The 288,358-nt window shown below is 40.5% G+C and overlaps 5 protein-coding genes across 14 annotated transcripts; 3 read left to right on the top strand and 2 right to left on the bottom strand.

Moving 5' to 3' along the window:
• The first annotated feature begins 5,404 nt into the window (after positions 1 to 5,404).
• On the top strand, positions 5,405 to 59,198 carry LOC140204274 (G-protein coupled receptor 12-like). Of its 7 annotated transcripts, none has more exons than XR_011887573.1 (5): positions 5,405 to 5,560; positions 22,952 to 23,029; positions 25,624 to 25,735; positions 26,715 to 29,630; positions 58,400 to 59,198. XR_011887573.1 is itself a non-coding variant. In XM_072270857.1 (4 exons), the coding sequence occupies exons 3-4, from the start codon at positions 25,718 to 25,720 to the stop codon at positions 27,711 to 27,713; spliced, it is 1,017 nt and encodes a 338-aa protein (XP_072126958.1). In that variant the 5' UTR covers positions 5,405 to 5,560; positions 22,952 to 23,029; positions 25,624 to 25,717; the 3' UTR covers positions 27,714 to 30,282. The 7 variants fall into 7 exon arrangements, 1 of the variants encoding a protein (XP_072126958.1); XR_011887576.1 differs by having other exon boundaries at positions 5,406 to 5,560; positions 25,624 to 25,749; XM_072270857.1 differs by lacking the exon at positions 58,400 to 59,198 and having other exon boundaries at positions 26,715 to 30,282.
• Positions 59,199 to 75,955: 16,757 nt separating this feature from the next.
• Positions 75,956 to 159,110, bottom strand: LOC140204581 (actin-binding protein WASF3-like). Its single transcript, XM_072271302.1, has 9 exons — positions 158,958 to 159,110; positions 110,801 to 110,959; positions 103,994 to 104,128; positions 97,574 to 97,727; positions 95,691 to 95,808; positions 85,999 to 86,174; positions 80,075 to 80,329; positions 76,930 to 77,312; positions 75,956 to 76,244 (listed from the first exon to the last, which is right to left on the bottom strand). The coding sequence occupies exons 2-9, from the start codon at positions 110,931 to 110,933 to the stop codon at positions 76,087 to 76,089; spliced, it is 1,512 nt and encodes a 503-aa protein (XP_072127403.1). The 5' UTR covers positions 110,934 to 110,959; positions 158,958 to 159,110; the 3' UTR covers positions 75,956 to 76,086.
• A 38,365-nt stretch (positions 159,111 to 197,475) lies between these two features.
• On the top strand, positions 197,476 to 211,201 carry igbp1 (immunoglobulin (CD79A) binding protein 1). 2 transcript variants are annotated; one of them, XM_072270858.1, is made up of 6 exons: positions 197,476 to 197,732; positions 199,428 to 199,736; positions 199,852 to 200,047; positions 202,279 to 202,349; positions 206,226 to 206,338; positions 210,325 to 211,201. In XM_072270858.1, exons 1-6 carry the CDS (start codon positions 197,479 to 197,481, stop codon positions 210,462 to 210,464), a joined length of 1,083 nt encoding a protein of 360 aa, XP_072126959.1. In that variant the 5' UTR covers positions 197,476 to 197,478; the 3' UTR covers positions 210,465 to 211,201. The 2 variants fall into 2 exon arrangements, with proteins under 2 accessions (XP_072126959.1, XP_072126960.1); XM_072270859.1 differs by having other exon boundaries at positions 199,912 to 200,047.
• Positions 211,202 to 214,594: 3,393 nt separating this feature from the next.
• Positions 214,595 to 229,007, bottom strand: LOC140204277 (serpin H1-like). Of its 3 annotated transcripts, XM_072270860.1 has the most exons (6): positions 228,890 to 229,007; positions 224,383 to 224,426; positions 221,483 to 222,096; positions 221,269 to 221,367; positions 219,270 to 219,502; positions 214,595 to 215,793 (listed from the first exon to the last, which is right to left on the bottom strand). In XM_072270860.1, the coding sequence occupies exons 3-6, from the start codon at positions 222,063 to 222,065 to the stop codon at positions 215,494 to 215,496; spliced, it is 1,215 nt and encodes a 404-aa protein (XP_072126961.1). In that variant the 5' UTR covers positions 222,066 to 222,096; positions 224,383 to 224,426; positions 228,890 to 229,007; the 3' UTR covers positions 214,595 to 215,493. The 3 variants fall into 3 exon arrangements, with proteins under 3 accessions (XP_072126961.1, XP_072126962.1, XP_072126963.1); XM_072270861.1 differs by lacking the exon at positions 224,383 to 224,426; XM_072270862.1 differs by lacking the exon at positions 221,269 to 221,367.
• A 21,361-nt stretch (positions 229,008 to 250,368) lies between these two features.
• On the top strand, positions 250,369 to 279,676 carry LOC140203735 (uncharacterized). Its single transcript, XM_072269768.1, has 10 exons — positions 250,369 to 250,419; positions 252,612 to 252,737; positions 253,095 to 253,230; positions 256,991 to 257,957; positions 263,655 to 263,797; positions 264,702 to 264,841; positions 268,096 to 268,250; positions 269,673 to 269,740; positions 278,130 to 278,222; positions 278,397 to 279,676. Exons 1-9 carry the CDS (start codon positions 250,369 to 250,371, stop codon positions 278,216 to 278,218), a joined length of 1,875 nt encoding a protein of 624 aa, XP_072125869.1. The 3' UTR covers positions 278,219 to 278,222; positions 278,397 to 279,676.
• Positions 279,677 to 288,358: the final 8,682 nt, after the last annotated feature.

Genomic DNA, 288,358 nt, shown 5'->3' on the forward strand with positions numbered 1-288,358 from the left:
CTAATCTTAGAAAACAAAAAGAGAAGAGGAGCTCCCATTAAATAGGCCAAAGAGAACCCCTTCACCGAGTTTTCCTCCAAATCCAGCCATGAAGGACATTCATGTATGTCTGAATAATGAATCCAAAAAGTAATATATCGAATACTAATTGCCCAATAATACATTCTAAAATTTGGCAAAGACACACCACCATCCTTTTTTAAATTTCTGCAGTAAGGGTTTACTCAATCTAGGATTTTTATTATTCCAAATATAAGATAAGATTATAGTGTCTATTCTGTCAAAAAACGTTTTCAGAAAAAAGAAAGGAACTGCCTGAAATGTATATAAGAATTTCGGTAGAACTATCATTTTAATAGCATTAATTCGACCTATTAATGATAACGTCAGTGTCATGGTCTGGTCCGTGGACTCAGGACTCCGGGTCTTCCAGCTGACCCTTGTTTGAGTTAATCATAGGCATCTGATTCCCATTTTTGGGCTTGCAATATAAGTAGCCTTGGGGTTGAGTGTGGGCTGCTGGTTTGTCTTGTCAGTCCCCCTTGGAGCAACTTGCTGATGGAAGACTAGTGAAACCATTGGTGATCTCTAGACCTGGTCGCAGGACCACTGCTTCATGGAGCCTTGTTGCCACTTGTTGGAGTAGTCTTTGTGGTATGGATTTGGCTGTTTCCTGGGCCAGCTGAGTGGCTGCCAGCAACACCAAGCTAGGTAGGGATCTGGCTGTTTCTGTAGCCAGCTGAGGTTGCCGGCCGAACTGAGACTCGGAGCTTCCCCGGAGCAGAGATGGAACTGTCTGTCATTCTTTAGTGTTTGTCTTTTCTTGTCCTTGCCTTTGTAGGGTAAACCAGGCTGTTTTGCCATTGCCCTGCAGGGGGATCTGTCTTGTCTTGTCCTCGCCTCCGTGGGGTAAGCCAGGCCATTTTGTTGTTGCCCTGTGGAGGGTCCTGTCTTGTCCTGTCTTGTCCTCGCCTCCGTGGTGTAAGTCAGGCCGTTTTTCTGTTGCCCTGCGGGGGGACCTGTCTTGTCTTGTCCTTGCCTCTGTTGGGTAAGTCCGGCCATTCTGCCATTACCTGACAGAGAGACCTGTCCCACTTTGGTGTGGAGATGATGTCGAATCCCGGCTTGTCTTAGGATAAGTCCTGGCTCTATGTCTATGTTCTGTCCTGTCTCATGTTTGTGTTGTGTTAAAGATGAGTCCTGGCTTGTCGAAGGATAAGTCCCGGTTCTATGTTGATGTTCAATTTCCAGTCTGTCTCTCAGCTCCAGTCTCCGAATTATCAGCCTCCGCATTTCAAGGCGAAGATCCTGCAGCCAAGCTCCAAGAACCCAAGCCTTGAGGATCCCAAACCAAGCTCAATGACCCAAGACCCCAGCCAGCAGCCAAGTCATGTCCTTGCCTGTTTCTGGGGTCCGAGCCTGGGGCAAGACCCAGGTTCTGGGTCCTTGTCCAGTCTCTGACTCGGAGTCCAAGCCTTGTCTCCTAGTCCATGGTTCCTAGTCCTGGTCCTGCTTTCCCTAGCCCAAGTCTGCGCTCTTGTCCCTGCCCCTTGCCTGAATCCTGTCACGTCCTTACTCTAGTCAAGTCCTGTTCCTTGTACTTCAGTGTCTGTGTCTTGCATTTGGGTCTGTTCCCAGCACCCGCTGTGACAGTCATAGGTGACCATTTAGAAAGCATTTGTTGGGTGTAATCAATTAATGGGAGAAAATTATATTTATACAGGTCCTTAAAATTTCTAGTAATTTTAATACCAAGATACGTAAAGTAATTTTTAGCAACACTAAAAGGTATTTGATGATATTGATCCCAGTAATTATTAATGGGAAATAACTCACTTTTATGTAAATTTAATTTATATCCAGAAAAACTACTGAATTCAGAAAATATAGATAACATAGAAGGAATAGATTTCCTAGGATCTGAAATATAAACTAACAGGTCATCTGCATACGATGAAACCTTACGTACTTTGTCCTCTCTTTTAATACACTGAACAGTATGGGAATCCCTAAGAGCAATAGCAAGGGGTTCTAAAGCCAAGTTAAATAATAAAGGACTAAGAGGACATCCCTGCCAAGTACCTCTGTATAATCTAAAGTAAGGAGATTTTTGATTATTAGTTATAACTGCAGCCATAGGGGTTTGATAGATCAATTTGATCCAGGAAATAAATCCCAGACCAAAATTAAATCTTTCCAGGATTGTATTGGTCATTGTGACCATACTAAGTTGGCACTGGAATGCGTGATGACATCTGTGGGTTGCGCCCATCATATCCTGAGGTTGTGCTGGTTGTTAACATAAGCAATACATTTCACTGTGTTTCAATGTGCATGTGGTAAATAAATGAATCCAAATCTGGTCGGAATGAATGCTTGAAAATAGGAAAGAGACCCACCATCTTCTGCGTGAAAAACGCCGTCAGATCATAGGGTCTAGGCCCTCCATCCTCAAGTGAAAAACTCAATGAGATCGTGACCCACCTTCCTTAGAGTGAAAAACTTATTCTTCACCTTCCCTCTAATCCCACTACTAATACCTTAAACTCCCACCGCCTGGTTGTCAAAGAAAAAAATTATTCTTCCTACCTACTCTAATGAAACCTCATATAATTGAGTCTGTTTTCAGTTTTCAGAGATCCAGCCGATCTATTCTTTTCTCATAGTTAAAATTTTCTAGTTAAGGCGAATTGTTAGAACTTTCTTCTGCGTCCTCCTCAATCCAATCTCATATTTCCTGCAGCGTGGTGATCACCACTGCACATATTATTCAAACTGTGGTTTGTGGTCTAACTGATATCACATACACAATTGTACTGTATTTCATTTAGTGGTATTGTATTTTAATTACAAATTACTTTCATTAAACCACTAATCCAATGCAGTCAACAGGAATTCTGCAGATGCTGGAAATTCAAGCAACACACATCAAAGTTGCTGGTGAACGCAGCAGGCCAGGCAGCATTTGTAGGAAGATGTGCAGTCAACGTTTCAGGCCGAGACCCTTCGTCAGGACTAACTGAAGGAAGAGTGAGTAAGGGATTTGAAAGTTGGAGGGGGAGGGGGAGATCCAAAATGATAGGAGAAGACAGGAGGGGGAGGGATGGAGCCAAGTGCTGGACAGGTGATTGGCAAAAGGGGATACGAGAGGATCATGGGACAGGAGGTCCAGGAAGAAAGACAAGGAGGGGGGGACCCAGAGAATGGGCAAGAGGTATATTCAGAGGGACAGAGGGAGAAAAAGGAGAGAGAGAAAGAATGTGTGCATAAAAATAAGTAACAGATGGGGTACGAGGGGGAGGTAGGGCCTTAGCGGAAGTTAGAGAAGTTGATGTTCATGCCATCAGGTTGGAGGCTACCCAGACGGAATATAAGGTGTTGTTCCTCCAACCGGAGTGTGGCTTCATCTTTACAGTAGAGGAGGCCGTGGATAGACATGTCAGAATGGGAATGGGATGTGGAATTAAAATGTGTGGACATGTCAGAATGGGAATGGGATGTGGAATTAAAATGTGTGGACATGTCAGAATGTCAGAATCCAATGCAGTGTAGGGTAGTGTATGGTCATGCACTTTGGTAAAAGGAATAAAGGCTTACACTATTCTAAATGAGGAGCAAATTTAGAAATCAGACATGCAAAGAGACATAGAGTCCTTGCACAGGATTCCCTAAAGTTTGACTTTCAGGCTGAGTCAGTGGTAAGGAAAGTAAATGCAATGTTAGCATTTCGTTCAAAAGGACTGGAACATAAAAGCAAGGATATAATGTTGAGGTTTTATAAGGCATTGGTTGTATTGTGACATAAACACAAGAAAATCTGCAGATGCTGGAAGTCCAAAGCAAACACACACAAAATGATGGAGGAATTCAGCAGGCTAGGAAGAACCTATGGAAAAGAGTAAACACTCGACATTTTGGGCTGAGAGCCTCCATCAACCCACGATGTTTTCTTTGAGGAAATCTATGACTAGAGGACACAACTTCATAATACAAGGATGTCCCTTTAGAAAAGAGATAAGGAGGAATATGTTTAGCTAGATGGTGGCGAATCTGTACTATAGACAGCTGTGGAGGCTGCGTTACTGGGTATATTTAAAGCGGATGTTGAAAAGTTCTTGATTAGTAAGGGTGTCAATGGTTACAGGGAGAAGACAGGATAATGAGGTTTAGAGGTATAGTAAATCAGCCATGATGAAATGCCGGAGCAAACTTGGTGGGTCAAATGACCCAATCCTGCTCTTAGGTCTAGTCATCTTATGAATTCTGGGACACAAAAATAATTTCTAGTTTATAATTTTATCAGGTATGAATTAATCACACACACACACAATCTGAGGTTTTCAAAGGGAGAACAATTCTAACATCCATATACGTTAGCATTACCTATGATTCATATTGTTCATGAAAGATATCATAAATCACTTCCTAAGTTTCTTTTGGTCTGGTACTACAGTAAACTTATCATAATCCACCCTCAAACTATTCAGAAATCCTGATGAATCCACATCTGACATACCAGGTGCTGACTCCCATGCTCAATTCACTTGCCAGAGCCCAGATTCCCAATCTCCCTTTAATTCACCAAGTCTGATGTTCCTGTGCTCTTGTTAAACATACCAGTGCCCAGTTCCTACATTCCTCTGAAACTACCTGAGACTCCCATTTCAGCCCTGTCTTGAAATTCACCTGATTCTTTCATTTTCTTCATTGAAATGGATGGGGTCTTAAACTTAATAGGTTTGCTGGAAACTTCATTATTCCGCTATAAAAAAGTGACTTAAAAGACTGTTGGAGTATTAATGCAATAGTTTGCAAAACCTTCTAATCCAGTAACAGCAAAGTACCGAGGATGCTGGATGAATAGAATTTTACTGTAATTGCAAAGATCACAAAGCACACCTCAAGCTAAAGTCACTAATAGAGTAGAGAACAATGAAAGTGAATGTGAAATCCCAGCATTGTCTTCCGAGAAATCTCCTGTTAAGTGAATAATGTGACACCATGTACTGTATAACATTCAACACAGTAACTGGTTAGTGAACCAAGCTCAAACTCTCCCAGCAGCTCTTCAGATGACGGCATATTAATGACTAATAGGTAATTGAATAATACTAATGTTAATATAAATCACTATTGCAATGGTAGTTTGACTGCTTTAGATGATAAGCACTTTCTTTTTCATTTATCTCTTTGGCCATCGGAGAGTTTTTTTTAAGTAGAATTGTTTAATGTAATCAAAACAGTTAATTTAATTAAGAATATCAAACTCAAAGTAAAATACTTTCATCTGAAAGTTCGATTTTCTGTCAGTATACTGAGTAATTTGATACTTGATTCATAAATATGAAGTTTACATTCAGGAAGATATTACCAGAGACAGAAGACTGCCATATTAATGAAGTCTTTCTTTCTTAGCTATTCCCTTAGGACTATGGAGGATTGCATCCATTCAGTTCTCTGAGTTCGGTGGTGAAGGAGGAAGCCAATGTTGGGCACATTGTCTCTTCCACGTGTGGGGCTCGTGTTGCCTGACAGAGTAGGAGGACTGGAAGCTTCTAAGGTGGTAAACTTCTTCTGCCATATATGCTAGGCCTCTATGTTCTCTTAATGTATGTGTTGTGTTTTGTAACTCCAGAAATTAATGGAAAGAAAAACATGGGAGCCCAGAAGAATGTGTACACTTCGTCTTTACTTTAGTGAGGCATGCACTTCTGACGCGGTGATGTAATAACCAATGCGGTACGTGTACTTTCACATATAACCCATTATGAATTAGCACAAAGATTACTTAATCAAACAATATATTTACAATATTACTCTAATATTATGAAACACTAAATACACAACACTCCTCCTTGCTTAGCTATAAACTCCAACTCAATATAGAATGCATCTTCTATAGGCATCCGTTAGTCTCGTCAGACCATGGATTTGTGCCTTGGATGGTTTCCAGGGCACAGGCCTGGGCAAGGTTGTATGGAAGACCAGCAGTTGCCCATGATGCAAGTCTCCCCTCTCCACGCCACCAATGTTGTCCAAGGGAAGGGCATTAGGACCCATACAGCTTGGCACCGGTGTCATTGCAGAGCAATGTGTGGTTAAGCGCCTTGCTCAAGGACACAACACGCAGCCTCAGCTGAGGCTCAAACTAGTGACCTTCAGATCACTAGACGAACGCCTTAACCACTTGGCCACGCTGTCCATCTAGATCTTCACTCTTTGGAGTTTGGGAGAATGAGGAGTGATCTCATAGAAGTTTATCAGGTCATTCGTCTGAGTGCTACTGGTAACATGTAACAACCTGTGGAATGCTCTGCCTCAGAAGGCAGTGGAGGCCAATTCTCTGGATGCTTTCAAGAAAGAGTTAGATAGAGCTCTTAAAGATGGTGGAGACAAGGGATATGGCGAGAAGGCAGGAACGGGGTACAGATTGTGGATTATCAGCCATGATCACAGTGAATGGCGGTGCTGGCTTGAAGGGCCGAATGGCCTACTCCTGCACCTATTGTCTATTGTAACCCAGTACTATTATAACACACAGAATGCATCTTAATATGTGTGTGTATGTGTGTGTGTGTGTTTATATATATATATACAGTATATATGAATGTATATATAGTATACTATATAATACAATTACTATACAGACATCAGAATCAGAATACACTCTGGTGCCTGGACCTTTCTGATTGGGCACGGCACTTAAATTGATCAAACCTCAGGTCTTCCTTGCTCTCGATGACAGGCCTGCCTCCTCACCTCAGTTCTGCCACACCAAATTGCCTCCAAATCCAAAGGGAAGTTACAGACTATTACTTGCAATGAAGGTTTGCCAGAAAAAGTGTGATTAACAAGGTATTTAGTTGTTTTTCTTGTTTCGTTAGCCACCAGCTAGAAGTAGCTGATATTCCCCAGCACCTTCTTAAACTGGAAATCGGTAGTGCAGAAATAGAAATAAAAAAGTAGTGAGGTAGTGTTCATGGGTTCAATGTCCATTCAGATATCAGATGGCAGAGGGGAAGAAGCTGTTCCTGAATCATTGGCCAAGTTCTCGTTTGTCTTATCAGAGTGTATTCTCTTCAAATATTCAAGCAACCTGATGATATAATTGCCTCATCTGAAAAATACTTTTTCACGCAACAACTGACGATGCTGGTATAAATTCATATTTCAGATATTCCACACTTCACTGTCTACACGTCTTTTTCATTTGAACTGCTGCTACCATTTTTGTTACGGATGAATGACCACAGTCGATTGCCCATTGTTTAGGTCCAACCTCAAGCACTGCAATCAATAAAGAGGAAAGTTATGATGTCATCATAGTCCAGGCAAAACCTGACTCTCTGCCTGAAGGTACATAAAAGGCATAATCTGGATCTGAACCGTAGCCTCCAAATATCCGGACCTGCCTCTCGGTTTTTTTGCACTACCTTACTTTCCATTTTTCTATTTTCTATTTATGATTTATAATTTAAATTTTTAATATTTACTATCGATTTGTAATCCAGGGAGCGGGAAGCGCAGAATCAAATATCACTGTGATGATTGTACGTTCTAGTATCAATTGTTTGGTGACAATAAAGTATGAAGTATCTCACTTGGCGCATTGGCTAGAGAAATGCGGTGAAGACCATTCAAAAGGGCAGATTCTGAACTTAACCCCATTGAACACCATACCCTAATACACAGGAATTGCCTCATTGCATGATTAGACTATAGAAATCATTCTAGCTAATGTACGACAGTAGTGAACAGCAATAATGTGCAGACTGGGCCTGGAAACTGCAAGATTTCTTCAGTCCATATTCCTCATAATATGTCAAAAACAGAAGTGTCATATTGCTTTTCAACAACTTTAACACGTTTTGAGCATAGTCTAAGAGAACAGTGGGTCAGCAAGAAACGAGGTGATTACCTGATCATTGTAATCAATTACGAGGCACCAAGGATCTAATGCTTATAATAAGTAATTCATTTCATATTAATCCTGTAATCCTTCAGCTGCTTCCCTTGCTATCGAGTGCCCCCGACCACCCCCATTACCTTTATCACCCCCTTGGTAACTCATACTGCACCCAGGGGGACAATATCACCCACTTTGTGTTAGATTATACCATGTCCAAATGTGAGACTGCAAAGATGCTCACGTCACCCATGCCATGACAAGTACTGATGTTTGCTGAACTAATCGGCACCAATGTTGTCTCTGGTAAGTCCTCCAAATCCACGGGACAGATAAGTGAATTAGTACCAGCCTATTGATCTTGTCAGTGAGACCCTAACTGTATTTAGTAGGCTCCTTTTGGAAGGCTGTGTCAATAACACACTTGGCACCAGACTGCTGAAACAGATATTATGCTGAATCTGCCATAGGAAGAAGTATTGGGAAAGGTATAGAGACCATACTGTTGTTTATTTAATATTTGAGTAATCTAAATTGATTGATTGAGTATTCATTGCTGTTTACTTAGTACGTTATAGATTATATGTTAAAAGTATGTGAATGGCATACATCATTACATCACCACATCATATGTGGCACCTCATTAAAATAAAAATGAAGTGTACCTGTTCTCCCAGGCTCCTGTGTTTTTCTTTTGATAAATTTCTGGAGGTACAAAACATAACAGTGGTGACAAGGAAGTTTTAATACAAATCTGAAATGACTACCTTCCTGTTGAAGTGCAGCAAGATGTTCCAAGTTTTAAAAAAAATGCAAAGCATGCTTTTTCTTCAGGAAGGGGAGAAAGATGATAAAGTTTTTTTAAAAAGTGCAGTACATTTTTTTCTTCGGAAGGGGAGAAAGTCATTCGAGAAAAGAAAAAATTGGCACGAAACAGATGAAATTTATGTGTTTATAAACAGTGAGTACCAGGTGATAATAATAATAATGTAATGGCTGGCTCCATCAGAAATGTGGGCACGTGGCCAAGTGGTTAAGGCATTGGACTAGCCACCTGAAGGTCGTGAGTTCGAGCCCCAGCCGTGGCAATGTGTTGTGTCCATGAGCAAGGCACTTAATCACACATTGCTCTGCGACGACACTGGTGCCAAACTGTATGGGTCCTAATGCCCTTCCCTTGGACAACATCGGTGTCGTGGAGAGGGGAGACTTGCAGCATGGGCAACTGCCGGTCTTCCATACAACCTTGCCCAGGCCTGCGCCCTGGAGAGTGAAGACTTTCCAGGCACAGATCCATGGTCTCACAAGACTAACGGATGCCTTTACATCAGAAATATAGATGTGCTCGATTGCACAGAAGATAACTAGCTGATGTATACTGAATGAATTGAGTAGTATTTTTAAACAAATTAATTAGCCAATGAAAAGCGAGTGCTGAATGCAAAAAATGGAAAAGCAAGCAGTTTGCTTGGAATTTTCACTGCTCCAATGAAACCAGCCAGAATGAGCTTTCCTGATATCATGAAAGCAATGCAGAATCATTTATAACCAAAACCATTGTTGATTGCAGAACACTTTAGGTTTCATAAGTGGAATCAAAAGGAGTGGGAGTCCATTTCAGCTGATGTGGCTGAATTGAAGAAATTGTCTGAGCATTGCTAGTTCAGTAATGGGCTTAATGACGCACTGAGAAAGGTCGTTTAGTTTGAATCTTACAAGAAAGTATTCAAAAATGTGTACTTACTGAAGCACAACTATCATTTATAAGAGCAGTTAAAATTGCTGCATCAATGGAAACAACAGCCAGAGACGTAATTGACTTGCAGTCAGAAATGAAACTGAGCGTGACCAAAATTGCAATCTCTAATCAGAAATCTGCCTGACTGAACGAATTATGTTGCCATTGTGGCAGGGGCTCACTTATACCAGACTGATACAAATTTAAAGATGAAACTTACAGAAAATGACACAACATTGATTGGCCTAATCTAAAACAATGACGAGGTGGTCTACAGGGAAGAAGTCATCTCTCTGACACAGTGGTGTCAAGAAATCAACCTCTCCCTCAAAGTTGCAAAAACAAAGGAGCTGGTTGTGGATTACGGGAGGAATGGAGATGGGCTGACCCCAATTGACATCAATGGATTTGGGGTTGAGAGGGCAAACAACTTTAAGTTCCTCAGCATCCACATCACCGAGGACCTCACGTAGTCTGTACACACCAGCTGTGTGGTGAAAAAGGAACAACAGCGCCGCTTTCACCTCAGACGTTTGAGGAAGTTTGGTATGGGCCCCCAAATCCTAAGAACTTTCTACAGGGGCACAATTGAGAGCATCCTGACTGGCTGCATCACTGCCTGGTATGAGAACTGTACCTCCCTTAATCGTCGGAATCTGCAGAGAGTGGTGCGGACAGCCTAGCGCATCTGTAGTTGTGAACTTCCCATGATTCAGGATATTTACAAAGACAGGTGTGAAAAAAGGGCCCGAAGGATCATTGGGGACCTGAGTCACCCCAATCACAATCTATTCCAGCTGCTACCATCCAGGGAATGGTACCGCAGCATAAAAGCCAGGACCAACAGGCTCTGGGACAGCTTCTTCCACCAGGCCATCAGACTGATTAACTCATGCTGATTTGAGTGTATTCTATGTTACATTGACTGTTCTATTTATTATAATTTACTATGATCGTACATTGCACATTTAGACAGAGAAGTAACGTAAAGATTTTTACCCTCGTGTATGTGAAGGATGTAAGAAATGAAGTCAATTCAATTAAAATGCAATAAAGTAGGACACATACAAAGAGCACATCGAGCAGTCAAAATAAACGGACTGCACAGGGAAGAACTGATCTCGCTACAAGATGACTGAGCTGAAACCAAGATCCAGAAAACACTTCAAGACTTTTGGCTGCAGAAAGAAATCTCTAAATGCTATCCTACACTGGGAAAAAGGTCAAGGAGTTCTTTATTGCCTTTCCAACATCACACTTGCTGGAGCATGGCTTCAGAACAATCACCCAACTTCTTCCGAAGCAACGAAACAGACTGGAAATTACTGAACATGGGGACCTGACTCTCCTTCTGAGTGACATTCAGCCTGATGTTGAGAAGATGATATCACTGCACCAAGCCCATCCATCTCACTGAAAGGTGAAAAAGCAATCCATAGTGAATAGTTGGGCAATTAATGTATGGTCTAAAATTTAACATTTTCTCGATATTTCTCTAAATTTTCTTATGTTCTTATACTTTAAGAATATAATAAAATAAGAAATGAGCAGGAGTAGGCCAACTGGCCCATCGAGCCTGCTCCACCATTCAATAAGATCATGGCTGATCTGACCATGGACTCATCTCCACCTAGCTGCCTCTTCCCCACAACCCTTAATTCCCCTGCTATGAAAATCTATCCAATCTTGCCTTAAATATATTTACTGACGTAGCCTCCACTGCTTCATTGGGCAGAGAATTCCACAGATTCACCACTCTTTTGGAAATGCAGTTCCTCCTCGTTTCCTTCCGAAATTTACTCCCCTGAACCTTGAAGCTATGTCCCCTAGTTCTGGTCACACCTACCAGTAGAAATAACTTTCCTGCCTCTATCTTATCTATCCCTTTCATAGTTTTATATGTTCCTATAAGATCTCCTCTCATCCTTCCGAACTCCAGCAAGTGGTGCAGTCCAGGCGACTCAATATCTCCTCAATCTAACCTCCTCATCTCTGGAATCAACCTGGTGAATCTCCTCTGCACTGCCTCCAAAGCCAGTATATCCTTCCTCAGGTAAGGAGACCGGAGGTGCATGCAGTACTCCAGATGCAGCCTCATTAGAACCCTGTACAATTGCACCATAACCTCCCTGCTCTTAAATTCAATTCCTCTAGCAATGAAGGCCAACATTCCACCTGTCTTCTTGATAGCCCGCTGCACAAACTTTTGCGATTCATGCATAAGCACTCCCAAGTCCCTCTCCACAGCAGCAAGCTGCAATTTTTTACTACTTAAATAATAATCTGCTTTTCCATTTTCCCTTCCAAAGTGAATGACCTTGGATTTACCAACTTTGTACTCCATCTGCCTGACCCTTGCCTACTACTTAACCTATCTATATCCCGCTGCAGACTCTCTGTATCCTCTGCATAATTTGCTTTTCCACTCAATTTAGTGTCATCAGCAAACTTAGATACACAACACTTGGTCCCCCCTTCCAGATCGTTAATGTATATTGTGAACAGTTGTGGGCCCAGAACCAATCCCCACGGCACACCACCCACCACAGATAGCCACCCAGAGAAACACCCATGTATCCCAGCTCTCTGCTTTCTATTATTTAATCAATCCTCTTTCCATGCTAATACATCACCCCCAACTCTATGCACCCCAATTCCTTTATGTGGCATCTTATCAAATGCCTTCTGGAAATCCACGTAAATAATTTCCATCTGTTCCCTCTATCTACTACATTAATTATATCCTCAAAGAACTCCAGTAAGATTGTCAAACAGGACTGCCTTTGCTGAATCCATGCTGCATCTGTCACAATGGTGGGGCGTTGGGAGCAAGGGTGGACCCAAATGCAAGACACATCTTGTGAGGTTAATTAAATTTAGTTTATTGTTCGAAACCGGGAGAGCAAGGCAGGGGTACGAATAGCGGACTGAGGACTACGACTGGGCTGGGACCAAGGGTTTGGGCTAGGACTCGGAATCGGTTCTCAGAACTAGAGGAGACATGAAGAGGCTAGGGTATGGACTCTGAGCCCGAGACTGGGCAAGGGCCCAGTACCTGGGTCTTGCTTCGGGCTCGGACCCCCAAACCAGGCATGGACATAGCATGGGCTAGGGAGAGGAGGAACATGGAAAACAGAGCTTCGGTCTCGGGAGAGTAGGTACATGGAACCATGGACACATACACAGAACACAGAGCCGGGACCCCTCCTTGGGTATAGGACATAGGGCCGGGACTCACACAGAACAGAGAGCCGGGACCCCTCCTTGGGTACAGGACATAGGTCCGGGACTCACACAGAACAGAGAGCTGGGAGCCCTCCTTGGGTACAGGACATAGGGCTGGGACTCATGAACCCCCGCGGGGCAACGGCAAGATGGCCTGACTTACCCCACGGAGGCGAGGACGAGACAAGACCAGACATGACTCCCCACGGGACAACAGCAAGACGGCCTGATTTACCCCACGGAGGCGAGGACAAGAGAAGACAAGACATGACCCCACCCCGCGGGGCAACGGCAAGATGGCCAGACTTACCCTACGGAGGCGAGGACAAGACAAGACATGACTCCCCGCGGGGCAACGGCAAGACGGCCAGACTTACCTCACGGAGGCGAGGACAAGACAAGACATGACCCCCCGCAGGGCAACGGCAAGACGGCCAGACTTACCCCACAGAGGCGAGGACAAGACAAGACAAGACCAACACGAAAGAACACCAGACAGTACCAATCTAGCTCCGGTGATGGAACTAGACCAAAGTGCAGGCGGGGGCTGCAGACGAGGGCTAGAGGTGAGAGAGGCAGAGAAGGGATTCAGACAGCGGGGTAGGACAGGAATCACAGACCGCCAGGGCCAGGACTTGTCTAGATACTCAGAAGCTGCCAGGGCCAGGACTTGACTTGGTACTCGGATGCCGCCAGGGCCAGGACTTGCCTAGGTACTCGGAAGCCGCCAGGACCAGGACTTGACTTGGTACTCGGATGCCGCCAGGGCCAGGACTTGTCTAGGTACTCGGAAGCCGCCAGGGCCAGGACTTGACTTGGTACTCGGATGCCGCCAGGGCCAGGACTTGACTAGGTACTTGGATGCCGCTGGAGCCAGGACTTGGACGTGGTACTTGGATGCCGCCAGAGCCAGGACTTGGTACTTGGAACCTCCGGGTAGTGGCGAGCTCTAGACTCAGCCCAGGAACAGTGGACAGCGGCTCCTGATTCTCTCCGGCAGGTTAACTGACGGACCCACCTTGATGAGGAAACTTTGCAGGCTCGCTTCGGCGAGGTAACTGGACAGGGTTGTTCCGGTGAGGAAGAGTGAATTACCAGCACTCGCTTCAGCAGAGACTAGGCTTGCTCCGGCCAGATGACATCAGCACACCGTACCTTTGATGACTTTGTAGACGCTCTCCCCGAACGGGTGAAAGCCGGAGACTATAAACTACCGGTTCAGCTAAGCGTTAATTGCCTCTAATCACCAAAGCTGAGGGACACGGGAAAACAGGGAATCAACGGTCCAGATCGTAACATAAACAAGGTAAATTTAAAGGGACCCCTATCCGGACCATGACAGCATCTGTCTGATGGATCAATTTCTTTCCAAATGCCTCACTATTTCTTCTTTAGTGATAGATCCAAGCATTTTCCCAACTACGGATGTTAACCTAACTGGCCTATAGTTACCTGCCACTTGCCTACATCCTTTTTTGAACAGTGGCATGATAGTTGCCTTCTTCCAATCCACCAGAACCTGCCCAGAGTCCAGAGAATTTTGGTAAATCATCACCAAGGCCTCTACTATAACTTCTGCCATTTCCTACAGTACCCTGGGATGCATTCCATCAGGACAAGGAGACTTATCTATCTTCAGGTCCACAAGTTTGCTCAGCACTACCTCTTTAGTGATAGCTATTGTATCAAAGTCCTCACCTCCCATTGCATCCATATCATCTCTCTTTGGCATGTTAAACGTGTCCCCCATTGTCCAGGACAGCACAAAGTAATCATTCCATCCTCGGCCATTTCCTCATTACCCAATATCAATTCCCCCTTCTCATCCTCCAAGGGACCTATGTTCACCTTAGCCAGTTTTTCCACTTTATATAATTTTAAAAACTGTTGAAGTATATTTTTACTGTAATTAAATTAAGAAATAATCTTATTTGTAGCTTTAAATATATTTGAATATTTTTGCAATTATTTGTCACTGCTTTCAGTTTGCAGTTCCTATTTTCTTTCATTGTGCATTGTAAATCAAAGTTCTTTATCGTTTTTATGTAATGGTTGGAAAGAGAAAGGGGGTGCTGGAGATGTGGTCTGGGAGTCAAGGGGAATGTAAACCAGAAAGGTTTGGGAACCACTGATCTAACAGATGTCGTGCTGCAGCAGGGTTGCCTTCATGAGGTTTTGTGCTTATCCCACTGATGAATCACGTGTAACAAGCCATGCTCCACGCACGTAGTCAGAAAAACTACTTCTTTGAAATGAACACTGTCTTAAACACAAGAGATTCTACAGATGCTGGAAATCCAGAGCAACACACACAAAATGCTGGAGGGACTCAGCAGGTCAGAAAGCATCTATGGAGAGGAATAAACAGTTGATGTATCAAGTTTCAGTTTGACTGAGATCTAATGAAAGGTCACAGCATGAAGAGTTGACTGTTTATTCCTCTTCGTGGATGCTGCATGACCTGCTGCGTTTCTCCATCATTTTGTGTGCATTGCTCTTTGGAGTTAGCCTTCTTTACTTCTTCCTTGCCTCTCACGCCTTATCAGAGAGTTGATCTTCTCTCACCAGGCAATGAAGCCACTCAGGAATATAATTTATCTTCTGCTGAAAGCTAAACCAGGAATTTTCAGTGTGGGAATATCCTATAGTTTCTTCCAGTGCATATAGACTCTACAGTGCATGTTCTCAGTATTATTTATTTATTTAGCTAGTTACTATTATGATTACATTTGCACAGATTGTCTACTTTTGCTCATTAACTGTTTGTCAGTCTTTGTTTGTATGCAGTTTTTCACTGATTCCATTGTAGCTCCTTGATCTATTGTTCAGAATCAGAATCAGGTTTATCATGTGTTGCGAAATTTGTTAACTTAGCAGCAGTAGTTCAATACAATACATGATAATATAGAAAGAAGAAAATAAATAAATAAATAAATAACTGTAAGTATATATATATATATATATATGTATATTGAATAGATTAAAAATTGTGCAAAACAAAAATAATGTATATTTTCAGTGTTCATGGGTTCAATATCCATTGCAAGAAAAAGAATTTCAGGGTAGTATATGGTATCACATATACAAACTTTGATAATAAATTAGCTTTGAACTTTGAATTAGGAGAGGCAGAGTGGACTCCAGGGGAATTCAGAATACTTCTGCTGGGTCAGGTCAAAGAAGTGGCCTGAGCCCACGCAAACAAAAAAAACAATATTTCCTTTTTCAATATACTTTGTGTCGTGCAAGAGGGGGCAACATGAGATATAGGAATTGTTGCGGATCTGATGACCTTTTCGATGGGGGAAGGCAGCTTCTTGATTTTCCAGCAGTATAGGTGTATATGTGCCTATCATAGCATGGGAATTCAGGGTCATTCGCAAGTAAAAGTGAAATTAATAACAGAGGGCATAAACAAGTAATTTGAACACATTTAAAGGGCTGATGCACATAATGACTAGAATAAACAGCTATCTTCTAATCATATTCTGTATATTATAAATGGTCAGTGACATGGCAATGATTGTAGTAAGATATTTCTACCCAGTCATTTATTTCATTAGTCAGGCATTCGTCAGGTACATGAGTGGATATTTCACTTAGTGTTTATGACCCGTGTATAATTAGAACCTGACTGAAATCATTCAGTGCAAAGTTAAAAGTAAAAGGATTTTTTTAATACATAGCAAAGTAAGGGTTATTAGTTCTGAAATAATGTTTGAGATAATGTTTCAGTTAAACCTGATCAAAAAAAGACTGTGACAATGATGAATTTCACTCTGGCTGAGGGGAGAAATCTTACACCTTTAATCACGAAAGGTGGCCGTCAATCTCCAAGTGACAGCTATAATTTGTTGCTCTTTTTGTGTTACCACCTCCTGATGACAGTTCCTAAGTCACAAATTTGCCATCCTACACATTTTAACAACCAGAATCAGAATCAGAATTAGGTTTTTTATCATTATTTTTATATGATGTGAAACATGTTTGCAACAACATACAGTGCAAAGACGTAAGATTATTATAAATTACCAAATAAATAAATAATGTAAAACAAAAGGGATAATGAGGTGAAATTTATGGACCATTCAGAAATCTGATGGTGGAGTTGGAGGGGAGGGGGGTGAACAAATTGTTACTGAATCATTGAGTGTGGGTAATCAGGCTTATTGTAGTAAAAAGAATCAGGCTTGTCCCAGATGGAGTAGAGGGTTGTGCCCATGGCAGAGCTGGTTGAATCTGCAACACCTGTCAGCCTTTTGCAATCCTGTGCATTGGAGCCTTCATGCCAGATCGTAATGAAGTCAGTCAGAATGCTCTCCAACATATATCCATAGAGATTTGCCAGGGAATTTGACGACATACCAAATCTCCTCAAACACCTCGTGAAGTAGAGCTGCTGATGTGCCTTCTTCATGAATGAACATGCCTGCAAATGGATCCCCTGCAATGGTGACAGCCAGGAACTAAAAGCTGCTTATTTTTTCCACTCCTCAATGCTGACCGCCCCCCCCCCCAGTGAAGACTGATATGTATTCCCTCGTATTCCCCTTCGTGAAGTCCACAATCAACACCCGTAGTCTTACTGGTTTTGAGTGCAAGGTTGTTGTTGTGACACTACGCAGACTGTTAATTTATCTCCTCCACTACTTTTTTAAAAACTTAGATGACAACTTGGATGTTCTAATTGCTCACTTTCATCCCTGCCATTAAGTGGTGTTTTCAAAGTTCAAAGTAAATTAACTATCAAAATTTAATTGTCGTTCATTCTTTGGGGCACTTTTCTGTTTTCGTGGATGTTTTGCAAAGAAAAGCACTTCAGGGTGTATATTGTATACATTTCTCTGACAAGTTCTCTAAACTTGACCTTTGAACCTTTGAAGTATGTATTTGTCACCATATACTACCCTGAGATTCATTTTCTTCCAGGCATTCAGAGTAGAACAAAGAAATAGTTAGAATCAATGAAAAACAATGAAAAAGACAGGCAAATAACCAATGTGCTAAAGAAGACGATATGTGTGTCATGGTCCAGATCAGGGTCTCTTTAAATTTACTTTGTTTATGTTACGATCCAGACCGTTGACTCCCTGTTTCCCTTTGGTTCCCTGTTTTCCCGTGTCCCTCGGCCTTGGTGATTAGAGGCAATTTACTCTCGGCTGAACCGGTAGTTTATAGTCTCCGGCTTTCAGCTGTTCGGCACGAGAGCGTTTGCAAGGTCATTAAAGGTACGACATGCCAATGTCATCTGGCCGGAGCAAGCCTAGTCTCCGCCTGAAGCGAGTGCTGGTAATTCGCCTTTCCTCACCAGAGCAACCCTGTCAAGTTACCTCGCCGAAGCGAGCCTGCAAAGTTTCCTCACCGAGGTGGGTCCGTCAGTTAACCTGCCGGAGGGAATCAAAAACCGCTGTCTACTGTTCCCAGGCCGAGTCGAGAGCTCGCCACTACCCAGAGGCTCCAAGTCAAGTCCTGGCTCCGGGGGCATCCAAGTACCGAGTCCAATCCTGGCCCTGGCGGTATCCACATACCGAGTCAAGTCCCAGCCCTGGCGGCATCCGAGTTCCGAGTCAAGTCCCGGTCCTGGCGGCGTTGAAGTTCCGAGTCAAGTCCCGGCCCTGGCAGTCTGTAGTTCCTGTCCTACCCCCCCGTCTGAATCCCTTCTCTGCCCCTCTTACATCTAGCCCTCGTCTGCAGCACTCACCTGCACCTCCGTCTAGTTCTATCGCTGGAGCTAGATAGGTACTGTCTGGTGTTCTTTCATGTTGGTCTTATCTTGTCCTCGCCTCCGTGGGGTAAGTCAGGCCATCTTGCTGTTGCCCCACGGGGGATCATGTCTTGTCTTGTCTTGTCCTCGCCTCCATGGGGTAAGTCAGGCCATCTTGCCATTGCCCTACGGAGGGGGTCATGAGTCCCGGCCCTATGTCCTGTACCCAAGGAGGGGTCCCAATTCTGTGTTCTGTGTATGTGTCCATTGGTCCATGTACCTGCTCTCCCGAGACCGAGGCTCTGTTTTTCCATGTTCCTCCTATCCCTAGCCCATGTCATGTCCTTGCCTGGTTCTGGGGTCCGAGCCCGGGGCAAGACCCAGGTACTGGGTCCTTGCCCAGTCTCTGGCTCGGAGTCCATACCATAGTCTTTTCATGTCACCTCTAGTTTTGGGATCCGATTCCGAGTCCTAGCCCAGACCCTTAGTCCCAGCCTAGTCGTAGTCCTGAGTCCTTGTCCAGTTCACTATTCCTGCTCCTGCCTTGCTCTCCTGGTATCGAACAATAAACTAAATTTAATTAACCTCACAAGATGTGTCTTGCATTTGGGCCCACCCTTGCCCCCAATGCCCCCCCAGTGTGACAATGTGCAAACACCAAAATAAATATATAAATACTTCTGAGAACTTGAGTTGTAGGGTCCTTGAAAATAAGTCCATGGATTATGGAAACAGTTCAGTGTTGAAGTGAGTGAGTTCTCCATGCTGGTTCAATGCAGTCCAACGTAGGAAAAGCCCTCCCCATCTTTGAGCACCTACAAGAACCACTGCCACAAGGAAACAGCATTCATCACCAAGAACCTCCACCATCCAAGCCATGCTCTCTTCTTGCTGCTGCCATCAGGAATGAGGTACAGGAGCCCGAGGTCCCATAGCATTAGGTTCAGGAATCCCTCCAGTGAACGACTCATTGGAACTGATAGCACTATTTTATCAAATCCAAAGGTCATAATTAGGGCTATGACATGCATAACCCTGTTCTATCTCCATAGATTGACACAATAAGAACAAATGGATATAAACAAAGAAAAAGGAATAAAATAATACTGAAAAGTGGATAAAGTGGTTAGTATTGACTTTCTTGAGTGACATAATAGATACCAACGGCAGTAAGGACCATTTTATGTGTTGTTCAATACTTTTTCTTTACTTAAATCATTTGATTTTCCATGTCGTTCATTTTGCAAAATCACAGATATTTTTACAGACAGTATTTAACCATGTTTCTTTCAACAATTATTGTTTGCCTTGAAGTAGGCCCCATCATAACTTATCGATACCAAAGGGGAACAAAAGTGAATGTTCTGGTAGAAAACTGATATTTTACAAATATTCCAAATGGCATTTGGCTCTAAAGGTAATCATGCCATCATTCTTGGAGTAAGAGGTAATGTTCCCACAAAAGATGGAACTGTCCACACAAATGTTCATGGTCCTTGGAATTAAGAAAGACGAACTACCTTTTAAGCCATAGGAAGAAATTAACCCAACAAACTCCTGATGATTGTGAAAAATCTCTCTTTGATTTTGAGAAACATGGGAAAATGACAAAAGAACACATATTTAGGTATCAGCTGGCCAGGGCAGACATAAGGAGAAATGTCTTCACTCCGAGGGTAGTAAGCTATGAAATCTCAGTAGCTGCACATATTCAAAACAGAGACAGGTTTTTGGAAATTAAGTGAATCAAGGGATATGGAGTAAGGAATATTCACCAGATTGATTCCTGGGATGGCAGGACTTTCATATGATGAAAGACTGGATCGACTAGGCTTATACTCGTTGGAATTTAGAAGATTGAGGGGGGATCTTATTGAAACATATAAAATCCTAAAGGGATTGGACAGGCTAGATGCATGAAGATTGTTCCCGATGTTGGGGAAGTCCAGAACGAGGGGTCACAGTTTGAGGATAAAGGGGAAGCCTTTTAGGACTGAGATTAGGAAAAACTTCTTCACACAGAGATTGGTGAATCTGTGGAATTCTCTGCCACAGGAAACAGTTGAGGCCAGTTCATTGGCTATATTTAAGAGGGCGTTAGATATGGCCCTTGTGGCTAAAGGGATCAGGGGGTATGGGAGGAAGGCTGGTACTGGGTTGTGAGTTGGATGATCAGCCATGATCATACTGAATGGCAGTGCAGGCTCGAAGGGCCGAATGGCCTGCTCCTGCACCTATTTTCTATGTTTCTATGTTTCTAAGTGCAGGAAAGTAATTCAAAGGTAAAAGATTAGGCACAATCTTAGTGGATGGCATAACAGGCATAAGAAGTAGAATGGACTATGTGTTTCTTAAAACAAAAAGCAGTGAATTAAAAATTGAACTCCACAGCATTTTATATGCTTGTGTATGGTAGCAGCTGGATATTTCACTCCATTTCCAAAATTTGGTTCCATTTATTTCAACGGAATCTAAATTTGAAAATCAGAGTGCAAAATGCAGCCACTGCTGCAAACGTGCATTTAGCAGACATGTTCCTTCCATAATGCAAACTTTTGTTTTTACAAGCTTCAGCATTTTTGACATTACTCTGAAACACTACTCTCATTCTTTCCAGATATGGTGCCTGCCATGTATTTACAGCATTTTCTACTGCAGATTTTCAGCATGTGGACCATTTTAATCTTCACTCTCTCCAGGGATTCTCAAATTCCATTAGATCTCTGACCCAAAAAGGGTACATTTTCAGAGATAACTACCAAGCACAAAAAATGCTCATAATATTTATAGAAAAATGTATCAGTTAATATTTGTTGAAGTATGCATTCTCAGTATTAGTTTGGACTTGATAATAATGACTTTCAGGAATTAATGCTGGAAATGAACATGAAATTCACAAGGAAAGAAAAGTGAAGAAATAAAGAGAAAGAAGGAAAGAAGATGATAAGAATAAAAACATGAGCTGGGAGCCAAAGAAAAATACCATAAGACCATTAGGAGCAGAATTAAGACATTCAGCCCATTGACTCTGCTCCACCATTCAGTAATGGCTGATTTATTATCCCTCTCTCTGCACTGTATTCCACCTGTCACTTCTTTGCCCACTCTCCTGATCTATCCAAGTCCTTTTGCAGATTCCCTGCTTCCTCAACACTACCTGTCCCTCTACTTATCTTTGTAATGGTCACAAAGCCATCAATACTGTCATCCAAATCATTGCCATATAATGTGAAAGGAAGTGGCCCCAAAACTGATCACTGTGGAAAGAAAAAGAAGTATCAATAAATGAAAAAGAAACAAAAGAAAGTAAGATTGGGAATAAATAGAAGGAACAGCAAAGAATACAGAAGGAGAAGTGAAGTAATTGGCAAAATGTGAAAAGGAAATGGAACAAAGAATGGGTTAATACAAGTATATTTGAATGAGAATGTGAATAACTGATAAAATTGATTAAGTAAATGATGCAGGTTAAAATATACACTCAGAGGCCACTTTATTAGGTACACCTTCTTGCTAATGCTTGCTAATGCAAATATCTCTTCAATCAATCATGTAACTCCAAACATAAAAGCATGCAGACATTGTCAAGAGGTTCAGTTTTTGCTCAATCCAAACAGCAGAATGGGGAAGAAATGTGATCTCAGTGACTTTGACTGTGGAATAATTGTTGGTGCCAAATGGGATGGTTTGAATATCCCAGAAACTGTTGATCTCCTGGGATTTTCAGCAGTCACTAGAGTTTACTGAGAATGGTGTGGAAAAACAACAACAAAAAGATCAGTGAGCGGCAGTTCTGCGGGCGAACATACCGTGTTAATGAGAGAAGTCAGAGGAGAATGGTTCAAGCTGTCAGAAAGGTGACAGTTACTCAAATAACCATATGTTAAAACTGTGGTGTGTAGAAGAGCATCTCCGAATGCTCAACACATCAAACTTTGAAGTAGATGGGCTAAAGCAGCAGAAGACCACAAACATACAGAAATACACTCAATGGCTACTGAGTGTAGAAAAGGAGAATGTAAATCCAAAGGAGACATGAAGAATTAAGATAAAATGGACAGTCATAAAGGAGGTCAAGAAAATCAAGGTAAGAATGAAAGGCAAAAGAACTAAGCGTACATTTGAAAAAGAAAAGAAACAGAAGCAGAAAGTTAGAAAAAAACCGAAAGCAAATTGTGAAATTATAGAGAAGACAAGGTAACCCACACACTGTTGAAATATTGATTGCATTTTGCTTTGGTGCAGACCAGAGAGAACAAAATGTTAAGTAATTCACAAAAAAAGTGTCGGGGGTGCGGGGACAGTTAAGGGTGTTGGTTTAATATAAGAGATAGGAGGTTTAGAAGTGATCTAAGGAGGATATTTTTTTTTCACTCAGAGGATGTTTGGAAACTGGAGCACACTGTCCAAGGCGGGGTAGGAACACAGTTTCTCACCACATTTAAGAGGCATCTAGGTGAGTACTTGAACCACCAAGACATAAAGGTCTCTGAGCCAAGTTCTGGTAATGAATATGAGTTTGCTAATTTATGATCCGCATGGACGTGGCAAGCAGAGGGCCCATTTCTGGGTTGTATGACTCCATGAAAATTACAACAGTTCAGGAATAATTCAATTGATCAGAGATCTTGGAAGTATATCGATGACACTTTAAGTCAGTTGATTTTACAAATCACAGTCAATGAAGTAAATTGCAAACATTTTATAATAATCTGCCAGACCAACTCTATCAATATAAGGAAAATAAACCTGAAGGTAATATACATGTTGCCACCTGCCTCATAGTTCTTGTATCCTGCACTGCTTGTTTCTTCCTCCTAGCTAAGATCCATAACCCTAACTATCTGGGTAGGCCCATTGTTCCTGCTTGCTCCTGCCCCACTGAACGTGCCCACATACCTCGACTCCATTTTATCCCCTTTGGTTCAATCCCTTTCCCCCTACATCCTCCACACTTCACATACATGCGATTTCTTCAACAACTTTCAATTCCCTAGCCCCAATCACCTAATTTTCACCATGGATGCCCATTTTGCATACCCTTCTATTCCCTATCAAGAAGGCCTGAAAGCTCTCCACTTCTTTCAACAGATCCAGCCAGCTTCCCTCAACCACTACCCTCCTCACCTGGTGCAACTGGCCCTCTAACTCTACAATTTCTCTTTCAGCTCCTCCCACTTTCTCCAAACTCAAGGTGTAGTCATTGGCTTCGCATGGGCCCCAGCTACGCCTGCTTTCTCGCTGGCAATGTAGAACAGTCCATTTTCCGGGCCTTCTCTGGTAATGCTCCCCAATTCTTCCTCTGCTACACCAAGGACTGCACTGGTACTGCTTCTTGCACTCATGCTAAGCTTGTCAATTTCATCAATTTTGCCTCCTGCTTCCTTCCTGCCTGTAAATTAACTTGGTCTATTTCTGACACCTCTCTCCCCTTTCTTGATCTCTCTGTCTTCATCTCTGAAGACAAACTGTCAACAGATATATTTTATAAATCTACTGACTAGAATAGCTACCTTGACCATACCTTTTCCCACCCTGTCTCCAGTAAAAATCCCATTCCCTTTTCTGAGTTCCTTCATCAGCCTTTACCTTTTCACCTATGACCTCTCAGCCTCTTTACTTCATCCCCCTCCCCCACCCATCTGCCTTCACCTATCACCTTCTAGCCTGTACTCCTTCCCCTGCCACACCTTCTTATTCTGGCTTCTTCCCCCTTCCTTTCCAGTAGGAAAGGTCAACTGTTTATTCATTTCTATAAAAGCTGCCTGGCCTGCAGAGTTCCTCCAGCATTTTGTGTGCGTTGCTCTGAATTTCCAGCATCTGCAGAATCTCCTGCGTTTAGGCAATATCCAAACTTTGATTCATGACTTCAGCCAATGGAATGCCTGGGCCTTAAATTATTTCGGTACTTTGCTCTCAATTTCTTCTCTCCATCACTGTTTTGAACAAGTATAATGAATTTGCATGGCAACACTCACAGGAAGTCCTCAAAGTATTTTCTTCTAATTAATGACCCTTGGTTTGATGGGCAATTGCAGTGAGCTGGTGACCTCTCCAGAGTACAAACCCTTCTGACTGGAACAAGGATGCAAAATTTCCAAGTATTTGACTTTCCTTACCTGCTAACATAACGACTGGCCCGCGTAACCATGTGCCTATGGCATTTTAACTAGGAAATTTCACTCCTTTAGATATGTAAGAGAAATATGTATATCAGAATCACCAGCCAGTGCCGATGAAGGGGATGTAGCCAACCCGTTCAGGTACATGTTTGGGAAGCAAAAGGGTCGCCCTTGAATAGGAAAAAAATGTATTTGTGCAGCTTTTCTGTAACTAGAGACCGATCTCACCGTACTGCGGACTCCTGTATCTAAAAATAGTCTTGCACAGAAAAAATATATACTTCAACCGCGTCAACAGGGGTGACATCGACTGATGAAACCGTAAATAACATTTTAGTTAATCTTCCGTTTTATTCTTGGTTAGGCCAGGGCGTGGTGGATGAGGAGGAGATGGGACGTGGTGGGTGAGAAAGAGATGGGGTGTCCGTGGTGGGTGAGGAGGAGATGGGGTGTGGTGGGTTCGATGATGACCTATCCGAATACACTGAGCTGGAATTTCGCTCGCAGCCTTTACTTAAAGCGCTCCTTGTTTCTGCTTTGTGACTAGCAGAGGAGTACGTACAGCTTCCAAGTATGTTGGTTGGTTTGTGCCAGCTTGGTTCCCCCCCCCCACCCCCCGAAAAGCTGAAACGTGAGTTCGCTGGAGCAGACTTAAAGCCGGGAAAGGATCTGCTTTCACGGCGAATAGCCTCACCACCCTCTCTCAGTCAGGCATCAAGCATTCGACTTTGCCAACTTCCAGTTTTACAATTGCGTGCATAGACACTGTTTCACGGCAGTCTGCTCTGAAGAAGCGCGATAAATACGGCTGTGTCATTTTAAATCATGCTTCTAATTTTAATGTAATCCTTAATATGTCTAAAGCATTGGAATTCAACAAATATTGTGAAGGTAATGGATGCGAATTGATTCCCCTTGTATTGTGCAGGAACTATTCCTGGAGATGATGTATTTGGTACCTGACTGATTTTCAGTGACCTTGGGAGGTGTCTGCAGAGGATGGACGTCTGGTTAGAAATCTTATGAATGAAGCTCGGCCGGTACAGATACATATGTATGTGTATATGTGTGTGTGTGTGTGTGTGTGTGTGTGTGTGTGTGTGTGTGTGTGTGTGTGTGTGTGTGTGTGTGTGTGTGCGTGCGTCTACTTGATATTCCTATCACACAGCCTGTGATTCAGTCAGGGTGCTGATCACAATAAGTGAACCTTTTTGACGTCAGAGCTGAGATTTATCAACACCCCACTGGGGCATCGCATTAACCGCATTCAATTCACCAAATCTTGCGTTTGATTAGCAATGTCAGACAGAGAATAAACCTGAAATCAGGAGCAAAGCCTTAAACCTATCCACCAGCACCGAGTAAAGGAGCAGAGAGTCGGTAAGATGTTTCGTCCAGTCCCGGTCCTTCTTGCACCGTTCTCGCGCTGGGGGGCTACGGAGATGGGGAAGAGTAACATTTCAGACAAGATAGCGCCAGGAGTCCGTGAACTCCGCATCTTTACCGAGTTTGCATTAAAACACGGGCGTTAGTAAATTGTTTTACGGTGTTAAACTTGGCACACCGTATAACCTGTTCGCTTAAATATAAGGTACAGTGTGCATAAAATGAGAGAGGATATTTATTTATTTGGTGAATGGATTTAGCTTACTCGATTTGAAGATCTATATTATTTTAATATTGTTCATTTTGTCTACTAATGCAACTGCTTAATTAAAACGTAAAGTTTTATTTAAACCTCTTTCCCATTCATATTTAAACATATTTACAATTAACATTGACGGATGTCCACCTCAGTGCTACTGCAGTCAGTATTTATAAGTGACTTCGCACCGATGACAACAGCCGGCTGTTATGTAATAGTGAATTTCAGAATGTTTCTTCACTGGGAAACTGCCGACAAATGCTAACTACTTAATACTGCATCATTGGCTCAATTGTTTGTGAGCGGGGTATCTGAATGCTTTGTCATGTTTGTTTCTGAACTGTATGTTTTATTGTGTCCTTCGCCCTCCTCAGATCATGATATCCATGCCTCCAGTTATGAATGATCAGCCCAGGAATAGCTCAAAGCAGTCCTTCAGTTGGCTCTCCTCAGTCAGCAGCAACTCCTCCATCACCACCTCTGATCTACCCGAGGAAATAGTCAATCCCTGGGACATCGCCCTTTGTGTGGTGGGCACTGTGATCTCTTGCGAGAACGCCATCGTGGTGGCTGTCATCTTCTATTCGCCGACTCTCAGAGCTCCGATGTTTATCCTGATTGGGAGTTTAGCCCTGGCTGATCTCCTCGGAGGACTGGGCTTGATCCTCAATTTTATCTTCCTTTACTTGCTAAACTTCGAAGCCGCGAAACTAGTCTCGGCCGCGCTCCTGATCGCTTCCTTTTCGGCTTCGGTCTGTAACCTGCTTGCCATCACCATTGACCGGTACCTGTCATTGTATAACGCCCTGACATATCACACCGAGAGAACCACGACTTTCACCTACTTGATGCTGCTGGTTGTGTGGGTCACGTGCCTGAGCCTGGGCTCACTGCCGGTGGCGGGCTGGAACTGCCTGGAAGACGAGACCACCTGTAGCGTGATCAAACCAATCACCAGAAACAATGCCGCAGTCCTCTCCGTCTCCTTTTTGCTCATATTCGCTTTGATGTTGCAACTGTACGTTCAAATCTGCAAAATAGCCTTCAGGCACGCCCAGCAAATCGCCGTGCAGTACCACTTTGTTGCGACCTCCAACACCTCGACCAGGAAAGGAATCTCCACTTTATCTATCATCCTGGGAACCTTCGCGGCTTGTTGGATCCCCTTCGCGATCTACTGTCTGGTTGCAGACTCCACTTATCCATTGATCTACACCTATGTCACGGTTTTACCAGCCACCTGTAATTCAGTCATTAATCCTATAATTTATGCATACCGGAACCCTGATATCCAGAAATCGCTCTGGGTGGCTTGCTGTGGTTGTATTCCATCCAATTTTTCATTCAGACCAAGGTCGTCCAGTGACGTATAGTGTCTTCTGTTACGTGGGATTTTATTTTTCCAACAATTATTATTTGTATTTTTTAAATTTTTTTACTGGAGCTATTTAAACAAATCATCCCTTAATTAAAATGTGAGAAATGAGGAAGGTGTATTTTTGAGAGTAATATTTTCGCAATGTTAATGGAATAACATTATTAGCGCCCCCAGCGGTTTTCTGTAAATTCATTACGTAAAATTAAAGCTGCAATGTATTGGACAGAGCAGAGGCAAGCACTGTATGTGTAGAAATGTATATAGACAATATATGGACTACCGAAATAACTCTGTGAGGGGAAAACATATTTTTTAAGATGTGGAACTAAGAGATACTGGTGAAGATGGAAATGTTGGAATGTCTCAGTAATCAATTTCGGGGTTGTTCAGGAGAAACAAATGGCAACTTTCCTCAATTGAAAGGCAATGCCAGCATGTGATGCACTTTAAGCTACCTAATTAGAGCCCCGTGCTCCAAATGTCGTTAACTATCTATTTATCAAAGACCTGTACAACTATATCTATCATTAATTCTGACGAAAGTTAAACTGTGAATTGATTTTCTCTTCAATTCTTTGCCGCAGATTTAATCTCGAAACAAATACAAAAACTGCATATTGTGGGATAGGATACCGTGAGTGTACTAGATCGACAGTGATCACTAGATATGGTATATATTGCAGCCAAGAACGAAATATTCACTTATTCTGCAGCAGAGCAATTTGTTAAAATGTACCTTTGTTCTTTATTATGTCTTTTCAAAAAGTTTCGTTATATTTATTTCGAAAATCTCTATTTTTTTCACATTGGAGATCAATACCTCAAATTGTAGTCTATTATACACCATGTTGCCGAAGTCCTGTGTTAACTAGATATTTCCCGATGAAGGGACTGGCATGAGAGTAAAATCCATTCAAAATAACAGATTTTCAATAAATAGTACAATTTGTTTACTAGCCCGCACTACCGAAACATTGGGTCAGATCCTCTCCGGAATTTCCGGGGCACTTTAGAGACAATTGCCAAAGTATTTTGCCAACATTCCCTCTAAAAAGCAGTTTGACACCAAGCATTTCAATTCAGACATTATTTGCCAATAGTTTAGAAACTATTCGGGCAGATTTGATGGGACAAAGGTTTCCTTACCGTCTTCTATCTTAAAATTGCACTTTATTAAACTAAGGTATTTAATATGTAATGCCGCTTCCCCCACTGTCAAATGTACGACAGTCTATTTATTGCTAAAATTAGTTTATTTTGATATGGTTACATACTATTGTAAATGGCCTTTTGCAAAAGGTAAATTGGATTAAATAAACAATATTTTAGGAAGCAACCTTTTGTAATGTTTGATCTGGTGTTGGCTCTCTCTTCTGCTCAATTGGAAGCGCTTTGGATTATTCGATTCTGCGCATTGCCTTGCTTCTAACAACCTGCAATGCTGAATTTATTTACAGCCGGTGAACCTTAAAATGGTTAATTGAGTTGTGGGTCGCATCTTTAATTCTCTTCTCCTTCATACCTAACCCTGGGAAGATCAGTAGCAGGCTATTGGGGGAAACCCTTCTCTTTTGTTTTGAATATACAGTAATATCTGATGAGTTCCTCGACAATTTTGCGCAGTCAGTTCTCAACATTTCATTTCATGGCAGAATCTCTTTTTCCGACCGCAAAGTGAGCCCCTCCCCCTTCCCTTCGACTCCTGTACGCTGACGTCAACTAAGCCGCCGACCGGCCTCGCTTGTAGCGTGGGTAAGCTTCTGAGGTGAAGCCCTATCGGTGGCAAGGTCTACCGTCTCTGCTTTGCAAGTCAGTGGCGGAGAGTCCCGGTGCGTTTGGTTGAACCTTGCATGCCCAGCACGGGGATATCAACGCCCCCCACCGCCTCCACTTGGTTTCTGTTTGTTTTCAGGTCTGGAAGTCCGTTTCAGAATTTTTACTGTGGTTGTTTGGTTTACGGCTAAGGAAAGCTGGCTGAAATGTGAATGCTAATTAATGAGTACTGCAGCTTTGGACCGATTTAATTTTATTTAAACTGTATAAGCACGTTATGTTTTTGAGTCGCGTCTTTATTTATTATTTCTCCTATGTCCCGATCTCGAGAATCATTGCCACAGCAATGTATTTCTTAAGAGTGTGATAGCGTGTGACAAAATATTTCAGTGTTTTCAAAGATGCCCCGCATTGCACAATCCAGGTGGAAAGAGGTAATTTTGTCTCGTACGTTTTTAACACTTGCGCGTGATGTAATACTAATTCAGTCATCGTATCAAAGTGGAGACGTTATTGTTAATTAATATTCAGTAGTACGTACTCTGGAAGTTAATTTCAAATGGGCAGATAGATTCCCAAAACTGCACTGCTGAGGAAGACTTCCTTTATATGTAGGTGGTAGATATCACTGACAAAACTGCATTTACAGTCCGTCTCAGATTTCCCTTGTGATAAGTAACCTTATTGAGTTGCTCTAGTCCTTCTGCGATAGGTAGCTGCTTCTAGGATTTTCACCTAGTAACAATGAAAAAGTGGTAGCGTATTTCCAAGTCAGGTTAATGCACAAATTGGAGACAAACTGGCAGGTGATTATAGTTTATGCAATTATTATCGTCCTTGTTCTTATAGAGTTTGCAGGTTTGGGAAGACCTATTGAAGAAATCTTAATGATACGTAGTAACTATTCGGTGTGCTATGTTTAGAGTCATTGACCCTTTGGCCCATCTAGCCAATGCCAAACTGTTATTCTGCCTAGTCCCATTCACCCTAACCTGAACTATATCCCTCCATCCACGTACTTATCCAAACTTCTCTTAAGTACTGCAATAGGACTTGCATCCACCACTTCAACTGGCAGCTCATTTCACACTCACGCCACCCTCTGAGTTAAATTCATTTGATCATTCCAATTTGCCTACCAGTACAACAGGCCAACAACAGGTGCCATTCTATTTGCTCTTCACTTAACCCTAGAACATCTGGACAGCAAAAGTGCATACATCAGGATGCTGTTTGTCGACCACAACTCAACATTCGATGCTGTTGTCCCCTCAAAACAAATCAATAAGCTTCAAGTCCTTGGCCTCAATACTTCCTTCTGCAATTGGATCCTCAATTTCCTCAGCTGCTGATAACAACATCACCTCCACAATGTCCATCAGCAGGTGCATCATAATGCTGTGTGCTTAGCCCCCTGCTCTACTCACTTTATACTGATGGCTGTGTGGCTAAGTACAGCTCCATTGCCATATTGCAGTTCGCTGATGACACCTTTGTCACTGGCCAAATCAGAGGTGATGTTTCAGCATATAAGAGGGAGACTGAAAATCTTGATGAGTGAAGCCACAACAACAACTTCTCACTCAATGTCAGCAAGACCAAGGTGCTGATTATTGACTTCAGTCCTCACTCACCAGGGGATCAGAGATAGAGGGGGTCAGCAACTTTAAATTCCTTGGTGTTGTCACTTCAGAGGGCCTGTCCTGGGCCCGGCACATAAATCCAATTATGAAGAAAGCATAGTAATCCTCGTACTTCCTGAGGAGTTTGTAAATATTTGGCACGACATCCATAACTTTGACTAACTTCTATAGATGTGTTCTGGTGAGGAAATCGAGTGGCTATATCACTGCCTGATATGAAAACATCAATGCCCTTGAATGGAAAATCCTGCAAAAGGCAGTCAATATGGCTCAATCCATCCATCCCAGGTAAATGCTTCCACCCCAACTACACTGAGTGTTGTCAGGGGAAAGCAGCACCCATCGTTAGGGGCCCTCAGCACCCAGCTCATGCTTCCTTCTGCTAGTGTCATCAGGAAGAAGGTACAGGAGCCTTACTACTCACACCCCAGGTTCAGGAACAGCTATTACTCCCCAGCCATCAGGCTCCCGAACCAGAACAGATAACTTCACTCAACTCACTTGCCCCATCAGTGAAATGATCCCACTACCTATGGACTCACTTTCAAGGTCTCTTCATCTCATGTTCTCGATATTCATTGCTTGTGTATTTATTGCTGTTATTTTCTTTTTCTCTTTGTATTTGCACAGTTTGTTGTATTTTTCACACTGGTTGCCTGCCATTTTGGTGCAGCCTTTCACTGATTCTACTATGATTATTGGATTTATTGAGTTTGCCCACAAGAAAATTCATTTCAGGGTTGTATATGATGACATATGTATATCTTGATGATAAATTTACTTTGAACTTTGAAGTATTATAGTTCTTGTCATATTCCTCTTAAATATTTCACCTTTCACCCTAAACCTATGACCTCTAGTTCTAGACTCACCCAACCTCAGTGGGAAAAGCCTGTTTGCATTAACCCTATCTATACCCTCATAATTTTGTATACCTCTATCAAATCTCCTCTCATTCTCCTATGCTTTATTAAGTCTTAAACTACTCAACCTTTCCCTATAACTCGGGTTTGAAGAGAGTTATTGTGTCAGATCTTAATGAGGCACCTAAATAAAAAGGGCTACTACTTTAGATGCCAATGTACTCCTGATGTGCTGTCTGGGTGATGTAAAGAATTTTCAATGTCAGGAGATAAGTTACTTGCTATGTGATATCTTATTTTTGAGTGTTCAGTGCAGCTACAGAATAAACCCAGCTGGCTTGTATAAGACCTTAACTGATACTCCCAGGACATCTATGTTTGATAGACCAAAGAACATTAAGAAAGATGATCAAACTCTTGTTCTTGATTCGTGCATGATACCTGTGTGCATGTGGTTCTAGTGCATACAAGTTGACCTTCATTTATCTTCACTTGTCCTACAGTCAATTAATTTGTCACCACTTCCTGTCTAAGAATATACAAGGCAGCATGGGTTGGTTAAAAGTGATAGACATGTAGAAATAAATCTCATTAAGATGTCAACAACCTTGAGAAGGAAAATTTGACGGAGGAGAGATAGCTTGAATGACATCTGTATCTTAAATAAGGACTGCATGGTTTACAAAAAAAGTACATTTCTTTCATTGGTTTCCATTAATATATAACTATGGGTAAAGGTTCATTTAATTATATTAGTAATGTTTCTTCCATTGAAAATCAAATTTAAAATCAGCTTCTTCAATAACAAGATGGTGTAATGAAACTCTCATTTCCTCTATAGAAATACCTGCTCTATCTTTCAGGTAATTAAAATCCACAAGGGCAGCTATATTGTTTGGACTTTTTAATTTTCGCAAAAATTTGGCTGTTTGCCAAGAAAATTGCATTCACAAATTATGATCTGCTGAGGATTTTAAATACGTTCTCAGTTAGCCAAGGAGGCAATGAAGGAAGGGTATATTATTGATGTTGACTGATACATTCTTATTTACAAGAAAATAAGAATTAAATTGAAGTGAGATGAGTTTAACCTAAGGAGCTTCTACCTGTTAGATAGAAATGGTTGTTACTGATTCAGTATAATCTTGATTCTAATTTGCCAACATGCCATCAGTGCACAGAACTGACCCCCATCAATTAAGACTATAAAACCATAAGAGATAGAAACAGAATTAGGCTATTTGGCTCACCAAGTCCTCTTCTGCAGTCAGTTGTGGCTGATTTATTATCCCTCTCAACCCCGTTTTCTTGCCTTCTCTCCATAACTTTTGATGCCCATGCTAATCAAGAAACTATCAACCTCCACTTAATGACTTGGTCTCCACAGCTGTCTGAGGTATTGAACTCCACCCTCTGGCTAAATAAATTCCTCCTCATTGCTACTCTAATGGGACATCATCTATTCTGAGGCTGTGCCCTGTAGACCTAGATGTCCTCACTACATCCTCTCCACGTTCACTCTGTATAGGCGAGAAAACCCGAGAAGACATAGACCACTCACATATATCAGAAGTCACATTTTAAACTAAGCAGACGTCAATGTCCATGACTAGACTCCTGAAACAGGCACGTTGTACATGTTTTATCATGGTAAAAGATCACACATATAGAGAGGAAATAGTTCAAGGATATTTAAATTTTCTTTGATTGTTGGGGGGGGGGTGATTTAATCTATTTGGGGGCGTTCCTGCTCCATGAATGATCAAAATGCAGAAGGAACTGATGGAATATTGCTCAGGACTTTGAATTCCTTCCTCAGGTGCACATTGAAGCTGAAGAGAAATGGCAGAAGGCATGCACAAGTTTCTGTATTGCCCTGGTTCATCAGACATTTCTTACCCATATGTGACAGGTTGTGCAGGTGCTACGTATGCCTCATCAGAATACATAAACTTGGAGTGAAGCAATTTTTTCTTGATCCCGGGGATGGTTCTAGAAGGAGTAGAGCAAGTGCAATCCTAGTATTTAAGCATGGAGGAAGAGAGTAAATTAGGAATTATAACCCATCTAATATGACATCAGTAGTGGGGAAATGCCACTAAGGAAATTATGGCAAATACTTAAAATAATAAACACTAGAGATTCTGCAGATGCTGGAAATCCAGAGCAGTACATACAAAATGCTGGAAGAACTCAGCTGGTCAGGTAGCATCTATGGAGAGGAATAAACAGATGATGTTTCAGGTTGAGATCTTTCATCACTATTCAGAGTGAAACATCGACTGTTTATTCCTCTCCACAGATGCTTCCTGACCAGCTGAGTTCTCTCAGCAATTTGTGCATGGTACTTTTAAAAAAGTAGTAGAATTAGACAGAATCAACAAGGATTTATAAAAAGGAAATTATGTTTCATAAGTCTTTTTTCTGCGTTTGCATCTGGCAGAATAAGGGCAAACCAGTTAATCTGGTGTATTTGGAGATCCACAAATCCGTTGGTGAGGGGTTGCACAAGATGCTATAAAATAAAATTATCCACTTTTCCATGTGCTTTATTATGGGCAATTAAAAGAGGAGGTAATTTTCATAATGGGATACTGTGACTAGTGGAATATCCTGGAACAGTACAAGGATCCCAGCAGGATGAGGAGACCATGTATAAAATATTCAATTCTGCTGTTGATACAGTACTTAGTTGAGTTCTAGGGAACGTAGATGAGCTGCGTGAGTGTCAAATCAGGCTTCAAAGTAAATTTATCATCAGAGTACATATGTTACCATATACTACCTTAAAATTCATTTTCTCAGGCATTTACAGATAAAGTAAAGAAATACAATAGAATCTACAAAACACCATAAATAAACAAAAATATAGCAAACAACCAATATTCTAATCTGGAATGTACTATGAATAAAATAGAATATAATCTTTGATAGAGAAACAGACTATTCTTAAGTGGTGAAATTGGAAGTTGTTTGTGTTCAAAGGGTTCTCAGTATCCTTCAGAGAGAGTCAGCATCAAGCATTCAGTAAGATAAACTATGTGACCTATTTGTGAGAGCATTTGAGTACAAAAGACACCTTACTTCAATTACATCTGATCTTGTTCAGTGCACACATGGAATATTCTGTACAGATCTAGGATCACTACTTGAAGGAGAGCGAAGGCTCACCAGATTAAAGGGAGGGAGAGGGGGTGTCCTATTGGGCCAGTACTTGCTTGCATTTAGAATGAGAGGTGATCCAATTGTGTGGATAGAAAGCTGTACCGATAATGGACCCCCTGATTGGGTTATGTACAGGCAGGGATCATGGCTGGAAAGAGAAATAGCCATTCAGGACTGAGGTGACAAGAAATTTCCTTAGCTGGAAGATTATGAATTTCCATTCAAAAGAGCTGAGAAGACAAAGTGTCTGGCTATATTTGAGATAAACATTGATAGATTTCTGGATATTAGGGAACTGTAGGATATGTAGTTTGTGCAGGAATATGGCAGTTCAGCTGTCATTTTAATGAACACCTCAGCAACAGTGAGAGCCTACTTGCCTATCCCTATTTTGTTTTTAATGTTTGTTTTTAATGAGGTATCAGTAACCAAGTGCACAGTGTATGGTTCTACATGTTTCCTATCAATACCCAGCTCCATTTTTCTATCATCCTTCATGAACACTTTGTTGTCCCCAACTTTCAGACTAGTTGATTGATAACTAATTAATTTAGATTTATTTAGAATTAACGGGCCTACAAGCCTGCTCCACCCAATTACCCCCATAAGGCAAATTACCCTACCAACCTGGACATCTTTGGAATGTGGGAGGCAACCAGAGCACCCGGAGGAAATCCACAAGGTAACGAGGAGAACAAACGAACTCCTCATAGACAACAGCAGAACTGAACACAGGTTGCTGGTACTATAATTGAGTTACACTAACCACTATGCTACCATGCCACTATCTACATATTATAATCTGAAGAAAATTCCACCAGCTACTTATTGGGCAAAGTCTCTGTCCCCTCTGTCCCTATCATAAATGTTGTTGTCCATCCTCCACCCTCTGATTCCATCACCATCCTTAGCAATCATCTGGTACTGATCTTCATTGTGTCATATTTGATCCCAAAATGATCTTTCTGTGCACTCATGTGCAGATTATTTCTACATGTATGGCATTGCCTGACTCATTTTGTCTGTTGTTGACACTGTCAACCATGTTATTGTTACCTGTGGGGTACTCCAACATATTTTTGTCCAGACTCCCGTTGTTCACATTGTGTAAACTTAAGCACAACCAATGAAGGCCTTAACTGGCTTGAGAAGACAGAGATGGAATAAGTGGTCTTTCTATGAGTTGGAAGGAAGTAACTAGTGGGGTGTGCCAAGGATCAGATCTTGCCTCTCAACTATTTATCATTTATATTAGTGATTTGGAAGATTGGGGATAATGTGGTAGCTGATGAAAGAAAAAGAGTTCGAATGGGATTTGGATTTTAAAATAGAACATAAATAGGTTGAGTAAGTAGGCAAAAACTTGGCAAATGGAGTTTGTCATGGGAACGTGCACTATGGTAAGAGGAACCCAAAGACAGACAATTCTCTAAATAGAGAATTAATGCAGATTAGTAAAGTAAAAAGGCATCTGGGTGCTCTTGTGCATAAATTGCAGACGGTTGTAGCAAATGGTTGAGAAGGCAGAAGCCACAATGGTCTTTATGATAAGATTATAGAAGTTTCATTACAGTTGTACAGAGCACTGACGAGATTAAACCTGGAAGATTGTGCACAGTTTTTATCATTTAGGGAAGGAGTATTTGAAGTCGTTCAAAAAAAAAATTCACAAAGCTAACTCACAGGAAATGAGAATTGACCTATCCCAAGTGGCTAAAGCAATCAGATCTATATTCTCTGGAAATTTGATAAGTGAGAGGTCATCTTATTAAAACATATCAAATCTTAAGGGTGGATGTTGAGACATTTCCACCAGTGGGAGAACCTATAACAAGGGGATGTAGTTACAAAATTAAAACTGAAGTGTGTGGGTACCACCTTGGCTCCTGCTTGCATGTCAGTGCCTGACCAGCCAAACACTCACTTGCTGATTCCATGCTCAGGGTCATTAGACCAACCCCCCCCCCCAAGTGGGTAGATGATTGGGAAAGAGGAAAGAGGAACGGGGCTTGTTTTGCTGTTGTTGTTTTGTTGCTTGTTGTGTTCTCTTTAGTCCTGTGCTGTTCTGCTGAACATTGTGGGCCTGCTACAGTGTGTTGGTGCCAGAATGTATCGTGACACAGGCAGGCTGCCCCCAGCGCACCTATCGGTTGTGTTGGTTGTGACACAAACGATGCATTTCACTGTGTGTTTTGATGTACATGTGATAAATAAAGTGAATCTGAATCTGAATATTGGATGACCTGTTCTGGACCCAGCACATAGACATAATTATAAGGAAAGCATTTTTACTTTCTTAGATTAAGGGGGTTCACTTGTCATCAAGCAATCGAACAAAACTTGTATGGATGTACTGTATGGTTGAAAGTATCCTAACTAATATGTCAGTTCGAGTGCACGGGAAATTAAGAAGCTGCAGAGTGCAGTAAACTCTATGCAACATCACAGGCACATCCCTCCCCAACATTGGACACTGCCTCAGGAAGGCAACATCTTTCATCAAAGATCCCCACCATCTTCGCCATGCCATCTTTTTGCAGTTACTATAGTCTGAATTCCCAGCTTCAAGAACAGCTTCTTCCCATCAACCATTTGCTTCTTAGATCAACCGGCAAACCTCTAATCACTATAGCAACACTATGATGACCTTGATCACCTTGCACTAAAATGGACTTTGTTTTTGTTCTAATTGTGTTTTCTTGTTAAAATTCTGTATAACTTATGATTGATTTGTCTTTCCTGTGATTGCTACTTATATTGAAGTCATGTGCCTGTGATTCTGCAAGTAAGTTTTTCATTGCACATGTACTTGTGCATATGGCAGTAAACTCAACTTTTTTTCACTACAATCTCCTCCAACACTGTATTCTTCTGAGATATTTGCTTCTAACTCTAACTTCCTGTATATCATGCTTTAAACCACTCTACTCTCCGTGAACATGTCTTCAACTGGCAATACCGCAGCCTTTCGACCTCTCCTTGTTTTAAGCAGCTTTTATAAAAGCTGCATCTTTGACCAAGGTTCATTCAAGTCCTTTGATAGCCTCTGACAAAAGCAGTGTCAAATTCAACTGATAGCTTCCCTGTGAGGTACACTGGATGCTTTAAAATGATAAAAACATTAAATATGTATTGTTGTTACAAACTTTCACCAGTGTAGTGTGATAAATTTGTGTTGTTTAACTCCATATTTACAGAAACCCACATAGAATAAATGCACACTTAATAAATGTACTTAAATCTGCAAAAAGATTATTGTAGGACTTAAAGAAAAAAAACGTACTTTCATCAAAGCAAATTAAATTATGATTTGACTAAATATGCAACCAGAGGAAATGTTCCTGCACTGGTTTCAATCATTGTTGCAGAATATCAAAGAGGAATTATAAATACAAAATCAGTCAAGTGAGAGCTAGAGATCTTCATTGACAAGTGTATACATTTTTTAAAGTGGAAATCTTATGCAAATAAATGAGATAATAGTTGCTATATTAAGGGCTCGCAAATTATTAATATAGTATTTCTGTTGTTTCTAAGAAAGTAGAGCATATTGATTGAAGATAATAAAAACAGGGCAAGCTACTTGCTCTTCAACTGTCCTGGGTTATTCTCGAATGATGACATGAGAAATGTTAATATTTTATTTTATTGATAATTGTACAGAAAGACAATGTTTTGTTCTGCTGCTGCATATCTCACTTCAATCACATTTCCATGTTAATCTGAAATAAAATTCATTATTTTACACACTTGTGTTGGTTTATGTTTCCTGGACTGCAAAAATTGGAGAAGTCAATTTGTGATTTTTGAGATGTTACATTAATTGGCCAAAATATGTTGTCTTGCTACAAAGACCAAAAACCCAATAAGTGATTGTCAAACTATGATACGTGAGTTATTCAGAATAAATTGTGTAATTGTGGATTTAATTTTCATAATAGTGCAAGGCTGTGAATGTTAGCTTTAATTGATGTTCTTGTTCAAGCAAGGCAACAGGCTATCCCAATCCCCAAACAAACTGGGTTTGCAGACCAATTCCTCAAAGCCTCCTGGTAGCTCACATCGTGCCTCAAAGCAGCAGATGAATGGATCAAGGATCAATGTTATTCACCCTATACATTTACATGTATTAGGAATTTGCTGTGATGTATCAGAATCAGATTTATTATCACTGGCATGTGAACATGAAATTTGTTAACTTATCAGCAGCAGTTCAATGCAATACATAATCTAGCAGAGAGAGAGAAAAAATAATTAAAAAAAAGTAAATCTTATTCAGTTTACTTTATACAATATATGTATATTGAATAGATTAAAAATCATGCAAATAACAGAAATACTGTGTATTAAAAAAAAAACAAGGTAGTGTCCAAGGGTTCAATGTCCATTTAGGAATCGGATGGTAGAGGGGAAGAAACTGTTCCTGAATTGCGGAGTGTGTGCCTTCAGGCTTCTGTACCTCCTATCTGATGGTAACAGTGAGAAAAGGGCATGCCCTGGGTGCCTTTCTGAGACACCGCTCCTTGAAGATGTCCTGGGTACTTTGTAGGATAGTACCCAAGATGGAGCTCACTAAATTTACAACCCTCCGCAGCTTCCTTCGGTCCCCAAATGTAGCCCCCCCCCCCATACCAGACAGTGATGCAGCCTGTCAGAATGCTCTCCACAGAACATCCATAGAACTTTTGAGTGTATTTGTTAACATGCCAAATCTCTTCAAACTCCTAATAAAATATAGCTGTTGGGACCAGGTTAGATCCTCAGAGATCTTGACACCCAGGAACTTGAAACTGCTCACTCTCTCCACTTTTGATCCCTCTGTGAGGATTGGTATGTGTTCCTTCGTCTTACCCTTCCTGAAGTCCACAATCAACTCTTTCATCTTACTCACATTGAGTGCCAGGTTGTTGCTGCAGCACCACTCCACTAGTTGGCATATCTCACTCCTCTACACTCTGCCATCACCACCAGAGATTCTATCAACAATGGTTGTATCGTCAGCAAATTTACAGATGTCAACACTGCATACAACAAAAATGACAACGTTCAACAATTATACAGAATAAAGAATTATATTAAAAGTTAGAAGTATAGATATGGAATAAAATAAGCATAAATGCCAGCATGTATTTACAATGTAACAGTGTTATAAAGAGTAGTTTGAAGTGTTTATGGTGTCATGTAGTGACTGAGGTAATAAGATAGAGGGCAGCAGATAGAATGGTTGATCAGATTAACTGCCTGGGGAAGAAATTTTTCAGACTGCATGAAGCCCTTATAGCACTTTCCAGAAGGGATCTTTTGGAAAAGCAGTTTACTGTTTGGGTGGTATCCACCATGACTTTTCCTGCTTGCTTCTTTGTTGTGGACACATACAACTCATGCAGTGATGGTAGACTGCAGCCAATGATCTTTTCTGTTGTCCTGACAGTTCCTGTAATTTTCATGTATTGTGAAAAGATGTTACACCAAGCCAGATTAATGGCTGATGTGAGGATGCTTTCTATGGGGCAGTGTAGAATTGGACCATATGATCTGGGAAAGATGGAATTTTTTCTTTCTTTTCAAATCTTTTTATTGTTATATTATACAAAAGAAATAACACGAGTACATTGAAGTAACAACACTTACAATGTCTTAAAAAAGACATTATCTTAAAGATTGAAAAAAAAATTTGTGATAACAAAAAAAACCAACTAAGAGAAAAAGTGAGAGAAAAAAAACCATTGGGTGTACAACCCTGGAGCCATGCGTCATACAAAAAGCTTCTAAAAATAAACATCAAGCGCCAGCAAGAAAAGAAAATATACCAAAATATTTACAATTAGATCGTGGAAAAAATCTGTCAATTAGCTCAAATGATAATAATGAGCAAATGAGCCCCATCTTTTCTCAAAATCAAATAAAGGTTCAAAGGTTCAACTTCTAATTTTCTCCAAACTAAGACATAGCATCACTTGAGAGAACCATTGTGACAAAGTGGGAGCTGATGTATCCTTCCACTTCAACAAAATGTCCCTCCTAGCTATCAATGTAACAAATGCAATAACATGTTGGTCAGACACAGAAATACCATAAATATTTTGAGGAATTATTCCAAAAAGCACAGTTAATTTATTAGGTTGTAGACTAATTTTAAGTGCTTTAGAAATTGTTGAAAAAACTGACTTCCAGAACTGTTCCAATATAGAACAAGACCAAAACATGTGTGTCAGTGTAGCTATCTCAGATTTACATCTATCGCAATAGCTATCTACATTAGAAAAGATTTTAGAAAGTCTCTCCTTTGTCAAATGACAATGATGTACAATTTTAAATTGACTCAATGAATGGCTAGCACAAATTGAAGAAGAGTTAACCAATTTCAAAATCCACATCCAATCCTCTGTCATAAAAGTCAAATTGAGTTCCTTTTCCCAATCCTGTTTAATCTTAGATAAAGGATTCTTTGAGTGATCCAATTTTTTTACTTTGGAAAAATAAAGGTATTAATTCTTTTTTGGATTTATTTAAAGAAGATAGATTGATGTACTTTGAACAATTAATTGATAAATATTCTCTTTCATACTCACACTTTCTGCAATACCTTCAAGTTAGACATTTTTTACAAAAATATTTAAATAATTTTCCTTACATATTGGAGGCTGACCTGTTAGATACCATTATGAGTATGAATCTTTCGATCAAGGGTTCTATTGGATGAATTTATAATTTATTATTACAATGGGAAAGATGGAATTTTTCCAACCGCTGCAATATTCCATCTTCCCCAGGTGGACTGTTTTCCAGTACTCCCTAAACTGTTGTCACCTACAGTACAAATACTCCTGCACGATTAACCATTCTAACTCTGAGTTTTAGTAGAGGTAAAAGCAGCTGTCTCCTTGCTCTGCTAGTTTTCATGATGAGGGTGACCGTGTGCATCATAAAAAGTTCACACAATTTAACATTCATTTTTCTTCATTAAATACCAATGTGAATGCTACGAGACAATACTGGAGTGAGTTCTAAACTATAACTCGGCTAAAAGAAACCACAAAGAAACAAAAGGGATGCTACATATTATCATTGACATATGCCTTGAGGCTTGAGTGTTGCTTTATGGTGTTTTACTAGCTCTTTAGCTTTGTTAATACTTCCCAAATTTAATAATTTAAATAAATTGTCAATTGGTATTCATTCTAGTGAAGTCTTGCAAATGTGATTAAGCATAGCAAATTCTTTGATTATGAATGGAGAGAAACCCACATAGAAATAATTGTACGCAAGTTATTTTGAACCTGAAAGTCTCAAAGATTAGGTGCAGAGATTTATAAAGGTTTAATTTCAAAGGAAATGAAATTCTGATTTGAGTAGATTTGCTACCAGAAGAAGTATGTGTGGTGTTCATAGGCAAAGTTTGTCAAGACTACTTGAACCTAGATAAAACCATTATTCAGGCTTCATTCTCCCCACCTTCTTTTCCAGTCCCGATGAAGGATTTTGGCTTGGATCATTGACTGTTTATTCCTTTCCACAGATGCTGAACTGCTGAGTTCCTCCAGCATTTTATGTGCGTTCCTCCGGATTTCCAGCATCTGCAGAATTTAGTGTTTATCAGTGAAAGGGTGAAATGGTTCAATAATCGTAGAGGAAACGAGGCAACATAAAGAATCAGAATCAGGCTTATTATCACTGCTTTAGGCCTCAAAATTAGCTGCAGCAGTACAGTGCAGACAAAATGATCATACATTACAAAATAAATAACGCAACAAGAAACAACAATGTAGTGTTTGTGGATTCATGGACTGTTCAGCAATCTGATATTGGAGGGAAGAAGCAGTTCTGCAGAAGAAGCTGTTTCTGAATAGTCGTGTCATTTAAAATAAAATAATAATTGGTATTTTAGGAGTAAAATATAAAACCTATTAAGGGTATGCTGGAAGCTGGTAAATTTGAAAAACGAGTGTGCACTAGAAGTTTGGGAACATCTAATAATTTATATTCCAGTCTCATTGAAAGGGATAAATGTAGAAGGTTGCCACCATGTGGTCAAATTTCTTTATAGCATTTTGAAGGGATCACAACCAAGATGCTGATTCAATATGGCCAGAAACACAATCACATTTAAATTTGTCTGATTTTGCATTAGTCAAAGTGCTAATGCATTTTTGATTAATTCTATCATCTCATTTCAAGTGACCATGGCCATTGGGTAGTTTCCCTGACTTCTAGGTACTGGTTTTCAGGCAATTCTGAAATATATTCAGAACAACACTGAAGGGGTGAATATTCCCCATATTATAAGACAGAAAATTTAATATTTCCTGTATTACAAAGATAAAGTTGCGATTCAAGAAAGGAGGAAAGAGAGGAAAAAAGAATTTCCAAACAGTTAGTTACCAGGAACATCAAGGAAGTGATAAAAAAAAAAGTTAGAAAAGTAAAGGGTGGTAAGACAAAGCATGGTTTTGTGAAAGGCATTTCCTGTATGATTATATTTTATGATCATTTTTAGATTGTGTCACACTGTGTAGATAATGGAGAACAGAAAATTCAGACTTTTGGGAGACATTAAAGGTCTGTTATATGAATGATGGCCTTGTGGAATTAGAATAATGTAAATTTGGTTAAGGAACCACAAAGAGAGATTAGGAATTAATGAGTATTTTTCAGGTTGTAACAAGAGCAGTCCCATAAGGATTAGTGCTTGAGATCCAATTAATTACAATTTGCTTTCATTACTTAAATGAAGTGACCCTTTGTGATATATCCAAATTTACTGATCATACAGCAGCTGGTGGGAAAGTAATTATGAGGAGAAAATGTTAAGAGAAATGGACATTTTGTGGATAAAATGATGAAATCTGTATGGGAAAATGTAACATTCACTAAAATAGAGAGAATGACAATACTCTTAATAGCGATGTCAACTATTAAATGCGGGTGCTTTGATGGTCTTCTTTCAAAGCATAGTAAGTAATTAGGAAAGCAATGGCCTTTATTCTGACCAGTTTGGGAGTATATGTGTGGTATTTTTAGAGCTGTTAAGGACTTTGGCAAGACCACATCAAGAGTATTAAATACAATTTTGGTTTCCTTTTCTCAGAAAGAGTATTTTTCTTGGCAGTGCAATAAGTTGTGCTATCCCAAGAATATACATTCCAAGAAGAATGAAAGAGTAGATTCAGCCTATGTTGTTTGCAGTTCAGAAGAATAAAAGGCAGAGTTCCAAAATGTACAAGTTTCTGAAGTCTGTGTTTCTCTTGGCTGGAGCTCCAAATTAAGGGCTGACCAAGTGTTTCCCATCTCCGGTAAATTTAGAACAAGGGACACAGCATAAGTGCATGGAAGGCAAGGATTGCAGTCAGGGAAACATCTTCAGAGGGTGTGGGTTTTTCGAGTTTTCAATCCCTGGTGCCAGGGCATGCTCAGTTGCTGACTGCATGCAAGGCCAGATTTATGATTTCTAGGGGAGACGAAACGGGAGGTATGAGGATCAGAAGGAAATGTGGAATTGAGGAACCTCTGTGAACTGATCTTATCAAATACAGAGTAAGATCAAATGCCTAACTGTGATTTCCCTCCTATACCGTTTAGAACATAGGATAAGGAACATATGGACACTACCTCAGTATTTTTCCCTCTCTTTTTGTACTACTTATTCAATTTAATTTTATATGTATTTGTTGTAATTTAGTTTTATTAATATGTATTGCAATGTACTGCTGCCACAAAACAACAAATTCCTTTACATACAATATGTAGTCTAGCATTTTTTTATTTAATCCATGTGCTTATCTATTGGTCTCTTAAATGTTCCTAATGTATCTGCCTCTACCACCACCCCTGGCTGTGTTACCTGCATTTACCACCCTGTAGGAAGAAACTTACCTCTGACATCCACCCTCCCCCAAATACTTACCTCCAATCAGCTTAAAATAATGCCCTTTTTAATTAGGCATTGACACTCCTGGGAAAAGGTGCTGGCTGTCCACTCTACCTATGTCTCTTATCGTCTTATATACCTCTAACAAATCGCCTAACATCCTTTTCACTTCAAAGAGGAAAAAAATCTAGCTCAGTTAACCTTTCTTCTTAAAAAGTGCTCTCTAATCCAGGCAGCGTCCTGGTAAATCTCCTCTGCACCACCTCTCTAAAGTTTCCACGTTCTTTTTATAATGAGGTGACCAGAACTGAACAAAATACTCAATATGTGTCGTCTAACCAGGATTTTATAGAGCTGCAGTGTTATCTTGCAGCTCTTGACCTCAATCCCCCAGCTACTGTCTACATTACAATGCAACAGTTAATTCACTTTATAGCTATTCCGAAGGTCTTCAGTACCATAGTTTTTTTTTAAATGTAAAAAATTAAAATGGAAATTGTCCATAACTGTCCATTTTATTGTATAGTTCTCAACGCAGTGTTACATAGGGGAGAGATTAAGTTTCCTCAATGTCTATATATAAAATGTTCTCAGTGATTGGGAGTTGAAGTTTTCATTTTATGTACCACAAAAATAAAGTCAGTTTTCAATTTCTAAGTTCAAACTTCAAAGTAAATTTATTATCTAAGTACATGTATGTGACCATATACAACCCTGAGATTCATTTCCTTGTGGACATAGGCAGTAAATCCAATAACCACAATAGAACAAGTGAAAGACCGCACAATCTGGTTGTACAACCAATGTGTAAAAAGCCAACAAACTGCAAATACAAAAATAAATAAATAATGATAGTAGATATATAAGCAATAAATATTGAGTACATGAGATGAAGGAACATTGAAAGCAAGTCCATAGGTTGTGGGAACATTTCAGTGGGGCAAGTAAAGTTGAATGAAGTTATCCTCTTTAGCCCAAGAGCCTGATGGTTGAGGGATAATAGCTGTTCCTGAACCTGGTGGTGTGATTCCTGAGGTTTCTGTACCTTCTTCCTGATGGCAGCAGTGAGAAGAGAACCTGACCTGGGCGGTGACAGTCCCTGATGATGGATGTTGCTTTACTGCAACGACGCTCCACATAGATATGCTTAATGGTTGGAGGGCTTTACCTGTGATGGATACTTTCTGTAGGATTTTCCATTCAGGGGCATTAATGTTTCTAGACTAGCCAGTAATGCAGCCAGTCCACCACACCCCTATGAAAGTTTGTTAAAGTTTTAGATGTCATACTGAATCTTTACCGACTCCTAAGGAAATAGAGGTGCTGCCATGCCTTCTTTGCAATTTGACTTACAAGCTGGGCTCAGGACAGGTCCTCTGAAATAATAACACTGAAGAATTTAAAGTTGCTGACCTTTCCCACCTTTGATCCTCCAATAAGGGCTGGCTACGGACCCTGGATTTCCTCCTCCTGAAGTCAATAATCAACTCTTTGGTCTTGCTGACATCGAGTAAAAGGTTGTTGCTGTTGCTCCGCTCAGCCAGACCCTCAATCTCCCTCCTATATTTTGATTCATTACCGCTTCTGATTTAGCCTACAAAAGTCGTGTTGTCAGAAAACTAGAACATGGCATTGGAATTGTGCTAAGCCGCACAGTCGTAAGTGTAAATCGAGTAGAGCAGGGGGCTAAGCACACAGCCTTGTGCACTGATTTGCATTGCCGATCAGCTGGAAAAAAAGTTCAAATTGGGAATTCCATTTCCAACTGAGAAAACAGTTGTTACGGCAGAAAAGCAGAAAGGGACTGTGCTTGCTATTTAAAAACGCAAACACAAGGAAATCTGCAGATGCTGGAATTTCAAGCACCACACATAAAAGATGCTGGTGAACACAGCAGGCCAGGCAGCATCTATAGGAAGAGGTACAGTCCACGTTTCAGGCCGAGACGAAGGGTCCTGGCCCGAAATGTCGACTGTCCCTCTTCCTATTGCCGCTGCCTGGCCTGCTGTGCTCACCAGCAACTTTTATGTGTGGTGCTGGCTATTTATTGGGCTACTGGCATAGGGATTAGGACTGATTTACATGTGATTGATCCTCTAGTGCACAGTCCTGATCCATTGTGATTCCATCACTTTTAGGGGCAGTAAGTTCTTGATCATATTACTACACTCCTTACTGGCGTAGCTCTCATTCTATAGCGTTTGCCATGGAATAATTGTGAGGATTAGACATTTTAATTAGGGGGATATAATTATATGAATTGGTATACGTTAAGAAGTGCATAGGGAAATATTTCCATTAAACTGCAGCCTCTGTCTTCACAGTTAAATAAGATGGGCATGGTGGAAGCTGCTATTAAGGATTGCCCTAAATTAAACAGCCTTAACACTCAATTTCTAATCTAATCAAAGGCACCATATTCAGCTCTGCTGGCAATGCTAGATAAAGTGTATTCAATAAACTGCACCAAAGATGCAAACAATGTTAGGGTAAATAGCAGAAAATGGAAATAACCAAGAAATATTATTTTAAGAAAATGTTTCATCCCAAGTACTGCAGCCTGCCCACATGTTCGTCATGGGACCTGAGTACCTCATGTATTTTTTCAACTTTCAAACTCCTGTGAATTTCCATTTTGGAGTGATACAAGAAGTCAGTTCAGCCCATTCGAGATCTTCTGTTTAACTGGAAGTATAGAACTGGTGGAAAAACACAGGTCAGTCAAATAGCTTGGGTCCAGAAATGAAACATTTACTTACCTTCTTTTCTCAAATTCCAACCAGTATTTCTAGATTTTTTTTTAATTTCAGATTTTGAACATTTACCAGTTATTTATTTAAATAACATTTACTCATCTATCCTGGCATTCAAATAAATCTTCCCAGCACTTTATATCTCTAAGCTTTACAATGAATTCCAGCCATCCAAGTAAACTATCTCCTAATGTTTTTTTTTCATTAGTTTTCACAATTCCATTCTGGCTTGCCTCACAGCACAAAAGATTCTGCAGATGCTGGAAATCCAAAGTAACGCACACAAAATGCTGCAGGAACTTAGCAGGTCAGGCAGTATCTATAGAATGGAATAAAGAGTTGAAGTTTGGGGCTGAGACCCTTCATCAGGGCTGGAAAGGAAGGGGGAAGAAGTTATGGGGAAGGGAAGGAGTATAACCTAGCAGGTGATAGGTAAAGTCAAGTGAGGGGGAAGGTAGGTGGGTGGGAGAAGGCAGGTAGAAGGGAGAAGATAGAAGGTGATGACTGGAAAAGGGAAAAGGCTGAAGAGGAATCTGATAGGAAAGGAGCGTGCACCATGACAAAGAGGGAAGGAGGAGGGGCACCAGAGGAAGGTGATAGGCAGGAGAGGACAAGAGAAGTGGTAAGAGGGGAGCCAGAATTAGGAATGGAAAAAGAAAATTGGGAGGGGGGCCAAGATTACCAAAAGTTAGAATAATTGATGGTCATGCCGTCAGGTTGGAGGCTACCCAGACAGGTAGCCTCCAACACCTCATTGTGACAGCAGAGGAGGCCATGGACTAACATGCTAGAAAAGAAGTAGGCAGCAGAAGTTACATGGCTGGCTACCGGGAAATTCCGCTTATTACAGATGGAGCAAAGGTGCTTCAGAAAGCGGCCTCGAATCTACGCTGGGTCTTACCAATGTAGAGGAGGTTGCATTGGGAATACTGGTACGGTAGACCATAACAGATTCACAGGTGAAGTGTTGCCTCACCTGGAAAGACTGTCTGGGGCCCTGAATGGCAGTGAGGAAGGGGGTGAATGGGGAGGTGTAGCATTTGTTCTTGTTGCGGGAAAAAGTGCTAGGAGGGAGATCAGTGGGGAGAGATGAATGGACCAGGGAATCACAGAGTGATCCCTGCAGGGCCAGGAGTTACTGTGAGGTCTTGGTTCATTTCTCCAAGTTATTAGTTAAAATACTTCTGTTTCATATTTCAGCAGTATATCCCCTAGTGGTAGAATCCCCAGCAAGGGTGCATCTCAATTAAACATTTTGTCTGAATCCAACCAGCAAATGAAAGAAAATTGAACGTGAAGTTCAAGTGACATCAACATACCAAGTTACCATTGATAAAGCATTCTAATACACTCAACAGGGATTGTTTATTTCACTTTTAAAGACAATGTAAAAATCACCAGGGTGTACATCATCATTGACTATTTCATAAAATGCACAATACCGTTAAAACTCCAGTAATAAGCTACTGATGTAGACCGAAGCAATGACACATCCTGGCCAAATAGGTACAAAACATTCTGTTAATCTACCATGTTGCTTATGCATTAATACATGTTGGAGCAATTTAAATACGCAGTGCACTTTTTCATGATGTATACAGATTCTGCATCAACACGAATTAGAAAATTTGCAAATGCCTAAATTTGTATATCAATGAGGCAGTTTTGTAGATCTTATATTTTCTAAAACATCTGTTCATGCTCGGAAAAAGTTTTACCAATATAACATTTGCATTGAATGTAGTTTTGCAGCATTGGAGTAGATAGGGGAGTGATGCAAAATTAACTCTTTTTGCAGTAGAAACCCGCGGAACTCCACCTTTATTGTCAGTGATAACAGTAAACATTTTTGGAAAAATGGCTTATAATTGTTCAGTACAGGATACACATTCCTCCATGAAAATTGAAACAAGGCAAATGACAGTTAAATTCAAAAATGAAATAAATTTACTAAATGTGACTTAAATTTGGCCAAACATCAAGCCAAATAGATGAGCAATTATCTAAGGAAATGTGGACAGCGATCTTGTACACATAGGTTGAGGTAATAGAGTTAAGTTATAATTTGAATTAAATGGCAGAGTAGATTCTGTAATAAGAATAAATTGTATGTAAATGTCTGTAAACAGAGTTGACTTGATGGACAATGTTATTCTATGCTTAAGCCTGTCAACTTGGTGTAAAATTAGCTTTAATGCTGGCATGCACTCTCATGAAGCTATTCTGCCCTCAAACTTTCTTGCTCTTCATGACTCTTTTCCTCAGTCTCCTCTTTGCTACTCCTTTCCTGAATCCATGCTAACATCTGCTGCCACACTTGGTAAGAATTTCCCATAACACTTCCTGTACCTTTTCTCTCCCCTTGGAGCTCAGAGATCTAGCTTTTCAACTCAATCTTCATGGTAGCCAATGGAGGAATCTACAAGCCATTTATCCTGGTCTCATGCAAGCATTTCTGGTAAGGGTGTAGGGGAGACAGGACTTAAAACAAAATAGTCCAGCTTATTGCAACATAGATATATGTTATAATGTAAATGCCAACCAATTACCCTTTATGATTGAGTTCTCAGTGGAGGCAAGTGGACACTCAGAATTACATTTGGCTGGAAAGAATACAAAGCAACTCCACTATTTCACAAACTGAAATAAGAATGAAAATTATATTTTTACAAGTTAGTCCATGATAGTTATGTATAAGTAGAAATACAACAGTATTTAAAGTATGGACATTTTTAAAATCCTACTTTTATACTTGAATGAACCATAATTATGATCACCAAGAATCTCAAATCACTAGCAAAATGATTGCGAATGATCAAGAATTGTTTTTCAGCAAGTACTTAAATGCTGAATTTCAAGAGAGTTAACTTAATTATGCCAAACTGCAAGCATTAAGTTTGTTATTGGAGTCTATCTTGTAGCGATTGGAAATGGCCAATTGAAAGTTTCTGTAAGTCGTGCATGATGAATGGTAGTAATCTGACCAATCATAAGAGTGAACAAACTTTCTTGCAACAGTATGCTTCCATGAGTTTACAGAATTTTAAAATTAACTTTGCAGATTACTATACTGTACTTGCGCGAGCTTCTCTCACAGAAAAGAAAGTGTAAGCTATTCTTTATGGAGGCCAACTTCAATTTTTTTTTGTTGATTTACAAGAACATCTCCAGAAGATTTGGCCCGATGTCTGCACTAATGTTGAGGGATCAGAAATAATTAATCAATTTAATACATGCCAACATGTGAGCTTCATCAGTCAGACGGCAAGTTGATTGCTTGCCAGGTTTCCTTGGTCAGAAACCAAATGACCATGTTGTTGGCATTCAAATGTGGAACTTGGAATGGGATTAATAGAATATAGAACAGTACATCAGAGGAACAGACTCTACAGCCCACTGTGTCTGCGCCAAACATGATGCCAGATTCACCTTACCCCATTTGCCTGTACATGCTCCGTATCTTCTTTTCCCTGCCTGTTCAAGTGCCTGTCTATATCTGCTTCTTAACACTTCCCCATAGAGCACATTTCAGGCATCTACTATTCTGTGCATGAAAAAAATACAACTTACCACACAAATCTCCTTTAACCTTTTCCCCTCTCACCTTCAACCTTATCCTTGCAGTATTTGGCATTTTCATTCAGGTGAGGGAAAGACTGACCATCAACCCGATGTCTAACATAAGTTCAAATACTTATATCAAAGTTGTCCAGAATCTCCTTATAGCTAATATACACTTCAATCCAGACAACAGCCGAGTCAACAACTCTTGCACCCTTTCCAAATATCCCACATCCTTTGGAGAGAGAAAGTGATGCTAGAACTGCACACAAGACTCTATGATCTAATCAAACTTCACACAGCTGCAACACATTTCACTGAAGGTAACTTGTTTGAGCTGATGAAACCCAGCTAGCCTCGACCCTTAAAATGTATTTCATTCTTGCAAACCCAGGAACTACAGTATTCTTTTTCTAAACCTGGACTGTACTTTTTCAAATATTACTCATGTACGTCTGAACAGCAACAACATGATGTGTGAGTAAGCTAAAGAAGTGAAAATTAGTCAAGCAATAGGAAAATCTGACCTGTAGCTTAATACTTCAATCAAGTGCTTGAAAAATGCTCTCACATGAATATACTTGCAAAACAATGCTTGGTAGTCATTGTCCAATTCCTTCAGGCCATTGACTTTGATCTCCATGGTCAAAAGATTAATAATAGCCTCTGAAAAATAATTTATACCAACACATTTTGAAAATTACAGGCTATAAAAATAGAACAGATAATGGCATCTCGAAAGTACCTTGCTCCTAAATAGTAAATGATTTGTGAAGTATCCACTTCAGAATACCATTTTCTTTCCCAGCTCTGTAATCATATTGGTGGTGTAATTGTGCATACTGAATTATGGCAGAATGCAATCATTGAAGGTTAACTATAAATACTAATATCAAGTCTGGTCTCAAAATATATCGGATGCACCATCAGCAATTGTCTGACTAAATGTTGTTTACCTTCTGACATTTGGAAGGTAAAGATATTCAAATTTAAAGGTGATGCTGCTTTTCTCACCTTGACATTTGAGGCATATTAATTTCTCTAAAATGTCACCACAGTTGTTTTCAAATGCTGCTGAAGTTGCTGTTATGTACATAAATCACCAGCTGGATGAAATGACTTTTCTCCTCCTCCTCTAGAACTGGATGATCATCGATGAACAAGTTTATGAAGTGTCAAGTTCCAGACAATATCCTCAACTGTAAATTGTAGGCTAACATTCAATACAAAAGTTAATGCAAAAGTTAAACTGATTATAAGTGAATTGCTTCTCTCTCATCCTCCAACTATCAGCCAAGTAGTACTAGAAATCAATTACATAATTATCTGCCATTTCATTTTTAATGCATTGACTTATCAGAGGGTAACTGACACTGCAATAAGACTAATGCATTTAGAATCTCAAGATACTAGAATACACTTTCCTTGAACTGCCCTTCTTCCTAAAATAGACAGATGTTTGTACCCAACACCTCACGTAATTGATTTACTTTATATTGTCCTCTACTATTTTCACCCTTGGAAGTATTATTAATATGAGTTATGTTCACAATTCTTAACTTTAAAATCTACATTTCAGTTGTGGATGTGGAGAGGATGTTTTCTCTAGTGGGAGAGTCGAGAACCAGAGGGCACAGCCTCAGAATAGAAGGCTGTTCCTTTAGAACAGAGATGAGGAGGAATTTCTTTAGCCAGAGGGTGGTAATTCTGTGGAATTCGTTGCCACAGATGGCTGCGGAGACCAAGTCATCAGCCATATTTAAAACAGAGGTTGATAGAGATCTTGATTAGTAAGGGTGTCAAAGGTTACAGGGAGAAGGCAGGAGAATAGGACTGAGGGGGACGATAAATCAGCCGTGATGGAACAGCAGAGCAGACTTGATGGGCCAAATGTCTTATGATCATATCGTAATAAAACTGTTAAGAGTCATTTGAGGGTTGTCATGCAATGTTAAATATTAACAACTACATTAAAACTTACATGACTTAATTGTAAGACTGAATGAACGAACTGTACCAGATGCATAATTATTTTAAATATATTTAATGTTTCGTAGTGAGAATTGCTAAACTGGAACAGATGGCACCAAAGCCAAGTGTACAGACGAAACCAATTAACTACTTCTCCTTACAAGGACCAGAAAATAGAAGTTAATTAGCAAACAATGACGTCATAAATAAAGTGTTCGCAAGTTTTAAATTCACAGTAATCCTGAGTCCCTTGTAAATCAAGATGTTAAACTCTGCCTTCATTGGCATGTTAAAGGATTGCTGTGCAGTTGATTGGGAATGTTGGCCAAGATCCTCACCACTGAAGTCCTAGTTTCTCTGAGTCAGCTGCACTGGACAAACCACTTTACTTGTTTACTCAGGCCTCCAAATCTGAGACACACTACTGTGTGCTCTGCCATGGGATGAGATAACCAGAGAGTGACAAATATTCAGTACTTCCACCCTGAGTTCCTAGCAATCTCTGAAAGACGGCAGAATCATAACAGAGCATTTGAGGTGGTTTTAAGAGCCTTAAGGCGTTGCACTGGGAGAACAGAGCAGCAGAGGACAGCTCCACCTCAAGTTTTACGCATTCCTGCCCCATCTGTGGGGGAGACTGCAGCTCACGCATCAGCCTCATTTTCCAGAATGGAAGGAAGTTATTCTCGATCGAGAAGAAGTTTGATTCATGGGTTAAGGAGCCAATGAATATTTCAGTCATGGGTTAATAGCTTTATGTTTGCCTCTTCCAACTGATTAGATTATGAGCTGCAACTGGGTTTAAAGTCCAAAGAAGAATTACACAGATAGCGAGAGGCTGACAGAAATAATATGAAGTGCCACCACTTGTGAGAACGTCACAGGGTCCTAAAAGTAGAGAATTAAAAGAAAAATCATACCCAAGTCTTCCATACCATCTATTGTTCACCAAGTTAACTGCCTTTATTTAACATTAACGTGCCAGGGTCAAAATGAGCCTATTTGCAATATGCTGCTACTATATAGAAAGTAAGGCTTTTAATTAATTAGTAAACATACGATTTAATATATATAAAGTATGACTACTATTCTACTATTTATCTATCTATCTATCTATCTATCTATTTATTTATGAGTCCTGCTGAAGGGTTTCAACCCAAATTGTCAACTGTATTCTCTTCCATAGATGCTGTCTGGCCTGCTGAGATCCTCCAGCATTTTGTGGGTGCTGCTTGGTTTTCCAGCAACTGCAGATTTTCTTTTGTTTATATATTTATAGGGTTAATCATCCTGTTCAAAAATACATACTTATAAAATTTTGTAAGACTCTCATAAATACAAGAGATTCTGCAGATGCTAGAAATCCAGAGCAACACGCAAAATGCTTGAGGAACTCAGCAGGTCAGGCAGTTTCTATGGAGGGGAATAAATAGTTGGCATTTTGGGCCTGTTTATTTCGGGTCCTGATGAAGAATCTAGGCCTAAAATGTCGACTATTTATTCCCCTCCATAGCTGCTGCCTTGCCCGCTGAGTTCCTCCAGTATTTTCAGCGATGCCTTGTAAAATACTCTCTAGGCCAAATTTATGCTTCTAGCTATGTCAAACATCTCTTCCTATTCTCATCTCTTCCATTTTGTCTCAGAACCCATCCATATTGAGGGCAGAATCTATCTGGGCAATGTGGCTTAACAGAGGAAAAGAACTTTCAAAAAAAAATCAATAACTATTGCAAGTCAAGTACAGCTTGCCATGACTCTTCTAGGCCCATCATTGTATTGTTTATGGCCCTTTAGTATTATTTGTGTTATGCCCAAGAGAGAAGTCTCCAAAAAGTGATGGATACAGCCCGATCCATCACGGGCAAAGTCCTCCCCATCACTGAGCACATCTACAAGGACTGCCCCCATAAGAAAGCAGCATCCATCATCAGGACCGCTACTGTCTAGGCCATGTTCTCTTCTCACTACTATCATCGGACAGGAGGAAAGGGGCCTAAGATCGCACGCTAGGAGGTTCGGAAACAGTTATAGCCCTTCAACCATCAGGCTCTTGAAACAGCATGGATAACTTCACTCATCTTAAAACTGAAGTGATTCCACAACCTACAGAATCATTTTCAGGGACTCTACAACTCACGTTCTCAATATTATCGGTACTTGCTACTTTATTTATTTATTGTCTTCTTTTGCATATTGGTTGTTTGTCAGAGTTTATGTATAGTTTTTCATAAAGTCTATTGTATTTCTTTATTTTCATGTAAATACCTGCAAAGAAATAAATCTCAAGGTGACATATATGTATTTTGATAATAGATTTACTTTGAACTTTGAATTATTGCTATGTTGTTACAATTTCCTTTCAAGAAGAGTAACTACATTTCCTCCTTAAAAGTCTAGTTTGGAAGATGCCTTGTTTTTCGCATGCAACAACTGTCTACATCCTGCACAGCAGCAAATAATCACAAATACTCGAGCTAAAACAGCCCCCTCCATCAACTAGACCCATCGCAAAAAGAAACTGCTGCAAGTGCCTAAGTTCCTCATGGCCTTTTTCATGGACCATCGAAATGAAACATTTTCCGTTGCTTAACACTGCAAGTAAAACTTGTGTATCACATAATTTATTGCTAATCTTTTAAATCACTTGGCAGACCATTGTACAATGACAGGAAGTATAAATTAATATTCAAGAACTAAATTTTTTAAATATCTTAATTAAATAATCAAAGACATACTGGAAATTCATCCATTATTAAACTAATGATCTACGTACATCTGAACTTGTGAATGAATATTTCGTTCATTTGGATTTACTCACAGCCAGGACTTCGGGTGGGATTCCACCAGAGTAGGGCACTGATTTTCCTGTGGAGTCTGGAGGAAAGTCCCTGGGGTGAACAGCACTCACATGCACTGCATTTGCCCGACATGAAACAAACCTATTCTGTAAGACCCATTGTTTTACTGTATCTGATATTGGAATATACAGTTTCACTCACCTTGCGATGACACTACCAAAACAGGAAGTACAAGCCTGAGACTCTGTGTAATCAAGCTATCTGACAACAGACCACATGGCTACTAATGGTGAGTAAGGGAATCAAGAATGCCAAGAGTTTGCATCTGGAAGAAAACAAAGATTTGAGGCTCACTGATGGAACTTCCAGGAGCAGCAAGCCTGGGAATGAATTCGGACTTAAGGATGAGAATTCTAATTTTCATTGGATACTCACATGTACATATTGGCATTCTACAACTACTTAACAATGCAATTTGAAACATCGTTTAAGCTCTGTAGCCACAGAATAAAACTTGTCTGAAAACAAATCCATGCACATGGTGATGTCCATCACCAACCCAGGCTCTTGGCCCATAACATAAAATTGGGAAAATGGAGGAGATCTGACAGAGTTTGGCAAATGGTCAAACTCCCAAGGTATGATTGATGGAGGGATGTTTCAGGAAAACTCTAAAAGATACAGCATTTGATAGAAACATCAAATTCACAAAGCAGCTTGTCCTGCCACTGGTAAAGTAAGCAGCATGGACAAGCGGAATAACTATTCTGAAACAAAATGCCGAGAAGAATTGCGTGCGTGCTGATCAAGAGAAAATATTATAACCTCCTTGTGTCAGGAAATACCTGTGTAAAATGGGCATCACAATGAAAAGCCGTACTCAGTCATGTTCACAGTGAGGAAAAAATGAAGGCAGACCTCCATTCTTAACCAGAAGTGCCATTAAATTTATCTTCCAAAAATACTAGAATGTTTCTGAAACTTTAAAAAATATTTTATAAAGCACAGATCTAAAATACTTTTAATCTAACATAACAATCAGATACAAAAATGGATAGATTTAAGATCATTTTTAAACTGATATGTAAATCATCTGCAGTCCTTTTATTTTAAGACAATTTTTTTTAGCTGTAGCAGTCACAGCCATTCACTACAATTAAAATCAACAGGAATGTAACTTTACTCAATTATCTCCCGCAGATCATTGACAAACATTCTTTGATCTTTTTTCTTAAATCAGTAATGACCAAGGCCATCTAGATGAGGCTTGCACAGAGTGTGGTATCATTTCAAGTGTGCCACGGACAATAATGCACATGGCATAGATCTGGTAATCAGATGTCAGACTGCTGGATTGGGAAGTCTGCCAGCTGAGGTCCCTCCAACATTTTATAAAATTGAAACACGAGTCCTTCCTTGTTTATTTTATGCCCTGACTAATCAAGGCTGAGTCCCACGTGCATTTGTAACCACATTATCTACATGCATTGCCACCTTCAAGGATCTATGTATTCCAAAGCACCCTTGTTCCTCAAGGCATCCCAAGACCTTATCAATCATGGTGGATATCCCAGACCTCATTGGCACTCCCAAGGTGAATGTGTCTGGATTAAACTCCGTCAGTCATTTTCCAGTCCATTTCTCCAATGTATCGACATCCTCTAACATCCTAAGGTGACCTCCCACACTACCAACAATGCTACAGACTTACTGCTCGTGCTTCCTACATCCAAGTAATTCACATATATTGCAAAGTGTAAGGGTCCCAGCACTGATCCTTGTGGAATACCAACAGTCTTATGAAAAAGAATGCAATCCTCTACTATCAGCCACTGTCTCCTAGATTGACAAAGATGGTGCTTAGAAAGACAGCTGGTATATCATTAAATTAAAAGCAACTCCCAAAGTTAGGGAGTTCCAGCACTGGGCTTAGAGCTTGCTAAGTAAGAACCCCAACCAAAAAAAAAATTAGTGCCAATAAAATATTGTTCTGTGAATGTACAGCTGAAAACTACAAAATCTAACCACAAATGGGTCTGAATCGATGGGCCAAATGGCCTAATTTCCTCCTTTGCCTTATGGCCTAATTTCCATTCTGATTCTAAAGGAGAGTAGACAGACAATAATACCACGAAGTGAGCATCCAACTGAGTTGAAATTCCAGCATGGGACAATTTGACTCAGATATAATTGTAATCACATTCCGCTGTGAAAACAAAAATATATTTTCATTGTGAATAATTTCTGGGTGCTTCCATCTTAAATGAAATTCTGCATGTCTTTTAGAGAGCAAGTGCCATTGAAGATCAGCTTTAGACGTTTTCCGACAGAATATGCAGAAGTTGGTGGAAGGACTACAAAGAAAAAACAGAACTTTTCAGCAAGTGGATTATCCAGAAATGTTCGAAGTGGTAACCATCTCCATTGTTTGACTGAGCAGACAGTGACATTAAATAATGATAAAGATGAAACGACAGATGAGTGGCTGGAAATTCTATACCTCCAAGCAATGCACGGGGTGGGTGCTGCAGTAAAGCACCAATAGTCATGGTCTCCACTGTGAAGTGTCACAACTCCTGAGGTCTGATCAAGAAGAGAGCGACTGGGCGGATCCATGACTGTGGGGGAGGAGCAGGAGTGATAAGGGGTAAACGAACAAAAGCTCAGTTTTGCCAGGACTAGGGTCAAGGACAATGCGGCAGAGCCCAGGAATCCTTCTGGAAATTGGTAATAGCAATGAGGTAAATTCCACTGGTTGAAAAGAAGGATGTAAATAAAGCCTCCATCAGTTCCTTCATGGAAGATGTAGGGGCCAATTCTGTGTGGGGTAAAGGAAAAAAATAATTGAAAATAAATAAGGTTCGTGTTGGAGGTCTCAGCCTTTTATTGTATTGGGACAACCAAGTCATCTCCAGAATGATCAATGGCAGTCGTTCCTAAATAAAACCCCAAGCACAAGTTCCTTTGCATTTCTCCATAAGGAACATAGCACAATAAATATGCACAGAAATCACTTAAGGCACAAGAGTGACTCCTGCTTGAAACACCTAATCAAATTTCTGGAGTAATGGAAGGTCATCCAGAAAATTATTGTTATCAAGTTTGACTCAGGCAAAGCAAAAAAGGAATTTCAATTGCATACTGCTGAAAAATCTGCACTGTGTAATTGAATTTCTAAGCAAATATTTTCTGCATCATGATCCTTTTCTGCATCGTGATCTTTCTTCTCTGCATCATGCTAGGGAGAGTAGGTAGACTAAATCCATTTTAAAAGTTGATGCCATTAGGTGACATATTTAATACAGTCCAGTAAAGAACTTGTTGTTCTGTGTTCATGCTCTCAATTTAAAATCAGTGTGTGCTAAGTATCTGTGGCAGGCAACAAATGCTGATGAAAATGGAATGAATGTGACTCACCAGCATTTATATTAATATCTCAAACCACAGGCCATTGCACTTTAGATATATCAGGTACACCTACACAACCTGAATTGCAGGCAATTCCATTTAGCTTGATTTCCTAGCAAAATGTTTAAGCAGAGACGCAGCATTTTGCAAACATCAGATCAATCCAGACACTGGTCTGACCCCCTCTTTGAAGAAACCTTCGAGAAAACTGATTTTAAGGACTGAAAGCATTAGAGTCAAACATGAATCATAGAGGCACGGTCCATTACACATAAGAAAATCTTTAAATTACAGGCAGTTAAAATTGAGATGCCATGAATGGTTCTTCACTTGAGAGACAGTGAACGTGTTTTTTTGTCCTGTTTCTCTCAAGTGAAGTTACATTCATGCATCTTTATTTTAACTGCCTGTAATAACAGATGATGTTTTGCACAAAGCAGGAGAGTCAAAATTCTTGCAAAGCTATATGAAACTTTGTGCAGCTACTTAAAACTTTTAATTAAGCCGAACAGTGAAGTCCAGGTTCATCTTTTAAAACTCGCTAGAATACAGATCAGCAGCATCAACTACAAGAAACTAAAATTTCATTATCCCTGCACAAAATCAAATGTGAATTGCATGATTCCACAAAAAAAAATGGACTATGCAATTGTGGACATAGAAGGTCAAGATCTAAAAAACAAGAGTTCACTGCAATGTGTGTCAGATAAGAGAGAGCAGATGAATTTGCTTACTGACTTGCATGAGCAATGGGTTAGACATCTGCAATGGGTTAGACATTTTCCTAATGTTTACAACCTTTTAAGGGTGCTGGTCACATTTCCAATTTCCCAGAGAAAACGTCATCTCTACTACAAATTCTATCAGGTAATCAAGAACTTCAACATTCACAAGCTGTCTCAATTGTGTCATCTGAGAGAGTACCATGCGGTTCACTGCACAGCAGGATTACTCAGCATCAAACCACAAATACCTGTGATGTAGAGTGAGGAGGAGAGATGACGCCAGAAGATATTCACCTGATTTATTAATACAGCTTGATCAATAGTTAATGGACAGATTTGTAGAACATGTAAGGGATTTATGGTTTAATCCCTTACACTTTATTATAAAATAATTAATTTTTCATGCACAGAATTAATCTTGGGAGTATTTTCTTAATGATGCTTCTGAGTATTCTGTAAAAAAATGTTCATATGTTGATATTTGATTCAGCTTGTTGGATCTTTTAGTACAACAAACTGTACCTTTTAAACTTTGTGTAGAAGTTACTGATTACATTGCAGGATACCTGGGTCCAGATTCCTGCTTTCATATAGGAAAACTTCTAATGTTTAATGTTTAGACCAGCTTTGGTTACTATTGTCCAGTGTAATCAGACAATAAGATTTTGAGAGTAACTAAGTGGTACTTAGCATAAATAAGTTGTGTTCTAATAAAAGAGTGATTGACCTGCAACATTAATTCTGTTTTTTTTTCTTTCTATGAAAACTGCTGCAAGGTGAGTTTTACCAGCACTTTCAGTTTTTCTTTCAGTAGAGTTTGTGACTGTTTTTGTTAACTTCAAGTTCAACCAAAATAACATCCCTAGCTATAACACAGACTACAGGCAAAGGATGTCGTGTCTGAAGTACAGATGTAAAAAGGATCAAATATTTGCTTGTACTTACTCAGTATCTGAGTAACTTTATCCTATACCTGTCTGACAGTGAAATCACTCACAGACTGAACATGGAAAGATGGAATAATTCTGGACAGAATCCAAGAACTTATGTTTGCAACAACTCAAAGTAGCAGGGGGTAGCATGTCAGATCATGTGTACTATAATCTAAGAAACTCAATCTACAGTGCACTGCATCTCAGTCTAGACAATCACTCACAGCATCAAGGATACAGTATTTCGCTGCGTTGCCCTCAATTTGCCGCACCGCCCTCCAAGCCCTGACTGTATTAATTGTTATTGGATTGCGACAATATTCCTTAACTAGTTACATCTTATTGAGGAAAAGCTAATTAATAAGAGGACATTTTGCTTGTGAAGCTTCAATGTCTAGCCAAATTGAGGAGGGATCCCTGCAAACCCAGTCAACCACTTAAGATAAAAAGGAACTTAACTGATATTTTTTAACGTCTGGAAAATCCAGACCCCCTAGACTACTGGGAAGCTGTAACTGAGACATTTTAATACCGGGTCTTCTTTTGTTCCAGATGAAGGAAAGAAACCAGCCATTTTTTTTTTTACAGTATTTGTTGGGTAAAAATGACTGGAATCATTTGTATTGGGTAGAGCAGATGAGGAAGTGTGTTCATTTTGAGTAAGGATATTCGGCCAAGCCAAGAAATGGGAAATCATAGAAACCATAGAAACTACAGCACAGAAACAGGCCCTTTGGCCCTTCTTGGCTGTGCCGAACCATTTTCTGCCTAGTCCCACTGACCTGCACACGGACCATATCCCTCCATACACCTCCCATCCATGTATCTGTCCAATTTGTTCTTAAATGTTAAAAAAGAACCCGCATTTACCATCTCGTCTGGCAGCTCATTCCATACTCCTACCACTCTCTGTGTGTAGAAGCCCCCCCAATGTTCCCTTTAAACTTTTCCCCCCTCACCCTTAACCCATGTCCCCTGGTTTTTTTCTCCCCTTGCCTCAGTGGAAAAAGCCTGCTTGCATTCACCCTATCTATACCCATCATAATTTTATATACCTCTATCAAATCTCCCCTCATTCTTCTACGCTCCAGCGAATAAAGTCCTAACCTATTCAACCTTTCTCTGTAACTGAGTTTCTCAAGTCCTGGCAACATCCTTGTAAACCTTCTCTGCATTCTTTCAACCTTATTTATATCCTTCCTGTAATTTGGTGACCAAAACTGAACACAATACTCCAGATTCGGCCTCACCAATGCCTTATACAACCTCATCATAACATTCCAGCTCTTATACTCAATACTTCGATTAATAAAGGCCAATGTACCAAAAGCTCTCTTTACGACCCTATCTACCTGTGACGACACTTTTAGGGAATTTTGTATCTGTATTCCCAGATCCCTCTGTTTCTCTGCACCCCTCAGTGCCTTACCATTAACCCTGTATGTTCTACGTTGGTTTGTCCTTCCAACGTGTAATACCTCACACTTGTCAGTATTAAACTCCATTTGCCATTTTTCAGCCCATTTTTCCAGTTGGTCCAAGTCCCTCTGTAGGCTCTGAAAACCTTCCTCACTGTCTACCACACCTCCAATCTTGGTATCATCAGCAAACTTGCTGATCCAATCTACCACATTATCATCCAGATCATTGATATAGATGACAAATAACAATGGACCCAGCACTAATCCCTGTGGCACACCACTAGTCACAGGCCTCCACTCAGAGAAGCAATTCTCTACCACCACTCTCTGGCTTCTTCCATCGAGCCAATGTCTAATCCAATTTACCACCTCTCCATGTATACCTAGCGACTGAATTTTCCTAACTAATCTCCCATGCGGGACCTTGTCAAAGGCCTTACTGAAGTCCATGTAGACAATATCCACTGCCTTCCCTTCATCCACTTTCCTGGTAACCTCCTCGAAAAACTCCAACAGACTGGTCAAACATGACCTACCACACACAAAGCCATGTTGACTCTCCCTAATAAGCCCCTGTCTATCCAAATGCTTGTAGATTCTGTCTCTTAGTACTCCCTCCAATAACTTACCTACTACTGACGTTAAACTCACCGGCCTATATTGTCCCGGATTACTTTTCGATCCTTTTTTAAACAATGGAACAACATGAGCCATTCTCCAATTCTCCGGCACTTCACCCGTAGACAGCGACATTTTAAATATTTCTGCCAGGGCCCCCGCAATTTCAACACTAGTCTACTTCAAGGTCCGAGGGAACACTCTGTCAGGTCCCGGGGATTTATCCACTTTAATTTTCCTCAAGACAGCAAGCACCTCCTCCTTTTCAATCTGTACAGTTTCCATGGTCTCACTGCTTGATTCCCTCAATTCCATAGATTTCATGCCAGCTTCCTTAGAAAATACAGACGCAAAAAACCTATTTAAGATCTCCCCCATTTCCTTTGGGAAGAGTGCTCCATTGCTCAAGATCCTGTTTGATTTTGTCAAATAACTGTGTAAAGTTAGCTTTGAACAATTGATCAAACACAATGAAAATATCACCCTTCACTCCAATAACCGGCAGTCCAGATTTTCAGCCTGACATAATGGATTCTGGATCTAAACTTTGGATTTCTATGGGTATTTTCCATCTAGGAGATCTGTTTGATGAAGGAACAATGATGTCTTTTAGTCAAATAGTACAGAAATTTAACATACCCAACAAGGATCTTTTTCGTTTCTTTCAGGTAAGAGATAAGAACTGAAAAAAACATTGTTAACTGATTTCTATAGTTCTGACATAGAAAAGAGGGTGTTTTGTTCTAAGGGTGAAGTCTCTATTAGTACTTTTTACAGCATCCTGAAGGAATGTTCTTGTGGAGAGGCTGAGCAGCTGGGAAGGGTCTGGAAGGAAGAGCTGGGAGTAAAAATTACAGCTGAAACATGGGAAAACATCTGTGATAATGCAAAGAAGATTTCAGTTTGGAATAGAACTAAAGGATTGCAATTTAAAATTCTGCACAGAGCCCATCTGACTCCAGATCATCTCTCAAAATTTAAGATGGGGGTTTCTCCAATGTGTTCTAAATGTAAAGTAAATACTGGAACTTTCACCCACTGTTTTTGGACTTGTCCCAAACTTCAGGAATACTGGAGTGATATTTTGGGTGAAAGGGAAAAGATTCTGCAGATGGAGCTTGAACGGGACCCAGTGTCTTTTCTCTTAGGCTTACCCATATTATTAATGCACATCAGAAAAAACTTTTTAACATCCTGACTTTTTGTGCAAGGAAGAACAATTTACTTTGTTGGATAGTTGATAAGGCCCCCGGACTTTTTGGTTGGCATAAATTAATCATGGAATACATTCCTTTGGACTTTTTGACATGTATGGTACACTCAAAAACAAATAGTTTTCATAAAACATGGCAACCTTTTCTACAGTATATAGATATAAACCTGTCTGCTATACTAATAAGGGCTTTTGTATAGGATGTTGTGGTGATGTCTATATTTTGATGGAAGTGTTCTGATACCTTATATCTGTGAGGGGAAGAAATGTAAATGTAAGTGTATCTGGAAATTGAAAGTTTTGTTATGCTGAGCAAAAAAAATATTTTAATTTTAAAAAAGGATACAATATTTGTAGTAACAAAATACAGAAAGAAAGGAAAGGAGCTTTTAGCACTTATGTTCACCATGTTAAGTTTTGAAGTCTGTATTTACGGCCAGGATGTGATAAGTATTGAAATAGACTGTTGTCCAAGTAATCAATAACTCTTAGGCATTAAATAATGTGCATAAAATACTTCTTAGGCATTTTAGTGAAGACTACTCACTGTACAATGTCAGACTGGTAGAGTCTGTGGCAGACTCCATTGATCAAGATTTATAAGTAAAGCAGCTGAATTCCTAATTAGCAAATAAATTCACCTCCGGTGAAAATTATATCGTATCTGTTAAATAGGGGCCATGGACAATTCTGATTTGATGGAGACAGACGTGAAAGCACAAAGGAACATCTGGAGAAATTTCTGAAACGCAGGTTTGCTGCCGCTGTTACTGGGCGATCAAGAATCTTCTGAGGGAAGGCTGCAAAATCCCTGGCCTTGCCTGCTGCTGGCGACCGAGATTGAGGTTGAATCATTCGGATAGAGATGGTTCTCGGTACTCGGTGTTGGAGAGCTGATCGGAGGCTCGAAGTTTTCGGATGACTCAGAGTTGGACTGTGGTTAGGCGTGGCAGGGAGAGTTTTCTTCCTTCTCCCGTCTGCATGAGATGTGGGACTTTCGAGAGACTTTGAACTTTTTACTGTGCCATGGACTGTTCTTCATCAAGTTATGGTATTGTTGCACTGTTGTAACTATATGTTATAATTATGTGGTTTTTGTTAGTTTTTTCAGTCTTGGTCTGTCTTGTTTTGTGATATCACACCAGAGGAAATATTGTATCATTTCTTAATGCATGCATTACTAAATGACAATAAAAGAGGACTGCGTGTCTTCATAATCTAATCTAATCTAATTAGAGATAAAACCTCCAAATTTAAAAAAAAACATTACTGCTCCAGGTCTGAAAGCAGGGCAGATATTTCCTGCAGAAGGACCTTGTTGAACCAGAGGAGGTTTTTTGACAATATTTTTGTGGTTATCATAACTAAGACTAGTTGTTTTTATTTGATTTGGGTTACTAATCCATCAATCACTAATATACCTATATCTGTAATTTTAATTTTCCATTCAAAAGGCCATACAGTAGAAATAATAAAAGTGTTTCAGTTTTGTGCTTGGCAACAGGAGGTGAATGGTATTCAGACAGGTTCATGAGGGACTGAGAAATTCAAAGGAATTGCCTCACAGATTTTAGGGATAATCATACTCCACAATCTACACTATTAAAATTTCACTGATTAATGCATATTTTATTGGATATTTTAGCATTTTATTAGATATACAAATATTATAATATTCTTGGATTCAAATTCACATTTTATATTAGCATTCTAATTACGGATCTTCACACGTCAAGTGATGGTACAATTAGTTACTACCATCCCTGCTGAGAGTAATTGACATTTGTACAGCATAGAAACAGGTCCTTCTGTCCACTGTATCTATAAATGTTTGATCCTTTTTACATCTATACCACAGACATTTAGTCCTTTGTCTGTAGACAGTGTTATAGACAAGAAAGCTATTTTGATTAGGCTTGAGATTAACGAGAATAGGCACCATCTGTACTGGAGGTCAGGAACCAGAAAATCATCTGGGTTTAAATAATTAAGTCAGAAGATCAGGGTGAATCACAGATTCAGAGGTAGAGTGTTCTCTACACACTACCTAAAGAACTAAGCAGATGTATTGTGTCCACTGCAGAAACCTAAACAGGATTATCTAAACCGTCTCTTAGACAAAGAATTTACACAAACATTGAGGGCATCAATCCTCAACAGGCCAATGGTCCGCAGAGAAATAGCCTACATAAACCAAGTGTATTTTCTAATATCACATGAGCAAAACTCAGCGCTTTATGTCAAATATTTCAATTTCTCCAATAAGCTAGTGACAGAACATAATTTGAATCCAGAATAATTGTATATCGGGGATGAAGTGATGTCCCCAAATTATATTCCTGCTAGTGCAGGTAAAATAAATCGTACTGTATTTAAACACAATAAAGATCAAGTGACTGTTCTGCTGTACGCTAATACCACAGGAACTCAGAGTAAACTTCAGTGATCAATACATATAAACACACCAGAGCATGGGTTCCCCCAGCCTTTATGCCATGAACCAGTATCATTAAGCAAGGAGTCAGCGGACCCCAGTTTGGGAACCCCTGCGCTAGAGCATTCAAAGGAGTGAAACATTAAGTTCAAAGCAATGCATTAAGAACAGAGAATATTTTTCATCGTTGGTTCCATCAAACATTTGCGCCAACTGTTAATTATTTTCAAAACCTATCAGAAAGAATGAAAGACAGCAAATGAATTCCTTTGCTGGACAACATCCATGCGTCCTTGAGAAACAAAGTTTGTTCCTGGGGACAGGCAATGGCGAATATCATTTCCTATCTGTGTTCACTCCTCCCTCTCCACAGGCTTGTCCTTTCATTTTTACAGTTTTAATGAAGGACCCCTGAATCTGTCTGATTCTTATTCTCTGACATAACACCTGTGAAAGCCTATTGGCCAAAGTATCATTCAAGACATAGGGAGTATTTTCTTCAGAAGCTGAAAAATCAAGGTGGCACTATATGAGATTTCTGGATACAGCACTTTAGAGGGTTAAATACAATTTTTACTGTTGCTGGTGCATGGAGTTCAGTTAAATATGAGGCTTTAAGAAGAACATAAAGAAACAGGTATTTCCATATGGTCTAGTGGTTAAGATTCCTGTTTTTTCCCCAAGTGGCCCAGGTTCAACTCCCAGTATGGGAATTACAATTTACAGGAAGCACAGTAGTGTAGTAGTTAGATAACACTATTACAGCACCAGCAACCGAGGTTTAATTCCCCACCGCTGTCTGTAAGGAGTTTCTACGTTCACTCCATGACTGCACAGGTTTCCTCCAAGTGCTCCAGTTTCCTCCCACATTCCAAAGACATATGGGTTAGTAGGTTTATCGGTCACCTGGGTGTAAATGGGCGGCATGGGCTTATTGTGCCAGAAGGGCTTGTTACACTGCTCTATCTCTTACTAAATTATTCAGAATTATGGCCAACCATATTATTTGCTAAAAAGCCTTCTGATGACAAAGAATTTGAGTACTTCGTCTGCCACCAAAAATAAATCGTTAACATGGTAAAGGATGTTCCCTTCACAAACCCAGCACAACATCCAAGTTTTACAAATTATAGAAGAGTGCAGAAATTGAGGTTTCATGCATTATAAATAATACATAAATCCTATATAGCTGAAAGTGACAAAAACTCTGAAGATGAACTTCATGAAAGTCATAAAATGATTTGCATTACCGCTGCTTTAGCATTCAATAGTGTCCTCCAATGTGCAGAAACACAACCTGGTTATTCAGTACAAGTAGTTACACAACCACACATTTTACACTCTACTTGTTTGCAAAAACTCTAATAGTCAAGTAAGCAGGCTGAGGATTTCTCGAATCTGTCTTTGTGGTCAAGATAACATCTCTAAGGAGGTGCAGAAAGGTCTGAAGGAAATCCAAAAAGATCCTGAGAAAGTGTAACAAGATATCAACAAGGTATAAACTAAACTGATATCATCCGTATTGGACATTTGCTTAACTGGCACACAATCAGTCCAGCATGTGCTGGATAATAGGATTTTTACTGTATTACACTCACCTTGCAAGTCTCGCTGGTTGCCAGATTAGTTGGAGATAAAAGTCATGCCGTGATTGAAAGGGTAGCTGGCACCACCAAATGCTTGCTTGAAATATTTACCAAATAACATAGAGCAATCTGAAAATAGTCATTGTCATATTTCATGAAAAAATGTATAACATTGTAAAATGAATTATGCAATCAAATTTCCAGGCAATCAATTCATGTTCTAGGCAATGCTTGGAACTGAACTTTGCAAATTTCATGGCAGTAATTTGATTCCCAATCTGATCATTATGCTGTGACCGGCTGCACACTGCACTGGGAGAATCACAACTCTTTAAAGAGTTAGATGACAAGGTGATGGTTTTTTTGGGAAGGGGGCAGTCTTCGTGGAAAGTCACAAGAGATTGTAGTCATGGCCATTATTACCAAAGATCCGAATCTTTTAAACATAATTAATGTTTGAGAGGTATTCAAATCCTGTTAAAGCTTAACAAGGAAACTAAGTTAAGTAGCTTTCAGTAAAAAAAAATTTCAGATGCTTGAAAACACTTAAATACTTTTAACTCAAATCCCTTCAAGTACCTTGTAATATAAATTGGTAAGTTATAAGAATGAAAGCTCTGGTAAATATTTCAAAAAATTTTAAAAAAAATTAATCTAAAAACGTTCTTTAAATCATCAAACTCTTATCTGAGGCTCTCTCTGCTCCATTAACTTTTTGAATCTATTTAGAGCCCTCAATATTGCTGTCAACTTCACCTCTGGCTGTTTCTGAACTATTCACCGTATGTTAATAATAACTACCTTACTTCCAAAGTACTCTATCATCAGGCTAGAGAGGTTGTTTCACTTAACTTAATAGTAACCAAAAAAAAACAAGTCTTCTGTACAAATATAAAGTAGCTCTATCTCATTTTTGCTTCTTTATTTTGTATCACAGCCAGATTTTCTTTCATATTTCTAATACTTTTAAATATTAATCACAGCCTTTCACAAAACCTATTATGAAAATTTTACAAACATCTATGTCTTATCATAGAAATGGTGATTCATCAAAAGAAAATTAGAGACTTGTCTAGCAGAATATTCCCTTTCTGAAGCAGACTGTTCACTTTTGTTTATTAATGCCAAAAATTAAATGTGATTTTTTGCTTTGAGTAGTTTTGCCAAGTCCCTTTAAACTCAATTGTAATACATAACCAATTTAAAGGCTGGCTGGAGGCAGAATCTTCTCCCACATCTAACTTAATGCAGAGGCTTCATATTTAATCATTTGTTTGTATAGTGGAGAAAAGCCAAGCTGCTTTTAAAAAAGACAAAGAAAGAGTATTCATTTATGTACATGACAGGCTGTTATTTCTAAATGTGGTCAAGGATTCCTGTTATCTAGAGAATTCCTAGTAACTGTCTAGATGCACTTGAACAGTTGTAGTCGTTTGAATTTGAGTCAGTTTGAAATTCTTCAGAGAATAGATCAATCCAATTTCAAAACGCATAGCAATTGGAAATAGATGAAACATCAATTATAGAATAATCTTCTGGAGTATAACAGTAAATTGTAAATTTACATTATCTTCTGAATGACAGGTGGAAAGAATTTAACAGTAAATGCTTATGCAGTTTATAACCATAAGTTACCCGCCTTTTGAAAAATAAATAATCAAATGACTTAAATTTCAAATGAGGTCTAAAGGCTTAAGGCTCCATCGTGTACCAAGAGCTAGAAAGAAATTTTATGGAAAAAGAGATTCAGAGGAGTTGGTAAAAATAATTATCAGAAATGTTGCCCTATATTTTACCATGCAAGACATTACTGAAAGCTTGCTGATTAGTGAAGACTTTTTCAGCTTCAACCTCTACAGTAATCTAAAGTATAGAGGTTGGAAAATGTATTATATACAAAAAAAATCTAAATGTTAGAAATAATTGGAGTGTTTTTATCTAAAATTGATGGAGTTGCCCATTCAAATTGACCTCCCTTTTTACATGCGGACACACTATCTATCCAGCACTTAATGACTCAGAATTCCCAACAAATGTCTCCTCTAGTTCCAGTCATCTAGTCAAAAGATTAGGTACTCAAGCCACCGATGATCAAAGTTACAGCCCTTCTCGTGATTAAAGCCTTCTCTGGCTTTTCAACATAAATGCTGCTGGCTCTGTGTCTTGAAATATCAACTGCCCCATTCAGCAGGCAGACCATCATCTGTGTCACAAACTTAAAGAGACAGAACCAGTAGGTAGTGATGGTTTGATCTCGGATTCACAAACAGGACTTTAGCAAGACTGACACTTTCTTTACAGCCAAGAGGTAAAGAGGTATCAGTGTAGCAGCTGAAAGCAAATCTGCGATTGAATTTACACAAATTCCCATAAAACATAGGAGCAAAACTATGGATAAAAGACCTGCTTTGAAAGAACAGCTTCTGCTGGTAATGACTTAGAGACTTCAATCCTTATAATGCTGAAACTGAGCCACAGTGTCAGTTAAACTGATTTGTTTTAGGAATGAAGTATAATTCACTGTAGAACTAATTTTTTTCAGTAAGAATGCATAACTTCAAAAGAAACATATACTGCAGTTATCTATGTAGATACCTCCCAGCATTTTTAAATTTGATTACATTTACTATATCGCAGTGCAGCTGTGCTCTCTCATGCTAACAGCAACACTCCCTCTACATCTGTTGGCAGCTTAGAACCACCTGCTGCTATTTTTCCAAGACTCAATTTGTAATTTAAAATGGTTTGAACAGTTGCTTGTTCTATTAAAATAAAAATTCTTTCTTCTTCTTATTCATGTTCAGACAGGTTCTATCTACTTATTTCATCTTGTTGATATTGAGATGCTCAAGTCTGCTCTTTAATAAAACCTGTTCCTTTCTGAAAAATTGGGGGCAAGTCACCTTTGTGAAGTGCTGTCGTCTCTTAAAGATGAGCAAGTTAAAATACTTCAGCAAAACAAAATCTGAGTATATAGACGTTCAGCTTTATTTCCATCTCCATGATCATTCTTAAGATCTGCATCATATCCTGAATGTCTAACTCACCGTTAACATACTAGAAGAATTTCTCACCATCGTACTTTGTATCAGTAGTTGTATAGTTTTATTTTCCCTATACAGTACTGTGCAAAAGTCTTATGCACATATCTATAGCTAGGGTGCCTAAGACTTTTACAAAGTACTGCAGTAATTTTATATATGGCACTATACTGCTGCCATGAGAGAAAAAACAAACTTCATGGCCTGATTCTGATATGGATCTACGCTGAGGATTGAGAGTAGGAAGGGGGCAGGGAGAGGGAAATCAAGATTGGGAAAAGAGGAAGGGAGAATGGAGGGAGCAGGAAACATCACAGAGACATTTTGTAATGATCAATTATTTGTAATCAAATGACCTTGCCTGGCATCTCAGGGCTGGGTGTGTTTGCAGTTGCATCAACACCCACCCCTGGCACTCCTTCTCTGCCACCTGCCCCACACCCCTCCTGCAGCACTCCACCATCGCCAGTCCCAACATCCTTTGCTCCCACCCGATTTACAAACCCGCTGTCTGCTCCACATTGACAAATACAGCACTGTGCAAAAGTCCTAGGCACCCTAGCTTATGTGCCTAAGACGTTTGCACATTACTGTATGTCTTTTGATAACCATTATACGACGTTGTTTCCTAAGTTGCCTACTTTTCCTGCATTTTTTCATTTCCATGTTGTACAGTGGCGGATAAGAGGCGAGGAGAGAAAATGAGAGTGGAAAGCTGTTGAGAGCGGGTGAGGGAGATTATGCAGGATCTATGGAATAGCATCTATTTGGTGTCCTGGATTATGGAGTGGTGTAACCAAGCCATGTACCACAAGCAGTCTCCAGATACTGTGAGCAACAGGCTCACCTGGGCTACAGATCATCACATCAAACACCACTGTGTATCTTGCACAGGAGTTGTGATCAGAATCAATGCTGCTGGTGTGGAAACAATCGGCGAATAAAATTGAGGGGAAGGGTGGATATAAAAAATGCTGTCCCTTTAATTCAGGTTCGGATCTTCATTTGCTGGGTGGTTTGCTCTTTGTTTTCACCCGAGTGAAAAATTAAAGTCTAGTTTAATGACCTTTCAGCCAGAAAGGAGGCAAACAGCAGCACAAACACTGATAATGAACCAATAACAATGATGTCTGCATTCAGATGAACCATACTGGATGAATCTATTTCCATTTTTCCAGTGGCTGGGAACTCAACAGGAAATAGATGAGACTTCATATAATTATTTTACACAAGATTTGCACAAAAGAGCCCAATTTATAATAAGCAAGTTTTGTCTTGGTGTTCTATCTTCCTTATTTTATATGGACAGCTGACTGTGAACTTCACTTCTCTGTGGTATTTTAGCTATTCCTGTATTAGAAGTGCTTATTCAGAAAACAATGGCAGATTGCTTCTCACTTTTCATGTGGTTTAATTCATTTAAGTTTCCAAGATTATGACACTGAGGAATGTAGAGCTACTCTTCTACAAGGGGCATGTCAAGTGACCATGAAAAGATTGGGGCTGTTCAGTCCAAATGAGAAGTGGCCGAACTGAGGTACCTTATAGGCATCCGTTAGTCTCATGAGACCATGGATTTGCACCTTGGAAGGTTTCCAGGGTGCAGGCCTGGGCAAGGTTGTATGGAAGACCAGCAGTTGCCCATGCTGCAAGTCTCCCCTCTCCACGCCACCGATGTTGTCCAAGGGAAGGGCATCAGGACCCATACAGCTTGGCATCGGTGTCGTCGCAGAGCAATGTGTGGTTAAGTGCCTTGCTCAAGGACACACACGTTGCCTCAGCCAAGGCTCGAACTAGTGACCTTCAAATCACTAGACGAACGCCTTAACCACTTGGCCACGTGCCAACACAACTGAGGTACCATCATCATTATTATGTGCCATGTCGTATGACTTGGGTGATCACAGTCTATGACCACGACTGTTCTTGGCAAAGTCTACAGAAGCAGTTTGCCATTGCCTTCTTCTGGGCAATGTCTTTACAAGATGGGTGACCCCAGCCATTATCAATACTCTTCAGAGATCATCTGCCTAGAGTCAGTGGTCACATAACCAGGACTTTTGATATGCATCAGCTGCTCATATGACTATCTACCACCTGCCCCTGTGGCTTCATGTGACCCTGATCGGTGGGGGGGGGGGCTAAGCGGGTGCTACCCCTTGCCCAAGAGTGACCTGCAGGCTAATGGAGACAAGGAATGCCTTACACCTCCTTTGGTAAAGACTTAACTCCACCCGCCACCCATAACAGGTACACAACTATTAAAAGATAACTGACCAGTATATACTTAACACTGTTCTGGATCATGTCATGGAAGTACCACAAATAAATATACAGACAGAGATAGAGCAGCAGCACCTGTACCAAAGGAACAACTGTAGATACACTAGTGAAGCAAATATCTTAGAGCCCATCAAGAGACATTTGACGTACTGATTGAAAGTTTCTGGATGAAGGCAGATTACACTTCTGTATTTGGTGTAGAGCTCGGGCTAATAATATTTCAGATTATAGCTCCTAAATGTTTTTATTTTGATGTACTTCAAATATTCATCTTGATCTGGGATTTTCAAATTTGTCAACAACCACATATCTCAATGACTGCAAAAACAATAACCTACATCACACCTCAAGAGGCTTATGTTAAGTGCCTTATCCTGTCTACTGAAATGCTCTTAAATCAACTGGACACATTTAGGTATTACTCATATTATACAGTAGCATAAACCTATCATTAGACTGTCAGTCCCCATATTGTTGACTCATAACGTTAAAGTCGTAGAGACAGATTCATAGAGTGCTACAGCACAGAAACAGGCCCTTCAGCCCATCTAATCTGTGTCAAATTGTTAATCTGATACAGCAATCCTGGAATTCAGGATATCAGTTTAAATTTCCAGGCAACTTTCACCTGCCGTTTTCCCCTTTTCACTCTCCTCCTGATACAAATTTTATATTTTTGTTCCTTTTTCTATCCCTCCAGCTCCCTCCTCACTCTACCCCCTTCCTGACTATATCACACACATCACCCCCATATTTGCTCCCCCATCTGAGTCCACCCGCCCTTCAATCCTTCCCTTAATGGTTCTTGTTAGAGTAATTTTTGGGTTTAGGTCATTAACACTTAGTAAATGGCTTCAGCCACCAGTCTTCTGTTCCTCGACAATGCATTTCCTAAAAGCTGTGAATACCGGAATACCAGTCCAGACACTGCTGGTGAGAAGGTGTAAGGTTTGCATGCAGTTTCAAAGAAAGCATTATCTAAACTTTGTAAATATGGATTGTCCTTCATGTTAAGCACATAAAATACCAAATAAATGTATTGTGGATTCAGTTTGGAACAATGGATTCCTGAATACCAGTTCTGATGCTGCTGGCGCCAGTGGGATCAATGAAATCCAGAGGTGTGAAGTTTGTATGTAGCTTCAAAAGAAAGCATTGTCTATACTTTGTAAATATGGAATTGTCCTTTGTGTGTGTAGCAAATAAATATCGAGCCCCACGTTGGGCAGCAGACCTTTCCACCGAAAGGGTCTCCGTATGCCTGCTGTAGCTTGTTTTTGTCGAATAAAGAAGCTGCTTTGTATCTACCAGTAACTCTCTCTCCGGTGATTTCAATCACACAACAACAGCTCTCATTATCAATTTCCTTACTTATCAGACTCCAACACTTGTAACCTTTCTGTCCCAGCCCCTGCCTCCACTTTCACCCTCCCCTCCATCCACCTTTTTTCTTTCACCCTCTTTGTTTCCACTGATTACTCAATTGTTTCTGTACCCCAACTCCTGCACTCTCCACCCTCCCCCCCCCACATGTGGCTCCCTCTGCCCATCATCACTTTCCTTCTCCTCAGTCCCCCTATCGCCTGCCACCCCCACCCCCGTCTCACCCCTCCCACTTTCCTTTTCATACTGGCCACCTTCTCTCTCCTCTCAGTTTTGATGCAGGGTCTCCATCCAAAAATTGAGAATTCCTTCCCCCAACCCCCCACAGATGCTGCTCAACCTGATGAGCTTTTCCAGCCATTTGTTTTTTTACTATCAATTAATGCCAGCAGGTTCAAGGCAATATCAAGGCAGGATCTCTAATATTTGTCATTTATACTATAAAATAAACAACAGTAAAATTTCCTTTGGGTTTATAATTTTCTTTCTGAGGAGGCAAATATGGGCAGCCAAAATCTAGTGTATGCACAATATGGGGGGAATTTCATTTTTTTGGTATTAAATGGAAATTGTTTAACAAATAAAAGTACCTAAATTCATACTTCTGCCAGTGATTAGATGTAGACATTTGTTTAAATACACTGAATGTCATTAGAAATATACAATCCATATAAGTGTTCACAAAAGCACATTCTAAATCATAAAAATGTACAGAAGCCATGCTTATAAAAAAACATTTGGCATTTTACACCAGAGGCAGGCCAATGAACAATGTAATTTTATTTTACATTTTTATGTGTGCTTTACTTGGGTGTGGTTACAGATATACATTAACCTAAAGTGCGTAAATGTATCTGCACCCCACTTGTTGAAAAACAAAGCAGAAAACCCTAAGGCTGGATCACTCCGAATAACACGACTCAAATATCTTAATCAGACCATTCATTCTCATCCAGTTCTGAGTCATCATCAGACTCACTGTACTCTACCGCAATTCTGCGAGATAATATGGTCGCCACATCGTTTCCAACCGGTTCCTTTTTGGCTTCTTGCTCTCGTTGTTCTTGTACTTTTCGAAGCTGAATTCCTGCAATACACAAGCTTTGGTTACAAGGTTCTTCCTGATAACTTACTTGTTTGCAGTTTTCAGAAAACTTATTGGCATTATCTGATTCAAATGAAGATGATTCCAGAATTATATTATAAGGAAACATTAGAGAAGGTATCTTTGGTTTCTCTGGAGTTGAAGCTTCAGGTTATAAGCAAAAGATACTGGAAAAAAATCAGAGCAACACACTCAAAATGCTGGAGGGTCTCAGCAAGTCAGGACTGATGAATGGTCTTGGCCCAAAACTGTGCTTTCCCTTTGTGTGCAAGAAGTGATGTATGACATAGCCGCTTTACTCCAGTTAACTTAAATAAGTGACTCACAGCTACAGGGACTCAAACCTGTATTCCCCACTGCAACAGGGTTATGCTGGTGATCTATCACACAGTGAAACTATTCCACTTTATGATACGTGGTTTATATTATCAAGTGACTGTGTGGACATTTTGTAAAGTGAATGCTAGGAATAGTCTGAACTACCAACACATAGTAACACCTAGCTTTTAAATCTGTGTTAATTCAAGGTTTCCCACATTCAAACACTTCAAACTACATGGGGTTTAGTATAACCAGTAGGTGATGGAACTTCTCCAACACACCTTAGAGATCAGGTGCTATTTAGGTTTGCCTCAATTTTTGTTTAGTTTAACAAAATGCAACTCACCTCTTCGAATGGCAGCGAGCAGGTCACTCCGAGCATCGCTGATTGGCATGAGAGTTGCTTGGGCTTTCTTTATTTCAGTCGCAGATGGCGGCGAGGCAGTGTGCAAGGGAGATGGGACCAACAGGGGCGGCCCGGGTGGAGGGGGAGGCGGCGCAGCAGGAGGACCAGGAGGAGGTGGGGTGTAAGACAACGGAGGTGCCGGTGGAGGAGGTGAAGGAGTGTACGTGCGGCCCGCAGCCGCCACTGATCCGAGTGCGAGTGGGGGAGGTGCGGAGATTGGACTGTCAAATGCAGTTTGGGCTGAAGGAATGAGGGGAGGGGGTGGAGGTGGAGGAGCAGGGACAGGTGGTGTGTAGTACTCTGCCAACTGCACTGGCTGTGCACTGTAAAAAAGAAGTTTAATATTAGTTCACACATACCTAGAACATACAACATTCCAACACAGCACAGGCCCTTCACCCCATGTTGTTGTGCTGACTTTATAAAGTGCTCTAAGATCAATTTAATCCTTCCCTCCCACATAGCCTCCAAGTTTTCTATCATCCCTGTGCCTTCTTAAAAACCCTTAATGTATCTGCCTCTATCACTACCCTAGGCAGTGTGCTCCAGGCACTTGTCACTCTCTGTATGAAAAAAAAACACCTCTGGCATCCCTCTTGTACTTTCCTCCAAGAACTTTAACATTATTCTCCTATGTATTAACCACCTCCACTCTGGGAAAAAGCCTCTAGCTATCCACTCAATCAATGCCTCTTATCTTGTCCAACTATATCAAGTCTCCTCCTTTGCTCATCTTCCTTCACTCCAGAGAGAAAACCCCAAGCTCATTCAGTATATTCTCACAAAACCTGCTCTCTAACCCGGGCAGCATCCAGGGAAATCTCCTCTGCACTATCCTAAAGCTTCCATATCCTTCATATAATTAGGTGACCAGAACGGAACAAAATATTTCGAGTGAGATCGAACCAGGATTTTACAGACTTGCAACATTACTTCACGGCTCTTGAACTCAATCCCATGACTAATGAAGGCCAACGCACCATATGCATTCTTAACAACCCTATCAACTTGCACAGCTACTTCGAGGGATCTATGAACGTGGATCCCAAGACCCCTCTGATCCTCCACAATGGAATGAATCCTGCCATTAGCCCTGCATCCTGTCCTCAAATAAATCACTTAATAGCTAAGTATCAAACAGCAGGCTAGAGAAGCAATATTTTCAAGAAATCAATGGAAGGAATAAAATGGATATCTCAATATTTCAGTTTTCCATTTTCTTTGTATACATGGCACAATATATTGTTGATTCAAAAGTTCATTTTAAATTACATTATTTTCAATCTAAATTGGAAAAATTTTCATCACACTCAATTATCTTCCAATGAAGCGAAGGGATCGCAAAAAAACCTGAAGAATCATATGTATTTACCATAGAAGAAAAAATCATTTTTTCTTATTGTGATTGTTTAGTTGCTCTGCCTGAAGTACATTAGATCACAGATAAGATTTTTAAGTGAATTGAACTTTGAAATGATGTTTCGTTCAGTATTGCCTTAAAAATGGAATGCAAACAGAAAAGATTACTGAAACAAAACAGCATAAGTGCATTCAGAGACAAACTTGGAGAAAAAAATATGGTTTGAGGAATATATAAAAAGAGACAGTTTATATGTTTAATGTACTGTACATGATAGTGACAGGACAGCTCAGAAGCTAACAAAGTGGAATCTAGAAGCTCAGGTCCACACAAGTGCCTAAGTAATATAATTATGCCCTACTCTTCATTTTCATGGAACTGATAGACTGCAGAGAAGAAAGTGCTTAGAACAAAGCAGTGAGGAAGTAAGTGAGGGAGATGGGATGGATGGAATGGGAAAGAGCACGTGTGAGATGAAGGAGAGAGGGTTATAACTGTTCATTTTTCCATTTGGAGCATAAGTACTTTGAAGTAGACCTCCACTTTATAACAATGGAAATAGGTATCTGAAATAAAAAGGGGAATTAGTGTCAATTAGTGCCAGGGCAGGGGGAATATTTACAATGCTCATAATGGCTACAGTGACCCTGTTCTTTGCATCTGGACGTGGGAAATGCACATGAATTTATTTTGGCCTTTATCAAATTGGTGGGCATCATTCTTCCAGTTCAATAAATGTTTATCTCATACCAAAGAAGCCATCTAGAATCCAAAATGTTGAACTCCCAATGTTCTACGTATTATCATAGTGTAAAGAACAGCTGCATGAATTTCCAAATTGACAAGTGAATACTGTTTCTCAGTCTGACCCAAATGCATTCTCCCTAGGGTGCATTCTAGTTATGGGTTTGGGTTCGTAAGTTGTGGACATGCTATGCTGCCGCCAGAAGCATGGCCACACTTGCAGGCGGTCCCCAGCACACCCTTGGACTGCGTTGGTTGTTGTTGCAAGCAACACATTTCTTGGGAAACAGTATCTAATCTTAACATCACCAGCTCAACGACCAGACTTGCTAAATAGCATAAAGCAACTGGCCGGATTCAAAGAGACACACTTTCATTGAAAAAAATATGAACTCAGCATCAGAAGATTCTAAGAACTTTCCACAGGGGCACAGTTGAGAGCATCCTGACTGGCTGTATCACTGCCTGGTATAGGAACTGTACTTCCCTCAATCGCAGGACTCTGCAGAGAGTGGTGCAGACAGCCCAGCGCATCCGTAGATGTCAACTTCCCATGATTCAGGACACTTACAAAGATGGGTGTGTAAAAAGGGCCCAAAGGATCATTGGAGACCTGAGTCACCCCAACCACAATCTATTCCAGCTGCTACCATCTAGGAAATGGCACCACAGTATAAAAGCCAGGACCAACAGGCTCCGGGACAGCGTCTTCCACCAGGCCATCAGACTGATTAATTCACGTTGACATAACTGCATTTCAATGTTATATTGTCTATCCTGTTGTACATACTATTTATTATAAATTACTATAATTGCACATTTAGACAGAGACGTAACATAAAGATTTTTACTCCTCATGTATGTGAAGGATGTAAGTAATAAAGTCAATTTAATTCAAGATTCTCATTCCTTCACCATCAGTTTTAATTATTTACTCTCATATTCATTCTCGACTTCAGTAGTAAGTATTGTCTTGATTACCTGTAATCTTTTAGAAGTTGAGGTCTAGGCCCATTCAGGATGGCTTCAGCAGGTTGCATCAGGTGTGGTTGCTGTGCTCTAGTAAGTGAGGCTTGCCGAATATTTGTGGCCGGTAATCTGTATGCACGATCCTGTGCCTGGGTTACAGCTGTTAACAGCTCCTTACTGTCAGGTACGTAAGAAACTGCAGACTGTTGAGCAGGATGATTTGGACTAGCAGGATAAGAAAGTTCTCCGACATCAGATACATAGGACCTATCAAGAAAAATTCAAGAAAATGTTAAATAATTTAAAAATAAGTGGAGATTAAGAGAGTTTCTTTTCTTAACTTCTTTCCCTAGTTCTTTAACAATGCATCCTATTCTTCCTAGAAAAACAGATGGCTATGCAGTAGGGCAATTCTAGGCAGTTTCTAGAGGAGGTTACATGGTCGGCACAACATTGTGGGCCGAAGGGCCTGTAATGTGCTGAGATTTCTATGTTCTATGTTGTTCTCGCAAATTGAAAGGTAGAATCTGGAACCAGGGACATTAAGAGCACTAAAATTACAATTAGAAATAGCCAGATTCAAACTGAACAGTTTAAGTAATCTTCAATAGTCCAAGCTATGATCACAATACAAATTTTATATGTACACAGTGCATTCTGGTTAATTGAGACAGCCCCTTAGTTGAGACAACTCTTAAAGAACAAAAACTAATTGAGAAAATAGCTGGCATTCCATTTGTTTATTTGGGACACTCTGCAGCTTAACTGGGGCAGCAGACTGTTTCTAACTATCGTCCATCACATGTCATTGTGTGGCTGTTAGACACTACGCCATGCTTAGAGCAAACAGTTTTTAAATAGCATCAGTTGTGTGTGTTTGGGTTCAAAAAGCAGTGATCTTTGTCAATGGAAGTTGGCAAGGAATAAGCAGTAAGACAATTCAGAACCGTTTTGTTCACAGCAGTTTCAAGCATTCAGGCTTGGAAATGCCAGAAGCAGCCAGAAATGAAAATGAAATGATTTCAGTACTTCAACAAGTTAGAAACTATGAAGAATTTGAAGATATCGACAATCATTTTGAATGTTATCTTTATTCCCCACTGGATACACGGCTCTCAACTGTTGCATGTGACAGCAGCCACACCCCATTACACCACTCCAACAGCGGGCTAAACCAGGTGTGGGTAGCCAGCGGGTCTTATACCCTGATTAGGGACATGCCTGTCCTAGCATGCAGAGACAGCTCCGGCAGACAGCCAGGAAGCAGTTCAGCAACGTTTCGAGAAGAGCAAAGGGCACGATGTGGTCATGGTTATCCACTGCAACCAAGGAAGACCCAGTTGTGATGACTACTTGTACCACTGGACCCGGACTGTCGAGAGAGTGTAAATGCACCAGTGTAGCAATGGCTTTTCCACTCCCGCACAGGTTTCCTGTCATCGTCAGATATAACAGACAACTACCAGTAAAATGGGCAGTGTTCTCATTTGTTCTGTATTTCTTTTAAAAACATAATTTTAATGATAGTTCACCCTTTCCAAGAAACTTCAGCAAACTGGGGCAGCGCTTACTTAGCCAAAATATACTGGTCCCGATGTGTCCCAATTAACTGGAATCTACTGTATTTGGGACTTCAATTATCACCCTTCAGTTTGGGATAAGCATCATCACTGGTGCTTTACATCAGCACAACCTCCCACCTCCAGTGAACTTTGATAACAGATGGTTAGGAATTATGTTTAAATGCTAATACCATAGGATACCTTCAAAATCATCCTCAACTGTAAAGTTAAACAATCAAGGGGATGATTCCTCATCTGCAAAGACCTATTGTGTTGAACTATTGCCATTCTGTTCTGTCCTTCATACTGTCTTGATGTCTAACCAATATCTTTATCTTTAGTTTTTCTTTCTTCACCTAGGTAGACTTCCTCTGCATTACACCAATACTCAATTGTAGCTATATTACCATGATCATTTTGTTTCTCTTTCCTTGGAACTCCAAGGATTGTTCTATCCCAGCAGATACATCTGTGCAGCAACACATTTCATCACACACGTCTGTGGAGAACCATTCATCACACAAAAGCCATTTTCCCTATACAAATGCTGAAAACCTCAGGGCGAACTTTGCCTTTGTCAAAGTTGAAAGATCTGATTTTGAGCCTTTCACAAATTTAATCCATTTAATCCATCAAAATAGGCACAGTGAATTCCTAATATACAAATCTACAGTGGGCAATCACTAAGTATGGGAGTGGGAAAATGCTAAGCAAGTACTTCTTGCAGAAATCTCCTTAAATCTCAAGATATGTCAATGACTTTCCAAATTCCATTCATGTTTCCTACTGGCCTAACGCTCCTTGTGGTGTCAAAGGCAAAATACGTAGCCAGGTACTAAGTTTATTTAAATGATGGTTTCTACTAATTCTGTTTTATATCCCCAGATTTTAATTGTCTATCTCTTTCAATTGTTCTCATTTTCAATTACAGGAATTATGTCTATTTACTTCAAGTTATTTAAACATAGACGTCTTGACTTCAACCCCTCTTTAAAGTAGTATTTTAATACCATGCATGAAAAATCAATAAGGTGTGAAGAAGTGAAAGGGTTAACATATGAGGAGCATTTGATAGCTCTGGGCCTGTATTCACTGGAGTTTAGTAGGATGAAGAGGAATTTTGTTGAAACTTTTTGAAAATTGAAAGGTTAAGACAAACTGGGTGTGGAGAGGATATTTCCTATAGTGGGGGAGTCTAGGACTAGAGAGCACAGCCTCAGAAAAGAGGGATGTCCACTTAGAACAGAGATAAAGGGGAATTTCTTTAGCCAGTGGGCATTGAATCTGTGGAATTTATTGCCACAGACAGTTGTGGAGGCAAAGTCATTGGATATATTTAAATCAAAGGTTGACAGATTCTTGATTAGTCAGAGTATCAAAGGTTAAAGGGATAAGGCAGGATGATGGGGTTGAGAAAGGTAATAAATTAGCCATGATGGAATGGCAAAGTAGACTCAATGGGCTAAATGGTCCAATTCTGCTCCCATGTCTTGTGGTCTTATCCTGAATTCACCTCTTTCACTCTGCCAGAGATTCATAGGAATAAATGGAGATACAGAGTAGTATATCTTTCAGAGAAGCTTTGAGCACAACTTTGAATCTTCTGGGACTGATCTTGAAATCAAATTATTTGCCAATTAACCATGCAGAGTAGCAGATCTAGCATTAGTACAGTATCATAGGGCAGAGAAACAGACCCTTTGGCCAACCATGTTCATGCCAGTTGCCAGGTTCCTCATTACCTTAATCCAATTTCCTAGCACTGTCTCTGTAGACTTCTGTAGCAATAGATTTGAAGAGTTCATCTCAATGTTTTCACCCTCTGTGTAAGAAAACCCCTCAATCCTTCCTAATTCTTAGACCACTAACCTTAAAGGTTAAGGATGTAATGCTGAGGCTTTATAAGGCATTGGTCAGACTGCACTTGGAGTACTGTGAACAGTTTTGGGCCCTATATCTGAGAAAAAATGTGCTGTCATTGGAGAAGGTTCAGAACGGTTAATATATGAGGAGCATTTAATGGCTCTGGGCCGGTACTCACCCAGAGCCATTAGAAGATTGAGGGGGGACCTCATTGAAACCTGTCAAATACTGAAAGGCTCAGATAGAGTGGACATCAATGACCAGAGGACACAGCCTCAGAATACAAGGATGTTCCTTTAAAACACAGATAAGGAGGCATTTCTTTAGCCAGAGGGTGGTGAATCTGTGGAAATCATTCACACTGACAGCTCTGGAGGCCAAGTCATTAGATGTATTTAAAGCAAAGGTTGATGGGTTCTTGATTAGTCAGGGTCTCAAAGGTTACAGGGAGAAGGCAAGTTAATGGGATTGAGACGGATAATAAGTCAGCCATGATGGTATGGCAGAGCAGACTTGATAGGCTGAATGGCCAAATTCTACTCCTATGTCATATGTCTGAGCTCTACCTGGCCAGATAAAACCTAGCTTTCTTACCAAAAATGTATTTATATGGGAAACAATTTAAATTTCTAATACTGCTGTCACCAAATAGATATCATAGGACATGAGAGCTACAGTACGTAACTATAGGATGTATACATCTACGTTTATGCAAGGAATCATTCTTCCCAACAAAAAAGCCATTCACTAATTTCCTTTGTCTTTGTAAATCTTGAGTATGGGGGGGGGGGAGGGAGGGCTACTGCACAAGCTTGAAGCACATTGCAGAAACTTGTAAAATTAGTCAGATCCATCATGTAGCATCTGTAGTATCCAAGACATCTTCAAGGAGTGGTGCCTTGGAAGGCGGCCTCCATCATTAAAGACCCCCATCACCCAAGACACGTCCTCTTCTCATTGTTACTATTGGGACAGAGGCACAGAAACCTGACAGCACACACTCAGTGATCCAGGACCAGCTTCTTCCCCTCTGCCATCCCATTTCTAAATGGACAGTGAGCTCATGAACACTCACTTCTTCTTTATTTCTGACTTTCTGCACCACTTATTCTTAAACTTATCTATTTAATAGACAAATACATACTTACAGCAATTCATTTTTTCCTCTTTATTTATCATATATTTCATTGTACTGCTGCTGTAAAGTCAGCGAATTTCACGATATATGCCAGTGATATCAATCCTGCTTCTGAATCCGATTCGTCTCTAGTTTGTCAGCTTACCTGTGATCCCATTGCCTACATGAAGCTATTGAACTATTACCAGGAAGTGGCAACTCAAGATGACTATAGACAGTGCAGTGATTTAGCGTACCTCTACTTCAAAAGGTTTTTTTGATCTGTCCGCCACAAAAGGCAGAATTTTCCCGGAGGTCACCCACTTCAATTCCACTTCCCATTCCTACTCTGACATTTTGGTTCATGGCTTTCTCCACTGTCACAACGAGGCTACTCTCAGGCTGGAGAAGCGACACCTCACAATCCATTTGGGTAGCCTCCAATATCGATTTCCCTAACTTCTGAAAATTCCTTCCCATCCTCCTCCTCCTTTTTCCATTCCCCATTCTGGCTCCTGTTTTAACACCTTCTCTTCTCTTCACCTACCTGTCGCCTCCCTCTAGTGCCCCTCCTCCTTCCCTTTCTCCCATGGTCCACTCCCCTCTCCTATCAGATTCCTTCTTTTTCAGTCCTTTATCTCTTCCTCCCATTACGTCCCAGCTTCACACTTCATCCCCCCTTCCCCCACCCACCTACCTCCCCCCTCACCTGCCAGCTTGTACTCCTCCCCTTCTTACTCTGGCTTCTGCCACCTTCCCTTCCACACCTGAAACAGAGTCTAAACCCACCTTCCCTTCCACACCTGGTGCAGAGTCTAAACCCACCTTCCCTTCCACACCTGGTGCAGAGTCTAAACCCACCTTCCCTTCCACACCTAATGCAGAGTCTAAACCCACCTTCCCTTCCACACATGGTGCAGAGTCTAAACCCACCTTCCCTTCCACACCTGATGCAGAGTCTAAACCCAGAACATCAACTGCTGACTCTTCTCCATAGACCTGCACAGTTCCTCCAGCATCTTGTGTGTGTTAACCAAAACAATAATTAGTTAAGTTTAAAAGCTACAGAAATCTTGTAAAAATAATAACAGTGTCAATGAAATATTAATTACTCACTGGAGAAGTTACACTGGGAGTTATGAGTGATGGGAGCTGATTAGGTTAGGATTATCACTATTGCTAATTCAGATAAATGGCTTAGGTTCAGAAAATATTGGCTAGTTAACAAAATTGCTGATGAAAGTAAACATAGTAAATATTTACTGGACAATAATATTGCGATATATCACATCTCACAGTGTAAATAGTTAACTGAGTTAAGAAAATTGCTGTAAAGTGTTATTAGACCAAATCCAACGACAACAGGGTCCGTGTTGTGCTTTGGTAAACTGTACCTGGTGTCTGGTGACACTGATCCTTCAGAAGATGCAGCATGGTATGGTGATGGAGAGAACCGGTGGTCAGCTCTAAATTCTTTATCACGTCCCATCACGTCCCACTCTGGCCGCCTGGTTCTTGCTTTGCGGACTTTCTTCACCTCGCGAGTGGCATCTTCCACCAGTTTCTGTTCCTAAAAGGGAGAGGGGAGGAGAAGCGGAGAAGAAATGTTTCAGAAATTCTTGCACGGCCAGAACATAGGTTCATAAAGAATTTGACACACATTCTTTATCCCATTTGCAACAAACAGTGATTAATTCTGGTAAAAGTGTGTTTGACGTTGCAGTATCTACTGCACATAGATTGCAGACCGACATAACAGTTTGCATGCTGTACTCCCATACTGCAGGTGGCGATACTACAAACTGACAACTTGCACATTACTGCTGTGTCTAGTGAACAGTCACAGGGCAAACGTTTCTCTTTGTGGAGCTAGGTTGACAGAATTTGAATAGGAATACTAACAACCAAACACTCTGAAGAAATGACTCTGGCAGCAGCCTCTTGTGAAGGTCGATTTTCTTCTCCATTCAGGTTTATTTTTGCTCTCACTGCACATTCATTGTACTAACATCTCTCGTTGCTCAATTTTTCCCATGCACAGACAAGACTGAATAGTCTGCCAGTTGTTTGCAGTAAGTAACATTCCACTGAGGATCATTTCCAGTCTTACTATTCCTGATTTACGATAAATACTCTCAAATTAACAGCTACTCGGACATTAGTCACTTGCATATACAGATCAAAAAACACTTTTCAAAGACCAGCAAGTTTCTCCATACTGCGATTTCTGCATCAATCCATGCACAGCCTCCAAGGATTGAATAAACACTCAGTGGCCACTTTATTAGCTACCTCCTGTAACTATAAAGTGCCACTGAGTGTATGTTCATTGTTTTCTGCTGCTGTAGCCAATGTGTTGTGTGCTCAGAGATGCTGTTGTAATGCATGATTATTTGAGTTACCGCTGCTTTCCTGTCAGCTTGAACCAGTCTGGCCATTCCCCTCTCACCTCTCTCATTAAAAAGGCCACTCATTAACAAGAATGGCCACTTACAAGGTGTTTTTGTTTTTTTCACCATTCTCTGTAAACTCTAGGGACTTCCGTATGAAAATCCCAGAGATCAGCAGTTTCTGAAACACTCAAACCACCCTGTCTGGCACCAACAATCATTCACTGTCAAGTCACTTTGATCACATCTCTTCCCCTTTCGGCTATTCGGTCTGAACAACGAATGAACCTCTTAATCAAGTCTACTTTTTTTATGTATTGAGTTGCTGCCATATTATTTGCTGATTTGATATTTGCATTAATGAGCAGGTGTACAGGTATACCTTATAAAGCAGCCACTGAGTATATTCTTCAATATTACAGCCCTTCTTCTCTGTACAGTTACAATGGAATTGATAAATACATTTGTATTACTGTTTGGATAAGCAAACCAATTTCAGTTTGGGAAGAATCAGCCACAATCTAGGGACCATTCATGTGAAGTAGAGCAGCGTGTCTTTGAAAAGCTAATCCTTAAAAGGGGGTCTCAGGTTAAATCCCTGGTCTATGTTGGAAAGCTGACCTGGCCAGGTAGTCAGTATGACTAATTCATCATTGGTCTCGACATCCCAGAACTAAATATGGAGATAAAACTGCACTTCAGCTCGTGAGACTAGCAAAGAAATATTGACAGAGTGGAAACAATACATAGATCAGGAGGGTACAGTTTACAACTAAAAACACAGGAGGACAGGGTAATGTTTGAATGTACTTCAAACAACTCCACAGCATCAATCACTGAAGAGAATTTTAAAGTAGTTTTAAACTTTGTGTTTGAAAAGTATCAGATTAAATAAATCAAGGTAAGTCTTTCACACAATGTTTTTGTTTCTAGAATCAAATTAAGTCTAAAATTCACAAAAATCTGTTATGATAGAGGCTGGTGGACAACACTGATACAATGCTGGCAATCAATCATAGAGTTTTATAGCACAAGAGGCTGGCTTTCAACACATTTTCTCCAGCCAGGTGGAAATTAAGATTATATTCCCTTCCCAAATCTTCTCCATACATTGTTAGTTCAAGCAGATAAAGTAGACATTCAAACGCTTTAAAAATTCTATAATGGTTTATGTCACTATCATCTTTCCAACACTGATGAGGTTTTCAATACTATCCCAAATTCCCTTTCCCCACTTGGAACAGTCATACAGCCTGATTCTCTTGATTTACTTTCTCCAAGGCAGCTTTAAGCACATCTTTGAGATCTCTCCCATTGACAAAGATTAGAAGTGAAAAATAGGTTTAATAACTTGGTGTCTGGCACATGAATGACAAGCAATACACACATATGAATGACAAGGCCAGTCTAATCTGGCCAACAGACTGGAACATGAGCTTCAATGCTGGTGAGGTTGCCCTGGGAAAGGAAAGATGTTGGTTTGTTTAGTCTTCCAATGAATCTGGAGGATTTTGGAGACAGAATCACAGTACCTTTTGAGTGTTATGGGGTGTCTACTGTAGGTAATCCAGATCTCAGAAGTATACAGGGTGGCAGAGATCACAGCTGCCCAACAAACCATTAGTATTTTGATTGGTACGGGGTCTAGCTTTTCACGCACACTTTTCCTCAACCAATCAAAAGCTCTGCTAGCTTACTGAAAGCAATGATGAATCTCATCACTGATATCCACCTTCAGGAGAGATGATCGCCGAGCTACGGGAAGTGGCTCACAATTTCGAGGATCAGACCTTTCAACTAGCAGCACATTTTTTAGGCTAACTTCATCAGATGCCACATGAATTCATCTACATTTTACATTTGTGTAATGGACAGTAGACAAGCCATGATCCTAACTAACAAGTCTAAAATAAAACTAATCTCAGTGAAGACCAGCAATAAACAAGGCAGCATCATTGCCCTAAAACTTCTGTCATTTCTGTCATAATCCTCCAGAAACCTTCCCTAAAGAGAAGAGCTAATCGTCAGAAGTAATGCAAAACTATTCAACTGCACTCCAAAAAGCATGAACACCTAAACCTCTGTAGTGAAATTACAATATATGGCCAATACTTACATTTCATCATCATCATCATCATCATCATCATGTGCCATGTCCAGTTTCAGCTTTGACTGCCATGGCCCACACACTCCTGTTTCAGGTCAAGTGGATCAGCTCATTGGTATTCATTTCCAATCTCTGGCTGCTGTCTCTATCATCATTTGTCTTTGTCTTCCTCTTGCTTTCTTCCCTTCAATCTTTCCCATAATTACCGTGCGTTCTAACTCCTCTTTCCTAAGCACATGTCCAATGAATTTACATTGCCTTTTCATGATCTCATACATTATTTCTCTTTTTGTGTTTGCTCCGTTCATGACATCCTCGTTAGATATTCATTTCATCCATGATTTATTCTTTGCATCTTCCTCAAAAACCACATCTCTGCTGCTACAATTCATTTCCTCATGTTACTAGATATTGTCCAACATTCTGAGCCATATAATATAACTGGATAAACGTAACATTTCAGTACTCTGAGGCGGGTTATCATGCCTAGTTTAGTATTGGTCAGTAAACTCTTCATTCTCGTAAAAGTGTCTTTTGCCATCCCTATTCTTCTTTTGGTGTCCAAGTCACACCTGCCATCTGATGTCACCCAGCTTCATAAGCAGCAAAAGTATTTTACTACTTGCTTGCATTTACTTGTACTTAAAAGCCCAGTTCTGAGCCGTTGTTGATTCATTCAACAAAGCAGTGCTGAAATAAACCGTGCCACCAATTGAAATTTATAGGCATTGAGTTGTATTTCAGATTCAGTGTTTGAGAAGACCTCTAAACTGGCTAGAGGAATTATGAGGGAATATTTATAGTAGGAAAGTATGTTCAGACAATCTGGATGCATCATGGGCAAATAGAAGAGGAAGTGGTGGAGAAGGGGACAAACAATTTAAAACCTAAACTTACCTTTGAATATATGATTATTTCCTGATTTTTAAAAAGAGTTGTTCCAAAATCTTTGATATCTGTTGATAGTGATATTGTTGAGTATTTAATGGAGATACACAAAATACTTCAATTAGACTACAATTTTCTGCAATTATATACATCTATATACATACATATACACCCACATATACACACACAGTATATACTGAAAGACAGGATTTAAAGTTTTGAAAGAATCTAAATTTAGCCTCTGGTTATAAAATCGGCAAACCACAGGCTTGGAGTGCTCAGTTATATAAAGATCAAGATGTGAATCTCCCATTTCTATTGTCTGATTATTGAGAAAAATCACTACCTATTATAAACATTACTTCTCAGTTAACAGACAATATCAATGAGACTACCTTCATTTTCTAAAAAACTACTAATTCACTATACAGAACTTGGATCCACTTTAGTGTGCCTGCTCTTTGCTTAACCCCATTCCCCCTGTGTAAAGCCTTTCTCAAATTACCCAGTCTATTTCCATTTGGCTTGTTAATTGGATGTACTCCTGTTACAGCTCAGTGAACAACTCCTGGCTGCATCCGTCAAGTGCAATGAAAATCAACCAGCAGTGGGCAAAGGAACTAATCCAACTATCAAATCTATTAAAAGGAATTCAAAATCTCAGGAGACCCCTGCCTTCACACACAAGCCGATGAACATGCACACATTTTTGCTTCTTTTGCACATGGGACGTCACTGTACCCAAAAGATCTTGCAAGATGGCTTCATAAACTGTGATCATTCATAATTTTCTTAAAGATAGAACTATATTTTTGCTTCCTCAATTACAGTTATCCATTATGACTACTCTAACTATCAGTAATTGTCTTGACTGCAGGTCAGTTGGTGATTCTAACCTCTACTAGCTTGTCTAAACGGTGGATCATAAGCTAGGCTCTAAATGGTTGGTTCTGACACTAACCAATTGTTAACAAATGAGTAGGCAAGCTGTTAAAATGGACCAGATCTACTTCCTCTGATATTTAGCTTCACTCCTGCCCGTTTTTGAGTGAATTCTTGTTAAACTTCAACATTAAATAAGTTTAAGGGCATTGAACTAAGGTTCAACTTAACGTGTCTATTTCCCACCAGGGCTACATTAAAATAGCCTTTCTCAACCTTTTTGCCCTGAAGGAACCCTTGAAATAACTTTCAGGTCTCAGGAAAGCCCCGTGTAAAAATTATTATAACTACAGCTCACTGTATATTAGCGTGATCAGTAAATTGTAGATATAATATTCTAAAAATAATTGTCAATGCTCTTTTGAGTAGAGAATGAATTTTTAGCCAACTTTCTTAACAACTTTCCTTCACTTTCATAAATATTAAAAACTCATAAGGCAAACATAATAAATTACTGTTAAATAACTGGTCTAAGCCTGGAGGAGAAGATGGCGGCGCGACGGCAGCGCGCGCAGCCTCTCCGGTGAATGATATCTGTAATCTGTCAAGTAGGGGACCGTGCACAATCCTGATTTGATGGAGACAGACGTGAGAGTACAGAGGAACATCTGGAAAACTTCTGAAGTGCCCGCTTCACTGCCACTGCTACTGTGTGGTAACCGGAATCTCCGGAGCAGAAATCCTCGGCTTTGCTTGTTTCAGCGGCCGGGGAGAGGTCGAAGGCACTCGGCAGAGGATCGCGCTCAGGAAGCTGTATCGGAGGGGCTGGTCAGAGGCTCGAAGTTTTCGGACAGACGGACTTGGTGTCGGCTCTCGTCAGCTGCTTCCAAGGCATCGGCAAGTTGAAGGTGCCTGGAGGTTTATGGCAGGAAGTTTCTCCCTTTTGCTGCCGCTATTGGGGACTTGGGAGCTGATCGACTCGGTGACTTTGAGACTTTTTTTACTGCGCCCATGGTTTGTTCTTCATCAAATTATGGTACTGCTTTGCACTGCTGTAACTATATGTTATAATTATGTGGTTCTGTCAGTGTTAGTCTTTGGTTTATCCTGTTTTCTGTGATATCACTCCAGAGAAATATTGTATCAGTTCTTAATGCATATATGCATTTCTAAATGACAATAAAAGAGGACTGAGTGTAAACGCAAACAACAGGAATTCTGCAGATGCTGGAAGTTCAAGCAACACACATCAAAGTTGCTGGTGAACGCAGCAGGCCAGGCAGCATCTCTAGGAAGAGGTGCAGTCAACGTTTCAGGCCGAGACCCTTTGTCAGGACTGAGTGTTCTCATAATCTAGTCTAAGCCAAAATGCGATTTAATTTTGCTAAAGGTAGGCTCAGTAGATTTAATTATATAAACATTGTAAATTGATTTTAATTAATGCTATTTACAACACGAAAATTTATTGACGGTGTTAAATGGTAAAGTTACAACAGAAACGAAACGTGCACGCTTGAAACTTTTTTAGCTGGTGGGGGATGGGGAGGTTGTTGCCTTGATGCTGCCTGTGCGTGGGTGGGGGAACTGGGGAAAGGGGGGCTTTGGGGTTTTAACATTTAACTGCCATTCATTCTTTGGGGCACTCCTCTGTTTGCAAAGAAAAATAATTTTACATTAAATGCACCTATTGAAACCTGTCACAGAGAGGTTTTTTTTAACCACCATCTCTCCTGGAACCCCAGTTGAGAAACTCTGCATTAAAATGATTTTTGTGGTTTCACCATTAAGTTTATCTCATTGCCACCTACATAGAAAATGGTAAAAAAACAACATAAAAGTTTTTACTGGTGTAACATGTAAAATTTGTAGTTCAATAAGTAATGCTTTTTTTTTGGGTATTAGTTGTAACATCTTAATTATTATATTTGCAGAGAAATAAATGCAATTACAAAATATATTTGCTGAATAAACTGGCTCACATGGAATTGGGAGGAATTTAGTAGCAGTGTATCACTTCTAGTAATAATCTGCTTTAATAGGTTTAATTGGTTTATGTATCATTTTTTACGAATTCTATCAGATTTCTTTATTTTCTTGTAAATACACAATGAATTTCAAGGTAATATATGGTAACATTTGTGTACTTTAATAATAAATTTATTTTTATTTTACTTGATAGGTGACAAAAGTCTGTTTATATAAATATCCAGAGCTCTGTATAAGTAAATAACATTCATATACTAACCTTGAATGTGTTAGTGCCAGCAAGTTATAAGAGACATCACATCTGCATCCGATTCTGCCCCCACCAGCACCTATCCATACCTTTGGATTGCTATACATGGTCTTTACTCAAAAAATGGAACCCTTAACGTGGATCTTGTTCTCTATTCCATGGTCATTAAAACCAATCACTCCTGTGATGGCATTGGTTAAACCAATTGAAGTAAATTTGAGACCATCCTTTTCAAGAATAGAACTTTCATTTTCGCCGTCAGAGCTTTGTGAATTTTACTTTTGGCAATGTAAAAAATATCATGTTCACCTTTTATACAAAATGAAACCCTAATGAATCAATATATTTGAATGAAAAAAAAAGGTCTCGGAGAAAATAAATTTTCCTATTATACTGTGCAATGCAAAAAGAAACATGTTTTTTTTAAATGCAGGATCCAACAGATCAAACCTGCATTGGACAGTTTCCTATCTTTCCCCTGCCTAGGTGTCTAGGTGGAAAGATGTAAGCTGCCATGTCCAGGCAGACAAGCTGGGGTAGCAACGCGCTAAATCAGGGATATACTGAACAGTTTCCATAATTTTACTAAGTGATGCTATTAAGTGGGTTATTCTAATACATCAATGGTTTAGTTTGAAACAATGAGTGAGACTAGTGCATATTTTAACTTCTAGATTCTGAAATAACAGGCTTCATATATTGAAATCCAGTGTAAACAGCTTTTAATTATCTGGTTTGTCCATTTGTGTTTTGCCTACTTTTTCCCAAACTCTGTGAAAAAATGTCAGCACCTGCTGCAGTGACCTTAATCTAGCGTTGTTGGACACCATCTTACAACGAAAGGAAATACTTTAGCAGATCCTGTTCTGAATCGGAATCAGGTTTATGTTCACTGGCATATGCTGTGAAACTTGTTGTTGTTTTGCAGCAGCAGTACAGTACAAGACATTAAATGTTACAAAAATAAATAAGTAGCGCAAAAGATGGATAACAAGTATTGTCATGGACCAATCAGAACTCTGACCACAGAGGGGAAGAAGCTGTTTTTAAAACACTGAATGTGGATCTTTAGGCTCCTATACCTCCTCCCTGATGGTAGTAACACATAAAGAGCACGTCCCGGATGGTGAGGGTCTTTAATGATGGATGCCGTCTACCTGAGGCACAGCCTCTTGAAGATATCCTTGATGTAGGGAGGGAAGTGCCCATAATGGAACCGGGTGAACTTACATCTCCCTGCAGCATCTTGTGATCCCATACATTGGAGTCTCCGTTCCAGGCGGTGAGGCAACCAGTGAGAATGCTTTCCACTGTATATCTGTAGAAATCTGTATGTGTCTTTGGTGGCACATCAAATCTATAAACTCAAAATAAAGTAGAACTGCTGGCGTGCCTTATTTGCAATTGCACTGATGTGTTGGACCTGAGGTAGATCCACAGAGATATTGGTGCTCAGGAACGTGAACCTGCTCCCCCTTTCCACTGCTGATCCCTCAATGAGGACTGGTGTGCGTTCTCCGAATTTCCCTTTTCCCGAAGTCCACAATCAATTCCTTGGACCTGCTGATGTTGCTACAGCATCACATATAAGATTATTAAGGGATTGGACACGCTAGAGGCAGGAAACATGTTCCCAATGTTGGGGGAGTCCAGAACCAGAGGCCACAGTTTAAGAATAAGGGGTAGACCATTTAGAGTGGAGTTGAGGAAAAACTTTTTCACACAGAGGGTTGTGGTTCTGTGGAATCCTCTGCCTCAGAAGGCAGTGGAGGCCAATTCTCTGGATTCTTTCAAGAAAAAGTTAGATAGAGCTCTTAAAGATAGCGGAGTCAAGGGATATGGGGAGAAGGCAGGAAAAGGATACTGATTGTGGATGATCAGCCATGATCACAGTGAATGGTGGTGCTGGCTCGAAGGGCTGAATGGCCTACTCCTGCACCTATTGTCTATTGTCTACCACTCAACCATCTAATCTAACTGCTATACGCCTCTTCATCGCCATCTGAGATTCTGCCAATAACAGTGGTGTTATTGTTTCATTTCTTTCTGTTAATCTTGTCCAATGCATCTATATGATGGAGCCAAGCAATAAACATCACCAGATGTCTCCTATTAGAGAACATCCGCCACTCCTGTATGATAGAGTTGACCCTAACTTTCTCAATTCTGGATGTAAATTAAATCATTATGAGTCTTTTATACTGGGTTCACAATATAATGCCTATCTGGCAATTAGGTATACACAAATTAAACGTATCGTTAATCTCATTGTTTCTCAGCAAATCCTCGCTATATTAGAATAATCCATTTTACTACCGAAGACAGCAATTTGCCCTTACACTTTTCCACATTAACATGGAAAGGATGCAAATTTGTTCTACTTTGGTTTAATCAGTGTACTGCATTTGTAAATGTATTATAAAATACTGTACATCTGTTACAGATCAGTACTGCTAAATGGACACTATAGGCTCAGTGACAATTGCAAATGAATACTCTTCATAGTTACTTCAAACTAAAATGTATGGAACAATAAACAAGACATTAGTTATGGATAATAATTTTAAAAATTATTTTCAATACCTTTTGACGTCGTTTTTCCTTTCTTTTATCCTCTGTAGCCTGCAGCATCTTCTCTTTCCACAAATTGAAGAAGTAGGAAGAATCTGTGTAAAATTTGAGTCCATCTTTTCTGTCATCCCTGCAATATAAAATTCAAGGAAAAGAATACTTGTAAAAAAAATAATGACATATCCTAGCAACATACTTCTCATGATATTACCTCTGCAGCCCATCACAGAATCTTCTGGAACATAGAAGTATTACCACACAGAGCTATTACACGATGAATTGTTTATTCGATTGCATGACTCTTCAGATCAAATGTAGGTACAAAAACTAATACATTTCTTGCCAAGATGTTAACCTCCACGCCAGCACTCTGGTAGAATTTCACTGGTCTGTCCAATCCCTCTTCAACATTTTTCTGTTTTGGAACTGCCTGAATTTCTGGTGATAGGGAGATTTTTTGAAATATTGTTTTGGTAAATAACCGCTTCACTACTATTTCAAAATGATAGAGGATTGGTTGAGGTGGGCTGGGCGGGTCCATAAAGAAATGTAGTCTCTAGTAGTATGAAACTAACTGAAATACTTTAACAACTGTGGATCAGATTCACTGGCACTCGGTTTACTTAGCATCTTAAAGAAGGCAGGGTCCAAGAGATCAGTTAGGAGATCTGGCACTTCTCTTGGTTAGGAGGTGCAGGAGTGCTTCCACTCTTAGTAGTTCCAAGATAACCTGTTGTAATGTTGTAACGTGCTTCTCTCCCTCCCCAAGCTACTCATTTCCTCAATCCAATACTGTTTGCACGGCAATGTTATCCTCCGTTTCTCCTACTCCATTCTTCAAGTGTGGGTGTGGTCTTTCTCATACCATCCCTCTTTTCTGCGTGGCTACTGGGTGTGAAATTAGTAAATTCAAATGGGAAGCCGGTGCTAAACTTGGCTGTCATTTAATATCCTGCTTTTCCCAGCTACTAAAAATCTCCTGCCTTTGCTTAAAAATTGTTTGTAAATTGTTTCTGTTGCGATCCGGGCCAAGTTACCTCTAACTTGACAAGTTCACCTAGATGATTTCAAAAGGCAAATGTTAAATGTCACTGCATACCTGTGCTAAAAGGTCAAGGTCTGTCCACATTGGTACAGAACATTGATTTTAGCCGCACAGTGCCATTTAATTGTTTTCTGTAGAACAGAAGTAACACTTTTCACTACAAGTCCTTCAGACAGTGGTCTGGACCAGATGACCTCAAGGCTGAAAGTTAAAGGTGGACCTTGTCATGTAGTTCACTGAACAGGCCGTCAAGAACATTTGATTGAAGGTCACTTCTCTGGGATGCTCAAACAAGAACCAAGAGAACGGCCCTCCCTGTCAGATCCTTCTTGCACAGGGTCTCAACACCATCTTGTGCTGTCCTTGAGGCAGCTCTATTGGGGTCATTACAGGTGTCCATCTAATTCTGGAACACGGTCTGCCAAGACAGTCAGGCAAGAAATGCAACAAATTCTGTTCACAAATGTTGCAGTCTGGCACATTCCACAGTCCAGGACAGGACGCTAAGAGATGCTCTGATGTCTGGTGCAGCTGTTGTAAAGGCTTTGTAGGAAAAGACCAGAGATTTTCTTGACATTGCAGAATAAGGGATGGAACTGGTATTTAAAGAACAAAATCTTTGAACTTACATAATGGAAGTTAATGCCATGCTAACTTATTATTAATGGGACTGTTTATATGGTGACATGAGAACGTATTCTATTATATAGTTGCAAATTTTATGAATGACCAATTTTAAAATTAAAAAAGCTCAATGTGAGAAACTGGATCCACCTACGATGATAACTTCATCCTTCTCGATGCACTATCTAGATTTGAGCAAATTTCCACAAGTCTAATTAACCATTACCTGTACGGCGTCAGGATATTGAGGGGTGGAGGCTTGTCACATTGTTGGAACATTTCCAACACTGGGTTTGGAATAGTATTCCGTGACACCACCTGCTGGTTTTGTGTGGTTGAGCTCTTAAATGCTTTCCTCATGTTGATGTCTTGCAGCGAGACTGCAATTCAAAACAAAATGCGTGGTTACTAAGACAACAAATTCACTTTTATTCATGTTGCGACAACAAATGCTTAGAGGAAGTTATTTAGCCTCAACCTTTTTTAAGAACTGTCATAAGTTTGTGTTTACGTACCAGCTTTAACTGAATGACATTTGTCCTTAAACATATTCCATTACCACTGAGAGTTAAGTGCCATCAGATTTTGCAGTGATTCAGTAACAGTGAAGATGATGTTCAGTACATAAAGTGACAAATAGAACCACGTCACCACTAATTCTCTTTATAGTAATTTCTCTCCCTTTATTGAACTCCTCTTCTCTGAACTAAGGCTCAATCTCCCTCACCACCATCACCCACTCCCACTGTTCTCACAATGATGCACAACCTCCAAATAGACTGCATTGCTATAGAAACCCAACCTAGAACATAAGAAACAAGCAGGAGCAGGTCAAATAGACACGATGCATGTTCTGTCATGTCATGGCTTAGAAAGCTGCGGACAAAGTGCAGGTACATGGGATTCGTATAGGTGGGTACCTGATGGTCAACATGGATACAATGGGGCAGAGTGCCTCATTCTGTGCTGTATGAATATGCAGATGCTGAAAATGTACATTAGGAAATAACTGGGGGAAAAAACTCAGCAGGTAAGGCAGCAACTGTGAAGAGTGAAACAAAATTAATGTTTCAGGTTGAAACAGTAAACTGTTTCTTTTTCCACATACCCTGGCTGGCTTGTTCAGCATTTTCAGTATTCTCCCTTCTTAGTAAAACGTTATGTGTGTGGACTCTGTTTTGACACAGACAATTGATATTTTTCCCATTTCTTGAAGTCGATCATTAAAAATTACCCAACACCATACTTGCTACGAAACCTCCATCGGAGAGGGTTTGGGGATGAATGAATGGTCAATTCTCACATCTTTCTTCTCTCTGGCCTCCATGCAATACTTTTCTCCAAATGAAAAGGCATTTTTGTTGCGAGTTTCTAATGCATTTTAAAATTCAAACACCCCACAATACAAACAGAAGAATCACAAATAACTGGGGATTAACAAAAATCCTGGGCAATGCAATAATGTAAAAAAGACAATTTAATAATTCGAGTGCAGGACCTCTTCAGAACTAAATAACATTTGAGGAGTGTTTGATGGCTCTTGGCCTGTACTAGTTTGAGTTTAGAAGAACGAGGGGGATCTCATTCAAAGGCGGAGGCAGAGTGGGTATGAAGAGGATGTTTTCTGTAGTGGGGGAGTCTACAGCCAGATGGCACACCCTCAAATAGAAGGATGCCCCTTTAGAACAAAGATGAGGAGGAATTTCTTTAGCTAGAAGGTGGTGAACCTGTGGAATTCCTTGCCACAAACAGCTGTGGAGCCCAAGCCATTAGATATATTTAAAACAGAGGGTGACGGTTCTTGATTTGTAAGGGCATCAAGGTTCTGGGGAAAAGGCAAGAGAATGAGGTTAAGGGGGTAATAAATTGACCATGATTGAATGGTGGAGCAGATTCAATGCATTGAATGCCCTATTTCTGTTCCTATGTCTTATGGTCTAAATGAACAAGGTAGAAAGGAACAATAATATCTATTCCTCCCAACACCAAGTTAGTAGACTGACTAACTGTAAGTTGTTGAATAGAGATGTAGAATGTTTACTTACGAAAAAAAAGTGTAAAATGGGATTGCACAATTTAGGGGTGACATGAGGGGGAACTTCTTTACTCAGAGAGTGGTAGCTGTGTGGAACGAGCTTCCAGCAGAAGTGGTTGAGGCAGGTTCAATGTTGTCATTTAAAGTTAAATTGGACAGCTATACGGACAGGAAAGGAATGGAGGGTTATGGGCTGAGTGCAGGTCAGTGGGACTAGGTGAGAGTAAGAGTTCGGCACGGACTAGAAGGGCCAAGATGGCCTGTTTCCGTGCTGTAATTGTTATATGGTTATATGGTTATAATAATTTAATACACGCAAGAACAATGAGAAGAAAATGGAGGAAAAAGAAAAACAAGTTAAAATATGTATGAGGTTTAAAAGGCAATCAGGGAATATTAAAGTATATCTGTTATCTGCCATTCTAAACTGAAAACAAGACAAGAGAAAATCATAGCAAAGAATTGAACTCATCCCAGAATGATATTCCAGGAAAGGAAGAGGCTACAATAAATCAAACAGGGAAAAATAAAAGGCAAACTATAAAAGCTTAATATTTAAAACAGTGAAAAATTCTGAAGTATCCAGGTCTGACTAGCTGATTAGTTATGATTAACTAATATTTATTACCCTCCATTAGGCAGCAACAAGCAGCATCTGTATCAACTGTATAAAAGCCCTATCACAAGCACTCCCTTCAGTCTCTTCATCACTCTTCCTTTCTGCAACTTAAACACTCTTGGTTTCTCACTTTTTCAGTTCTGATGAAAGGTTATCTGGATGAAATTGTAATGCTCAAAGTTACCTGACCTTCTGAGTATCTCTAGCATTTTCTATCGTTGTAATAAAAGGCAAATTTAACTGGATTATAATCCACTTTTCAGTGCAATCTCCTTTGTCTCTGAGAAAGACTGGCAAATCTCTTCGCTGCTCCCTGCATTTCCAAGCCAGACATCAGCTATCCTCTTCCTCCATTTTGGTGCATTCCTCTATTTGCCCTTTGAGTGAAATTTCACATCTTTGTTTTGCCTATTCTTTTGTCTTTAAGTCTTTTATTACCTCACCGAGATTGAGAATTTTATATCTAAACCCTTAAGTTTCCACTTGCACTGTTCTCCTTATATAACTTTGATCCACCCCACCAAGACACTCAGTTTTCAGTTTTTAGGAAGGTTTCAACTCAGAAGTGTCATTATGTTCTATACCTTTGCTGACTGCGTGTTCTTGTCTATTCTCTGGCATTAGTTAATACAGAAACAGAACTACCAGGCTCATCAGAACACATTTCACGTTAATGATAATTTCAGTTATGATGCTACAAACTCCACTGACCTTCACTCTCACCTACAATAAAATATAATGAAACATTGTGATTTTGCTTTAAACCAACCACAAGCCCTTCAGCAGTTTTGGTTGAATCAACTTCCAGCTCAAAACTAACCTGCTTTCCAGGCTCGATTCCCAAATAGCCAAAGGCCCTATGTTGTGATTCTGAATCAAGACCTTCTGTATTAATGGGAAGGAAGTAAAAACGTGAAGAAAACCTGGCTGGTGTCAAAAGCCATAAAGGCAGACCTTAGGACATACAAAAGTATACAACTGGCTTGGCAACCATATAGATATAAAATGCAGGTTTATGTAACAAGATTTAATTATTCCCAACCATTTCCCCCAGCCCTATAGAGAGGATTAAGTTTAGATTTTTGTGAAAATATTCACTTTATTCCTCCTTCTGTGGGCTTAATTGTGTGTACTTTCCTTCTCAACTAAGGATCAATAGCCTTCCAACAGAATTCCCTTTGGGAGTTATCTAACCCTGGGAGCACATGTGGAGGCACAAATTAATCTGCAGGCTGGAATAGGTGAGTAGGTGGAGGGATCAGCAGTGATATTACTCATTATTGCAAAGCACAAGTCATAGCTGATGAGGGTAGGCTCATTCTCACAGTCACCAGATGAAAGCCAGCTGCTCCATCTCTTCTTCTTCGGTTGTCCATCGAAATCCGATGACGATGTCCACTCCTCTAACGGTGAGATCTTTGATGACTATACAGTCCTATCCTGGACCCACAAGCTCTATTGCAGGTGGGACATGTATATGTAGTAGTGGTGGCAACCATGGCTGGAGTTCTCCTGGCTCTCTTCTGCTGTCTTCTGGTTGTTCCTTTCATCTCCAGAATACTAACCCCATCCCTATGCAGTTGTCGCCACGTGGTACGGTCAGCAGCAACCTCCTCCAGGTCCTCGGGTCTGACAAACAAAGATGAAAGCCAATCCCACAGTGTCTGACATCCTTGACTCACCCGTTGTCATGGTACACGATGCTGCAATCTGCAGCGACACTCAAAGGTCATTAGTACCATTGTCAATGCAGAAACATCTGGGCCAAGCATCATCTTTTGAATTATCATTAACAAAGCTGGAGTTACAATCACAAAGGAAAACAGCTGCAGAATGCCAGCCTCAAATTAATATTGATCCACATCATGGCCATATTTTAACCAGTCTTTATTCATGCTTTTGATACCCTTCCTGGAAAAAGAAAGCACCTCAGTCTAAAAAGTTTATATTGATTCAGAATTTTTGGAGAGACAGATTCAGATTTCCACTATTGTACGAGTTTTTTTTTCTGAACTCACTCCAAAGGACTTTTCCTGCATGTTGATCATGCCCATCCATTGCTCCCCACTACCTCTTTGAAGTCTTGCACTGTATGTGTGATTTGATAGCCTTTGTAGACATCCCATTGCTTCCTTCAGGAAAAAATGAGAATTTCCACAAGGACAATATGGTTGATGTCATGCACAGGGTGTTTCAAAAATTGCTTGAAAAGGTCTCACGTAATAAACTTGTCGACAAAGCTGAAACCCATGGAACAAAAGCTACCATTGCAGTGTGGATTTATAACTGGCTTAGGATCAAGAAACAGATTTAGGGTGAACAGTTGTTTTCTGTCTGGAAGAGCGCAAACAGCTGTTCTCCAAAGATTCAATGCCAGGACTAGTAATCTATCACATACATACATTCTAATGACTTCTTGCATGCACAGACCACCATTTCAGAATTTACCGAATATCCAATTTAGAAGTGTGGTAAACATTAAGGATAGCATATTATTTCAGGAGTATGTAGATAGACTGGTTGAAAAGATGGACACGCGGGAGGTGAAATTTAATGTAGAGAAATGTGAAGATATAATTTAATAGGAAGTGAAATGACAGACAATATGATTTAAAACACACAATTTGCAAGTGGCTACACATACACTCCCGACATCTCTCCTTTTACATACCCCACTCTGGTTACATTCTCTCCCCTACTCTGCTCATTACCTCCCTCAGGTTCCTGTCCTCCATCCCTTTATTCCCTGGTCCACTGTCCTCTCCTATTAGATTCCTTCTTCTTCATCCCTTTACCTCTTCCACCTATCACTTTCCAGCTTCTTACTTCACCCGCCATCCACCCTCCCATCTTCCCCCTCACCTGGTCTCACCTATCACTTTCCAGTGTGTGCTCCTTCCGCTCCCCCCACCTATTCTGTCTCCTGCCCCCTTCCTTTCTGGTCCTGGCGAAGGGTCTCGATCCGGAGCATTGACTGTTTATTCCCTTCCATAGTTGCTGCCTGTCTTGGTGTGTTCATCCAGCATTTTGAATATGTTGCACGGGTACAGAGAGATCTGATATATGTGGGCACAATTCTTTGAAGGTGACAGAACAGCTTAAGTAAAGAGCTTTTCCACAAAGTATTTAGAGTCATGGGTTTTATAAATACAAAGTACAAGTCAAGTGAAATTCTATAAAGCATTGATTTATCATGACTAGTATCCAGTATCCAATTCTAATCAACATACTTAGGAAACAATATGAAGGAAATAGAGAAGTTGCAGGGAAGATTTAGTGAAATGGACCAGGGTATAAACCATCTTAGAATCACACAGCCCTTTCGGCCACTTTACCCATCTTGACCTTGATGCCTGTCAGAGCCCATCCCACTTGCCAGCATTAGCCTTGTATCTGTCCATGCATTTCCTATGTGGATACCTGTCCAAACATCTTTTAAACATCGTGTTTAAAACAGCATGAGTTGCTTGGATAGAGCCAAAAACCTCAGATTGTTCTCCTTTCATTAAACAAAATTAAAGTTATCTGATTGAAATTCTTCCCATCCTTGAAAAGGCTGAGAGCCAGAGAAAGTTAATTTCAAATGATTGTCATAAAAATCATGAAGGGCTTGAGTAAACCCATTTTCAGAGAGCAAATTATCAGGATCCAAACTTAATTGCTTGAAAGAGGTGGGGGAAAAAAATTCAAATGTCAATGTCAAAAGGAAGTTGGATTGAAACTTGGAGAAAAGACTGCAGAGATTTGGGAAAAGATTTAAAGAATGAGATTGACTAAGTTACTCTTGCAAACAGCCAACATAGTACAATTGGGCCAAATGGCCTTCTTCCAAGATGTCATGATATTGTGATTCTTACCCAACATACATAACTACACTGCATTGCAGCTAAATCCCCACAATGCAATGTTACTGTTCATCAGATTGTTCTACTCTGCACAATCTTGCCTCCACCTACACCCGAGTTCTATCGCCAAGTTCACTGCTCACTGACCTTCTTCCACAGTGGAATCTAGTTGGGTGACTTTAATTGCCAGGCAATCAATTCTCTCCTGGAGACAGTTAACTCGCATACAGAAATTGTTAGCTTCATTAAAAAGCTCTCCAAATATATCTTCAGCATGTCTACCTGTGAGGAAGAAAGTAAAACATTTCAATTAGAACCACTGGCCATCTTGGTCAATTTTGAACATTCTAACTTTAATGAAGCAGATAATTTAACAGCCATTTAATTTCAACCTACATGCAGAAAGAAAGTGAAGGTGACAAAAATCTTTGATTTCTTTTAATCATAAGGATTACTGATGGTAACAAATATTAAAAGTCCAAGTAATTAATCTAATTAATGTTGAATTTTATTCTTGCAATTATGAATGTGTCTGTTATGGACAATTCATTAGTTATGTGAATATAGCAGATATTAATTCACAGAAACAGGCTTGAGTTCTTATTGTAAATGTAAATAATTCAAGAAGCTTGCAGTTAGCCTTCAGATTTTTGTCAATTGCAAGCAGTAAATTGAAGTTAAAAGCACAGGCTGCTCCACAGACTATGAGATTGCATATGTAAGCGCCAAACGTTAAGACAATGGGGTTGTGTTAATTGGCTTGCATCAAAGCAGGCAACATAGCTCAATTATTTGCACCATTGTGACTAGCGTGCAAGTTGGTAGACCAGACGGATGTTGTCACTTAGCATATCAAACATGGTCACAGTAATAGCAATCAATAGTTTTTGTGTACTTATCATATTTGCAAACTCAGAGACAGCCCTCACAACATTAATTTTGGGCATCTGGCTCTCTGTCATCAAAGCTTTGTGTTAATTATGTTGAGTATTTGTGTTAATTAGCTTTTCCCAAAGGCATACTGACCTCCAGACCTCCAGAGGTGTCTTATCAATTACACTGTGCTTCCAATATGTACCTCAAATGAACCTTTTGTCAACCCAAAATGTTATTGTAACTACTGAAATTCTATTGAATCACATACTGTTATCTTCGATTTTAAAGGCTATAAAATGTGATGTACCTTTTAGTTTGTGAGTCTCTACGAAGAGTGTATCCAGAATGATGCCCATTTGTTATGCTGAATAAAGACTTCTATATCAGCAGCTTAAGTGTCTCCCCAATAATTTTGTTCACGGTCATAACATCTGGGGGGTAAACCCAGGATATGACTGTTATTCACTGTCTGGTTTGTGACTTTAACAGTCAAAGAGGGTGGATATTTTTAAGAGTAGCACCCCATGCTTAGATCTGTTCAGGTCAATGACCATGGGATCACAAAGCATCAAAGACAACAATGGATAATATGGTGACCCAGAGAACTGAAGAATTTCAGAGTTGTATACAGTACTTTGATAATGAATGAACCCTTGAATCCATTAACATGCTCATACACTTTTAATTTCTCAGTTCCACCCATAACACCTCACTAGTAATACCACCCTTCCTCCTTTAATCTTTCTCACTTTGTCATGTCTAAGACAACAGAACCCTGAATATCGAGTTACCCCTCCCACAACCAAGCCTCACTAATGGCTACAACGTCATAATTCCTGGTGTTGATCCATGCCCTGAGCTCATTCACCTTTCTTATGATACCTCTTGCATTGAAATATAGCAAGCTCAGGACACTAGTCTCACCATGATCCCCCTTTTGATTCCTGACTTGTCTGAGGTCTTACCAACATCTGCCTCCACAACATCTCCACTAACTGTTTTGGCACTCTGGTTTCTATACCCCTGCAACTCTAGTTTATACCCCACTGTGTAGCATCAACAAACCTTCCTACTAGATATTAGTCCCCTTCCAGTTCACGTGCGAACCTTCCCTTCTGTACAGGTCCCACTTTCCCTGGAAGAGAGCCCAATGATCCAAAAGGCTTATGCCCTGCTTCCTACAACAACTCCTTAGCCACATGTACAACTGTATAATCTTTCTAGTTCTGGCTTAACTTGTACATGGCACGGGTATCATTTCTGAGATCACAACACTGGAGGTCCTGCCCTTCAACTTAGTACCTAACTACCCGAACTCACTTTGCAGAACCTCGTCACTCATCTTACCCATGTCATTGGTATCCACATGGATCACAGCTTCTGGCTGCCCACTTAAGTATGCTCGGTACTTGATCAAAGATATCCCAGACCCTGGCACCCGGGAAGCAACATACCATCCGGGGAATTTTGTTCTTGCCAGTAAGTCTGACTCAGTTGTGGGAAAGTTATTGGAAGGTATTCTAAGGGAATGAATATACAAGTATTTGAATGGACATGGACTGGTTAAGGATAGTCAGCATGGTTTGTGCATGGAAGGTCATATCTAACCAATCTTATCGAGTTTTTTGAGGAACTTACTAGGAAAGTGGATGACGGCAAGACAGTGGATGTTGTCTACATGGATTTTAGTAAGGCATTTGATAAAAGTCCTGCATGGAAGGCTATTCAAAAAGATTCAGTCACTCGGCATTCAGGATGAGGTAGCGAATTGGATTAGACATTGGCTTTGTGGGAGAAGCCACATAGTGTTTGTAGAGGGTTACCTCTCTGACTGGAGGCCTGTGACTGGTGGAGTGCCCCAGGATCAGTGCTGGGTCCTTTGTTGTTTGTCACCAATGTCAATGGTCTGGATGATAACAGTGGTTAACTGGATCAGCAAATTTGTGGACAACACCAAGATTGGGAGTGTAGTCGACAGTGAGGAAGGCCATCGTGGCTTGCAGAGGGATCTACACCAGCTGGAAAAATGGGCGGAAAAATGGCAGATGGAATTTAATGCAGACAAGTGAGAGATTTTGCACATCAGTAGGACCAACCAGGGTAGTGAATGGTAGAGCACTAAGTGTGGCAGAGCCTGGGAATACAGATCATTCATTGCAGGTGACATCGCAGGAAGATGGGGTCATAAAGAAAACTTCTGGCACATTGGCCTTTATAAATCAAAGTATTGAGTACAGGAGATGGGATATTATTTTGAACTTGTATAAGATGTCGGTGAGGTTTAATTTGGAGATTTGTACACAGTTCTGGACACCTACCTACAGAAAAGATATAAAAAAGGTTGAAAGAATACAGAGAAAATTCATATGGATGTTGCCGGGTCTGGAGAACTTGAGCTACAAGGAAAAATTGAATAGGTAAGAACCGTATTTTTTAGAATGTAGAAGACTGAGAGGAGATTTGATAGAGGTATACAAAATTATGAGGGGTATATGGAGGGCAAATGCAAGCAGGCTTTTTCCACTGAGTTTGAGTGTGGCTACAACTAGAGGTCATTAAAAAGTGAAAGCAGAAAAGCTTAAGGAAAGCATGAGAGGAAACTTCTTCACTCAGAAGGTTGTGAGAGTGTGGAATGAGCTGCCAGCACAAGTGGTGCATGCGAGCTCAATTTCAACGTTTAAGAGAAGTTTGGATTGGTACATAGATAGTAAGGATACGGAGGGCTATGGTCCTGGTACAGATGGATGGGAGTAGACAGTTGAAATGGTTTTGGCATGGACTAGATGGGCCAAATGGCCTGTTTCTGTGCTGTACTTCTCCATGACTCTATGGAGAGCTGATCTGGTAGATATAAAAGTGTGGTGTGTGACTAGGATTCAGTTCAGTTGATGGAAAGGATCAAATTTCTGGAATTTTGTACATGGCTGAAATGAAGAGATTGTCTGAACACTGTCAGTTTGGTAATGGGCTTAACATGCACTGAGGGATCATTTAGTTTGTGGAATCTTACAGGAAAACATCTAAAAGTGACACCTAACTGAAGCACAACTTATATTTAAAAGAGTAGTTGAGATTGCTGTATCAATGGAAACAGCACAGATTGCAAATGAGCTGCAGTCAGGAAAGAAAGTGAGCAGAAACACAATTGTGGAGATAAGACTGAGGCCTGCCTAGCCAAACAAATTGCGTTACCATTGTGGTAGGGGTTCACACCAGACCCATGCAGGTTTAAAGGTGAAACTAGCACAAAATGCAACAAAGTAGGACACATATAAGGAGCATGTCAGGCACACAAAGAAAAATGGAGTGCACAACACAGGCAAGAGAAAAACATAAAAAGTCAAATTTCAGTTTCAAAAGAGCACTAATCTACATGCTGTTGATGAAAAACCTGAGAGACACAGGACTGGGGCCTGGAGATTTTCAAATTGAAAACTACCAATAGACAAGCAATGTGGTTTACACCAGAAGTGAACAGCAAATTAATTACAATGGAATTGGACACTGGCTTGGCTGTATTAGTCATTTCACAGAATGAGTTTGAGGGGCATTTCGAAGATTCTGAACTGAAGAACTTCTACTAGAGAAAAGATAACGCCTGTGAGAATGACATTCCTAACAGTCAAATATAACAATCAACTTCAATGTGGTAAAAACAGGAGGGCCAATATTGTGGGGCTCCAATTGACTGAGACAACTGCAACTTGATTGGAGATGCATGTACCATTTGCATGCCATATCTCCTGCAACAGAGTCAACTGAAAGCAAATTAAGAAAGATACTGGATGATGCCACAATTGTCCCCATGCTGTACACCATGAACCATTGCTCAACAGAGGACAAACAGATGTTGATGCCAACCTCTGTGCCTCTGGTTGGAAAGCATACTGGATCAAGGAAGGACCATGCTGCTCGGAGGCACCATGAAGGTAACGGAAGGAGTGGTCATCCACTGCAGCAGGAGAGGTCTCCAGCCATAGCGGTTGTCCGTGCCACTGGATCAAGGTCTCTTCTGCCAAGAGAGTGGGATTGCCCCTGTGCAACGGCTGTTCCACTTAAAACGCACAAGTTTCAAAAAAGTGTCTTCTTCAAATCTGAAGGACTACCAACAATATTTGAGTAATATTTTAAATATATTGTTTTATTAAGCATTCTTTTTGTTCACATAATGCATTGTAGGTTATATGTAAAATTACATAAATGGCATATACCATCATGTCACCACGTGATATGTACGCTCCTCGCTTAAGCTAAAAATGAAACTAAGACCCGTCTTTTTCCTTGTAACTAGTTTAGTGTTTTGGAGTCTACAAAACATAACAAACATGGCTAAGTTACTTGCACCATTGTGACTTGAGTGCAAGCTGGTAGACCAGACGGGTGTTGTCATTTACCATATCAAACATGGTCAAAGTAATAGCAATCAATAGTTTTTGTGGACATACCATATTTGTGTACTCAGAGACAGCCCTGACAACATTACTTCTGAGTATCTGGTCTTTATCACCAAAAGGTTTTAGAGCATTTGTTAATTAGTTCTTCCAAAGCGTTTGGACTTTCAGAGGTGTCTTACCAACTACAATGTGCTTCCACTATGTATCTCAAATGAACCATTTGTCAACCCAAAGTATTGTCATTGTAACTAATGAAATTGTACTGAATCACCTACTGTTGCCTTTGATTTTAAGGGTATAAAAATATGATGTACCTTTGGGTTTGTGAGCCTCTACCAAGAGTGTCTCCAGAACGACGCCTGCTTGCTGTGCTAAATAAAGATTACCACATCACCAGACTCAGTATCTCTTGAATGACTTCATTCACAGTCACAATAGTGACAGCACAGTGTGCCACTTGATGTGAAGTGATTACGCAGAAAAAGACCGTAAGACACAGGAACAGAATGAGACCATTCAGCTTATTAAGTTCTTGGAGGTTTGAAACCACAGCTTTCAACAGAGAAAACTTAATCATGCTTCACAGCTAGCTAAACTGGGAGATATACATGGTTGGATAGCAATAGTAAGTTGAAAAGCTGCCAGAACCTCTCAAAGTTGAGTACATTAAGTAGTAGAACACAGTACGCATGGTGCCCCCAAGGCACTTCATAACGAATCCTGAAATTGGCAGCACAGGTACAGAAGAAGTTGAGACCAAAACTTTCCTCACAGGAAAACAGGGTCTGACAGACAAATTATATTCTTCGATTTATTTGGATCTCTCCTAGGATGCTAGATGCAGCCAAATTGGCAACATTTGTAGATGTGATATTTATAACTGTTTTCTCAATGAACAGAATCAAATCATAAAATCTCAGTACATGTTTCGATAATAAACCAATTACCAGGTACCTAGTAGGTCAGTCTACACCTGTAGGTTGCTAATCTTGGAGCATAACAAAGTTTCATTATTTTTTTTTATTTCAGCTTTCCAACATATCCAGCTTTTTGCTTTTCAAAATGCTCAGCATAACCTAATTTCTATTGCCTTGCAGTAGAATAATTAATTTAAGTTTATTAAAGAGCAATTGTACAATATATTAAACTGTTGTAAACATGTGAAATTGGCAGTCCTCCACCAAGTTCACTGTGTCAAACTGCAATATAAATGAAGAGAAGTTCCTACTGGACTCAATGTAGTCAAGTAATGAAGTGAACAATATCTAGTAACAGAGGATAGAAAATTATTTGCTTTTATATGCTAGCAATAAAAACTTCATGTCCAAGCATAATGCATGCAGGATGATAGCTTTTTCACCTTCTTCCAATGATCCGCCTCAAAAAGCCACTATTACTCTTCATCAGTGTTACATTTCCAATTCCAAACATTGCTCCGATCTTTGAGTGAAGACAATGCCAAATTAACTATCAACTATGCTTACAAGAACATGGGGCAGTTAGGAAATGGGCAGTATCCCATTTGGGGATGTAAGGATGCAAACACAACCTGTTCCTCATTCACCCTGGAAATTCTTATGAATAATGTGTGGCTGGAAGGACTCATTTATGAAAGGATAACAGTAGAGACATTTATCACTCCAAGATTACACCAGAAAATAGAATAAAACTTATGATTACTTACTGAGACTACCAAGCTGCTTTATAATGGCAGCTAATGTGCTGTTCGTCACGCATTCCAACTCACTAGTGACACCTTCTGGTAAGGCCCCATGACAGAGATGCCGTGGTTCAATGATCCTCTTAATGAGAGGCATCTTCAATTCAAATTGACATCAATTCCCTGAAACAGAAAATAAAACATGAGGAACTCAAGCAATAGTACCTTACATTGAATTCAGCGATCAAGTCATTTTGTACTTTGAAAATTTCCTTCCAGAGTAGCTCAAAATTTCTTCAATTAATAAATAGCATTTAAGAGATGATTACGGCTCATATTTCCCAATCTTTTGTCAAATAATTTAACATCCTCAGATAGCCCATATGTCCAGAAAAGAAACTGAAATCTTCAGTTCCAAGCATTTGGCACTCTTTTACGAATGGTTAAGTGAAGTTAGAAATGCTAACAACGTTTATTGTTTATTATTTATTATGATACAGCATAGAATAGGCCCTGACAGTCCTTTGAGCCACGGCACCCAGCAACCCCCAATTTAATCCTAGCCTAATCACAGGACAGTTTACAATGAACAATTAACCCACCAAATGGTAAGTCTTTGGACGGTGAAAGAAACCCATGCATTCACAGGGAAAACGAACAAACTCCTTACAGAAAGCTGTCGCCTCGTAGTGTAAAGTGTTGTACTACCAATACGCTCCAGTGCCACCCCAAATATAAGTCTTTACCCGTGTATCCACGATTGTTGCTATGTCTATGTTCTCATTTATGGTGGGGCAAGATGGGCTTGCCTCCATGTCTGCGACCTCTGCTGAGACTGCCATAGATCCAATTCTAAACAAGTTCTGGCATTCCAACAGCCAATATTCATCACAGTTTCTTTGTAAGTTCAAAGAGGCTCTGATGGAACCAGTCAAGGACAAATTGATGCTGCTCTTACTATCAGATGGCACAAACTTCTGCACATCATAATAATAAACCTGCCATATATTAGAAATATTATTCTACATTGCTTAAAATATAACCTATCCATACACTGTCAGAAAACTCTACTTGCAGCCTCATTTGTTTAAATGAGGCTATGATCCAAGTCTCTCCCTGCAATCATATATCTAATTTTAAATTGCTTAATTATTCCATGGAGAGCTCTGCATATTGACTGCTACTAATGATCTTCAGGGTGGGGGGGGAACACTGATTCTTCCCGTGCACAGTCTGCACACTTCGATAGTTGTGCATCGTTGCGTCTCCATGGAAAATGCACAGAACTGACAATCCCATGATGCAATGTACAATTAAGACCATGAGCAGCTGCTACCACTGCACGACATCTGCCTCTCTCATTGCCTCCACGTTTCCGATGAAAAATAGCAGTTCTGCCAGCTGAATACACCATTACCACCAAAGGACACAAACTTTAATATTTCTGAATGCTTTGAATCTCAGATGCACGAAACAGGTAGGGATAATCCAGTCGTGGAGCCTATTACAGTGTGATTGTTAGTTGCCAAGGCAACAGGAAATATTGCTGCACTCCTCTTGGCTGTAGGAGCTCATCTCGGGGACAACTGCATCATTTGGGTGAGGAAATCCTCAAATCTGATTACCACTCTGCGCAGGGTTTGTTAATCTAAACTACATTTGGAAATGTCATCCCAACTCACCTTTCCACCACTCAAGTACAGAGGAGAAAGTCTTCATAGATTTTTTATCCTAGCTGTAATCAAGCAATCCTGTTTTATTTGGATACAAAGCCAGTTGATAAAGGGATTAAACTCAGCAGGTTTTCACACAGGCATTGCTTCATCTTCTAATAACGACAGGCTCCATTGGTGCACAATGTGCCCAGTCACACAGAGGCAAATAAGCAGAGCTCCATGGGGAAGAAACAGTACAGCTAATGAAAAATATCAGAAATTTAAAATTACATACTTTGAAAACAAGTTTAAGAGCTCAGTTGTTTAAGATTCTTTATTTCTTCTTTCCATAGTTACTCTGTCGAATGTTTCTTGATAACAAAATGTTCAGCTTTATTATTGAATTTGGAAAAAAAACAAATTAAAACTGAGGTTTTGCCTTTAGGTTCAACAGACTGCAATAGTTATGATATAATCAGTTGTAACTACCTACCACTCAAATACACATTCTCACTGTCTTTGCACAATGGAAGAAATTGCTACAGTTCCAGTCACAGGTTCATTTTTTCCTGTAGTTCATACTCTTTTACATAAACTCTGCTGAGTAAATAACAGATCTGATCCATCACTGCCTGTCAAAATAAAATCATGGCTGTAAGAGGAATAGAAAAATCTCAGACCCTTATAACAATCATTCGGTTAGCACCACTTCCACTTTGTCAGTCACTTTCCCTTTTTGTCCTTTCCACATCTCTCCACCTTGTTATGCAATCATTTCCAATTTTTCCCAGATATGACAAAAGGTCAATGTGAAATTTTAAATCTGTTCTTCTCTCTACGGATGCCGTCTGACCCGCTGAGTGTTCCCAAATATTTCCATTTCAATTTCTAACTTCCAGCATATTAACCACTTGTTTTTAGTCTACTTTATGCATGACTGTTTTAAATGTTACTAAAAATATTAAAACATTTTTAATTTGGTACAATTTAAATAAATATCTTCAGGTCATTATGCATTCCTCTGGCTTACAAGCCTGTTCACTGGACGACACTGAAAGAGGTAGTGAAGTGGACAGTGAAAAGGCTTGCCTAAGTTTAGATCCGTATACAAATCAATGGGAAGGTGAACAAGGAAATGGCAGAAGGACTTTATCGAAGACAATGAAAAGAGATGCAATTTGGAATGTTATACCAGGTCAGGATGTATACAATAAGCAGTCAACGTTTCAGGCTGAGACCCTTCATTAGGACAAAACGATGGCTGTTTTTCCCTTCCATAGATGCAGCCTAACATGCTGAGTTCCTCTGGTATTTTGCGTATGTTGCTCTGAATTTCCAGCACGTGCAGAATCTCTTGTATTTAGGACATATGCAATGGATGGCAGTGCCATGGAGAATGTTGTTGAACAGGAACACCATGGGGTACAAGTTTATATTTATTGAGTGGTGAAGAAGGAGTTATGGTATGCACAGGTATTCAGCTTTATTTCATAAGGATGATGCAAGAACTGAGTTATAAGTAAAGATGTATGAGATATATATATATATATATATATATACAGTAGATAGCCAAAGACTTGTTTCCCATAAGACCATAAGATACAGGAGCAGAATTAGGTCTATTCTTCTGCACTATTATCCACCTTTCCTATGAAACTGCTTGCATTGAAATATATGCAGCTCAGGATAAAAGTCGCACTATGCTCAACCTTTTTATTTCTAACTTTGGCTGAGGTCTTACTGACATCTGCCTGCACAAACTTTCCATTAACTGTTCTGGCACTCTGGTTCCCATCGCCCTGCAACTCTATTTTAAACCCCACCATGCAGTGTTAGCAAACCTTCCCACTCAGATATTAGTCCCCCTCCAGTTCAGGTACAAACTGTTCCTTCTGTATAGGTCCCACCTGTTAGAGTGATTTTCGGGTTGAGGTTATTTACATTTAACAAATGGCTTTGGCCACCAGTCTTCTGTTCCTTGACAATGTGTTGTGGATTCAGTTTGAAACAATGGATTCCTAAAAACCCAGTCCAGACGCTGCTGGCGCCTGTGGGATGGATGCGAATCAGAAAGTGTGAAGTTCGAATGTAGCTTCAAAAGAAAGCATTGTCTATACTTGTAAATATAGAGTTGTCCTTTGTGTTTAACAAATAAATATCGAGCCCCACGTTGGGCCAGCAGACCTTCCCACCGAAAGCGTCTCCGTATGATGCCTGCTGTACATTGTTGTGTCGAATAAAGAAGCTGCTTTGTATCTACCAGTAACTCTCTCTCTCTGGTGATTTCAAACACTCAACACCACCTTCTCTGGAAGAGAGACCAATGATCCAAGAATCGTATGCCCTCTCGTCTAAACCAACTCCTTAGTCACTTGCTAAACTGTATAATCTTTCTCGTTCTGGCCTCACTAGCACGTGACATGGGGTGTCCAATGGTAGGGTCGTCGTAAACTATAGGACATAAGTTTAAAGAGAGAGGTGAAATTTTAAGGAGATCCAAATAGTAAAATTTTCATACAAGGAATCAGAAGTTAGTTGTCAAGGCAGGAAGAGTCACAATATTTGAGAGGCATGTGGACTGGTAATTGAATAAGCAGGAGAGAGAGAGGGGGATATATAATTAATGCAGGCAAAAGGGATTAGTACAGATAGATAAATTGGCCAGCATTGACAGAGTGAATCAAAGGACTGTTTCTATGCTGTTCTCTCCAACATTAACCACCACAGCACGGGGTCCCAAACTATAAAGAGTCTTGAAAATGAACAGGCAGTTCGGAGCAAAAGCAAGTGAAATTTAATAGAGGAGCTATTATGGAATTTCTTCTTCACATCAAGAGAAAATACCCAGCAATGAATGCACTTAAACAATTGTACTGAATAATTTCAGTTGAAGCAAAAAGACCTGGGAGCCCAGCAGGCCCAATGCAAAACATCTCCAACTAACACAAAATAGCAATCAACAATTGCAATTGATGACAGTGAGCTATCTCAGACGAGATAATGATCAAGGTTTCCAGTTCTCTTTTCAAACATGGCCTCAAGGACAATGTCTACTTTGGATACCAATAAATAAGAAACGTCATGCAGTGCAGAAGATAATATTTCAACAAACAAAGAAGATATTGGAGAAGTGATCTTGTTGAAGTCCTCTGAGACTTTGTTCCAGGTAAGCAAGTTAAGATTTGATTGCGGCAGAGGGCCACGAGGTACGATCAAGAATAGGAGCAGCAACTAAATGCACATTGCCTAATATGGGGATATTGAGGCTAATATTGCAAAGTTCTTCTTTCATCACCCCAGAAGTTACTATTATGTTTATTTCACTGTTCATTATTCAGAGCCTCTGTCATGTTGTATTAGAGAACTGCTGATTGGCTACAATTGAATTTTTGGACCCTGCGCTCCTCTACCGTAAGCATACGTGAGCAAACATTAGGTAAGATAGCAGTCAAGTCTCTTGCCTGCTGTAATAAAAGGAATAGTCAAATTGGTGAGGTATAAAGAGCACCTAAATCAGAAAGAAGGAGGGAAACAGTTAGCAAAGAAAGGATAAATTTAAAACTTGCAGTAATTAGTTTAGACTAATACATTGGATCATTGAGGATTATTCCCCATGTTGATGCCACTTAATTATCTCGATTCCTTTAGATTTTAATTATTCACAACCTCCCACTTTCAGCGCTGGTGTCCTTTGTGCCATTTTCCTTCAAGGGAATACTGTATAGCAATCAGAGTCGTCGCATTGATCTACATCATTATAAACAGAAAATCTTGGATTATTCAGACTTTCTGTGGAGGAAGAGATAGCATTAATGTTTCAGGTTAAATTTGACTTTCTGACAAATGATCTTTGGGCAGAAAGCTTGACCCTGGTATTTTACTATTTTGTGTCTGTAATTCATAATTAAATGACAGTTATTTCATAGTTTTCATTAACTTTATAATGGTTTTAGCTGCTTCCCTTTTCCAGTTAGTCAACACTGGTTTTAGCTAATAAAATAAAAACTATGGAATGTGTTTCTTTGAGCTAATAGCGTTAAGGTAGATCCACAGAATGCATGTAACAATAACTGCTATCACTGGTACAGAGCAAATACTCATGAAGCTTCCCCTCCATTTTTGTGTTAGATTTTAATCCCTATTTAGCCAGGACTAGACCCCAAATTAGATGCTTCAATTACATGGTTATGTAAGCATAAGAGAATCTGTGTTGTTTATGATCATCAAAAAGTGATATCCTTACTCTGGACTTCTAGTAAAGTCCTCATTAGAGTCCTATTAAATATCTAATCATTCAGCTTAGTGGAGGCCTATGTCTAGAAAGCCAATGTGCTTTTCGGGTAGGGTGTGGAACAGCAGACGTGATCTGTGCAACAAGTGCCAAGAACAAAACTGCAGGTTGTTCAGCACCTTCGATCACACTAAAGTTTTTGACACTCTTTGTCCTGAGGGCCTATAGAAGATCACAGCAAATTCAGGTTTCCCTAAAAAAGAATCAAAATTGTCCAACTCCACAATTGGTCCATATACTCTACCAGCAAGGACAAGATAGTAGAGAGATGCTGTACTGTAGGTACACAGTATGCGAACTGTAGGTTCCCCTCTAATTCACACAGCATCCTCATTTGGAAATTCAGGACCCAGACTTTTACTGCTGATGAGCCTAAAGCTGGAATCCCCTCCTACAGCTTTGTGGGAAGATCTCCGCTTGAACTGCAAAGACTTCCACTCAACAAAATGTGTAACCAGCATGTGATAACAAAACAACAGTACATGTAAATGGGTCCTTGATGGTCAGTATGGACAGGTGACGCTGAAGAGTCTGCCTCTATGTCTGGAATGACTCCACCTGCATGTGTGTGATGTGTAATCTCCCTTGCCCATGGATCAGCCACAGAATCTTTACCCAGCATCATTCCAGGCTATTAAATCTACTTGGGACCTGCATAAATACTCCAGCTATGACTTCTAGAAAACAAAGTATAGTGTCTTTAACCTTGGTTGTGGACCAAATTCCCAGTGCTGTTAAAACACTCAAACACGCCACTGTTGCTGAAGAGACATTTCAGATGTCTACACAGAAAAGAAAGCACATTTCAGCTTGCGTCAAGCAGAATGGCGAAAACTGGAGGCACAGGGCACTGCTCGATAGAAGCTTGGACCTACATAAGGAATGCAAACCAGAAAATATGATGAATGTAGCAAGGAACGGGAGAGAAAGTGGTAAAAAGATAAGTAATATCAGTAGCTCACACATCTAATGAGATATTAATGAAATATTCATTTAAGATGTCAAGACTACATGAAGCATAAACACTTCCCAGCCCATTCTCCTAAATGGCCAAGCAGTGCTTCACACAACCCATTAACTTAAGCACATTCCATCATTCCCATCAATTTGAATTTGCCATTTGTCATCAAGCAATTCAAGTAAAGAGGGAAGGCACTAAGGTATGTGTTTGGTGGGATGGTGAGGAGTACGTGTTTCTCATGGTGGTGTTCATCAGTGTGAGAAGCATAGTGTTAATGAGTCTAGGAATGGTGGTGAGAGTGGGGATGGTGGAGCTGAGGATGAAGATCGTCCCAATGAGTGTGGACAGAGTGGTGACACAAGCAAAGCTGAGTGCAAAGGTAATGAAGAATCAGAATTGCAAATAATATTACAATGTTAACATATATAACGTGGTGTTTTAGTATTGAATAATCATTCATATTATTGCAGATGAATTTATTTTTTTTAAAGGTTTCTGTTAATATGGACGGTGTGAAGCGCTACACCATGATTTTATCCAGACCATGTTCTTGAAATGGATGGCATCTACAATATGAAACAAGGAGTTGGTCTGTAGCCAGTAGAGGAGATACTTGAGGAGGCAATGACCTTCTTCATGGCAGACAGCAGGATGACCCTTCTATAGTTATCACAATTTGATTTGTCTCCTTTCTTCAATTACAGCATCTCTAGAGTCCTCTTGCATCTATTTCTCTTGCCAAATGAAGTACAGGTTGAACATCCATTGTCCAAAATTCCAAAATCCCAAACTCCCAACATCTGAAATTTTTGTAGCGCTAACATGATGCCAGAAATGCAAAATTCCACAAGGTGCTCAGAAGGTTCCCAGGCAATGCCCAGGTCTCTGTGCACCACAGGCAGTTCTGAGAAGTGACCTCACATACCCTGAGTGGGGCTCTGTTGGAACCAGTTGTTTTCAGCAATCATCACAGTCAGACCTTTGTGCATTATCCACAGTGATTACCATGTGTTTCTTCTCTGCTCTGTGCTGTGATGATATTGTTGAAAATGTCAAAGATGCCTGCTGTTACCCCCATGGGTAATAGGAAAAAGACAAAGAGGAAGCATTTATGTTTATCTATAACACAGAATATAACACCAGAACTCCAAAGAAACTTAGAAACTTAGAAGCAACAGAAATGTGGTTTCTTAGAAGAATGCTGAAAATATCATATAGAGATAGGGTAACTAATAAGACAGTACTTCAACATACCCATACAGAAAGATCTTTAATGAGAACATTAAATGAGAGGAAACTTAAATTCCTGGGCCATGTTTCAGAAAGGGAGAAATGGATTGCCTTACATTACAAGGCCGTATGCCTGGGAAACATGGAAGAGGAAGGCAAAGAAGAAAATATACGGACACTGTGAAAGAACTAACAGATCTAAGTGTACGAGATATCAGTGACACTGCGTGGGATCGTTCGATGTGGAAAGCCATGATCGCCCAAGTGTGTAACGCGCAAGGCACATGAAGAAGATAACACAGAAAGTCAAGTTGTTGGAAAAACTTGACAGTGGTGTAAGTGTGAAGCATCTGACACAGGAGTGACTGACCACAGTCTATGACCTGAAGCAATAAAAGGACAAACTGTTAAAGTTCTATGTTAAGATAATAAACTGAAAGTTAATGAAAAATAGAAAATCACTGCATAGAGTGAAAACTGAAGATCTCAATCGTGTATTGAAAGAGTAGATTCATCAGTGAGTGAAAATATGCCGCTTAATAGTATGCTAATCATGAAACACGCATAGATCTATCACGACAAACTGAAAATAGAAGGTAATTGTGAATATTCAGCAGGCTGGTTGCAGAAATTTAAGAAAAGGCAATGCATTAAATTTTTTAAGATTTCTGGTGTAACGTGTCTGCCGATCATGAAACAGCAGAGAAATTCACTGATGTGTTTGCAGAAAAAAATCATTGATGAAAAAGTGGTACCAGAACAAGTCTACAATGCTGATGAGACATCATTATTGCCCCAAAAAGACAGGCTACAGCTGATGAGAAAGCTCCTGCATGAATTAAGGATGACAAGGACAGAATAACTGTGCTGGGATGTGCTAATGCAACACTATACAACTACAGTGTACTGTAACCTTTAAATCAAAACTGGGCATCGTGGGTGGAGACTGAAAGCTTGCCGTTAGTTGTTGCTCGAAAGTTAATTCAGGTATTCACCTGATGCTGCTCTGAGGCTTTTGTTACCTTGCACACATTATATTTTCATTATATTAATGGTATGTAATAACTTTTACTGTTAAGCACACGTGTGTAATAAACTATAAGACAAAGTCTGCTTACCAGTAGTACATAAATTCAGTGTCGAGAATGATGGCAATGCCAAACAGCTACTGACTGCCCACCTGGGCAGCCAAGGTAGTGATGGTTAACCTTTCTGATGGTTCACATTATTGTTTCGTGTACAAAGTTATTAAAAATATTATATAAAACAGCCTTCAGGATATATATACAAGCTGTATATGTAATGTAAATGGATTTCACGTTTAGACTTGTGTCCCATTCCCAGGCTATCTCATTATATAGATGCAACTATTCCAAAATCCAAAAGAGAAATGAAATCTGAAATACTTCTGGCCCTAAGCATTTCAGATGAGAGGTGCTCGACCAGTAACTGATTTGTGAATGAAAGTCCTCACTCCGGGCAGCAGAGTGACACTGTAGGTAATTCTGCTGTGAACAGTAACTGATTTGTGAATGAAGCTCCTCACTTTGGGCAGCACAGTGACACAGTAGGTAATTCTGCTGTGAACAGCTCTCGTGACCTCAGTTCAATCCAGACCTCTGGTGCTGTCTGTGTGGAGTTTGCAAGTGCATGGCTTTCCCCTGGGTTCTCCAGTTTTCTCCCATGTAGACCAAAGGAACTGTGGTTGGTAGGTGAATGACTCCTCATGCAGGTGCCTTGGAGAACAGCGGAGGTGGGGGAGGAGTTGAGCAGGTAGTCGATGGATGCACATGATCAAATAGCTTGCAGGGAAATAAGTCTGGGGATAGGACTAATGACATTTCTTTGAGAGTCAGTGAAATCTTAAATGGGCTGAATGGCCTCCTTCCTTGTCATAATGAAATAGGGAGCTTTAAAATTTCAACAGGAATACCATATGATCCCAGAGCTTTGATTTTAAATTGGCAAATGGCAATCTTGGTCAGCAGGGTGAGGAAGGCAAATACAATGTTAGCATTCATTTCAGGAGGACTAGAATATAAAAGTAAGGTTGTAATGTTGAGACTTTATAAAGCACTGGTGAGGCCTCACTTGGAGTTATGTGAGCAGTTTTGGAACTCTTATTTTAGGAAGGATGTGCTGTAACTGGAGAGGGTTCGAAGGAGGTTCACGAAAATTATTCCAGGTTTGAACGCCTTGACATATGAAGAGCATTTGATGGCTCTGGGCCTGTATTCACTGGAATTCAGAAGAATGAGGGCTGATCTCTTTGAAATCTATTGACTGGTGAATGGCTTTGATAGAGTGAATGTAGAGAGGATGTTTCCTATGGTGGGAGAGTCTAAGACTAGAAAACACATCCTTAGAATAGAGATAAGGAGGAATTTCTTTTACCAGAGTGGTGAATCTGTGGAATTTGTTGACACAAGTAGCTGTGGAGGCCAAGTCTTTATAAATATTTAAGACAGAGGTTCACAGATTTTTGATTGGTCAGGGCATGAAGGGATATGGGAGAAGGTAGGAAATTGGGGCTGAGAGGGAAATGGATCAGCCAGGGTGAAATGGCAGAGCAGACTCGATGGGCCATATGGACTAATCCTGCTCCTACGGCTGAACTGAATAGGCTCCTGAGGGACAGAATCAATGACACTCACATGAAGGACAAAGGTACGATTTAGCAAGTCTTGAAGTGTTCTTTCAGGGAGGCATTCATTATCGTTCCTCAGCCCTTCCTCAAGAGAAGGAAGTAACTCGAAGTTATTCGTCATTTAATTTCACTGTTCTGTTCAAAGTCTAAACAAATGGCTTGTTTCTTAATTGGTTAGAACCAAAGTAAAATGTCCAAAATATCTTCCCAAAAGGAAGAAAGAAAAGAAGGGAAGAAATGCCCCCCCCCCACCAAACTCCCTACATACTGATCATCAGTATTATCACAAGGGTTTCTTTGCCTTCAATTGACCCAAGTTAGGAAAGAAAAAATAAAAATGAGGATTGCCATTCCACTTGCCGTTCCTCTGATTTGGCTCAATTGTTTTGCTGCTTTAAAAGTTCCAAGTAAATTTATTATCAAGGTGCGTATATGTCACTAAATACTACCCTGAGATCCATTTTCTTACAGGCATTCTCAGTAGAACAAAGACGTACAATAGAATCGATGATAAGCTACACACAAAGGTGACAAGCAACCGATGTACAAAAGAGGACAAACTGCACAAATACAAATAGAAACAAATTATAATAATACATAAATAACATTTATTAGGAAAGTGAGGGAGGGGGGGAAGGGGAGAGGGAGAGGTGCAGCCTGACATGTAAAAGGAACAACTTTTAAAACAAAAATACATACCCCTGATTTTCAAAGCAGCATTATCAAATCTAATTCAACATTGACACACACAGAAGAAATAATAACACAGATGGTAAATGATTTCATCAAAGAGACTGGGTTTTAAAAAGCATCTTTTAAAAAAAAGTGGAAGTGGAAAGACCAAGAAGCATGGATGAAAACTCCAAAGACTTGACCCTTAATGGCTCATAGCACCATTGTATCAACTAAACTTGATGACGATCAAAATTAGGGCAAATATCCTGCAGGATATTTTAAAGATGGGAAAATAGGGATTTGAAAACAAGGATATCCATAGGAAGTAATGCTTAGCCAGCAACCAGTGTAATCAGCTAGCAGTGATGGCTGAACATGTACGGTACAATTTAGGTTACGGGCAACAGTTTTGGATGACCTTGATTCCTGTTTCATATGCACTCTACTAAGCCCATCCACTTTATGAACACTAATCTATTATTTGTTCATTAAATAGGTCAGTCTGATGCCTCGTTCATCATTTTCCACTACGCTCAAGCTACTATAGAACAGAAATCCAAATTCTTTCTGTTTCATTAGATATTAAATTGACATCTCGGCAGCTGCTAGCTGGACTCAGTCCAGCATTGTGCTCAAGATTTCTATTTGCTGAAAACTAATTATGAATTTAAAAGCCAACTTGTGGATAATTCTAATGTTAAACTCCCTGATGACAAACTCACACAAATAGATCCACTGCCACTCTCAGACCCTGCCCCACAGCACACGACACTGCAACTAACAGCGCAAAATAAGGAAACAAAAAAGGTGAAAAATCGTCCTAATAATGTCTGTATTTAGAAATGTGCATTTCACAATAATCCTTCACTTAACGTTAACTTAATCAGGGCTACAGGGAGATAATCACCCCTTAGTTGCAGGAGGCAGGTACCTGGGTAACTGTCAGGAGAGGGGAAGGGATTAGGCAACCATAGGCAACCCCTGTGGCCATTCCCTTCAATAATAAGTATACCATTTTGTATACCGTTGGGGGAGGTGGGGTGGGGGAAGGAGGACCTACAGAGTAGGATGCAGCAACCTGATCTCTGGCACTGAGATTGTGTTTATGACTCAGAAGGGAATTGGGGAGGGGGAAGGGGCGGGGAAGAAAGAGAGTAAGTGATAGGGGATTCCATAAATAGAGGAGCAGACGGCAGATTCTATGGGCATGAAGGAGACACCCAGGTGACAGGGTCAGGGATATCTCAGATTGGGTCCACAGCATTCTAAAGGGGGATGGTGAAGAGCCAGAAGTCATGGTACCTGTTTGTACCAACAACATAGGTAGAAAAAGGGAGGAGGTCCTGAAGAGGGAATATAGAGAGTTCGGTAGAAAGCTGAAAAGCAGGACCTTGAGGGTAGTCATTTTTGGATTGCGGACTGTGCCACGCACCAGTAAGCTAAAGATGATTTGGCAGATGAGTGTGTGACTGAAGAATTAACGCAGGGGGTAAGGCTTCAGATTTCCTGATAATTGGGATCTCTCCAGGGGAAGGTACGACTTGTACAAGAAGGATAGGTTACACCTGAAACCAAGGGAGGCCAATATCCTTGTGGGCAGACTTGCTAAAGCTGTTGGGGATGGTTTAAACTAATTTGACAGGGGAATGGGAACCAGAGTGATAGGGCTAAGTATGGGGAAATTAGTATAAAACTAGATGCTTTATGGAGTGAGACTGTGAGGTAAGACAGACAGATGATAAGGCAAAGTTGCAGTCAATGGGATGTTAAAGTGAAACATGGGCTAAAGCTGAAAAGGGTAATGAATACAGCACTGAAGGTGTTATATTTGAACGCATGCTGTATATAGGATAAGATAAATGATCTTGCAGAGCAGTTAGAGATTGGCAGATATGATCTTGTGGGCATTGCTGAGTTGTGGCTGAAAGAAATTGGGAGCTTAACATCCAAGGATGCATATTGTATTGAAAGAATAAGCAGATAGTAAACGGTGGGGGGGGGGGGGTGACTCTGTTGGTAAAACTGAAGTAAAATCCTTAGAAAGAGATCACAAAGGGTCGGAAAGTGTAAAATCCTTACGGATAGAGTTAAGAAACTGCAGGGATAAAAAGACCTGAATGGGAGTTATATCGAGGCCTCTGAAAAGTAGCCAGAATGTGGGCTACAAATGACAACAGGAGATAGAAAAGGCATGTCAAAAGAGCAATGTTACAATAGTCAAGGGGGATTTCCATATGCAGGCAGATTGGGAAAATCAGTTTGGTCCTGAATCCCAAGCGAGGGAATTTGTAGAATGCTTACAAAATGGCTTTTTAGAGCAGCTTATGGTTGAGTCCACTAGGGGAACACTAATCCTGAATCGGGTGTTATGAAATGACCCAGATTTGATTAGGGAGCTTAAGGTAAAGAATCAGAATCAGGTTTATTATCACCAGCATGTGACATGAAATTTGTTAACTTAGCAGCAGCAGATCAATGCAATACATAATCTAGCAGAGAGAAAAAATAATAATAATAATAAATAAAACAACAACAATAATAATAAAGTAAATCAATTATATATATTGAATAGATTTTTAAAATGTGCAAAAACAGAAATACTGTATCTTAAAAAAAAGTGAGGTGTCCAAAGATTCAATGTCCAGTCAGGAATCAGATGGCAGAGGGCAAGAAGCTGTTCCTGAATCGCTGAGTGTGTGTCTTCAGGCTTCTGTACCTCCTACCTGATGGCAACAATGAGAAAAGGGCATGCCCTGGGTGCCAGAGGTCCTTAATAATGGATGCTGCCTTTCTGAGACACCACTCCCTAAATATGTCCTGGGTACTTTGTAGGCTAATACCCAAGATGGAGCTGATTAGATTTACAACCTTCTGCAGCTTCTTTCGGTCCTGTGCAGTAGCCCCTCCATACCAGACAGTGATGCAGCCTGTCAGAATGCTCTCCATGGTACAACTATAGAAGTTTTTGAGTGTATTTGTTGACATACCAAATCTCTTCAAACTCCTAATGAAGTATAGCTGCTGTCTTGCCTTCTTCATAACTACATTGATATATTGGGACTGAGTTAGATCCTCAGAGATCATGACACCCAGGAACTTGAAGCTGTTCACTCTCTCCACTTCTGATCCTTCTATGAGAATTGGTATGTGTTCCTTCGCCTTATACCCTTCCTGAAGTCCACAATCAGCTCTTTCATCTTACTGATGTTGTGTGCCAGGTTGTTACTGCAGCACCACTCCACTAGTTGGCATATCTCTCTCCTGTATACCCGCTCGTCACCACCTGAGATTCTACCAACAATGGTTGTATCATCAGCAAATTTATAGATGGTATTTGAGCTATGCCTAGCCACACAGTCATGTGTATACAGAGAGTAGAGCAGTGGGCTAAGCACGCACCCAAGGTGCACCAGTGTTGATCGTCAGCATTGAGGATATATTATCACCAATCCGCACAGATTGTGGTCTTCCAGTTAGAAAGTTGAGGATCCAATTGCAGAGGGAGGTACAGAGGCCCAGATTCTGCAAATTCTCAATCAGGATTATGGGAATGATGGTATTAAATGCTGAGTATGAACAGCATCCTGACGTAGGTATTTGTGTTGTTCAGATGGTCAAAAGCCATGTGGAGAGTCATTGAGATTGTGTCTGCCATTGACCTATTGTGACGATAGGCGAATTGCAATGAGTCCAGGTCCTTGCTGAGGCAGAAGTTCAGTCTAGCCATGACCAACCTCTCAAAGCATTTCGTCACTGTCGATGCGAGTGCTACCGGGCGATAGTCATTAAGGCAGCCCACACTATTCTTCTTAGGCATAGGTATAATTGTTGCCTCTTTGAAGCAAGTGGGAACTTCTGCCCGTCACAGGGAGAGGTTGAAAATGTCCTTGAATACTCCTGCTAGCTGGTTGGCACAGGTTTTCAGAGCCATACCAGGTACTCCAACGGGATCTTTCACCTTGCGAGGGTTCGCTCTCTTTAATGACAGCCTAAAATTGAGCTCTGAGACAGAGATCATAGGGTCATCAGGTGCAGCAGGGATCTTCACAGCTGTAGTTGTGTTTTCCCTTTCAAAGCATGCATAGGAGGTGTTGAGTTCATCTGGTAGTGAAGCATCGCTGCTATTCATGCTATTCGGTTTGGCTTTGTATGAAGGAACCCTAAGGAGCCAGTGTCCTGTGGGGGGCATGGCTTCTTCTGCAGCTGCTTTTCCCATTAGTTAGCCACCTGGTGTCCAGTTTCAAGTATCCCAGGAATAAAATAGCATGGTGGAAGGAGCTTGCTCTCTCTTCCTTTGTTTAAGGCAAGCGGTGCACATAACCATTGGAAGGTATGCTCTGCACGCGCTTTTAACTAATTATGTTTGTTGAATATCAGCTTTGTTGGTTCTGTAAATTGGGGAACATGAATGTTTGGTTGAATTTTTACTGTTTGCAAAATAAATAATATGCGCAAACACGAGGAAATCTGCAGATGCTGAAAATTCAAGCAACACACACAAAAAATGCTGGTGAACACAGCAGGCCAGGCAGCACCACCAACAGGATCCCACCGCCAAGCATATCCTTCTCTCCCCCGCTTTCTGCTTTCCGCAGGGATCGCTCCCTACACGACTCCCTTGTCCATTTGTTCCCCCACCCCCACCCTTCCCACTGATGTCCCTCCCAGCACTTATCCTTGTAAGTGGAACAAGTGCTACACATGCCCTTACACTTCTTCCCTCTACCACCATTCAAGGCCCCAAACAGTCCTTCCAGGTGAGGCGACACTTCACCTGTGAGTCGGCTGGGGTGATACACTGCATCCGGTGCTCCCGGTACGGCCTTCTATATATTGGCGAGACCCGACGCAGGCTGGGAGACCGTTTCGCTGAACACCTACGCTCTGTCCGCTAGAAAAAGCAGGATCTCCCAGTGGTCACACATTTTAATTCCACGTCCCATTCCCATTCTGATATGTCAATCCATGGCCTCCTCTACTGTCAAGATGAAGCCACACTCAGGTTGGAGGAATGACACCTTATATTCCGTCTGGGTAGCTTCCAACCTGACGGCATGAACATTGACTTCTCTACCTTCCATTAATGCCCCATCTCCCCTTCGTACCCCATCCCTTATTTATATATTTATTATTATTTCTTTCCCCCCCCCCCTTTTTCTCCTCTCTTTTTTCTCCCCCTGTCCCTCTCACTATAACTCCTTTCCCATCCTCTGGCTTCCCCCCACCTTTCTTTCTCCCTAGGCCTCCCATCCCATGATCCTCTCCCTTCTCCAGCCTGGTATCCCTTTTGCCAAACAACTTTCCAGCTCTTAGTTCCATCCCTCCCCCTCCTGTCTTCTCCTATCATTTCGGATCTCCCCCTTCCCCTCCCACCTTCAAATCTCTTACTATCTCTTCTTTCAGTTGATCCTGACAAAGTGTCTCGGCCCGAAACATCAACTGTACCTCTCCCTAGAGATGCTGCCTGGCCTGCTGCATTCACCAGCATTTCTTGTGTGTGTTAAATAAATAATATACTTACTCACAGTCAGTGTTGTGTCTCACTTGCTTGATTCAACATTACATTTTGACGCTGCTGTATGGCTTTCTGAGCAGAAATACATTTCTTTAAAAGTTTATTTAAAAGAGTGGATCCCCATATGAAAGAGTGTAAGCTTTTGAAGTCCTGCTAACCTATTGATGGGTTACGTGATGCCAGTAGGTTGGTCAGACCAGTTACCGATTTCACTGGGGATGAAATTGGACATCACATTGCTTCCATACTTAAAATCGTTGGGTTTTCCCAGGAGAAAGAAAAGCCGGCGGGATGTCTTCTGGCTGTTTGCAGCGATTGTGAGGCAACAGTATAAAATGATAATGTCTCTTAAGAATGAGGTCAAGGACTCTTATTACTCTGTGAGAATCACTATTGATGGTGCAGAATAGGGCTTTCAAGTTAGAGGATAAGAATACAGAGATAGCTTGTCAGCTAATGAAGATACAGCATTTAGACGTGGTAAGCCAAGCAGGTTGGCAGTCTGACCCTATCAAGATTCGAGCTTCAATGAGCTCTGGGGCTGGATGATGCTACTCTGGGGCTGGGAGATGGGGATGCCTGCTGGATGATGAAAATGAGGGATAGAGGGTACCATGGACCCCATGGTTTAACCCTCAAGATAATCACCCTCTCTCCTGTGTGTCCAAAACAGTGCAGACCAGGCCAGTAATCACACGTCCCATACTCGCCATAGAGGGTATCGGTCCCAGGCATCTACCTCTCAGGAGGGGGAGGGGGAAAGAGCATCAAGAATGTGTGGGGGGTGGTACAATGGGCACTTTCGAGACAACAGAGATCAGAGAATTCTCTACTAAGGAATTAGTGAATTTAGGGGATAGGTACAGACAAAGATCTGGGGAGTCTTTGGCCCCGTGTTTGTTGAGGATATGGAATGAGGGTGTACCGGAGTGAGCCTATCTAATAGAGAGATGGGTGTCTTGGGAGGGGGAGGGGGGCTATCGTCCCAACAAGTGATCAATAACACTCTGAGGACACTGCTTGCTCCCCCCAAGCACAATGTACCACTCTGGGATCAGGTAATGGCTCCGTTTAAACTTAGGCATCATTTCCTTACCGAATGGAATTTAGAACCCCAAGCGGAATGGAGCACAGGAGAGGTGATAATCATAGCCTGCCAGAGGATATTGAATTAACTTCTTGAATGAGAGGACATGTGGTTATAGCAGTGGCTTTTCCAATAAAAGGGGTAGTGCTGTCTTTAATAGCACCAGTTGTTGGTCATCCTGTAAGAACAGCAATTCAATTAATACAAGGTTTACAGTACGTGGAAGAGGGTGCACGTGGCCAGGTGCAGAAACAGGGAGTGGGGTGTCCCACATATCCTGTAAAGAAGTGTTTTTAGCATTGCTTAAATCTGGGGTCCCGAAGGAGCAGGTAAACGGCATTCCTATATGCAGTGTTGAGGAAGTACTGTCAGGAGAAGCAAGAAAGGGAGCCTGCTGAGCAGGAAGGGTCATTCTTCAAGTCCTCTCCCTATAAGGGCTCCTTTTGTCCTCTACCAGATTCCTTGCATTCCATTCAGGATTCTCTAAGTGGCTAGGACATATGCGTCTCATTGTTGTAGGGAGGGGGTTCCTTTGACCTGTATCCCACATCCCTGTAAACAAAGTGTGAATTATTTGAGTGTGGAAATGTGAGGTGTGGCCACACACATCTGTGCGCGCGCGTGTGTGTGTGTGTGTGTGTGTGTGTGTGTGTGTGTGTGTGTGTGTGCGCGCGCGTGCTTTGCCTTTAAGAGACTGTGCGAATGTGTTGGGCCCCACCCAGTTGCTTTTTCCTTCTCAGTTGTTCTTTGATAAGTGTGTTATTTCTCTGTAAGAAATTAAGTGTCTAGTTTGAGTTTTTGAAGTTCCATATTAAGTTTTAAAGGAGTACAGCCTGGGTTTTGTATTCTAATCTGTTACTTTGCTTCTTGTGTTTGTTTAGTCAGTTACTTGTTTCCTCACAAAGTTGGTTTTAGGGATGACTCATTTCATACTGACCATATGAAATTTGAGTTGAAGGTGTAGAAATTTGAGCAGTTTTATTCCGGATATGGGATGCCCACATTTCAGAGGGAATTGAGCATTTGGGGAGCCATTCCAGTAAGGTTGTTTTTGTGTTTCCTAAATATCCAGTGACAAATCAAGAGCGAGCGCATTTGTATTCCCCTGCATTACAGAATTGCAAGGTGGTGGTGCTGACTTGTAGTGGGAAATCTTGTGATTCATTCCTGGAAATGGCATTTGAATTTGCACACTGGACCAACAGGTCAGATTGGTGAATATGTATGAGGACTCCTTACTACATCGCAAAAGTGGTGCCACTGATATTGATCCCTTTGACAAGGGAAAAGAGTTTTAAGGGAAATTATTTGGCTTCTTGAGTTTTGGCATTCTGTTTTAGGGGAGCTGGGAGGGGTAGCCTATTCCAGCCAACCTCACCCCAGAGTAAGGTAACAGCCTCGAGAGACTTGAGCCTTAATATCCCCTGAGTAGAAAGTGCTTTAAGGACTAGTATTTCCCTGTGTACCATTTGTTTAAGAGTAAATAACTCTTAAAGTGATTTCCCCACCTGACAGAGTGGTGGTGTAGGTGGTATGATAAGCACACATACAAGGTGGATGGAGAGTGGAGTGAGAGCAGGGTTATATTCTGGAATGGCTGTGTCCATGCCAAATGGTGCTGTGAATGTGGGTACTTGTTGGACGCTGAAAGACATTTGCTGGATATGTAGTTCCTCGGACCATACGTGGTTCCCGCAGGTGGTGCAGTTGATACACGGTGCCGTATGTATACCACCACAGTGCCCTGGAGGAGCACCTTGCCCATGTTGGTCAGTAAGACAGCTATTGCAAAGGACGGAAGGTTCTGAATGACAGCCTTTCTCAGCATGGTGTGGCCAGACTGTCCTGGGAACTGATTTTGATGGCCTTAGATTACCTGTCCACAAAGGAAGGTGGCACTTGTACTGGCATTGGTCAAGAATGCTGCACCTACACTCCTGATGGATCTGATAACATCACTCACCTGCTGTTAATCACATCTGAGAGTCAATGTATAGATTAACTGGGGACCAGCTTATTAGCTATGACACTCTGGGGTTTGGTCGCCGGCCACTCGACCATGGTTTTCGGTCGGGTGCCGGGCGCTCGATGAGAGTTGGCGGGGGGCGGGCACCCGGTGCTCGGCCGGGGGCCGTGGTCAAGTGGTCGGCCACTTGGGCCGGCTCACCCACCGGACTTAGTCTGGTGAGGAGGGTGTGAGGACACCTAGCAGGACTAAAAAAAAAACAAGACTTGACAAAGGGAGGATGAGCTCCTTGTGAGCCAACGGCCATCTTCCGTGGAAGAGATTAAAGCCTCACCACGTATCTACGAATGGTATTTTATGCAACTAGTAGAAGAGATATGGTGAACTTGGGCACTGCACCGTATGCCTGGACCTGCCCAAGGCCTCCGCCTACGGGAAGGCCGAGCTCGAAGAAGCAGTCGTGGCTGGAGGCCGACACGGCCTCGGGCTCAAGTTCGGCGGGGGCAGCGGCGGGCGGTGCCAAGGCGGCCAGCGAGAACAAACTGGAGGAAAGGCTGTACTTGGTGTTGTCGGAAGATTGAAGAAGATGGAAGTGCATAGCCGCCAACCCCTGATTCAGGACAGCACCCACTAACTGACTGACTGGGGTAGGGCTGCTGGACTACTGTAGTGTACTCGGGGTGACTATTGGGCTTACAGTATTGAGTATTGTACTTTGGGGTTTTACATGTACCTTAGTTGGGAGTTCGAAAGAGTCATACTCATCTGAGGATTGGATCATCAGATTCGCAACTTTCAAGGGGTAAAGTATCCTATGGGGGCATAGTTTATTCTGCCTGTTGAAAGTTACATTGTCAAGATTGGTTAGTTTAGAAACTACAGCTGCTTTTCCCATTGGTTAGTCACCTAATTTCCTGTTTCAAATATCCCAGGTATAAAATAGCATGTGGAAGGAGCTTGCTCTCTCTTCCTTTGTTTAAAGCAAGCGGTGCACATTAACTATTGGGAAGGTATGCTCTGCACGCGCATTTTTCTAAGTATGTTTGTTCAATATTCAGCTTTGTAGGTTCTGTAACTTGGGGAACAGGAATGTTTGGTTGAATTTTTACTGTTTGTAAATAAATGATTACTATACTTATTGCAGTCAGTGTTTTCCGTCTCACTCGCCAGACCTGCAAACCTGATTCAACATTACAGCCAGTGATCATAATATGATAGGACTCAACCCATAGATTGAGAAGAAGCAGCTAAAATCAGATGTGTCAGTATTACAGTGGAGAAAAGGAAATTACAGAGGCATGAGAGAGGAGCTGGCCAAAGTTAATTAGAGGGGACACTAGCAGGGATGAGGGCAGAACAGCAATAGCTGGAGTTTCTGGGAGGAATTTGGAAGGTGCAGGAAAAATGCATCCCAAAGATGATGTATTCTAAAGGGAGAATGAAGCAACCGTGCCTGACAGGTGAAGTCAAAGACAGCATAAAAGCAAGAGAGCATAAAATAGAGCAAAAATTAGTGGGAAGGTAGAGGATTGTGAAGCTTTTAAAAGCCAACAGAAGGCAGCTGAAAAAGCCATAAAGAGAGAAAAGGTGAAATATGAAGTTAAGCTAACCAATAATATAAAAGAGGATTCAGTAAGGTCTTATTTCAGATATACTGTATAAAGAGTAAAGGAGATATAAGAGTGGTGATCGAACCACTGGAAAATGACGCTGGAGATGTAGTAATGGGGGGGGGGCGGGGGGCAAAGAAATGGAGAAAGAACCCAATGAGTATTTTGCATCAGTCTTCACTGTGAAAGGCACTAGCAGAATGCCAGAAATGCAAGAGTGTCAGGGGGCAAAAGACAGTGCCATTGCTGTCATTAAAAGAGAAAGTGCTTGAGAAGCTGAAAATTCTGAAGGTAGATAAGTCACCTGCACCAAAGGGACTACATCCCAAGGTTCTGAAAGAGGTACTGAAGAGATCATGGAGGCATTAACAATGATCTTTAAGAATCATTAGAGTCTGGAATGGTTCAGAGGACTTGAAAAGTGCAAATGTCACTCCACTCTTTAAGGGAAGGAGGCAGAGAAAGGAAATTATAGACCAATTAGCCTGACTTCAGTGGTTGGAAAGCTGTTGGAGTCAATTCTTAAGGATGAGGTTTCAGGGTACTTGGAGGCACATGGCAAAATAGGCCAAAGTCAGCATGGTTTCCTTAAAAGGAAAACTTGCCTGACAAAACCGTTGGAATTCTTTGAGGAAATAACAGGCAGGATAGTCAGAGGAGAGTCCATGGATGTTGTTTATAGAAACATAGAAAATCTACAGCACAATACAGGCCCTTCGGCCCAGAAAGCTATCCTGATCATGTCCTTACCTTAGAAATTACCTAGGGTTACCCAGAGCCCTCTATTTTTCTAAGCTCCATGTACCTATCCAGGAGTCTCTTAAAAGACCCTATCGTATCTGCCTCCACCACTGTTGCTGGCAGCCAATTCCACACACTCACCACTCTCTGTGTAAAAAACTTACCCCTGACATCTCCTCTGTACCTACTTCCAAGCACCTTAAAACTGTGCCCTCTTGTGATAGCTATTTCAGCCCTGGGAAAAAGCCCCTGCCTATCCACACGATCAATGCCTCTCATCACCTTATACACTTTTATCAGGTCACTCCTCATCCTCCGTCGCTCCAAGGAAAAAGGCCGAGTTCACTCAACCTATTCTCATAAGGCATGCTCCCCAATCCAGGCAATATCCTTGTAAATCTCCTTTGCACCCTTTCTATGCTTTCCACATCCTTCATATAGTGAGGCAACCGGAACTGAGCACAGTATTCCAAGTGGGGTCTGACCAGGGTCCTATATAGCTGCAACATTACCTGTCAGCTCCTAAACTCAGTCCCACGATTGATGAAGGCCAATGCACCGTATGCCTTCAGAGTCAACCTGCGCAGCAGCTTTGAGTGTCTTATGGACTCGGACCCCAAGATCCCTCTGATCCTCCATACTGCCAAGAGTCTTACCATTAATGCTATATTCTGTCATCATATTTGACCTACCAAAATGAACCACCTTACACGTATCTGGGTTGAACTCCATCCGCCACTCCCCAGCCCAGTTTTGCATCCTATCAATGTCCCGCTGTAACTCCTGACAGCCCTTCACACTATCCACAACACCCCCAAACTTTGTGTCATCAGCAAACTTATAAAAATCACGAAGAGCAGGGGTCCCAGAACAATTCCCTGAGGCACACCACTGGTGACCGACCTCCATGCAGAATATGACCCGTCTACAACCACTCTTTGCCTTCTGTGGGCAAGCCAGTTCTGGATCCACAAAGCAATGTCCCTTCGTATCCCATGCCTGCTTACTTTCTCAATAAGCCTTGTATGGGTTACCTTGTCAAATGCCTTGCTCTACCTTTATCAATGTGTTTAGTCACATCCTAAAAAAATTCATTTGGGCTCATAAGGCATGACCTACCTTTCACAAAGCTATGCTGACTATTCCTAATCATATTATGTCTCTCCAAATGTTCATAAATCCTGCCTCTTAGGATCTTCTCCATCAACCTACCTCCAACTGAAGTAAGACTCACTGGTCTATAATTTCCTAGGCTATCTCTGCTCCCTTTCTTGAATAATGGAACAGCATCTGCAACCCTCCAATCCTCCAGAACCTCTCCCGTCTCCATTGATGATGTAAAGATAAGGATCATTGCCAGAGGCTCAGCAATCTCCTCCCTCACCTCCCACAGTAGCCTGGGGTACTTCTTGTCTGGTCCTGGTGACTTGATGCTTTCCAAAAGCTTCAGCACATCCTATTTCTTAATATCTACGTGCTCATTAAGTACATCTGCTATCTCCTCCGGTTCCATACAAACTTTTCCACTGTCACATTTGATTGGTCCTATTCTCTCACGTCTTATCCTCTTGCTCTTCACATACTTGTAAAGTACCTTGGGGTATTCCTTAATCCTATCCACCAAGGCCTTCCCATGGCTTTTTCTCGCTCTCCTAATTTCTTTCTTAAGCTCCTTCCTGCTAGCCTTATAATATTCTCGATCTCTATCATTACCTAGTTTTTTGAACCTTTCATTAGCTCTTCTTTTCTTCTTGACTAGATTTACAACAGCCTTTGTACACCACGGTTCCTGTACCCTACCATCCTTTCCCTGTCTTATTGGAACATACCTATGCAGAATTCCACGCAAATATCCCCTGAACATTTGCCATATTTCTTCCATACATTTCCCTGAGAATATCTGTTCCCAATTTATGCCTCCAAGTTCCTGCCTGATAGCCTCATATTTCCCCGTACTCCAATTAAATGCTTTCCTAACTTGTCTGTTCCTACCTCTCTCCAATGCTATGGTAAAGGAGATAGAATTGTGATCACTATCTCCAAAATGCTCTCCCACTGAGAGATCTGACACCTGACCAGGTTCATTTCCCAAAACCAGATCATCAATGTAGGCTTGTAGGCTTATCTACATATTGTGTCAAGAAACCTTGAACACACCTAACAAACTACACGCAATCTAAACCCCTCACTCTCGGGACATGCCAATCGATATTTGGGAAATTAAAATCTCCCACCATGACAACCCTGTTATTATTACACCTTTCTAAAATCTGTGAATCTGTCTCCCCATCTGCTCCTCGATATCCCTGTTACTATTGGGTGATCTATAAATAAAAACACCCATTAGTTATTGATCCCTTCCTGTTCCTAACTTCCACCCACAGAGACTCCATAGACAGTCCCTCCATGTCTTCCTCCTTTTCTGCAGCCGTGACGCTATCTCTGATCAACAGTTCCACGCCCCCACCTCTTTTGCCTCCCTCCCTGTCCTTTCTGAAACATCTAAATTCTGGCACTCAAAGTAACCATTACTGCCCCTGAGCCATCCAAATCTTAATTTAGATTTTCAGAAGGCCTGCTTAAAGAAGAGCCCATGGCATTACAGGAAAGATGCTAGCAAGGACAGAAGATTGGCTGACCGGCAGAAGGCAAAGATTGGGAATAAGGGGGCCTATTTTGGTTGGCTGCTGGTGACTAGTGGTGTGCCGCAGGATCGGTGTTGGGACTGCTTGCCAACAGAATGGGCAAGGAAGTGGCAAATAGAATCTAATGTAGGGAAATGCATGGTCATGCATTTTCCTAGTGGAAATAAAGGAATGGACTATTTTCTAAATAAGGAGAAAATTCAAAACATCAGAAGTGAAATGGGACTTGAGAGTCCTCCTGCAGGATTCCCTAAAGATACTTTGCAAGATGAGTCGGTGATAAGGAAAGCAAATGCAATGTTTGCATTCATTTTGGGAGGATTGAAAAACAAAAAGCAAGGATGTAATGGTGAGGCTTTATAAGGCATTGGTCAGACTGGTCCTGGACTACTCTGAGCAGTTTTGGGCCTTTATCTGAGAAAATATGTGCTGGCATTGAAGAGGATCCAGAGGAGACTTGTGAGAATGATACTATAACAGGAATGAATGGGTTAACAAATGAGGAGCATTTGATGGCTTTGGACCTGCACTCGTGGAGTTTAGAAGAATAAGGAGGGAATTAATTGGATCCTATTGAATATTGCAAGGCCCAGAAACAGTGGATTTTGAGAGAATGTTTCCTATACTGGTTAAGTCTAGGACCAAAGGGCACAGCTTCAGAATAGAGGGATATCCATTTAGAATAGAGATGAGAAAAAAAACATACTTTTGCAGGCCAAGTCATTAGGTATACAGTATTTAAGGTGGATGTTGATAGGTTGTTGATTAATTGGGATAGGGTTACAGGAGTATGGAGTTGAAAGAGATAATAAGTCAGCCATGATGGAACAGCAGAAAAAAGTCAATGGCCCAAATGGCCTAATCCTGTTCCGATGTCTTATGGGCTTATCAATCGTGTTTCGGTATAACGTCAATGATATAATCAGAAATATAAATCAGCACAACATCGCAGGCCGAATAGCCTGTACTACACTGTAATGTTCTCAATTCTATCTTCCAAATCATTCTAATGTCACAATGTTTGCTATTGCAACATTTCCCAGCACACTACAAATGTTATATGTACTTTTTTTCACAGCATTAAAGGCATATGTAAATGCTGCATCAGAACCTAACATCCCCAGTCTTATCTCTCTGCCATTTTCATGTTGTGCGTTGAGAACTTTAAGCAAAAGTAAATGCCGGGAAGCTGAAAGCAAAGCAGAAGATGTGGGCGAAGTTCAGCGGATGAAACAGCATCTACAGAGAGAGGAAAGGAGCAAATGTTTAAAGCAAATAAACTTTCATCAGTTCTTCATCTTTTCTGTGTTCATTTATGATGTAGGATTTTTTTTATCTTCCTTTATTGACTGAATTACTTAAAAACAAGAGTCAAAAACACTAAACATGTGAAGACAATGAGCAAACAAGGAAAACATTTTTAGGTTAGATTTACACTTTTTAAAACATTATGATGCTGGAACGAAGTGGTTGAAATAGGGACAATATCTAGGCTCCCTCCCACAACAGCAATAATAATTCTTATGAATAGTAGCATCAAAAATGCATAAACCACAACAACTCAAAGCGCTACCTGGATTGAAGACCAAAACCAACAAAATGTGCTTTGGTTACAAGGGTCATGAAAGTAAAAGTCAAAAGCTGAACACCTGCATAATGAGATATGTAATGAATAGGATGCAAGTTCACAATTGGACAGTTTTGTTAAAACATGTTAAAAGGTGTTATAATTTGCATAAGGTGGTTGAAGGATCTAGTTCCAATAACAACAAAATTTTCTGCCCATTTAAATCAAAGAAGGTGGGAACTTAGAAACAAGTGTGTAATATTGACGAGATGTGGGTTTGTTGGAAAGGTACGCTATTAATATGCTTTTCCAAACAGCAAAAGGCTGCACTGAGATTTAAACTAACCAGTGACTGTTTCTGCCTGATGGAACTCAGTAGGGGATTTCAAACTTAAATTCTTAAGTTCTTAGTGTCATACCACTCAGACATCAAGGCCTTTGAATGCTATTTTTAAAAAAAAACATCTGCAATTTATTTGGAACTTATTCAAAAATTGTTTTCTGTATTTCCCATCCATGCTTGGAAGAATATTGTGGCAAAGAAATTCAAGATGTTGCTTATCATAGGCAATACTCAAGATTGTTCTATCAACCATGTGACATATTGGAAGACATTAAGGTTCTTTCCTACCAGCCCAAAATGAATTCAGGGCTGTTACCCATGGGTTGGAGAACCAGAACAAAGCTCAAAGTAAAGTTATCATCAAAATACATATATGTCACCATACACAACCCTGAGATTCATTTTCTCGCAGGCATACTCAATAAATCCATAATAGATTAATAACCAGAATAGAAGTCCGCACCAACTTGGGAGTTCAACCATTGTGCAAAAGACAACAAACTGTGCAAACACAAAAATAAACAAATATTAATTAATAGATAAATAAATAAATACATACATACGCAAGCAAGCAATAAATATTGAGAACATGAGATGAAGAGTCCTTGAACGTGAGTCCATAGATTGTGGGAACATTGCAATGATGGAGTAAGTGAAGCTGAGTAAAGTTGTCCTTTTGGATCAAGAGCCTGGTTGTTAAGGGGTTAATTTTATTTATTTATTGAGATACAACACAGAATAGACATTTGTGGTCCTTTAAGCCAAGCTGTCTAGCAATCCGCCAATTTAAATCTATCCTAATCATGGGACAATTTACAATACCTAATTAACCTACCAACTGGTACATATTTGGACTGCAGGAGTAAACTGGACCTTCCAGAGGAAACACATGCGGTCACAGGAGATTGGTCACTACTAGATGATCCCAAGACTCACTCTCAGTGAAAGGAAAAGGGGATGAGAACACAGATGTGAGGAATCAGAAGAAACATGATGGAGAACCCTGTCAAAGCCACACTCTTGAAAAGTGGACCTATAAGCAGAACAATTTTTGATTCTTCAGGGAAAAATAAATTCGCCAAGTGCAACAGCTAAGGTAATGCTTGTCAGCTATGTTTGTGGCATCTGTTTATAGTGATGGAGTGGAGGAGAAAATGGTTGTATTTGTGAGACAAAAAGGGTAGAGACAGCTGCTCTCTTCATCCACAGGTGAAACTATAGCTCTTTCCAGCCTCACCATCATTTCACTAACATCCAAAAAGTAACTATTTACATTTTGACAACTATCTTTTCTTTTTTGTTGATAAATCATTAATTATCCTATTCACTATGGACTTGATTTCTCTCTACATGGTAAAGAGTTTGATTGTTCATTCAATAAGGCATTTGATAAGGTTTTTAGGATGTGACTAAACACATTGATGAAGGTAGAGCAAGGCATTCGACAAGGTAACCCATGCCAGGCTTATTGAGAAAGTAAGCAAGCATGGGATACGAGGGGACCTTGCTTTGTGGATCCAGACCTGGCTTGCCCACAGAAGGCAAAGAGTGGTTGTAGACGGGTCATATTCTGCATGGAGGTCGGTAACTAGCGGTGTGCCTCAGGGATCTGTTCTGGGACCCCTACTCTTTGCGATTTTTATAAATGACCCAGATGAGGAAGTGGAGGGACGGGTTAATAAATTTGCTGATGACACAAAGGTTGGAGGTGTTGTGGACAGTGTGAAGGGCCGTCAGGAGTTACAGCGGGACGTTGATAGGATGCAAAACTGGGCTGAGAAGTGGCAGATGGAGTTCAACCCAGATAAGTGTGAGGTGGTTCATTTTGGTAGGTCAAATATGATGGCAGAATATAGCATTGATGGTAAGACTCTTGGCAGTGTGGAGGATCAGAGGGATCTTGGGGTCCGAGTCCATAAGACACTCAAAGCTGCTACGCAGGTTGACTCTGTGGTTATGAAGGCATACGGTACATTGGCCTTCATCAACTGTGGGATTGAGTTTAAGAGCCGAAAGGTAATGTTGCAGCTATATAGGACCCTGGTCAGGTCCCAATTGGAGTACTGTGCTCAATTCTGGTCGTCTCACTACAGGAAGGATGTGAAAACCATAGAAAGGATGCAGAGGAGATTTACAAGGATGTTGCCTGGATTGGGGAGCATGCCTTATGAGAATAGGTTGAGTGAACTTGGCATTTTCTCCTTGGAGCGACAGAGGATGAGAGGTGACCTGATAAAGGTGTACAAGATAATGAGAGCCATTGATCACATGGATAGTCAGAGGCTTTTTCCCAGGGCTGAAATAGCTAGCACAAGAGGGCATAGTTTTAAGGTGCTTGGAAGTAGGTACAGAGGAGATGTCTGGGGTAAGTTTGTTTATTTTTTTTTACGTAGAGTGTGGTGAGTGTGTGGAATGGGCTGCTGGCAGTGGCGGTGGAGGCGGAAACAATAGGGTCTTTTAAGAGACTCCTGGGTAGGTACATGGAGCTTAGAAAAATAGAGGGCTATGGGTAAGCCTAGGTAGTTCTAAGGTAAGGACATGTTCGGCACAGCTTTGTGGGCCGAAGGGCCTGTTATTGTGCTGTAAGTTTTCTATCTTTCTAATAATTTGAAAAGGTTTTCACAACCATTTTGTTATTAACGTTTGAGATGGTGGTATTTCAAGTGCTATCTTTTGTGTCCTCATTTATTAAATCCTCATTTGATAGTTCTTCTCTGGAGAGTTTGAGCAAATCCACCATATCAGTCTCTTCCACTTCTTCAAAGCTAATCTCCTTGGTTGAGCTGATACTTGAGGACATCATGAGCCCTTTTGAAGTCATTCATGCTTTTTGCCTTAAATCTTTTATGCAATGTGATTCATCTTCATCCCATGAACCATTGAAATTTTAGCCCTAGCATAACTTCTTGATTATTGCCTTAACTGCAACACTTCATTGCTTTGAGCTAGAAGTAGAATACTGTATAAATGTTCGGTTAAACATCGCTGCTTCCATCAGGAAGAAGGTACAGGAGCTGCAGAACTCACACCTCCAGGTTCAGGAACAGTTATTATCCCTCAGCCATCAGGTTCTTGAACCAGAGGGGATAATTTCACTCAATTTCACTTGCCCCATCAATGAAATATTCCCACAACCTATGGATTCACTTTCAGGGACTCTTCATCTCATGATCTTGATATTTATTTCTTGTTTATTTATTATTATTTCTTTCTTTTTGTACTTGCACAGTTTGTTGTCTATTGCACACTGGTTAGTGTGGTCTTTCATTGATTCTATTATGGTTATTACTCCATTATGGATTTATTCTGCATGCCTGCAAGAAAATTAATCTCAGGGTTGTATACATACATGTACTTTGATAATAAACTTATTTTGAACTTTGAGTAACATCACCAATAGCCTGTCCTGATCAGAAATTTGGCCTATCCACTTCAACTCTCAACAATTTTTAAATCAATGCACCACAGAAAGCATCTTATTTGGATGCTTCGCAGCATGGTATAGTAACTGCTCTGCCCATGACTGCATGAAACTGCAGGGAGATGAGGACACACCTCAGATCGTCTTAGAAAACAATCTCCTCTCCATTGACTTTGTCTATACTTCTCACTGCTTCAGTAAAACAATTATGTAATCAAAGACCCCACCCCAGACATTTTGTCTTCTACGCCTTCCCATCAGGCAGAAGATACAAAAGCCTGAAAGCACTCAAAGACAGCTTTTATCCCATTGTTATAAGATTGCTGAATAGTTCCCTAGTACAATATGATGGACTCTTGACCTCACAATCTACCTCGTTACGCCCTTGCACCTGTCTGCCTGCACTGCATCTGCCCTGTAATTCTAATACTGTATTCTGCACAGTCATTGGTTGAACTTTATACTACCTCAATGCACAGTTGTAATGAGTTGATCTAACGAGGGCATTCAAAGACATTTTCAATCTCTCATTGTTACGGTCAAAAGTTCTCACCTGCTCCAAAAGGCCAACAATTATGCCAGTGCCCAAGAAGAACAGCATGAGCTGCCTTAATGACAATTGTCCAGTAGCACTCACATTTATAGTGATGAAATGCTTTGAGAGGTTGGTCATGGCTAGGATCAAAAACTGTCTCAGCAAGGACCTGGCCACACTGCAATTTGCCTAACACCACAACAGCAGAGACAATCTCAGTGGCCCTCCATGCAGCCTTGGCTCTCCTGGACAATGCAAATACCATTGTCAGGATGTTGTCGATTGATGATAGTTCTGTACTTAACACCATCATTCCTGATTTAGTCCTGATCTGAAAGGTACAGAACCTAAGCCTCTGTTCCTTTCTCTGCAATTGGATCCTTGACTTCCTAACTGGAAGACCACAATCTGTGCGGATTAGAAATAACACTTCCACCTCACTGACAATCAACACTGGCGTACCACAGACATGTGTATTTAGCCCACTGCTCTACTCTCTCTACACCCCATGACTGTGTTGCTAGGCATAGCTCAAATGCTATCTATAAATTTGCTGATAATGATGAAAGGATGTATAGGAGTGAGATATACCAGTTAGTTGAGTGGTGTCGCAGAAACAATCTTGTAATCAATGTCAGCATGGCCAAAGAGCTAATTGTGAACTTCAGGAAGGGTAAGGCAAGGGAACACAAACCAATCCTCATAGAGGGATCAGAATTGGAGAGAGCGAGCAGTTTCAAGATTCTGGCTGTTAAGATCTGTGAGGATCTAACCTGGACACAATGCATTGATGCAACTATAAAGAAGGCAAGACAGCAGATATACTTCATGAGACGTTTGAGGAGATTTGGTTTGTCAACTAAAACACTCTAAAAGCAGAACTTCTACAAGAAAACTTCTGGCTGGCTGGTAAGGGAGAGCTGCTGGACAAGATTGAAGTAAGTTGCAGAAATTTGTAAAATTCGTCAACTCTATCATAGGTACTAGCCTCCACAGTATCCAAGATACCTTCAATGAGTGGTGCCTTAGAAAGGCGGCGTCTATCATTAAAGATCCCTGTCACCTAGGATATACCCTCTTCCTATTGTTACCATCAGGAAAGAGGTACAGAAGCCTGAAGGCACACACTCAGCAATTCAGGAACAGCTTCTTCCCCTCTGTCATCCGATTCCTAAATGGACATTGAACCCTTGGACACTACCTCACTACTTTTTATTTCTATTTTTTTGCACTACATATTTTAACTTAACTATTTAATAGTCATATTTACTGTAATTCAGTTTTCCCTATATTTGTTTATTATGAATTGCATTGTACTGCTACCATTAAGTTAACAAATTTCTCAACATATGCTCATGATATTAAACCTGATTTGGATTCTGATCTGCATGGGTGGTATGTAAGACAGGTTTTTCCACTATACCTCCTTATCCATGGGTTCCGCATGCACGAATTCAACCAACCACGGATCGGGAAAACCCGGAAGTTCTCTCCCTAGCACTTGTTGTTTGAGCATTTTTTCTTGTCATTATTCCCTAAACAATACATTATAACAACTATTTACATAGCATTTACATTGTATTAGGTATTATAAGTAATCTAGAGATGATTTAAAACATACAGGAGGATGTGTGTAGGTTATATGCAAATACTACGCCATTTTATATAATGGACGAGCATCCGCATTTTTTGGTATCTGCGGGTGGTCCCAGAACCAATTCCCCGTGTATAAGGAGGGCCAGTTGTATATAATTATATGTGACAATAAGAAACCAATTTACCAATAAAGTTATCCTGAAATCCATTTGCCCGTCACATTAATTTTCCATCCCAATCCCATTCTGAAACTTCATCTTTGGCATCTTACTCTGTGCCAAAATAGCCAATGCAAACTCAAGGAACAACATCCCATGCTCCATCCAGATAAGCTACAGACATCTGTACTCAGTATTTTTTCTCTTTCTTCATTTTCGTGTAAAATTTATGCATAATTTATAAACTGTGTGTTTTAGGGATCTATGCACCCATGATGCTGTTGCAAGCAAGCTTTTCACTGTACCTGTATCTCACCGTATTTGCGCACGTGACAATAAACTCAATTCAACTACTTCAGTTAACAAGTTAAGATCACTAACTTTTTCCTATTTATATCACAAACTGGCGAGTTCTAATGGAAGGTCACCCATCTGTGACATTAACTCAGATCTTCCTCTCTCCACAGATGCTATGTGATCTGCTGGGTATTTTGTAACATTTTCTTTTATTTCTGAGTTCCAGTGGCTGCTATGTTTTGCTGCTTACACATGATCATTGCTCATTCTCTTTCCGTCTCCTGTGTTCACTCATCTCTTTCTCTTTCAATATATCTCCTCCAGTCAGCTCAGCCACCACTAGATAGCCTTCATCACCTTTTCTTAGGAGGCATTAACTACATTTGTGCCACTTTAAGTCTCTTGGTTTCCATCCTATCAAATGCATTCCCTTTATTCTCACCACCCCTCTTCCTTATCTACAACATAAAATACACTCAATTTTTCGCTTTCCTCGTTCTGATGAAAAGTCATTGACCTAAAACACGGCACGGTAGCGTAGTGATTAGCACAACGGTTTGCAATGCTAGCGACCCAGGTTCAATTCCCACCGCTGCCTGTAAGGAACCTGTACGTTCTCCCCGTGACTGTGAGAGTTTCCCTGGGTGCTCCAGTTTCCTCCCACAGCCCAAAGACGTACTGGTTGGAGGGTTAATTGATCATTGTAAATTTTCCCATGATTTGGCAAGGGTTAAATTGCAGAATTGCTGGGTGGTGCGGCTCAAACGGCCAGAAGGGCCTATTGCATACTGCATCTCAATAAATAAATAAGATTACTTCCGTTTATCCCCCCATTAAGGCTGTCCATTCTGCAGGTATATCCATAATGTTCTATTTTATTTATTTATGTAATATTTCAGTACTCCAAGACTACCCTGTAGAACTGAATCCATTTATTGAAAGACTTTAGTTTAAAGAGAAGAAAATTTTAAACATTTTCCGTTTTCAAATACTTCAAAAGCGCTTTGTAAATTAAGCAGAAACAAAAAGAAATTTTTCTGGCAGCCATTTGTATTTGTGACATTTCATTATCCAATCAACCTAGTCATATGCAGATAGTGTATTCCAAACATTAGTAAAAGAAACCCACACAGGATACATTGAAAATATGCAAATCTCCTCACTTCAAAGCTCATTAACTTTTCTATCTTTTCATCTTTGTCATACCAAGCACATACTATATTTAAAAAGTTTTGCCCCTTTGTACAGCTTCAAATTGAATTAGATTTCTTTAAGTTATTACCATGTATTTAATATTCTCATATATTCAAATAAATTATGCAAACAGCTGAGATTTAGAGTATGAATTATTGACCTCAATGCTTTAGAAATGATGGAATGTATTATAATCACAGCCTGTGGCTATTATATTAGCACAGTGGATTCCGGTTAATTGGGGCAACAGCTAAGCAGGCAAGCCACTTATCTGAGACAACTCTTAAAGAATAAAAACTAATCTAGAAAATAGCCGGGATTCCTTTCGTTTACATTTGGGACACATGCCGCTTAATTAGGACAGAAGACTGTTGTCAAACATTTTCCAACTAGCGTCAGTTGCGTGCATGTCACGTGGCCGTTCAACACTACACCATACTTAGAGCGGACAGTTTTTAAGTAGCATCACTTGCGTCTGTTTGTGGTCAAATAGCAGGCATTTTTTGTGACTGATAGTTGGTGAGAAATAAACAGTAAGACAATTCAGAACTGTTTTGCTCACTACAGTTTCAATGCTTGAAGGTGCCAGAAATGGCCATGAGTCCAAATGAAGTGATTTCACAACTTCAACAAGTCAGGAACTACAAAGAATTTGAGGGTAATGACAATCATCTTGAATGTTACAATTAAAATAAAAATTTGGTGGATGCTAAGGTCGAAAGCACTGTTTGAAGGCAGACTGCCACCTCCACTAGGTGTCTGCGATGATTTTGTTCATTTACAGTCAATCAAGAGAACACAGCAACGTACACTGGATGAATCCCTCTGTCAACAGCTATTGGGAACTAATATAGCACTGTAGTCTTATTGATACTGTTCTAATTTGTTCTGTATTTGATTTAATTACATTATTTGTTATTCAGTTAAACAGTAGTTTGCCTTTGCTATATCTATTTCCATGAAACTTCGGGTAATTGAGACGACTGGTTAACTGGGCCAAAATATACTTGTGTCGATGTGTCCCAATTAACTGGAATTCACTGTATTTTGGGCCAACAGTGCATTATTTTACAACCAAAACACTCATTATTTTTCAAACAGATGCAGACAAAATTTTTTTTCAGCAAATTATAAGTACAATTTCAATCTGTGGTTAATGATATTGTACACATAATACATGGAAATACTTGTTCTAAATATGATTAAATTTTGAAATTTCCCCAACTTTTTACATATTGTTCTAATCTCATGCACAAGTGTCTGGAATTAATTTTAATAGCTTCCTTTTTATTGTTTAGGAATCATCCAAGTGGAAACCTCAGCTTGAATAAACAAATTTAAAAATAAGTCCCAATGCTAAATCATTGCTTGACATATTTAGAGCAGGGACATGGGGATTTCGTCTGTCTTTCCACCAACTGTTGTGGTGCAAAATCCAGGAATGATCAATAGGAACAAAGAAAATGGTATCATGATGGAATTTTGCTCAAATGAGGCAACTTAAAAAAATATCTGCAATAAATCTGATGCTTTTTTTAAACTGTACTCAAAACACTGTTATGTATATCCCAATAGATTTCAGTTTCAATACAAATGATTATGTCATTCTATTTTCCTTTTGACAAGTTTTGAGAATAGTTTCTTTAGGATAACACTGTAAGCTCTTTGCAAAAGTGTCAAATTTTACACAGTTATATTTCTGAAATCCAATTCTTTTCTTGACAAGATTTACATTACTTGCAGAAAATTTCACTGAATTTTGACAGACAAGTTTCTTCCTCATTTAGTATTGAGGTTGGCCTGAAGAATTGACAGGTAGAATAAACTCTCCCAGCCATATTCACCTAATCAGAATAACTTAAATTTGTTTTCCCCAAATCTTTCAATCTTACCTCATTTCTTCAAGGCAATATTAAAATAAGGCTTGATCAATCCAGGCGACTTTAATGAAATCGCTCGTGGAATTAGACATCAGTGGTAGGTGGGCTATGGAATTGTGGAAGGATTGAAGGTGACCCCACTCTCTCCCTCGCCTTTTGTGCTTGCATCTGATCAATTTGGCTCATTCTCTATATAGTGAAACAAAGGACTGGGAAAGGCCTTTCAGCCCTTTGATAAACTGCTGTGATGATCACACCATCTATCCTGATGCCATTTATCCTGATGCTCTTGCCAGATTCTGAATTCTTTTAATCTAAGAATTTAACTACCTATTTTAAAATATATATTTAGCACCTGGTCCCTATAGCTCTGTTGTAGCAAATATTATGGATTCACCAGCCTGAATTAAAGAGACTTTTTGGTCGTAAATCTGCTCTATAAATCTGACTCTTCATTCCAAACGTACTAGCTGAGGAAACTATTTCTCCCCACATTCTTTCAATGTTCTAGTGAATACAATTATAGTTGATACATCAGTCTTGTCACCCCAGGAATCTAACTGATGAACCTTTGTTGTACTTCCATGTTGTACTTCCTTTATGGCAAGTAGTCACTCTCAGGTGGATAAACTAATCCTGTACACAGCAACACACACAAAAAGATGGAGGAACTCAACAGGCCAGACAGCATCTATGAAAGAAAGTACAGTCGACCTTTTGGGCCGAGACCCTTCAGCAGGATCCTGTACACAACAAGGTTGGTCTCAACAGGTATATGGAGGAATTTAAGGTGGGGAGAGGGGGTTATATGGGAGGCAGGGTTTGAGGGTCGGCACAACAACGTGGGCTGAAGGGCCTGTACTGTGCTATACTATTCTATGTTCTATGTTCAACAAGGCTTATATAACTGCAACAAGACATACTGACCTTCGTACTGAAATTCTTTTAATTTGAAGTCCATGACACAACTTGCCTCCTTAACTACAAAATGTTAGTCAAAAAAAATCTGTTCACTCTAATCTTATTTTCCAGCTCTCTGTCTACAGCACTAAAAGCTAAGCAAGATGCCATTTGGAAACAAGGCTCTGAGGGTTTATGCCTCAACTATCACTGCAAGCATCAGTTAATACCCCATCTCCTTGGCAAAAACAAGCTTCTTCAACTCCTTTCTACTAATGCAAGTTCCCTAATTACTGAGTACTTCAGTAGGGAAGGTAAATCAGTCCCATTCACCCTATCTAGACCTCAATTTAATAAAAACATTACCTCACTTTATCCAGTTTGAGGAGAAATTATCCCAGTTTGGACTATCATTCTTCAACTAAAATTTTGCACGTCTCGAAACATCCTAATAAATCACTTTTGTAAGTTCACTAGTGCTAACTTTCCTGTAACGTAAAACATAGAACATCACAGCACAGGCCTTTCGGCCCACAATGCTGTGTCATCCTCTTAACATATTCAAGATCAATCTAACACTTCCTTCCCAAGTAGTCCTTCATTTTTCTTTCACCCAAGAGCCTATCTAAGAGTCTTTTAAATCTTCCTAATGTATCCACCTCTACCACCACCCCCACCAGTGTGTTCCATGCATTTACCATTCTCTGGTTAAAAGAAACTACCTTTGAAATACTGATTAGAATTGTTTATAGAACTCTAGCTGTGACCTAACTACCATTTCATATATTTCTGACCTAACAAATGCTGGTAACGCTAGTCAATACAAATCAAAGAGAAAACCTTCTACCAACCAGTCATACGCTTTGAAGGAAAATGGCTGTTAGAAACCAATTATCTCAATTCAACAACAGGGAATTGCAGTCATTTCTCAAGGCCATATTCTAAACCCAAGCCGGTCTAAGCTGATATTTTAATGATCATACCTTCATCAAAAGATGAAGATCAAAGATGCTTGCACAATAACATTCATAGCTCCTTAGTCAATTAAATACTTCACATTAACACAGCAAGACTTTAACAACATTTAGGATTTGAACAAATATGGAAGTCAAACAATACCAGGACACTGCAAGCACCAGGGTGAGAATTACCACCCAGAGAGGAAGCAACAACTTGCATTACTACTGGCAAATTCAACTCCTTAAGTGTAAAGTGGTTTCACTGAGTTTTATTATCACTTTCTTTTATGTCAGAAAATTTGATTTTTGTTTCTGGAAGCACTACAGTGCAAAGGCATAAAATTACTGCAAATTACAAAATGAATAGTGCAAAAAGAATAAGGATGAGATAGTATTCCTGGTCCATGGACCATTCAAAATTGTGACGATGGAGAGGAAGAAGCTGTCCCTGAATCACTGAGAGTGGGTCTTCAGGCCCACACTTCCTCTCTGATAGTAGCAACAAGACTGGGCGCATGCTAGATGGCGAGGGTCTTTAGCGTTGGCCAGGCCACCTAACTAAAGACTGGGTATTCTGCAGGAGTGACTCAAAGCCGTTCCGTCAAGTACAAAATGCAAGTTGAAAGTGTGATGGAATCCACCTCACTTGCTTAAATGATATAAGCTCCAGCAACACCCCAAAATTCTCAGTAACATCAGGAAAAAGCAGTTTGTCTGGTCAAAGCCACCTCCACCATCTTAATAGATCAATTCCACCTAACACTGGATATACAGTGTACATACCGCTTACAAAAAGCACTGCAGAAACTCAAAGGTTCATTGTTTGAATCTTCCAAACCCACATCATCCACCCCAGGATGAATACGATAAGTAAACATATTGGAACAATACAAGCAAGCAAGTTTATTCGTATAGCACATTTCAAACACAAATGCTTTACATAGAACAAAACATAAAGATCAAACATCAAATTTCAGACAATATATAAGAGAATAAAATCACACAAAAATAGATATGATAAATAGATGTTACAGTGCAGGAGATTCTAATTAAAAGCTACAGTGAAAAGAAAAGTTTTCAGCCTCAATTTAAAAGAGCTTAAAGTTAGGGCAGACTTCAGGTTCTCTGGAAGGTTATTCCAGATACATGCAGCATAGAAACTGTGTTTAGTTTTGACCCTGGGGATGGTAAGCAGACCCACCCCAGAAGACCTGAGAGCTCAGGAAGGTTCATAATGCAGCAAGAGATCGGAGATGTATTTTGGCCCCAGACCATTCAGTGCTTTATAAACCAGCAGTAATATTTTAAAGTCAATCCTCCAATGGACAGGAAGCCAGTATAACGATCAACAAGTTCTTTCCCAAATCAAGAACTATTTCAACTTGGTAATTGGCTGACATTCTTTCATCCTTCCTGGATTAAAATTAATGTTTGTTTAAAAAAAACAATTATATAGAATAAAATTCAAGTCTATTGCTGTAAACAAACACCATATCAATATCACCTTGTCTTATCCGTAATAAAAAAGATTTGTGCATTTGTGCAATAACTGTTAAACTTTTGAGCCCAAAAATAAATGAATTACACAACTTAAAGAAAAAGATCCAAATTAAGAAGCTCTAGATTGTCAGTGATCAAAATTTAAATCTAAATTCGCTAGTCCCACAGCCCCAGCTGGGAGTCTTGTTCAAAGAAAGCATGGTGATCTATAATTCTATAGTGCGACCTGACCTCCCTTTGAAGAAACCTCAGGTGGGAAATGAAGTGTTAGTGTATGGTCCCTAAGCTCTTTGCTTGTCTCATTGCTTTCTTGTTGAATGAATCACTTCAGCTCATTATATGTGGCTTAGACAATATCAGAACAGGCAAGTAAAAGGGAGGGAAGATGTAAAACATTCATTCAGTTGCCACTTTACTAAGTACACCTGCTCTTATCTAATTAGCCAATCAACTGGCAGCAATTAAAGCATGCAGTCATGGGCAAGAATTCAACTGTTGCTCAGACCAAACATCAGGTTGGAAAAGAAATGTGGTCTAAGTGACTTTGACAGCAAAATGATTTGACAGTTGGTGCCAGATAGGGTGGTTTCAGTATCTCCAGAAAATGCTGATCTCCTGGGATTTTCCTGCACAACAGTCTCTAGAGTTTGAAGAGAACGATGTGAAAAACAAAAAAAAAATCCAGTGAGCGGCAGTTCTGTGGGCAAAAACACCTTGTTAATGAGAGAGGTCAGAGGAGAACGGCCGGACTGGTTCAAGTTGACAGGAAAGTGACAATAACTTAAATCACCACGCATTACAACTGCGGTATTCAGAAGAGCATCTCTGAACACACAACACATCCAACATTGAAGTAGATGGCTACAGCAGCAGAAGACGATGAACTTACACTCAGCAACCACTTTATTACTAGGTACCTCTTGTACCTAATAAAGAGGCCAATGAGTATATAACACATTTCACAAATCATGGATTTCCTAAAGCACATTACAACTAAAGATATCTTCAGACAAAATTACCACTGCATTATAGAAAATGATAATGTAATCAATTTCCATGAGACCATAAGATATAGGAGCAGAATTAAGCTATTTCGTCCATCTAGTCTCCTCTGCCATTTCATCATGGCTGATCCAATTTTCCTCTCAGCCCCAATCTCCTGCCTTTTCCTCATATCCCTTCATGCCCTGACCAATCCAGAAACTATCAACCTCTGCCTTAAATATAAAGACTTGGCCTCCACAGCTGCCTGTGGCAAGGAAGTCCACAGATTCACCACTCTCTGGCTAAAGAAATTCTTCATCTCCATTCCAAAAGGACACCCTGTATTCTGAGGCTGTATCCTCAGGTCTTAGACTCTCCCACCATGGGAAACATCCTCTTCATATCCACTCTATCAAGACCTTTCACCATTCGACAGGTTTCAATGAGGTCACTCTTCATTCTTCTGAGTTCTAGTGAATACAGGCCCAGAGTCATCAAACACTCTTCATATGGCAAGCCATTCAATCCTGGAATCATTTTCATGAATCTCCTTTGAACCATTTCATCATACATGCTTTCATAAACAACAATTAAGATTAGACAACAAACTTTATGATATCATTGGATAATTATCAGCCATAACACCACAGAGAATTCATCTGTTCCTCTTCAAAGGATCTTTCAAAAAAGCTTTTCAAAAAAAAAGACATAAGTAATGCAGCATTCCCTTGGTACTGCATACTAGAATGTTCTAAACCCACGACTCTCTTAACCCAGAGGAAGAATCTGCCAACTGAGGCACAGTTGTCACCATGTGCCCACACCAAGAAAAAGCTTACGCTCTAATGTTACAGATTTTCATGTTTCTTACTTAAGTTATGTTTTGTATGAGCCACAGACAGCATTTGATGAGGGTTACAGCATTTACTGGAAGGTAAATTGCTTCTAAGCCAGCAGGCAGCCCAAATTTTTTGTGCTTACATACCAGCCCAAGTTCAATTAAATAAATTTTTGTAAGTGTTGTTGCTATTTCTCAACAGAAAATAACAGAATAGGTTTAATAATCATTTACTGCATGATACTAAAAAGCATCTGCCTGCCATCTGTCTTACCTAACCCTTTGGAATTCTATAAGCATTATACCTTGGTGTACAGTTTTTTCTGCAACTTCAGTATTATGTATCAAAGTAACCAACAGCTTAATTAAACTGATGCATGTACAGTACTAATATAGATTAAATCTTTCTAAATTTTTGCAAAGGAATAAGCAAGAGTTAATAAGATACTTTCTTCCTAACCATAATCCATGTATGTGTCAGTGTTTCTTGTTGCAGTGGCAATTCAAATAGTCCTAAATCAGGTATAGGAATTTTTTAATATTTCAAAAATAAACTCCATTTACAAAAAATTACATCTGTAATGTGATTTGGTTAAACATTCACAGTATTATCAGTTTTGTACATTTGCACTATTAGAGCATTCTGTGGACAAAGCAACATTGCCACACAAAAGAAATAAAGCGGATTCCGGTTAATTGGGACACATTGGGACCAGTACATTTTGGCCCAGTTAAGTAGCTTCCCAAACTAGCCAAAGTTTCATGAAAATGGTTAAAAGAGTATAAAAAAAGACAAACTACCACTTAACTGAGTCACCAATTATGTATTTAAATAAAATAACAGAACAAATTAGAAAACCACCAGAACTACTAAAAGAGGAATTCATCCAGTGTACGCTGCCATGTTCTTTTGATTGACTGTCATCGCAGACACCTCTTGCAGATAATGAACTGCCTTCACGCAATGTTTTCAACCTATGCATCCTCCTTTTCATCCTCACTGTAACATTCAAGATGATTGTCGATACCTTCAAATTCTTTGCAGTTCCTAACCTGCTGAAGTAGTTTCTGCCATCTCTAAGCCTGAATGTTTAAAACCACAGTGAGCTAAACAGTTCTGAATTGCTTATTGCTTATGACTCACCAATTACCAGTGACAAAAATCACTGCTTTTTGAATGCAAACGCACACAAGTGACGCTATTTAAAACCTGTTTGCTCTAAGCATGGTATAGTGTCTAATTGCCATACGACAGGCACACACTGACGCTAGTTAGAACCTGTTCGGCAACAGTCTCCAGACCCAATTAAGCGGCATAGAGTCCCAAATAAACAAATGGAATCCCAGCTACTTTCTCAGTTAGTCTTTTTCTTTAAGGGTTGTCTCAAATAAGCAGCTGCCCCAATTAACCGATGGCCCAATTAACTGGAATCCACTATAAATGGTTCTGCAAGGTTAGCTGGGCAGGGGAGAATTGCTATTACTCTAACAAATGTTTAGCACAGATACAACAAAGTGAAGACCTTCTGTTCTAAGAACAGACTCTCAATAAACTATAAATAATGCAAAGAATGAGACTATTTCTCACATACATCAAAATATCTATGGATGTACTGAATCCTACAAAGGTTAATTGATCGTAACTGGAGTCATTAATTAAAACAACAGAAATTTCAATAATCAATAAGCATATTGAAGCACACTTCGTTTAGTCAATTTGATTTTGATGCAATTGTGCGTATATGACAGGCACATATGAAGCGTTTAAAAACCTCAAATTCCTTTTCTTTCTCCATGCTTTTGGCAATTAATAACTCATTTCATCCAATCCTTCTTTCTAATACCTCTTACTTTTCCCTCTCAATTCTGGAAAATGCTCTGAGACATCCATATGTACACAAGCTCAACTGAAATTTAGATCTGTGTATGTTTATTAGTGAGTAAATGATGTGCATATTGGTTGAAAAATTATACAACAAAATTTAATTTCAAAATGAGTAGCAGCTATGCATTACTATGGAAAAGTTAGGACTTTATGTATTTCATTATCTTTAATCCATTTCAAGTATTTGATTTTTTACCACAAGTATCCTTTAAAAATAGGCAGTGCTACAAATTGTTAAGGCACCTAGTAAAACTGCAATCAATATAAGATTTTGTTTAATTACATCTTAAGAGTGTAATTAAATCTTTGTTTTCATTTGTCAAATATGCTAAAGAAAAATTAATGAATCAAAAATATTAATGCCAACGAATGCCCTCAGAAGCAGTCACTTTTTAAGACAATTAACACAAACCAAACACTAATTTTAGATTCCGCTTGCAGCATTGATTTCTGTTGTGATGAATGTAAGTTTGAGGAAACTACAAACCAGATTAAGATGCACCTCCTGCCATTTTCTCTTGGAAATTATTCAGTGGCCATTGAGCTCCTATGCTACAAAAGCACTTCTTGTAATATCACACATAACATGTTACTTCATTAAATAAAATACTTGTAAAACCAACATTAGCACTTAAAGTTGGTTAAAGACTAAATAGGTTCATTATAAATTCAAGATAAGTGTCCATGAAATTACAAGAGTACTTTAATGCCTAACAGGAGAGGCTGAGTCCAGCTAATGAACAAGAGGAATTTGAATTGTTTCACTCCACAACATCTGACCACCCGCAATCCCATAAATTACTGCCTTGCAGATCAGCAACAATTGTTCCCGTTTTTCCATATAATTTGTGACAGCCGCATTCCTTCTTACTCCTATGAAATCTGCATCCATGTTGGGAGTTACAGAATTGTTATATTGGTACTCTCACTCTCCGGCTCCAAAATGTAAGAATTTTTTTTCCATTTGAAATAAATAAGGAAACTTCCCGATGACTAATACATACATTTTAGGCTTGTGCTAATGTGGGTAGTTCCAGCTGTATGTTCCTTACAATACAGCAGCCTGACACAGTTTCCATGGCAGCAATTCTGAAGCTAGCACCAGTAATCTTCCCACCATAAGTCACTGCACCTTATTCACTGTGATACTGCCAAGAAAAAGGTACTGAGCACAAGGCGCTACTCTAAATACAGCAAAAAAAGAGGAAACTTTAGGTTAGGAAATGTAAAATCCATCTTTAAAATCAATACAATTTAGAGAACAGGAAGGTTTCTGTCAAAAGCAAATATCCAGATTAAACATATGTTTAAGATCACAATATTCTGGATGACAAATTTTAATTCATGTTCAGTACATGTCAGGATTTCAGTAATCAAAGTTTTTTTTTTGAAAAACATAAAATACTAAACTTTATAATGCCATCACTGGCCAAGGATAAGTCTTTGAGAAGTTGTATTTCAATCTATTGCACTCAATGACACTAAAGAGCTAAGTACAATCATATTTAACCAGACTCAAAATGGGAGGTAAAACTTGGATCATATGAGATACAATTCCAGCACATTTTAGTTTTTGATAATTTTTCAAAAAATATAGTTTTTGAAGTTGACATTACAACCAAAACAAAAATGTACAACTTAAAAAGGCAGATTTTTGATGTTCGATTCTAATCATAGTGATTCCCAGAAACAGCATACAAGGACTGGCTGCTTGTGTCAATAAAAAACAACAGCAATCTTGAAAGAACATATGTTGGCTTGGCCTAAGAATGTGATTTAACACAACTTCAAGGGGTATTCAGAGGTTTTTCTGCTTTTGCACAATTTTTAATTTAACTACTTAATATCCATATACACTGTAGTTGATTTATTTATTTTCTCTTATATTATCACGTACTGCTGCCACAAGGTAACAAATTTCACGACATATGCCGGTGATATTAAACCTGTTTCTGATTCTGACTCTTCAGTGTGCAAATGTAGCAAGCAGTGGTGATGCTGACAGAACGAAAACGTTGAAGGTACGTCAGGAGAATGTAAAAATAGGAAATGATGAATGAAATCAGAAATACTAGAAGGGAAGAGAAAACTAAATGCAGGGAATACAAAATAAAACAATAGCATGGCTGATTATCTGACATTGTTGAATTATTTAATTGCTAGAGTTAAGGTCAGAAAGAGAAGGTAAAAAGAATTAAAGTGCAGGTATGTCAATGCTAGAGGGATTCTGTAAGGTGGCCATTCAAGCTTTGTTTAATTTCCCCAAATGTAGAGATCACCGTTACATCAGCACCAAATCTAACAGACTAAGTTAAATGTCGAAGTGATTTGCTGTTTCACTTGGATGAAGCTTTTCAGTACCTGGACAATGGGGTGGAAATAAACTGGGGGCAACTGCTGGGATTAGGCCGGATAACTCTTTTACAACCAGTTTAACGGTGCCAAATAGCCCTCTGCAATTCTGTTTCAGTTGCCCCTAATTCTCCACTCCACTTGCACCAGGAGCAGTTTCTCTTTGGCCTTTTACGATGTTCAAAAGCCCAGTGCAAGCTTGAGTGATACACTTCATCCTCTGGCTTGCCCTTTAGAACTCTTCGTTGAATTCAACCATTTCAGCTAGCCAGACATCCAGTCTTGCAACTCAAATTTTGAGCACGGCACCTCTCTCCATTCCTGGCACTTCAGATTTCATCTTTTAGCATGTCCACCCCTTACCTTCCTCTCAACCAGCAACGCTTGTACCATTAGAAATACACACAAACTGCTGGAGCACCTCAGCAGGTCGCGCCGCATCTAATGAGGGAAATGAACAGTTGATGCCCTGAGCCAAGACACTTCATCAGGACCGGAAAGGAAGAGGGTAGAAGCCAAAATAAAAAGGGAAGGGAAGGTGGAGGAGCACAAGCTGGCAGAAAATAGGTGAGGGGGAAGGTAAGAAGTTGTGTGGGGGAAGGGTTGGGAATGGTGTGAGAAGATAGGAAGTGATAGGTGGAAGAGATAAAGGGCTGAAGAAAGAAATCTGATAGGACAGTAGACTATGGAATAAATGGAAGAAGGTGGGCAACCAGAGGGAAGCAGTGGACAGGTTCTGAGGGTAAGGGAAGGGAAGAAGTAAGAGGGCCACCAGGATGAGGAAAAAGAAAGAGGGGAAACAAGGAAAACAGAGGAAAGTGGTTACTGGCATTTAAAGAAATTGATACTCATGCCAAGACTGAGCTTGTCAATTTCATCAACTTTGCCTCCAATTTCCACCCTGTCCTTAAATGTACTTGGTCCATCTCTGACACCTCTCTCCTCTTTTATTATCTCTCTGTCTCCATTTCCAGGAACAGATTACCTACCAACATCTTTTATAAACCCACTTGACTATACCTCTTCCATCCTGACACATATAAGAATACTATTCCTTTCTCCCATTTCTTCTGCCTTTGCCACATTGCTTGCTAGAATGAGGCTTTCCAGTCCAGAACATTCAAACTGTCCTCTTTTTTTCCCAAAAACAGAATTTCCCATCCACCACAAGCAAAGCTGCCATCATCTGCATCTCCTCCATTTCACCCACATATGTCCTAACCTCATTCCCAAACCCGAACATAACAGAGATAGGTTTCCTTACCTATCATCCCACAAATCTTAACAGCCAAGACATCATTCTCTACATCTTCTGCCATTTCCAAAGGGATCCCACCATGAGGCATATCTTTCCTTCATTTGTCCCTACATCTCTTCCCTCACCACAATTCAGTGCCCTAAGCAGCCCTTCCAGGTGAGGGAGCAGTTCATCTGTAAGCCTGGCAGGGTCATTTATTGATTCCGGTTGGAGGAACAAAGCTCATATTCCAAGTTGGTAGTCTCCAAATTGACGGCATGAGCATCCATTTTTCTAACTTCCGATATCCACTCTCCTATTTTCCTTATTCCCCACAGCCCCACTTTCTCCCACTCCAGTGGTTCTCTCACCCCTTCTCTTCTCTTCCCCAGACACTCACAACTTGACCATCGCATCCCACCAGTTTCCCACTTCCTTCCCTTTATTCCATGACCCACTATCCTCCCCTATCAGATTTCTTTTTCTTCAACCTTTCATCTCTCTCACATATCATCTCCTAGCTTCTCACATCATTCCATTTCATTCCCCCATCCACCTCCCTACCTCCCCCCCCCCCATCTGGACTTACCTATTATCTGCCATCTTGTGCTCCACCTCCCCCTCCCCTGCCTTTTTTTATACTGACTTCTGTCCCCTTCCTTTCCAGTCCTGATGTAGGGTCTCAACCCGAGACGTTAACTGTTCATTTCCCGCCAGAAATGTTGCCTGACCTGCTGAGTTCTTCCAGCAATTCGTGTGTTGCTCAAGATTACCAACATCTGCGGATCTCTTGCGTCTCCACTCGTATCATTCGATACCTCCTCTTCCACGTTTACTCTCTCCATCTACCTATCCCCTTCTCGCGACAACTTAAAACTTACTTCACGTCTAATTTCTTTACATTTCTGGTGAAACGACGTCGACCCGAAACATTAAACATTTCGCTCCCTTCATCTGCTGTCTGAACTGCCGAGCATCTTGCTTCCATTGTAGTTTTCAGAATGGTGGCTCTTTTACAACACAAATCATTCCAACTTCCACTTCAATTTTGAAACCAGGCGGTATTTAATCGTGAAGAAAAAGGTTGAACTGTCTCTATGTAACCTGTTACAGCACGGAAAAGGTAACAGAATTCCAATAGCTAAGCAAAGCTTTAAAGTTTGTCAAGTAGAGCGCCTAATAAATCACCAACTGTGCCTGCTGCAGCCGAGCTCCTCTGCTACTAACCTGGATCCTTGAGCTTTACTCTGATCGTAATGTAGTTGCATTCCAAATAAATTTTAAGTACCAGACTGGAATACCACTCCAGTCCATGTGTCAAGAGGAAACTCTGGGTGGGTTCCACGGGTCAGAAGGAATGCTCACCCAGATTATTTTAACCCCGTAATTGCTACGTTTCTAATGCCTTTGCAATGCTCGAATTTGATTTTATTAATTTCTCCCGATCTCAGTGCAAATGCTTGCAGCCATTGTGATCTGTGTTTAATCAGACAACAGTAGGATTTATTTTACCTGCTGTTCTTGCTGCTTCATGAGCCCGATGGAGACGTTGGGAGTGTTAAAGCCCCGGCACCTGCCCGATGAAGATGTCTTTTCCTCTCGGAGATTTCATCTTTACTAGGGCTCCTGGCTGGGGGAGAGAAGTTGTAGCTGCCGCATCTGAGTCCCCGGCGACAACCAGCTCGCTGCCCGCAGTGGGCAGCGCGCATGCGGCTCACAGCCCGGGACCACCACCCACCCGTTCACACAGGCTTAAAAGGGCAATGCGCCCTCCGCTCCGCCGAGGAATCCTGGTGGCCAGAAACCACTGTATCATCAATGTGGAAATAAAGATTAAGTGCAACAAGTGCATTAGCAGTTTCAGTCTGCGATTAGATTTAATACATTCCACTACTCATATGCATGGCTGCTCTGCGGGTACCTTGCCCATTTCAGCCTCTCGCAGTGCAGCTCGATTTCCCCATAGAATACTTCTGCTAACATTACCACCACCCGACCAAAGATTCAAGTGACTGGCGGAATTGAAGTATATTTCTTCATCAGTATAGTGATCTATGATATTATCCTTTTTGCATTTAATCATTTAATTTGATCATTCTTATGGGTTTATATATTTAATCGATAAATGTTGATGAACAATCAATTTTGTAGATATAATTCAAAAGAAAAAAGGCGCATATTCTGCAAAATGATTGCATCTCGTAGCACTCAAAAGCCATGTTTCACCCCATCATCTCCGTGATTTATTTCACTGCACTTCCGAAATTGTGAACTCTTTAGCCTTAAACCTTTCCTAGCCTAATTTCAACCCGTGTCGTAAAGCGCAGAAATGTGCTGCTCTATCCTTTATAGAGTGATGGATTTTCACAGACTCTTCAACCATGCCAAACAAGGTGTATACCTGAGCTAGTCTCATTTGCCTGCATTTGACCCACGAGTCCTCTAAACCTCTCCTATCCATCGACCTGTCTAAATGTATTTTAAATGATGTAATGTTACCGACCTCTACCACTTCCTCTGACATTTCATTCCACCTATCCACAAACCTTTCTGTGAAAAAAGTTGCTCCTCCGGCCTCTTTAATTTTTTTTTACCCTGTCTCACATCAAATTCTAGTTTTGTTCTAATCCAGCGTTTCCGACCTGAAAAGTCGGCAATATCTTTCCTCCCACAGATGGTGCTGAGTTCCTCCAGCAGAGTGTTTGTTTTCCCTCTAGTTTTAAACACCTCTATCATGGGAAACAGCCTGCAATCGTTCAGTTTTTCTATGCTCTTCGTGATTTTATATACCTCACAAAAGTCATCCCAAGGGAGAAAGTCGCTCTTTTTAACTCAAGCTCTCCAGTCCCAGTAATATCCTTGTGATTTTTTTTCCTGCATTGTTTCCAGCTTAATAACATCCAACCAGAACTGCACACGATACTTCATGTCTCACCAGTGTCTCCTACAGCTGTGACATGACGTGGAAATTCTTGCACTCAAAGCCCTGACAGATGACAGCAAGTGCAGCAAGTGCCTCTTTTTCCACCCTGTCGACCTGTGCTGCCATTTCGCGGAACTATGTTCCTGTACTCCTATGTCTTTCTGTTCCACAACTTTCTCAGGGGCTCTGCCATGTTCTGTGTGAATCCACAGTGCTACAATCTGTATTCTCCCTATTTAAATTGCGTCTGCCATTTCTTGATTCACTTTCCAAACTGATATAAATCCTGTTGTAAATCTAGATAACTTTCTTCATTGTTCATTTTCTTCATTGGTGTTATTGCAAATTTACAAATCATGCAACTGCATTCTTATTCTAAGTGATGATGAATCACAGTGAATCCAGCACCAACCCCTGTGACATAGCACTGATTACAGACCACTCTATTAAATGCCATGAAACCACCACCCTCTGAATCCTTCCATCAAGCTAATTTTGTATCCAATGCGATGCCTTCTTCTAGACTAGTTTACTATGATGAACCTTATCAAAGTCCTGCTAAGATTTATGTGGGCCTTGCTAAATTCCATTTACATTGCTATGCTCTCTTGTGTCTTGGTCACCTCTTCAAAAGTGCCAACCAAATTCATGAGACACGATTCCCCACGCACAGAGCCATGCTGTCTATTCCTGTTCTGTCCTTGAATTCTAAATTCAGATAGATCCTCTCTCTCAGTTTTCTCCAGGGAACTTTTCCTATCACTGACACTCGGCTTTAGTACCTCAGCTTCTCCTTAGTTGTAATAAAAAAATACATTTATTTATAAGATGTAGACATCATTGGCAAAGCCAGTGAAACAGTGTGTCAATGTTGCATGTGATGAATAAAAATCAAATCTTTTGACTGTGTGTCAGTGCATAAAGCTCTATTATGCCCACCGTTTTCTATTTGTTTGCTAAATGAAAGATTGTTACACTAAAATCAGGTGAAAGTGCAAGCTGTATGACAATGTTAACAGATCATGAAAAATTAATGTCTCTCTGGGACGTAAATACAAGAAGTTACTTAAAATGTTTTCATTTATATTTCTTGCCGATCTCTTTTAATAAGTCCCTTTATTATTCTGTTCCATGCACCAATGATGTAAACGTTTGAAATGTAGAGTAGTTACTGTTACAATGTGGGATGCATTACTCCCACAAAGCCCTACGATCAATAAAGTAATATTGACCAGAGAATCTACATTACTGTTGAAGAGTAAATATTGAACAGAAATAACTCCCCCACTTTATTAAAAAAAAACATTATCTATAGCACCTTCAACTATCTAGGAATGGCCAAAGCTCTCCCTCAATATTTCACTAAACCCATTAGCCATTTTTTGCTCAAGTACTTGCACTGGAACATGTACCCTTTACTTTCAGAGACAGGCAACAGTACTACAAACTCAACTACAGCTGACATACCATGCAGTCTTATAAGAACAATGCCAAAAAAAATGCCATGAAAATGATAAAAATAGAAGTTCAGCTCAATAAATGTTGTTTGGGATTAACAAATTAAAATGCTACTGGTTGCTTGTAAAGATCTTAGGTAAATTGAACAGAGAAGCACATTTTCAATTAATAGAGAGCAAGATTTAATTGAGCAATATTTCCAAAATGGGATCTGAACAGTCAGGTTCATTCTGAAATATTGCATTTGAAAATTAAGTTGTCAAATTGGAATAGAAATAAAGTTAATGGCACATGACCATACATGATGGATTTGTTACGGAAAATTTGACCAACATCAGGTGCATGATTTCGGCTGCTCTGCCTGCATATTGTCAAGTTTCATCAGTGTTGTCACAACTGATTTCATTCAGATTAATGTTTGTAATTGCAAATGTCACTCCACTCCTTAAGAAGGCAAGAAGGCAGAAGAAAGGAAATTATAAGCCAGTTAGCCTGACTTCAATGGTTGGGAAAATGTTGAAGTCCTTTATTAAGGATGAGATTTCAGGGTACTTGGAAAGTCAGTGTAGTTACCTTAAGGGGATAGCTTGTCTGACAAATCAGTTGGAATCCTTTGAGAAAAAAAAATAGGCAGGATAGACAAAGGAGCATCAGTGGATGTTATTTACTTGGATTTTCAGAAGGCTTTTGACAAGGTGCCTCACAAGGTAAGAGACCATAGTATTAAAGGAAAGATACTAGTATGGATAAAAGACTGGCCAACTGGCAGGAGACAAAGAGTGGGGAAAAGGGGGTAATTTTCTGTTTGGTCAGCAGTGACTAATGATGTTCCACAGGAGTCGGTACTGGGACCACTTCTTTTCACACTAAATGTCAAAGTTTTGGATGTTGGAATTGATGGCTTTCTGGCCATGTCTGTGGATGATACAAAGAGAGATAGAGGGGTAGGAAGTGCTGAGCAACCTGGGAGCCTGCAGAAGGACTTAGACAGATTAGGAGAATGGGTAAAGAAGTGGCAGATGGAATATAGTGTAGGGAAGTGTATGGTCATGCACTTTGGAAGAAGGAATAAAGGCATAGACAGGGAGAAAATTCAAAACTCAAAGGTGCAAGGTGATTTGGGAGCCCTTGTGCAAAATTCCCTAAAGGTTGAGTCAGTGGTAAGGAAGGCAAATACAATATCAGCATTCATTTCAAGAGGACTAGAATATAAAAGCAAAGGTGTAATGTTGAGATTTTAAATGGCATTGGTGGGACCACATTTGGAGAAGTGTGAACAGTTTTGGACTCCTTATCTAAGAAACAATATGTGTCATTGAACCAGAGGTGGTTCATGAGAATGATTCCAGAAATTAATGGCTTAACGTATGAGGAGCGTTTGATGGCTCTAGGCTAGAACTCACTGGAGTTTGGAAGGATGAGGGGGAGATCTCACTGAAAGCTATTGGATAGTGAAAGGCCTAGAGTCAATGTGGAGAAGATGATTCCTAGAGTGAGGAGAGTCTAGGACCAGAGGGCACAGTCTCAGAATAGAGGGAGATCAATTTAGAATGAAGATGAAGAGGCAACACACTCAAAATGCTGGAGGAACTCAGCAGGCCAGGCAGCATCTGTAGAAAAGAGTATAGTCAACTGTACTCTTTTCCACAGATGCTGACTGGTCTGCTGAATTCCTCCAGAATTTTGTGTGCATTGCTTGAATTTCCAGCATCTGCAGATTTTCTCGTGTTAGCGAGATGAAGAGGAATTTCTTTAGGCAGAAGATGGTGACTGTTGCCACTGATGACTGTAGAGGCTGAGTCATCTAGGTACATATGAAGCAGATGTTGATAGGTTCTTGATTAGCCAGCACATCAAAGGTTACAGGGAGAAGAAAGAAGAATGGCATTAAGAGATAATAAATGGACCATAATGGAATGGTGATGCCTATATCTCTTAAGTTTTATGATCTTATGGTAATTCTTAGTGATGAATATTAAATTGTAATCCTGACAGGAGATTTGTTCAGTGGAGCTATCAATGTTCAAGAGGAAAACTGCTTTAAACAGAGTACACCATTCTTGTAATTATCCAATAAGTATGGTTAAAACTTGGATCAGAGGAAATTCTCCCGCATCAAGATGCTGACATGTTGACTCAGAGGTTGTAGTAATTTTGAAGGTTATGGAGGAGCAACCAGGCTTTTATTTGTACATGATGCCCACCATCTCCTACTTACATAGTACAAGGTTCCCCAAAACTCCTCCACTCCATCCTAATTGTTTCGAAGGCCATGCTGTTGTCTAGCATGACCATTCCATAATCTCAAGTGATGTAGAGACCTGTATATTGAAAGGTCATCAAGCTGAAACCAATATTTGTGCTTCTCTCCTCACAGCTGATGCTTAACCTGCAGAGTGTTTTACAGCAGTTTCTGTTGTTCTTCTAGTGTTAGACCACTCTTGGCCTTTTCTGGAAGAATAGTTGATGAGAGGCAGTGAGTTACAGTTAGAATAAGAGCACGTTCCTGAAGAACATGTGCACTGACAGATTGGAACTGAGATGATGGTTGTTCTGCAACTACATTCCAATACATCATGTATGATTTCTAAGTATAAATATGCGCTGACAACTTTGCTAAAGATCTCTAGGATTATCAAGATCAAATTCGAAGTAAATTTATAATCGAAGTGTATATATGTCACCATGTACTGTCTTGAGATTCAGTTTCTTGCAGGCATTTACAGAAAATAAAGAAATACAGCAGAATTTATGAAAACTATACGTAAAAAATCACCAACAGCCAAACTGCAAGAGGAGTCTGGTTGTAAAAATAATAACAAATAAATAAATAATACTGAGCACATGAGTTGTTGAGTCCTTGAAAGTGACTCTGTGGGTTAGAACACAAAATATAGAACGTGCAGCACAGGAACAGGCCCCTCGGCCTGCAATGCTTTGCTAAACCCATTAAATTAGTAATCAAATGGCCAACTCAACTAATCTCTTCTGCCTACACAACCTCCATATCCCTCCATTTTCCTCACATCCATGTGCCTATCTAAATGTCTCCTAAAAGTTTCGAATATTTCTGCCTCCACCCCCTCCAAGGCAGTGCATTCCAGGTACCCACTGCTCCCTGTGTAAAAAATTACCCCATCTCACTTTAAATGTGTGTCCTCTGGTCTTAGGCATTTCAACCCTGGGAAAAAGATACTGCCTAGGCACTCTATCTATGCCTCAAATAATCTTATAACCCTCTATCAGATCATCCCTCAGCCTCTGCCACTCCAGCGAAAACCATCCAAATTTGTCCAAACCCCTGTTATAGCCTATGCCCTCTAAACCAGGTAACATCCTGGTAAACCTCTTCTGCGCCCTCTCCAAAACCTCAATATTGTTCCTATTATGTGGCAACCAGAACTGTATGCAATACTCCAGATGCAGACTACTAGAGTTTTTAAAAGCTGCAGCTCAGTGCCTCGTCTAATAAAGGCAAGCATGCCATATGCCTCCTTAACCACCCTGACAACCTGTGCAGCCACTTTCAGGGAGCTATGAACTTGGACCCCAAGATCCCTCTGCTCATCAACACTGCTAAGGATCTTGCCTTTAACAGTGTACTTTCTCCTTGCATTTCATACAGGTCATTTATATACATCACAAACAGCAGACGTCATAGTACAGAACCCCGCGAAACACCACTAATTACAGACCTACAGCTTGAATAAATCCCTCCAGCCACTGTCCTCTGTTTTCTATGGGCAAGCCAATTCTGAATCCAAATGGCCAATCCACCATGGATCCCATGCATCTTAAACTTCTGGATGAGCTTCCCATGAGGGACCTAGTCAAACATCTTACTAAAATCCATGTAAACAACATCCACAGCTCATCAACCACCCTCATCACCACATCAAAAAAACTCAGTCAAGTTAGTAAGACATGATTTGCCCTGTACAAATCCATGTTGGCTCTCCCTAATTAAACCATGGTTTTCTAAATGCTCATAAATCCTATCCCTAAGAATTCTCTCCAGTAACTTCCCTACCACTAATGTGAGGCTCACTAAATTTGTTTAGTGGGATGGCCAGATGAATGCTAATTCTACATTCTGTTTATTTTAAGTGGAAATAATAAATAAATCAGCTGAAATAGTAATCAAAATCCATAGTAAAACATTGCAAATAACTTTAGTTTTAGGATGCTTCATAATATTCCAAAGAGACTGAAGTTTATTCAATGACTAGTATATTGAAGAATATGAGAGGTTTTGTACAAAGATCCTTTTTTTAAATTTAACTTCTAATGGATCTTTTTAAATCTGTCAAGTACATATTTTATCTTGAAATGGTTATGAAATCAAAGAGTCCTTGCCCTAAATAATTATATTAATTTTCAAAGATATTATTATTTATTTCATTTTCTAAAACATCCCTGGAACCAACATATGAAGATATTTCTATTTCGCAGGATTTCTGAATCCTCTTTAATTTTCAGACTTCCATTTTCACTTTTGTAAAAATCAATTGCATCAAAAGCATATTTCTGCCTTCCCTCAATGGGACAGCGAGCAAGTTTAGGTTTAAGTTTAGCAGTTATCTATTAATAATTTAAATCCTGTTAATGTTACAAGTTACAACCACTGCATGGGTATTGAGACTGTCTAGTCTGTGTTTCAGTTGCAGTCAAAGTGTTTCTTTGTACACTGGTTGGCAGAATGCTCATTTTCTAAAATTACTAATGCATTGTTTGCGAGATAACATCTTTAACGAGAGAAAATTGGTCTGTTATAGATACATCATAATTGCGTTTTTGTGATTCACATGCAGAAATATACAGTAAGTGAAAAGAAATTATGTTATTTTCTGACATACTACTATGGTGATAAAATCGTGCTATATGGCAGCTTGAGTTAATATATCTGAAATTAAGATGATTACACATTATTGTAGAGTTTCCATTATCCATGCTCCATTTAACAACTGGAAATCTTGTGGGGCAGAGCCTGCTGCAAGATATTCTCTTACTGTAGAGTCTGCTAGCATTAATCTTATTCTGTCCAATATAAATCCGCCTCTCTCCAGAAGATAGATTACATTCAATTTATGGTACTTGTGCTGCATTTTTTTCTTCATTTCCTTTACTAGGCCATTTCCATATAACATCTGTAAGAACAATATTTAGAAAAACAGTTATCCATCAATTTCAATTATCTAACATGGAAATTCCCTGTGTTTTAGTAGAGAATAAATGCTTGCTTTCATTATGAGTTTCTTAGTTTAAAAAAATACAAATGGCATCACATATTTTTGAGGAAAAAAAAGGAAGACATGCCAAAGCATTTTTTTGTATTAAGTACAATTAAAATCAATCACAGTTTATTTAATTTAATGCTTGATTATTTTTCTGTACCAGAAATTATGCATTATGAATGCTTCAAGATAAAGAGGGACCAAATGAAAGCGAAACAATTTAACTTTATATGCAGAAAATGTGAGTGATGTAGAATCTGGAGTGTTCCTTCAAATATAGTCTGATAGAATACTCTGGGAAATAAGTTTGAAAATTCTCGATGCAATTCTCAGTAATCATGCACTCCCACAACTGAACTGGTAATCCCAGAAACAACAGGAAGGCTGCGGAGGGGAATAAAAATGGACTATTGACATAGAGAAAGTAAATCTCTACCTTAAAGATGGTACTTAATGGTTTCATCTAATGAAAAGTCACAGACTCAAACTTCTGTTTAACCTCATACATAGTAAACTCCCTTAATTTCTATTGTGCTCATCTTTTCCTAATTTGTCTAATAATTTAACAACTAAAAATAAATCTTAAAATCTGCTATTGATGGCAAAGTCTGCCCGTCCATCAGCCATGAATAGTAATGCATAGTAATTGATTCATGTGAGTGCAATTTCCCAACACCCATAGACAACAAGCAAAGCTACCTGTTGCACTTATTTCCTTGCAAGTTTGCTGCTCAGTTTTATATCTACTCTGTTGTCAACCTATAATTGTAGCTCATTGAGTTGTCATGCTAAGATGTGCACAGATGTTGTACACAACAAAAGCATTTAGTAATTTAATTTACATTATCATTTCAATTTCCTAGTATTTAAGAATGATTGCTGCACACATTCTGCACAGTGGGGAAAAGTAGCTGTTTAAATTTCATACTGTAAACCTTCCGATTACTTTAGTGGGAGTTGTTATATCAATAAAATATATGCAAATTAAAAGCTGCCAGTGCCTATAAGGTGTACTTCACAGATTTCCAAGCATTTTTGTTATAAAATAGGAATGTGTAAAATCATCTCCATACAGAGAGTGAAACCAGATAGCAATCAAACATAATTGGTAAAAAGATGATTTCCTGGCATTTTTGTATTAGTGAAAATGCAAAAATCAACAACTGCAGTTGCTGGAAGTCTGAAATAAAATCAAAAGAATGATGGAACAACATAGCAAGTCAGGCAGCATCTGTGGAAAGGGAAACAGACAACAATCCAGGTTTCTGACCCTTCAACAATACAGGTAAAGAGGAGTTTTCAGTAAAAAGAGGTTATGAGGGAGATGTGCAAAATTGTCATAACGGAATGTCAGCAATAGAATGAGCCATCATGGCCTAATGTTAACAATCACAAGACATTCAGCTTCTTGGTCTATCTAACATAATAACTGATATTGTTCTGGGATGTTTCAGGTGGGCCAGATGTGTAGAGTAAGAAAATCTGACCTACATAATATGAAAGTACAAATCAAAAAATGCTAATAAAACTTAATAGGTCAGTTAGCATCTGTGGAAAGAGAAACAGTTAATGTTTTAGGTAGTCTAAATAGCAACAGAAGGGTGGGAGGACAATGGGTGGATCAAAGGGAATTTTTCTGTTAGAATTAAGTCAAGAAGATTCAGATTAAACTTCAATGGCTGTGTGATCTATTGTGAATATGGTTCTGGCAGATTGGCCAGCAGACCAGAATATACAGAGGGATGAAAAGAGAAAAATGGAATAGCATCTAGGAATAGTTCATGTAGAGACTGGAAGTAAGAATCAGAATCAGGTTTAATATTACCAATATATGTCATGAATTTTTTTTTTGCGGCATAATAATGAAAATTGTGAATTACCGTAGGTATATATATATATATATATATATATATATATATATATATATATATATATATATATATATATATATATATATATATATATATATATATAGTTAATTTAAGTGATTAAATAGTACAAAAAATAGTGAGGTAGTGTTCTTCGGTTCAATGTCCATTCAGAGTCTGATGCAGAGGGGAAAGAGGTGTTCCTGAATCATTGAGTGTGTGCCTTGAGGCTCAGTACCTCCTTCCTGATGGCAGCAATGAGAACAAGGCATGTCCAGGGTAATGGGGATCCTTAATGATGGATGCCACCTTTTTGAGGCGTTGCTCCTTGAAACTGTCCTGGGTTCTACAGAGTCTAGTGCCGATGATGGAGCTAACTGAGTTCAGATTCTGTGCAGTAGCCACCCCATACCAGACAGTGATGCAGCCAGTTAGAATGAACTTCTGAAGAAATTTGTGTTTCTTTGGTGATGTACCAAATCTCCTCAAACTCCTGACTAAACATGGCCACTGTCATGCCTTCTTTGTAACTGCATTGATATGTTGGGCTCAGGATAGCCCCTCAGAGATGTTGACACCCAGGATCTTGAAATTGCTCACTCTTTCCACTTCCAATCCCTCTTTGAGGACTGATGTGTGTTCCCTTGTCAATCAATTCTTGGTTTGTTGCTGCAACACCACTCAACAAGCTGATATACCTTGCTCCTGTATGCCCTCTCATCACCATCTAAAATTCTGCCAACAATACTTATGTCATCAGCAAATTGATGGATGGCATTTGAGTTGTGCTTAGCCACACACTGTCATGGGTGTAGAGAGTAGAGCAGTAGGCTAAGCACACATCTTTGAGGTGTGCCAGTGCTACCCACACTACCTAAAGTTGGAGAACTCCATACTATGAGAATGGTGAAATGGATTGCTCTCAAAAATAACAGGCTAAACTTTTATTGCATAGCAAAACACTTTTATGCCTCAGGGAAAGGTTTTATGTGACAAGTAGTGCATACATAGCATTCTTCAAGAAATCATAGTAGTTTTCCATGTTTATGGTTCATCTATAAATAGAGAGAACTGGGCATATAGCTCTGATAGTAATCAGCTCAACAGAGGTTGCTGTTATAGTGTTCTGGTGCAATAAAGAGAAATAGGATGCAAGATGCTATGAGAGAGTGGAAGAATGGGTGGAGAGGGCTAAGGGGAAAATTCGTGATGGCCTGAAATGCTGGCACAATTAAAGAGGAGTAATTGTGGAATACTGAAGAGGTCAATCATGAGCTAATTTAAAGACTAACCTTATGAGGGGAAAATGACAGCCACTCCCCACCCCCATTCTAATCAGGTTTTACCAGAGCACCACTGAGAATACCCTGACCAGATGTGTATATCGTAAGTCCCTTTGCATAGAAACACAGAAAACCTACAGCACAATACAGGCCCTTCAGTCCACAATGTTCTGCTGAACATGTACTTACATTAGAAGTTACCTAGGGTTACCCATAGCCCTCTATTTTTCTAAGCACCATGTACCTATCCAGGTGTCTCTTAAAAGATGCTATCATATCTGTCTCCACCACCATCACTGGCAGCCCATTCCATGCACTCACCACCCTCTATGTAAAAAAACTTACCCCTGACATCTCCTCTGTACCGACTTCCAAGCACCTTAAAACTGTGCCCTCTCGTATTAGCCCAGTTCAGCATCTCAGGTTTTTGGATTTTCTCCCTATTTAGAAAATAGTCTGCATATTTATTTATTCTACCAAAGTACACATTGATGCATTTTCCAACATTATATTTCATTTGCCACTTTCTTGCCCATTCTCTCAATCTGTCTAAGTCCTTCTGCAGCCTACCTTCTTCCTCAACACTACCCGCCCCTCCACCAATCTTCAGATCATCTGCAAACTTGGCAACAGAGCCACCCATTCCATCATCTAAATCATTGATATGCAGCAGAAAAAGAAGCGGTCCCAAAACTGACCCCTGTGGAACACAACTAGTCACTGGCAGCCAACCAGAAAAGGATCTCTTTTTCCCCCCACTCACTGCCTCCTACCAATCAGCCAATCCTCTAACCATGCCAGCAACTTTCCTGAAATACCATGGGCGTTTAACTCGATAAGCAGCCTCGTGTGGCGCTTTGTCAAAGACCTCCTGAAAGCCCAAATATACATCCACTGCACCCCCTTTAGCTATCCCACTTGTACTCTCCTCAAAGAAGTCTAACAAGTTTGTCAGGCAAGATTTTCCCTTAAGGAAACCATGTTGATTTTGTCCTACGTCTGTTCTATGTCCTGTGTCACCAAGTGCTCCATAACCTCAACCTTAGCAATTGACTCCAACATCATCCCAACCACTGAGGTCGGGCTAACTGATCTCTGATTTCCCTTCTGCTCCTTCTTCCTTCCTTAAAGAGTGGGGTGACATTTGCAGTTTTCCAGTCCTTTGGCACCGTGTCAGAGTCCAATAATTTTTGAAGGATCATGTTGAATGTTTCCACAATCTCTACGCTACCTGTTTCAGAACACTGTATAACTACCAATGTTGGAAATCTGAAACAAAATTAAAGCAGAAAATGATGAAAACGTCTATCACAATGTGTGGGCCTTGCCTATAGCAATAGACCTCAGCAGAGTAAAGGCCTACCACAGTGATTGAAGGGTTTGTCTCTATTTGTACCACTTTTTGGCAATGAAGTGGCATTTGTCATTTTAAAGTGTGGTCCAACATTGGCCATCTCATAGCTAAGTCCTTCTTTGTTACTCATTGTCCGGTTTCTGGTTCCCACCGCTGATGGCAGAGTGTTCCACTACCAATCAGAGAAGAACGCAACTTGTTCCCGTCATCCATCAACCCTGCAAGAATGTAAAACAAAGACAGGAAACTGCTAAATAAAGATCTCTTTTCTTTCACAGCAGTGAATATGATCATATGCAGAAAGCTTGGGTTTAAAAATGTTAACAAGCACGGTGAATCACATGATTTCATATCCGGAACAAGTTATAGGCCAACGTGAGCTTTTCTTGAAGATGTGTACAACTATATTAACAGCTCAAATGATCACTTTTTTAAAAAGTTTTTTCAGTCATTGGGCTAGAATTTATTTTTCTGCAGTACCCATGCATTATTCTAAAACCCAACACATAAATACAATCATGTCCTTAACCAGAGGGCTTCATGCAGGTGATAAACATGCAGCCAAATTAATTTTGACGTCACTGTGCCTGGGGTCTGCTTATGGCGTTAGCAATTCATACCAGTGCAAGTTCGACTGAGAGCTGAGGCCTGCTTCGGCATTGAACAACATAGACCCAGCTTATTTGCTCCTGGTTATGGCGTTTAAGCCTTTGTTCTACCTGCATGTCACATTTGACGTGTGGAAATCTGACATGTGACTAGAGCCTGAAAAAACATAGTTGTAATTCACTTCACTTTGCTGTTCTGTGGCATTCCAACACCCCTGACCCCCAGATACATGGTTAAAGTGGCTGGTGGTGGGACACCAGGAGGGGGAATGGAAGAGGAAGAATATAAAGTTATGAAAGGGACAGATAAGATAGAGGCAGGAAAGTTGTTTCTACTGGTAGGTGAGACTAGAACCAGGGGACATAGCCTCGAGACTTAGGATGGAGATGAGGAGGGACTGCTTTTTCCAGGGAGTGGTGAATCTATGGAATTCTCTGCTCAATGAAGCAGTGGAGGCTACCTCAGTAAACATACTTAAGACAAGATTGGACAGATTTTTGCATAGTCGGGGAATTAAGGGTTATTGGGAAGGTAGGTGGAGATGAGTCCATGGCCGGATCAGCCATGATCTTCTTGAATGGCAGAGCGGGCTCGATGGGCCAGATGGCCACCTCCTGCTCCTATTTCTTATTTTCTTATGTTATATTACCTCAAATTACAAACTGGAATAATTACAAATGCTGAAAATCTGAACTAACGGATGGTTGATGGTTAGCACAGATTCAGTGGGTTGAAGGTTTTGTTTCCATGCTGTTCGACACTTTAACTCCATGACTCTCAATGAGAAAAAGAAGAAGGTGCTCATTACCTGAAAGAGTTTACTCCAGGTCAATGGTACACGGCCCATGGACCCATCGGTGAATGTTAGGGGTCCAGGGCATTAAAAAAATTGGGAACCCCTGCTCCAGATGATTCCTGATGAAAAATTGTCAACATGAGCCATTAACTGAGATGTTCTCTCTTGCTGTCAGACCATTTTCAGCATTTTCTATTTTTGCTTACAGTGATCATCTGTTTTCAGCCATGTTTCAAACTTCTAAATTGAAATTAACAGATGGTGAAATCTTCTGTATAAAGCAGATGAGAGCTGCAGCTTAGAACATGAAAGGGGTGTGGCCATCACTGTGTTCAATTTCTTAGCCTGTTAATGTAAAAAATACCAAATCTCATGCACACCCATTAAAGGTGGCATTGTTTGGGAGGATTGGTAATTTAATGGCCAGATATTAGTGGGTTAGTATTGTCTGTATTTCTTCCTGTTGTAACATTGACCTTTTGTCGGTAAAATTTTTGCATTTTTCTACTTCCTTCAATAGCATCAATCACAGTCCTCTGACAAAACTCTACCCAGTACGAGGTGTAAAAGGTGTGCACAAGCAAGCTATGTGCTATTCAAAAGGACATCCAATCCATATAGCCTGCATACCATAGCCCTCTTCACAATGAGAAAGCCACTCATTCATCAGCTGGATACTGAAGTCCAATGTAAATGATGGAAGAACTGTATGACACCACAAACTACCTGTCTATCTGCCCTGAAGACAGCCATCTATTTTCATCTCCAAGCCCTTTGTTTTTTGATCACTCAAAAACACTAAAATTTATAATTCAGGAAGAACTATGGCTCCAAGTGTCTGATTGGATCCTGTGGAAATGCTAAAGCCATTCACTGTAAAACTATTAGAAGAACACAAAACAAAGAGTCATTATAATAACCTCCTCCTCTTTGCCCAACCCCCCCAACCACCCACCTCGGCTGTGTTCATGGACCAGTTTATTTATGTAGAGTATTTCATGTTCATGTAGGTTGAGCTCATTTTGATAAAGGGAAACTGATGGAAGAAATTTAGCATTTTTCCATCTGTAATTTAACTTCTTTGGAAAAACCTAATTTAAGTATAACTCCACTGTAGCTATTCATTTTTATTGTAACTATTGAAATTGTGTTTTGCTACTTGGAATATAACTTAGAAAGGTGACTTGATAACATATTATTTTTTATTAAAAAGCTGGCATGATACCAGGCAGAAGAAGGTAGTCCAAGCTGAAGTCTGTTTGCTCAGGTTGGAGTGCGGATGAAATGTGTGAAACTTTGTGTTAGGTACAAGGGAAAACTGTCATCGTGGCTCATAGTGCAAGGCCTCTCAGGCACAAGGTTACAGAATTTAGTAAAGGGTAACATGGTCAATTACCAACAAATGGGAAGGTGGATAACTGTGGCAGAGACTGCTGTTAGAGAATGGTGACATGATCAGTCATCAGAAGTCATATTTCTTTGGATCTTTGGTAGATTGATCCCCAAGATAATAGTACATAGGAGTCAGCCTGAGGTATTGTGACACCTCAAAGTTCAAAGTAAATTTAGTATCAAAGTACATATCACCATATCCAATCCTGAGATTCATTTTCTTGTGGGCATACTCAGTAAATCCATAATAGAGTAACAACCACAATAGAATCAATGAAAGACTGCACCAACTTGGGCATTCAACCAGTGTGCAAAAGACATCAAACTCTGCAAGTACAAAAATAAATTAATAAACAAACAGACAATAAATAAATACTGAGAACATGGGATGAAGAGCCCTTGGGAGTGATTACATAGGTCATGGGAACATTTCAATGATGGTGCAGATGAAGTTGAGTGAGTTATCCCTTTAGGTTCAAGAGCCGGATGGATGAGGAGTAATAAATATTCCTAAACCTGGCGGATGAGGAGTAATAAATATTCCTAAACCTGATGGATGAGGAGTAATAAATATTCCTAAACCTGGCAGATGAGGAGTAATAAATATTCCTAAACCTGGTGGATGAGGAGTAATAAATATTCCTAAACCTGGTGGATGAGGAGTAATAAATATTCCTAAACCTGGTGGTGTGTGACCTGATGGCACAGCGAGAAGAGAGAGCGTTCCAGAAGATGGGGGGACCCGATGATGGATGCTACTTTCCTGCAACAGCACCTTGTGTAGATGCTAATGGAACCTGCTCTTCCATTAAGGCTACTACAATCTCTCAACCTTAATTAAAGACATCACCACAGAAAAGAGACATCTGATTTCCTGTCACTTTAAATTCTCTTTTCTCGGGACTTTAGCACAAGAGACAGTTATTACAAATGCAGGTTATGAAGGGGAGACACATTTTTGTTTAAACTTTGAATTTTTGGATCTGGGTGTGTCCTTGTTAGAGGATAAATCATAAGTTTATTTAAATAGTATTTTATTTTGTGTTTGGCTCATTTTTGTAAATATACATTGGAAGGAATTCAATCATAGCTGATCCCTTTTTTCTTCCTCTGCCCCACTGCCCAGCCTTCTCCCTGTAACCTTTGATGCCATGTTCAATTAAGAACCTATCAATCTTTGCCATAAATACACCCAACAACCTGGCCTCCACAGCTGCCTGTGGTAATAAGTTCCACAAATCCACTACCCTCTGGCTAAAGAAATTTCTCTGCATCTCTGTTTTAAATGGACACCCCTCTTTTCTTAGACTGTGCCCCTTTGTCCTAGACACCCCTGCCATGGGAAACGCCCTTTCCACATCTACTGACTAGGCCTTTCTATATTCAAAAGATTTCAATGAAATGCCCCCTCATCCTTCTAAATTCCAGCGAGTACAGACCCAGAGCTATCTCGTATGATAACCCTTTCATTCCCAGAATCATCCTTGTGAAACCTTCTCTGAATCCTAGCCAATACCAACACATCTTTTCTTAGATGAGGAGCCCAAAGCTACGTACATAACCAATGTGTATACATGAAATGAGAAAAACTTACTCAAAGTTGTGGAGGAAAACTTAAACAACAGGAATTCTGCAGATGCTGGAAGTTCAAGCAACACACATCAAAGTTGCTGGTGAACACAGCAGGCCAGGCAGCATCTCTAGGAAGAGGAAAACCTAACCCAATTGCCATAACTATCTAATCGTACTACAATAACTTCACCCCTGCTTTTTCACAACAACATTGTACTATCTCTCTTCTGCTCACATGACAATAATTAGAATTCTCACATTTAACAATTTTGTCAGATCACTGAAGTAAAAAGAAATCCAAATATTTGAAGCCCAGCATGTGAGGTTTTTTTTCGGTTTAATATAATTATTTAGGCAAGTTATATTATCTGCCAGTTACTACTTCACACTTGTCTTCATTTAATGGTATCATTTAAAAAGGTAGTCAAGAATGTCCCATTTGCAAGTGCACAGTTCCAGAATAAAGCAAATAAGTCTGTCATCAAGACTCTTACTGACAGAGGAAAGCTAGCAGCTGTTTTCTGCCTAAAAATGTATTTCAGTTCAGAAGTTTTAAACAGTGGTTGTTTTCAAATGGAAGTGTCTTTGCAGGTAACTCTGTTGCTTTAGCAACAGGAAAAGCCACTCTAGAGTTCACTGTTTTATCATTCACACTTCAGTGCCCTCACGAGTTAAAGTGTGAGGCAATAGGGTGTTTAAATGGGGAGTTTTACCCAATGTTGGTGATAGAGAGGAATAATGCCAAGATTTTCATTCAAAGGAAATGCTTGCTCGTCATAACATGTTCAATTTATAATTTTAGCAAACTGACACAAATTTAACACAATAATTATTTTTGAGAGTTTTTTTAATTAATAAAGATACTAAGCATTGGGAACTTTTTTTTAAAAATCTATAAAATATACCACATACTGGATCTGAGTATCCATTGAATTTTGTCCATTCCATATCAGTTTCTTTCTAATTTGAATTCATCACCCCCTGACCTGTATAAGGGCTCAAAGGAGACATAGGGCAAGGGTGTAAATGCTATCTACTGTAGCTCCAATCACAAGTGGATATTCTTTGTGTGTGAGGCTAGATAGTAAAACCAAAATAATAAGTAATGCCAGCTGTCCAACCTTTACCACATCCAGTGAGCATGGTGTATCAGCTTATTACATAGCTCCTTACCACTATAATTCACACACAATGATGTTTGTGTCAGAAGGAGTCAAGGCTCCCATTACAAGAATCCATATTCAGAAGAGGTAGCCCAGTGAAATCTTAATGCAACAATAACATAATCTAGAGAATTCTGCACTGCCTACATCTGCAGGAGAAAGACTCTGGCCAGCCATTGTTGACACATGAACAAAGTCACCGGAGAGAAGTACTGGTAGGTATGAAGATGTCTCTTTATTTGACAAAACAAAACTGAGCAGGCATCATATTGAGACCCCTCTCAGAGGAAAAAGGCCTACCTGACCCAACACTACACAACATTATATATCCTAATGTTTGAGCCATTGATTGTGTGGATAGTCAGAGGCTTTTTCCCAGGGCTGAAATGGCTAGCACGAGACGGCACAGTTTTAAGGTGCTTGGAAGTAGGTACAGAGGAGATGTCAGGGGTAAGTTTTTTTTTAAAAAACACAGAATGGTGAGTTCATGGAATGGGCTGCCGGCGATGGTGGGGGAGGTGGAAACGACAGGGTCTTTTAAGACACTCCTGGAAAGGTACATGGAGCTTAGGAAAATAGAGGGCTATGGGTAACCCTAGGTAACTTCTAAAGTAAGTACATGTTCAGCGCAGCATAGTGGACCAAAGGGCCTGTATTGCGCTGTAGGTTTTCTATGTTTCTAAAGATCAAAGAACAATTCAGCCTAAAGATCAAAGAACAATTCTATACTTACAGTAACTTCCTTTGAACTACACACCACCCGCACATCTCCCCCTTCACACCCACATGACAGACATGCAAATGACACCCAAATAACAAACTTAATCAGCATTGTCTATCTTCCAATTAAGTGTGCTTCACGGTCTTAGGAACCGATTGTTCAGAGCTGCATTTTAGATTTCATCCTCAGTTCACCTTCAAATCTGAAGACTGGTGGCTGAAGTCATTTGCTAAAAAGTTAGTGCTACATGTGCTAACCCCAAGAAATACTCTAACAGACATTTTTAACAAATTCCCATTTTGCCTTTTCCATTGATCACCTGGCTTTCAGGAGACCTTGATAACTCCAGATCTATGACCTTCTGTTTATCTCCCAAGTACTCTCGAAAATCCCTGTCGCAGCTTCCCCTTTGGTTTCGATCACTCTCCAAGTTCCATGTCCCACTGGCTATCTTATTCACATTTCTCTATCTGCAGTCTTCTGCAATAAAATTCTTTTCCCTACCCACTTCAATGGAGAGCCAGTGAATCCGGAAGAGCATCAGGCAGGGCTCCAGAAAGATCGTTTTGAACTCTAACGAGAAAGAGGTTAGATGATGTTAATGACATTTGTTGTATTATGCAAACAATATAAATATTTCTACTCACTATCTGCTGAACTCGCATCCAAGCTTCTGGAAAGATAAATATATTCAAAATTAGTTCTTCTATGTGTAATTGCACTAGTTGGTAATGTAGCAACTCTTATCATTTACAGTATTCCAGAATTCAAACCCTTCAGTTACTATAACAATTTTCCTGTCTAATTCCAGACAATGAATCCAACTGATCCACTCTGGTTTCAGAACAGGGAATGGACAAATGCAGCACCGAGTTTCAGTTATAAGACACCTTTGTACTGTATATAGTTGTCTGGCTGTTATCTTAATACATAACCGATACTTCCAGAAATCTGTTCATTTCAAGGTTTGACTATATCCATCCAGGTAAATATATAAGAACAGCTTCAGTTAAAATTTTCTGTTAATGCCATCTAAATATTCGCAATCCACACGAACACAGAGGCTATCAGTTCAGTATCCAACAACAAAGGTGTGGGGATGAACCATGTAGTTCTCTAAAAGTATTCCAAAAGTAATTGCTTCTGCAAATTGTTATGAGATGTCTGAAGTGATAATGTGCTAATTAAGTAAAGATATTTCATCTCTTTTTACAAACTAGATGGAGGCCAGCTCTTAACATTGACCCACACAGAGGCATATCATCTCCATCAGCGGGAGGAAGAGAGAGTATATAAATAATTCTGGGGATTCGGATTCAGGAGTAGAAACAAAGGAATCTGCCAACTTTCCTGTCTGCCAGTGCATACCCATGTCAGCTTCCTGCTCACTGAGTTAACCTACCAAACAATCACAAGGCCAAAGGTTTAAACAGGTCAGAGTGTATGCAGCGTGGAGTGGATCTTCTTTTGTTCTTCAGTATGTCCCAGTTGAATTACATTGGATAATCTAAGTTATGACATTGTCCAAACTGTCAATGTGTCAATGTGCTTTGATTTACCTCACACAAGAATAGGCACTTCACAAGATATTGAAGGGCTGCCTGACCAACAAAGAGAGGACTGAGAATTGAAAAGTAGAATCAGGAATAAACATGTTCAGTGATGTCACAGCACCGTAAACGATTTTCTAAAATTAGCTTCAGCAGGACGTTCTACTACATTTTAGAAGAATTGGATTTTTTTTTGCCATTAGTTAACAATTCTTCTGCAAATCAAAGCCAAAAAAAAGTCTGTAGATGCTACAAATCTGAATTAAAACTTTCTTGCAAGAACAGTAGCAGTGAATTTAATAGTAATTGGAAAGCAAAAGAGTGCAAATGTTGTATAAATGAAATAAAAATAATCGGAAAGTAAAAGCTGATATATCTCAGTTTATTTCGGAGTTTATGATCTTCCTTAACACAGTCAACTCTACTGTAATCAGCATTCCAGTGTTGTATTTCTAATTTACTCTGTGTGTGTGTGTGTGATTTATAGTTTTAACTATGATAATGGAAACTACAGCAATTCCCTACTCTCCTCTAAAAGAATGAGAAATTCCTGACTTCAACTTACTTTCTGCTGAAGTGCTTAGTTAATGTTTCAGCTAGGTTGACATAATCAGGTCTTGCCATACAAGTAACAAAAACAGGGTGGGAAAAAACAGGCATTTTGTCAAATTGCAATAATTTGATCTTAAAGGGTTCAGGGCTGGCCCGTGTCTTAGATGTCCAAATTGGAACAAAAACAATCCATTGCCCCAGCTTAACTACACCTTTCCAAACTTAAATATGGGACTTATAGCTCTTTAGCATCATAGAATCACAGAACTGCGCAGCATTGAACAAAACCATGTGTCCTATTACATCTGCACCAGCTCTTTCAAGGACCTATCCAGTTAGTTCCATCCCTTTGTTCTTTTCCAATATATCTTCAGTATGTTCCCCTTCTTCTATTTACCCCTTAGAGTATTACTATTTAATCTTTATCAGTAACTTCAAAATTCTAGTGATTTGTGTAAAAAGATTTTCTCACATCATCTCTAGCTCTTCAGATCGTAACATGGGAGCAGAATTAGGCTATTAAACTTATCAAGTGTGCTCTGTCATTCAATTATGGTTGATTTATTTTCCTTCTCATTCCCATTCTCCTGCCTTCTCCCCGTAACCTCTGACACCCTTACTAAGCAAAAAACTATCAACCTCCGCTTTAAATATACCCAATAACTTGGCCTCCCACTGCCATCTGTGGCAATGAATTCCACAGTTTCACACCCCTCCACCTAAAGAAATTCCTCCTCATCTCCGTTCTAAAGGCACATTCTTTATACTGAGGCTGTGCCCTCAGGTCCTAGAATCTCCCACTATTGGAAACATTCTCTCCAACTCCACTTTGTTTAGACCTTTCAATATTTGATAGGTTTCAATGAGATTTCCCAGCCCCATTCTTCTAAACTCCAGCAAGTACAGGACATGAGCTCTTAAATGCTCCTCATACAGAACCAAACTGTGCAGACGTCTTAGGTATATTTACATATATATGAGAAATTATATAAAACATATTCACACCCTTCCCAGAAGTTTTCATGTTTTATTGTTTTACAACACTGAATAACAGTGGATATAATCTGGCTTTTTTTGACAGTGATCAACAGAAAAAGACTAATTTGTGTCTAAGTGAAAACAGATCTCTACAAAGTGATTTAAATAAATTACAAATATAAAATACAAAATAATTGATTGCATAAGTATTTGCCCCCTTCAAGTCAGTATTTAGTAGATCCACCTTTGTCAGTAATTATAGCCTTGAGTCTGTGTGGAAAGTCTCTATCAGCTTTGCAAATCTGGGCACTCCAATTTTTCCCCGTCCTGCTTTACAGAACTGCTCAAGCTCTGTCACACTGCATGAGGATTGTGAGTGGACAGCCCTTTTCAAGTCCAGCCACAAATTCTCAATTAGATTAAGGTCTGGTTTCTGACTTTGCCACTCCAGGACATTAACGTTGTTGTTTTTAAGCCATTCCTGTGTAGATTTGGCTTTATGCTTGGAGTCATTGTCTTTCTGGAAAACAAGTCTTCGCCCAAGTCTCAGTTCTTTTGCAGACTGCATCCGATTTCCCTCCAGGATTTCCCTGTATTATGTTGCATTAATTTTACCCTCTACCTTCACAAGCCTTCCAGGGCCTGCTGCAGTGAAACATCCCACAGCATGATGCAGCCACCACCATGCTTCACGGTAGGGATGGTGTGTTTTGGATCATGTGTGGTGTTTGGCTTATGCCAAACATAGCACTTAGTCTGATGACAAAAATCTCAGTTTCAGTTTCATCAGCCCATAGAACCTTCTTCCAGCTGACTTCAGAGTCTGCCACATGCCTTCTGGCAAACAAGCTGAGATTTCATGTGTTTTTTTAATAGTTCTTTCTCTTTGCCACTCTACCATATGTGCAGTCTCTCCCACCTCAGCCACTAAAACTTGTAACTCCTCCAGAGTTGTCATAGGTCTCTTGGTGGCCTCCCTCACTAGTCCCCTTCTTGCATGGTCACACAGCTTTTGAGGACAGCCTGCCCTAGGCAGATTTACAGCTGTGCCATATTCTTTCCATTTCTTAATGATAGACTTAACTGTACTCCAAGGGGTACCACTACTACTACTACGTCGACTCAGGCCTAAGGGGCCGGCGTCAGGCACGATGATGGACTCTCCACTTCTCCCTCTCCCTCATCAGTGTGTTTAGTTCATCTACATTAGCTGCGCCACTGTCTTCTAGAAGAGTGTTGACCATAGTCTTGGGAGGGCGCCCAGGGTTCATCCTCCCGTGCTTGGGCTCCCAAATGACGACTAGGCTAGCAGATAGCTCGGGGTGACATAGACAGTGCCCCACTAGTTGCAGTCTTCTCGCCTCGATTTTAGTGGTGAGCATCGGTAGGTTGTTATAGAGCTCAACATTCATCATGTGCTGTTGCCAACTCACATCAAGAGCCATCCGGAGCATTCGTGTATAGCAACCATCTGGAGACTTTCGCATCGTCTTGGTGAGTGTCCACGTCTCACATCTGTACGTAAGAATGGACTCTATGACTGCTATGAAAATCTTCTGTTTAAGCCCTCTGGTCAGGTTCGACTTCCAGATTTCCTTCATGTCGTTCATAGCCCTCCACGCCAGCGCCTTCCGGATCTTTACGTCTTTCTCCGAACTCATCATTCTTGACCCGAGGTACTTGTAGTCACAGACTTTCTTGATGGTATCATTCTCTACAGTCTTGAGAGTACCCTCGTCACAGTTAAACGCCAAGTACTCTGTCTTTTTAGCGTTTAGGTGAAGTCGAACTTTATTGCATTCAATTTCCGCTTTTGTCAGTAGCTGCTGTGCTTCCTCCATCTGGTCAGAGAGCAGGACTATGTCATCTGCAAAATCGAGATCTGTGAGTGTGACTGGTCTGACCCTTTTGGTTTGCCCTGGTTTTATGGTAAAACTCCAAAGGGTATTCAGTGACATATAAATTTTCTTGTATCCATCTCTCGACTTGTGCTTTTCAATAACCTTTTCACGGAGTTGCTTGAAATGTTCTCTTACCTTCATGGTGTCATTTTTGCCAGGATACTGACTCACCAACAGTTGGACCTTCTAGATGCAGGTGTATTTTTACTACAATCAATTGAAACACCTTGACTGCACACAGGTCTTCAAAATCAGATGTCCATTTAACTAATTATGTGACTTCTAACACCAATTGGCTGCACCAGTGATGATTTGATATGTCATACTAAAGGGGGTGAATACCTATGCAATCAACTATTTTGTGTTTTAATTTAATTAATTTGTAATTAATTTAGATCACTTTGTAGAGATCTGTTTTCACTTAGACATGAAAGAGTCTTTTTCTGTTGGTTAGTGTCAAAAAAGCCAAATTAAATCCACTGTGATTCAATGTTGTAAAACGATAAAATGTGAAAACTTCCAAATGGGAGTGAATTCTTTTTCTAGGCACTGTATTATTGCTAGGGTTCGTAAAGACTTTTGCATAGTATGGCACTTGTCAACGTGAGGCAGAAAGCAAGTTTGTGAATCTGGCAGGAGCAAAGGAAGTTGGAAATTTCAAGGGTAGAATGCCACAGCAGGGGTGTGGAACAGATGGCAGAGAAGAAGTGCCTGGGTAGCGGATGGCACAGGTGCAGACACACCCAGCTCTGAGACATCAGGCAAGACAATTTGATTCAAAACAATTGGTGTATTGATCATTACAAAATGTTTCTCTGGTGCTTCCTGCTCCCTCCCTCCTCCCTTCGCCTTTTCCCAACCATAATTCCCCTCTCTCTGACCCCTTCCCACTCTCAGTCCACAATAGAGACCCATAGAAACCATAGAAACTACAGCACAGAAACAGGCCCTTTGGCCCTTCTTGGCTGTGCCGAACCATTTTCTGCCTAGTCCCACTGACCTGCACACGGACCATATCCCTCCATACACCTCCCATCCATGTATCTGTCCAATTTATTCTTAAATGTTAAAAAAGAACCCGTATTTACCACCTCGTATGGCTGCTCATTCCATGCTCCCACCACTCTCTGTGTGAAGAAGCCCCCTCTAATGTTCCCTTTAAACTTTTCCCCCCTCACCCTTAACCCATGTCCTCTGGTTTTTTTCTCCCCTTGCCTCAGTGGAAAAAGCCTGCTTGCATTCACTCTATCTATACCCATCATAATTTTATATACCTCTATCAAATCTCCCCTCATTCTTCTACGCTCCAGGGAATAAAGTCCTAACCTATTCAACCTTTCTCTGTAACTGAGTTTCTCAAGTCCTGGCAACATCCTTGTAAACCTTCTCTGCACTCTTTCAACCTTATTTATATCCTTCCTGTAATTTGGTGACCAAAACTGAACACAATACTCCAGATTCGGCCTCACCAATGCCTTATACAACCTCATCATAACATTCCAGCTCTTATACTCAATACTTTGATTAATAAAGGCCAATGTACCAAAAGCTCTCTTTACGACCCTATCTACCTGTGACGACACTTTTAGGGAATTTTGTATCTGTATTCCCAGATCCCTCTGTTCCACTGCACTCCTCAGTGCCTTACTATTAACCCTGTATGTTCTACGTTGGTTTGTCCTTCCAACGTGCAATACCTCACACTTGTCAGTATTAAACTCCATCTGCCATTTTTCAGCCCATTTTTCCAGCTGGTCCAAGTCCCTCTGCAGGCCCTGAAAACCTTCCTCACTGTCAACTACACCTCCAATCTTTGTATCATCAGCAAACTTGCTGATCCAATTTACCACATTATCATCCAGATCATTCATATAGATGACAAATAACAATGGACACAGCACTGATCCCTGTGGCACACCACTAGTCACAGGCCCCCACTCAGAGAAGCAATTCTCTACCACCACTCTCTGGCTTCTTCCATCGAGCCAATGTCTAATCCAATTTACCACCTCTCCAGGTATACCTAGCGACTGAATTTTCCTAACCTATATCAGAACCAGGTTTATCATCACTCACATATGTCATATTTTTTTCTCGTTGCTGTAGCAGTACAATGCAATACATAAAATTACAAAAGTACTGTGCAAAAGTCTTAGACTCCCTAGCTATATATATGTGCCCAAGACTTTTGTACAGTACTGTATGTTAACCCTTTCATTCCTGGGATCATTCTCATAAACCTCCTCTGGACCCTCCCCAACGCCAGCACGTTCTTTCTTAGATATGGGCCCCAAAACTACTCCAAATGTGGTCTGACCAATGACTTTATAAAGCTTCAGCATTACATCCTTGCTTCTAGTCATAGTCATAGTCATACTTTATTGATCCCTCTATATTCTAGTACTCTTGGAATGAATGCTAACATTGCATTTACCTTCTGTACTACAAACTCAACTTGCAAGTTAACGTTTCGGGAATTCTGCACTCGGACTCCCAAGTCCCTTTGCACTCTTGCTTTCTGAATTTTCTCCCCACTTAGAAAAATGTATATGCCTTTATTCCTTTCCTGTATGTATTCAATGTTCCACTTCTTTGCCCATTCTACTAATCTGTCCAAGTCCTTCTGCAAACCCCCTGCTTCCTCAAGATATAGACACGAGAGCAGGATTACTGTAAACCAGACCAAGACAAGTCCTAATTTACTATACTCTCCCCTTTTTTCACTTAAACATTGCAGCATCACCTGTACAGACTAAAGATTAGCTTCAGCTTTATTTGTTACATCGTTGTGTTGTAACGTGGATGAGATCACCGGAGAGACAGAGTCACGGGTAGATACAAAGCAGCTTCTTTATTCGACACAACAAGGTACAGCAGGCATCTTACGGGCAGAGACGCTTTCCGCAGAAAGTTCTGCTAGCCCAATGTGGGCTCGATATTTATATGCTAAACACAAAGGCAATCGCTACTTAAAAAGTTATAGACAATGCATAGACAATGCTTCCTATTGAAGCAATATACAAAATATCACACCATCCTTTCCTTCGGATGCCAATATGTCGGGGTTGGTATCCACAGCCTTTAGGAATGTAAGTTAAGTCTACAATACATTTATTTGGCATTTCCCATGGTAACATAGAAGACCCTTAGTATTTATAATGTATAGATAATACTGTCTTCGAAACTACAGCATCAGGCGCCAGAAGCATCTGGTCTTTACACACTTTTAGGAAGTGCATTGTCAAACAGTTAAAATAGAAGTTTGGTGGCCAAAGTCATTTAAGTGTAAACAAATCATCTACCCAAAAAAATTCACTCTAACAGTCATCCACAGAGCGAAGACACCTGTGCGTATATTTGTTTAACATGTGCTTGATGTTGCACTCCAAGAAGCACACAATACTTCACAAATCAACCAACTGATTCCAGTGGCATGGAAACCACGATGATTGGAGCTGATGGATTTGTTGCAGCCTTCATCCGACTTCACAGCCGTTGAGTTTGAAGTAACTTCGTCCGCCTGTTCCACTGTTGAGGTCTTGGTTGGATTGTTTTTTGTCAGGGACCTCACCCTTGACCTTACCACCATGGGTGACCCTACCAGGAGCATAGATCCAGACGGCATTGCTCTCGGGATCACAGGACCACACAAGCTTCTCCACCGTGACAAGGTGACAATCCACGGAGAAGATTTGTTGCATATATAGTACATCAAAACACACAGCGAAATGCATCATTTGCATGAGCAAAGATTGTGCTGGGAAACCCACAAGTGTAGCCACAATTCCAACACCAACATAGCATGCCCACAACTCATTTAGCATAACCAGTACATCTTTGGAATGTGGGAGGAAACCGGAGCACAGGGAGGAAACCCACATGGTCACGGGGAGAACGTACAAACTCCTTGCAGATAGCAGCAGAAATTGTCCCCAATCTTACAAATGGTGCTGTAATAGCATTATGGTACCGTGCCTCACCCATACTATACCGAGTCTTATGAATAAGATGGCTAATTTTGCTTCTTGCTGGGATAATTTCAATCACTCGTTTATCAGACAAACAAAAAATGCACATTCAGATAGATGTTCTAATAGTCTATCGTTTTTATTTCCAATTCGGATTAGTTCATTGTCATGTACACCAGGGTGCGATGAAATACCTTGCTCACATGAAGCTCACATTTTATTCATTAGACACAGTAACAATAAATACAGCAATGAGAGCAGAGCACCACAATGGTGCAAAGACAGTCATGCAAAAAAAATTGTTCAATAGTAGAATTGCCAAGAGAGGTAGAATTAGGAGTCAAGAGCGTGGCAGCACCACCAGGGAAAGAGGAATGAAAGAAGCGGTTGGTTCAGAAGCCTCTTAGCAGAGGACTGTTCTTAAATCTAGTCATCCAAGCTTCATTTTTATAAGTTTAGCCTAGCTGGTACAGTGGCTGGCTACAAAAACCAATAGCACATTCAGTCATATTCCAACTAAAAATGATGCCGTAAACAAATGGTCATATTGGTATGAAGTGACAGAGGTGTGTATAGAATTCCACACCCAGCTCTTCCTGCAATACTGGCAGGAATTTAATTAAAACAATGAACTTATTTAAATAACTACATATCTGAACTGCAAGTCCGTCCGAAAATATCATTGTTTGCAGTACATCCTTGGTTTGCACATTTGCAGTCTGTGTTAACAACTCGTCAATAGCTCGCTGCATGGCAAGTTTCACAGTGAATACATTTTCAAAGCTGAATGTAGAAGTGACAGCATGGTAAGCCAATGAGGTGAATGGATTTTGTGAACCAGAAGCTCTTGCATTAGAAAATTCATGTATGAAATCAGGAATTGGAGCTAAAATTCCTGTGCTGGAATCAAATGACATGGAATTTCTGATATACACATTCTGAAACACATGAATATAGGTGGTACATTGTTCCCAGGCAATATTACACAGGCTTATTCTCAGTATCGCACACAAAATGCTGGAGGAACTCAGCAGGCCAGGCAGCATCTATGGATATGAATAACCAGGCGACATTTTGGGCTGAGACTCTTCTTTGGGACTGGAAAGGAAGGGGGAAGATGCCAGAAATAAAGAGGTGGGGGCAGGGGAAGGAGGGTAGCTAGAAGGCGATAGGTGAAGCCAAGTGGGTAGAAAGGTAAAGGGCTGAAGAGGAAGGAATCTGAAAGGAGAGGAGAGTGGACCATAGGAGAAAGGGAAGGAGGAGGGGATCCAGGGAGCAGTGATAGCTAGATTAGAAGAGGTAAGAGGCCAGAGTGGGGAATAGAAGAGGGGAGGGGGAGGGAAATTTTTTTACTGGAAGGAGAAATCGATATTCATGCCATCAGATTGGAGGCTGCCCAGATGGAATATGAGGTATTGCTCTTCCACCCTGAGGATGGCCTCGTCTTGGCACAAGGGAAGGCCACGGACCGACATGTCAGCAAGGGAATGGGAATCAAAATTTAAATGTTTGGCCACCGGGAAGTTCTGCTTTTAGCAAATAAGTGGAGTTGTTCGAGGAAATGGTCCCCCAATTTACCACGGATCTCACCAATGTAGGGAGGCTGCATTGGGATCACTGGGCACAATAGAGGACCCCAGCAGTTTCACAGGTGCAGTGTTACATCACCTGGAAGGACTGGAGTTGAGGAAGGTAGTGAATGGGCAGGTGTAGCTCTTTGGCTGCTTGCATTTATAAGTGTCTGGAGGGAAATTATTGAACAAGGGAATTACGGACGGAGCGATCCCTGCAGAAAGCAGAGAGAGGCTGTGGGTAGGTAAAGATATGTTTGGTGGCAGGATCTCTGTAGAAATGGTGGAGATTGCAGAAGATAATGTGTTGGATGCGGAGACTGATGAGGTGGTAAGAACAAGGGGAACTCTATCACTGGAAGGAAGATCAGGAGAGCGCGTATGTTTGGGAAGTGGAAGAGATGAGGGTGAGGGGAAGTAGTGGAGGAAGGGAAACTCTGTTCTTTGAAGAGGAGGACACCTCTGATGTCTTGGAATGGAAAGCCACATCCTGGGAACAGATGCGACAGAGATGAAGAAACTGAGAAAAGGGAATAGCATTTTCAGATGAGACAGGATGGGAAGAGGTACAGTCAAGATAACTGTGGGAATCAATAGGTTTATAAAAGATATCAGTTGACAGTTTGTCTCCAGAGGTAGAGACAGGGTGTCAGGAGTTCTCAGTATCTATGCTCGTACATGAAGAAAGCACATCAAGGCCAACGTTCTTCAAGGCAAGTTACTGGAGACAGTGATGGCTCCTATTGATCGTAAGTGCTGCTGCTGATCCCAAAGGCGCCAGGGTGTGGCTGGAAATGGAGGTTGGTAAATGGTGGAACTTTGCTGGGACAGGAGCCAAATGAGCACCATTAGAAATGGGTCTAAGTGTGTGGAAGGGAGTCAAGAGCTGGAGGATGTCTGGAAGCATGGGGAGGTGTAGCAGTGATGTGAAGACTGAAGGGAAAAAGTCTGTAGGCGGGCAAGCAGGCGTCAGCAAGGAGATGGGTGGGGAGTGGACTTCATGGAAAGAGGCTTATAGGACAGAAGGAGTGAATGGTGGGTGGATGGCATATCATGCCTCAGAGATAAGGGCCCATTCATATGTAATCAATACTTATGTAGAGTACAATATATTCATCAGAACAGAGTACATTTTACTTATCTGAAATTCAACATCATTTGACAGACATTTTAAAACATTTTATAAACAGCAGAAAAAACTTAATGTTACACACAGAACACGGGAGGAACTCAGCAGGTCAGGCAGCATCTTACGTGTTCGTCCGTCGTCATCGATGAAGACCTCGACACCATCGTGGTGTCGAGACAAGCATTTAATTTGGATTTAAGTGAGGGAGAGTTGCGCAACGTCAGCCTCACTCTCTCTTCCCAATTCCCATCTGTATCCAGTGGCAAGACAGAGTCGAGACGGCTGGAGATGGGACTAGGCGCAGTGGATGACCAGGACATCTTCTATGTCTAGTCATGCTCTACACGTTCCACAACACTTGCAGTGACTGCCTTCTTGACCATTGGACCTTCCATTGGTCTCGTCTGCTCAATCCGCCGGAGTCTGTCTTCACATGCTGGGATAGACAACTCCCTATCTCACCGAGGGTTTGAGATCTGTCGGCCACCCTCACCTGGTTTAGCCGGCTTGTCGAAGCCATTGCCCGGGGTGTGGCTGCTGTCGCATGCAAACAGCTACAGGGAGCCACAGGTGAGAGCTGAGTTCCAGGTGGGGACCAAGGGTGGACTAACCATCTTGAAAAGGACGTGACATGTTCCCCCACCAGAGGTACTACCCCTCCCTGACACCCCATACACCCCTACATACAGCATCTGAGGTAGGAGTAAACAGTCGACAATTCAGGCTGAGACCCTTCATCGGGACTGAGGAGGAAGGGGGAAGATGCCAGAATAAAATGGTGGGAGGGAGGGGATGGGGGCTAGGTGGAAACTGATAGGTGAAGCCAAGCAGGTGAGAAAGGTCAAAGGCTAGAGAAGAAAGAATCTGGTGGGAGAGGAGAGTGGACAATAGGAGAAAGAGAAGTAGGAAGGCACCTAGGGGGGAGTATAGGCAGGTGAGAAGAAGTGTAAGGTCAGAGTGGGGAATAGAGGAAGGGGAGGGGAGTGAAACGTTCACCGGAAGGAGAAATCAATATTCATGCCATCAGGTTGGAGGCGACCCAGACGGAATATAAGGTGTTCCTCCTCCACCCTGAGGGTAGCCTCCACTTGGCACAAGATGAGGTGATGAATTGACACGTTGAAATGGGAATTAAAATATTAGGCCATCGGGAAGTCCCAGTTTTGGTGGATGGAGTGGAGGTGTTCGACAAAGTGGTCCTCCAATTTGTGACAGGTCTCACCAGCGCAGAAGAGGCCGCATTGGAAGCACTGGACACCATAGACAACCCCAGCAGATTCACAGGTGAAGTGTTGCCTCACCTGGAAGGACTGCTTGGGGCCTTGAATGGAGGTAAGGGAGGAGGTGAATGGGCAGATGTAGCACCTAGGCCGTTTGCAGGGATAAGAGCCTGGAGGGAGATTAGTTGGGAGGGACGAATGGACAAGGGAATCCCGGAGGGAGTGATTCCTGCAGAAAGAGGAGGGGGAGGTAGATATAAATTTAGAGGTAGGATTCCTTTGGAGATAGTGGAGGCTGTGGAGGATAATGTGTTGGATGTGAAGGTTGATGAGGTGGTGGGTAAGGACAAGAGGGACTCTATCGCTGTTATTGGGGCGGGAAGATGGGGTGAGTGCAGGTGAACAGGAAATGGAGGAGAGGGTGAGGGCAACATCAATAGTAGAGAGAGGGAATGTTAGTCCCTTTTCATGTAAAACATCCAGTGAAATAAATGGAGAAAAAATTATTTTTTACAAAAATGAAATTTGATGGAATAGAGCTTTATTAAATAATATAAACTCAGTGACCACTTTATTAGGTGCAGGAATGGAACCGATGCGGTCTTCTGCTGTTGTGGTCCATCCACTTCAAGGTTCGATGTGTTGTGTATTCAGAGATGCTCTTTTGCACACCACTGTTGTAACATGTGGTTATTTGAGTTACTGTCACTTTCCTGTCAGCTTGAACCTGTCTGGCCATTCTCCTCTGTCCTCTCTCATTAACAGACCTGCCACTCACTGGATTTTTTTTTGGTTTATCACACCATTGTCTATAAACACTAAAGACTGTTGTGCATGAAAATCCCAGGAGATCAGCAGTTTTATGAGATACTCAAACCGCGCCATCTGGCACTAACAATCAGTCCACAGTCAAGGTCACTTAGATCACATTTCTTCCCCATTCTGATGTTTGATCTGAGCAACACCTGAACCTCTTGACCATATCTTCTCACGTTTATGCATTGGGTTGCTGATTTTTGGATTAACGAGCAGGTGCATAGGTGTACCTAACAAGGTGATCACCGAATGTAAATTACCCATTTTTCCCAATGATGAACGAACCCCTCATTCTCATACGTCCATAACGTCACACTCCAAACTTCATCATCTGAAAGCTTCAATCAGTTATTTGGTCATAGTTACAATATCATTACTGCTAATGAAACATGAGGACTGATTTAGAGCCTTAAAGAACTCTCTTCAGGCCAGCCACTGAGCAGGTACAGAAAATACTCCTGAGACAGGGGCAAATATGTATTCGGCCAGCCTGGTTTCCCCCTTCCTACTCCAACTGCAGCTGCTTACACAGATTAAATCATGTTTCACAAATGGTCCCAGTCACTGTAAGTCATGGAGTGTTCACGTTTTAAGAGAGAACAGCATGTAATTATGTAGTGTCTTGTACAGCAGGACTGCTATAAAGCCTGAAACACTGCGATGCCGTTAGAAATATGCTGAATGCTTAAAAACTGAGGGTGACTGATACAGTGAAGGAACAGTGAGAATCTCTTAAATCCACCGCAGGATTTGTTACTCTCTGTTTGTAAGTTAATGCAGGTCACCGTTAATATCCAATTACTGGTGGTAAATATGCAAATGAGTACAGCAAACCAGATGCGTGACTGATGCCAGGCAATATGTTAGATGCAATAAGATGAATCACTTCTAAATGTAACCAGGCCGGAAACCTGATGGTCAGTTAAACAATGCATGAACGACGATTCCTTTGATCTACTGGCAATTTACCACAAAGCCATACATAAATGGATCGCATTTCTCAGCATCAGTGACTTGAGGATAGAAAACAGAGTAAAATGAATAAGCATGGAAGCCCACAAAAGAATCCAATCAAAGCAACTTGATCTGAGCAATCCCTTCATTGCTTTCAAATGGGGAACATGAGAGGGAACTTCTTCAGTCGGAGGGTGGGGAGAGTGTGGATCGAGCTGCTGGCGGATGTGATGGATTTGGGTTCGATTTCAGCAATTAAGAGAAATTTTGATAGGTACATGAGTGGGAGGTGTATGGAGCGTTATAGTCTGGGTGTGCAGGTCGATGGGAATCAGAATCAGGTTTATTATCACTGGCATGTGATGTGAAATTTGTTAACTTAGTAGCAGCAGTTCAATGCAATATTAATATAGAAGAAAAAATAAAATAATAAATAAATAAATCTTATTCAGTATATTTTATACAGTATATGTATAGCGAATAGATTAAAAACGTGCAAAAAACAGAAATACTATGTATTTAAAAAAAAGGGAGGTAGTGTTCAAGGGTTCAATGTCCATTTAGGAATCGGATGACAGAGGGGAAGAAGCTGTTCCTGAATCGCTGAGCGTGTGTCTTCAGGCTTCTGTACCTCCTACCTGATGGTAACAGCCAGAGAAGGCAAGCCCTGGATGCTGGAGGTCCTTAATAATGGACGCTGCCTTTCTGAGACACCACGCCTTGAAAATGTCCTGGGTACTTTGTAGGCTAGTACCCAAGATGGAGCTGACTAGATTTACAACCCTCTGCAGTTTTTTTCAGTCCTGTGCAGTAGACCCACCCGCCACCCCCCCCCCCCACCCCCATACCGGAGAGTGATGCAGGACTTGACAGAACAAGAGTTTAGCACAGACTAGATGGGCCAAAAGGCCTGTTAAGGCTGCAGTATTCTAAGACTCTGCTGCTGCTGAGAAAAATGCCTGCATTCAAGAGGGAGCTGAATTGTCTAGGAATTCACCCACACTGACATTCACAGGCAGTTTCCCCTCACCAAGCCAAGGGGCAATTCGTCGCTGCAGAAGCACAAGGGAGGGTGAGAATTTTCCTGGCACCAAGCTCCCAGTACGACAGCACAGAGCAGCAGGGAGGGTGGGAACTTGCACCAGATTCCAAGAACCACAACACTTCCTTCACCTCGTATTTTTCATGACTCTTTTGCCCATCAAGTTTACACCATCTTACTGAGCATTCCCATAAGCATCATCCCCACACTTATGAACTGGAGACTGTTTTCTCTCATATGCTCATTAAGTCCAACTAATTCACCTCACACTCACAGGGGGAATTTTTAGCAGCCAATTAAATATAATTTTTGGGGTGTGGAAGAAAAATGGGGCAACCGGGGCAACCCACGCAGTCACAAGAAAAGCGTGCACATTCCACACCTGTAGCACCAGAGGTCAGGATTGAAATTGAACCATTAAAGTTATGAAGCAGTATTACTACTTCCTGCACTATGACGCAGCCTTTCTATAATGCCATAACTACCCTGTTTAGCACTGATTTTGTTAATGCTCTTGCTCCATGGAACGCATCCTGAGATCTAAGTGAAGTACCTGAGTACTTAGTTTCATAGGCAACAAATTGACTGTCATTATAACTGTGGAGTTAGATCAAAAACGTGAATACTCAGATGCATTAATTAACTAGAGGCATGTTCAATTACCACATTTAAAAGATATTTGACAGTACATATATAGAAAAGAGAGGGCTATGGGCCGAATGCAGATAAATGGGACTAGCTCAGTATTCAATAGAGCCGAAAATGTTCACCACAGTAATATTATGGCCAAACCCATCATTGGTTCAATCAAGATAGACATGCACTTTCATCCAAGGGTCACGAGGTTTTAATCTGCAGCTGATTTTAAAACCCATGACCCATTTCCAATCAACTGTACAGTACAAAACAAGATTTCATTTCTTCTATGATGAAGACAGAGATTGTAGATGCCGTAATATGCAAAAATAAACTGCAGGAAGAACTCAGCCTTTCAAGCAACATCTGTGGAGGCAAAGGGATGGTCAGCATTTCAGGCTGACACCCTCCACCAGGGTACTACTTTTAAAAAATCCTTTGTTTCAAAACTTCTTATTTTTACTGCTCACTGCAAAATAAGCAAACATTATTGTATCAAAAATAAAACAAGTTGAACTCTGCTTTATAAAATATTCTGAACATACCTGCTATTGACACATGGCGCTACCCTATTAATTGCAAAATGTCTGTTCAATGATTTATGGTTTGTTCTTCGTCCCTCTGAGAAATCCAGAGGAGGACACAACAGCCACACACAGTAAAAAGCCGATAGTAAAAATAAACAATCTCCACTCTCTCTGCTGTATTATAGAAAAATACTAAGCATTCAAAACATGTTCAAAAATTCTGCCTGTACTACACATAGGGAGAGTTTCACATCAAACCTCTCATGACATTTTCCAAAACAGGCCAAGGATTACACTCATTAAACAGCATGAATTATAAAATAAGACAGACCTTTTTAGCTTCAACAAAAATGAATTTTGTTTGGACTTATGTATCTTGATTTAGATTTTGATTCAGGCTCATTTATTTATCAAATGTACATCGAAGCATACAGTGAACTGTGTGCTTTGTGTAAACAACCAACATAAGCTAAGGATGAGCTGAGGGCAGCCTGCAAATGTCGCCACACATTCAGTTTCCAACATAGCGCCCCTGCAATATTCAGCGGAACATTTTGGTTTCCTTCAAATCCTTCCCCACAGCTACCTTCTATCGTTCCAGTTATGCTGCATCTGTTCTACGGTAAGAAATCCGATGGGTTATTTTTACATGCATAATCAATTCATACCCATTCAACGTTCTGGACAACCAGTAATCATCCTAGACTGTTTCCTGCTCTTGATAACACTTATGAACAAATGAAGTGGGTGACAGTGTCGTCTAGTGATAGAAGCTGAAGCATTAAGTTCCACTACCTGCACTCTTTTTTTTAAAAAATGATGTTCTTCAGACAGAATCATTCAGAAAAAGCTTGCAATATTTGAACTCAGTGCAAGGATCATATCACAACACCTAAGATCTGGTAATGCATTACCATCAGTGCATCACTTGAAGATAGTCAATGCATACAATTTTCATTAGGTATTACTGAGATTAATATAAATTTTATGTTCAATATTAGTTTGTCTAATCTGAGAATATATTGAAAATATTTTTAACTTGCCAGTGGGCTGAGCCAACAAAATAGCTTTGGTAACCTGCAAAAACAACAGTCCTGACACTTTCCGCATTCTTAGCATGAGCAGAATAAATTGATGTGAGTGTTTGATAGAAAACATATAGAACTGTATCTACCCTCAGAATGAGGAATAATTCTATCAGAATACAAAGGCTATGGATTACATAATTCTAAAAAAAGGCTACAAATGTTGAAGTGGTGAAAATGAATGGATGCTCGAATACTGCTATATATCTGCAGGTGTGGCAGCAGTGTCGGGAAGAACATTTGTGAAACATAAGCAAAAAATATTGGAGGTATTCAGTAGGCAGCATCCGTAGAAAGAAATTACTTAGGTTCAAGGACCTTGAATTAGAGCAGAAAAAAGTTTGAAATGAAACAAGTTTTAATCGGCAGGGAAGGAACAGAGACAGCAAAAGAGAGCGTGCATGATGAGGTCGAAACCAGACTGGATTTGATGATACAAAGCTAAAGTCCTGATGAAGTGTCTTGGCCCGAAACAGCAACTGTTTATTCATTTCTATAGATGCTGCCGGACCTGCTGAGTGCCTTTAGCATTTTGTGTGTGTGTTGCTCTGGATTTTCAGTATCTGCAGAATCTCTTGGTCTAAGTGATAGAGTAGGTTGTAGGGAGAATGTAGAGGGGCTTCAATGGAGTACATATAGGCTAGATGAATGGACAAGCAATTGACAAATAGAATCTAAGATGGGAAAATGTGAGGTGATCCAATTAAATAAATAAATAGAATGGTGGAATATTTTTAAATAGTGAGAAAATGAAAGAAATTAATATTCAGAGGAAATTAAATATCTTTTGTGTGCAAATCACTGTAAGTTAACTAGCAAGTTAATCAAGGAATTAGGAAGATAAATAGTAGGTTGGCCTTTATTACAAGAGAATTTGAATATAAAAAATAGAGACTTCTTGCTCTATTATGTAACTCCCTGCCAAAACTTCATCAGGAACATTGTATGCAAACATGGCTTTGATATGAGGGTGAGTTCGGTGAATTATTTGTAATTGGAGGAGTGCAGTGAAGATTGAGCAGATTCATTAGATAAATAAGGGCCCAACAGGTATTGGGGTGCTAGGTTTGTCAGATAAGGAGACAGTAAGCAATCTAAAATTATACTCTTTTGAATTTAGAAATATGAGAGGAAATCTCTTTTAAATTCTTATAGGCTGAGCAGAGGTGACGTTTCCTATCCCTGGCTGTAGATAAGGCATTGGTCATGTAGAGGAGAAATAGGGGGGGAGGGGCGGAATCTCCAATCAGTATTCATTTTTTTTTAAAAATTAGTCCAAAAGGTTTCTGGGGCTTATTTGCTCAGTATAAAGATGAAGACTGATAGATTTTTTTTGCTTTTACTGTAATGGAATTAAGTATATGGTGTTAGTGAGGGGATCTTGTCCAATGAGAGAAAGGGTACGAGGCGGCTGCCTCTATGTATCTTCTTATGTTCCATTTTCGCACTTTATTCCATCTTTTTTAGATAGCAACTATCAATCCATCAGTTGAATTGAAAGTGATTGTTCTTTTTCTCCAAGAACTCACACATTTATGAACACTTTCACATGCGTTGCGACCAATCGGCGGACGTTGAATTTGAACATCTCTTTGAAAGCAGTCCTCCCACCGCCAGGCGGCGGTGCGCCCGACACCTGGAATGGAGGAGTTTGTTCCGACAGTAAATGCAGTCCTCCCAGCGTTAGGTGGCATTTGACCGACCGTCCACACCCCTTCGGATGACTGGCGCATGTGCAGTGAGGGGACCCTCCGTCTCCTAGTGATGGCGGCGGCTGTGGAGAAGGCAGAGGCGACGTGCTCTCAGGCGCAGTCCGCCGAGACGCTGAAGCTCTCCGACATCTTCGAGAACGGCTGGAGGCTGCACGATGAGGTGGAGAGCAGCAACGAGTCGTCCAACTCGGAGGGCTTTCAGCGCAAGGTGCGGCGGGGGATGGAGCTGCTGGAACAGGCCACTCGGATGGTGAACCAGCTGGATCTGTTCAGGTAACTAGAGCCCTAGCCCGACCTGCGCACCCACGAAGGCGACCGTCCCTCAAACCGTGCGCAGCCGTCTCCCACCAGCAGTCAGTGAGTGTTGTCGCCGAAAGGGGAGCGGTCCCCATAGGTGACAGTTGTGGAAGCCTTTGTGATCAGAAGGATTGGGCATTTAATCCCGTTAACGCTGTAACCACTGAAGACCCCCCACCTGCAGACTTTGGACAACCCTTTCTGCTCGATATATTGAGCGAGAATATATCCACCGTGACTGGATGTATCTTAAGGGTACTTGAAGAATTTAGATGTCTTGGGACAGGTAGTCACACAGTGTTTAGAGTCATACAGGATAGAAAAAGGGTTTTCATCCTATCGTCCACGCTGACAAACACCTGTTTGTACTAATTCCATTTTATTCTCGCAAACTGTCGTCCTTTCAACCCCCACCCACCACTCACCTGTTCAGGGGTGGGAAACCAATTTACAGTAGCATTTAGCCTATCGTCCTAAGCACTTGGAGGAAACCCTGGGTCAGGGAGATGGTGCAGATTCAACACAGAGCACTGGAGGTCAGGACTGAACTTGGTCTCTGCTGCTGTGACACAGCATTTTCTCTATCTGTGCCGCGCCAAATGTGAATATTCAATTGTGATTTAACTTTAACTTGGCCTACTTGATATAATGGTGATTCCTCACAGAACTGTGGAAACGTGACTTTACCTTCACAAATTGTGCTTTGGTCAATATTTAGACCGATACATGGTCGATTAAAGTGACTAATAAAGGAAAAAATGGTAACGCTAAAGTCACAAGTAGACGATGCACAGGTGATTCTGTGGCCGCAGTAGAGACTTCAAGATGGTGTGTGGCCTCCTGGCTGCCAGGGTCAAGGATATGGTTGCTACTGTTGAGGAGGAGGTATCAGAGCCTGAAGACACACACACAATATTTCAGGAATAGCTTCTCCTCCTCCATCAACTTTCTGAATGGGCAATGAATCCATGAACACTACCTCACCTTTTCTAAGCTGTCCTTTTGTATTAAGTTTATATATAATGTGTAAGTTATAGTTTTTATTATGTGTTGCAATATGGTGGTGCTGCAAAACAACAAATTTCATGACATATACCAGTGATATTAAACATAATTCTGATTCCGACCTATTTCTGGGAATCAGTAGCCTGTTTCTACTCAAAATGGAGAAAGAAGAATTGCGCTAAAAGTCTTGGAGCTATCTTTAAAGAGCTTGTCAAAAGCTCGATATAAGCAGTGCTCGATATAATAGTTTGGGAGTGCACCACCTCCCAAACTACCCACCTGCCCAACGCATCAAGCATCTCCTACCTTATGTTGGACAGAGTTAGCAGGGTTTCCTAACTTGGGGTCCAAGGACCCCTCAGTTAATGGTAAGGCTCCATGGCATAAAAAATGTTGGGACCCCCCCCCCCCCGGGTTTTCAGGTCCTGCATTGGTCTTGTCTGCCCAGCCCATTTGCAAAATGGAACAGGAACAGTCATCCTCCAAGAAAATGGCTTTCAAAATATAATTTATGTGCAAATATAGCAACAAATGTACACATGGCTTAGTTGCATGCAAAAGCAGATATAAGGTACAATGTTTTATATAGTATTGACTTAAATGTGAAATTAGATAACTGGATACTAATTTGATTTTTTTTTTAGATTTGTTTTTGTTCTATTGCAGTCGAAATGAAGAATTGGAAGAAATTGCCACTCCAGATGTTAAGTACCTGTTGCTGCCTGTGTTACTAGGAGCTCTTACAATGAAACTAGGGAATTCCGCAAAGCGGCTTGAGCATATACAAAAGGCCCAAGTCTATTACATGGACTTCTTGCAACGTTGCAAAGATTATAATGTAATGACATTTGAGTTCCCCAAAATAATGGAAAATAAAGAAGAAAGTAACAAAGGTGCTGATTCCAGTAGACCGACAGTTTCAAGTCAATCCAGTTTAATCTCCATGGCAGTAAAAAGACAGGCTAAAATTGAAAGGTACTGTTTTAATATTATTTTGTTCTTTAGTATTAATCTTGGAACAAATGAATAATTGTGGCAACGTGTGTTGAAATACACAACATAATTTACTTTGTAAATTCATCCCAACCAGGTATAACATGAAGAAAGAAACTGAAGCCAAATTAAAAGAGATTAAATCTATTATTTGCAGTGGAAAAGCAGATGATGAGCAGACAAGGAAATTTTATCTATTGAATTTACAGAAGTGGATAAGCACAAGTCTGGAAGAGATTGAAAGCATAAATCAAGAAATAGAAATTTTGAAACGAATGGGGGAAAATAAACAAGTAAGTGTTTGTTTCACCATTTGGCTTCAGGCTGAAGTAAGTGTAAGGAGTGAGGAATAAGTGTTTTCAGAACAAAAATATTCTCTGGGCGTAGCCTGGTCCCCTCAGATTTAAAACTCTGTCTATTCAAACTCCTGGTGTACAAGGTATCAACAGTTTGCTGGATAAAGCCTCATCTTTGGGAACTCTGCTTTCAGAGTCCCAAGCTCAAAACCTAAAATTGACAACTATGCCTTTAGCTTCGTGGGCCCAAGCTAATGGCTCCCTCATTCACCTCTAATTATCTCTTCTTAAAGTGCTCCTCAAATTTCCCTCCATGTGGCCCAATGTTGGATTTTGTCTGATAATACATCTGTCTTTGGACATTTTGTTATATTAAAGACTCAATGTGAATGTAAGTAATTGTGCCCACCTCTGTCTGTAAGGAGTTTATACTTTCTCCCATGACCGCATGAGTTTCCTCTGGGTGCTCTGGTTTCCTCCCATAGTCCAAAGGCATACTGGCTGATAGGTTAATTGTTTTTTGTAAACTTTCTCATGATTTGGCTAGGGTTCAATTGGATGTTGCTGGGCGGTGCAGTTTGAAGGGCCAAAAGGGCCTATTCTGTGCTGTTTCTCAATAAATAGATAAAGTAAGTACACCTGGACTTCAACTCAGTAGTGTAATTGTACCTGGTAGACAAGTAGATCTCCAATTTTACTGCTGGTGTGTTTACAAAATTCATTGTTCTTTTGAAGTGATGGTTCCATGTTCTCAACTATATTTTTACTCCTCAGTACAAAATTCGTACATTTCCAGTAACTTTCCATCTTCAGTTTAGCATCAATATTTTTCAATATCTGATGAAGTAGGCTTGTTCCATTCTGGTCTCATGCTGGAAAGTGGCCATTTCATAATGTAGTATGAATTCAATTATTTGCATTGACATAACTGAGATGGGGAAATTGGTGAAGCCCTGTTAGATATATGTCAGGGTTTTGGTAAAACATAGCAGATATAAAAAATTTTAGTACTTCTTAAAATGTAGAAAATAATAGCAATATACTTTTCTAACTTTTGATTTTTTTTCTGCATGCCAGTAAGAGATCCATGACTAAACATCTATGACTAAAATTAATGTTTATTGAGATGTAATGAAAAAAAGCAATTTTACAAGACAGAGGTAAAGAATGCATCTGGTACAGACACCTTAAAATAAAATTGTTATCTATTATGCTCCCCATAAATTTGAATACTTAGCTTCCAAGCATTTCCAGAAACATTCTTTTAAAGGCTAGCTTTGAATCTGTTTCTCATTTCTTGTACAATATTCTTGTATTTTTTTTATAATTATTTCTTGTATAATTCTTGTATATAAACTTGATATTGCCATTTGAGTGCTGACTGATAGCCTATCAATACTGAACTTACTGTTTCTATTGAATCAAGAGTAAATACTAGGAAAACAAGAACTACAAGATCACCTTGTTATATCTGTTCTTGAAAACTAAGCATTAATTTTAAAAGTAATATAAAATCAATTCATTGTAGAGCTAGTTTTTATAATACTGTCTAAATTTCTTTAAAAGAAATGTAACAGCATTTAAGTGAAAGTTTAAAGTATTGTGAACATTTTAATGCAAACACAGTTCATGAATTTAATGTTTTAGCTATATACACTCAGTATGTGCACCTGCTTGTTAATGTAAATCAGCCAATCATATGGCAGCAATTGACTGTATAAAAGTTTGCAGACATGGTCAAGGGGTTCAGTTATTCAGAGGAAACCTCAATGGGGAAGAAACGTGATTGAAGTGACTTTGACCATGGAATATTTGTTGATGTCAGATGGGGTTGTTTCAGTGTCTCAGAAACCGCTGATCTCCCAGGATTTCTGCAGTCTGTAGAATTTACAGAGAATGGTGTGAGAAACAAAAAAAATATCCAGTGAGTGGCCTGTGGGAGAAAATGCCTTGTTAATGAGAGATCAGAGGAGAATGGCCAGACTGGTTCAAGCTGACAAGCAAGTGACAATAACTCAAGTAACCAGTGGTGTGCAGAAGAGCATCTCTGAACGCACAACACATGGAACCTTGAAGTGGATGGGCTACTGCAACAGACCACACCGGGTTTTACTCATGTATCTAATAAAATGGTCACTGAGTGTATATGAATTATTAATAAGATTTAATAAGATCATATTTCAGTGAATATTGTAATGTGATGGTCATTTCTTCCCACCCCCATTCAGCCTCAGGCTACTCGACCACAGAGACCCCCAATGCAACCTTTTATCCTTACTCGGAATGCAGCTGAAGCCAAGTAAGTCGAAGAAAAATACTATTAAAAATCCTGTCTGTACTAAATTCTGTCACTTAAATATCTACAGTTTACTGAAGATCTTTGTGTTACTTCTGCTTGTTCTGATTTTCAAATTGACATTTTCCCCAAAAGATTACTATATGCTGTGATATAACAACTCCAGTGTTATTCCTACACCTCAGCAGAGTGTCCTTTTTTTGACATATTATGAACCTATTAGGTTTGTTTGGGTGGCGAAAAATAAAGTCTTCGTCAATCTTTACTCATATATATGCCCCAAATTTTGTATCCTGTTTGTCCTGATCTAGTCAAGTTACACCAAATAAATGCATATACATAAGCAGAGATGGTGAAAACCAGCTCTAAGTTTGTATCTCCAATTTTGCTGATAAATCAAAATTGGGAATTTTGCCAAAAGTAAATATTAGAAAATGCATAGAGAGGTCAGTGAAATGGTCAGATTGATAATAATATTAACTTGCAGGTGATAACGCCTTTCCAAATGTATTTTTAGGAGGAGAAACAAGGAACTAAACTATGGACTCGATAAAACCACGTAGCTACGCATTAAGAACTTGGAGTTCAAAAACCTAATTTCATGACAGTGCAGTGACCCTTTTGGAATTTTTTTAAATTGGGCATGATTTGAAAAACTATGTAAAGATGTTCGAAACATTGAACGGTTTATACTTAGAATGCATACAGTTTTCATTGCTACAATCATTGAACTCAGAACAATTACAGGGCATATTTTTCTGAGTGTTCCAGAAAAAGAATATACGTATACACTTGAGAAATCAATGCTATTTCTCATCCTTGCAAGTGGAGCAAGTGTTACACCTGCCCCTACACCACCTCCCTCACTATCATTCAGGGCCCGAAACAGTCCTTCCAGGTGAGGCGACAATTCACCTGTGTGTCTGTTAGGGTCATATACTGTGTCAGATGCTCCCAGTGTGGCCACCTGTATATTGGTGAGACCTGACATAGATTGGGAGACTGCTTCGTTGAGCACCTAAGCTCCATCTGCCAGAAAAAGCAGGATCTCCCAGTGGCCACCCATTTTAATTCCATTTCCCATTCCCATTCCGATATACCTATCCATGGCCTCCTCCACAGTCATGATGAAGGCCACACTTAAGTTGGAGGAACAGAACTTTATGTTCCATTTGGGTAGCCTCCAACCTGATGACATGAGGATCAATTTCTCGAACTTCTGGTAATGCTCCCCACCCCCACTCTCTTTCACCATTTCCCATCCCACTTTCTCTCTCTCACCTTCTCTCCTTGCCTGTTCCTCACCTCCCTCTAGTGCTCCTCCCCCCTTTTCTTTCTTCCACAGCCTTCTGTCTCTTTCACCAATCAGCTTCCCAGCTCTTTACTTCATTCCTCCCTCTCCAGGTTTCACCTATCACTTTGTGTTTCTCTCTCCCCTCTCCCCACCTTTTAAATCTACTCCTCAGCTTTTTTTCTCCCCAGTCCTGCCGAAGGGTTTCGGCTGGAAATGTCAACTGCACCTTTTTTCTATATATGCTGCCTGGCCGCCTGAGTTCCTCCAACATTTTGTGTGCATTGCTATTTCTGTTGGAGCTTGTGACAAAGTGAAGATTTGTCATAAGCTTTTATGAAAAGATATATACTTTATAAATTATAATCTGGTTTGCTATTGCAATTTGAGAAACACTTTTTCCTGCTGTTTTATATTCAAGGATCTTATTTCCTTTTGATATTGGTAAAACAGTGAATGCATTGCATGGGTGGGAATTGAAATGAAGACCATTTTATCATTTGGGGAAGACTAAATAAATTAATCTGATGCAGAATAAGACATGGAGCTTTTGAGAAATGGCTAGATAATGGTTTTAGTTTGAGATTGTTCCAAAAATAGGTTCAAGTAGGCTACCATCTTTTAGAAATGGCACTAATGAGAAGGTAGCATTTTAGATGCTCTTTAAATTATAGATTTTTCATTCTTTTCCATCTTAGAAGTTTTCATTTTTCAGGTATTGAAATGTAGAAAGTAAGAGTAGACTAGTCAGCTCTTTAGAACTGCTCCACTATTCAATATGATCATAGTTGGTCAACCAAATTCAGTATGGGTTCCTGCTTTTTCTCCTATACCTGTGGCCCTAAGAACAACATCTTAATTCCTTTTTGAATCTATTTAATAATTTGGCTTCAATTGCCTTTTGTGGTAGAGAATTCACTGGTGAAGATATGTCTCCTCACCTCATTCCTACTACATTACTTACCCCTTATCCTTAAACTGTCAAACCAGGGTCTGGATTCCTCCCCCATCAGGTACACCCTGCTTTTGGTCTGTGGACTCTTGATGGGATTTTGTAGCTTTTTATAACATTCCCTTCTTCCAAAATCTACCAAATATGGCTGAATCTTATTCCATTTGTTAATCTTCCCAGGAATCAGTCTAACAAACTTTTTCTGCACTCCCTCCATACAGGAACATTGTTCCTCAGATAAAGCAACCAAAACTGCACATGGTGTTCAAAGTGGAATCTTACTAAAGCAGTGTATATTTGCAGCAAGATACCCTGCTCCTTTACTTGAACCCTCTTGCTATGTAGCCCAATGTACTACAAGCTACATAATAGCCTTCTGTACCTTCATGCTTATTTACATAAACGGGTGGGCAAAGACACCTAGATCTTATTGCACTTGTCCCATTCCCAATCAGAAAATAATCTGCTTTCATTTTGCTGCCAAAGTGGATAAGCGCACCTTTACTTCCCTGCCCACCTTTGCTTTCTGCAGGGATGGCTCCCTCTCTGATTCCCTCGACCATTCATACCTCCCCACTAATCTCCCTCCTGGCACTTATCCCTGAAAGTGGCCAAAGTACTTGTACCTGTCCAGTCACCTCCCTCACCTCCATTCAAAGCCACAAACAATCCTTCCAGATGAGGTAACACTTCACCCGTGAGCCTGCTGAGGTCATCTGTTGTGTCCGGTGCTCCCAGTGCAGCCTCCTGTACATTGGTGAGACCAGTTGTAAATTGGGGGAGCACTTTGTCAATCACTGCCATTCCATCGATCACAACCGGAACTTTCTGGTGGCCAGAAGTTTTAATTCTGATTCCCATTCAGACATGTCAGTCCATGGCCTCCTGTTGTCTCACAATGTGGCCACCTTCAAGGTGGAAGAGCAACACTTCCAACCTGAAGGTATGAATATCAGTCTCTCCTTTCTGGTTTAAAAAAAAAATTCCCTCCTTTTCCCCCTTCTATTCCTCACTCTGGCTTCTTACCTTTCCTCACCTGCCCCTGGGTTCTGTGCTCCTTCCCTTTCTCCTATGATCCACTCTCATATTCGGATTCCTTCTTCTCAGATCCTTTATCTTTCCCACCCTCCTGGCTTCACCTGTCACTTAGCCATCCTCCTTCCCCTCCCCTACCTTTTTATTCTGGCGACTTCCGTCTTCCTTTCCAGTCCTGTCTTGGCCCAAAATGTCAACTTTTTTTTCCCATTTCCATGGATGCTGCCTGACCTCCAGATTTTCTTTCTGTTGCTTTATAGATCATCTGCTCTCTTTCTCATTCTGTCCAAAGCACACTAATCTCTTCAGCTCACATACCCACCAAGATTTGTGACTTCTGCAAACTTGGATTTATTACATTTAATTTCTTCATCTAAATGACTAATATATTTTGTGTATATCCTGGCACTGATTCCTGAGATGCCTGCCAGCTGGAAAAACACCCATTTATTCCTGCACTTTTTGTTTTCTCTTTGCCAATTGATGAATGAGAGGTTACCAACTGCATAAGTGTAGTTAAAATAATTTAGATCATTAAGTCCCATTCTAGCTAGACATTGGAATTTGATATTTTAAACATCTTGATGTAATTTCTTTCTAGAGTGTTTGGTCTTGGTTATCCAAGTCTTCCTACCATGACAGTTGATGATTGGTATGAGCAACATAAGAAGCATGGTGCTCTCCCTGATCAGGGAATTCCAAGAAGTCATCCAGGTAGGAATACTTTCTTCGAAGTAGTTGCTTTTAATTTATTCTGTGTATTTTTTATTACATATCCATAATCTTTTAGTGTAGTGTATTTGCTAAAACATTAACTCCTTGAGTGAGTAATGGTATTCAAAAGAGATTGATTCATTCACCTTTGCCTGTATTGCTGAAGTTACTTAGAATATTATGGAGAATTCAGAAAGAACCTTCCCCATCCTTTGTCAGTAAGAAACATGCAAATAGTCAAAAAAAAAAATTGGCTTTAAAACTTTACCACCAGTTAATGGCATTCAAATGTTAATGTTAAAATAGAGTAATACAACATTGAAGCAGGTCCTTCAGCCAACAGGATGCTCATCTAAGCGACTTCCATGTTTGGCCCATATCTCTCTCTCTCCACCCAACCGCCCCAAAACATTTCCTATCCATGTACCTATCCGAGCGTCTTTTAAGTGGTGTTAATGTACCTACCTCAACTGCTTCCTGAGGCTTTTTTGTAATACACACCACCCTCTGCATGAAGAAATTGCCCATCAGGCTCCTTTTAAATCTTTCCCTTCTCACCTTTAGACTTATGCCTTCTAGTTTTCGATTCCTGTTTTCCCAGGCTTAGGCTCACTGCAGCAACTCACCAAGACTTAATTATTAACACTCTCTCTCTCTCTGAATCATTAGCAAAGTAAATATGTTACTTTGTTATTCATCTAGAAGTACAGTGGGAAGTGGTCTTTATCAATAATGTCATTTTCCATTTGATTCTCTTTCATGTTAAATATACTGAGTTCATCTAACTCAATTGTACCCATTGATTGCAGAGAACTTTAAAGTGCAATTCTGCTGCTATTTGGAAACCATTTCCAAAACAATTGGATATTGCATTTGCAGAATTTTCTTAATGCAAATTAAATCTTTGCAGCATTCTTTAATTTAATATTTTTCTGCCCTGCTCACGTTCCCAAGAGAAATTATTTACAGTTGGGATTTCCTGCAGATTGGGCTTGTTTAACGTGAATTTCAAAATAAATTTCCTGAATTTCTTGTGTCCAAGGAGATGTAAATTTTGATTATTTTTAAATTACTGAGCTACAGATATGTGTACTTGGAACAAAATAGAAAGCAAAAGATTTAAAACTAACTTCTGTAGTTAAAAACGAGTTACTGCCAGGTGGTGGAATGGTACTGAGTTAAATGTTTATACTTTGTGACCCTTTCTCAGCTACAGAATGAAGAATTCCAAGTTACCATTCTTACATATGATTACTATTTTTAAACAAGATTATCAAGGAAACTATTCCAAAATTTTGTAGGATAATGCCATTTGGTGTTCACTATGGAAATTAGATTGTGTAGTCACTCTGGGTCTGGGGAAAGAAATAGATGCATTAATTGGTTCAATGTGCACTCGAGACACCTTCGAACATGAAGCATGAATTAATATTCCCAAAATGAATTTGCTATCACATTTTCCAAATGACTGTCAATTTCCTTTATAAAATTTAAGACTTCAAGAATTTAAAAATGAGCAGTGTCAATATTCCGCAGTTTATTTGTGTGCTGTCTAAATCAGCCATTTTGCAGTGCACTTAGCAGACTGTAGTCCAATAGAGCTGAAGTTTTAACAGGTGCGGTATAATGGGCTAAATCTTATTGACTCATGTCTACTGCTGGAATTGCTGCCAATAGCCACTCCTTGCACATAATTGCCTTCTCCAAACATTAGACCCAAACTCCAGTGTTATGGCCTCTGCAGACCCAGAGCCTCTAATGAGACAGTAAGAAAGCTCTGTACCCTCAAGATATGAAAGCTTTGACTGCTGATAGTCCCCTCTTCCTCTTTGACTGTTAAACCTATGAGTAATTTTGAAAAACTTGTTTGTATCTCTAGTATTGAGAATTAAAATTTTAAATGCTCTTTTTTGGGGGGAAAAAATGAAAATTAGCTAAAATTATTCATTTGAAATTTTACACCTTTATACTTTATCTTTAACAGTTGCTGTAAACCATTGAAATTCAGTCTTGTTTCTGATTAGTTGGCACAGGATCCAGCTGTTGATATCCTCAGCACAAATGTTTTGGGATCATGGCAGTCTCTGCCTTTTGGAATCTGTGTGGTGCCATCTATGCATATATACCCAAAGAGTAGTAAATCTGGAGGTCATTGTAAAAATAAATAAGGACAAGTGTATACAGAAATAATAAAATTACAACCATTTTATAAGTGAGGCACCCCTTACCTGGGAGACATCTAAGATCAACAAGCATGGACATGATAGGTGAACCAGTATTAGTGCTAATTAGGACATGGGTAGGATAGTGTGAACAGTTTCATGTTTATGGAGCTCAGGTCAAAGGAAGCTGGCCAGGTGTGCACTGGAGTAATCAAGTAGCAAATTTCAGATTGAGTGAAATATCATGTCTTGTGCTATAGATTTCCATAATTTAATTATTTTATTTCTGTAACTGAAAATCACTTGAAGGCCATTTTTGAACAATTCTTAAGTTTTTTAAACAAGGTGAATTGTTTTGCTGCTCTAAGGTAAAATTATAAACTTAGAGGCAGTAGGCAATGGGGATGAAATGAGAGAGAAGAAAAAAGAAAAAAATAATGTTCATATTCTAGGCAGACCATATGCTCTTGCTAAGGACCTTGCTCCCTTAATGATTAAACCTGCCAGGTTTTAGTAATATCACACATTTCCAACCTGAATATTGGAATTACCTACCTCATTAAACTTCTTCCCTGAGTTTGTTCAGTCTTCTGAATGCTCTCTGACTTCCATGCCTTGATTCTTAATTCCATAAGCATTTTCCAATATATTTAGATCTGTGTCCAGTTCTGGTTGCCTCACCATAGGAAAGATGTGAAAGCATTGGAAAGGGTACAGAGATTTACCAGGATGCTCAAGCAACACACATAAGTTGCTGGTGAACGCAGCAGGCCAGGCAGCATCTCTAGGAAGAGGTGCAGTCGACGTTTCAGGCCGAGACCCTTCGTCCTGACTGCACCTCTTCCTAGAGATGCTGCCTGGCCTGCTGCATTCACCAGCAACTTTTATGTGTGTTGCTTGAATTTCCAGCGTCTGCAGAATTCCTGTTGTTTGCGTTTACCAGGATGCTGCCTGGTTTAGAGAGTATGCATTATGATCAGAGATTAAGGGAGCCAGGGCTTTACTATTTGGAGAGAACGAGGATGAGAGGAGACATGATAGAGGTGTACAAGATATTAAGAGGAATAGATAGAGTGGATAGCCAGCGCCTCTTCCCTAGGGCACCACTGCTCAATACAAGAGGACATGGCTTTAAGGTAAGGGGTGGGAAGTTCAAGGGGGATATTAGAGGAAGGTTTTTTACTCAGTGGTTGGTATGTGGAATGCACTGCCTGAGTCAGTGGTGGAGGCAGATACACTAGTGAAGATTAAGAGACTACTAGACAGGCATATTAAGGAATTTAAGGTGGGGGGGGGTTATATGGGAGGCAGGGTTTGAGGGTCGGCACAACACTGAGGGCCAAAGGGCCTGTAATGTGCTTATTTATTCTATGTTCTATGAGGGACCACCAGACTATTCTAGTGTTCTGGAGCTTTGCAAGGCTTCTGAAATCCGTAGTCCAACTTCAAAATACTTTCTTCACTGACCAAAGAGGACCTTAGATTAATATATCATCTGTCAGTACTGCCCAGAAATGTCAAATTGGATTTTATGCTTAACTTCCAAAAATGGGCACAATAAAGAAGCAGCTGTCCTAATATCCATCCATAAATTGTTCTGTGTCATATAATGATTAAGGGCAGGAATCATTTTTTTTCCCCTCAGTTCAATGACACTTGTATTCTTACTCATTTAAACCAATTAATTCAATCCAGGAAAAGGAAGAACATGTAAGCTTCTCATTGGTATGCATCTCAGCCACAGCATCTGTTTCATAACATGCTATTGGCCTGCTGAAGATGTTTAATTGGTAGATTTCAGTTAACATGGAAGCTTTCTTCTAGTTGATCAGGAAAATCAAGAACAGGAAGTTGAAAATGATAACGAGGCAGATGATGAACAGGCCCTGAGAATGGCACGTGAAAAGGATGACTGGAAGGATACACACAGACGTGGATATGGCAACAGGCAGAACATGGGTTAGTTGTTCTACTTGGGCTACACTTCAAGAATCACCGCTCATCCTGGAGCCATTGAAAGTGTACTGAGAGTTGGAACCTGCAACATATCAAGATAGATGTATCAACCATGCAGTGTGTGTCCCTCTCTGTCTGTGAGATCATCATTAGTTTGTGAGTTGTCAACAATTACATTGTTGGTAGTGCCTTTTCACAAAAAAAAAATCAGTGGCCATATTGTGAAGTTTGGCTCAAAGCAAAGTGAGGCACTTGTTGCAAATGCCATTTAAAACTTGCATTTTTGGAGTGTGGTATGGTGATAAATGTGTGATTAGCACTGGGAGTGAGAAAAGGTGTTTGAGTGCACAAGTGTATAGCTACCACTGACTATCAAACATAAGCAATTGACTTGGGAGTTGCAATTAAATGTAATTATAGTAACATTTCTGAATTTAGTATTAAGCAGCATCTGGCAATCTCGATCTAAAACTCTTGTACGTTATTCCCATGCTCCAAATCAGGAGTTCAGAGTCCTCTGCCAGCTTTCTTACAAACTGTAAACATGACTTTTTGAGGTGTGTTTAATCCCTAGTTTTTGACATCTGAATTCCTGTGATCTGTGCAAATGTTTAGTATCATAGCAAATGTTTTCCCTGCTTCATGATCCTTAGTTTAAAAAGAAACTGTTTTCCTATGTTATGAACTGCAAGTTACCAAATAAAGAAAACCTTAAGTCTCTGGTGGACTCTTATTAACCATGTTATTTTCCTGTTTTCTTTGCTTACACAGAAACAAAAATATTCCTTTCCTTAAGATTTATTATACTTGTGCTATGACCATCAGGAATTTAAAAATCTTAAAATATTATATGAGGAAGAGCTAGTAAGTTTTCAGATGACACGAAAGCAGATGGTATCATAGACAGAGAAAAGGAGTATCAGGAATTGCTGGGTTGGAGGGAAGAGGAATGGCAAATGAAATTTCATTCATCTAAGTGTATAGTGTTACATTTTGGAAGGGCAAATCAAGATAGGACTTTTGCATGAATAGAAAGGTCCTAAGTATTGCTGTAGAACAGAGGGGCTTATAGGTTCTTAGTTCCCTTAAAAGTGCAGTCTCAGGTAGATGGCAATGAAGTAGGCTTTTGGCACATTGGCCTTCATCAGGCAGAGCACTGAATATTGAAGTTGAGAGATCATACTTTAGTGAGGCCACACAGCATATTGTGTTTAGTTTTGGTCACCCAATTATATGAAAGATGTGATAAATGAGAAAGAGTACAAAAAAGATTTAAAAAGTTATTGCCAGGGCTTATGGCAGTGAGTTGTCAGAAGAGGTTAGGTATGTTGGGAGTGTAGGAGACTGAGGAGCAGTCTCATAGAGGTATATAAAATAATAAGGGGCAGTGATAGCATGAGTAGTTTTTTTTTTCCAGGTTTGGAGAATCAAAAGCTAGACAACATAGTTTTAAGGTTAGAGTGAAAAGGTTTAATAAAAACCTGAGAAGCAGCGATTTTTACACAGCAGGTGTAGGTAAATGGAACCTGCTGTTAGAGGAAGTAGGTGGTACAGTACATGCATTTAAGTATGTGGACAGGTAAATGGATAACAAGTTCTTCGGAGGGATAAGCGATCAGCTTGAATATCCATTTTGGTCAGCGTGGACACTGAGTTGAAGGGCCTTTTTCCACACTGTGCAACTCTTAATTCTAGTGTGAAGTGAAGGTGAAAATCAGAAATATAAATGTTTCTGTTTACGATGGGGAGTTTAGGAGATTTAATTAGTAGATTTTAAATTGCTCTCATTCTATCTGAACCGGAGATTTGGGGGTGGGGGGGAATATCCTGTAAAGCAATAATGGAAAAGTAAGTGATTAGACAAAAAGATGGCAGATGAAATATCAGGTGAGCAAAAATTATTGTCGGAAGTCTTAGAAAAGAGATAATATTACTTTAACTACGTGCAACTGGTAGGTGCATAAAGGAATACTGTGCTGCTTTAAGATGCTCAAGTAAATATGTAGGTGCCCTAAGCATGAAGTCAAATGGTATGTTGTCAATATTAAGAGGTGTGGTGGGGTTTAAGGTCTGGAAGTAAGTTAGCTTTGACAAGATCATACAAAGATTTCTGAGAGCTCTTTTGGAGTCCTGTGTGCAGCTTTAGTCTCTGCATCTAAGGGTATACTTGGAATGAAAAAGAATTATTCTGTAAATTGCAAATGAGCGAGTCAGAGCCATCTTCAATATAATTTAAAAGAATGAGGAGTGATGTCATTAAGAACTACAGGATTGTTTCCTTCACTGGTTGAGTCTAGAGCTTCCTGGGTTAAGGACTCGGCTATTTACAGTTAGGAAAAGTGATATTAAAATTCTTTTGTGGAGAAAGCCAAGAGCATGAGCATTATGGAAGGAAATTTGAAGACTGATCATGAAAAGGAGATGTAAGTGAGCAGTATATCTAGAAATTGATCAGCACTCTCAGATGTGGTCTTCTGGCAGCAGGCCAATAATAATTTTGACAGGACTTGCCAGTGGGAACTGCTGTAGGACATTATATACTGCTAAATAGATTATCCACACTAAAGAGTTCATCCTTACATGTTCAGCCATTGCAAAATCTGGGAATCAGGTGTGATTGGAATTAGGTGCATAGGATTGCCATGGAAGGAAGCCAAGGAGCAGAAATGAGAAGGGAGATTTTGACTAAATAAAAAAGAATAGCCTGAGGAAGACTTTAAAAATTATTTCCAGGTGTAAATATTTTACAACCTGATAGGCTTCAAGAGAGTTAGATTGATCTTGAGAAGTAAATTTGCATAATTAATTTCACTGAGTTCTATAAAATGATGAAAACACTAAATTATGCATAAACTGACCAATTACTTCAATAAGATTGCGGATGGTTAATGATCATGGATATAAGCAAAACATGAAATAGATTTGATGTTTGATGACTCTTTCCCTGGAGACTTGCTGACTTTCTGATATTCAGAGCCAATTGATATAAAGAAGTAACCTTTTATCTAACATTTAGATAGATACCTATGGACATTAAACTATTTTCATTATCTAATACTATACCTTCCCCTTTGCTTTTGATATTGAAATCAATGAGTCATGAGTCCATTCAGTAAGATGGTGGTGCACTAAGTAAAGGTCGACAGTAGGGTGAACTGACAAACTGGACTTGGGAAATCTGTTAGATTGGAACATTTAGCAATGCCTATTTGAAAGTTCCAGGGCACATATTTCATTCCTTCCATCTGGTTTGGCTTCCTGATCTCAAATTGTCAATATTGTTAGGTACCATATAGGTCTTGTGCTACCAGAACAAAAAGCTCATCTTTTCCATATCTTGTGCATATTTTGCTTTAGACACACTGCACACTGGCCTGTTGTAAATAATGATTCACTAGTAAAATAAATACTAAATACTCAAGTGCCAAGTCAGGTTAGTGAATTCTTATTTAACAAGAAATTAAACAGCACACACCATTTAAAATAGCCATTCTTCCAATTATTTAAATGGGAATGAATTTTCCCTTCATAGACTCCCCTTTAGAAAAGCTAAAAGACTACAGCTGCTGAAAATCTGGAATATACATGGAATTGCCTGAAGTACTCTATATTGATCAGGCTATGTCTAGGAACGCTGATACAAGTGGTTTCATTTGATGACTTTTCATCTGAATCAGTTAGAAAAAGAGCATCGTATAAGCTATTGAAATGCCCTTTGCCACTTTTACAATTTCTTCACTCCTTCACTGCAGTTTTAAACATGGTTTCTTGCCAACTTTGAAAGGTTATCAACCTGAAACATTAATTTTGTTCTGCTTCCCATAGACGCTGCGTGACCTGCTGATTATTTCCAGCATTTCCTGTTTTATTTTTAATCTTCTCAATATTGCCAAAAATACTCCATTAAACTCTGTCCAGGCAATGCATTGTTCCTGAATTAAACTGCCACTTGGGTAAGGCACTGACCATTAAACTTTATACAGGGAAATGGAGCAGCTGCCAAAATACTTAATTTTTATCTATGGATTTTTTAAAAAGACTTTGCTTGGAATCTTGTTAAAATTAAATTACCTTACACTTAAATATTTGAAGTATTCACTTTGTTTCTATTAATTGAAAAGAAACCAGATAGCAGTAGTACTTTTGTTCATTTTATTACGAATAGTGGAAGGAAGAAAAAGTTATTCAGTTGATCCAGCTTGCAAAAAAATACAAAAATAGAGCTAACACTGCAGCAAATTTCGTTCTCATTAAAATCATTATTTTAGTTGTATAGAAGGATAATTGATCCCTGTGGTGACAATAACAACCTCACTTTCTAAGCACATTCATGCACAAATAAGTAGCTTGTGTTGTTGTAGGTCACTATGATTAAGAAATAATGAGACAATTACATTTTGAGAATTCATTCAGATTATTAAGTTTCGTTTCTTAAATGTAATAGGAATTTGCAAGGGAGATAAAACTCAACAAAAATTCAGTAATTGAAAAGTGCATTTATTTAACTGGTGATAGGGAGTTAGGGTATTTAATTGCAAGTCTCTAAAATTAAATTATGCTTTGGTTCTTGGTATGGTCACCCATGAAAAAAAGGTTAGAGGCCAGAGTAAAAGTGATTCACCAGTCCTTCATTTTCAGGGGTTCAGCTTGGGGCTAACAACCATGACTGGTCAATCAAAACTGTTAAGGAAATAGCAATGAAGAATCCTACATTTGGATGAAGGACAGAGATGGAGAACCTTCACTGCTGCCCAAAACGCCATTACAGGCAGTAAGTCAGTCAAAAATGGAGGACTTCAATAGCCTTCTACTTTTGTGAACCAAACTGCACGTTTTAGGCATTTTATGAGCTTAACCTTGGTGATTCAAATACAAGTAATATCGTTTATTGCCTGGCCTACCCCACCCCACTGCAGTTTAGCATCATGCAACCATAATAATACTTATTAATACTCTACCTCAAGTACACAGATAATCTGAATGTGAGGTCATTAATATTTGTACAAAATATCACTGCACTTTAAAAAAAATTCAAGTTTATAATTCATCATGACTGCTGCCTCTTGGTTTGACCAACTTTCCTATGAGGAGTATAGAGTTAGTTTTGTTATCACGGACCAGGAAGATGTATGGATGATCTGCATAGAAGAGCTGGGGTGTCTTCATCTCTTCACGAGAATGTACATCTTCATCAATATCATTTCCTTCAATGCTCCATTCTATAGCAGCAGCATGAAACATGCTGGATAAATGGAGGTCTTTCTTGCCTGTGATACCGGAGAAATCAGCTTTGTTCTTATCTATAGCTTCAGTCAGGCCCAACTCTTGCAAATGTTTCTAAGAGATAACAGAAGATTTTCACAGTATTAAAACTATCATTGGAAAAGAAAAATAAAATCAAGTTACATTTGTAATCTATATCTACCATATGTCAGTAAGAAATAGAGAGAAACATTTACTTAATCTCAACAATCCACTCTTTTGACCTTCATCTTATTCCAGTGCGGGCATTAAAACTCACAAATATAGAGCGTGATAGAAAGATATTAGTGAAGCAGCTTATTTGACAATCCAATGAGCCATTATATTTACTTTCCAAATAGTTGACTATCTAGAAATTGAATGTACACTTCTCACCCTAGGAACTGATCTCATGAATACTGACTCAGCACGAACAAAAACACAAGTTTACTTCTGGCTTCAGGTCAAAAATATACATCTTGTGATTAGATAGCAGACTGGATTTGCGGTTTTTTTTTCACTCAGAAACTGAATGTGTATCCAGACCAATCAGATAACATTAAGGTGCATTGTCTGGTAGCTGCAAGTGTTCTATCCAATATGAATTTGGGCAACAGTAATTTTTTATGAATATTGTTCAAAATCATAAATCTGTTATTGAGGAACAATTTAAAATAAGGGGTGAAAGAAGACATTTTCAGTCTTTTAAATATTAGGTAGCAAAAAACAGACAAAGGCAATCTGGCAATGTGGAGACAATATGAGTGTTAAGAGAGGCCTGTGTACATTTGGAAACTGACTCCAGTTTTTTTAAATGCTAACATATATGTGAGGAAGAGGAGGTAAAGTACAAAGCCATAGGGATTCCAATACTAATGATGAAAAATAGTTACGAGTACTAAAGTTACAAATGAACACACAGAATGGAATCAAGTTACGGCAGAACAATTGACTTGCATAATGGAAAAGCAGCATTGGTGGAAAATGATGTCATTACCACACAGGTAGGAACAATGGAAGACAAGGTGACACACCATCATGGCAATATTCACAGAGGATGGATTTTAAAAGTTTAGTATGATTGTTTTCATTGTTGTACCATAGTTAGAAATCTGATTTAAGAGGTTAAAATAAAGATTTGAGATTTTAAAAAATAACCTTTTTGAGCAAGAGCACTGTATAAAAAACACAGAATCATACAGCCCAAACAGTCAATGCCAACCAAAATTTCCATCTAAGCTAATCTCATTTTCCAACATTTGGTCCATATCCCTCTAAACCTTTCCTATTCATCTACCTGTCCAAATACTTTTTTAAATGTTGTTAATGTAATTCCAGATATACTCACCACCCTCACATGGTTTGAGAATGCTTTAGAAAATCAAAGGGTGTATTTCCCAGAACTGAAAGCTACTTTTTGCGATAAGGTTATGACAAGTTTTGATTAAAGGGAAAACAACTGGGAAGCCTTATTTTGAACATCTAACAGGAATTCCATAACGAGGTGTTCAGCAGTGTAATGGGAATGAGACTGAGAAAGCATTAAGCAAGTTGAGGACAATATGGAGAAAGACAAAGGCTCTTGGATGGTGAGGTAATCTGTGCAGAGATTTGGCCTTGTATTGGGAAAGAGAAAAGGCTGCCAAGGCATCCAAAACGATATGAACTCAGTCATAGTCACTTATGCATCTATCAGCTCCTTGTACACGTGCACAGAGAGGAGTTTAAGAGAGAAGTTGTTGGTAGTGGAGAAAAGAAGCTCTAAGTTACCTTTATTCTCCCAAATTAACATGGAGTAATAAACATTTAGGCAGTGAATGAATGTACAATAGTATTTGATGTTTTATCAGTCAAAACCAGTGAGAGGCAATTAGTTTACAAACCAAGTCTGGAAATTATAATTTCCTACACAGCATTCTTTAAAGTTTAAATAGAAGATTTTTTTAAAATATGTTATTAGAAATATAGAAACGTAGAAAACCTACAGCACAATACAGGCCCTTCGGCCCACAATGCTGTGCCAAACACGTACTTACTTTAGAAATTACCTAGGGTTCCCCTTAGCCCTCTATTTTCCTATGCTCCATGTACCCATTCAGGAGTCTCTTAAAAGACTTTATCATATCTGCCTCCACCACCATTGCCGGCAGCCTATTCCACGCACTCACCACTCTCTGCATAAAAAAACTTACCCCTGACATCTCTGTACCTACTTCCAAGCACCTTTAAACAGTGTCCTCTCGTGCTAGCCATTTCAGCCCTGGGAAAAAGCCTCTGACTATCCACACGATCAATGCCTCTCATCATCTCATACACCTCTATCATGTCACCTCTCATCCTTGCCGCTCCAAGGAGAAAAGGCCAAGTTCACTCAACCTATTCTCATAAGGCATGCTCCCCAATCCAGGCAACATCCTTGTAAATCTCCTCTGCACCCTTTCTATGGTTTCCAAATCCTTCCTGTAGTGAGGTGACCAGAACTAAGCACAGTACTCCAAGTGGGGTCTGACCAAGGTCCTATATAGCTGTAACATTACCTGTCGGCTGTTAAACTCAATCCCATTTGTGTATTTGTAGACAGGTTTCCCCCGCTATTCAAAAGTAGAGCATTCCTATGAAACCTTTTGTAAGCCGAAATGGCGTAAAGCGGTGAAGCAATTACCATTAATTTATATGGGAATGATATGATAAATACACAGCCTATATAAAGTAGAAATAATATATGTACAGTGTAGTTTCACTTACGGAGGCAAGTTCAACACACGCACAATGACTTTATTTCCTTCACCACAATTGAAACACTTAATTATGTCTCACTGCTCGGGGCGCTCTGCTCTGCTCTGCTCTCACTGCTCGGGGCACTCTGCTCTCTCTGCTCTCACTGCTCGGGGCGCTCTGATCTCTCTGCTCTCACTGCTCTGCTCTCTCTGCTCTCTCTGCTCTGCTCTTGCTGCTTTGCTCTGCTCTCTCTGCTCTGCTCTGCTCTCGCTGCTCTGCTCTGCTCTCGCTGCTCTGCTCTGCTCTCACTGCTCTGCTCTCGCTGCTCTGCTCTCGCTGCTCTCACTGCTCTGCTCTGCTCTCTCTGCTCTGCTCTGCTCTCTCTGCTCAAGGTGCTCTGCTCTGCTCTCTCTGCTCTCACTGCTCTGCTCTGCTCTCTCTGCTCTCACTGCTCAAGGTGCTCTGCTCTGCTCTCACTGCTCTGCTCTCTCTGCTCTCACTGCTCAAGGTGCTCTACTCTGCTCTCTCTGCTCTCACTGGTCTCGCTGCTCTCACCGCTCGAGGTGCTTTGCTCTGCTCTCAGTGCTCGGGGTATGCGCTGCCTCTATGACAGCTCACTGCAAAACAAACGCTAAATGCTATTTTCCCTTTTCGCCTTTTTTCGTAAAAGTGAAAATCCTCTTCGGATTTCTTTCGGTTAGCGAAAACAGGTACTAATGTAGGTCTTTCGTAAAAGCGAACTGGCGTAAAGCGAGCTTTCATAAAGCGGGGGATACCCGTATTCCAGTCACGGAAGAACTTATCTATGATTTAGTTCCTTGGTTCTACAAAAGCTTTTAAGTCATGGTTCCTACCTGTAGTTCATGACTGACTTCAACAATGGCTTTGGGTAGAGAGATGCTAACAGCCTTTGTTTGCATTTTGCGAAACCAGGTGTTGAGTTGTTCCTTGGTCAACAATTTCTCTGCTCTGTCCAGTGGCTCCACGTGATGTGGCAATATGAATATCATGCTGGAGTGTTTGTGTGCAAGAGGCATCGCCACAAGCTGAACTTTATTATCTGCATCATCATAGTAGCTATATAATCCTAGAAAAAAGAAATGTTAGAAATTGTAATTATTGAACATGTTTCCCCATTGATCATAACTGTGGATCCTGGAAACTCGGCACAAAAACAGAAGCTGATGGAGATGTTCAGCAAATCAGGTAGGAGCTGTGCGGAAAAATGCGTTAACATTTCAGATCAATACTATTTCACCAGAATTCTCACATTCACTCTAATTATCACTCTGCCAGACGATCCTTTGAAAGTCTACCATTCCAGAAGCAATTCACAATGTACCTCATGTAACCTATACAGCACCCTTCCTTCCCCAATGTAATCGCCAAGCTTTTTGTATTAATACTTCACCAAATTTATTTTCCACTAAATAACATAGACTCCAAGTGCAGAAATCTTTGTAAATAACGTCACCAAAAATAATACTTTTTATTCGTCTGTTCCCCCCACTCCCGCCCCGCTTTTATTGAAGGCACTGGCTTGATCTTTAGAATCTGGTTGCAAGCCTGTTTTCTCTTCAGTCATATGTGAGTCCTGGCTATCCAATCAGGAAAAGCATCACCACCAAACTTACGAGGGGTGATTGATAAGTTCATGGCCTAAGGTAGAAGGAGTCAATTTTAGAAAACCTAGCGCATTTATTTTTCAACATAGTCCCCTCCTACATGTACACACCTAGTCCAGCGATCGTGGAGCAGATGCATCCCTTCTTTGTAAAAGTGGTCCACAGCTGGGGTGATTGATAAGTTCGTGGCCTAAGGTAGAAGGAGATGAGTGATACAGCTGTTGTTACATACACGTGCAGTTCAACTCTTTAGGTAATAATGCAGAAAGTTATAACTCATCTCCTTCTACCTTAGGCCACAAACTTATCAATCACCCCTGCTGTGGACCACTTCTGAAGGTCCAAGACGCCAACTTCTACAAAGAAGGGATCTGTATGCTCCACGACCGCTGGCCTAAGTGTGTAAATGTAGGAAAAATAAATGTGCTAGGTTTTCTAAAATTGACTCCTTCAATCTTAGGCCACAAACTTATCAATCACCCCTCGTAATCCTTTCCTCATTTCGTATTCAACCAAACATACCTCCAGCTGACAACACACAGAAAATGCTGGAGGAAGTCAGCAGGCCAGGTCTCTGATGAAGGGTCTCGGCCTGAAACATCAACTGCTTGTTCTTTTTCCAGAGATGCTGTCTGGCCTGCTGAGTTCCTCCAGCATTTTGTGTGTGTTGCTTGGATTTCCAGCAACTGCAGAATTTCTTATCTTTATATCTCCAGCTGAGGTCACTCTGTAGCAATTGGAGATGAGAAATCAAGATTTTTTTCCCCCAAAACACAGAAGTGTAACAAGTGTAATGTCACTTAAGCTATCAACTTTTTTGGTTCTTATGATTCCTATGAAGAAAGGTCAGTGAGCCCCTGGTGGGCAAAGGAAAATTTTCAATAATAACATCAAAATTAGCCATAAGAAGTTCAACATTACATCTAAGAACTGGGAAGACATTGCACTCAATAGATACACCTGGAGGAAATCTGATCAAGAGGGAGCTGTGCTACATGAGAACGATCTCCACTCTGCTGCACAGAACAAGCAGCAGCTGCAAAAGGAGAAAATGAAAAACCAAAAGACCGTAGCCACCACTTACTCCTTCCCACACTGCACCAGAATATGTGAATCCTTGAACGACCTCTACAGCCACCTGAGGACCCACCAATACACAATCCCTTATAAGAACATCCTACTCGGCTCAAGTGATCGAACGACTACTATGTAAGTAATGAGTGTCTACCTGTACGATGCATCATGGGAACAGAAACAGTATGACCTCTGGATACCAAGAAACCTCTTGTATCAATCATGCTCGGTTGGAAATTTTCAGCCCAATGAGCTGCAAAAGCAAGGTGATAATTTAATTTGTGACCAAGTGCCTGCACAGCGATGATTCTTTTTGAAGTCTGCAACAATTTAACACTAATCCCTTCATAAATAATAATAATACTCACGCTTAAAATACATGGCATTGACAAATAAAGCACCATCAACATTGGGTACATCCTTGGTGATTTCTTTGAGTTTTCCTTCTGTGGTTTTAGATGCCCATTCATTTATGGATTGAACCAAGCTTCTCTTATCTCTGAAGTTAACCTTGGAATGATCATGCTTGTAGTGTGCCTTGCTCTTCTGAACAAAGTCATCATTGAACTTGATTGAACTGGGCCCATAAAGGCAGCTACCAATCTTCCAAGTGCTGTTGCGGGCAGATTCATTGCTGACTTCATTGAACAGCTCTGAGAAAGTAGGATGGAAAGCATCATCGCGCAGGTTGACGTTGAGGAGGGACTTCACCTGTTTGGCCGTGTTGTCTCTGGCACCCAGAGACATCACTCCCAAGGAGGAAGCCACCACCACCGGAGAGAATAGGAGGTTATCAGATGAGAATTTCTTGTCCTTGACCATTGTCTTGTAGAGGTTGAGTGCTAGGTTCATTGTACCATCTGCCAGGATGGAAGTGTGCTCTTTCAGCTTCATGGGGTCTGCTGTTACCATGGCAAGCAGCAGGTTTAGGATTATGAATTTCATCTCCATGGTTTCACCCAGTAAATGCGAACCAGTAACGCTGTTGTAGGTTAAAAAAATTAATCATATTATTTTGAAGAAAATATATATAACATTTTCGGAATATTTAAAATATTTCTCCTAAACTAAACACAATATTTAGATGGTTACCATCATGTTGAATTAATTTCACAGCCCTCTTTATATATTAGAAACAATCAAATTTTAATCATTTAAACTTTGCCATAAACATTTCACCTATTCCAGTTGGAGTTCAACAGAAAATCCTGAAGACTTTTGGTGCCCATCCAACAGGTAATATACAAATTCAGCCTATCTTGTGATTGTGTCAAGAATGGTGGTTACAGCTATGTGTGCCTGGTCCCACAGAGGAAATCAGAAAGTGGTAATTCTTGCTATCACCTGGTTCTGATCAGCTTTCTTGTTGAGCTACCTTGACAACAGAATTACTGCCACTTCTAGGGCTGCTTAGTGAAAACTGTAGCAGCAAAGACAAAATGTTGGAGGAACTTAGCATGTCAGGCAGCATCTATGGAGGGAAATGGCCAGTTGACATTGCAGGCTGTGACCTTTTATTAGGGCTGGAAAGAAAGCGAGCAGAAGCTAGAATAAAATGGTGGGGGGGGAAGCACAAGCCAGTGGGTGATGGGTGAATCTAGGTGAGAAGGGTAGGGAGGTGGGGAAAGACAATGATGTGAGAAGTTGGGAAGTGACAGAAGAGGCAAAGGGCTGAAGAAGGGATCTGGTAGGAGAGAATACACCATGGAATAAAGAGAAGGAGGTGGAGATTCAGATAGCAGTGGAGGGGAAACCACATTTTCTGAATAAACACAGGACATCTCAGGTGATCTGGAATGGAAAGCCATATCATGAGAACAGAATGTGGTGGAGGTGGAGGAACTGAGAGAAGGAAATAGAATTCTTACATGTGACAGGGTGGGAGGAGGTACAGTATAAGCAAGCTAACAGTGAGAATCAGTAGATTTGTAAAGGAGGTCGTTAGATAATCTGTTTCCAGATATGGAGTTAGAGAGATCAAGGAAAGGTAGAGAAACTTCAAAAATGGACCAAGTGGATATGAGAGCAGGGTGAAGGTTGGTGGCAAAGTTGATGAAATTGACGAGCTCAACATGTGCATGAAGCTGCTGCACTAATGTGGTCATCAATATAGTGGGGAAAGAGTTGGGGAGCTTTATCAGTGTTAGTCTGGGCATAGATTATGTAGCTGATGAAAAGGCAAGCATAGTTGTGGCCCGTGTGAGTGCCCATGGCTACACCTTCAGTCTAGAGAAAGTTGGAGGAGCCAAAAGAGAAGATGTTAAGTGCAAGTACCCGTTCTGCCAGACAGAGGAGAGCATGTGAAGTGTCATGGATGTAGATGGGAAGGGACTGTACCGGGTAAGCGGGGTTAAAAATGGAGTTGAGATAGGAGGACACGAGTTCAGTGGGCCAAAAACAGGTGGAAACAATTAGCTTAGTGAGGCAGTTAGGTTTGTGTAAAAACTGTAGCCCGACTCATTGATGTTTGAATAATGACTACTGGCAATGAGTGAATAAATGGCCACCTGTTCATCTAAGCACATCAAAACCACAAGCGGTCATTTTCTGATGTCTTCAGAGCAGCAAATAACTTGAACAATTTGAATTGCTCAACCACCCCTGTTTCTAATAAGCAACTATATACTAAAATGTAAATACCAGAATCGTGTCTCACTCTCCCTGCATCAATATACTTTATCGATATTTTCTAATACATGTTTGCCTAAGCTGTTACATTCTTGTATATCAGAATATAATGCCTGATATGCTCCAGCTTCATAAAGGGTAATCAACTCTTTAAAATAGTCATCTTGAATACAGAGTGGTTCACATGAAAATAAGCTAGGCTGACAGCCCAAAGAGCTATATCGACACATTATAGATGCATTCAACACCTGGTCATTTCTCAGTTCCACAGTTCTCAATTTTCAAGCCATTTAGTTTTTGTTTATATGTGGATAGGAGTTTAATTCTAGACATGATACTTCCATAATTTTAAATACTTTATTTGTTGCAATTTTCTTCTATAGGTGAACAATATTTCTGGAATTCAGGTCAAAATCATATTTGTCTTGAAATTGTAATTGCCATGTCGAATGTGAAAATTATATTGAGAGGCTCCAGTCCGGTGAAGAAGCTGCCTTTTCTGGTGAAATCAGAAGTGACATGAGTTGAAATGCCAAAATGAAATGATGGTTGGCAAACATGGTGCTGTCTCTGTTGAAAATGCTAACAGTCAAAAATACTATAAATGGTAACCTAAGGTTTGCAGCCGCTTAGTTTGTACCTTGAAATCTTTTCAAGGGGATGTACATCTTTGCCAAGTTCATTCTGAAAGATATAACAAATACAAATAAAGGGTATACAGTTCATTTGGTTATTTTCTGATGAAACAAAATATTGTAATGAATGGATGGACAGTTGGAGAGGAGGGGTTGCTGAGATGGAGTGAACATGGACTTAAAAGCGCTTAATTTTCATTTTCTGTCATAACCTAACTGTGCAAAATTTTGCCATATGTATTAATTCTCATCACATCTCTTGTATGGTTCAGAAAGCCAGTAACTCGGTGTCCTATCCTTAATAAAATACTTTTAGGGAGCTAATCTAAAATACTTCTGCAACAGTATTAACCAACAGGAATTGCAGGCAAGCCACATGTTGCTATGCCAACAATGATTTCCCCACATGTACTAATAACTTTAAAAAAACCTTTCCTCTACTTATAATAGATAAATATTTATTCATAGCAGTACATTCACTTTATTATAGTCGATTCCAGTTAAATAAGCCATCAGTTAATTAAGACAGCTGCTTATTTGGGACAAAGAACAAAGAACAAAAACTAACCCAGAAAATAACCAGGATTCCCTTTGTTTATTTGGAACACTATGCCACTTAATTGGAAAAGGAAAATATCGCCAAACAATTTCTAACTAGCATCAATCGCATGCATTTGTGGGGCCATTAGATACTATACTATGCTTAGAGTGAACAGATTTTAAATAGCAACAGTTGCGTGTGCTTTCCTTCAGAGAACAGTGACTTTTGATACTGATAGTTGGCAAGAAAGAAGCAGTAAGACAATTCAGAATTGTTTTGCTCACTGCAGTTTCAAGCGTTCAGGATTGGACATAACAGAAATAGGTGGGAGTGAAAATGAATTGATTTCACTACTTCAGCCATTAGTAATTATGGAGAATTTGAAGGTATTAACAATCATTTTTAACATTACAATGAAAATGAAGATTTGGAGGATGCAATTGTCAAAAGGTGGCTGTGCTGAATTTGTTCATTTAGTCAAAAGAAAACAACAGTGTGCACTGGATGAATTCCTATGTCAATAACTATTAGGAACTAATACAAAATTTAAAACTACTGTAGTAATGCTAGTAATATTCAAAATTGTCCTGTATTTCATTTAAATACATAATTTGTAACCCAGTTTATCTTCTTTACACCTTTTTAACGATTTTCATGAATTAGGGCAGCCCCTTAATTGGGCCAAAAGGTACTGGTCCCATGTGCCCCAATTAAGCTGAATGTACTGTACATATTTTTACTAAATCTACTGGACTAAAATTTTCTTTAATTCAGTAGCTTGTATTCTTCATGATCTGTGTATCATGGGCAAGTTCAGCATTTGTTGCCCTAAGCTATTTATTCCTCATAAAGTGGAGTAAAATCACCTTCAGAATTAAGTTTAATATCACTGATAAATGTCATGAAATTTGTTATTTTGCAGCTTCTTGATACACTGAATTTATTCTAATAAAAATATTCTCACAATTCTACTTGTGAGTGAATTCCAGGATTTAGAGCCAGACCTAATATTTCAACTCAGGACCTAATATTCCCTAGTCAGAACAGGATTGACTTGAAGGAGGGCATGCTGCCTGCAGAGTTCCCATAGGCCTGAAATCCTTGGTCTTCCTGTTGATTCATGCTGCAGATTTCAGAGGTGATGTTGAAAAGACCAGGCTGAGTAAATGCAATAAATTGTGTAGATCACACATACTGCAGTCATTGTGCACTAGTAGTGGAGGGAATAAATGTCTTGTGTGTTAGATGGTCAAGCAGCTTACTTTATCCTAGTTGATACTGAGCTTCTTAAGTGTTTCTGGCATCGTACTCATCCCAAACAAATGGACAGTATTCCAGTACTGAGATACCTTCAAATGGTGGATATCCAGTATCTGACCTACTCTCCCAACTAAAATTCTAATTAAGTACTGATCAATGGAAACCCACGGGTAGTATGGTGAGGTGTCAGTGATGGTAGTGTCATTGAACCTCAATGAAAAGCGGTAAGAATCTCTTTTGTTGGAGATGGTCATTCCCTGGCACTTTTCAACCAAAGCCTGAATGTTGCACATGTCCCGTTATATACAGGCATGGAATAGTTTATTTATTGAGGAATTGTAAATGGAATTAGAATTGAATATTTTTCTATGGGTAATTACACATACCTACTTATGAGCTTACGCAAGGAGGAAGGCCATTGATTAAATTGCAGAGTATAGGCAATGCCTTGGGTTGAGATGATTGACCTGAGATTACCATAACCATCTTCCAACCACTAGAGGTTTTCCATCTTGTCAATGACAATTACTCTCGCACTCCCTCTGGAGTTCAGCTCTTTAGTCCACAGGGCTATGTTGAGGTGAGACGTCAAGTTCAAATTTCAAAGTTCGAAGTAACTTTTGCTCAAAACCCAAAGAGTTTATTGATAAGTGCAACATGATGTCATTGCCAGTGACAGCTTTGCTGATGAGTGAGGGGAGACTAATTGGGCAATAACTACCTGGATTGGATTTGTCCTGCTTCTTTGCGAACAGGATATATTTTCACATTGTCAAGATGCCATTCTTACAACTTCATTGAACAGTCTGGCTTGTTCTGGACTGCATGTCTTCTGCACTACATTTGGGATATTGTCTAATCCAATAGCGCTTACTGTATCCAGTGCACTCAGAACTTATTGACATCATGTGCAATTAATTATATTGGCCTCTTTGACAATGGCGCTCTCAGGAAGAAAACAAGATGGATCACCCACTTGGCATTAATAACTGAAATTGGTTGCAAATGCTTCATCCTTGGCATTCAATTATTGTATTGCTGACTATAAGAATGCTCTTGAAGCCTCCTCTTCCCATTAATTCTTTAATTGTCCACCATTATTCATGGTGAGCTGTAGTAGGAATGTAAACCTGTGATCTGATGATAAAATGGTGTTGCTCTGTTGCTGCTGTTCAGAGAATCTGTAGTTTTGCAGTACCACAAAGAAGGCACCTTCCTTTTAGGTATGCCTGGTGTTGCTCCCAGCACAGCTTTTGCATTCCTCACAAAAGCTGGACTGGTCCCCTGCCCCACTTTTAATGGTGGAGTGAAGAATATGTCATACCATGGTACCGACGGGCGTATTTCTGACTCTGCATGGGATTCAACATAAAACAGTTTTTTTTCCCCATATGAATGCATGACTTTGTCTCCACCAGGATTGTAAGATTGCTTCTTCCAATGCTGTAACAGATAAATGTATCTGCTAATGAGTATCAGTTCATACAGATTTGTCTCTCGGAATGATTTACTTGCTATATGCAGCAAACCTAATCTGGTAGCTACTACCCAGCCACTCTTGGTGATAGATTTCTTAGACCACCCCCTCCCCCCAACGAGTCACCCTTTTTACTTTTCATGCATATTTCAAGTAATTTGAACAAGTGGGTCTACTGATTCATTAGCTAATGAAGACGATCGGTGGGAATCTGCAGATTGCCTCGGCAGTATCTGACCAGATCTGCTCTGAGGTCAAAGCCTATTGGGCACAACCCTGCCGCTCCCTCGAGATCTGGCAGCGACAGAGAGCGTGATGGGGAGTGCGACAGTTATCTACAAAGTGTAATTCGGCGAGTACAATCATTTCAGGTCATCTCTTGACTGAATTAAGGAGCAACTTAAAGGCGACGAAATCCGTGAAGACATCAAACACAGAAATGTCCCTCCGTTTGCTGACAATGAATGTTAATCTCCAAGCTTTCCTTTTAAAATCAAATTGGTGGGCTCTTGTTCCTATTGAAATCACTGAAGACTGTGCCACGTCAATTGTCTTCACCGATCTGTGTCTACCATTCCATAAAAGTACAAAATAGTGCGAGTGTTGGAAATCTGAAGCTCAATAACTCGAACATTAACTCTTGTACCCTCGGGTATTGCCTGGCATTTTCTGATTTAATTCATTTCTTCCAATCTTCGCTGTATAAACCATGCGTAACTTTACTACAAGTGGTAACCATGTCCAGTGCATTTCTGTGGATCTATTCCAACCGCACTATCACATAATTTGTCTACACTGGCAATGACCTCTCCTTGATGACAATCCCACCCCGCCCATTTCATCTCCCTCTGCACCGAGCATCTCTTCGGAGAAATATATCCCATCCCTCGATCAGACCTCAACGTGGCAAACATTTCAGCTTCATTGGTGGTGGTGGGGGGGCGGGGATGCTGATTTTCCGGTTGGTGTTCTTCGGTTGGCTTTGCAGTTAACCTAGTTATGTCAAATATCTTTCTTGGTAGTTCTTTCCTTTAACTCGGAAAGTAGTTATAATTCGCGTTCTTTAATTTCGCCGCACGAGACTTTAGAACCGAATAATTTGGTTATTCGAAGAGACCGGGGTAACTCTGGAAGTGTTAGCGCGCTTATCCTGTGGAGCCGCTTCTTTAACTACACGGTGTGTAAGAATCTTAATTTAGGCGTCTCCTTTGACCCTACATTGAGGAAGCCTTACCTTTGTTCCCAAAAGCGCGTTCCGCTCGGACTGTGGACCAGGCTCCCGGCTCCGCAGCTTTCCACTTCGACAGTACGGAAAAAAGGCCAACCTCTCGTTTTATAACCAGTCCAGGGAATGTTCCAGAAGGAATTTATTAAACGTTTCTGAAATCTGAGCCCAAAGCACCGCCTTCGTGGGCAGAGTTAGAGTAATCTCCCGGGGTCACTAACTGTCCCATTAAGTACACTTTATGAGAGAAACGCAAGAAAATCCTTTCGATTTACTCTGTCGTCTTCTACACAATAAAACCAAAACGATGACAACCGAAATGAATTGCGAACTGAAGGAACGGGATTACAACGGTTCCAACAGGGAAAATAAATGCAATCTTATATGTTGGTTTAATAATCTGTTTTACATTATCAAAAATAGCAAATGTGTTTCAGTACAGGCTTTATCTCAGAAGTTAGCAGTACATGTTACGTGTAGCTGAATTAGCTTCTCACAAAAAAGCAGTGGAATCTTGCTCCTATGTTTTGCTATTGTTAAAATTCTTCGTTATTCTCTTGCGTGACGTTAGTAAGAAAAATGAACAACATTGTAACTAAAAACAACGGTTGGACCGATTGAAATATTTAAACATATATTGAGACATAGACAAACTGGCGAAGAAATAGAGTAAATGATAATTTAGTTTGACTGTGAATTTTTGTTTAGAATTTTTCTGTGACGAAATGTCATGGTATTCCCATTCACATCAACATGCCTACGCTCCCCGCCTTCACTCCTGCAACTGCCACGTCGACAGTTAGCAAAAAGGCCTTCGACTTTTCATCTGTATGACTTTAAAAAAATATACATGTGCTATTCGTTACTTGTTTTAACCTTTCATTTCCAAGGCGAAAATAATCATCTTCAATAACGATTCTAGATATTTTTAGCATCAGATTCTATTTTCTAATAGAAGTCTTAGGGAGTTATTCACCATGGACCTCTGAACCAAGAAAATTTGTGATATGTTAAAGAAATGAAAATATTTATCCCCAAAACTGGATGTTCCCTTTAATGAAGTGAGTCAGCTAAGCAAGGGAAGAATTTGAAAATATGTCTTGCAAACAAGGAATTCCAGGGGTGAGGTGAGATTGACTACTTGAAATCATTTTACTATTTGGTTGAATGCTGGGGTCAAAGAATGCTGGTAAAATTAAACATAACAAGAAAAACTCTCCAGTCTTTGGATTATACTTCATAAACAGGAAGATTGTTCTGTTTTGTTTTGGAGAGAAATCATTTCAGACTGTAAGTTTTTCGGGCAGTATCCTTGACACTCCATCCTGAATTGCTTTATCATGTTCCTATTCTATTATAAATTTAGAAATGAGGGTATTTACTGATGACTGCATAATGTTTATTTCGATCCATAACACCCCAGGAACTGGAGCTGCCCGTGCCTGCACACAACCAGACGGAGACAAGTCCCAGAAAAATACTATTTCCAGCTGAAGACACTCTGACCAGCTACCCAGAGTTTGTTGTTTTGTGGTAGCAGTACAATGCAAGACATAAAAAATGACTGTAAGTTACAATCTATAAATAGACATCGTACATAAGAGCTATATTGAGGTAGACCATTTAGAAACGTGATGGCAGAGGAGAAGCTGTTCCTAAAACACTGAGTGTGGGTCTTTAGGCCTCCTCCCTGATGGTAGTCATGAGAAGAAGGCATGGCCCAGATGCTGAGGGTTCTTTATGATATATGCCACCTTCCTGAGATACCGCCATTTGAAGATATCCTTGATGGTGGGAAGGCTTGTGCCCGTAATGGAGCTAGCTGGGTCCAAAACCTCTGCAGCCTCTTTCAATCACTTACCTTGAAGCCTACTCACTGCTTCCACCGCTGGTCTCTGATCTAACAACTGATCTACCATGCTCCTCTCCAACTTCTTGTCACCAGCTGACGTTCTGCCAACAGTGGTGTCATCGGCAAATTTATAGATGGTGTTTGGTCTACACCTAGCCACAAAGAGTAGAGAGTGGGCTAAGCATGCACTCTCGAGGTGTGTTTGTGTTGACTGAGGTGTCCTGATGAGGATGTAAAGAATCCAACTGCAGAGGGAGACACAGAGACCCAAGTTTTGAAGCTAACTGATTTGTACTGATGCAATGACAGCTGTAATCAATGAATATCTACCCTTAATTTTCCATAGCAATACCATTGTTGAATCCACCACGATCATTTGAGCCAATGCTAATCAAATTTTCAACTGGACCAGCTGTGGAAGTACTGTAGCTATAAGTGAAGATCACTTACTTGCTACCTGTTATGTTACCTGTTTGACCAATCAGGGTTGTTAGCCCTGAGCTGAGCCCCCAGACCTGGAGGACCAGTGGACCACTCTTAGTCTGGCCTCCATCCTTTGACCTGTTTGGCATGGGTAGCCCTACCAAGAGCCAAAGCATAAAGCCCTAACTCCAGCCGGCATAGGTCCTCGAGTGATTGAGGCACACAAGCTTCCAAACCACAAGGTTGTGATCCTGTTGGAGGAAGAGAAGGTTAATGGCTGGTTAAAACTGAAAATACCAGAAATGCTCAATAAGCAGGTCAGACGGTTGCTGTGGGAACAGTTAACATTTCAGATTCAGGATCGGTCATCAGAAGAAGGAAATAGAGAGAAAACTAGTTTTGGTATCAGATAAGATGGAAGAGAAATGGGTAAAATAAAGTGAATACCTCTGATAAGATGATTATATATCTCATCTGGAATACCAGGCAGCAATAGCCTGAGTTTCCCTGGATTACATATCATTACATATCATATTTGCATTCCTAAATTATTGTAGTACCTTGTGGTTTGATGGTTTGAATCAATGGTCTGAGGAACTGGATATTTTGGCGCTCAAGTTGACAGCATTAGTTATGCTTTCCCATAGAGCAAAATAAGTCATGTGAAAGTTGTCTCTATCTTTAAAGAAGAAAGAAGCGTCAGCCTGAACCATAAACTGGCAAGCGGGGTCTATGGAGCACCCGCAACAGATATGAGCTCTGTTTATTGAGCAAGAGCATTATCAGGTCTGACCACATGAAGGTGTTGGGGATCTGGTTCGGAGGGGCCGAGGCGTGCAACAAGAACTGGCGGGAGCGGACTGCCAAGGTGAAACAGAAACTGGGACTGTGGGGAGCGCGCTCCCTGTTGATAACGGGCAAGAACCTGGTCATCAGGTGTGAGGTGCTCTCAGGGCTGCTGTACTTGGCGCAGGTCTGGCCCGTCCCCCGCTCCTACAGCTCGGAAATCACCCGGGCTGTCTTCAGATTCGTCTGGGGATCCAAGATGGAGCGGGTGAGACGGACCGCCATGCACAAGTCCCTGGACAATGGGGGCAAGAACGTCCCCAATGTCGCCCTCACTCTGATGGCCAGCTTCGTGTGTGGCTGCATCAGGTTGTGCGTGGATCCCAGATATGTGGGCACAAAGTACTACTATGTGCCCAGGTTCTACCTGTCGCCCTGGCTACGAAGGATGGGTCTGGCCCCACTCCCGCGCAACGCCCCCGTCAGCTGGTCGTTGCCCCCTTACCTGTCCTTCGTAGAAAAATTCTTCAAGACCAACGCATTTGACCACAGGGCCATCAGGCAGTGGTCGGCACGTAGTGTCCTGCAGGCACTGCAGGAGAAGGACGTGATGGACACAGTGGCGTGGTTCCCTGAGCAGACCGTCCAGTTCATCTGGCAAAATGCCTCATCGCCAGATCTCACAAACAGGCACAAAGACCTCGCCTGGCTGGCGGTGAGAGAGGCCCTCCCAGTCAGATCCCTCCTGTACGCCCGGAACAGTTCCTCCACACCCCACTGCCCACGGGAGGACTGTAATGGGGTGGAGTCGGTGGCTCACCTCTTTGCACACTGTGGGTTCGCAAAGAAGGTGTGGAAGAGAATGGAAGGGACAGTACTAAGATTCATGCCCAGCAGTTGCATTACCGAGGACTCCGTGATCTACGGGCTGTTCCCGGGGACGCACACGGAGACCAACATCCGGTGCTGCTGGCAGATCATCAATTCGGTGAAAGACGCTCTTTGGTCGGCTCGAAACTTGATGGTCTGCCAGCTGACGGAGATGTCCGTGACTGAATGCTGCCGACTGGCACACTCTCGTCTGCAGGAGTACATTCTGAGGGATGCACTCAAACTTGGTGCAGCCACCGCGAAGGCCCGGTGGGGAAGGACCACAGTTTAACGTTCATCACCCGTAGGAGGGGGAGAGGTTGGGTGGGGAGGAGACCTACCCTCATCAGCGGTGTGGACAGATAATCAACATGGTGCCCAAGGAGTGGGTGGAATTGTTAATTTGGGAAAGTATTAGAGCCATTGCCTGCCTTTATTGTTGAAAATTTTGATTGTTAATAAGTCTTAACACTTGACCAAGAGTTGAGAGTAAACGCATGATTTACTGTAAACATCTTTCATTTGTAAATGAACAGAGTCAACGCAAAATTTTATTGTTAATAACTGTATTGAATAAGGACTCACAGTCAACGAATGGTTTTCTTTTTCTGTATGTAATTATTTTTATTTTGTAATATTTCTGAATAAAGTATTTTTGGAAAAAAAAAAATTTTGCATTGAAATGGATCATACATAGTCATGCTAAGTACTTTTGATATCCACCTGAACATTCTACTGACTTTTATTCCAAATTCCTGTACCAGCAAATTTTGCTCCCCTATGCCACTGTCATCATGCTGGCACCTTCCAAATTATTTGGTGAAGCAATGAAAATATGCATTTCTTTAACCACCAAAACCGCACTGCTCTCACTCATTATTCCTTGTTCCTCTACCTAAAAAGACCAAGGTAACATGTCTGAACAACCGGCATCCTGTCACACTCACCTCAATAATAAGCAAATGCTTTGAGAGACTGGTCAAGGATTACATCTGCAGCATGCTACCACCCACACTGTACCCCCTACAATCCACCTACTGACAGAACTGATCAGCAGACAACGCAATAGCCACAGCTCTACCCACCGTCCTTACACATCTGGAAAAGAAGAATGCTTATGTGAGAATGCTGTTCTTGAACTGCAGTTCAGCACTCCACACCATAATTCCCTCCAGGCTCGACAAGAAACTCAGAGACCTTGGCCTTCACTCTGCCTTGTGCGGCGGGATCCTGGACTTCCTTTCAGATTGCTGGCAGGTGGTAAGAGTGGGCTCTCTCACCTCTGCCCCTCTGACCCTCGACACAGGTGCCCCTCAGGGCTGTGTCCTAAGTCCCCTCCTTTACTCTCTGTATACCCATGGCTGAGTCGCCACCCACAGCTCCAATCTTCTAATTAAGTTTGCTGACAATACTACCTTGATTGGCCTAATCTTAAATAATAATGAGGCAGCCTACAGAGAAGAAGTCATCACCCTGACACAGTAAACAACCTCTCCCTCAACCTCAACCTCTCCCTCAATGTCACAAAAACAAAGGAGCTGGTTGTGGACTACAGGAGGAATGGAGACAGGCTAACCCCTGTTGACAGCAAAAGATCTGGGGTTGAGGGGGTGAACAGCTTTAAGTTCCTCGGCATACACATCACCAAGCTGTGCAGTGAAAAAAGCACCACAGCACCTCTTTCACCTCAGACAGTTGAAGAAGCTTGGTATGGGCCCCCAAAACCTAAGGACTTTCTACAGGGGCACAATTGAGGGCATCCTGACGGGCTGTATCACTGCCTGGTATGGGAACTGTACTTCCCTCAATCGCAGGACTTTACAGAGAGTGGAACGGACAGCCCAGTGCATTTGTAGATGTGAACTTCCCACTATTCAGGACACTTACAAAGACTGGTGTGTAAAAAGGGCTCAAAGGATCACTGGGGATCCGAATCACCCCAACCACAAACTGTTCCAGCTGCTACCATCCGGGAAATGGTACCTCAGCATAAAAGCCAGGACCAACAGGCTCTGGAACAGCTTCTTCCACCAGGCCATCAGACTGATTTATTCATGCTGATACAATTGTATTTCTATGTTATATTGACTGTCCTGTTGTACATACTATTTATTACAAATTACTACAAATTCCACATTTAGACAGAGATGTTACGTAAAGATTTGTACTCCTCGTGTACATGAAGGATGTAAGTAATAAAGTCAATTCAATTCAATTCATTCTGAACCCACATACTTAATCTCCAGCTGGTTAATTTCAATGCAAGTAAAGCTTTGTAAAGTAACTGGTTTTGATCTTCTGTGTAAATTATCAATTATCTGCATCTGGTTTTATCCCTGTCTATTGCATCTCCAGAGACTGTGGCAGACATGGATAGTTGATGACCAATGGAAAATAATCCCTTCTCTCGTTTGGGACTGTGGTTATCAAGAAAAATATGTGGAATGCATAATGACTCATTGATCTGCAAAATATCACACCAAAACACTTCATCATCTCTTGTACAATCATGAAGCTTAAATATCTAAATGTTAAATTATTTTGCTGTTGCTTTACGGATCCTGCTGCCGAAGGTGTGATCTTGTTATGATACCTGTCTCCTATGAGTCTGCATTCATTGTCTACTGAGAACTGAAAATTCAACACAAGACACAAGGATGAGGATAGCGACCCAGGTTCAATCCTAACCTCCAGTGCTCTCTGTGTTGAGTAGGCATGTTCTTCCTGTGACCATATGGACTTCCCCCCGGTATTCTGGTTGTCTTCCGTGTCCCAGCAATGCACAAGTTGGTAGGTTCATTGGTTATCATAAATTGCACCTAATGTGTAGGTTAGTGGTAGAATCTGGGGGGGGTGGAATTGAGGGGTATGTGGTGAGAACAGATTGCTGAGAAATGTAGTGGGAAATAATATTGCTCTGTGAGCCAGTGTAGACTTGATGGACCAAAATGGCTTCCTCCTATGATGTAAGGAAATGTGGAAACATGGTGGTAATCAATAAAAAGTTGGCAACCTCATCTTGACATGGGCATATGTACATTTCTTTCAATGTTTCAATGATAACAACCTGAAAATCACTGTAATATTGCCTACACAAAGTCCGCAGCAGATGAAGAAGGCACATTAGAATATGGAACCTTGAACAGTACAACCCACAGATCAGGCCATTCAGACCACGATGTTGTGCTGACCTTTTAACCTACTCTAAGATTGATCACTATTACTTACTAATAATCAATTACTAACACTATACAGTGGTATCTTGTAATGGAGAATAACGACAGAGCCTTACCAGCACTGCCAGATTCCAGGAAGAATAAATAAATACTTAACAATCTTTGAAAAACATGTTCAACCTATCTTGTCCTGTACAAGGTTCTGTATTACTTAGACAACACTCAGTGCAGTGAATTAGAGCAAATGCTATCAACGAAACCAATGTAGCATCTTCTGTGTAGAAAGCTTCCTTTAAAGGATGAGGCTGTAGTCACTCTCAGATGGCTATGTAGGCCTGACCATGTTGATCCAAAAAATCAAGGATGTGCTTAAAGCTTCCCTGAAGAAGAAGTGTAATTCCCCAGTCACTCCCAGTGACCCAAAACTGTTCAAAATGGAGGAGCCTCAGACAAAATCCAGGAGGAACACAGAAAGTCAGGCAGCATCTATGGAGGGGGATAATCAGTTGACATTTTGAGTTGAGACCCTTTATCCAGACTGTCTTCTTGTGGAGAATCCCCTATGTTTATCAAACCGGAGAAACATTTAGGATGGTATGATCTACCTCAAGATCATAGAAGGTAGAGCTTTGCAGCAGTTTCTCAGAGTTCGACTGTGTCCAATTGTGGAGCAGGATTCATTCGAAAGGGCAAATAAAAGTAAAGCAAGTGCAAGCAGGGCAGCCATGGTTTTGAGTGTGCCAGCATTTAGAGTGGCTTTGGCTCACCAGGTTTAGGCCAGGTAAAGTCGAAAAGAGGTAAAAGTTTCTCTTTTAGTTCTTAACTGTTCATTCCTTAGCTATTAGGGCATAGTAGTGTCGTGAGAATGGCTCTAGGGGCCTAAGAACAAATCCTTTATTTCTCCTTATTTGGAAAGTCTCTGGCTTAAAACAAGTTAAAAACAAAGCAAGTCTTCAGCTAAGAAGATTCTGTAATAGCATACCCTCTTAGAACAGTCAGTATTGCCTGACCTGCTAGGTTCCTCCAACATCTAGTATTTGTTACTCCTAATAAAGTTCATTTAACTGAAGGCAATTAATACTGTGAATTTTAATCAGCTTTAACCATTTTAAAGAATGAAATAAATAAAGGCTTTAAATTTTAACATTCAATCCAGCAAAATTAAAATGGTACACTTGGGCCCTCAAAATACAAAATTCTTTTAATTAAAAATAACAACAGTTAAAACTTACTTAAATAAATCCTACAACTTTTCATGATATATATACAATACATTAAAGGAGTTTTTTTTAAAACTTGAATCTCTTCCAGTATACTTCAAGCAGTTTGGAAGAATCTCCTTATGGTTAAAATGTAACCAAAGATGTATCACTTATGTGAGAAAATACTTTTAGCAAGACAATTTGGCAAATAAATTATAGCTTCTAAATGTGTATATCAATTGGCTTTAGTCAAATGAACTTTATTAGGAGTAACAAATACAAGCTGCTGGAGGAACCTAGCAGGTCAGGCATCATCTATGGAAAGGACTAATCAGTCATTGTTTCAGGCCAAGACCTTTTATCAAGACTGGAAAGGAAGGGGAGAAGAAGCCAGAATAAGAAGGTGTTGGGGGCAGGGTGGAGGGGAGGGAGTACAAGCCAGAAGGTGATATGCGAAGTCAAGTGGATGGGTGAGGGGGGGGGGGGGTGAAGTGAGAAGCCGGGAGGTGATAGGTGGAAAAGGTAATAGGTTGAAGAAAAAGGAATCTGATAGAGGAGGAGAGTGGACCATGGCGTAAGTTGCATAGTTGCATAGAGTGATGTGCTGGATGCAGAGGCTCGTGGGGTGTGAGGGAAGGATGAGGGACTCTATCACTGTTAGGGTGGTGGGAAGGTGGGGTGAGGACAGATGCCTGGGAAATGGAGGAGATGCGGGTGAGGGCAGCATCAATGGTAGAGGAAGGCAACTCCCATTCTTTGAAGGAGGACATTTCTGATACTCTGGAAAGGAGAGCCTCATCCTGGGAACAGCTGCGGCTGAGACGAAGGATCTGAGAAAAAGAACAGCATTTTTACAGGTGAAGGTAAGAACTATTGTCAAGATAGCTGTGAGAGGAAGCAGTGTAGTCAAGATAGCTGTCCAGCAACCACCCTTTGGCCCACCACATCATTCTCTGCAAATTCCACGTCTCCAACTAGATACCACCGAATGCACCTTTACCTCCCCCCCCCCCCCCCGGCTCCACTCTGCTTTCCACAGTGATCCATCCCTCCCCACAAATCTCCATCCTGGCACATCAGAGATGTACTCCTTCTTCAAAGAACAGTTTCCCTTCCTCCACCATTGATACTGCCCTTATCCACATCTCCTCCATTGCCCAAACATCTGCATTCACCCCATCTTCCTGCTGCCTTAACAGCGAGTTCCTCATCCTTACCTACCACCCTCTGAGCCTTGCATCCAACACATCATCCTCCACAACTACCATTTCCAAAGGAACCCTACTAACAAACATATCTCTACCTAACCCCTCTCTCCACTTTCTGCATGGATTCCTCCATCCATGATTCCCTTATCCATTCATCCCTCCCCATTAATCGTCCTTCCGGCACTTATTCATGCAAGCAATCAAACTGCCCATTCACCTCTTTCCTCGCCTCCATTCAGGGCCCCAAACAGTCCTTCCAGGTGAGACAACATTTCACCCGTGAATCTGCTGGGATCCTCTATTGTGTCCGGTGCCCCCAGTGCCACCACCTCTACACTGGTGAGACTTGACATAAATTGAAGGACCATTTCATCAAGCATCTCCGCTCCATCTGCCAAAAGCAGAACGTCCCGATGGCCAAACATTTTAATTCCCATTCCCATTCCAACATGTTGGTCCATGGCCTCCTCTTGTGGCATGATGATGCCACCTTCAGGGTGGAGGAACAACACCTTACATTCCACCTGGGTAGCCTCCAACCTGATGGCATGAATATTGAACTCTCCTTCCAGTAGAAAAATTTTCCCTCCCCCTCCCCTCCTCTTCCATTCCGCACTCTGACCTCTTACCTCTTTTCACCTGCCTATCACCTCCTGCCGTATCTCCTGCTCATTCCCTTTCTCCTATGGTCCACTCTCCTATTAGATTCCTTCCTCTCCATTCCTTTACCTTTCCTGCCCACTTGGCTTCACCCACCACCTCCTAGCTATTTTCCTCCCCCTCCCCCCCCACCATTTTATTCTTGTGTCTGTCCCCCCTTCCTTTCCAGTCCTGAAGAAGGGTCTCAGCCCAAAACAACAACGGTTTATTGATTTCCACAGACACTGCCTGACCTGCTGAGTTCCTCCAGCATTTTGTGTGTGTGTGTGTGTGTTATTTTGTATATGTTACTAGGCAAAATCTTTTGTGTTTAGAACTTTCCTAAGATCGTCGGAGCATGTCGAAGAGGGGCAGAAGATTCCAGAGATTTGTTTTAGGCTATATTCTGGAGAAGCTATGATTCTCCTTCTTCTTCTTGGTTTGTGCTAATGGCAGCTTGCACCTATCAGGAAGGTGCATTGCCACCACCTACTGTATTGGAGCATGACACGAGCCATGATGGGAATCAGATCCTGCCATGCAAATTTGTTTTATTTAAAAAGTTCCCCGGGCCCTGCACAAGTTAACTGTCCCTGTCTCAGGTGCCAGAATATCCTGCAAACTAGACGCCGCGACACATCTACATGTGCAGGTACACAATAAAACTGTAGTAATACTCCTGTACTCTCCAGCACATATACTTTATAATACAGATCAGGTCACCTTGAATGCTTCAATTCCAAACTCTGCAGTACCGAGGCAGAATCTGAGCAGATCACAACTCTGTTTGGCTTAACTTGTTCAACCCACTGCAAACTGATGATAATGGCCATAACTTTTGCTGTATAGACAGATAATCCATCTGTCAATCTTTTCCCCATCTCTATATTAAACCAGGGGAATAAATATCCTAGAGCCTACCCGGTTACTAACTGGGTCTTTGGAACTATCTGTAAAGATAGGCAAAAAGGAAAAATACTGCTGCCGTAAATGACACCCAAAAGGCCCTGTCCATCCCCAGAAATGTTAAATCTATTTCCTCATCTGGAAATTTCCATGGTGGAACTCCTGGCAAGGCCACTGTTGGGCCAATCTGCAAATCCCCAAGACCATACGCCTATGCATATTCCCTAATTATCCATCCAAAACATTTACCAACTCTGCTAGTATATTCCCAACAATCCATTAAAACTGAATACGTCAAATGGGAAGTCCCCCACCCTACTATGCAAGGCTCAGTTTTTCTCTCCAGAGGTCAAGAGGCATCTCACGTAGTTCAACCACCAGTGCATCTCTTGTTGTGCTCCAGAATGCTTCACTACAGATTCTAAGTACACTTGCCTGTAGGACGTCCAACCTACATAAAACTGAACAAGCTGGGTTCTCAAATCATATAACCATAACACAGACTAGAGTGCATTAAAGCATGATAAACTGTCAATAGAACACCCCTAGAAGCTCCCCAGGCATACCCAGCCACACAGCACAGAAAGTTCATGACCTGCTTATAATTATCCTCCAAGAACTATATATGTGTTTTCCCAGTTAGTCTCACATCCAGCCAAAGCCCCAAATATTTGAACGTGGGAACCCTACATAGCGAACACCCAGAGTAAGGTAAATGTTATCCAAGCTATGTTTCTGACTAAAAACCATATATTCTGACTTAGAAACAGAAAATTTAAAACCCAGTCCGTAACCCATTCTTCCATTGCAGATTGCGCTGTTTGCACAGACATTACCACAGAGGCAGAATTACAACCTCTTTTCCACAGAGCCCCATAATTAGCATATAAAGCTAAATCAAACCCATGCCCAACACCATCCAAAGTATCATTAATCATCAGATTAAACAATATTGGACTAATAGCACTACCCTGGAGGCTGCCATTTTCCACTGCAAACTCTGATGGCACTTCTTCACCCAACCCCACTGCAAACAATGGGCCAAACAAAAAATCCAATATCCATTTGTATAATCTACCACCAATACCAGGCTTACTGAGTTTAATCAAGAGCCTTCCCTCCATAGAATATCATAAGATTTTTCAATGTCTAAAAGCACTGCAACTACTGAATCCTTCACTGTAAAAGCTTTCCGAATATCATTTCCCAGTAGTACAAGGGCATCATATGTACATCTCCCTTTGCGAAACCCACATTGGTCGTGACTAAGTAATTCCCTCTTTTCCAAGACAAACAACAGCTCAATTACATACTATCATTTTCTCTATTATTTTACATAATGAAGAAGTGAGAGGAATAGGCCTATAGCTACTTAGCAGTGTCGGATCCTTCCTAGGTTTAACAATAGTCAATATCACAGCTCTTTTCTAGTCTGCTGGAAGCATTCCTTGCTTCCAAACTTTATTATAAGATTCAAGCAACTTCTTTAGGGCTGCCTCAGACATATGAGAGCTAGCCATATCCTAGCCTGGAGCTGTAGCACTTGCACTATTGACAAAAAAAATTTCATTTCAATCAACATAAAGTCATCATCCATGGTTCACTCAACTGTCTCTTGTTTCTCACAAATCTTCCCATTTCCATCAAAATACACTATCATCTCTTAATATACTTATCCCCTAAATTGTCTAGTCTATGTAAATTTGCAAATATGTTTCCTGCACATTCTGCCTTTCCTTTGTCCATTGTAGCCAAATTTCCATTCTCCACTAACACAGGAATCTGGTTATAACCTCCGACACCATTCATTTTCTTTAGCATTCTGCCGACCAGTTTCCCTCCCAATTGATGAGCAAAATCCCCTATAAGCCTCCCCTTCAGCATTCCTAATAACTCCCCTTGCTATCGCTCTTTTCTTCTGAAAATTCAGCAAAGCTTCTTGCATTAATGTCGTGTTAAAGCTTATTGTCGTGTAGCAGTGGTATAGTATCCCCACCAGGGACACTAACATACTAGACCACTGCTACACGACAATAAAGGATGCATATCACTCTGTTACATGGGCAGCCTTGGGATTCTTCGACCACTGCCTGGTTCACCTTCTCTCGACAATCAGGTAGAAACTAAGATCGGTTAAGCCTGTTGTCAGGACAGTCACGAGATGGACCAACAAGTCAAAGCTGGAACTTCAGGCCTGTTTCAACTGCACAGATTGGAGTGTCTTTGAGGCTGCAGCTACAGATCTTCATGATCTGTCTGATATCATGACCTCATACATCAGTTTTTGTGAAGACATGTGCATTCCAACAAAAACCTTCTGCATATTCAACAACAACAAGCCCTGGTTCACATCACAGCTCAGACAGCTTCGTCGGGAGAAGGAGGAGGCGTACAGAAGAGGGGACAGGATTCTGTACAGACGAGCCAGGAACACACTGACAAGGGAGATTAAGGCAGCGAAGAAGCGCTACATTGGAAAACTGCAAAACAGGTTTTCAGACAGCGACCCAGTGTCAGTGTGGAAGGGGCTCCAAGAGATCACCAACTACAAGAAACCATTCCCCCAGGCTGTGGAGAACCATCAACTGGCTGACGATCTGAACAAGTTTTATTGTAGATTCGACACCTTCATCCCCCCCAGCCAAAACACAGACCTACCTGCAACCCCCATCATCCATCACCCCGTCATCTCAGTATCCGCTTTCTCACCTCACATTACAAAAACTGCTCCCCCTACCCCACCATCACTTCAACCCTCTTGTACCTGCACTCAGGATCTGTGACCGGGAGGTGAGTCAGCTGTTCCGGAGGCAGAAGACCAGGAAAGCGCCAGGCCCAGACGGCGTGTCGCCCTCCTGCCTGAAGACCTGCACTGATCAGCTGGCCCCCATCTACACACAGATCTTCAATAGATCACTGGAGCTGTGTGAAGTCCCTCATTGCTTCAAGTGCTCCATTATCATTCCAGTCCCTAAGAAACCCACTATCAAGGGACTAAATGACTACAGGCCTGTTGCCTTGTCATCTGTGGTCATGAAGTCCTTTGAGAGACTAGTGTTGGCTCAGCTGAAGGACATCACAGGCCCCCTGCTGGACCCCCTGCAGTTTGCTTATTGGGCAAGTAGGTCAGTGGATGATGCAGTCAACATGGGACTGCATTACATACTACAACACCTCTTCAACCCAGGAACTTCTGCAAGGGTCCTGTTTGTTGACTTCAGCTCAGCATTCAACATCATCATCCCAGAAATCCTCCACTCCAAACTCACCCAGCTCACTGTCTCCCCTGCCATCTGTCAGTGGATCACAAGCTTCCTGACTGACAGGGTGCAGCAAGTGAGGCTGGGGAGCATCATTTCTAGCACCCGGACAATCAGTACCAGTGGCCCCCAGGGATGTGTGCTCTCCCTACTGCTCTTCTCCCTTTACACTAATGACTGCACCTCACAGGATCCATCTGTTAAACTCCTGAAGTTTGCAGACGACACAACTGTCATTGGCCTTATCCGAGACGGTAATGAGTCTGCATACAGACGGGTAGTGGAATGGCTGGCCCTCTGGTGTGGTCAGAACAATCTGGAGCTAAATATGCTCAAGACTGTGGAGATGACAGTAGACTTCAGGAGAAGCCCCCCAATACTCCCCCCACTCAGTATACTCAACAGCATTGTGTTTGCTGTGGAGACCTTCAGGTTTCTGGGTGTAACAATCTCCCAGGACCTGAAGTGGACAACCAACGTGGACACTCTTATCAAAAAGGCTCAGCAGAGGTTGTATTTCCTGCGTCAACTCAGGAAGTACAACCCGCCTCAGGAGCTGCTGATTCAATTCTATTCAGGAATAATCCAGTCTGTTCTCTGTTCGTCCATCACTGTCTGGTTTGGATCAGCTACCAAACAAGACAAGAATAGACTCTAAAGAACCATCAGGGCTGCGGAAAGGATTATTGGTGTAAAGCTGCCCTCGATCCAGGACTTATATGCATCTAGGGTCAGGAAGCGAGCAAGCAGCCTCATTGTAGACCCATCACACCCTTGGGCATCACCTGTTCCAACTCCTTCTTTCTGGTAGGCACTTTAGATCACTGTATGCCAGGACAAATAGGTACAGGAACAGTTTCTTTCCGTATGCCATCAGTCTTATGAACACTTGAATTTTAGTTTATTATAAACCGTCCACCTGTACATACACTGGTATACCTCATTGTATATACTTCATGATTATTTGCACTATTGTTTTGTCTGCTTTTTGATTCTGTACAGCGAGAGCTCAGGGAAACCGGCATCAAATTCCCTGTATGTGTCCACATACTTGGCGATAATAAAGGATTCTGATTCTGATTAATCTACGTTTCAAAACATTAAACGCCCATCTCTGGTCTCTGATGGCCTCTGTACGTTCCTATGTCAACCAAGGAACACATTTCTTACCAGCTCTCCTAGACACTAAAGGAATGCCTCACACAAACCAGAAATTATACTCTGATAGTCTTCTATGGCACCACCTGGAGACAATTGGTCAAACTATTTATCACACCCAACAGAAAGTTTTTCCCATTTTGCCCTCTTAAAAACACCACTTAGTACCAGAACTCAAATTCTGACAGTGAACCTTGACCCCTACATTACACTGGAATGATTATACCCCATACAATCAGCCATTACATCCCAGCTACCTAGTCCAGCAAGTGGAGCAGAGAGAAGAGTCAAGTCCATACAAAACCCCCCCACCTTGAGCAATATCCACCTTAGTCTCTCTTCCATCATTTAAACTAACTAAACCATATACTTCCAGAAACTCCTGTACTGCTGTTCCATTAGCATTTAAAGTCTCCCTGTCCCACAAACCACTACCTGCATTAAAGTCACCACAAAGAATAATTGTACCAGAATAAATTCCCACCATCCTTCCCAACCTTTTGACGGATAGTTCCCGACCTGGATTATAACAGTTCACAATTTTGATCCCAGCCTGTGCATATAATAATTATGCATTCAGTAGTCTCTGGAGAAGGCAGAGTTCTGTATAATAAATCCTCCTTCACAAAGGTAGTAGCACAGCCTCTCCCCACCCCCACAGCTGTACGTCTACCATATCTCACAACTTCATAATCTGGAATCTTGAACACAAATACACTCAAGGGAACATCAAGTCCTAAAACATATGCTTTAAAATCCTGTCCGTTGGCTAACAGGCTTCTGGCATTCCAATGAAGAACTGTAAGTTGATCAGAAAAGATGGCTGTGTACCCTTTGTACAATTACCCTACACCATGAGTCCATTCCCCCTACTATCATTCTCCAAACCTTTTCTCCGAAATACTTTGTGTAATTCCCAATAATCCCAAATACTTTGATGCTGCATCCACCACTATTCTGAGTCTATCCGATTTCTTTCCCACCTGTACTGTTCCATTAACCACAGCACAAGAACACAAGGCGTTTATTTTTTTAAGAATCAGTGCTTCACAAGATGCCTCACCTCCCACACTCCCAGCCTGTACAACTTCACTCCATGATCTTTCTCCATTCAAATTTCAGTTAGTGTCCGTTTTAACCCGACACCCAACAGATGTGGAGGAATCAAACTTTCTTGCAGCTTTAGGATAAGAAATGGTATTCGCTATCTTCACCTTCTGAATTCCCCGAGCCTTTTGTAAAATAGGGCAACCTAAATAAACTGCACTATGAGCATTGCCACAAGTGGAGCGTCTTACCTCGGCACCAACTTCACAATTCCCATTTTCATGTTCACCTCCACACTTTGTACATCGTAAATCCCCCCTGCAAGAAGCAGCTGTCCTACTAGTTGGCATTTAAAACGCAACGGTAGACAACATTCTGACAAAATGACCAATACAGCCGAAATACACTTTTGACGGTTGCAATTCATCAGAGAAACACAACAAAACAGACAAACTATCACATTTTCCCCTTTTCTCTAAGTCTGTAATCTCTTAGCCAAAATATCCTTGCCCCCTCTCAGGTTGTCCCTAATATCCTCCATAGAGGTACACCTGAAATAACACCGAACCTTCGATTTCCCCCTGTCAATGTACTAACAATTTTACTGTCACCCAGGGAGTTCATTTTCATATCTTCTCCTGTTGTTTTAAATCAGCACCTGTAATCAACACTCTACCTTTGCTAAGACATATTGCTGATTTTACTTTACTAATATCTTTCCGAATAGCCTTCGTCAATCTAACCAGGTGAACATTTTTATCACAATTAGATATAATAATAATAATAAAGTACTTTATTAATCCCAAATGGGAAATTATTTCATTACAGTAGCATCATTTAAATGCATATTTACAACAATAATAAATATAATAATAATATTAACTCATAATAAAGTACAGAATAATAATATTGACCAATGTGCAATACTGGCAATCATAATGTACAAAATAATAAGCAAAGTCTACTGTACTATGATGTGTGTTCTCCTGTAGCATAGAGATGAACTGTTGTAAATGCTTATTGCATTTGGTAGGAAAGATTTTCTGTAACGATCCTTGTGACCTATTCGAAAGGGTGCTCCGCTTTTATTATTCAGTAGGTCATGGAGAGGATGTGCCTGATTGTCCATGATCAATAACAGTTTGTTAGTGACCTCCTCTCCATTACTAACTCAGAAGAGTCCGGGTTGCAGCCAAGGGCAGATCCAGCCTTTTTGATGAGTTTATTTAGTCTTTTTGCATCGCCAGCACTGAAGCCTCTCCCCCAACACAAAGCCACAAAGAAGACTGCACTAGCTACAACAGACTGGTAAAAGATCTCCAACACCCTGCTGCACACAAAGAAGGAGCTCAGCTTCCTTAGAAAATAGTCTGCTTATCCCCTTCTTGTAAGCAGCTTTGGTGTTAGTGTGTTGTCAAGGTGAACACTGAAGTATTTGTACTCCTCCACCACCACAAGTTCTTCTCCCAGAATGTGTACATGACTCAGTATCATGAAGTCGATAGCATCTTCTGACCCAGTCCTAATGCCTTTCACCGGGCAATCCTCCTCATCCAAACCCGTCTTCCCCCGTCTCCCTTTTACTTCTTGCCAGAATCCACACCATACTATCGCTTAACTCCCTATCTAAACCGCACCATAAAAGCCAGGACCAACAGGCACTGGGACAGTTTCTTCCACCAGGCCATCAGACTGATTAACTCATGCTAACACAACTGTATTTCTATCTTATATTGACTATCCTGTTGTACATACTATTTATTATAAATTACTTAAAATTGCACATTGCACATTTAGACAGAGACGTAATGTAAAGATTTTTACTCCACATATATATGAAGGATGTAAGTAATAAAGTCAATTCAATTCAATTCCCACCAGTTTCCCCTCAGCCACAATACAATTGGTGTAAACCACCAGCCCTCTTGCCCCTTCCAACTATGACACTCTTGCATCAACCTGACTTCACCCCAGTCGAAAATCTCAAAGTCAACGTCAAGAGCCCACCTCCCTCCTTAATGATTCTCCTATCAGATTCCCCCTTCTCCATCGCTTTATCACATATCATAATTGATATAGTAAATAAATCAAGGAGCAAGAAATCAACAGATTGGAATGGATATGATATGTATTTAATTAAAAACATCATTGACTGTGTTGTGAAACCACTGGCTCATACTTGTAATCAGTCTTTGATTGCTGGAAAATTTCCCAATAAAATGAAAATAGCCAAGGTCATTCCAATATACAAAGCTGGAGATAAACATGTATTTTCAAATTATAGACCGATTTCTTTGCTCTCACAGTTTTCCAAAATATTGGAAAAAATATTTGCAAGAAGGTTAAATGATTTCATAACAAAACATAAGATACTCTGTGAACACAATACAGTTTCAGAAAAAACAGAACCACTACAATAGCATTAATAGATTTTGTCGAAGAAATATCAAACACTATAGAAAGAAATGAATACACAGTGGGAGTATTCCTTGATCTAAAAAAAAAAGCATTTGACACCATTGACCATAAATTATTATTAACAAAATTAGAAAAATATGGTCTTAGAGGGGTGGCACATGACTGGTTAAGTAGTTATTTGGAAGACAGGTATCAGTATGTACATATAAAAAATTCGAATTCAAAACTTCTGAGGGTAACTTGTGGGGTTCCACAAGGTTCGTGCTTGGTCCATTGCTGTTCATTTTGTATATAAACAGACATTAAAATGTATATTATTATGTCTCTCAGACATTAAAATGTATATTATTTGCTGATGATACAACTATATTTTGTAGTGGGGAACATCTGAAACAACTTTTAGATACAGTGGAGAAAGAACTAAAAATTATAAAGAAATGGTTTGATACTAACAAATTATCACTGAATCTAAGTAAAATTAAATTCATAATACTCTGTATTTGGAAACCGTGTACCAAACTCATATAGTAAACTCAGAATAAGTGATGTTGAAATTGATAAGGTACAGTATCTGAAACAAAATTTTTAGGAGTGGTAATAGATAATAAATTAAGCTGGAAACCACATATAAATTATGTCAAAGCAAAAATGTCAAAATCTATTGCAATACTGTACCTTAAATCATATATTCTTAATTATATTCTTAAATCAGGAATCTTTGTATACATTATACTGTTCACTTATAGTCCCATACATGACTTACTGTGTAGAGGTATAGGGAAATACATACAAAACAAGTACAAACTCAATTTTTCTACTCCAAAAGAAAGCCATACGAATTGTAAATAAGACAAGTCATTATGAGCCAACCAATCCACTATCTATTCAACTAAACACTTTAAAATTCAGCGATTTCATAGATTTTAAAATAATACAAATTATGTATAAAGTAAAAAATGGACAGCTACCACGAAGTATCCAAAGGTTGTTTAAAAATGAGAGAAAGTCAACATGATTGAGAGGAACATATATATTTCAAAAACAAAGGATAAGAACAAATGTAAAAAATCATTGTATTTCAGTCAGAAGGGTGACTCTATGGAACAGTAGTAGTGAGAATTTAAAAACATGCACCACACTAAACAAGTTTAAAAAAATATTTTAAAATAATTGAATGAACAAATATAAAACACATGATTTAAAATGAATGGGAGTAATGTAAATAAATGATACTTGGACTTGGTTTTTGTGTTAAAGGGTTATGAAATTTTTTGTTCTGATGTGATGATTGACGCCAAATACATTGTTGTATAAGTAAGAGGGGTAGGCGTAATAAGCAACATACATAAAAGTTGCCGGTGAACGCAGTAGGCCAGGCAGCATCTCTAGGAAGAGGAACAGTCAACGTTTCGGGCCGAGACCCTTCGTCAGGACTAACTGAAAGAAGAGCTAGTAAGAGATTTAGAAGTGGGAGGGGGAGAGGAGATCCGAAGTGATAGGAGAAGACAGGAGGGGGAGGGATGGAGCCAAGAGCTGGACAGGTGATTGGCAAAAGGGATATGAGAGGATCATGAGGCAGGAGGTCCGGGAAGAAAGACAAGGGGGAGGGGGGGGAACCCAGAGGATTGGCAAGGGGTATAGTGAGGGGGACAGAGGGAGAAAAAGGAGAGAGAGAAAAAGAATGTGTGTATATAAATAAATAACGGATAGGGTACGAGGGGGAGGTGGGGCATTAGCGGAAGTTTGATAAGTCAATGTTCATGTCATCAGGCTACCCAGACGGTGTTGTTCTTCCAACCTGAGTGTGGCTTCATCTTTACAGTAGAGGAGGCCGTGGATAGACATGTCAGAATGGGAATGGGATGTGGAATTAAAATGTGTGGCCACTGGGAGATCCTGCTTTCTCTGGCGGACAGAGCGTAGGTGTTCAGCAAAGCGGTCTCCCAGTCTGCGTCGGGTCTCGCCAATATATAAAAGGCCACATCGGGAGCACCGGACGCAGTATATCACCCCAGTCGACTCACAGGTGAAGTGTTGTCTCACCTGGAAGGACTGTCTGGGGCCCTGAATGGTGGTGAGGGAAGAAGTGTAAGGGCATGTGTAGCACTTGTTCCGCTTACACAGATAAGTGCCAGGAGGGAGATCAGTGGGGAGGGATGGGGGGGACGAATGGACAAGGGAGCACCTCTCAACTTATTATTTCAGTCCATTCCACCGCCCCCCCCAGCTTCTTATTCAGGCTTATAACCCCCTTTTCAATTTTTAATGAAGCGTCTCCGCTGGAAACGTCGACTGTTTATTCTCCTCCATAGACGCTGCCTGATCTGGTGAGTCCCTCCAGCATTTTGCTCGGAATTTGCAGCTTTTGAAGACTCTCGCGCATTGGGGAAGGCCACCCAACTCCAGCGCTCAGGCCGAGACGAAAGCCCGGCTCTACCTGTCAGTCACCGTCGAGGGTGCGGCGCGCATTAGGCGTGAGGAGCCGGAGGCGGGGCCTAGGGCAACGCGGCGGCATTTCGCGTTCGCGGAGGGGCGAGGCTCGCATGGCGCTGGGCAGGTGGTGTCGAGGGAGCGGGCCTTCGAATGAAAATCAGGTTTAATATCACTGGCATATGTCGTGAAATGTGTTGTTTTTGTGACAATAGTACGTTACACTACATGTTACATGCCCAAGGAGATCTGGGTTTTTTGTGAGAATGCTGCAATGGTCTTTTGGAGGGCAGATGATGTGATTTTCCCGCCGTTGTGAGGTCACGTGATGACATGTGCCCCCCCCCGTGACTATATAAGGGTCGACTCAGGTGGCGCAGTGGGTGTAGATTTCCAGGTGGAACGTGTTGTATCTCCGTTTCTGTTGCGTGTTTGTTTTTGTGACGCAGTTTCATTCTTAAAACGGTTGTACGTTCTGTTGAAAGATTCCATATTACTTGGACTGGGAATTTGTGGCTGGAATTGCCAATTTACTCAATTCCGACAGTTTTGAAGGGAGAGTGAAGAATTCGTCGAAGTGAAGGATTGAGAGAAGTCGGCATCGGTTGGCACTTTAATAAAGGATCGACCTTATTGGGTCTTTGTTGAAGAGAAGCTGCATTGAGATAACTCTTGCAGTAGAGCAATGAGTTCATGCAAAGGCTCTCTCTCTCTAGAAGGAATTTAAGGTCATTTGATTTAAACTGTTTATTTTCGGCATCGGGAATCCTGTGGACAGAACTGGCAGTAAAGGTGCGTTGGTGAAGAAACCATTCTCTAGAGAAGTCTCTCCCAATTGAATACGTAAAACTGTTGGACCTTTGAAGTTATCGCTTTAAGAACTGTTCCCGTATTTAACTCTTTAAGAGCCAGAGCCGAGTGGAGTTGGTGAACGGCTGCGTACCTGTTTAACCTCCGATCAAAGTTTTCCTTTTTTTTCCCCTTATCGCTTATACGTGTTTAATAAATGTTCGGTTGTTTTTATAAAACCTGTCTCGATTAATATTCATTGTTGCCGGTTACGTAACATAATAAAATATAAATTACAATAAGTATATTTAAAATGAATAAGTAGTGTAAAAAAGAGGGAAATACTGAGATAGTGATCTGTCTGGGTGAGGAAAGGACAGGAGTGTTGTGTAATGATGCAGCCCTCAGTGCTCTCATGGTAGGCCTACCACCGTCGGCCTTAGCTACTTTAGCTCCTGTAGCGTCCTTGAGCCGGTGCCTGTTCCACTGAAACAACAGGCATTCTGCAGCTGCTGGGAATTCAAGCAACACATCAAAGTTGCTGGTGAACGCAGCAGCCCAGGCAGCATCTCTCGGAAGAGGTACAGTCGACGTTTCAGGCAAATCACCTGTCCAGCTCTTGGCTCCATCTCTCTCCCTCCTGTCTTCTATCATTTTGGATCTCTTCCTCTCTTTCCCCCCCCCCCCTTTCAAACCTCTTACTAGCTCTTCCTTCAGTTAGTCCTGACGAAGGGTCTCGGCCTGAAACGTCGACTGCACCTCTTCCTACACATGCTGCCTGGCCTGCTGCGTTCACCAGCAACTTTGATGTGTGTTGCTTGAATTTCCAGCATCTGCAGAATTCCTGTTGTTAACAGGAATCCACTGTCTATTTTGAAGAGATGTGTGTGAGGGAAGTTCAAATGAAATGATGTTTTCCCATTCTAGGTTAGAAAATCCATATATCACTTTGATTGCATTACTTCCCTTCATTATTCAATGCATATCTATGAGGAGGAAGATGTATATATCTTCATTTTCAAAATATCGGTTATGTTGGTCTAAATCATTTTGGCGTAAGAAAAACTGACTAGATTAGGGAATGGAGTAACAAATGCTAGAGGAATTCAGCGGGTCAGGCAACATCTGTGGAGGGAAATAGTCAGCATTTTGAATAAGACTCTTCATCTAGACTCAAATTTCCGTAACATAGGGAATGGATCTGGGAGAACCATCAGTATTTGCCTTTGCAGAAATCTACCCAACTTCCAAAGAAAAAGGGGAAAACTGAGAATTTGTAATTTGTTCCTCAGCCTCTGCTCTATTTTAAAAGAAAGAGAAAATGCAGAATTTTATAGAGTATTTTGATTGACTGTGATGCAGTGTATTTGATTTAGCAGTTATGGAAGTCTTGTTCTGAAATTTCATTCCATTCTTTGGTGTTCAAGTAACTCTGGACTTTGTAGTATTTGTAGTTCATTATGTTTTATCACTAATAATAATTGTCAAATGTAGTAGTTTATTTTATGTAAATATGTATTTTAAGTTCCTTGAAATGTCAAGTTTTTTAAAAATATTTTTCTTGCAGGAAATTGTACCAATGGAGCATGCAGCTAAACTAGAAAAAATTAAGCGATCTATCTACTACCAAATGATAATAATTGACAATTATCAAAAGGCCGTTGCCACTGGTGTGGTACAGCTGTTGGAATGGGTAGGTTTGTATGTTTTGAGTACCTATAGATTATCAAAGAATCAAACATGTTTAACTCGAGCTTTTATTTGTTTCTTAAATCAAAATTCTGTACATTCCCCATATTGTTTCATATTATAATGATTTTAAGATTTTGAATATTGTTTGTACTTTTGGTATCTGTTTTTAAGTTGAGACTTCTATTATCTTTGGAATTCAGCAATGCTTTAACTTTGAGTTGTAGTTCTAATATATTGATGTGTTTTGGAGTCAATATTAGTCTACTATTTTTGGATGTTTTATTCTATCAAATGTACTGTATAATTGCAAGTTGGTCATAATTAAAACTGATCTTGGGGGAAAAACATTTTTATGTAGGTCAGAGTGAATATTCAGGATATTTCCATAATTGATGAAGATTTTTGTGAAAATTATGAATCTCTCCATGATCAACTAATTCAACTGCACAGGTCAAGCAAGGAATTGTACAAAATGCTGCAAAAAATCAAAGCAGGTAAGTCATTAGTAGGAAATCTCATGGTTAAGACATGTTACTCTAATCTTGTGTGGTTGTCTTTCTTTTGGCCGTCTTTGGTCTTTTTGCTTGTTGGTGTAGAACACTATATGATGCAATTTTCTGGCTTCAAATTGGTAAAGAACGGTGTCATTTATTTTGCACATTGTTACAAATTATACTTCCAAATTCAGAAAGATTTAAAAAGTTAGGGGAAAATTTGTCTTTCATGTTTATCAAGATGAACATAATGGGTCCCATCTTATTTTTGAAGAAGTCCTACCGAAGTGCAAAACCTTGCACTTAGTTGTGTTAAATTCCATCTGCAATTTTTCACCCATTTTCCTGCTGATGAAGATCCCCCTGCAAGCCATGATAGCCTTTCTCACTGTCCACTACACCCCCAATCTTGGTGTCATCTGCAAATTTGCTGATCTAGTTAACCACATGATCATCTAGATCATTGATATAGATGATGAAAAACAAAGGACCCACCACTGATCCCAGTGGCACACCACTAGCCACAGGCCTGCAGTCAGAGAGGCAACCCTCCACTACCATGCTCTAGCTTCTCCTATAAAGCCAATGTCTATTCCAATTTATTACCTCATCCTGAATGCTGAGTGATTGAACCTTGTTGCCCAGCCTTCCATGCAGGACCTTGTCAGAGACCTTCCTAAGTGTCATGTAAACAACATCCACTGCCTTGCCTTCATCCACTTTCCTGGTATCTTCCTCGAAAATCAATAAGATTGGTTAGACTTGACCTATCACATGAAGCCATGCTGACTATCCTTAGTCCATGTCTATCCAAATATTTATATATCCGATCTCTTAGAACACCTTCCAATAACTTCCCCACAACTGGTGGCAGACTCACCAGCCTATAATTTCCTGGTTTCTGTTTAGAGCCTTTTTTAAACAGCAGGGTGACATTGGCTATCCTCCAATCCTTTGGTACCTCTCCTGTTGCTAAGGATGTTTTAAATATTTTTGCTAGGACCCCAGCAATTTCTGCACTTGCCTCCCGTAGGGTCCAAGGGAACACCTTGTCAGGCCCAGGGGATTTATCCACCCTGATTTGTCTCAAGGTAGCAAACACCTCCTCCTCTATAATCTGTGCAGGGTCCATGAAGTTGATGCCACATTGCCTTACTTCCATGTCCTCTGTATCCATCTCCTGAGTAAATACAGATGCAAAGAATTCATTTAAGGTCTCTTCCATCTACTTTGGTTCCACAAGTGTATTACCTTTCTGGTCTTCCAGAGGACCAATTGGCCCTTGCAATCCTTAACATATCTGTAGAATCCCTTGGGATTCTCCTTTACCTTGTCTGCTAGAGCAACTTCACATTTTCTTTTAGCTTTCCTGATTTCTTTCTTAAGTATTCTCTTGCATTTCTTGTACTTCGTAAGCACCTCATTTGCTGCTACTTACCTACACCTGCTGTGCACCTCATTTTTTCCCTTAACTCCGGCCTCAATATCTCCTGAAAGCCAAGGGTCCGTGCACTTGTTATCTTTACCTTTTATTCTGAAAGGCACATACAAGGTTGGTACTCAAAAATTTCATTTTTGAAGGCTTCTCATTTTCAAGTACACCTTTGCCAGAAAGCAGCCTGTCCAAATTCACACTTGCCAGATCATTTCTGATTGAAAATTAGCCTTTCTTTGATTTAGAATCTCTACCAGCGGAGCAGACATACTTTTTTGCATATTTACTTTGAAGGTAATGGCATTGTGGTCACTGGATGCAAAGTGTTTCCCTACACAAACTTCTGTCACTGGCCCTGTCTTTTTCCCTAAAAGCACATCCAGTATCACACACTGTCTCATTGGGACTTCTACGTACTGTTGAAGGAAACTTTCCTGAACACATTTGAGCAACTATATCCCATCTAGTCCTTTTACATTATGGGATTCCCAGTCAATATGTGGAAAGTTATATCACCTACTATAGCAACCTCAAACAAGAGAAAATCTGCAGATGCTGGAAATCCGAGCAACACACACAAAATGCCAGAAGAACTCAGCAGGCCAGGTAGCATCTATGGGGGGGAAAAAAGTACAGTCGACATTTTGGGCCAAAACCATTCCCATTCGGATATGTCACAAGCGGGATCTCCCAGTGGCCACCTATTTTAATTCCACTTCCCAAGCCCATTCTGATATGGCCATCTGTCGTGATGAGGCCATACTTGGGTTGGAGGAACAACACCTTGTATTCCATTTGGGTAGCCTCCAACCCAATAGCATGAACATAGATTTCTCAGCTTCCAGTAATGCCTCCACCACCCCCCCTCACCATTTCCCATGCCCTTGTCCACCTCTCATATTATCTCCTTGATCACCCATCACTTCCCTCTGGGGCTCCTCCCCTCCCCCCTTCTCCTTTCTTCCATGGCCTTCTGTCTCTTTCACCAATGAACTTCCTTGCTCTTTGCTTCATCCCTCCCCCTCCAAGTTTCACCTGGCTTTTCTCTCTCCCCTTCCCCACCTGTCAAATCTACTCCTCAGTTTTTTTTCTTTGGTCCTGCCGAAGGGTTTCAGCCCAAAATGTCAACTGTACTTTTTTTCCATAGATGCTGCCTGGCCTGCTGAGTTCCTCCAGCATTTTGTGTGTGTTACTATAGCAACCTTGTGTTTCTTGGAACAGTCTGCGAACTCTTTACAAATTTATTCCTCTCAATTCCCTAAGACTGTTGAATGGTCTGTAATATAACCCCATTAATGTGATCATACCTTTCTTGTATCTCAGTTCTACCCGTAACTCTTCACTAGTAGAGTTCTCCTAGTCCTGACAGAGCACTGCCATGATATTTTCCCTGACTAGTAACACCACCCTTCCTCCTTTAATCCCTCCCACTCTGTCCCGTCTAAAACAATAGAACCCCGGAATAGAGCTGCCAATCTATCCCTCCTGCAACAAAATCTCACTAATGGCTACAACATCGTATTTCCAGGTGTTGATCCATGCCCTGAACTCATCCACCTTTCCTACGATACTGCTTGCATTGAAATATATGCAGCTCAGGACACTATTTGCATCATGCTTAACCTTTTGATTCCAGTCTTTGTCTGAGGTCTTACCAACATCTACCTCCACAACCTCGTCACTCACTGTTCTGGCACTCTGGTTCCCATCCCCCTGCAACTCTAGTTTAAACCGCAGCATGCTAAGTTGCCGCTGGGATATTAGACCCCTCTAGTTCAGATGCAAACCATCCCTTCTGTACAGATCCCACCTTCCCTGGAAGAGAGTTCAATGATCCAGAAATGTTCTGCTCTCGCTCCTATACCAACCCCTTAGCCACATGTTAAACTGTATCATCTTCCTAGTTTTGGCCTCACTAGCATATGGCACATGTAGCAATCCTGAAATCACAACCCTGTAGGTCCTGCCCTTTAACTTGGCACCTAACTCCCTATGTAGAACCTCATCACTTGTCCTACCCATGTCATTGGAACACAACCTCTGGCTGTTTACCCTCCCATTTATGAATGCTGAGGATTCAATCTGAGATATCCCAGACCCTGGCCCCAGGAGGCAACATACCATCCGGAAATCTCATTCTCGCCCACAGAACATCCTGTCCGCTCCCCTAACAAATCCCCTATCAGGACAAGATATTTTCCTATATCTTAAAATGAAAGGGCATAATAAATTGCTACATTAATAGCTTAAGCTTTGATTTTTTAAAAATTAGATTTTTTTATGTACAGTTATTTGTCTGTTCTTCATATCTCATCTGCTTTACAGGTGTTAAGTTTCAACTAGGAATGGTCAGGAATGGGTCTCAGATGCCAAAGGATGAACTTCTATCTAATAGAGATCTTTCATCTGTTTCTGAAAATTACCTTGACGGTGTTAAATCTATTCGAGCTACAAGTCTCATGAAAATGATGAGCATGTATGCTGGGGAAGGATTCAGCAGCTGTAATACAGAGCATGATCTATCAGGAAGGAACGTTTCCCAGTTAAATGGTCCTTGTGATGTTAGTATCACATCAAAATGTAACCCGTACAAATTACAAGAGGATCTATTAATGAAACTTGGCAGTGATTGCTGCCCTTTTCCCAAAAGTCAGCCATTACAAGCTGATCAGTCTGTAGAAATTTTATCATCAGATGTATACAGTGACACTGGAATTACAAAAGTAGATGATAACTTCACTTCTGAAGACACTAGGTTCAGTCAGGTAGAAGTGTGGAAAGAAGATGCACATAGATTCACTAGCAAATGTGAGTCATCAAATAGAAAGCAAATATATGTGGCTCAGTCAAAAAATGAAGTTTGGGACATCTTTGAATTGACCTCATCAGGCACTAATACAACTGATTTTGCAGAGTCTGATGAGAGAAGGACTTGTCGTGGTCAAGTTTTGGTTTCAATGCTAGATGCCACTTCCTCTCCGAATCTTTTGAGTAAGGCTGATATTTCACAGCAGTTGAATTCATTTGACCAAATGTCAGCCACAAAAAACAAGATATTGTCTCCTCAGCAATTTGTAAGTCCTTACAGAAGTGTGCCACCTCCAAATGATGGTCAGCTTCCATATCCACGTATTGAAAGTCAAAGAGAATTACCAATAGCTAGAAAAATTCACGAGTTCCAATATCTGCGATGGCAGGAGATAGAAATTAGGGTCAGTTATGTAATTGACCCTCATCATTTTTATATACAGCACATTGGTCAGGAGCTACGGGAATTGATGAAAGAATTAAAGTAAGTACAATTTCCTTTTCTGCCTTGTGATCAAACATGAATGTCCATTTCAAGAGGACAAAATTTCAAAAGTATGCAGATAGCACAATAAGTAATTCCTACTATGAAATGTTTACTATTTGATGAGTACAGTTATGTTTTATTTTACTTCATGAGTACATAATTGTGTATATGGCTTGATATCCAAGGGTTTTTGGATAATCAGGGTTTAAAAAAACATATCCAATAATAAGTCAGCCTCATCAAAACTAGCAATGGCAGTAGTACTTGCCTGTTCAAAGCCATCCCTATTATTATGTGCATTTTACTTTGCTGGTTTTTTTCCCAAGGTTGCTTCAGTCACCTCGCTGATCACTGTATCACAAATATAATTGCCAGTATTGCAAGTAGAGGATCATCATCCTGACAGCCAAAATCTTAAAATAAAACTCCTTAACATTGTTACATCAGTATTTAAATTTTTTTCCCCAAGTAAGGGCTCAAGTTTTTTTTCTTGTTATTTTCAGCTCCAATAATATGGATTCTTCTTTGTGAAATATTGTATGTATTCTTACCTCCCTACATACAGATACACATAAAGGCACTCCAGTTCAGACTGACATTCATCTAAAATATAGAGTTAGGATTTTCTAGTGCTGTACAGTGGAGAGTTGAGGTGAAACATTGATGGAAAAACAAAACATTAATATTCTTTTACTTGCAACAACAGAAGCTATTTAGGCCTTGAGATCCATGCTGGCTCCTAGAGAGTATTCCCGTTGATCACACTCTCTCTTCGTAAATGTCTGTAAAACTAAATACCTACTGGGGTCAGCGCGATAGCATAGTGGTTAGCGCAATGCTTTACAGTACAGGCAATCTAGATTCAGTTCCCTCTGCCACCTGTAAGAAGTTTGTAAGTTCTCCCCATGACCACAAGGGTTTCCTCTGGGTGTGCCGGTTTCCTCCCACAGTCCAAAGACGTACCAATTGGTAGGCTAATTGGTCATTGTAAATTGTCCCGTGATTAGGCTAGGATTAAATTGGGGATTTACTGGGTGGCATGGCTCAAAGGGCCAACTCTGTGCTTTATCTCAATCAATCAATCAATCAATAAATAAGACAATGGTGAAGAAAGTAGGGGGCAAAAACCATGCCATACCGAGAAAGTGCAAACGTGAACCAGTGTGTGCAGTCATAATTGAGTCCTCATTTCACACATACTGTCCTTACTGTTATTAATTGTTCCATATTCACATAAGAAACTATATAATAGGCCTGATTTTATTCTTGCAATTCTCACCAGTCAAGAGAGTTGTAAAAGAGCGCCTGAAGGCTTTGTGTGTCAATGCAAGGAGCATTTGTAGTAAGGTGGATGAATTGAAAGTGCAGATTGTTATTAATGATTATGATATAGTTGGGATCACAGAGACATGGCTCCAGGGTGACCAAGGATGGGAGCTCAACGTTCAGGGATATTTAATATTCAGGAGGGATAGATATGAAGGAAGGGGAGGTGGGGTGGCATTGCTGGTTAAAGAAGAGATTAACGCAATAGAAAGGAAAGACATAAGCCGGGAAGATGTGGAATCAACATGGGTAGAGCTGCGTAACACTAGGGGCAGAAGACGCTGGTGGGAGTTGTGTACAAGCCACCTAACAGTAGTAGTGAGGTCGGAGATGGTATTAAACAGGAAATTAGAAATGTGTGCAATAAAGGAACAGCAGTTATAATAGGTGACTTCAATCTACATGTAGATTGGGTGAACCAAATTGGTAAAGGTGCTGAGGAAGAGGATTTCTTGGAATGTATGCGGGATGGTTTTTTGAACCAACATGTCGAGGAACCAACTAGAGAGCAGGCTATTCTGGACTGGGTTTTGAGCAATGAGGAAGGGTTAATTAGCAATCCTGTCGTGAGAGGCCCCTTGGGTAAGAGTGACCATAATATGGTGGAATTCTTCATTAAGATGAAGAGTGACATAGTTAATTCAGAAACAAATGTTCTGAACTTAAAGAAGGGTAACTTTGAAGGTATGAGACGTGAATTAGCTAAGAGACTGGCAAATGACACTTAAAGGATTGACGGTGGATATGCAATGGCAAGCATTTAAAGGTTGCATGGATGAACTACAACAATTGTTCATCCCAGTTTGGCAAAAGAATAAATCAAGGAAGGTAGTGCACCCGTGGCTGACAAGAGAAATTAGGGATAGTATCAATTCCAAAGAAGAAGCATACAAATTAGCCAGAGAAAGTGGCTCACCTGAGGACTGGGAGAAATTCAGAGTTCAGCAGAGGAGGACAAAGGGCTTAATTAGGAAGGGGAAAAAAGATTATGAGAGAAAACTGGCAGGGAACATAAAAACTGACTATAAAAGCTTTTATAGATATGTAAAAAGGAAAAGACTGGTAAAGACAAATGTAGGTCCCCTACAGACAGAAACAGGTGAATTGATTATGGGGAGCAAGGACATGGCAGACCAATTGAATAATTACTTTGGTTCTGTCTTCACTAAGGAGGACATAAATAATCTTCCAGAAATAGTAGGGCACAGAGGGTCCAGTGAGATGGAGGAACTGAGCGAAATACATGTTAGTAGGGAAGTGGTGTTAGGTAAATTGAAGGGATTGAAGGCAGATAAATCCCCAGGGCCAGATGATCTGCATCCTAGAATGCTTAAGGAAGTAGCCCAAGAAATAGTGGATGCATTAGTGATAATTTTTCAAAACTCGTTAGATTCTGGACTAGTTCCTGAGGATTGGAGGGTGGCTAATGTAACCTCACTTTTTAAAAAAGGAGGGAGAGAGAAACCGGGGAATTATAGACCAGTTAGCCTAACGTCGGTGGTGAGGAAACTGCTGGAGTCAGTTATCAAGGATGTGATAACAGCACATTTGGAAAGCAGTGAAATGATCGGACAAAGTCAGCATGGATTTGTGAAAGGAAAATCATGTCTGACGAATCTCATAGAATTTTTTGAGGATGTAACTAGGGGAGAACCAGTGGATGTGGTATATTTGGATTTTCAGAAGGCTTTTGACAAGGTCCCACACAGATTAGTGTGCAAACTTAAAGCACACGGTATTGGGGGTAAGGTATTGATGTGGATGATGAATTGGTTAGCAGACAGGAAGCAAAGAGTGGGAATAAACGGGACCTTTTCAGAATGGCAGGCAGTGACTAGTGGGGTACTGCAAGGCTCTGTGCTGGGACCCCAGTTGTTTACAATATATATTAATGACTTGGATGAGGGAATTAAATGCAGCATCTCCAAGTTTGCGGATGACACAAAGCTGGGCGGCAGTGTTAGCTGTGAGGAGGATGCTAAGAGGATGCAGAGTGACTTGGATAGGTTGGGTGAGTGGGCAAATTCATGGCAGATGCAATTTAATGTGGATAAATGTGAAGTTATCCACTTTGGTGGCAAAAATAGGAAAACAGATTATTATCTGAATGGTGGCCGATTAGGAAAAGGGTAGGTGCAACGAGACCTGGGTGTCATTATACACCAGTCATTGAAAGTGAGCATGCAGGTACAGCAGGCGGTGAAAAAGGCGAATGGTATGCTGGCATTTATAGCGAGAGGATTCGAGTACAGGAGCAGGGAGGTACTACTGCAGTTGTACAAGGCCTTGGTGAGACCACACCTGGAGTATTGTGTGCAGTTTTGGTCCCCTAATCTGAGGAAAGACATCCTTGCCGTAGAGGGAGTGCAAAGAAGGTTCACCAGATTGATTCCTGGGATGGCAGGACTTTCATATGAAGAAAGACTGGATGAACTGGGCTTCTACTCATTGGAATTTAGAAGATTGAGGGGGGATCTGATTGAAACGTATAAAATCCTAAAGGAATTGGACAGGCTAGATGCAGGAAGATTGTTCCCGATGTTGGGGAAGTCCAGAACAAGGGGTCACAGTTTGAGGATAAAGGGGATGCCTTTTAGGACCGAGATTAGGAAAAACTTCTTCACACACAGAGTGGTGAATCTGTGGAATTCTCTGCCGCAGGAAACAGTTGAGGCCAGTTCATTGGCTGTATTTAAGAGGGAGTTAGATATGGCCCTTGTGGCTATGGGGATCGGGGGGTATGGAGGGAAGGCTGGGGTGGGGTTCTGAGTTGGATGATCAGCCATGATCATAATAAATGGCGGTGCAGGCTCGAAGGGCCGAATGGCCTACTCCTGCACCTATTTTCTATGTTTCTAATATGTTTAAAAAATATATCACTCCCTACTTTGTACATAGTTTTCTTATTTTGATTCTTTCTCTCTAAGTGTATACCTCAGATAAATATGTAGAGATTTCTGACAAATATGACTATGATATATATGTACAGTATCTGAAATACATCTTATGGAAAGTTTTATAGACAATAGGAGTAGGCCATTCGGCCCTTCAAGCCAGCCCCACCATTCACTGTGATCATGGCTGATCATCCATAATCAGTACCCTGTTCCTGCCTTCTCCCCATATCCCTTGACTCCACTATCTTTAAGAGCTCTATCTAACTCTTTCTTGAAAGAATCCAGAGAATTGGCCTCCACTACCTTCTGAGGGAGAGCATTCCACAGATCCACAACCCTCTGTGTGGAAAAAGTTTTTCCTCAACTCCATTCTAAATGGTCTACCCCTTATTCTTAAACTGTGGCCTCTGGTTCTGGACTCCCCCCAACATTGGGAACATGTTTCCTGCCTCTAGCATGTCCAATCCCTTAATAATCTTATATGTTTCAATCAGATCCCCTCTCATCCTTCTAAATTCCAGTGTATACAAGCCCAGTTGCTCCAATCTTTCAACATATGACATTCCCGCCATCCCTGGAATTAACCCAGTGAACCTATGCTGCGCTCCCTCCATATCAAGAATGTCCTTCCTCAAATTTGGAGACCAAAACTGCACAATACTCCAGGTGGGATCTCACCAGGGCCTTGTACAACTGCAGAAGGACCTCTTTGCTCCTATACTCAACTCCCCTTGGTATGAAGGCCAACGTGCCATTAGCTTTCTTCGCAAGTTTTGTTTGATGAACTTCAATAAAAAAAAAGCACAAAAAACACTGCTGACGTAAGTATCATAATTACTCTCTCTGTTAGTAATATTCCTAGTGTGCTTTTTTTTCGGTAATATTGTGAAATTGTAATCTGACATGGTTAGAGAATAAACATCATTTATGCAGATACTGAAATTTTGTAATGGTACTCACAATAATTAATGTACAACCAATAGGTTAACATGGACATGGTAACCCAGACGCTATCATTCTTTGGCTATCCGTAGTTCCTTATTTCTGGTTTTGTTTTTCTCAGTCTGCTTCTATTTATGTTCTTTCTTTCCTGAGTTAAGAGATAGATGGAATGGTATGTTTAAAACAAGAGGCATCAAAGGCTGCAGGTAACATTTGGATGGAGTTTCCAAGCAAAATATATTTCCCTGTGCAAGTCTCCCCAACTCTCTAATCAGTTGCACTTTTCTTCACATTCCCTCTGCTTTCTCATAATCTATCTGTTCTGTACTTTTGTTTCCCTCCAATAGTTATCTTGTCCTTCCCCCTTACTTCACTATCGCTGATCTTATACTAAGGTTCCCCTCCATGCTCTCATCTGCTTTTCCATGAAATTATGACAATACCTGAGTAGATTTAGATTATCCCGGTTGCACATAATCCGAAGTATCTGATGAGTGAGAATTAACTTTGTGTTACCTTGTTTTTACAGCTTTGAATGTTCTAGGAGTTCTGCTACAATGGACTGTGTCCCTTTAATAAGTTCCTATGTATGTGCCTGGCTCCCCAATAACCAACAGTGGTACAGAGCTTGTGTTATCAGGATTGAGAGATCTGGAGCAACAATCACAAATGGTATGGCAGTCTATTTGGGGCTACCCGGAAAGTACATGATACAGAATGTGAAGTGAATAAGACTTGAAGCAAAACATGTAAATGTATACTTTCACATAGATTTTTAAATTCCAGAAGTATTTTTCAAAACATACTAAGACCAGGGACCATTTTTCACGAAGGAGTTCTAGGCATAGACGGCCCATTGGCAGTCAATTATGCAATAAGGTTATGGATGATCATTTACCTCAGTCAGTTTTAATATTATTAGCATATGTTGTGAACCGCAATGCAACTAACCCCATTTGCTTTAATTCCTTGAATTATATAAAAATATATCAATCTCTGTCACAGGTACATTTGGTGACTGAGCCTTCCAGTCCTATTGTGTAGAGAATTCCAAAGATTGACTGTTCTTTAGATGAAATTTCCACACTGCTAATTAGTCAAATCAACACTCAATACTTTAATTTCCCTTTTCATTTGTTCTGAGGACAGCAGTCCATGAATTTCAGTGAGATTCTTTGTGACAGTTTTAAATACAGTAATAAATCTGAGCATTTTTGTTGCTTGAAACATCAGAACATTTTTAGTACCTTTTTGAAAGGTTTGTATCCATTCACAGAATAAACTGTTAATGTATGTTGAGGCCTTTGTAAATAGTTGCTTTTTCTAGTACAGAATACTCAAGTGAAAAATCGGACTGTTTTATGTTTACATTTGTGTTCAAGAAGCTCTAAGACATTAATGCATAATATTAGTGGTCTAATGAGATAAATGCCCTAAATGACAGCAGTTAGTTAGTTTCAATGATTTGCCAGAGTAAAACTACTTTCCCCTTCCAGTGAATACTCTGAATTCAATAGTTGGAACACAAAATTGCATGAAGGAGTCAAATTGTTAACTTTGATTATTTTTTTTTCAGATAAGCATCAGAACATTTCAGTGAAAGTACTTTGTGTAGATTATGGATTATCTGCTTCTCTCTCAATTAGCCATTTAAAAGTTTTACCTGCAACATTCTATGCCCTTCCTCAGCAAGCATTATGTGTGTCATTAGCAAATGTAAGTCTGCAAATTCTTCTAGGTAATTCATTATGTTTCAATTATTTGATGTATTAGTTTCAATAATCCAGTGATCCAGATGCCTGGAATGATTATTTATGTATACAGTTGAATCCCTCCATAAAGGGAAGAATTTAAATGTGGTTAATTAAATAGTCTAGTATGTCCACATCATTAAAAGCAAAACTCATCCAACATTGGTTTTACTTTTCATTATGTCAAAACAAATAAACAAAATTCAGGGAAGAATTATTTTCATGTACTTTGTTATAATTATGGGCATTATTCCAAAGATTTGGAATAATGCCAATTTTATAAGCACATTTTAGGAAAATTTATTTTGAAGGTTCAGTCATATAGTTAGCAAGAACACTTACCGTGCCATCACACGCCAGTACTTTAGCAAGTCTGATCACTTTCTGCTCATGACGTATGGGTAGAGACCGAGGACCGCAAAGGTATGGTCAAGAGGAATGTTTTGAATTGATACACTGAACAACATTTTCATCTTCAAGCCTGAATGAAAGTCCCACAGTTGTTGTAAACTTCCAAAAAAAAAAAAAAAAAAAACCTGTGTGTGGGCGAGTGTGTGTGCTTTGGAGAACACACTGGACATACCCAACCCAGAAGCCATGGATAAGTCAGGAAATGCATGGTCTGCTGAAGGCTAGATCTATGGCATTCAAAACCTGTGACCAGAACGCTACAAAAAGTCCATGTACGACTTACAGAGCCTATTTTAAGAGTGATAAAGCAATTTTGATTGAAGTTACAGACTGAATCGAATACACTGCAGGGTTTGCAGGCTAATACTTTCTACTAGGCGAAACCTAACATAAATATCGATGATGTTTCACTCCCAGATGAGCTCAATACCTACTACGCGTGCTCTGAAAAGTAGAATAAAATTACACTTGTGCATATCCCTGCAGTATCTGGCAACTCTGTGATCTGTCTCAGAGGCTGATGTCAGAACATCTTTTAAGAGGGTGAACCCTTGTAAGACATCATGCCCCAATGGTGTGCCTGGTAGGGCACTGAAAACTTGTGCAGGTGTATTCAAGGACATCTTCAATCTCTCATTGCTGCAGTTGGAGGTTTACATCTGTTTCAATAGGGCATCTATTATACCAGTGCCCAAGAAGAATAGAATGAGCTGTCTCAATGACTAATATCCATGTGGCCTCCTATCTATTGTGAAGTGCTTTGAGAGGTTGATTGTAGCTAGAATTAATTCCTGCCTAAGCAAGAATGTGAACCTACTGCAATTCCTATGTAAGGCTGCTGTTTATTGATTGCTGCTCAGCATTCAGTGCTGTCATGGCCTCAGTACCAATCAACAGGCTTCAAAACCTGGCCCTCTGCACCTCCCTTTGCAACTGGATCCTTGACTTCCTCATCAGGAGATCACAGTCAGTGCTGATTGGAAATAACATCTCCTCCTCACTGACAAACAACACTGGTGCACTTCAAGGATGCATGCTTAGCCCACTGCTGGATTCTCTACACTCATAACCATGTGGCAAGGCATAGTTTAAACGCCATCTATAAATTTGCTAATGACATAACTGTCGTCAGAATCTCGTGACAAGGCACACATGCGAGATGGATCAGCTGGTTGAATGATGTCACAGCAGTGTCAACTCAATGTCAGTAAGACCAAGGAACTGAATATGGGCTTCAGGAAAGGGAAGTAGAGGAAACCTATTCCTGTCTTCATTGACAGATCAGGAGTGGAAAGAGTGAACAGTTTTAAGTTCCTGCATTTCAACATCTCTGAAGATTTATCCTGGGTCTGGCAATTGCAAAGATGGTGGCTATATTTCATTAGGAAGGTTAGGAGATTCGCTATGTCACCAAAGACTTCCAAATTCCTACGGATGTGCTGTGGAGTGCATTCTAACTAGTTCCATTGCTTCCTGGTATGGAGGGGCCACTGCATAGGATCAGGGAAAAAGCTGTAAAGGGTTACAAACTCAGCCAACTCCATCATGGATACTATCCTCCCCCGCCATTGTCAAAAGGTGATAGATATCTCAAGAAGGCAGCATCCATTATTAAGGACCCCCATCATCTAGGATCCGGTTCAACACAAGTTCAAATTTAATTTGAAACTTGACATATTCTATTCTCATTACTACCATCAGAGAGGAGGTACAAGAACGTTTTTGGAACAGCTTCTTTTCATGCACCATCATATTTCTGAAGGGATAATGAACCAGCCCATGAATATTATCTCACTACTTTTGCTCTCTTTTCATACTACTAAATTTGATTTTGTATAGATATTTATTGTAGCTTACAATATTTTTATGTATTGCACTGTAACACTGCCCCCAACAAATTTCACAACATGTCAGTGACATTAAACCTGATTCTGAGATTCTAATGCCGCACACTTCTTTCTTAGCATATTGGCAGTGGTAGATGTAAGCTTATGTCTGGCTTTTTTCAAATCACTTTGACTCAGTTGAGATAGATCTGCAGATAATAGTGAAATACACATGTCCCAGAAATGGTAGTGTTCAGTCTCTAAATGCTATTCAAATGTTGCCTTTTTCAGCAATAGTCATTGTGGAAATGTATCTGTAACCCTGAAGTCTTTATAAATTTGTAACTTTTAGAAAATGTAATGTGACAAAATGGAACTTGTGTGGTCCCACAGTGCTTTGTTGGTTTGTTGATGTGTTTTGATGGGAGGGTTGCAAGAGGGGATATGAATTATAGTAGGGTATGTGTTTTATGGCAGGGAATGTTTTGATATTGCATGATTGAAAGCAGAGAAGAACAGGACTCACCTGTTTGGGGGGGGTAGGGGGAGAAACCTTAAGGACAGATGGGCTCATGAAAGACAAATGTGACTGATTCAAGACCCATGCAGATAAGAAAGGAGTGCAATTAAGGGATGAATTACTGGATTGTACAAGCATATAAAAATTATCTGTTTTGAACTGTAAAATTGGGGCTACCTATCAAAGACTTAACATCTGGAGGTAGACTTTCACTTGCAAGCAATAAACGCGCTAATAATTTGATCCACTCTAAGTTTGTTGTCTGTTACTGTATACTCAGAAGACCTAGCCGAATGTTATCTTTTTAACTGAAATAACAAGATGGCTGGATTGATTTGCTCACATTGATCTAGAAAATTTTGGTGAGCATCTGATATTTTCCTGAGGGGGTGGGGTACAAAGTGGTTGGCAAGACTGCTTAACTAAAACTACAGTAACATACTAGTAGATTATTTTCTGCAGATTGCTCCAGCACATGATTATACCTGGTCCCAATCAGAGATCAGTTATTTCAAGAAGCTTGTGAAAAACAAAACCTTCTTTGCAAGACTTTACCAGAGATGCAACATCATGACAGTGGTGCTCTTCAGTGAAAGGGGGAATATTGGGATCATGAGGTAGGTACATTGGCAGAGCCTCCCTGTACCTTTAAACTACAATTATGGTTTTTAAATTTTTGTTTAATATATAGAGGATAATAATATTATTATTGTACCATTTTGGTCTATGCATTACTAACCTATATAACATCAATTGTTGCAGCTGATAAAACCTTTGGTTGGGCTGCATTTGGATTATTGTTTACAGTTCTGACTGTCCTATTACAGGACAGATGTGTAAACTTGAAGGTATGAGAGCAGATAGTGGAAACTGACATGATAGTAGTATTTAAGAGGCATTTAGACTGGCACATGAACGGGCTGCGAATGTGGGGATAGTAACCGTGTGCAGGCAGATGGGATTAATTTAATTTGGCGCTATGTTTGATACAGATATTGTGGGCCAAAGGGTCTGCTCCATGCTGTATTTACGTTGTTTTTGTGAGATCATTTCGGTGTCCTCTGTACACTGGAGAGCAGTTGCACCTTATTCACTCAGTAATCAGGTGTTTACTATACCTAGTAAATTGGCCACTGTGTATATTTGTGTTCTTCTTTTGCTGTAGCCCATCCACTTCAAGGTTGGCTGTGGTGTGCATTTGGAGATGCTCTTCCTGTCAACTTGAACCAGTCTGGTGACTCTCTTCTGACCTCACTCATTAACAAGGTGTTTTTTGCCCACAAACTGCCACTCACTGGATGTCTTTTGCTTTGCACACCATTCTCTGTAAACTCACAACATTATCCTTGTGTGTGAAAATCCCAGGAGATCAGTAATTATTGAAATACTCAATCTACCCCGTGTGGCACCAACCATGATTCCACAGTCAAAGTCAGTTGAATCACATCTCTTGCCCATTCTGATGTTTGGTCTGAACAATAACTGAACCCCCTGACCCACATCTGCATGCTTTTGTGCATTAAGTTACTGCCATATGATTGGCCAATTAGAAATTTGTATTCATGAGCAAGTGTACCTAATAAAGTGGCCACTGTGTGTATGTATTCATGAATAATGCCCTACTAATCAGTTATTTTGATATGGTAATTGACAAATATAGAAATAGTTTTAAAGTTCCAACATTGCATTGAAGTTATTAAGTTAATGTTTCTGGTAACACTAAATAGTATTGAGCACATGCTTTAGTAAGTCCCTGACTTGCCATAAGGAATACGCAAGTGATATGACATAAATATAATGTACTTTAATTGCTGGCATGAATCAATAGTGAAAGCAGTGATTTATTTTTAATGTTGGTTATGTGAATGAATTACCAAAATCCATGGAATGGTTTCCATTTTTTAGTGCTGCTTAATTGAGTCTAGTTTAAATCAGTTTAGCTGCTTCCAACTTAAGTTCATTTTCTCTTAAACTTAATTTCTTTGTTGTACTAGATGGTATTATTTTTTCTCTCTCTCTCTCTCTCTCTCTCTCTTTAGAAGAGGATTTAGTCTTTCCCAAAAGATGGCAGCAGCTAGCTGTGCAAGATACTTGGAAAGTAATTGGAGTAAGTGTTACAGCCAGTAGGATAATGGGTGTCAAATTTATTTTACAAAATAATTCAAAAGAAGAAATGCCTGAAAGTAATTTCTATCTTCCACAGTTCTCACTTTTTCCAGTACACAGCATTGAGCATTTATTTTAGAGTCATAGAACACTACAGCATGAAAGCATGCCCTTTGGCCCACCTAGTCTGTGCTGAACCAGTAATCTGTCTAGTCCAATTAACCTGCACACATTCCATAGTCCTTCATACTCGAAAATTTCTATCCATGTATTTATGCAATTCCTCTTAAATATTGAAATCGACCCCCACATCCACCACTTGCACTGGCAGCTCATTCCACACACTCACAACCCTCTCAGTGAATTTCTCCCTGGTGTTCCTCTTAAACATTTCACCTTTCACCCTAAACCCATGACCACTAGTTGTCATCTCATGCAACCTCGGGGGGAAAAATATACTTGCATTTACCTTATCTATACCCCACATTATTTTGTATACTTCTCAAACCTCCCCTCAATCTTCTACATTCAAGGGAATGAAGTCCTCACGTACCCAACCTTTCCCTATAACTCAGGTCCTCAAATCCCGGCAACATCCTTGTAAATTTTGTCTACACTTTTTCAATCTTCATTTCATCTTTCCTGTAGGTAGGTGACCAAATCTCCACACAATACTCCAAATTAGGCCTCACCAGCGTCTTATATAATTTCAACACAAGATCCTAAATCTTGTACTTAGTACAGTTATTTATGATCGCCAATGTGCCAAAAGCTTTTTTACGATCTTATCTATCTGTGAAGCTTTTTTCAAGGAATTATGGATCTGTATTCCAGGTCCTTCTGTTCTACCACATTCCTCAGTACCCTGCTGCTCACCGTGCAAGGCCTACCCTGGTTGATCCTTCCATAGTGCAACACCTCATACTTGTCTGTATTAAATTCATCGGCCATTTTTTCAGCCCTTTTTTCCAGCTGGTCCAAATCCCACTGCAAACTTAGTCTTCCTCGCTCTCTACTATACCCCGCAATCTACTTTGATCAAACTATCTTATTTGGCATTAAATTGCTTTTAGTCAGACATCTTGGATCAAGTGCACAGCATTTTTAAGGGGGAGGGTGAGCACCCAGAGCTCGTGGTCCATGATATTAATAAAGACTCGGATGCAGGTGGATACTTTCCTGGTGTCATGGATTCTTGATTACCTGACTGGCAGACGTGTGCTTGCAACACTGTGTGTCCGACAGAGTGATCAGCAGCACTGGGGCTCCACAGGGGACTGTCTTGTCTCCCTTTCTCTTCACCATTTACACCTCGGACTTCAACTACTGCACAGTGTCTTGTCATCTTCAGAAGTTTTCGGATGACTCTGCCATAGTTGGATGCATCAGCAAGGGAGATGAGGCTGAGTACAGGACTACGGTCGGAAACTTTGTCACATGGTGTAAGCAGAATTATCTGCAGCTTAATGTGAAAAAGACTAAGGAGCTGGTGGTAGACTTGAGAGCTAAGGCACGGGTGACCCCTGTTTCCATCCAGGGGGTCAGTGTGGGCATGGTGGGGGATTACAAATACCTGGGGATACGAATTGACAACAAACTGGACTGGTCAAAGAACACTGAAGCTGTCTACAAGAAGGGTCAGAGCCGTCTCTATTTCCTGAGGAGACTGAGGTCCTTTAACATCTGTCGGATGATGCTGAGGATGTTCTACGAGTCTGTGGTGGCCAGTGCTATCACGTTTGCTGTTGTGTGCTGGGGCAGCAGGCTGAGGGTAGCAGACACCAACAGAATCAACAAACTCATTCGTAAGGCCAGTGATGTTGTGGGGGTGGAACTCGACTCTCTGACGGTGGTGTCTGAAAAGAGGATGCTGTCCAGGTTGCATGCTGTCTTGGACAATGTCTCCCATCCACTACATAATGTACTGGTTGGGCACAGGAGTACATTCAGCCAGAGACTCTTTCCACTGAGATGCAACACAGAGCGTCATAGGAAGTCATTCCTGCCTGTGGCCATCAAACTTTACAACTCCTCCCTTGGAGGGTCAGACACCCTGAGCCAATAGGCTGGTCCTGGACTTATTTCCTGGCATCATTTACATATTACTATTTAATTATTTATGGTTTTATTACTATTTAATTATCTATGGTGCAACTGTAACGAAAACCAATTTCCCCTGGGATCAGTAAAGTATGACTACGACTATCAAAGTGTGGCAAGGTCCTCCAAAGTGAGTTCAGGGAGTTAGGATCTAAGTTAAAGGACAATGTTTCCAGGGTGATAGGTATCAGGATTGCTACCCATGCCCCATGCTAGTGAGTCTAGAAATAGGAAGATGATGCAGTTTAACACCTGGCTAAGGAGGGAGGGCTTTTGAATTCTGGATTATTGGGCATGTTCTAGAGAAGGTGGGAACTCTACACATGAGGTGGTTTACACCTCAGCTGGAGGATAGCCAATATCCTTGCAAAATGGTTTGCTTGTGCTGCTCAGAGGGGCTTAAACTAGACTTGCAGGAGACGTGGGAGCAGAATACCAGAGCATCTAGTGGAATGGTTGTGGGGAAAGTAGATGTTAAACCTGCGTACAAAGACAGGAACCGAAAGGTTGAGCATGGTAGAACTAATCTTCTGAGGCACTTGAGCATCAGAAATGCAAGAGGACATTTAAGAGGGAAATTAGGGGCTGAAAGAAGGCATGAGGTTTCTAGCAGACAAGGTGAAAGAGAATACCAAGGGCCTCTACAGATCTATTAAAAGTAGAGGCACAATTAATTGAGTTGAAAATCAGCACAGTCATCTAGGCATGGAGCAGAAAGTAATGGGGAGATCTTAAATGGATTTTTTTTGCATCTACATTTACTTAGGAGACTGACAGAGTCTGTAGAACTGAGGCAACAGTAGAGAGATCATGAACTGTATCTGGATTACAGAAGAGCAGGTGCTTGCTGTTTTGAGGCAAATTAGGGTGGGTGTATCCCTGGAGCCCAACAAGATGTACCCTCGGACCTTGCAGGAGGTTAGTGCAGAAATTACAGGAGCTCTGGTATTTAAAACATCGTTGGCCCCAGCTGAGGTGCTAGAGGACTAGAAGGTAGCTAATATTGTTTCATTGTTCAAGAAAGGCTGTAAGAATAACCTGGGAAATTGATATCAAGCCCATTGGCGTACAGTAGTAGGTTAAGTATTGAAAGGTATTCTAATGGACAGAGGATATATAGTTTTTCGAGGAGTTACTAGGAAAGGCAGTAGACGTTGTCTACATGGACTTTATCAAGGCTGTTAGCAAAGAGATTGATCCAGATGGTTTAGTTGGTTGTCATTCACATGAAGTGGTAAATTGGATTCAACATTGGCTTAACAGGAAAAGCCAGAGAGTGGTGGTGAATGGTTGCTTCTCTGACTGAAGGCCTGTGACCATTGGTATGCCTCAAGGATTGGTGCTGGGTTCATTGATGTGTGTGTCATCTACATTAATGATTTGGATGATAATGTGGTAAACTAGATCTGTAATTTGCAGATAACACCTAGATTGGAGGCATAGTGGACAGCAAGGAAGGCTATCAAAATTGCAATAGGATCTGGACCAGCTGGAAAAATGGGCTGAAGAATGACGGAGTTTAATAGAGACAGGTGCGAGGTGTTACAATTTAGGAGGGCAAACCTAGGTAGGACTTGTGCAGTGAACTGTAGGGCACTGAGAAATGTGGTAGCACAGAGGGGTCTGGGAGTTCGGGTCCATAATTCCCTCCAAGTGGCATCACAGGTAGATTGTTGTAAAGAGAACTTTTGGCACATTGCCTGTCATAAATCAGAGTACTGTGTATGGTAATTGAGATGTTATATTGAAGTTGTAAAGAAGTCGGGGAAACCAAATTTGGAGTATTGTGCGCAGTTTTGGTCAACTACCTCCAGAAAAGACATGAATAAGATTGAAAGAGTACAGAAATGTACAAGGATTTTGACAGGTCTTGATGACCCAAGTCATAGAGAAGGGTTTATTACATTAGGACTTTATTCCTGGGAATGTAGGAGAAATGGGGAGATCTGATAGATGTATACAAATTTGATGGGTATAGATGGGATAGATAGGCTTTTTCCATTGGGTTTTGGTGGGACTAGAACTAGATGTCATAGGTTAAGTGTGAAAGATGAAATATTTAAAGGGAACTTTATTCAGGGTAGTGTGAGTGTGGAATGAGCTGCTAGTGTAAGTTGTAGATATGTCAAAGTAACTTTTATGATCTAAGTACATATGTCACCATCTACAGTCCTGAGATTCATTTTCCTGTGGGCATACTCAGAGTAGTAACTATTTCAGGATCAATGAAAACCAGCATGCAGAAGACAAAAAACTGCAAGTGCAAATATAAGTAAATAGCAATAAATATCAATAAAATGAGATGGATTCTTAAAATGAGATAATTGACTATAGGAACATTTCAGTGATGAGGCTGAGGCTCTTGTACCTTCTACTTTATGGCAGCAGCAAGAAGAGAGCATAACCTGGGTGGTGGGAATCTGATCTGTCCTACGACAGTGTTTCATGTAGCTGTGTCGACTCCTAAGGAAGTAGAGGTGCTGCCATGCTTTCTTCACAATTGCACTTACATGCCGGGTCCAACACAGATCCCTTGAGGTAGTAACACCCAGGAATTTAAAGTTGCTAACCCTGTCTTCCTCTGATCTTCAATTGAGGATTGGCTCACGGACCTTTGGTTTCCCTCTACTGCAGTCTATAATCAGTTAATTGATCTTGCTGACACTGAGTGAGAGGTGGTTGTTATGATGCCACTCAGCCAAATTTTTAATTTGCCTCCTGCACGCTGATTCAACACCACCTTTGATTCAGCCCAAAACAATGGTATCATCAGAAACTTGAATAGGGCATTGGAGCGATACCTAGCTACACAGTCATAGGTGTAAAGTGAGTAGAGCAGGGTGTTGATGGAGATCGTGGAGGAGATTTTGTTGCCAATCCGAACTGTCTGCGGTCTACAAGTAAGGAAATCTAGGATTCAATTTCACAAGGAGGCATTAAGCCCAAGCTCTTGGAGATTATTGATTAGTTTTGAGAGGATAATGGTATTGAATGCTGAGCTGTAGTTGGAAAAAGAACATCCTGATTTATACATCTTTGCTGTTGAGATATTCCTAGACTGAAGAACCAATGAAATGATATCTACTGAGGACCTGTTGCTCTGGTAGGCAAATTGGGGCAGATCCAAGTTGCCTGTAAGGCAGGAGCTAATACACTTCATCATCAACCTCAAGATACTTCATCACTGTGGATGTAAGTGCAATTGGGCCATAGTCGTTGAGGCAGGTCACCATGCTTTTCTTGGGTGCCGGTCTGATTGAAGCTTCCTTGAAGCAGGTGAGTACTACAGACTGCCAAAGCGAGAGGTTGAAGATCTCATTGAATGTACCAGCCAGTTGGTCAGCACAGGTCTTCAAGACATGGCCAAGTACCCCATCTGAACCAGATGCTTTCCATGAAAAAACTCTCCTGAAGGTAGCCTGCATGTCGGCTTTGGAGAAGGAGATCATAGGATCATTGGGGGATGTGGTGGTTTGTGATGGTTTCTCCATGTTCTGATGGTCAAAATGAGCATAGAAGGCATTAAATTCATCTGGAGTTGAAGCACTACTGTGCCACATGTTGCTTGATTTAGCCTTGTTGGAGGTGATAGCATTCAAGCTCTTCCACCACTGTCAAGCATCCTTCATTGATTCAAATTTAGTCCAGAATTTCCACTTCGCCCCTGAGATGGCTTTCCGGAGATCATACTGGCACCTCTAAGAATTTCCTTGGTCTCCAGCCTTAAGTGCCTCTGATCTGGCCCTCAGCAGATTTTAGATGTCATGGTTCTTCCAGGGCTTCTGATTGGGGAAGATTATGAATGATTTAGTGGGGATACACATCTACAGCTGTTTTAATGGAGTCTGTTACAACCATGGTGTATTCATTCGGATCTCTAGATGAGTGCATGAACGTGGCCCAGTCCAGTGACTTAAAGCAATCCTTTAATTGCTCCTCAGCCTCCCATGACCACTTCTCAGTTGTTCTAATCTCTGGAGCCCTGCTTTTTAGGCTCTGCTTGTATGCAGGTAAGGAGAAGGGCAGCCTAGTAATCTGATTTATCAAAATGCAGTCTAAGCAATGTAAGGTAGACCTTCTTTATCTTTTTGGTGCGTGCATGCATGTGCATCTATGTGTGCGTCCGTGCGTGTGTGATGATGGTGGGACAATGTCTTTATCATGCCTTTACAAGGCACAGACCGAGAGACAGAGAGAGAGAGAGACTGTAGCACTCCACTCCCCACACAGACACTTCGCAGCATTTTTTCCTTTATTTTATGAGGTCGAGTTGAGATCTCGACACTCAACCCAGCACAGATGGAAAGCGTACTCGGGAGCGGACCCAACTGAGTTGGAACCCGGGAACCTCCATTCCAGAGTCCAACACTGATGTCATTGCACCACCAGCCAGCCCCAGACCTTTTTAGTATGTTGCGATGTCTGGCACAGCAGGTTATATGCTGGTGATAATTGGGCAGGGTTTACTTCTAACAAGCTTGGTTAAAGTCTCCGACTATAATTTGAAATACATTGGGATGGGCTGTTTCTTGCTTGTAGATGGCATTCTGCAGTTTTGAGAGTGTTTGATTATAGTCAACTGCTGGTGGTATACACTGCAGTCAGGATTACACAGCAGAACTCCTGAGGTATAAAGAATGGATGGCATTTGATTGTTAGGTGTTCCAAGTTGGGAGGGCATGAGTTTGACAGAACCAGCACGTCCGAGCAGCAAAGAGAATTAACCATAAAACACAGCATGTCTGCAGATAACCAAGTTCTTTTTAAAGACAATTGAAATTAATCTCAACTGCCTCATATACAGCAGTCTTGCCCTCAGATCCCTAATTTTATTCTCCAGTGACTGCAGGTTTACCAACAAGATGCTGGGTAGAGGAGGCTTCATCCCTCTTGAATTTCATCCTGGCTTGGATTCCCCCTCTCCTTCCACACTTTTAGCCATGGTGCCAAGTCTTACAGGTGCCTTGCCTGACTGGTCCAAGTTCTTCAGTCAATCATGAGATCTGAAGGTCATTGAGGCAATTTAAAAGGAAAATTACATGCTGCAAATTGCAGCAGAAGTAATTCAAAAGTATATTTAAGAGGAATTTTGGAGCAATTTTCTTCAGCCCACAGAAAGTCACTTTTGTTCACTAAAGCCATATGGGTTTGATTTCACTATTTAAGAGAAGTTTGTATAAGTACATGGATTGGAGGGTGATGGTCCAGGTGCAGATCAATGGGACTAGTCAGAATAATAACTAGTCAGCATGTACTTGGTAAGCAGTAGGACCTGTTTATGCTGTAGTATTCTATGATTCTAATATTTCCATGTAATCACACTTTGCTAAATACTACATATTTCACTTGATTACACCTCAAAAGGACTTCTCAGTTTTCAAACTTTCAGATGAAACTACTGTTAATTTAAATTATCCAGACTTTTCAAAATGAAGTATTGGTTATACAGTATGTTGTTTCCTTGTGAGTAGCCTTGTGACATGAGCTTTGACTTTTGCTATTTCAGATAAGCCCCACCCTGGTGTTTTTCTTTACATGGGCATACCTCATTCCATCTGCCCATCATACCTTCTTTATTTGGTTCTGCCAACCATCAACCAGCCTCTATCCCTCTGCTAACCCTCCCCCTCCTTCCCTCGCTGATGTACATCCGCAATCATTTTTGTCACTGTCCTAGAGGTTATTGATTGGCCTCTGGAATAGCAGACTCAACCACATCCTCAAAAACTGCAAATATTGGTGTTTGACCCTGGAGTTAGTGTCTCTCATTTATTCACTGCACAAATTCCCCAAGAGCTCAGAGGAAAAGGCTAACCATTCTGCTCCTTGTTTCGATGGTGAATTGGTTCAATATTGTGAAATAAGGATCTTGCATTACTTGATCTGCCACTTGGAGCTGCTGCCTCGAGTCACCACCTGTCTGCTAGTGCCTGGACCAAATGCGTGGGGTTGATTTCTGGCATCAGGTAACAATGGGCAGCATAATAGCATAGCAGTTAGAATGCCAGTGACCCAGGTTCATTTCTTGCTGTTGTCTGTAAGGAATTTGAACATTTTCTCTGTGACTGTGTGGGTTTCCTCCAGCATTTGAAAGAAGGGTTAATGGTAAATTGGTCACTTGGGTGTAATTGGGCAGTCTGGTCTCATTGGACCGGAAGGGCCTATTACCGTGCTATATCTCAAAATAAATTTTTTAAATGAAATTCTCACTGGGTGTGCAGTACTATGGTTTAAAACAACAGTAGACATCTAATGTCAAAATAAATTGAGAGATTTTTTTTTAATCTTAGCTTCACTGAAAGTTCGAGCATATATTCCTCTGCAGTGGAAACAACGCATTATAAAATTTATCTGTGAGGAATCTAATTTGAGGAAATGATCAGGTATGTTCTAGAATCTTAACCTAACTTGTTTATTAATAACATCAGAATCCACTGATGCTTCTAAATGAACATCTCAAAAAGTTATAAAGGTTAACAAATAACTCTGCATTTTTTAGTATAGAAACTTGAATGCTCTTTTTCCAACTGATCATTTTTCCTTCTTTTTACAAACAGGAAATATCTACAAAAGAACCTAATCAAAAAGGAGCCAGACTGTTGAAACTCTTGGATCCAAAATTAGTTAAATTTAATTTCAGGGCATGCTGCTTAATGGATTAATTTGTAGCTGATTGTGCATTATTGGAACTTCATTAATCAATGTACTAAAATATAAAGGAACTTTATAAGTGCATTAACAAAAGGATATTGGAATTGTGTTATGTTTTGGCAGACTATCCTGAGAAACTTTTATTTGTGGGCATTTAAGTTAATAAAAAACATGATAGAATCAATTTTTAAAAAATGCACACGACAAAAATGGACAAGCGACCAATATGCAAAAGACAGCTAGCTTGCAAATACAAAAAGGCTGTGTCCACCTCTTTCTGGAAAAAAAAACAACAGACCCCATTTGTTACTTGGGACGGTCTGTATTTGTTCTTAGTGTGGAACACCTAATTCCAAAACTATCCACCAGTGAAAGAGAATCATGCTTTTCAATCTACTACAGATCTAGAAGTTTGTTACTTTGCCTCTTGGATAACAGTGGGAGGGAAGGGTTAGATTGATCTTGGAGTGGCTTAAAGGATTGGCAAAATGTCATAGGCCAAAGGACCTGTACTGTGCTATACTGTTCTGTATTCTGATAGTGCATTTAATTGATTTTACCAAAACAAGTTTTCAACATGGTAGTACAGAAATAAATAATTATTAGATCAAAGTTTGATAGATTTGTCTCAAACACCACTTTTTTTTTTATAGTGGGGTCCTGTTAATTGGGATATTAGTTATTCAGAGCAGCAGTTTACTTAGGACAACTTGTAAAGAGCCAAAACTACATTGAGAAAATAGCTGGAATTCCCTTTTATTTATTTGGGAGACTATGTTGCTTAATTGAGGTAGCAAACTGTTTCCAAAATTTCTGTCTGCCGTCAGTTCCATGCACTTCTCTGGCCATTAAACACTACTTCAACAAGAATTAGGAAGAATTTGAAAGCATCAACAATTGTCTTCAATGTTACAATGAAAATTAAGATTTGGAATGTGCAACCTTCTAAAGCAATGAATGAAGGTAGTCCATGATCTGCACTAGATGTCTGTAAAATTGTTCATTTATAATCAATCAAAAGAACACAGCAACAAATTCCTCTGATAACTAATACAGTTTTATAGTTCTGTAGTGCTATTGGTAGTGTTCTAATTTGTTCTGTATTTAATTTAAATTCACTAATTGTTACTCAGTTAAATGGTAGTTTGCCTGGATTTCCATTATATGTAAGACATGCCCTGATCACATCACTCTATAAATAAAGCATGATTTCATTCCACATAAACCCATACATTCTATTAAATTGTGTGAAAAGATTATTAACTAATATTCAAAACTCATCAGTTGGCATAGTTGCATTGCTAGTGGAGCTGCATTGACTCGGCTGCAGTCACGATTTCTAGTACTGTCTGTACAGAGTTTGTACGTTCTCTTTGTTACCGCTTGGCTTTTCCCCCAGGCATGTCAGACTCCTCCCACATCCAAATGGCATGTGGGGTAAGAGGTTAACTGGCCCTGTAAATTGCCACAAGTGTGCGGTTGAGTGCTGCTATTTGGGAAAGTTAAGCAAGGTGTGGGAGAATAAAATGGGATTAGTGTAATTGGGAGCTTTAAGGTCTGCACAGACTTGGTGGGCTGAAGGGCCTTTTGTTGCTGTATGATTTATCAACTTCATCCATAGCTATTTTGACATCAAGGTCTGTTGATGTTCTTGCTTCCACTCCAGTTCAGTAAATTCCAAGGATTCTAATGAAGCCAATGTTGTACAAAGTTCATGAATTTGTTATCAAAGTACATCTATGTCACCATATACAACACTGAGATTCATCAATGAAAGGCTGCACCCAGCAGGATGGACAAACGACCAATGTGTAAAAGGCAGCAAGCTGTTCAAATACAAAAATTTTTTAAAAATATAATAATTAAGCAACACATATTGAGAACACGTTGAGTCCATAGGTGTGGAATCAGTTCAGTGTTAGGGTGAATGAAGTTATCCCATCTGCTTCAAGACCAAAGAGCTGATTGTAGACTTCAGAAAGGGGAAGACAAGGGAACACAAATCTTAGAAGGGTCAGCAGTAGCGAGAGAGAGCAATTTCAGGTTTCTGGTTGTCAATATCTCTGAGGACCTAACTTGGATGCAACATACTGTTGCAGCTATAAAGGAGGCGAGTTAGTGGCTATATTTCATTAGGAGTTTGAGGGCATTTGGTTTGTCAACTAAAATGCTTAAACTTTTACGAATGTACAGGAGAGCATTTTGACAGGCTGCATCACTGTCTGGTGTGGGGTGGGTTCGAAGTAAATTGCAAAAACTTGTAAAATTAGCTCCATCATGGGTACCAGCCTCCATAGTATCCAAGATATCCTCAAGGAGTAATGCCTTAGGAAGGTAGCATCCATCACTAAAGAACCCCACCACCCAGGACATGCCCTCTTCTCTTTGTTACCATCAGGAAGGAGGTACAGAAGCCTGAAGGCACACAATCAACAGCTTCTTACTCTCTGCCATCTGATTTCTAAATGGGCATTGAACCCATGGACACTACCTCATTACTTTTTATTTTATTTTGCACTACTATCTATATAAATATGTTCAATCATTGGGAGAGCTGATGGACTGGGCTGTATCCAATATTTTTTTTCATTGAAGGACATTGATATTCCCATACCAAATCGTGGTGCAAACAGTCAGTATACTCTCCACCACACATCTATAGGACAGTAGCACCTACTCAGATGAGGTGCTTTGAGAGACTGGTCAGGGCCAGAAACAACTCCTGCCTAAGCAAGGATTCAACCCACTGCAATTTGCATATCACCACAATAGCTCAACAGCAGATGCAATCTCACTGGCTCTTCCCTTGATTCACCTACATCAAGCTGCTGTTTAATGCTTTCATACTCCCAGTACTTATCAATAAGCTCCAAAGCCTGGACCTCTGCACCTCACTCTGCAACTGGATCCATGACTTCCTCATCGGGAGACCACAGTCAGTGCAAATCAGAAATAACATCTCCACATCACTGATAATCAACACTGGCACACATCAAGGATTCATGCTTAGCCCACCACTGCTCAACTCTCTCTGCACCCATGACTTTGGGGCTAGACACAGCTCAAACAGCATGTATAAATTTGCTGATGACAGAGCTATTATTGGCAGAATTTCAGATGGTGACGAGGCATATAGGAGTGAGATAGATCAGCTGGTTAAGTGATGATGTAACAACAACCTTGCACTCAAAATCAGTAAGACCAAGGAAAGGGAAATCGAGGGAAGACACACCAGTCCTCATCGAGGGATCAACTTCCCGATGTCCAGAGATCTCAATTCCCATTCCAAGGCAAGGCTATTTTCAGGATGGAGAATATTCCATCTTATATTCCATCTTGGAAGCCTCCAACCTGATGGTATGAATATCGAATTGTCCTTAGAACCATAGAACATTACAGCATAGAAACAGGCCTTTTGGCCTTTCTTGGCTGTGCTGAACCAATTTTCTGCCTAGTCCCACTGACCTGCACCTGGGCCATATCCTTCCATACACCTCTCATCCATGTACCTGCCCAAGTTTTTCTTAAATGTTAAAAGTGAGCCTGCATTTACCACTTCATCTAGCAGCTCATTCCACACTCCCACCACTCTGTGTGAAAAGGCACCTCCCCCATGTTCCCTTTAAACTTTCCCTCCTTCACCCTTAACCCATGTCCTCTGGTTTTTTTTCCTCCCCTAGCCTCAGTGAAAAAAGCTTTCTTGCATTCACTCTATCTATATCCATCATAATTTTATATACCTCTATCAAATCTCCTCTCATTCTTCTACGCTCCAGGGAATAAAGTCCTAACCTATTCAACCTTCCTCTGTAACTGAGTTTCTCAAGTCCCGGCAACATCCTTGTAAACCTTCTCTGCACTCTTTCAACCTTATTAATACCCTTCCTGTAATTTGGTGACCTAAACTGCACACAATACTCCAAATTCGGCCTCGCCAATGCCTTATACAACCTCACCATAACATTCCAACTCTTATACTCAATACTTTGATTTATAAAGGCCAATGTACCAAAAGCTCTTTTTAGGACTCTATCTACCTGTGACGCCACTTCTAGGGAATTTTGCATCCGTATTCCCAGATCCCTCTGTTCTACTGCACTCTTCAGTGCCCTACCATTTACCTTGTATGTTCTACCTTGGTTTGTCCTTCCAAAGTGCAATACCTCACACTTGTCTGTATTAAACTTCATCTGCCATTTTTCCAGCTGGTCCAAATCCCTCTGCAAGCTTTGAAAACCTTCCTCACTGTCCACTACGCCTCTAATCTTTGTATCATCAGCAAATTTGCTGATCCAACTTACCGCATTATCATCCAGATCATTGATATACAGCACTGATCCCTGTGGCACACCACTAGTCACAGGCCTCCACTCAGAGAAGCAATTCTCCACTACCACTCTCTGGCTTCTTCCATTGAGCCAATGTCTAATCCAATTTACTACCTCTCCATGTATACCTAGTGACTGAATCTTCCTAACTAACCTCCCATGTGGGACCTTGTCAAAGGCCTTACTAAAGTCCATGTAGACAACATCCACTGCCTTCCCTTCATCCTCTTTCCTGGTAACCTCCTTGAAAAACTCTAATAGATTTGTTAAACATGACCTACCACACACAAAGTCATGTTGACTTTCCCTAATAAGTCCCTGTCTATCCAAATACTTGTAGATCCTATCTCTTAGTACTTCTTCCAATAATTTACCTGCTACTGATGTCAAATTTACCAGCCTATAATTTCCTGGATTACTTTTTGAGCCTTTTTTAAACAACAGAACAACATGAGCTATCCTCCAATCCTCCAGCACCTCATCCGTAGAGATCGACATTTTAAATATATCTGCCAGTGCCCCTGCAATTTCAACACTAGTCTCCTTCAAGGTCCGAGGGAATACCCTGTCAGGTCCTGGGGATTTATCTACTCTGATTTGCCTGAAGATAGCAAGCAGCTCCTCCTCTTCAATCTGTATAGGTTCCATGACCTCACTACTTGTTTGCCTTATTTCCATTGACTCCATGCCAGTTTCCTTAGTAACAAAAAAAAACACAAAAAAAACCATTTAAGATCTCTCCCATTTCTTTTGGTTCCATACATAGCCAAACACTCTGATCTTCAAGAGGACCAATTTTATCCCTCACTATCCTTTTGCTCTTAATATACCTGTAGAAGCTCTTTGGATTATCCTTCACCTTGACTGCCAAAGCAACCTCATGTCTTCTTTTAGCCCTCCTGATTTCTTTCTTAAGTATTTTTTGCACTTTTTATACTCCTCAAGCATCTTATTTGCTCCCTTTTTCCTATACATGTCATACATCTCTCTCTTCTTCTTTATAAGAGTTCCAATTTTGCTTGAGAACCAAGGTTCTTTATTCTTATTCACGTTGCCTTTAATCCTGACAGGAACATACAAACTCCGCACTCCCACAATTTCTCCTTTGAAGGCCTCCCACTTACCAATCACATCCTTGCCAGAGAACAACCTGCCCCAATCAACGCTTTTTAGATCCTTTCTCATTTCATCAAATTTGACCTTTTTCCAATTTAGAACCTCAATCCGAGGACCAGATCTATCTTTATCCATGATCAAGTTGAAACTAATGGTGTTATGATCACTGGAACCAAAGTGTTCCCCTACACACACTTCCGTCACCTGTCCTAACTCGTTTTCTAATAGGAGATCTAATATTGCATCCTCTCTAGTTGGTACCTCTATATATTGATTTAGAAAACTTTCCTGAACACATTTTGCAAACTCTAACCTGTCTAGACCTTTAACAGTATGGGAGTCCCAATAAATATGTGGAAAATTAAAATCCCCTACTATCACAACTTCAAGTTCCCTGCAGTTGTCTGCTCTCTCTCTGCAGATTTGTTCCTCCGATTCTCACTGACTATTGGGTGTTCTATAATATAACCCCATTAATGTGATCATACCTTTCCTGTTTCTCAGCTCCACCCATATGGTCTCGGTAGACAAGCCCTCTAATCTGTCCTGCCTGAGCACTGCTGTAACACTTTCCCTGACTAGCAATGCCACCCCGCCCCCACCCTTCATTCATCTGCCTCTATCACGTCTGAAACATCAGAACCCTGGAACATTAAGCTGCCAGTCCTGCCCCTCCTGTAGCCAAGTTTCACTAATGGCTATAATGTCGTAATTCCATGTGTCAATCCATGCCCTCAACTCATCAGCCTTCCCCACAATACTCCTCGCATTGAAATAGACACACCTCAGAAGATAATTACCACCACACACAACTCTTCTATTTGTGACTTCACATGAACTTTTAACGTCATTCATTTTCACCCCCACTCCGCTATCTGCTCTGGCACTCTGGTTCCCATCCCCCTGCAAATCTAGTTTAAACCCTCCCCAATAGCACTAACAAACCTCCCTGCAAGGATGTTGGTCCCCTTGTAGTTCAGGTGTAATCTGTCTCTCTTGTACAGGTCCCACCTGCCCCAGAAGAGGTCCCAATGATCCTGAAATCTGAAACCCTGCCCCCTACACCAGTTCCTCAGCTACGTGTTCATCTGCCAGAGCATCCTATTCTTACCCTCACTGGCACGTAGCACAGGTAGCAATCTTGAGATTACCACCTTTGAGGTCCTGCTTTTTAACTTCCTACCAAGCTCTCTATACTCACTCTTCATGACCTCCCCACTCTTTCTTCCTACGTCATGATATCTGGCTGATCATCCTCCCACTTCAGAATGCTGTGCATGCAATCAGAGATGTCCCTGACCCTGAGGCAACAAACCATCCTGGATTCTGTCACGACCACAGAACCTCCTTTCTGTACCTCTAACTATCCAGTTCCCTATCACGACCGCTCTCCTCTTCTTCCACCCTCCCTTCTGCACTGCAGAGCCAGACTCAGTGCCAGAGATCCGGCTGCCACAGCTTGTCCCAGGTAAGTCATCCCCCCCAGCAGAACCCAAATCAGTACACTTGTTGTTGAGGGGAATGGCCCCAGGGTAACCCTGCTCTGCCTGCCCTTTCCCCTTCCCTCGCCTGACGGTAACCCAACTACCTGTGAGCTGCTCCTTTGGCGTAACTACCTCCCTGAAGCTACTATCTATAAACTCCTGATTCTCCCGAATGATCCGGAGCTCATCCAGCTCCTGCTCCAGTTCCCTAACGTGGTTTGTTAGGAGCTGCAGCTGGATGCACTTCTTGCAGGTGTCGTTGTCAGGGACACTGGAGGTCTCCCTGACTTCCCACATCCTGCAAGAGGAGCATCCCAACATCCTGCCTGGCATTCTCTCTACTCTAAACAAACAAAACAAAACTTCTGCTCCTTCTGGCAAACAAATCCCCCCCCCCCCCACTTCCACTGTTCCCCTCTCTGACCTTTTACTTCCCCTTGAGTTCCCAGCTCTTTCCCGTTCTCTTATGGTCCAGTCTCCTATCAAATTCTTTCTTCTTCCAGCCTTTGACCTTTCCATTCCACCCACCTTTCTTCACTTATTACCTTCCAGCTAGCCTCCTCCACCTTTTCATTCCGGCATCTTTCCCCCTTCCTTCTCAGTCCGGAAGAAGGGTCTCAGCCCAAAATATCAAATGTTTTTTCTTTTCCATAGTTGCATCTGACCTGCTGAGTTCCTCTAGTTTTTTGTGGGTGTTGCTTTAAAAATAAAATCTTAGAATTGCTAAAAGTTGAAGAAACTTTAAGTAAACTCACTTAATTTAAAAAAATAAATTACTTGATTAATATCAAGGACCATCATAGATAAAATCATTGGATTCTGTTCCTGCACCAGGACTAACTTTGCATAAGTCCTGATGAATGTGATTAGGAAGATGCTGACAAAAATTAGCCAGCGAGTTCAGGACCTCCACATAGCCAAAGTAATTGTGACACATGGAGAACAGTCAGCATTTTAATGCATGTTTCAATAACATACACTGATTTGAGATACCATATCCCCCAAATGTTTTATGCACTGAGCTGCTCAAACGGACTTATGCTCCTTACTAAGCTGTTTGTAATCTTTCTTTGCATATATATTGTAAAAATATCCAGTTGCTCTTAAAATGCTTGAATAAAGATGGAAAATGACATTAAAAACTTGAAATATATGGTAGATGAATTACTTTCTTGCTATTGCTTCCTGCTGACTTAAAGGAGATGGGGAATTGCCGTGTCCACTGCTGATTGGTAGATTCTGCTGCAAAGAAATGAAAGGCAGCTTTGATTCTGCCTGTGTTCCAGATGTTTAAAACTGCAACTCTGCCAAAATTTTGTCACTCTGAAATTGCCAGCCTTAAACTTGTTTCTGTCGACAAGTATTATTTGAGCTTCTTTGTCAATTCTTTTACTGTTTAAAAAGACATTCTTTTTCATTCTTATTCAACTTTTAATTTTATACTTAACAAATATTTTGTGGTTCAGAGCTTCAGTGACAAAATATAGTGTATTGCTTTACAATGAATGTTTTCTATCAGAGCAGCCACATTACAAGAAAGTAGGACTGTACAGCAGGAGTACAGATTTTCTTTAAAATATCTTTATTTTAAAATAATCGAGTGAATAAATCTCATACTTAATGTAAGGGATGTCTGTTTCGGGAAACTGAATCCATTCTGTACTCTGCATGTGTGAATTTACAAATCTCGTCCTCTTCTATAGCACTCGATAGAATATTAAGGAAATCAGTGATAGAATTGCATCATTTACAGTACATCCAAAAAACAGCAATATTTTGACCATCCCATAAATCCTAAGAGATCTCACTTCTTTCCAGAAAGATTCCTTGCTATTTATATACTAAGCGAACGTGTGAATGATGCAATTTCAGAGGCTGTTACAACATGTTTTATAACAAGTAGAGGAAGGAATGATCTTTATTCTTCTGTGCGGGGAAAAGTTGACAGCCTAATCTTTTCTTGTGAAATGTTACTTATAGTGTATAGGTTTACAATGTAACTCATCTATTATTTAAACAATTTTAGATCATTTGTGTTGAAATTTGGTTGTCTGATAATGTGGTGACAAGGAAAGATACTGTATTACTTGTCCTGCAATTGGAGAAAAAATATCAGACACTACTACAAATAATGCCCAAACAGGGTCATATTTATAATCATTGATTTATATGATGTGAAATTTGTTGTTTTGAGGCAGCAGCACAGTGCAAAGGAACAAAATTTAAATAGTGTAAAGTAAAAGGGACAAGTTAGTGTTCAGAAACATGATGGCCGAGTGGAAGAAGCTGTTTCTGAATTAGAGTATGGGCCTTCAGTCTTCTGTACCGCCTCTCTGATGGTGGTAACAAATCAGTTGTGACCCAGATGATGAGGGATCAAAGATTGGCAATGAATTCTGCCTTCTTGAAGCACTGCCTCTTGAAGGTTACTCAAGTGGTGGGGAGAGCTGTGCCTGTGATGGAGCTGACTTTGTTTACAATTCTCTGCACCCTTTTGCGATCCTGTGCATTGGAGTCTCCATTATCAATCTGTGATGCAACCAGTCAAAATGCCCAGCAACTTGAAGCTGTTCATCCTTTCCACCACTGACCCCTCATTGGGGAAAAAGGCAATTCCCTGGCCCTTGCTGACCCTGAGTATAAGGTTGTTGTTTTAATACCACCCAACCCGCTGTGCTGTACTCCTTGTCGCCATTTGAGATTCTACCAACGGTGGTATCACCGGCAAATTTATAGACTACGTTTGAGATGTGCTTAGCTATACAGTCATGAGTGTAGTGAGTTGAGGTGTGCCTGTGTTGATTTCCAGTGAGATGTAATTACTGATCACCCGGGTTTTGAAGCTTGGTAATTAGTACTGATGGGGTAAAGGTGTTGAAAGCCGAGTGGTAATTAATAAACACCAAATACAACTTCTAAAAAGTAGATAAAGATCAGAGC

Source organism: Mobula birostris, chromosome 10 (assembly GCF_030028105.1).
Source record: "Mobula birostris isolate sMobBir1 chromosome 10, sMobBir1.hap1, whole genome shotgun sequence".
Taxonomy (NCBI): Eukaryota; Metazoa; Chordata; class Chondrichthyes; order Myliobatiformes; family Myliobatidae; genus Mobula; species Mobula birostris.

Bases quoted from the DNA above. Each gene is read 5' to 3' on its own strand.
- LOC140203735 (XM_072269768.1), top strand. From the start codon at position 250,369: ATGGCGCTGGGCAGGTGGTGTCGAGGGAGCGGGCCTTCGAATGAAAAT. The intron at 253,231-256,990 runs GTAAGTCATTAG...TCTGCTTTACAG, and splicing joins GCTGCAAAAAATCAAAGCAG to GTGTTAAGTTTCAACTAGGA. The intron at 257,958-263,654 runs GTAAGTACAATT...TTGTTTTTACAG, and splicing joins GAATTGATGAAAGAATTAAA to CTTTGAATGTTCTAGGAGTT.
- igbp1 (XM_072270858.1), top strand. From the start codon at position 197,479: ATGTGCAGTGAGGGGACCCTCCGTCTCCTAGTGATGGCGGCGGCTGTG. The intron at 199,737-199,851 runs GTACTGTTTTAA...CATCCCAACCAG, and splicing joins AGACAGGCTAAAATTGAAAG to GTATAACATGAAGAAAGAAA. The intron at 200,048-202,278 runs GTAAGTGTTTGT...ACCCCCATTCAG, and splicing joins GAATGGGGGAAAATAAACAA to CCTCAGGCTACTCGACCACA.
- LOC140204581 (XM_072271302.1), bottom strand. From the start codon at position 110,933: ATGCCTCTCATTAAGAGGATCATTGAACCACGGCATCTCTGTCATGGG. The intron at 97,728-103,993 runs GTCAGTGAGCAG...TTTGAATTGCAG, and splicing joins AGATTCCACTGTGGAAGAAG to TCTCGCTGCAAGACATCAAC. The intron at 80,330-85,998 runs GTACAGTTTACC...TTTTCTTGATAG, and splicing joins TCAGTGTCACCAGACACCAG to GTCCTATGTATCTGATGTCG.
- LOC140204277 (XM_072270861.1), bottom strand. From the start codon at position 222,065: ATGGAGATGAAATTCATAATCCTAAACCTGCTGCTTGCCATGGTAACA. The intron at 219,503-221,268 runs GTAGACACTCAT...TCTTTTTTCTAG, and splicing joins TCCCATGATGCATCGTACAG to GATTATATAGCTACTATGAT. The intron at 215,794-219,269 runs GTAGGAACCATG...GTTATCTCTTAG, and splicing joins AAGTCAGTCATGAACTACAG to AAACATTTGCAAGAGTTGGG.